The sequence below is a fragment of the Dermacentor silvarum genome, chromosome 1, assembly GCF_013339745.2.
Source record: "Dermacentor silvarum isolate Dsil-2018 chromosome 1, BIME_Dsil_1.4, whole genome shotgun sequence".
Taxonomy (NCBI): Eukaryota; Metazoa; Arthropoda; class Arachnida; order Ixodida; family Ixodidae; genus Dermacentor; species Dermacentor silvarum.
The window spans coordinates 35,441,137-35,729,494 of record NC_051154.1 but is presented as its reverse complement, the minus strand read 5'-3'; the positions used below and the strand labels follow the sequence as shown (position 1 = coordinate 35,729,494).

General features: G+C 47.3%; 1 protein-coding gene across 3 annotated transcripts; it reads right to left on the bottom strand.

Annotated features, from left to right (window-relative positions):
- Positions 1 to 137,068: 137,068 nt before the first annotated feature.
- Positions 137,069 to 260,101, bottom strand: LOC119460171 (zwei Ig domain protein zig-2-like). Of its 3 annotated transcripts, none has more exons than XM_037721402.2 (8): positions 259,991 to 260,101; positions 145,308 to 145,478; positions 143,688 to 143,724; positions 143,432 to 143,595; positions 140,588 to 140,828; positions 139,457 to 139,620; positions 139,100 to 139,222; positions 137,069 to 138,643 (listed from the first exon to the last, which is right to left on the bottom strand). In XM_037721402.2, exons 2-8 carry the CDS (start codon positions 145,413 to 145,415, stop codon positions 138,629 to 138,631), a joined length of 852 nt encoding a protein of 283 aa, XP_037577330.1. In that variant the 5' UTR covers positions 145,416 to 145,478; positions 259,991 to 260,101; the 3' UTR covers positions 137,069 to 138,628. The 3 variants fall into 3 exon arrangements, with proteins under 3 accessions (XP_037577330.1, XP_037577329.1, XP_037577331.1); XM_037721401.2 differs by lacking the exon at positions 259,991 to 260,101 and adding an exon at positions 165,167 to 165,357; XM_037721403.2 differs by lacking the exon at positions 259,991 to 260,101 and adding an exon at positions 150,490 to 150,615.
- Between the last annotated feature and the right edge of the window lie 28,257 nt (positions 260,102 to 288,358).

The window sequence follows — 288,358 nt, the reverse complement described above, 5'->3', positions numbered from 1 at the left end:
ACAACTCCTCTGCACTTTGCCCGGGTGTGGACGTCGCCCGCACGGACTCTTATCTCCACACGGCTCTGACCTTTGTATGCGCTGTGCATCCGCCGCTCAGTTTCCTTTGAAGCGATAGACCGCACGAACCTTGACCGCTGCGGCGGCTGCGATTGCTGCCAGCGTTTTGATAGTCGTTGTCTGCGGTCATTCAGTGTGATCTATTCATGTTTGCTTGTGCGCGCTGACACCAGACTTGTTAATTCAGTTAGTAAGCGGATGTGTCCAAGCTTATGCAGCCGATAAAACTACTATGCCTACTCCGAATAGCTCTCTACTAATTTGCTATCGCAACTGATGCTTCACCTTTCGGGCGAAACTGCGACTTTTTATTTGTATTCACGTAAACAACGAAACACAAACTAAACAGTAATGACGGAAAAGCAGAAACAACAGTAATGGAAAAGCAGGAAAAGAAACGATGTTCTTAGCACTTTTGACAGGTTAAAAAAAAAAGAATTTCATCAGCCGATGTTGTGGTGGAATGAAATGAAGCCCAAGAACATGTAGCGTTTTTCTGTCTTCCACCATTGTTGTGATAATTACAGATTTTACTGTCTGATAACAAGAGCTTTGAGATCATAGAAAATAAACAGAGTGTACTATAGGTGCAGTGTTAGTGTGCTTCCAGCTAAGATATGAATGCAGATTCGAGAGAGGCTCCAAATCATCCATATATAGGAGCGCATTAAAGCGTTCGAAAGCACAGTGCGCGCCTGATTTTACATTTGGCACCTGTCGCAGCAGGGTCGTCATGGTCTGTAGGAGATCTCGTGGCCATTATTGCTAGGGAGAATGGCTGAGGCGGAAAGCTGCCTGAGGGCAAGCCTACGACTACCCTTCTGCCAGTGTTACAGGACGCGTGCAACAATCGCCGTCGTGATCGTTAATATGGAAACACATGCTGTAATAGTGGTGTCTTCATTTTACGCTACACGCCGGCGCGCGCACACACACAGTTGCCCTCGCGAAAGATCTATTTGGAGAAATGGGCAGTCGTTTCCTGTAAGATAACATCGAAGCGAAAATAGCTTTCCTTTCTTTATTCAGCAGCAGAAAGCAAACGAGCACCGACCGGTAACTGCGACCTTGCGCTTGTACGCTGCCCTCGACCGCGCGGTTTACAAACGCGTGGACAGCGAGAATGCTTCGGTGTGGGAAAGAGGGGAGGTTGGGGGGAGGTGTTGCGCGTGTGGCTAGGCAGCTCTCATACGCACTCTCATCGCTCCACCACCGCCATCAGTGGCAGATATATGTGCGCCTTGATCCGCCTATAGATGGTTCCGTTCTTGGGAACCAAATGGCCAGTACCGGCACTGGCCAGCAAACATCGCCTGCGTAGCGCGTGCCGCTGCTACAGAACATCATCACTGAGCTTTTCTTTTCTTCTTCTTCTTCTCTCTCTCTTTTTAAGCGGGCACTTACGAAAAGCGGGCACATACTAGTAACTGATGTGGTGTCTCCAAAACATTGGAAAGCTGGCGCCTCACGTTCGAAACACGTACATGATTAAAGGACTCCGTACACAGCAGAGTGCGAACGTTCAGGGATGACTAGCGCTGCGGCACATTATAGCCAAGCAACGGACGATTTGAAAACGCAAACAATTCATACCGGTCTGTGAGGCCTTCATAAATTTCTGCTCATGTCATAACACCGCGTATATACTTTTGACTTTTGGTTTATTACCAGTTTAGTACTGTTTAGTAACATATGGAGTGTAGCTGTACTATCGCGCTCAGTAACGCGCGACTGCATTCCACGCGCTAACGCATTGTAGCTAATAATAGAGAGTTTTAGATTAGGGGGACGCAAGCGTTAGGGCCCCCTATCACTAGCGGATGCAGTACTGCGCATGCGCAGTACCGTGGCCCCAAGCGCTAGCGGGCCCCAGCGCTTGCGTCCCCCAAAATCTAAAACTCTCTGTTGATCGCGATGTGTGTGTGTGTGTGTGTGTGTGCGTGTGTGCGCGTGTGCGCGTGTGTGCGCGTGCGCGTGTGCGCGTGTGCGCGTGTGCGCGTGTGTGGTGTGTGTGCGCGTGCGTGCGTGCGTGCGTGCGTGCGTGCGTGTGAAGATGCCAATATATTTACACCAAAGAGTCCGTTATTACGCATTAAACTCGGTTACACCCTTCACGCTTTTCAGGCACTGGGTGAATTTTATGAGAGCCAGCATCTCATAAAATGTATTTTCCCACCGCAAACTCGAAGGTGGAGAAGGTCAAAGGTAATTCCCGCCTCGGCAAATGAGAATGCAGAGAGAGTGTTCGAAGTGGGACGGCGTGAGCACGGGGAAAGTTCACGGTGCCGCTTAAACACGTACGGCCCTGTCGCGACGAACTCTCGTGGCATCACATATAAACATCGCAATATAATGAGTGATAAACTAATCCAGATCCCTTCGGATGGGACTTTCCATTTGGAATTATGGTGTGTTATGTGCATAAATTAATGGTTTTGCTTCGGTAATGGCAGATTGCAGTATAGAGAGACGAAGTCATATTCATGGTGTAGTAGTTAAAATGAAAGTAAATTCTGGGGTTTTACTATCCAAAACCGTGATCTGATTATGAGACACGTCGTAGCGGGGGACTCCGGAAATAATTTTAACTACCTGTGGTTCTTTAACGCGTGTGTAGATCCAAGTACATGAGGCCAAAAAAATGCGGCCGCTGAGGCCGGGAATCGAACTAGCGACCTCGTGCTTAGCAGATCAACGCCATATAGCCACTAAGCCACCACAGCGGGTACCCGTGCTCTCGACCTGTAGGCTCGTGGCGTCAAAACATCAATGAAAAAAATTAAATTATGGGGTTTTACGCGTCAAAACCACGATCTGATTATGAGGCACACCGTATAGTGGGGGACTCCGGAAAACTTGAACCACCTGGGGTTATTTAACGTGCACCTAAATCTAAGTACACTGGTGTTTTGTGCCTTTCGCCCCCTTAGAAATGCGGCTGCTGTAGCCGGGATTCGATCCCGCGACAGCGTGCTTCGCAGCCTAACACCATAGCCACTAAGCAACCACTGCGGGTAACATCAATGAAAAACTGCCAGGGGAAAGAACAAGAAGTCTTCGTGACCAGTTCTGTACTTTGCCGTCGACACCTCACTTGTTTGTCGGTACACATCGAACGGATCAATCATATAGCGCAAATAGTACACAACATGGGAAAGTGTAGCAAGTAACCGCGTTCTACTCTGTCTTTCATGAGAGCTGACATTTGGGCTAGCTGGTACAGACGCATGGCGGAAAACTGCGCAACTTCATATGGTCGAAGAATTCAAGACGCACACAGGCACATCATGTGTCTGTCTATTCTGTCTGCATACTCTGTCGGCGCGCCTTAGGCTTACGCCATCGGCATAAGCCGCGTTTACACGAATGCGACAGTATCGTATCGAATTTCTTTGCGTATCACGCCAATAGTATCGTCCGAAACAAGCCGGAACCTGTTTCCGGCGAATGTTGGTTTACATTTTGTCACTCTTTCTAAGTAATTTGTTCTCTTTCTCACACATGCGAAGCTTGAATTAATGCCCCGAAGGGCAGTCCTTGCGCACGGGGCTCACATTCGTTTTTATCAAGGCAGAAGGTCACTACTTGGAGCGATTTTACTTGAACTCTTTGTTTTATTTACTTCATTGCGCATGAAGGCCGGCACACTCATGCATCGGGTTATCTAAATGGATCCTCACGTCCTCCTGACGACAGGCGACGCCAGCTCAGCGCGTTCTGTTGGCGTGTTTTTCCTTCGCAGCATTTCACAAGCCCCACAGGACTATTAGGTTTCGTCTTATATTCCAAAGCTTATATATTCTCGTCTTATATTCTCGCCGACTTCGCGAATACTCTGTGGAAATCTCTCGCATCTCTTCTTACGGATCGTGCCAAATGGTTGGACATACGCGGATATCGCAGGGAAGCAGTGCAGAGGTCGTAGTGTGGTGCGAAGGTTTTTGTTGACTCCAACCCTGAGGCGACGCCACGGGAACTTGTTGTAAGGCGAAGCATTCTTCTACGAGTAAACCTCAGCGACAGGATAGCGTAAAACTATTCCAATCTGTTTTTATTCCAAATCAGCCATTAGATCTCCGTGATAGGACAAAATGACTCGGGCCTCGCCATATGGGAGCGGGGCCCGTTCATATGGGCTAGACCCAAACCATTTTGACTTATCATGCAGCCTTAATGGCGGATTTGGAATAGAAACAGATTGGAATAGTTTTACGTTGTCCCGGCCACGTTTTTGGCTTGTATCGTGGCGTTTTCGTGCGCCGATCCTAAATATAGTCCAGTCTGAAATATACAGCCAGTAAAAAGAAAGAAACTGCGGTTTAAACGGTCATCGTAAATGACTTCTTTCGAAATGAAATTAGAAGCATTGTGCCCCCCAAAAAAGTGCATAGAACTGAATAATTACCCATGACATCATTGTGCACCTCGAAAAGCCGCTTTGCATCAAAAGCAGGGTGCCATTTCCTCTAGATTTGATGCCGCATTTGTAATAGTGCGAAAGTCCACTCGACTTCGCTCCCGCTGTGCTGTAATGTATGTAACCTGTGAAGCGCAGTACTGTTAGTAGACTAAGATATATTGTTAGAATACGAGCAATGTATGCAACATGTTTCTGTTAAAGTATTTTTTATATAATATGGCGAGGTATATAATATGGCGACTCCAATGTACCAATGTACCGGTACATTGGAGTCGACGAGCGACAGCCAGAAACTCGACGGCAGCAACGATAGCTCAGCCTTAGGTTCCTGCGAATTTCGAGAGCGCCACTGGCATGTGCCCACACACACACACACACACACACACACACACACACACACACACACACACACACACACACACACACACACACACACACACACACATATATATATATATATATATATATATAGTAGTAACTGGATTTTTCAATATGCCAAGCATATAGTTAGAAAGATGAGAAGCACGACTTAACGGTTGTCTTTGGTTTATTTACCCAACAGTCTCGGTACCGACCTCACCGACCGCAACTGTTGGGTAAATAAACCTAAGATAACCACGAAGTTATGCTTCTTATATATATATATATATATATATATATATATATGACGTAGTATGCGCACTTTGCAAGAGCAGTGACCCTACGCTGAAGAACACTTCTACGATTTAAAACAACGATTCTCTACCAAACCAAGTATGCTTCACATTACGTAAATATCAACTGGATTTGAGTACTTTTATAGCGTAAGCTGTTATGGGCTCATTCCAATATCCATTTCGGGTCGCGATGAGGCCGCCGCAGGCGTCCGCCGCGTAACCACTATCGCCGGAAACGCGAAAAAGGTACCCGATTCCCGCCGGGATCGAACCCGCGTCCGCTGCGTGGGAGCCGATACTCTACCACTGTGCCACGCAAGCGCTTGCTATCGGGCTGCGGAAAATACTCATATATAAAGCAAGCACGCAGGGGGAGACGACTTGAGCGACTACGGTGGCGCCATCTAGGTAAGATGCCTCCAAACGCAGCGTCCGCAGGCGCAGACGACGATATGCGATTAAGACGAGGCGCGCAATCCTTGCTCTCCCGAGCTGCCGAGCGCAATCAACGCGCTCCCGAGCTGCCGAGCCTCCGCCAGTATGGTGGCGCCATCTAGTTAAGGTGCCTGCAAAGGCGGCGCGCCCGACATGGAGGTTGCAGTTGTAAGGCTTGATCGGGCTCAGGAGACTGTTGTGAAGAGAGCATTACAAGCCGCAGCTCGCTGTCGACGCCGGGCGGACAGTTCAGATCGTTCTTGTCAAAACGAGGCGAACAGACTGCCGCGAAGACCCTGTTGTGCGTGGTGCCCAAATTGGAGCTACTCTTCAGCCGCTCGACCAGCTTGCACTGTGACTGTGCTGCGTGTGCCGCGTAGGCCTGTGAGTTTTTTCTTTTTACAATGGACGGTAAATTAAAATTAAATCATGGAGTTTTGTGTGCCAAAACCACCATCTGATTAAGAGGCACGCCGTAGTGGGGACTCCAGATTAATTTAAGTACACCGGTGTTTTGTGCATTTCGCCCCCATCGAAAATGCGGCCGCCGTGGCCGGTATTCGATCCTGCGACCTCGTGCTTAGCAGCCCAACACCATAACCACTAAGCAACCACGGCGGGTCGAACGATGGACGTTTGTGGTCCTTGTAACTTTCAGGGTCAAACGCTTCTGACAACTGCGACAGTGGCGATTACCTCCGGAGTCACCGGACAAATGACAGATCATCCACCATAGACGTCAGGTCTTCATCTACGAGAGCGGAGTGGCCACATTAGCTCTGCGGACTTGGACAAGATGAAGGTATACTTTTGGAAGAGATAGTTACAGACTTGATTAAGGCCACATGGTTCGTGCATAGTGTTTTGTACCATCATGGCGCAACTAAACTGAATGCAAAAGCTTTCTTTCTCAAGAGAGTCGAGTGTGAGCCCACTCTCTCAACAAAGACCCCTATAGCATGTCATTCCTGATTAAAATAAACTTTGCTACAGGTGTTCCTCTCCACAAAGAACCGCCATAATTTTGGTTGGCGTAACGAGCGGCACCTTCAAAAGCTTGGGTTAAATTGGGTGCGAAATTTTTTTAACATTAATTCAACACAAGCTTTTCTGTTCTGCGAAATTATTCATTTGAGCTGAACGCCTAAAATTATTGCAATGCCTAATGTCTAAGATCGACACAAATTTTTAGCGGTGGTGAGATAACGGGTTTAAAGAAAGTTTGGCAGGTGTTACACTCTCGTAACACAAGAAGGCGAAAGCCTGCTGCACATTTGATAATACATGAAGTTATACAATCGGGCTTAGACTTCTTTGTAAGACATATTGGTAATGCATCAAGTTATGCAATCGGGGCTAGACTTACTGCAAGACATAACGAGCCGCAATGGGAAGTACACGTGCGGCACTAAGGCAACCTCCTGAACGCCACATGTGAACACTTAACGTAGTACCTGAAGTGCAGCATGTTAGTGCACGCACTAGGCCCACCTTTAGTCAGCCACAACCGGCTTCCGGGAAGCGTGCTCGTCTCGCACCCCGGAGGGCCGGGCTCGATTCCCACCCAGACCCCCGAAATGTACCAACTTTTCTTTTCAAAGCCACTAATTTACTTTGTTTGCATGAACCTTTCTAAGAAATGTGAGATCCGTCCAAGCATTTTTCGTCCAGGCGCAGTTTTGCCAAGGTCACCGCCGAGGGCACCACCTACATAGACACCTAAGGCTTTCGCCTTAATAGTAAAGCTATACGAATGCAAGCACGCAAGACAGTCGTTTCAGGACAACGATAACAACAATAAAACCCCTAAGTCAAAAAAAGTAAACGGAAAACGTACACAAAAGGTCACCTGGCCCCGCCGTCGAGTATTGCGCAGATGTTATGAGACCCGGTTCCGAGTGCCGTTGAACGCCAAGTTGAATGACCGTTTTAAGGTGTCAGCAACGCGTGGCCCCAAAATTCTGGAAAACACTTAATGTTTTTTTTAATCCCGATGAATTAAACACTGAAAATTTTCTTGGGGACGACGGTGATTGGAATTATATTTATTACCCAGAATTCTTGAATATTTGGTGGTACAGTGAGCGAGCAAACAGAAAAAAAAAGTATACAATACTTTCTGAAGACTGAGAAATGACATTTACAAAAGAATTATCGGGACTTTTCGAGCTGGATGCGCGAAGAATGACCACCGAGAACTGTATGATGTTCACATTCTATATAGGCACGCTTTTGAATCGACACTGTACACTGGGCAACAAGCACAGTCATATGGAGAAATGCTCACGAGCGTACACCAGTAAAACATCACGTGTAGAATATGCTCACGAGTGTACACCAGTAAACTGCCCTTGTCGTCGTCCTCGTCGCTGTTGACGTAAATTACGTGGAGACCTTCTGCCCATGCCGATGCAACTTCTGCTGCTGCCTCTTAGTCGTCTTGTTAAAGAAATTATAACTTAATGAATTCTGGGCAATTTACGTCCCAAAACCACGATTTGATTATGAGGCAAGCCGTAGTGAGGGACTCCCGATTGAAATTGACCAGATGGGGTTCTTTAATGTGCAACCAATGCACGGTACACAGGCGTAATTGCATTTCAACCCCTTCGAAATGCGGCTGCCGCGGTCAGAATTCGATGCTGTGCCCTCGGGTTTAGTAGCGCGACGCCATAGCCAATACGCCACCACAGTGGGAAAAGATATTCCTCAATTTTGTTACATAACTGCATGTCATTTGTAAAGCTTTTATTTAAGGGTGTGCGAATATTCTTAACTTTCAAATAACGAATCGAATAGTGTCTCATTCGATTCGGTCTTCGAATAGAATAGTCACTATTCGTAAATTCGAATATTTTTCGAATACTTTTCGAATATTTCAATACGTCAACTGTGCCCAAATAAGCATAACATTGAACCAAAAGAGCGGTAAATTTTCACCCCAGCGGGGCATTGTGTACACATAAAACACGAGAACTTGCGTAGTGGAGCAGGCTACGTCGATTAGGTAGCCATACTTAACAGGCTATACAGCGATCATTCGCACTCTCTGGGGAGTTCTGTGTATGCGAAGAAACTACTTGTTTGCTCCTAAGGCTCCATTTGCGATTTTAATAAACAACACTTTATAACGAACTATGCAGTGACAGAAACTTGCCAAATCTTTAAAAATACTAGGATGTGCACATCTTTTTACGAGGGGATGTCAAAAAGTAAAGCGACTTTTGCAATTTCTCGCACTAGGGTTTGGTAACAGTATCCAGCGCTGAATTGGTGTCGTCTGCAACACTTCTATGAAACGTGCCACTCTTATTCCCTCGTTAGTCGTTAGAGTGTAGTTGACTGTTAAACATGTCCGCTACATTGTGAATATGCACCAAAGAGGAAATAAGGGCAGTGATTCGCTTTTTGTTTGCGGAAGATGTTAAACCTGCGGAAATTATTCGTCGAATGTACGCGCAGTATGGTGACAGTTGCTTATCGCGAAGCAAGATCTACGAACGGATAAAGCGTTTGAAACAGGGAAGCACTTCTTTATGTGACGAGGAAAGATTGGGCAGGCCATCGACGTCAACGACTGAGAACAATTTGTAAGTCGTTGAGGATATGGTGATGGAAAACAGACGAATCACAGTGGACGAAATCGCCAATACTTTACGTATCAGCGATGGTTCAGCGTATTCCATCTTACACGACAGGCTAAATTTTCGGAAAGTGTGTGCAAGGTGGGTCCCATTTGCGATATTAATAAACAACACTTTATAACGAACTATGTAGTGACAGAAACTTGCCAACTTTAAAAATACTAGGATGTGCACATCGTTTTACGAGAGGAAGTCAAAAAGTAAAGCGACTTTTGCAATTTCTCGCACTAGGGTTTGGTAACAGTATCCAGCGCTGAATTGGTGTCGTCTGCAACACTTCTATGAAACGTGCCACTCTTATTCCCGCGTTAGTCGTTAGAGTGTAGTTGACTGTTAAACATGTCCGCTACATTGTGAATATGCACCAAAGAGGAAATAAGGGCAGTGATTCGCTTTTTGTTTGCGGAAGATGTTAAACCTGCGGAAATTATTCGTCGAATGTACGCGCAGTATGGTGACAGTTGTTTATCGCGAAGCAAGATCTACGAATGGATAGAGCGTTTGAAACAGGGAAGAACTTCTTTATGTGACGAGGAAAGATTGGGCAGGCCATCGACGTCAACGACTGAGAACAATTTGTAAGTCGTTGAGGATATGGTGATGGAAAACAGACGAATCACAGTGGACGAAATCGCCAATACTTTACGTATCAGCGATGGTTCAGCGTATTCCATCTTACACGACAGGCTAAATTTTCGGAAAGTGTGTGCAAGGTGGGTCCCGAAAGATTTGTCAGTGAGCGCAGCATAAGGCACAAAGGTTGGATATCTCTCGTAAACATTTGGCCCGTTATCATCGCGAGGGAGATTTATTTTTACAGCAAATTGTTACAGTAGATTAAACTTTGGTACATCATCACGAACCGGAAAGTAAGGCTGCGAGCATAGTTTGGAAACACTCATAATCACCAGAAGTTAAAAAATTTTAATGTCAACCATCATCTGGTAAGATTATGCTAACACTATTCTGGGACATGGAAGGTGGGGTAAACGTTCATTTCACCCCAAGAACTAAACTGAAACCTGCAATCAGATCCAAGCGTCGTGAAAAACTGCGAAAAGGTGTCATCCTTCAGCAAGATAACGCTCGGCGACATTCTTACAAACAGACAGCCAAAACAACAAATTAGTTGGGATTCGAATTACTGGAACACCCGCCACACAGTCCATACCTGGTTCCAAGCAATTTTCATTTTTTTGGACCATTGAAGGAAGCACTCAGGGGAAGAAGATTTGCAACCGATGCAGAAGTCATTGATGCGGTGCAAAATTGGTTACAGGTGCAACCAAAAGCTTTTTTTTTTCCGACGGAATAAAGAAACTTGTGAAACGTTGGGCAAAGTGCGTTCAAGTGCAGAGAGGTTATGTAGAAAAATAATGTATGTTTCAGTTTTCTATCATTAGAATAAATGTACCTTTTCTCAAAAGTCCCTTTACTTTTTGACTTCCCCTAGTATATTATTTGTGATAACGAGTGTTGATTATTCGCAAACAACTCAATACTCGATTCGCTTGCGGCACTATTCGATTCGTATTATATTCGGTATCAACAATCCCTATTCGCACACCCACTCTTATTCGCTACTAAAAGACACGCAAATATAAACATCAAGGAAATGCAAGGGGTTTTTATCAGTACTTAAATACAAGATCACGCACCAGAAATACAGTTTGTGCGTCCATCATTCATTACTCAAAATGTGGCCCCGCTGTCGGTAATATTATAGCGCAACGTAATGCGGTCGCATAGATCCTATAATCGTTCTGTAATTCAATAAAATATGTTACTTCTTGCTGCATTTAGTCCAATAGAGCACTGCAGTTTTTGCATAATTTCCGTCATAATTGAGAAAGCAACATAGTTTATTTTGGAGGCCCGTCCAAGACCAACGTATTTTTTTTCCTTTCGACCCCCCCCCCCCCCCCCCTACACACACGCGCGCGCGCGCGCGCACACACAACACACACACACACACACACAACACACACACACACACACACACACACGCACGCACACACGCACACACGCACACACACACACGCACACACGCACACACGCGCGCACGCACACACGCGCGCACGCACCCAGTCACGCACGCGTGATAGCACATATTGCATATATTTATAGAAAACGGGAACATGAAATGAATGATCTCTTCTGCAAAGTGACCAATAAAAGTGCGCGGAAGAGAGACCCCCCCTTTCGTCTTCACATTATAAAAATTCAGCAAAAACGAAGCAGTATTTTAATAAATGAAATGATCTTATTGCATGGTGTTTCACAAAGTCTTAATTTATCAAATACCCACGTGAAAATGTCTCAATAGTCGTTAGGGAGTTATAAACGAGCCCATGCGATACAGAGTTTTTGCAGTGCATATACATACGAAATTGTATTGTACGTATGCGTACGACGCTATAACTTGCGATTTTATTATTGAATTTCTGATGCATCTGCAAGAGCTTATTGGAGGACCATAACATATGCGAAGCTCATTTGCACGCGGGTGAAGCGTGTTCTCCATCCCCACCGTGTTAAAACAAGTGCTTTGAACAAGGCTGGCGTGTCTCCGTGACATTAGCATCCTAAAACCTTCGGCGAGCGTTCGGGCCGGTTGCCACGTAAAAAAAAAGAAAACAGAAAAGTAAGAAACAATTGTCATGTACGCCTTGATAAACTCTGATAAAAAAAAGAAATGATGTTACAGGTGGGAATCATGCTAATGATTGCGTAGTTCCGGTGCGTTTATTACATGCCACTTGGTACCGTGTGCCGATAGACCTCTGCGCATCGTGCCACACCATCACCTATCCATGCTTGCTCGGAAAGTCACGAAGTACCAAAGAAGGGTATGACTCACGCGCAAGCGTCCCCGCCAGCTGTCTGCCCGTTCCTGTGTCGCATCTACTCGTGATTGTAGCCTGCCTGCATGCTTGTACGATGATCGTTGCCAAGCCGCGCGATGAGGCTACATCCATAGGTTAACGCAGACGATTTCATGTGAGAAAGGAAAAAAAAAAAAAACAGAAAGAGGACGTGGAGCTATGAGAAGGATATTGCACACTGGAATGCTGCCACCTGGCGCGTTCAACATGGCGCTCTGGAACTTGCCGCGCGTATGTGGCAGTGGATTACCATAGTCAGGAAGTTGGATGGGACTTTTTATGTGCACAAAACGGGATTCACGTGTCCAAGTTTCCTGTTGCTCTAAACGAAAAAAATTTAGTTGTGTGGCGCACGGAGAGAGTTTTGTACAGACTTGCATACCACACTTTCATAGTTTATTTTTTAAATTTAAGTGCGCTTTTTTTTCCCATGTCGTTGATGTGAATGTCTGCTCATAACTTCGAAGCGCGTCCGCTGCCCACTCCATGCCGACAGCAGGCAAATACATTTCAACCAGTATGTTCAGAAGCTCAAAGCAAGTGTTATCGGCTGTTAAGTGTGATAACGAGATGTTTCTTATTGCTTTCTTGTAACAGAAGATCAGACACTGTTTACAAACGAACGTGGCCTCAAAATGGCCTGTAGCGCTGATTTGGCATCGCAGAACGCTGTCCATTTATGAGGTGTTTGCGTTCTCAAAAAATGGACAGCCTCCCATATTGCCGCAAGTTCCGCAGCCGTAGATGTCGATTTGTGGTCCAGTTGAAATCGCTGACTTATTCCAAATTGCGGGATAACAAATGTTGCCGTTGTGGCAGATGGTGTGACCGAACCATCAGTATATACTTGTGCAGTCCCAATATATACAATGTACATATATGGGACTACTGAAGCCAGTAAGTAGATGGAGTAAGAAGTAGACGTGCCCGGCGGAAACACTGCTTTTATTTCGTAAATATTTCTGGCTCACAAAATTGTTTCTAATCAGAGCTTTTTAGTAGGTGATAACGAGGTGCCAATTTCAACTTCATACACAAGTCCTTGCAAGTCAATGGGCTGCTCGACTACTCCAAATCGTTTAGGTCTACGGAGGGCACGTTGTGGCTACTTTAGATACACGAAGCTTAGGAACTCGCAACGTTCGCTTTATTCGAGTGACAAAGTTAGCCGCTTCCTGACACAGCCTGGGTTTTATTTCTGCTTGCGACACATCAGAGAACCCCGACACGCCGCTTCCTTGATGCGCGCCATCCTGCGCCGCTTCCTACTTCTCTAGTGGGACGCCCTCAGCGGACTTCGCTCCACCGGCAACATGTGCACAGAGACGGGAACCCGTTTTGCCCGTGTCGATAACACGCCAGTTTTCCCAATCCCCCATGGAGAGGCTCCGTGCTATACGCTCAAGTCTGTGTACCATCGTCTGTCTTCGGAGTGTGTGTTCGCGAGGCCCTGCGGCTCAAACGCTCATAAATCGCAGGCTGCAGGGGTTCAAATTGAACTTTAAAGCAACGTTCCATCTGAATATGAATTCCATCTTATACGATGATACAAAGTACCGGTGCGCTCTCGGCAATATAACTTGCACCTAGCGAGTGTATCTAAGCCGGTACGTATCGATGCGAAACCTAAACTAAGGACAAACGAAACCACGCTGCTGAAAACAGACGGAACGAGACCCGACATCCTTCCCCAGTCGAAAATATTTCCCAACACACACTCGCGAGTACTCTTTGATAAGTCACGATCGTCTTACTGAGTAAGTGACTTGAGCGTTTCGCATCTGCACGCTATCCCCTGTGGCAGTGAATCGTGAGTTTGCAGAGTAGCCTGGCTTGACAGCCTTTTAAACAACCGTTCATGTTTTCGTTTTTTTATTTTCGTAAACAAATACATTTATACTGTCCACGAGGCAGGACAAAAAAAGAGAAAGTTAGCCTCCTCACTGGTTCCGTACTCCTCTGGGCGCAGAAGCACTGACGCTTTTTCACGCAAGAAGCGATGATGATACGATGGTCAAATCTTGTTTCGTACTTTATAATATTTGCTTACCTGCGGTGGAGGTCATGTTCGCGCTGGTCCGCGCTAATCCGCTGACGCTCGATTGCTGGTGTTGCTTGTTATTTTATTAAAGCAGGGCTTAGTAACAAACCCTGGATTTGTCGTCGAACATTATGACGTCTGATGTGCAGCTTGTGATGATGTGGTGGGTTTGCCGGTGCAGTCTGCGAGGTATGATTGCAACAATCCCGTGTGTGTGTGTGTGTGTGTGTGTGTGCGTGTGCGTGTGTGTGTGTGTGTGTGTGTGTGTGTGTGTGTGTGTGTGTGTGTGTGTGTGTGTGTGTGTGCGTGCGTGTGCGTGTGCGTGTGCGTGTGCGTGTGCATGTGCGTGTGCGTGTGCGTGTTTACTTTTTAATTAAGATGGACGAACACTTAGCACTCTGTTCGTCCATATCGCGGTCAACGTCTTCTTTGTTCCGGAGGGGGGGGGGGGGCGAGTTGTAGGGCATTTTTCTTCGACCATTCAAAGGGAACATTCCAAGAAAACACAGGCCTCTGTTGTCACCAAGAAAAAAAAATTGTTTCGCAAGGGTTCCTCGCCTCTCATGCTCTACCTGGGAATTACAAGTGCTGTGCGTGGCTTTCTTTTCATCTTTTTTTGTTTTGTTTCCTTCTTTTATTTCATCCAAATTGCACTGCGGCTGCCGCGGGGGGCCAGGTATAGAGGATGAAGTGGTTGAGAATCGGATCTGCAACCCCGTGCTATGTCAATGTGTAGGTTGGTGAAGCTAAGAAAACTAACTTTCTCGGATCTCGCCGCGGCATGCTCAGGGACTATGGAATTATGCTGCTAAGAACAAAGTCATCGGTTTGACTTCCGGCTACGGTGGCCACATTCCGACGGAGACAGCAGTGCAAGAACGCTCGTACGTGTATCGAGCTTTGGACGTGCGCTAAAGAACTACAGATGGTCGAAATTTGGAGCCCCAGCACTACATCGTCTCTCATAAACATATTGTGGCTTTGGGTTGTAAGGCCCCATAATTTTATTTCTTTTTATTTTGTCAGGCTTCACGGGCTATCCTCCCGCAGCGCATCCAACAGTGTCGCAGTGCCTAGCGAGCGACCTCGACAAAACCAGCTGGCATGCAAGCATACCATGCTCCGTAGGGTTCTTGTCGCGGTATCATCATCATCATCATCAGCCTATATTTATGTCTACTGCAGGAATAAGGCCTCTCCCTGCGATCTCTAATTACCCCTGTCTTGCGCTAGCTGATTCCAACTTGCGCCTGCAAATTTCCTAACTTCATCACCCCACCTAGTTTTCTACCGTCCTCGACTACGCAGCGCTTCCCTTCTCTTGGTATCCATTCTGTAACTCTAATGGTCCACCGGTTATCCATCCTACGCATTACCTGGCCTGCCCAGCTCCATCTTTTCCACTTAATGTCAACTAGAGTATCGGCTGTCTCCGTTTGTTCACTGATCCACACCGCTCTCTTCCTGTCTCTTAACGTTAGGCCTAACATTTTCCGTTCCATTGCTTTTTGTGTGGTCCTTAACTTGTTCTCGAGCTTCTTTGTTAACCTCCAAGTTTCTGCCCGGTATATCTTTTTTTAAATTTGGGCACATTGAATTCACGTTTTTCTATTTCAGAATGATGTGGTTTCGGTTACTGGACGCGATAAGCTCAAAGCGCCATATAGAACGAGTGGGTGGCAACAACGGTTACGCAACATTTGTTGCGTAACATGCTTTCAGCGGCCCTTAAACCCTGGGCAACCAAACAAATCTTGGTAAACATGTTTTCATAAAGCGACGATGACTCCTTGGCCCACAGTTGAGTAACAATGTATGTAACACTGAAAAAAAAAAAAAAAAAAACATGTTGGGAAACATGGCGGGACTTGTTGCAGCAGGAGCCACTCGATTTTCTGTAGTTTCACTGCGTCTCCAAAAGGCTCCTTATTCTCGCAAAGCATGAATGGTACAGGAGGCTGCGGCTTATTCTTACCGTGCCTCCACCACGAATTTTCTGCATGAAGATAACTTTCCAGTTATGGCTCCATCGTTACTTTGAGCGTGTTTACGCGTTGTTGCGCCTGCGCGTGCGACGCGCTGCGATAGTTACGTGATAGAGACATGCTCGTTCATGATAGTGGAGGGTAATGTATAAATAAACTCGTGGTCAATACTGCTTCTACAGGGAGAAACCCGGGAAGCGCTTGTGCCACCACTGTGCTGCACCGCCCGATGAAAGCATAGGTTAACCAAGCTGCATCTTGTAGATGTAGAATTACGTTCTCGTTCCCGATGAGCAGACGATGACGTAACATGACGACGTGACATGGCACCCGTTCCTTACATAAGCATGCCACGAGCGCACCAAAGGAAAAAAAAATCTAAAAAGAAAAAAAAAGTCTTCTGCCCCATGGCACGCGTAGAGCTGGACCGCCTCGTCAATGAAACATAAAGGGAAAAGAGAACGGGCATCGACAAATGGCGAAAAGAAAATCACATCCAGGAAAAAAAAAGTGGTCACACTGCTGTTGCTAAGTCTTCTAGCACTCGCTCTGGTCCTACCATACTGAGCCCCACGGTGGCTGTTGCAACACAGATGTTGACCAGAACCGCAGCGGCGGCCTAGTGGCTGGATCCGCCTCGTATGCGGGAGGTACTGGGTTTGAATATCGGTTCCGCCGGAAAGCCTCCGGTTTTCCTAATAGGTAGAAATATCCCCAGGCCTGCTCGGCTGCTTGAGAGTGTTGTAGGAGTCGTCTATGGGCTCCCTTTGTCTTACCACAGACGGCTGTAGAGCATCTGTCGCCGCTGTGGGAGGCAGACTATAGAGTTTAGCTGTGGCTGCATACCTACCAGTAGAATAGGTACAAGCCCGCTCCCGGCCAGGCGCTCGGCCATTACGGTAAAGCATAGAAAAGTGTCGTAGTTGTGCAGTTACATAAGTGATCAGGAAGTTTTTCCTGCACTTTACGTGGCTTATCGTAAGAATCGCCATTCTCACGGGTGAGGTGTTTTTATTCTCGAGAATCAAAGAATCCAGTTTTGAAAACTTCAGAAGCGTGTACGTAACGGTTAACCTTTGGCAGTGAGCTCTTTTGATAGGCCTCCAGGAACCGCCATTAAATGTTTAGGGGATTTTACAAAATCTATTGAAACAGTTTCTGCTGATTACATCGCTGTTGGAGGTGATTTTAGCATGCCTAACCTTGTGTGGCGACGTACGGGGGACACTTCAGCTGCAGGTAAAACCTATGGTAAATAATTATGTGAGCTGTGTGTTTCTTTGTCACTCACGCAGTTGGTAACGCAACTAACACGAGGGAGCAATATTCTAGATCTGCTACTGACTAATGTTCTTGCAGCTGCGCAGTCTGTTTTTGTTTTACCTGGCATTAGCGATCACAGAACTGTGCTGAGTGAACTTAAATTGGTATACGCGAAAATTCAAGGCTGCGTGAGCAGACGAACTTATAATTTTCCCGAATCACGGGAACAAGATATATGACTTGCACTAGAATCGTACTTTGACGTATTTGAAACTTTGACCGAAACGTTCATTGCTAATGAATTATGGAATATATCTAAGGAAAGAAATTTTGAACTGAGGAAGCGGTACGTGCCTTCGTGGGTCATGACATCACGACGAAACAAAAGCAAACCATGGTTTAGCAAAACAGTGCGCACCTTCACCGAGAAAACACAACGCGCATACGCAGCTTATAGGAAAAACCCAACATTATCTAAAATATAAATACTACGTAACTTCACGCAAGCCATAAAGAAGGTGCTTAAACAAGGACACCTTTTTTGCTTCTTTTTATTTAAGGTTAAACAGCGCTCGAAGGAATTTTGGCAGTTTATCAAACGAAATGGTAAAGATGAGATATCGATTCCGTGTCTGGACCAAGATGGCAGCCTTATTCACGATAGTGGTTAAAAGGTGCAACGTTTTATTAGGTTATATTGCTCTGTTTTTTCTGCCCGCGCAAGTATCTCCGACAATGATTGCAATATTGGCTTAATTTGTGACAGTCCAATGTGCAGTGTTATTTCCCATCATAGGGGAATTGAGTTGCTGCTCAATGACTTGAACCCGAGTTGGGTCACCGGGCCTGACAGTTTCCCGACTACTCTGTTCCGCTCATGCACGTAAATCTTGTCCAAATATCTGGGCCTAATTTTCACAAAATCGTTTGAAAAAGACGAGTTGCCGCTTCACTTGAAAGCAGCACACGTAGTGCCTGTGCACAAATCTGGCCTCGAAATGTTGTTACTAATTATCGTCAGGTGTCTCTAACCAGCATAAGTTGTAAGTTTATTGAACATGTATTGCTTACCGGTATCATAAACCACTTAAGTTCTCCCATTCTACTTAACAACCAGCAGCAGTGCTTTCGGAAACGTTGTTTTTATTATTATTAATGATCAACTCACCGAGCTAGCACACGACTTTGTAAGTGCACTAGATAATGGATTGTCAGGAGATTGTATGTTTTTGGATTTTAAAGAGGCATTTGACATTGTTTCTCATTCTCCTCTTCTGCAAAAGTTGCCACGGTACCATATTAACAAAAATTATCGAGTGGATAATGGAGTGTTTAAGTCTAAGAACTCAACGAGTTGCAAATAATGTGTTTTCCCACGATGCGGATGTATCCTCTTGTGCACCGCAACGGTCCGCATTGGGTTCGCTTTTATTTTTAATATTTACAAATGACATTTGCGCTGACATTGTTTCAAATATACGATTGTTTGCGGATGATTGTGTGCTGTACAGGGCGGTTAGTGACCGAAGTGACTGTGTCACATTACAGGTTGATTTGAACAGGATGGTCGCATGGTGTTGCAAGTGGAACATCAGTGTCAAATTACTAAATTAAGTCGACATGGGCATCTCTAGAACGAAAGCGCTCTACAAATATTCTTACTGTACTGCAGAAGAACGAGCAGTATGCACTGCTTCGAGAAAGACGACGACGACGAGTTGGTCGAAGCCGTGTGCCTGTGTTGCCTGAGCTGGGTAACCTCTCGCTGCAGTGCTCTACGCTCTAATTAATTAAATTAGAGTGCCTCTCTACATTACAATATTAACATTACAAAAATAAGCCCTGTATCTGAGTATAGATACCTCGGAGTATACTTTTCACGAGATCTAAGTTGGCATGATAGTATCGACTACATAACGTCTAAGGCATGTCCAGTGCTGGGTTGTCTAAGACGACAACACAAAGCACTTTCCCTCAGAAACTAAACATTTATTATTTAAAATTAATGTTCGCTCAGTTATAGAGTATGCTTGTTCGGTATGGGACCCTTGGCCCCCTTCAAAATGACACAAAAGCTTGAAAGAGTGTAAAATTTAGGTAATTGTTATGTTTTTAGTAATTATTCGAAAAATGTCAATCCGGATCGTGCTGAGTTGTACTCTTGGCTGCGAGGTACTCGCGAAGCGTAGCTACATGCTCAGACTAAAATTTCTGCATAATATATTTCATTGTAAAACTAGCATAACCCGTGAGTTGTGCTTGTTTCAACCAACGTATGTGTCAATGAGTAGCGATTACATGCTTAAATCTAAGGAAGTCGCTTGTAGAGCAGACTCATCGAAAAATTTTTTTTCCCGGATTCATAACATAATTGAACCATTTGCCGAAACAAGGTGTACCTATCATGTATAACGAGCTGTTTGCGTTATCACTGTGATGTTGTTTTTGTGTTTTACGAGTTTTTGCATTTTTTTTCCATAATTGGTTTGATTGTTTTTTCGCCTGCTTGTGCTTATAAATCATTCTCCCCCCACGCACGCACGCACACAGCTGTTGGTAAAGAGATAAATAAAAACGTAAGTACCCCCCCCCCCCCCCCCCCCAACCCGTGGGCGTCCCCACGTAAAGGTTGCTTTGGGATGCCACATGAGAAATTTCCGCCAATGGGAGCGGCCGAGACCCTCGTTTTACAGGGTTTCGTTGTGACCACGGGGTTTACAAAATAACGTAGTTCATCCCTCTCCCTCAGTTGTATTTTTGAAAAGAACAGCGCAGAAAGACGGTGCAAGGAATGAAGATGAACGAAAGAAAAGGCGCTGAATTCACATGTGAGGTTTCATTTTGGCATGCCATATGGATATCATGCGCTATACATCACGCGTCTCTGTAACTTCTCATATTTTTGAGGCACATTCGTTAGTGAAGTGAGCGCAGAGAGTTGGCACCTTCATTGCCAAAAGAGGTGATCATATAAGGAAGCAGCTCCAAATAACATCATGGCAAATATAGCTCAAATGAGTATAGGTAAAGAACGAAAAATGGCCTTGTTCAAGATTGCAGCAGTGAACACTTAAGGAGGCAGCCAAAAATACAGGTGCCGCATACTACTAAAACATTTTCTGGTGTGAGTGACCGTCATTACTATGCACTGGAAGAACTCATATCCTCAATCTCAAGTCATCATCATCATCCTATTTTATCTCCACTGCAGGACGAAGGCCTCTCCCTGTGATCTCCAATTACCCCTGTCTTGCTCTAGCGTATTCCAACTTGCGCCTGCAAATTTCCTAACTTCATCATCCCATCTGGTTTTCTGCCGACCTCGACTGCGCTTCCCTTCTCTTGGTATCCATTCTGTAACCCTAATGGTCCACCGGTTATCCATCCTACGCATTACATGGCCTGCCCAGCTCCATTTCTTCCGCTTAATGTCAACTAGAATATCGGCTATCCCCGTTTGTTCTCGGATCCACACCGCTCTCTTCCTGTCTCTTAACGTTAGTCCTAAGAGTTTTCTTTCCATCGCTCTTTGTGCGGTCCTTAACTTGTTCTCGAGCTTCTTTGTTAACCTCCAAGTTTCTGCCCCATATGTTAGCACCGGTAGAATGCAATGATTGTACACTTTTCTTTTCAACCACAGTGGTAGGCTCCCAGTTAGGATTTGGCAATGCCTGCCGTATGCACTCCAACCCAATTTTATTCTTCTGTAAATTTCTTTCTCGTGATCAGGGTCCCCTGTGAGTAATTGACCTAGATAAACGTACTCCTTTACAGACTCTAGAGGCTGACAGGCGATCCTGAATTCTTGTTCCGATGCCAGGCTATTGAACATTAGCTTTGTCTTCTGCATATTAATCTTCAACCCCACTCTTACACTTTCTCGGTTAAGGTCCTCAATCATTAGCTGTAATTCGTCTCCATTGTTTCTGAAAAGGACAATGTCACCAGCTATTCGGAGGTTGCTGAGATATTCACCGTTGATCCTCACTCCTAAGCTTTCCCAGTGTAAGAGCTTGAATACTTCTTCTAGGCATGCAGTGAATAGCATTGGAGAGATTGTGTCTCCTTGCCGGAAAGAGAACGGCTCGCAGAGAAACGCAGATGACATCTGTTTCACAGCCAGAGAGAGAGAGAGACAAAAAAGGTGAAGGAAATACAGGGAGGTTAACCATAGATTATCTCCGGTCGGCTACCCTGTACCGGGGGTGGAGTAAAGGGATTCGACAGGAGAGAGAGAAAAAAAATAAGTTTAAAAAAAGGGGAAAAAAGGAAAGAAAAGAAAATCACACACACACACACACACACACACACACACACACACACACACACACACACACACACACACACACACACACACACACACACACACACACACAAAACCGAACTGTTTCTGTGGGCACTGTCACAGCCAGAATGCCCCCCCCCCCCCCCCCCCCCCCGGCCCTACATCTCCTACCCATCGGCGACCGGTGGTCTCCGCGTCGTCCTTTCTTGGGATTGGTAAATACGACCAATCAGCCGCGTGCCCTCAGGCTTCGCGGGGCGTATCTACCGGCGTTGCAGGGAGCGTGCCCCGCGATGAGCTGGCCGCACAGGACGCACTGCGAGGGCGGCCGAGGCGAAGCTCCACGCGCAGAGGGCATCGCTGCGCGAGGTGTGTACGTGACGACAAGCATGTTTCCTTCGTCCGGCTTCGCAGGCCGGACCTCCTCTCGGAGTACGGCAGCACAACGATGACTCTGACCTACATGCGCAGAAGGCTGGCTCATTCCTCGGACGAAACAGTTGAGCCGCGACGGTCGGGTGCAAAATTAGCTCGCCGGGTTTTTTCTTTGCTTCTTTTTTTTTTTCTTTTCTTTAATAACAACGTATTCCGGAGAAACCGTAGACGATTGCTGCCTTGATTTTCTTGAAACAAAGTGACGTGGTTGCGGATGTATTCTGTGGCAGACGTGCAGATGGAACGGAAATACTTGTAAAGCAGAGAGGTGAAAGCAGGAACAGGTGGTCGCAGCGTCAACGCAGGCGGCACATTTGTGTAAGCTGGGCGTCCTTCCGAACGTCGGACCTGACCTGCCCCACGAACGTATTATCGTCGTTGGTTAACGAGTTGCGAAACGGCCAGCTGGGACTGCTGTACCTTAAACAGACATTTCACGGCGTACGCATTGGCTGGCCTCTTTGGGATTCAAGTATAATACGTGTATAAATTTATGAGGCTATACATTGTCTCTTTACAAGCATTGCGTCTACTAACGTTGGCATATCGTTAGCGGCATAGAATAATGGCCGCGAGATAGTGTTGCAACCAAAGATGAAAAAAAGAAAAAAACCTGTACATCACGGCACCATCAAGAGGAACGAAGGCTGGCGTGTATATTCCACGCGTGGATGCATCTTGCAGCTGCGCAACGCCACAAGAAATGCCTGCGGGCGCAACTGGCGAGGGCAGAAAGGTGAAAGCCGCGTCGAAGGCCGGCCGATGCTCCGGAGGTCAGCCTATGCACCACTAATCGTTCTGTCCCGAGCAACGCTGTATTACAGGCCTTGATCAACGGCGTAGCATGCAATCCGCGCAATACGGCGCTTCTGCTCACATTCGCGTCCTTTGAGGGCCTTTGAAAAGGGACTTCCAAGAGCATTTGCGAGAATCTCATTGCACGGTTCGAATACACTGTCACCACCTTGAAAAGGAAGATGAGGGAAGGCTATGCAGGCGCGGTGGTGAAAGGAGAAAGCTACGTGCCTGCCGTGTAGAAAGGGTGGTGACGCCATGTCGCGGTGTACTCTCGCGTCCACAAATTGCAACATCTGGGACACTCACACAATGGGCAACAAGGTGAAACTGTCCTCGAAGTTGTCGGCGGCCTCATTTACCGATGCAACGTAATTGCTAGGATAACATGGCGAGACTATGTTGGCGAGACTATGGCGAACAGTTGCATGCAAATAGTCAGTCCCCTAGCCTGCTCGATTTATTCAGGTTTCACTACATTCATCGTGACAGTCCTATGTTCATCGACTGAGTTGGCCAACTTGTTGCCCCGTGTTTCAGCGCCCTAACGATCAATGATAGACGACGCAGCCGAACACGTTTCCCTTGGCCCACTGAGCACAAAACAAGCACGTCTTTCTATGGAGCACCGCTGCGAAGAAATTCAGGTGACATGGCTTTCCACCGGCTCTGTGGTGGCGTCCTGCCTTGTGATGTAGAAGCTACGCTGCCATCGATATTGCATTCAAGAGATCGCTGTTCCAGCGCACGAGTTACTTAGCCAGCTAGAACTGCTTCGAAATGAGAAACCAATTTCCTTGGTTGACCCGCTTTGTTTTCGGTCTGCGTGACAGAACCTAACCTATGCTGAAAGCGCGATCAAGTGCTCGCGCGTGTGAGCTTCCTTGACGCTCCAAGAGTGGAAAGCTAGTGTGTTAGACTATCGTAGGTTGGTTAGTTTACCTGTGGTTACCTGTGTTAACATACACTTTGTTCGTTTTGGCCAAAAATCGAATGGAATTAGAAAAGTAATTAATCAAGCCCTAAAAATCCCTAATAAATATTGCGAGGTGATCAAAGAAAAATAAAATAACATAACGTTCTACGAATTTAGCAAGTGTCTCTTTACACTACATGCACAAAACGTATAATGACAATTATCCGCATATTGATCATTTGGACGGTTAATTTCGATCCTTTTGTATTAGGCTTCTGTGCGTACTGTGAAGTCAGAAATTGCTTGCATGTTCTTAATGCTGGTTTCCGGGCCACTTAGTTTGAAACACTGCTGTATTCACTGTCTCTACGTCTCACTTTTGTAGTATTATATTAACTATAGTTACTACAATGCTGCAAATACTACTACAACTACTTCACCCTCCAGATGATATGTGTGATGTTGAGACCTGGAGGAGCGGAGGATCAAGTGCTATTACACGTGTTTGGCTGTTGTGGGCAGGGCTTCCTGTTCATTGCACATGCGGCTGAACCGTCACTTCGCCAGCACACACTATGTGACAGCGAAGCTCGTTAGTTCTTTAACAAGCATTTGGGCCCTTTGAGGTGTAGCTGGGATTGTCGAGGGGAGGTACGTGATCTTACGCAGTCGTAACTGGTATAGCTACTTGAGTCAGGACTTATGTGTGAGGAGGCCAGGTATCACGAGTGAACGTTTCCCAAACTCAAACACCTTTGTTTGGTTCTACTGATTTGTAGTACTTTCACAAGAACGCACCATCATAATAAGAAGGTACTGCCATTTCATAGTTCATGCTAAGCAGCAAGTGCATGTTTCTTTGTGACCTCACTAAGGTCGATCAGGACATATACATAACCTTACGTCACCACATGCGTTGATCCGATCATACCCACAAGTCGGTATTAACTTGATCAAATGTCTACAAAGCAGACGCTCGGGTGGACCGGAACGAAGATTATACATGAGTTAAGTCTGGCTTAATTTCTTACAGTTGGCCCATATCACTAGGTTCCACATGAATGAGCAAACACCATTACCTTACGCCACGTATACTTTCAGGTGCTACAATTCACTAACATATTATTTGGTGATCTTACATTTTCAAAGGCCATCCTGAGAACTTGAGCAACGTTTTCGAGGTCAGAGTGGGGGGCTTCCCGCTGTACTTTGTGGCTTCGATAAGCTTGTTATCTCTCATTATTTATTAGAAATATGAATGTCATCTGTGAACAAACGAAGCATACCAAGAGGTTTAATCAAGGAATGATTTGGAATCTGTTTCATTCATCTGGGATTCTATTCGGCATTGTATTCGCATGTAGTTTTTCTATACGATTCACTTAAAAAACGTTCACGACGATACATGGTTTGTATAAAAAAAAGCACACACACAAAAAAGAAGATAAAAAAACGTACCCGCGCTCATGTGTGTGTGTGCGTGCGTGCGTTCTTTCATGATATACAATTACACCCTCACAAAGTGCGCAGCACGAAAAGACACGGATAAGATGAAACACAACTCGGCTTCATTAAAAGAATTTTTATCTTTGTTTCCTCGTTTGGATTTTATGAATGACGCATTCTCTTCGGGCACACGTAAGAGGCGACACGAGCCGAGATGAAACGGAAAACTTTAAAAGAAACGACGCAGCATCAAGCTGGGGAGAGATATCGCACAGACTTTTCTTCTTTCGACGCGTTTACTTGGGACGTCAGATCAGCGTAAGATAAAGATAGAGTGTATAATGACGTAAGCTTGGAAGCGCGAATGACATATATATATCTAACGCGTTATGCCTTGTGGCAGGCCTTCTCATAAAAAAAAGAAAGAAAGAAAAAGTAAAATGAAATGTGAGAGGGGGAATACAGATAGAAATGGGCAATGGAAAACGTCTTGTAGGAAGGATGGATTAAGCAATTGGAGCTTTTCCAGAGAACAGAATCGCTTGTAAGGGGTTATCGGTGTGGGCACGACGTGCAGTGCCGGGAAACAAGGGTGGGCAGTGCGTGCACCGCGCGTGAGCTGTTACGCAGTTTTTTTTTTTTTTTTTTTTTTCCTCTTTTCTGAAGATCTCAACTTGTCTCTCTCTCGGGCGCGCTTTTGTATGGCGCAGTGCCTGACACTGACGATTACTCATTTAGCCGTCCTCGAAAAAACTACCAATCAACTGTGCCAAGCTGCGCGCCTAATTGGGTGCTTTTCTAGGGGTGCTTGTCTAGGCGTATTTTTGACGAAGCTTCCTCGCAATGTTATCTATGGCGTGTACACTGTCTTCTTTCTCTCTCTCTCTCTCGTTGACTTGCACACCATGCGAGCAAGATAAAAAGAAGATCGCCAGCTATGTTTAAAGCAGCTCTTCATTTAATTAGTGAGCCGCAGCTGTGTTTTGTTGTCTTGCGGCTTTCGTATTTTATTGTTTAAGCTTCGTTGGTACCCAGCGTCCTGTTGAGTGCCTCGTTCATGCTGCGGTTCACGTCTTACTGATATGGGTGTTAGGCAGGTGATTTGCCGACAGTGGGACACTTTGAGGATTTTTCCATTACATTCCGGTCGCTGTGCTCACGGATTTCGCAATCCAGTGCTCGCATGCGCCAGGTAACGGCAAAGATGGGCCAAGCCGTTTTCATTATTGTTCAATGTGTTCGTGACCCAGATGGCGTGACCTTCCAGACATCGGATCTTTGCCGCGTGCCAATGTCTGGAGAGCTTGCGCACTTGAAAGACCTAAAGACTGCGGAAGACCATTTGCCCCACCGAACAACGTTTTCTAAGTTATTCTAATTAGATGCTTATTTCCTGATGATGGCCATGAAGTAGCTGCGCAAATCGTCGTGGTACAATTTCTAGACGTTTGTGACTCGACAGGCGTCGTTTAGGTGCAAGTAGTAATTGCGTGGTTGTATAGGGACCGAGAGGTGTTTGTTTGTTTGCTTGCTTGCTTGCTTGCTTGTTCGTTTGCCTGCTTGCTTGCCTGGCTTTTTTTTTTTTTTTTTTGCAATATTAAGGTTTGCCGTCCACACAGAGTCATCCACACATAAATGTTCTGTGCCCGCTTTTCATCTACTATACTGACACAGAGGCGTCGTTCTGTGCATTTTTGGAATATGCAGGGCTTAGGCACATGACCACTGCCAGGCGAAATACTGTCCTTACCCTTACGGCAGCGAAATGTAGCACCTTGCGTCGTTGCTTTGTCACTACTTGTGGTTATTTCCTTTCGAGACATTTTTCTTAGGTGGTCTCCGAACGTAACTTTGAAGTTAGAGACTGCGGTAAAAAAAAAAAAAAAAAAAAAAAAGTTAACTGGAAGGTTTCTACCGAAGACAATAAAATACCGCCCGCGAGGCTTCGCGAGTTGACTGGGACGCCGGTGAGCAATGGCGCACACCTGATCGTGACGTTGGTGGTGCCTTTTGACAGTATACATCGCGAGTAAAATTTAAAAAAAAAATTACTGCCCAGTTATTTGCCAGAACTGTGTACTTTGCTGCCCCTTGGGAGACGGTATAAATGAAGACTTATCTCATCAAGGGAAATCTTTCGTCATCTATTTAATGTTAACGAATGAAATATATTTTAGTGGCACGCAGCATTTTGTCAAAATTAGCTGGAGTTGAAAAGAGTTAAACTTCATGATGTCTGCGCGATCGGCGTTGAGATGTCCAGCAAATCATGCTTGGCAGCCTCTGTGTAAATGCCGTGGACTTGCTGATGTCCACTGTCGATCTAATAAGCGATTACTTGCGCTCGGTCATGGTGCGACAAGTCATTTTCTGCCATTGCATTTTACATTTGATGTGGTGTTGTAACACATGATGTGACACTGGATGTGTCATGGTGATGGAGCAGACCGTTGGTCCAGGAGATTGGGTTTCTCCCATCGCGGTGTCCTCGAAGGAAAGAGTTGATATTCACCTCGAAGTCGGTGTGGGAAACTTGTAGGTGTTGTGGATGTCGCGAAGTCAGATTACAGTAGGCAAGGCTTATTGACGCTGATTGCAAGAGGTTAAGTGTTCATTAAGATCGAATAGCAAGCGATAGAAGGGAACTATTTACACAGACATATAAAGACTACGAGTCAAGAGTTAAAAATGATCTTACAATTTAGGCTTCTTAGCAGAATCCACACCGAATCTTCCGACCAATGGCCCTGCCCGTGCCTAAAAGCATCCCCAACATCACCCTCGCCCCATCGTTCGTCCAATCACACTGTGGCGCGCGCAGCGTGCACACAACGGGGCTCCAGGGTGACACTATCCTGAAATCTGATATGTCAAGGCCGTTGCCTCAAATCTCACGCAGCGCACTGAGTCTTGTATCACAACCTCGCAAAACGCAGTCCCCTCAAAAAAAAAAAAAAAAAAAAAAAAAAAAAAAAAAAAAAAAAAAAACCACTTCCACACATGCTGTGGCATCTGGTCCGTTCGCGGAATCTGGTCCGTTCGCGGTCCGTTCGCGGTCCGTTCGCGGAACTGCACTGCAACTATGACGTTGGCTGAGTTGGTGGCATAGCAACTGAATTATCTGTCAGTTCAGTCAGGAACTGCTGAACTGACTGCTTGCCATCCATATCCATGAATCAATGCTTAAGATCACAAGGTTTACGAATAGGGAAATCTATAGACCCTGCGAAGCTGTGGGTTGTTTAACTAGTGATGTTGATTACATTACACCGGGATGTTGACACTGCCTGGCGTACATATAGGATACGGCCAAGCGTAACACTGTCAAGGCAGTAGTTGCCAACCCGAGGGTACTTACCTTACGTCTAAGATTGTGTCATCATTTCTAATGACCGCGAGGATTGTCGGGTAGTTCCAACATTTTCCGTTCAACCTTAGGGTTTTACTTGAAGTATTCATTATTTAGTGTCAAGTAGAATAAGTACACAAAATCGTATCATATTGTGCCCGTTTTAAGCTACACCTTGGAATTAAAATAAGAAGTATACTTTCCCCTGATAAGTTGCAACCCCTTTCCCGTTTCGCCGTTCATGCGTCCTTCGTTTACAATTGCTCTTGTCGCTGTCCCCTTCCCTTGCTTTGTTTTAAAGAACGGCAAGTATTGCGACGAGCATGCTCTGATAGCATGCGTTTAAGAATACAGCTACACAAGGGCACACCGACAGGACGAGCGCAGTCTAAAAACTGAATTTATTGCCGTCATCGCGTCGGAATACATACATCAGCGCACTTTGTATTGCGCTCACGCATACCGAACGCGAAAGCACACATCAGCGCGATCCAGTAAGGATATCTCGGAAGCTAGAGTGATTTTATCTAGATTATTATTGTTATTGTCATCGTTGTTGTCGCCGTAGTCGTTGTGTATTTATTTATTTATTTATTTATTTATTTATTCATTTATTTATTCATTTATTTATTCATTTATTTATTCATTTATTTATTCATTTATTCATTCATTTATTCATTCATTCATTCATTATTCATTCATTATTATTATTATTTATTTATTTATTATTATTTATTTATTTATTTATTTATTTATTTATTTATTTATACAGGTACATCATGTGTTCCACGTGGGAACATTGTGTGAGGGGGGCGGTACATATTTTTGTTTCTACAAAGAGCGAACAAGGCAATATAAAATATAAGAAAAGAAAGTCTTGGTTGTAGGAAATACAAAATGTACACTGAAATCAAACATTATACAATGTTAAGGACGACGCACAAGGTTATGGATCTGTACAAACAGCTGTACCTAGCCAAGAATGCATTTCTATAGTGCTGAAGAAATAGCGCCTCCAGCAGTTTCCTAAAGATTTCGGTATTTTAGACATTGGCTATATTATCTGGAACATTATTCCATAATACAATGGCACGTGGCAATGCAGATGTGTTAAATGCGTTAGTGTGACCTTAGAGACGCTGAAAAGTGCAGTTAGTGTGCAAATGGCGGAAACAGCGATAAGGTATAAGAAGCGGCAATGAACAGGGATGTTTGCTGTTGATGATTTTGCGCAGCAGACAGACAAGGGAAAAGTTTCTGAGCGAGTCCAAAGAAGGAAGTGATAGCGATTGTTTTATTCTTGTCACGCTGGAATGTCTGCCGCAGTCACTGACGATGAAACATGCGGCGCGGCTTTGAACTGATTCTAAACATCGGATAATTGGCTTGTTAGGGTGACCATATGGAAGATGCATATTCGAGTTTGGGACGTGGGACGCGAGCTTCCGCGTTAAAGGGGGAGGGGGTGTTGTTGTCGTTGTCATTGTCGTTGTTGTTCTTGTCACCGTCGTCGTGAGTCTCCGTGGCGCATACCTACAGGTCGGGATTGGCCATCAACGGAGTAACCGGTTACGAGAAACTGACAAGGAGAGGGGAATTAACAATTTGGAAGTTGAAAACGAAACGATTAAGGTAAAAAGATGGGAGGGGGGGGCAGGGACGATAAAGGTAATCGGTTAGATTCAATGAGGTAATTCCGAACTGCCAAGCAAACATTTCTGTTTCTGAACCCAAGAATAGAGGCTCCGAAAGACAGGATTACAGACACAGATAAATCTCGGCCAAGATTGCTGAGCGTAATTTCCAGAATTGATTTTTATTGCAGAAAAACAGCTACAAGACGAAGAGAAATTACCTATTGTGGCCGCTTTACCACAGGATGAGCGTATTGGTGCGAGAACCAGTCTAGACCTGTCCAGATAGAAATTCAACGCTGGTACACGACAGCGCAGCCTCGTGATGGACATTTCGAGTTTTCGTGTTAGGCAAAACTCTCTGTGCAAAGGGGGTATATAATGTGTCGGCAATAAACAGAGTTAGTGATTGCGGAGCTTGACGCTGCCTGCATAATGACACTCCTATGAAATCTAGCGGCAGCGACATAAGCAGACGAAGTACAATGATGGAGAATCGGGCCGCTTATAGAAGCCTTCGCTTTATGGCCAGGTATACCCAAATTAAACGGGAACTTCACAAGTATCCAAGTACCAATGATTGAAACGTCCTCGTAACACGAGAGTCAACAGAAGCAGTAAGATATGAGCACAAAGAAATCAGCGACTATTGCGGCTGATATGCAATTGATGGAGTTAATTTGCATAGAGTCAGCACCACTGCCATGAATTCACCCAGAAAGACGGCTATGAAATCCGGCAGCTGAAAAGGAAACGTCCAGTCAAGAATTGGGCAAAATATATCTACAACTGACTTTTCTTCGCACTGTGAAGCACCTGTCGCAATCGCAATGTTTGTGTGAACGTTCTGCAGATCTTCTTGTAATAGACCGTCTAAAATTCGATGAGGAAGTAATTTTGCATTTAAAAAAAAAGGTGCAATCGAAATTAATAGCAACCCGCATTGGCGGCTTCGTGGCTACGGCGTTGCGCTGCTAAGCACGAGGTCACGGGTTCGATTGTCGGCCACGGCGGCTGCATTTCCACGGGGGCGAAATGCAAGAACGATCGTGTATACCGTGCATTGGCTGCACGTTAAAGCACCCCAGGTTGTAAAAATTAGTCCGGAGTCCCCAACTATACGGCATACCTCATAACCAGATAGTGCTTTTAGCACGTAAAACCCCAGAATTATTTTTTTAATTTAAAGCAATAAGAACACGAGCTTTCAGGAATCGGAAGCACATCGCAGATGGACACGTTCAAGGGGTCCAGCAATTGTTGCCCGCCTGCAATTGGCGGTGTATGTAATCCCGGCCACCGAACACCAATAAACAACGCAGGCTGGGAAATAAAAGAACGTTTGAGAACGTCATAGTGGTGGCTCAGAAATTCTCAAGACCTTCTGTGCTGTTTAAAGGAGGAACCTGCACAAAAGAGAAGGAACTCGCAACTCTAGATAAAGAGCAGCATTTGCAACAAACTCAGGAAGGCCTAAACACAAGCGCGATACTTCTCGTCCTAAGAGAATGAGGAGGCGAGACTTGTAGGCTACCATGCAGAGAAGAGTACACAACCGAATTTTAATACGGAACGGACGTACAGTCGCGATCAAAAGTTTGGGGACCAAAGGTGCCGCGAATTAAAATTTTTGTTTCGCAGCCTGGGCATTCCGGCTGAAATCAAGTGCGCAAGCGTAGGCGTGAATGTTTGGCCAATGCAATGAATTAAGCCAATTCCAGGCCGAGGAGCTGCACTTGAATATATTTTAATTTTTTGTTGGTGCTGTGGTCCCCAAGCATTTGATCGCGACTGTACATGCGATATTTAATTAACAGTGTAGCTCTTCTCACTTCTATTCGACGATTGCTCAGCTTACGCAAAATGCTAATTGCACGGGTACCTTTTCTGGTCACTTGATCTATGTGTGGATGCCAGTTGAGAGAGGCGTCATAAATCACTCCAAGCTATCTAATACAGTCTACCTGTGGCATGTTTAGAATATGTTAAGACAATGAAATGTAAACTGGTTCATGTGACGGAAAAATGCGGAATGGCACATTTCCTGCCGTTGAGTACAAAATGCTTAATATCCAACAAATTTTCCAGACCACAGAGGTAAGCTTGAAGTCGTTGATATAGAGTATGAATGCCGTTTGCAGATGCAAAAATGCAATATAACGCGCATAAACAAAGGTAGTTATTTCTTCATGACGAGGAATGGAGCTCATAAGCATATTTAATAGCACCAGAGAAAGGACTGAGCCTTGCGATACTTCTCTTGTTTGCTCGTGTCAAGAAGAATAACAGCCACTTTTATAGCGATAGAATTCTCTTTCGCCAAAGAGTGAATAAACCCACGCTACTAGTATGTACAGAAACACTACAGGAGCTCTACCGATTCACCAAAACAGCGCGTTCCAAGGTGTCGCATGCTTTAGCGATAACGAGAGTCACTAAAGCGGCTTATTGCTTACGACGTCGAGCGAATTGTATGCGGCTTTCTAAATCGACATGGACATGTCAGATGGAGCAACCGGCCCTGAAAGCAATTTGACCGGGAATAAGAATTGACTTTAAGAAATTTCATGATGACGAAGGATTCTCTCAGTTATGTTACTAAATTTCCCGGAAGCTCAATGGGCCTAGTATTCTCCAAAGTATAACCCTCCTCTTGCTCTTCTTAAACAACTTGAGGAGTCACTCACGCAGGCGCACTGCCTCTGTAGAACGCCACGCCAAAGCAACGGGAGGCTGCGCTGTCCAGCTGGGAACCGGCCGACCAGACCTGGCTGGTTGAACGCACCAGACGGGCAGCTAAGGCCGCGCGAGTCCTGGACTGAGCACCCACCCACAGGCAGAACCCTACCTCTGGAGCAAATAAAGGTTATTGTCTCTCTCTATTCATAATGCCGTTGCAAGTGCGTGGTGTAGCGTTGCTTTGCAGTGCTTTTCGACAAGACAGTATTTCATATCTTTCACGGTTTCGTTTGACAACGAGCAAGTGAAGAATCATCCATCGCGGCCACAAATCTAAATCAACCACCGAAGCTATATATGGCTAGAGAAGGAAGGAAAACAACGCACCAGTGGTGCTGGTATAGTAGAGGGTTCTCAGTCAGCATAGTCTGCGCAAGTTGAGAGCTCAGTCCACAGTCGAAACGCCCCATCTACTGTCAGCGGCGATCACAAATCCTCACAGCGTGTGAAAGAGCTCGTCGTCCTCGGTGTTTACTGATTGTGTCAGTTTGTACTGTTATGTGCGCCCTATACACGTGAACGAAAGCGCGTTGTTTGTAGAAATCAAGTTGGTGCCCCCGGTAATTATTTCCTGCTGAAGAGATACATGTAGCTGTTTCTTTCTACCCTTGGCCTGCTCACATTTTGCGTAGTGAGAATTAGTCCGGCATAAAATTTTGCGTATCTTCACCGCGTTTTGAGAAGTCACAAACGATTGGTTAACGGATTTTAATGGCTTGTCCCAAGGATGGGACAAGTGATTCACTGCGTATATGAACTCACTGGATGGCGTTTTGAAGTCTTAGCAAGTCAGATCAGAGCAATGCTTGAAGTTTCAAAGTATTATATTGAACATGATGACGAACTGAACGAGTTGGGGTGGGTTCGTGGTTATGAAAGCGCGAATGAATAAAGACAACTGAAGAACAGAGTCCGGTGTTCTTCAGTCGGCAATCTGTTCTTCAGTTGTCCTTGCATGCCCCTTCGTACTTTCCTAACCACGTATTGTATTGAAGTTCATCCAGCTTTCAGATGGCAGCAATGTCATCTGAAAGTGCCTTGGTGCAGCAGCCGACTTCATTACCGAATGAACATTGGTGACCACAATACGGCTCTCCAGATATAGATTTGATTTGTCGTCGGTAATGCCGCATTATCGTAATGGAAAGTCATTTTGAGTATCTTGAGAACGATGGTAGAAATATTAACCCGGCAACACAGGTAAACGATACCAAAAATATAATTTGAATACTCAAGTAATTCTCACAAGCACAAGAAGTTGGGCCAGTTGGTATGCGATGAACCGTGGTACAAGAAAGACGGTACGAAGTCACCGCTTAATGACAAACGCGAAAAACCAGGCTCAGAGCGTTGCGGTCAGAGCAGTGCTTAAAGTCAGGGCGGTCTCGGGGTGTTTCAGACACCCCACCAGTATTGACAAAGGATCTGACACCTTTGACACCTCGCTAGCTTTGTGAGCTTTGTTTCTCTCAGAATTGTTTCGTGTTGTTTTACCTTGATTGAGCCACTTGCGATTACGGATTCTTACCCCTACCTATTAAATTGTTCAAATTGTTCTATCTGTTTTCGTTCACAATTCCTACGTGTCATCACCTCGGTCATTTTTCTTTTAAACTTGACGTGCAGTGCAGCTTCCTAATTTTTAAAATGTTATCGCGAGAGTGTCGACAATTCCCAGCGCGTGATCACGGCGCGAACCGGCGAAATCGACAAGTATCATCGCGTACGCATAAAGCACGGCGAGCGATCAGTTGCTCTATATACGAGCAGATGGCGTTCGGGCTGATGCTTGCTGCGCACAAACCAACTCTCGCCGATTTCGTCGGTTCGCGCCGGGTTATAATTGTCGACAAGCATACGATATTATTTTATTGCGATAGGAATTATATGGGCACTCCAAGCGGATTTCTGCAGTCGGCGTCGCCGTCGCCGTCAGGTTCCATATGAAGTCCAAGGGCGATAAAATCGTCGCCGCGCGCCGTATGCTGCATGTGCGAGTGAAAGCACGCGAGGGACGCGCGCTTTCTCGGAGAGCGACCGCACGGCGGAGATGGATGGATGGGTGGAAAACTTTATTTGGTCCTGCAAACGGCGGAGAGCAAACGCGACGTCTTCCGTCGTGCGAAAGGCCGTGGGGGGATGGGAGGGAGGGAGGGGAGGCGACGTTTAGCTGCGGCACCAAATGCGTATTTGCGACCGGGCGCAAGCAGAACTGGCGACTCAATCTCCCACGCGAAAGGAGGAAAGCGGGAAGGCAGCGCGGGAGGGAGGGGGTGCGGCTTCTACTCTGCCAGCAATTGCGTACTTGTACTTAGCGCGGCTGCGGGCTATCGCGCGCACCGATCTTGAAAGCGATCTTCACACGGCTCTTACCTTTGTATGCGCTGTGCTTTTGCCGCTCAGTTTCAGTTGAAGCGATAGGCCGCACGAACCTTCCCTCGCTGCTGCTGGAGCGCTTGCGCACAACAGCGTTTTAACAGTGGTTGTTCGCTGTCATCGAGTGTGATCTATTCATGTTTACTTGTGTGCACTGACACCGTGCTTGTTAATTCAGTTAGTAAGCGAATGTGTCCAAGTTTATGCAGCCGATAAAACTACTATCCTTATTCTGTATAGCTCTACTAATTTTCTATCGCAATTGATGCTTCGCCTTTTGGCCGAAACTCATACTTTTTATTGCGATAGCAATTATATGGACACTCCAAGCGCATTTCTGCCGTCGGCATCGCCGTCGTCGTCGCCGTGAGGTTCCGTGTAAAGTCCAACGGCGATAAAATCGTCGCCGCGCGTCGTACGCTGTGTGTGCGAGTGAAATCGTACGAGGGGAGCCGGCAATCGCGGCTCAATGTAGCGAACGCGAGGGAGGAAGGCAGACCGGAAGTGCGCGCGAGGCACGGGGGCGAGGTGACGAAGAGGGCGGGGGGAGGGGGTGCGTTCTGCTTTGTCGGCTGCTGCTCACAGCGCGGCCGCGCCGTATCTTGAAAGCGATCTGCTATGCGGTCGAAGTGCGCGCCTGCGCGAGCCGCTTCTTCAAAGCGATCTGCGATGGGGGCAAAGTGCATACGCCGAGTGCCGCTAGCTTCGTATGCGCTCTGCTTTCGACGTTTAGTTCGCGTTGAAGTGAGATGAGAGACAGCGCGAAGGTCAATTTGCCCGCTGCTGCTGGCGTGCTTTCTCATTTCGAGCGTTTTCACAGCGAGTTTCCGCGGTCATTGAGCGAGATGTGTTCATGTTTACCTGTGCACGCGTGACACCGCGCTTGTCTATTTAGTTAGTAAGCGAATGTTTACAACTTTATGCGCCCAATTATACTGCTATCCTTGCTTCGTATAGCTCTCTAATAATTTGCTATCGCAATCGATGCTTCGCCTTTCGGGCGAAACTGCGACTTTTTTTTAAATGCTGTACTGTTGCCTGTCATTTATATACCAAATTTGTTGTTCTTGTAATATATTTGATAATTTTTGTTTCGTTCACTCGCAGAGGAAATTTATTCATATTTACCCCGCTTCGTTGATTGCTTGTATAAAGTGTAATTAAAGCACATTTGTTGGAAAAGTTTGTTTTGTTTACATTTACTTAGTTTGACAAGGTCTCCGTCGCACAAGACCGTCGAGACTGTTCAGAAACAGTGCCTTTGTCCTTGATGTCACGATTACTGTGAAATAGTGGTTTCGCTAATAATATTACATGCGTTATAGGTGCCGACGCGTCGTTTCACTGAGAGCTGTTTGATGTCAGATACCGCCGAGCACACTGGCAGAGCGTGGGGATCGCTTGTTTCAAGTCTACGCGTCATAAATTGAGCAAAAAAAAAAAAAAGGAAAAGAAAAACACCTTTAAGAATTATTTTGCCCGTTTGTTTATAAAACGATGTGTAAAACAACTTTGAGCTGCTTTTTCTCTCTCCTAGCTTATTTCCCTCTCCACTTTTGCTCGAATCATTAGAGACCCCCTTCGATGGAGCTAGACTTTAAAAAGTAAATTATGGGATTTTACGTGCCAAAACGACGATCTGATTATGAGGCACGTCGTAGTGGGGGACTCCGGAAATTTGGACCACCGGGGATTTTTTAATGTGCACCTTAATCTAAGTACACGGGTGTTTTCGCATTACGCCCCCATTGAAATGCGGCAGCCGTGGCCGGGATTTGATCCGGCGACCTCGTCAGGCTCCGGACCATGGCGGGTCCGGAGCTTGACTTTAAGCGCTGCATCAGAACAAACGCTGTGCAGATGGACGCGTTGCAGAGAACATAAGGCAAAGGTGCAAAAAACAAAAAAAAAAGGGGGGGGGGGGTCGAATATAGAAAAAAAAACAAATTACACGCACGAAGTTGGGCTTGTCAGCGGCCAACTGGTCAGCGGCCAAACGATGAGCCGGAATTTTGTGCGTCCCGTTGTTTTTCGTGCACCGCATTCTGCGCTGTTCCAGGTGTTTATCAATTCTTCAAACGAAGTGTGCAACCGTGCAAGAAGGTAATGCTATAACATTTTTTGTATGGCTGCCAAAAGATCAACCAGCTGAAACACCAAGAAAGCTATCGTAAAATGTAATCTTCGGAGCCAGTTCGCTCGCGAACATTTCTCATCTAGGCGAATGCCCAAAAGCTGACGTTGAGGAAGCCATTTCACGAGCAGCTGACGGAGATAGGCGGGATGCGGATATATGAGGACCGAGGACGGTGGGGAGGAGAAAATATTTGCCAGCGGTTCGTTGGAAATAGTTCGCATGACGACAACGATGCCTGCGCGCTGAGCTGCTGACGGTGTCGCTCGGCCCGGGCGCAATCGCGCCGTCGCCGGGCGTCACAGAGGCGCGTCAGCCGATGTCGATGGCGATATAAGCTTTGGCGCTACTAGGGTCGTACGTCGCCTGCCGGCACCCCCACGCGTCGTGGTCGGCCCACTGACGCAACCAGAGCCATTCGTTCGTAAATGATTCGCCCAAGCTTGTGACAAATGCGGGCGCCTAGGCACAGATGAAGCGCCCGTCTGTATACGATAAGCGCTTTTTCTTAAGAGCGCGGGTGGTTCTCGGGCGGGGATTTTGATAGCGTGCGTAAACAGGAGAGGCTATCGGCGGCTGTGTGCGCGCAATTGTTAGGCTCACGTGCCAGTTTGCGCCGGGTTCGCCGGCATCGCGCACGTGGGGGCCTCCGCTGCTGATCAGCGGTCGCCCCAAGGCTTCTTTTCTCTTTGGGCCGTTTCAAGAACCCGTCGGGGGTCCATGGGCGCGCGCCTCGCTGTCCCTGTTTGGGCGCTTGCAAAACGGCGGGTTTCCGGCAGAACCAGTTGCAAGGCACGTGCTCATCACGTGTGCGACTCGGGGACCGGGCGCAGCGGAGCGATCGGCCGACCCAGTTGCCGCCGGCGGCGCTCTCCCTGGTCGTCCGCCGAGGATCGCGGCGGTGGTTGCTGCTCTGGCGGCCGCCGCGCTGGCTCGCTTTTCCTTGACACTTGGCGCGCTATTGGGTTCGGGCAGGGTTGACTGGCGCCGTTAAGGTTATGCCAGGTGCCGCTTGATCTCGCCCGCGCCAGTTCTACATTTGTATGTCTTCGCCCACTGGCAAGAAGTTGATCGTCTTCGCGGGAAGTTGCAGAGGTGCTAGCGAAGTTCGGTAACTGGAGACCGAATTTGCACAGCTTTTTCTTCGTATGTGCCGTTTGCCAATGGAGGGCATCCTTCGCTAATAATATGTCCCACATCATCATTGCCTGCAGCATCTGCACTTACGAACACTTTTGGCGTTAAAATCGTTTTTGCGAACACGGGCCCTGTTCCGAAAGGCACCACTGTTACTGGCCGTGAACATACGGCCAAGAGTCACAGCACAAGTCAGGTCAAACGAAATTGAGCGTCTATAAGAACTATGATGTGTTGGGAAATATGCGTAAACATAAAATTCTATCGTTTCTAACAGCGCGAAATAGACAAATACGGGAGAATACAGGACAATGCCGTCCTTTGTTAAACGCCACTTATTATTCGGATGCCCGCTGCCTAAGTGTTCCGTTTTTCAATATTACGAAGTACTTAACCACTGTCATCATCGCTTCATCTAGCGGGCCTGCTTCGTCCTCATTCAGCCATCATTACCTTAGCTCTCACGAAAGAGTGAGATGCTTATTTTAAGCGTAAATGTTAAGTCGGCCTGAACTTTGTCTTCAAAGCAGTTCTCAGCGTTGAACAAAGCGAAAGGCATGAAATGACGAAGATGACGATTCGGAGGAAAACACTTATGGCCATAAATAAAGAGGAAGAAAAAGACTGCCGCAATGCACAGCTTAGAGCACTATATCAAGTTCACTGTCTCTCAGAAAGGCCCCAATGGCCTTCATGGCCTGACGAACAAAGTGTTTCAGCAAAGGTCCGAAAATAACTTCAGAAAGGGACGAGTTGTTCACTCGCACCAAAGATGACTAGCGCTTTCGCGAGTACAATGGGCACACACAAAGTACGTGGTCAGTGCTTTTCGTTTTGCGTGTTGATGTTGATTGCTCAGCGCATCGCACATACCCACATTGTTTTCCTGTCAAGTGAGTGAGTACGAACTTTATTGAGGTCCTGAGGAGAAAGAATTAAAGCGGGGCCGGAGGCCCCGCCAATAAATACGGCGGCTCCACCCAGGTAGGGGCCGGTAGACCGAGTCCTTCGGCGACGGCCCGGGCCCTCTGGACAGCCTTGAGCTGAGCGATGAGCTCTGTGCTTCTGAGCGCTGAGTCCCAGGAGGACTGGTCAGGAAAGTCCGTGCCCGCGTTGGCAGGGCACAGCCAGAGCATGTGTTCGAAGTTGTTGTATTCGTGGCCGCAGTGTGGGCATTCAGTAGGAAGGTCAGGATTGATCCTGCTTAGTGTTGTTGGTGTGATGTATGTCCTAGTCTGCAACTGTCTAAGTGACGGCCTGTGCTTTTTTGAGGTTTTGGTGAGGAGGAGGAAAAATCCTTCGTGCTAACCTATCATTTGAAGTGATTTCGTGGTATGATACGAGCGGGTCTTTGTTGTCTAGATCCCTCCAGGCTGGGTTGAAGCGAGGGGGCGGACCGCAGACGCGGAATGCGAGTTCTCGCGCCAGTTGGTGTGCCCGCTCGTTCGGATTACAGTCAGGAGGTCTGGAAATGTTGCCCATGTGGGCCGGGAACCATGTGATGTGTGGGGACGTGAGGTTGTCCCCTCCCGTTTCTTGGAAGAAGATTTTGTTGACAACCGCAGCTGCTTTCCTACAGACGAGGGCCGCTGAGTAGGTTCTAATGGCTGTTCTTGAGTCCGAGTAAATGACGGAGGCTCCTTTGCAGCTTTGAAGGGCCACGGCGACGGCCATTTTTTCTGCTTCGTGAGTGAAGTTGGTAACCACCGTGGCTGCGTTGACGAGTGAGCCATGGCGGTCCACCACAGAGACCGCGTAGGCGCCTCGATTCCAATATCTGGCCGCGTCAACGAAGAGGAATTGCGTTTTGTTACGTTTGATGTTGTCAAGGATTTGCCTTCGCTCTCGATTTTCTCCGCCCTTCGTTGTGGGTCCGGTGTATGTTTCTTGGGATTGGATCAACGGTTATTGACCTCTTGGCAATAGTGCATAGTTGCGACTTCTCTGGTGGCATGAAGACGGGCTGTATGCCTGCTTCTAGTAATATTTCGATGCCCGCCCTTGTGAGTGAGAGCCGACTAATTTGGGCGTTTCGCTGTGCTTCGAAGAGTTTTGTTGCCGTGTTGTGTAGCCCCAATTGGAGAAGTCGTTCCGTGCTAGTGTTTCTAGGGAGGCTTAGGACCTTTTTCAATCCTGTTCTGATTAGTATGTCGATTTTGTTCAGCCCCGTCTTCTTCCAGTTGAGGAAGGGGGCGGCGTAAGTTACGTGGCTGATGAGGAAGGCGTGAAATGCTTTCATGAGCTTGTCCTCTTTCAGTCCGTCCCTTGTGTTGGCGACCCGTGAAATGACCCTGGTGAAGTTATGAATGGTATATAGCAATAAATATCAAAATTTGCAAATAATAATAATAATAATAATAATAATAATAATAATAATAATAATAATAATAATAATAATAATAATAATAATGTGGAAACTTTTGTCTCGCACTTCGGTGTCGGCACATAACCTGACACGCGCCGTGTGCTTGGCAAGCAGAGTTCATTACTTCACCGGTTCACCGCTGACCTTGATATCAGGAGGAACTGGGTTCGTTCTCAGCCCTACCAGTCGCGCAAGTTTTCTCTTCTGTTACTTAATGACACCCAACCAAAGGTGGTACGTGATACGTTGCCAGGCCGATGACAGAGGCGAAATTCCCTTCGAGACCATTACGAGACCAGTGAGGCTTTGTAAGATCTTTGCTGGGTTTTAGTTAAATTCTGGGGTGTTACGTGCCAAAACCACGATCTGATTATGAGGCACGCCCTAGTGGGGGGACTCAGGATTAATTTTGACCACCTGGGGTTCTTTAACGTGCATGCGTCCATTAGAGCAGCTAAGCACGGGTGAATGACTTTTGGGACTGTGGGCTTCCCTCCCTGTCCCTCGATGCACGCTATAACACCAGAATATCCCACACTCTCACTTCAGTATACCTACAAGCCTCCGCAACATGCGCAGCGAGATTTGGAAGCCACCACTGCTATGCCAGATGTTCTGCGGCCTGGCTGCCTGGACTTCAGCCGAGCAATCTAAAGCAGTTGAGGCCGTTGAGGGCGCCCACCCCAAAGAGCCGAGGCACAGTTCTGCACGTGTAAAGTCACAATCACGGCTGGCGTTCTTTGTTTTTGTGATGATAACTTTCGTGGAGTGATTTGCGATAGCTGGGAAGCCATCGCGCGCATCGGCTGCGCTCGTCAGACACTCGCGCACTTTTAGTCCCCAGCTACTACCGCGCAGTGAGCTGTGGCGCTGCGCGTGAAAAGAAAGAAAGAAAAAAAAAAAATACGACGCTCCGTGCGGGTGTAGGCTGGAGTTCCAGTTCACAACTTCCTGCTCGGCACTTCCAGAGCAGATGGAAATTCGAGCGGGCGGAATACGGTGCGATGTGTACACGTGAACAGCACGCGGTTGCGGAGGAAAGCAATGCAAGGAGGCAACGTGAAGCCTCCCCGAGCGGGCGCCGCCTATTTTGGGGTCTCGCGGTGTATGCGCATCGCGAAGCGCCAGATTGAGCCGGGCACTGTTTTGTTTTCGCTGTGAAATAGATTGCGTGACCCAGAGATAAAGCGCTGCGGGCCATGTGCCTCGCGTCAGCCGAGCCCTAGCAACTGGGCGACGTCAGTTCGCGCGGACCGCCGGTGGTTCTCGGTGGCAATTTCCGCGGGGCGGTGCGTTTTGCGGAAACGGAGATTGTTCGAAGCAGCTGAGGCGCATTCCATACGCGAGTGCAGTGTCCGTCACTCGTGGTCGTGTTTACAACACGACTGAGCTGTGTACGGTGCACTGGTTGCATGCGCCACCTTCGACGCGCCTGCGTGATCATCTTTCAGCCGAACGGCTGTAACTGCTCTTTGCAACGATACGGGTACCGTTTAACTTACAACAGGGAACATTATTGCGAGTTTAACGTTGTTCGAGGCTCACCGCAGCGAAGAGCAGAACTAGAACAATCTTAGTTTGAATGTGTGCTGCAGAGCGCAAAAGGGTGACTGCACGCATCTCTGGTCGACACGTCTTGTCGAGTGCTTTATGAGCCAATCAGAAAAAGCACTCGGACAGAGTAAAGGGCATTTTTATGGCGTTTTTATGTGTTCGCTTTGAACTGCATGCATATGGTGAGATCGCAGATCGAATGAGCGCAACGCTTGTCGCAGCGAACCCACCACGGCAGCTGAGTGGCTGTTACGTTGCGCTGCTGAGCTCGAGGTCGCGGATTCGATCCTGGCCATGGCGACCGCATTTCGATGGGGGCGAAATGCAAAAATGCTCGTGTATACTTATAGACTTGGGCGCACCATGTGGTCAAAACTGATTCGGGGTCCTGCACTACGCCGTGCTTATAATCATATCGTGGTTTTGGCACTTAAAGACCCATGCAGAGTCTATTTTTAAAATTTTTCGCAGCGCTTTTACACCACTTCGCTTTGTTCTATGCATAGGAAGACGAAGCAGTTTCTCTGAATAAATTTCGTGAGCCTGTGTTCTTGCGGGATGTAAAATTCCATTGAATCTACTTTGACTGACAGAGAGAGATAGAGAGAGAGAGGAATAGAAGAGAGGAAAGGGCAGGGAGTTTATAACCAGACGCACGTCCGGTTTGCTACCCTGCACTGGGGGAAGGGGGTATAGGGATGAAAAGAGAGAAAGGAGATAGAGCACAGTTTCGCGCACATTTGAAACTTCGCACGAAGTCTACAGACGGTCGCCAAGACCTGTCGACTTGAGGTATTGTAACAACGCTTTCGTGGCTTTCTGCGCCATCGACGCATACGGCCATGGTCCAAGGATCTTCATTTCCGAAAATGGTCTAGAGTCGAGCCGGTTCAATGCTGTCCGGAGAGCTTCACGCTCGACGTCGAACTGGGGACAGAGACATAAGACGTGTTCAATCGTTTCGCTGGTTCCACAAGAGTCGCACATGGGCGTATCCCCCATTCCAATGCGGAACGAGTATATAGGCCTTTGTAAATGCCCAATCGTCATGCATCAGTGCCGTTACCAAGAAAGGCCAAGAAGGGCAAGAAACACGAGGGCACACTAAAGACAGAGGACTGCATCATCAAAGTCTCGGGTTGTAATTGATGCAGCAAGTATACAGAATAGGCAGCTATCGCTGGTTTAGGCAGTCATCCATTTCATCTTTCTTCTTCTCTCAAGTTTTGCTATTCGTATAAAGCGCTGGAAATGCATGAAATCTTTAAATTTCGCATGGAGAGTATAGCCAAATGTGGCCTGTCATATGTAGATTGCCTGAAGATGCGCGCATTATTTGCAAGGCAAATCTGGTGGCTAAACAGAATATTCCTTAATTCCCTTTTCATTATTAATTTTAGGTCGCTTGTTGCAATTGCGAAAATGAAGCCATGCAGTTGTGAAGTCATGTCTGCGCAGCCCCACTTTCGAGATTTTCGTCCCCAAAATCTACTAAAAGACGCATTGATGCTTCGGCATGCCAGTTCAAGTTGTCCCGAACTACTAGAGGGAGGCTTCTCTGTCAATCAACATCTCTCTCGAAAAATTGTTGATTGGAATGCCACTGTATTTTATGACATACTATAAGGGCGATGTCAGCATTACACTTATTTAATCGCTATTTATTCTTGATCAGAGCACGGACGTCGCGATACTTGTGACAGAGCAAGCAATACACCCGCGCCGAAAATACGTCGGAAATACTTTCCACGTGGTTTTACATTGCTGTGCAAAGTCTAAAGAAGAGAGAAGTCGAAGAAACAGCAGCTGCGACAAAGAGGTTCTCCTCAGAGCCTCGAAAAAAAAAAAAAACATAAATGTAAAAAGGGGGCGCCTCGAAGAGTGAGCAAACAACTTGTTAGATTCGTAGACGTGACAGTGCGAGCGTACAACTGCGCTTGCAAAGACGCGCGTACAGCATCCCTGGCGGAAACACAGCGAGCGCCCGACAATCGCAGCACGCTGCAGCTCGCAGCGTCCAGTGCTCTTCGACTCACGTGATCAGCGCGTGGAGAGGCGTGTTTTTGTTTCCTCTTTATTATACGCTCGCCCGCGCGAACGCGCGCAAGGACTCCCGCTTCCTCTCTACCGGCTCGTCACTGGGTGAGCGGGAGTGCGCGGTCGAATGACCGGCCGCCGGGGTGACGAAATACGGCCAGCGGACAAAACGGCTTTGCGACGTTACAAGCGGATTCGTTGCGAGAGCACGAAAATAACGCAGTGCTGGCGGAAGGTCACCTCGTGAAGGTCAGGGTGGTTTTTCACCTTGAGGTGAAGTAATCCAGTCGTTACCAATAAACGATGGGCGTTTTGAGCGCTGAAGATACGGGGAAAAGTTCACACTCTATACACTTCACCGACGAAGTTCTAAACACCTACGGCGATGCCCTTTTGGGAAAGAAGAAACTTTCCCGTAACGATAGACTTTGAGGAAAGACATTGTCAACGTTCGTTCCCACCCCCCTCCCTCTTCGCTCCTACTCCAGGTCACATAGCGTGTGCTATTCTTTCATCTCGAACGTCTGCTTGAGGTCAGTAGTGGAAGGACATTTGTCTCGCTTTTATTCCATTGTAACTTGATTCCAGCTGGCTAGGAGAATAAAAGGACCGACAACAAATTTTTATGGTACCTGTTTTTCTTTCTTTTTTTTAGTGCAACGGAAACCTTACCGATCAGAGTGTGAAATACTATACAGTGGTAACGCGGAAAACGCCGTGGAACATTTTTTATCTGAATTTTGCCATCTGCAGTCGCTATTTTGTTCATGAAGTCGTACGCTGGAAACAGTCTGGAAACACTGATAAGGGAGCGCAATAGCGATTGTACGTCGGCATAGCGGGTAAGCCGACGATAAATGCAGCCCTTGCTGTACGAAAGTCATTCTGTTTATCAAGCCGGTGTTCACGCGGTTCATGCTTCCTGAAGTGTTGAATTATTTCTGCAATAATAGCCGCGTGCATTCGTGGTTTCCAGTTCTACTGCGTTCGTCCACATACAAGTCAAGGCGTACTTTTTATCCAAGTCAAGCTAAGTTTTCAAAAGCAAAGCGACCCTTTTACACACGATACGCAGTTCAGCCCGTTGCCGTAGCTCTACGTGCGCTTTCGAATTTCGGAAGCATGACATTTAAGTATGTCGCTGGGAGACCACAGAACCATTCACAAATGCGCGTGCATACAAAAGCACCCATGTGCACCGCCATGCTATGAGGGACGCCACGGGTCTGCCGTTCCACTTGTTGCCGCGAAGGCAGCGCCGTCTTTAGCGTGAACTTTTTTTTTAGCTCGCAATATGGATAGAATAAAGCGCAAATGCCTATATAATATAAATACTGCCATCCTAAACAATAAGTATGGTGAACTTTAAAACAGCCGACTTAGGTACAGTAATCTGATTGCATCCATCTATATATGTACCAAAGTTTCACCGGAAGTTGGCGCGACATACCGTTTTTCATGACTTTCTGTGCCAATTAAAAATTACGATTCTTTCTCCAATCCCGAAGAGCCTGTTTATCTTATTACTCTAACTCATGGTTTTTTTTCTCCATCCCATAGAGTTGGTATTTGAACTCTAGAATAAAAGCTCGCCTTTCCTCTAAAGTTAAAATACTAACTCTATGGGATGGAATTTCTGTTGTCAACCTCACAAGGACGACCGACGGCAACCGACAAAAAAAATAACTCCTGGTTAACAATACTAACTCTATGGGATGGAGTTCCTGTTGTCGGTTGCTGTCGGTCGTCCTTGTGAGGTTGTTGCAGCTTTGGACTTCTTTTATCTTTTCATCATACTGTGTGCACGGCGCGATACCTGGCTCGGAAGCTATGTATTGTTACTTATGCAGTTATTTTTTGTCTCATAGCAAGATAAACAAAAACAAAGGAATGCTTGACGCGAGTAACAAGGGAAACCAAACCGTTAAAAGGAACGACAATCGCCCAACACATGTCATGATATGTTGGTGGAAATGAAAAAAAAAAAAAAAACATGATTCACAGTAATAAGATCAAACATGTTGTTCGCGATTGAAGAAAAAATTGTAATTTAAATAGGCACAAGTGGCAACAGCAAAGCCGCCACCATGTTGCTACGACTCCTTTTTTTGGTAACACTAACAATATTAAAAATATTATGCAAAACGCAGCAGATCCAACGTGCTGGAATCTATATACTGCGAAGCTTTGTGTGAGTGCATAAAGAGTCGAAACATAAGTGCACGCACGCACGCACACTTACAAGCGCGGGCGCACACAAATTATAGCGAGACTTTTGTTAGGTGGAGTTACTGACTACTAGCGAGTACGGCGGACGCCTTGAGGAGGAGGAGGAACAAACTTTTATTTAAACCAGCAGTTTAGCTGGCTGGGCCTAGGCCTCCCACGTGGGGACATCGAGGTCTTGCCTCTTCGCCGCCTCGCAGGCTGGCTGGGTAGCCCAGAGTTGGTCGTCGAGTTGGGAGCTGCGCAGGGCGGCGTGCCATCTCGACGAGAGGGTCACGGTATTATTTGTCGGATATTGGTTTTTACATTCCCATAGCATGTGGGGAAGCGATGGTGCCTCAGTCTTACAGACCTTGCAAATGTTACTAGGGTAGGTGTCCGGGTAGATCCTGTGGTAACGTGTTAGTGAGGGGTACGTGTTTGTCTGTAACAGGCGAAGGGTGGTTGCCTGTGCTCTGTTTAGCTTGTGATGAGGGATGGGGAAGGTTCTTCTGTTGAGATAGAATGATTTCGTGAGGTCGTTGTAGCTGGTGAGGCGATCGCGTTCCGCGGGTGCACCTGCGCTGTCTCCGGCACGGTTGACAAGGCCTCGTGCTACGGAGTGAGCGACCTCGTTGAGGTTGGTGAGGTGCGGATGTACGTCGCCAGCGTGCGCTGGGAACCAGACGAGAGTGATTTGCTTCTCAAGTGAGTGAGGGGCTTGGTTTAGGATGCGTAGCGCTTGTTTTGAAATACGACCTTTGATGTAATTGCTGATTGCCGTGCGGGAATCGCTCACGATGGTATGGCAGTCCGGATCAAGGGTGGCCAGGGCGATGGCCACTTCCTCGGCCGTCTCGGCGTTTTGGGTTACGATGCTGGCGGCATGTTTGAGCGATCCGCTTACTGTGGACGCCTTGAACGCAGCATTATTTCAGAAGCAGCATGCGCATACCCGCGTGAGAAGCGTTTACTTCCTCATTACCGAGCAGCCGCGGATGCACCAACGCGAGCTTTGTTTGTTTGTTTTTTTTTCCTCCCCGCCCGGCCAGCGGCATCGCTGCTGCAGATGGATGGATTTTATGAGCGTCCCCTTTGAAACGGGATGGTGGCTAGCGCCACCAAGCTCTTGTTATTATTTTGCCTAATGTCCTATATTTTTGAGAAAACACACACATACAAAAAATTCCAAGCATCGAACTTTTTGAACCATTACTGGGAACTCTGTTTTTGTACGTCTCCATTGTTCGTTGTCTGCCTACTTTTCTGCCACCAAACCTCCAACCGCCTCTTACTAATCTCTACAGCGGACATGTTTACTTCCCCCCTGCTATCCCTGAACCCGAGGGCTTCAAGGAGGTCAGAGGAGCCTAGACTGGCAACTGGGTAGATATCTTCACTTTCCAATAGAACACCTTCCATCGTTTCCCTATATTTACCGCAGCAAGCACATGCGTCTTCGTCATTGGTGTACCTCGCTTTATAACTACGCGTTCTCAGGCATCCTGATCTCGCATCGAAAAGTAAGGAGCTTCTCTCTGAGTTATCATAAATTGTTTCTTTCCTGATTTCGTTTTTTTCCTTTGAGGTAGTTAGTCATAGCAGGTTTCTTTTCCATTGCCGCCACCCATGACATTGTCTCAGCCTCTCTCACTTCGCGTCTGACGTTCGCAGTTGCCGTGTTGCTGACCATACCGGTCGCATACTTGCTGGTAAGCTTCCTAGTTCTTTTCCTCCACTGTGAGTCAACCTTTTTCCTCTACAAATACCTGAACACCCTCTCACACCCCATCTATTTTCTTCCATATTCCTCAGTCGTTCATCAAAATCAATTTTACTCTGAGCCTCCATTAACTCAAAAGTTGTCCAGCCCATATCATCCTGCACTGCTTCATTAGTAGTTTTCCCGTGAGCGCCCAATGCGAGGCGTCCCACTGATCTTTAGTTGCCATCGAGTCCTGATTGTACCTCTGACTTCAAGCAAACAACCGCATTTCCAAATGTTATCCCTGGAACCATTACACCTTGTGGGGTCTCACACATGCTCTTGGGACAAAGGAACGACAACACAGTAGTGCAAACAAACACAAGGGCATTTATTGCGCCTTTCATACACTGATGCACGCTAGCCGAAATGGTATGCATAGAACATTCACATATGGGCCCGCGGCAAATCAAGGAAGTCCGACTCACCGCGACCGGATAGCGAGCGAATATGTTCGCCCCATGCTATGACACCATCGCCTAGTCGTTCACGTGTGCGGTCACGCGAACGGTAGCGCGTTCGAATGATCCGTGTTCGTCCATACCGGTGTCCTGCTCTTAGCCTCGCGAGACGGTAGCGCGAAGCGGGCCGGCGCACGCGCGAAGCGTTCGTGCGTGCTGGTCGCCGATCCCAAGCCAAAGAGGAAGCGCCTTTGACCTTTTTTCTCCCAAGTCACCCCGCCGTTCGGTGGCGTTCGCATCGCGACACTCGCGCCATCTCTCGCAAGGCGCCGCAACCACTAAGACCGCCTCTGGCGCTTAGCCACGCGGAGAAGCCGGACTACAGGAGACGCGAGCTATGCGGAGAAAGCAACAGCAGGGGACGCGCGAGAGTCGCGCCTCCCCACAACCTTTCCACATACCCTGGAGCACCTCGTACCTACAGTATCCCCATAGTGCTCTAGCTGTGTTTCATTATGACCGCATTTCTCTTCTATTTTGCTATTGTTTTTTCCTGTGTCTCCAGATATCTATCGCCTTCGTTTATCCATATACCAAGGTATTTGTTTTCCTTTACCCGAGGTATTTCCTGGCCCTGTATCAGCACTGTCTGTTCACTGAATTGTGCGGACTGATGTGTTTTTTTGTTCTTTTTTTGTTTTTTTTTTCTTTTTAATCTTCTCTTGTTTTCTAATCTTTTCTGCCGTTACCCCATCCCCCCGTGCAGAGTAGCCAACCGGACACTTAACCTGGGTAACATCTCTGCCTTTCGCCTCTTATTTTCCTTCCTTCCTTCCTTCATTGAATACTATAAAAACAGATTTTTAATGCTAAATTTTAATCCTAAATTTTCACATTCTTCTCCACAGATATCAGCCAGACATTGCATATCACTTTACTTGTCAGCAAGCAACACAATGTCGTCCGGATAAAATAAACCTGGAAGCTGCTGCTCAACTATTGTGCCTGCTTGTTTGTATGAGAGGTTAAACCTGATACTGATTCCTTCTAGCTGCCTTTCCCACGCTTACCATGTACATCATAAACAGCAGCGGGAATAAAGGGCACCTCTCTCTCTCTCAGTCCCTTGTCGATATCAACTTTATCCTCGCTCCTCATTCCTTTCAATTCAACGCAAACGTTATTTACTCGGTAAATCTCCCTCAATAGCTGTATAAAGTCGTTGCCTATACCTGCCCCTTCCAGAATATCCCACAAAATGTTGCGGGCTACGTTGCCGTACGCTCCGGTAATGTTTAAAAAAGCCACATATAGCGGTCGCCTTTTTTATCTGGATATTTCAACACACTGAGTAAGGACAAATAAGGGATCATCCAGACGCCAACCGATTCTGAAGCCATTCTGAAGTTCTCCCAATATGCCGCATTATCCTCTGCCCATGCTTGCAGCTTCAGTTTAATCGCCTGCATTGCTAACCTGTATATTACCGATGTAATGGTCAACGGTCTATACGAGTGAATTCTACCTTCGTCCCCCTTACCTTTATAAATTAAATTCATTCTACTTTGTCGCAAACTGTCTGGTATTCGCCTATGTTGTAAGCATTTTTCTACTGCTTTCAACAGAGCTTCCTTACTTTTTGGTCCTAGCTCATTAGTCAGCCTAACGGGAACCTCGTCTAAACCTGTGGTGTGCGTTTAGGAATTTTCGCTTCAGCTTTCTTCCAGTTGAAATTACTCAGCACCAACTCCTTTCCCGCCTGGTTCTCATTCATTCTCTTTTTTTTTCAGCGGATGCGCTGAGGCGAGCGCCATCTGGTAGTGGTGCAAGGAACCCAGTGGCGAGCGTACTCCGCTGTGACTGGTTGGCCTGTTCGGCAAAAGAACAGCCAGGCCGCAGGCACGGTCACGAAACACGGCGAGGTTCGCAAAGAAAAGCTTTGCTTTTAAAGCAAACATTTATATGTAGCGTGTACGTATGGCCAAAGTGTGAAGTTTGTTCCGTATATACTTCAGAAGGATCGAATGGTCATTTGTAAAATTTTTGATGTAAACTTTACGGTGCGTGAAACGATGCGTTTGCCAGCGCCTGAACTAGATGGCGCCACCATATTGACGGAGGCTCAGAATCACGTTGTTTGCGCTTCTCGCCTGAATCGCATCTCGTCGCCTGCACCTGCGCGCCTACACAGAGTAGCAACATGGCGGCGGCCTTGCGGAAGCCGATTTCAATGCTTAGGCTCTATGTGGAGCTTTTCCTCTAGAGTTGATGATATCATCTTTATGCTTCATCCAAACCTTTCTACCACCAGATTCCTAGGCTATTCCCCGTCGCGGGTTGCATGGTTTAGCTTTAGACGAACCAACCATGCAATCAACATCTGGGAAGTACACGACCTAGGCATCGTCTGTTTCCTCTTAAAACCTCAACCATGGCTCAACGTCTTGCCACAGACAAGTAGGTACACGGTGTAAAGGATGACGGCCAAGATGGTACACAAAACTTCAGCGATGGGAGAAGAACTACGCACATAACTAGTGCGTAGTTGGAATTAACGTGCAACAGCACGCAACATGAGTCATAATTAGAATACAGTGGCTACAGAGTTAAGACAAAAGAACAATATAAACACGAGGACATACGAGGAAGCGCTTCTAACAACTTTCGTTAGAAAAGATACCAGGGGAAATAAAATCGGGAACAGAAACGCGCATCATGTGTCCCCTTTGAATAGCATCTAATAAAAACGATTCCAGAAAGCTTCGCCTAACGTAGATTCTGACAAGTGCGTAGGATATCACGCATTAATGAACGCACGCACACACACGCACAACACAGGCAGTATCTCTCGCATGTGAATGCAGATGAATATAGCAGGTGTTTCTTTAGCTGCGCCAATTTAAACTAGCCTGTGGCAGGTAGAGCAATTCTCACCGATGAACGGCGAGGCAGACATTACTTCTACAAAAAATCAAAATGCTTAAAGAATAATTAGCATAATTGCACTAATTACTCAGTAATTTAATTCATTACTTCATGGCACACATTGCAATTTACCATTTATAGCCGGTGAGTTCGCCAGGCGTATCCACTTCAAACGAATTTTCAGGATGGCACGCGTTTCGGGAAATTTATTTTCAAAGTGTCCGTCGAAATACATTGACGTCCCAGTTACTTTTGCGCTTCAAGACATAAAACAGCCTTTTCATAAAATGTAAGTGGAACAACGGGACATTTTAACGCGAAAGCGTTAAGGGCCTCGTGTCGCAGAAAATCCGGCGTCGGCACCGGCGTCTGCGGCCGAGAAAATCATCCCAAACCACCCCCAACCACGTAGGCCCTCCGCGTGGCGCAGAGGCTCTGGTGAACTAATTGAATTTCTCAAAGTAAAATGCGTCAGAAAAATCGTAAAGTGCGACTTAACCACAGCCTCAAACATGACAGCGTCGGATTGTAATTTGAATATACGAGAAAACAATTCTGTTACGCGGAAACTCGAACACAAACCCCTATACCAACATTTCTACCATTGATACAGCGGCGCGCTTGCAAAAACGAGATCCAGATGGAGCTCGCCTCCTCCCGAGGCGAAGGTGCAGAAAAATGAAAGCTGCAGTTGCCGGGAGGCCTGACAGTCAGGAATCTTTGAATGCTATCGCGTTCCAACTCTTAAAGACGAAGCTTAAACGTCCTCCATTTTTTTTTACCGCATGTTTGATGGCACATATCTCGAAACCGGTGCCATCCTCAGAACTTGTTCCAAGTTCATACGTCTTGCAAACTCACTAGCTATAATTCGTAAATCGCAATGTGCTGTAAATTAATTAGTAACAACTTAGTAAATTTTTAAATTAGTCTATTACGCATTTTATTTCTCGTGGATCTAATGTCCGCCTCAAGGAGTAATTTAATTCAAGGGTTAGAATTGCGCTATCTGCCACATGTTATCGTGACAAAATTGGTGCGCAGCTTTAAAAAAAACGAAGAAAAGAAAATGAAAAAAAAAAACAACCCGCCCTATATGATTGTATCCGTATAGTAACAAGCCGCACAAAGGCGCGGTGCTTTTATTTTTTTTCCCTATTGATGTCACAGGAGGTTTTGCTCCACCGGAAGTGTCCCTCCGTCACAGAGATTGTCGGTGAACCGCCTTGTTCTGAACGTATTGACTTTTATGGAAGCTTCCCTACCCTACAAATTACCTTGGCCGCTATTGGAAATTTATTTACTCCGCCTGGCTCACTGCCTAAGCGGATCATAAATACATCTGAACCTTCCGAAGCTCGCAATGGATTGCCTTTATTGTGGGACAAACTTGTTTTAGGTGACACATTGGCACCATTATATATCGTTGTTCGCACTCAAAGATATGAACGCATAAGAATATTTGTCACGTTGCAGCAGTTACAGCAGCGCAAAACACACTCGCTGGCCGGTAGGCCCAGGACATTTATGGCCTTTTGCCTGTCGGAAGCACTCCGCGTTGTCTCGCCAAAAAGAAACGGCGTGTATTAAATTACGAAGTAGAGAAGATAAAAATGTGCACATGTGTTTTTCTGAGCCTTTATGAACTCCACTTTGTCGACTTTGTTTTTTATAGATGAGTACAGCACCTGAACAGGGAAAAGAAATAACACATCGGTGCTGAGAAAGACCGCTGTCTGCTGAGTACAAGTTAACACCCAAGTTGTCTTTTCGTACGCATAACCAGTGGCACATTCTTGGCGGCCCGAGTTGTATAATCGACAAGACAGCAGCACCCGCAATGTGGGGAGGGAAGGGGGTGAAGGGGGGAGGAGACGGGTAAAGAAAACCTCATTTTAATAAATACGCTCACACTACCACTTCTTCCGGCTCACGCTGCAGCACGCATGGGTGGATTCTGTCCTTGGGGACTCAGCAGTGCCGTTTTAGTCGGAACATTAAGGCAAGTGAAAGACAGCCATAATGAAATGGAGCGCAATTGGAGCACGACAACTATGAGGTATAGTGCGAGGCGTGCGGAAAGGAGTTTTGGCTCCGGGACTTAGATATGGAAACTTGGTATTGCATTTAAATTCACAAGTGCAAACTAGGCCATCTAGAGATTAATTAGGGGCTGTAGGTTTAGGGGTGGACGGTGGGGGGGGGGGGGGGGGAAGAAAGAAAAACTACGAATGAGGCAGTACATTGGAGGCATGGGCTGGCCATTCTTCGACGTACGGGAGACCCCCAGTAAAATCTGCTTCGAAAAACCCCCGAATGAGGATAATGAAGAAAAACCAAATGGGCAGCTGAGATTTTTAAGTACCCATACAGAAAAAAGCACCCACTCACAATGAAGAAAAAGAACCTGGAAAGTTACCAGGGAATATTTCGTGAATTGCGAGGACAGTGAAAAGGCAAAAGAGGGTTAAACATTAAGTTAGACATGCAGAGGCATCATACAATCTAGTACGCGACGGAGAAAAAAAAATTGACTCGCCATTCCAGAACTGCGAAAGTGGATGTCCAACGAAGCTGTAGAAAACCACCACTACAACTGCTCATGGGGGTATGCAATGCTTTAGAGTAGTGATAGTGACAATCGCTTTTTGGTCGCTATAGTACACCGTGATGAGTTCAGCGACCACTTTAGCTCCATTCGTGGCCAAGACCAAATCCAAACACGAACGTCGCATTAAAGCCTCTTGAGCAAGAACAATCGGGTCCTCACTGGCTTGGCGCTTGCGCTGAGCCTCTCGAGAACGAAGTTCATCAATATTGGCAGCACGCGCTGCCACTGGTCGTATTGCCGTTTCTTCTTCCTTTGCCGCTCGTCGTATTCACGCTGCTCTTCGGGAGTCCTCACTATGCGTTGCCTACCCATAGCGGTGCTGCAACAACAATGAAATCAGTTGCTAGGCTAGTTCTCTCATATATGAAAGGCTAGTGAAGTTACTCCCCACGTCGCAAGCTGCCGTCCCCGCGGCAGCTTGCGCAACAGTGATCTGTACCGGGAAACGTATATGCGGGGAGCGCTACGTGCTTCGCATTGTTAGCAGGAGCACCTTATCAACTATGCGGTTGGGATGCTTTTCTTTGTACTTGTTCTTTATTGAAACGAACGCTGTGCTCTATGTTGTATGCGTGATACCAAAGAATGTATGCACTTTTCGATTCAATCGTTCAAGTTTTTTTTCCCCCGTGAGGATGGCACCGCGATTTTAAAATCCCGACCAACTAGCCCTTTAATGACGGCATATGTAAGTACCACAAAACAATGTGTACTCTTTAAATGTGCAAAACACGCCGAGAGTAAGAATAAACAATGAAAAAAAATGTTTCTGCGGAATCTTTTTCAGCAATACAGGGGAACACCAGGCAGAAAACTGCAAGTGGGCTTCACCCCAAGACACCTATGGCTTCTTTGGAGGCGAAATGCAAAAACGCCCGTGTGCTTGCGTTGTAGTGCACGTTAAAGAACCCCAGGTGGTCAAAATTAATCCTGAGCCCTCCAATACAGGGAACCTCATAATATCCTCAAATATCCTTATAATCAGAACTGGTTTTGGCACGTAAAACCCCAGAAAGAAGGAATTCGTAGAGACAGTTCTCATCATATGTGAACCATAGTGGAGCATTTCGTTTGCTTTACATCACGTCTGTGACACTACTGCAGCCGGAGATCTTGCATCGGTCTCCCTCCTCTGACAATGGATTCAAAAGAAAGTGAGTCACGTGCCAAACTTTTCCTTCGTCATCCTCTGTTCCTACTCTAAACCAGCAAATGACGCTCACTACCAGTCATTCAATGTTGGCCGAAGACATTTAGCCACGAACTTCGCACTCAGTACCAAAACTTAAGAAGAAAAATCGTTTTTTCTGGTAGTTGCCTGCAGGCAACACTCATCAATAAAGGGCAAGAGGCTAACAGGCTTGCTGTAAAATCCAGCGACGGAACTCTATCAAATTTACGGCAAAGAACGAAAGCAAAAGAGAAAGCATAACTTAAACTGCAGGGCACTTCTATTCGAGGCCAGATCGGGATGTACGTCTGAAAACAAGGTGCTGTATAGAGCATTTGACGACCTACAATACTTGCGTTGCATTAATAGCGCAGAAATCATAGGGCATATTTTACTAGCATATCCAGTATCCATATAAAGGTCAGTGATGACTTGGCTTTAAGGATATTAGAGGAAAGGTTAATAAGTTTGCAGGGGAGAATAATAAACTGTCGGAGTATTGGTGGCGCAAAATCGGGGAACATAAAGAACTGATTTAAGCACAATAAATGTCTATCAGGTTCGACGGGACCTACTTGAAACAGCGCCTGACAGCAATCTCCCAGCTTTTCAAGTTTCTGGGCGGAAAGACTGGGGCAATGTCAGTGCATGCAATGTTGCAATTGTACAGGGCTCTTTTTCTGGGCTTTTTGAGATACAGTTTGCCTGTGCTGACCAACACTTGCAAGATAAATCTTCATGCTCTACAGGCTATTCAAGCTAGGGCTCTCAATGTTTGTCTGGGTTTGCCAAAATGCACATCAACAGTGGCGACTATTGCAATCGCCCGGGACCAACCAATACGAACACACATTGCGGTGAAAGGGCTGAGAGTGCACATTAGGCATTTTGCCCGAGCCCGTTCGCATCATTGTGCAACACTACCGTCAGAAAGGCCGCTGACATCATTCTGTATTAAGGTTTCGGATTATTACACCCACCTTCCATCAGGCTTCACCCCCGCAACTAAGCCATCGATTCCTCCATGGTGTTTGGCTCGACCTGCAGTGCACCTCACCGTACCAGGAAAATATCTGAGCTGTCGTCACCTGCTCTTAAACAACTAACTCTGCTCCTTTTGCACGAGAGGTACGCTGACCACGTACATATTTATACTGATGGATCAGCAACTCTCCAAGGTACCTCTGGAGCCGTGGTCTTCCCAGCGAAAGCCACCACCATCAGTTTCAAGACGTGTCACCCAACGACATCGACGGCTGCGGAACTTGCAGCTCTTTGCGCTGCACTTCGTCTCGTCAGCCAAGAACAACCTCGACGATGGTCAATATTCAGTGACTCGAAGGCAGCAATGCAGTATTTGCTATTAGCCCTGCGGCGTGGACCACACGAACAACTGGTATTCGAGATTAGAGAACTGATCCATACCTTGACTGAGAAAGGACACCACGTGACATTTCAGTGGCTTCCAAGCACCATGCTTCCAAGTGACTGCGGCGTCATAGGGATCGAACACACTGATGACGCTGCTCGGTCGGCCCTTCAAGGTGACGAAGAGGAGTCGATACCATTATCAAGGACAGATGGATGGATGGATGAAGAACTTTATTAGTGTCCGTTAGGGCGCGTGCTATCAAGGACAGATGCCGCTAGAAATCTTCGAATGCTCACCCACATGATATCACGTTCTCCATGTTTAACACAGGAACTTTTCAAAGCAACCGGCTGCACCACCTAGACTTCTCTACGCCTTCGCGTCCCAGCTGGACTCTGCCGTCGCGAAGCTACCCTGCTTTGCTGAATATATCTAGGAGCGGCTTTTACCGAGGCTTTTGCTTTCCGAATGGGATGGGCCGACGACGCCTCGTGTGATGACTGTGGTAGAAGGGAGACTCTTCAACACCTTCTCTGTGACTGTCCTCGCTACAATTTACTGAGACGATCGCTCGCAATCGCCATAGCGCGCTTTGACCAAAGACCTCAAACAGAGGAACTTGTTTTAAAATGCCGCCATCACAAGCCATCGCAGCGGAGGGCGACGAGGGCACTGTTGCAGTTATTAAGGGTGACAGACTTGGACAAGTGACTGTAGCCTGAACAGATGTTTATAGTGCCGCAAGTGCTACTGTGCTGTGCGGTGACAGTTACTGACTGTGATTGCGTATCTGTGCTCTTTTCTTTCTCTACTTTCCTGTCACTTTACCTCCCCTTCCCCTCTCTCCCCAGCGTAGGGTAGCATACCGGATCTTCCAATCTGGTTAACCTCCCTGCCTTTGCCCTTTCATCTGTCTCCCTCTCTAAGGCAAATAAGCTTAGAGTCGAGGTAAAATACAAAGCTTGGTGGTATGCACCACTGTGCCGTTTCAAAAGAGATGATCATCATGCGATTCATAACCATTCCCCCATCCATGAAGCTAAAGCTGTCGCTCTTGTTGAGCTATCGAAGCGATGGCGTCCATGTCTCCTTAATTTTGCTCGTGGCGTCATCGACTACTCACGATACAGAGATCGATACATTCTGTAACACCATGCATTTCGATATTTTTAATGGACAAAAATGCCCATCAAATCTGTTGCGTGTCGGCGAGGAACGCAGAGCAGGCAAGTTGCCAACGAAAAATGGCGTTTATTGCCCGGCACTTAAGCGCGCATGGTTACATCGGGAATGAACGAATATTGCACTGAGTACGGCATTTTTGAGCACTTGTTCACATATGCGCATTACATGAGGTCTGCTGGATTATAAGCGGCGCTATCACGGGCACAAAAAAAAAAAAAAAGTCAGTTTCGCACGGAAGGCGAAGCATCGTTGCGATAGCAAATTAGTAGAGAATTATACAGCAAATATAGTAGTTTAATGGGCCGTATAAAGTTGTAAACGTTCGCTTACTAACTAAATAGACAAGCACGGTGTCATGACTGCGGAAACTCGCTGTTAAAACGCCGGAGAAAGCGTGTCAGCAGCAGCGGGAAAATTGACCTTCGCGCTGTTCCTTGTCTTGCTTCAACGCGAACTAAACATCGAAAGCACAGCTCATACAATGCTACCGGCACTTGGCGCATGCACTTTGTCCCCATCGCAGATCGCTTTGAAGATGAGGTCGCATGGGCGCGCACTTCGCTCACATCGCAGATCACTTTCAAGATACGGCGTGGCCGCTCTGTGAGCAGCAACCGACGGAGCAGAACGCACCCCTCTCCCTCGCTTCGTCCCCGTGCCTCTCGCGCGCGCGAAAGACGACCGCGCGCTCCGGGCCTGCCTTCCTCCCTCGTGTGCGTTACATTGAGCCGCGATTGCTGGAGCACTACGTACGCTTTCACTCGCACACACAGCGTACGGTGCGCGGCGACGATTTTATCGCCGTTGAACTTCATAAGGAACCTCACAGCGACGGCGACGCCGACGGCAGAAATGTGCTAGGAGTGTGCATATAACTGATATCGCAATAAAATATAATTTGTCAACACGGTACCACCGAACATTAAAGCCACACCTTTGAACGCCTGGGAGAAGCTGATGAAGCTCCTCAGTCAACGCCGTATGCTTTGCGGTGAAGACGAAACACAATGGCGCACTACTTGACAAACATTTTCTCGCCTAAAGCAAAAGTCTATCGACAAAACTGTCCGAGTGTGCAGGGACTGTTGCACCGTTTCATCTGATGCATTACTGGCCACTTTTACAGCGTAAGCTGTTATGGGCTCATTCTAATAGCCGTTTCGGTTAGCGTTGATGTCCGCCGCCGCCCCGTAACCGCTATCGCCCGAAATGCGAAGTACCCGGTCTCCGCCGGGATCGAATCCAGGCCCGCTGCGTGGGAGTCGGATACTTTACCACTGAGCCACACAAGCGCTTACTATCAGCGTCAGAAAAAGGCCCTATAAACGCGCCTAGGCAGGCGCGCAGGCGCAGACGACCCAAGCCTCCGCCAGTATTGTGGCGCCATCTAGTTAAGGCGCCTGCAAATGCCGCATGCACAGGCGCAGACGACGAGATGCGATTCAGACGAGGCGCGCAATAAACGCGATCCCGATGCGAGATGTGCGCCACGTATTATCGGTACCTCTTCGGTACACGTTATGGCGTCTCCTCGCAAGGTACGAACCGCTGCTGAAGAAGCGAATCGTAGAGTTCCGTGCGCGGCTACAACCAAGCATCATCGGGCTCAGCAGACTGCTGTGCAAAGAGCATTACAAACCGCAGGTCGCCCTCGACGCCCGGCGGGCAGTTGAGATCGTTCTCGTCAAAACGAGGCGAAGAGACTTTGTCGCGAAGGCCCTGTTGTGAGTGGTGTCGAAATTGGTACTCTTAAGCCGCTCGCTCCACCAGCTTACGCTGTGACTGCGCTGCGTGTGCCGCGCAGGCCTGTGACTTTTTCACTAGTAGCATCACCCCCCCGCTAGGAAGGCTGGGACGGCTACGGTCGGCTCAGGAGGAGGAACAAACGGCGGAATAATAAACGTATCATTCGTTCTCTCGTTGGAAACCTGACGTCTCTCGGTCTTCCTCCAACCCCTCGACAACACGACAAAACATCTTACGAATTGTTCGTAAGAGAAAATCCCAGCCAGTCCTGATGCTGAATATATTTGTGAAGGCGGCTAGCCAATGGCGAAGATCACTTTCGAACGAAAGGCTTAGTGAATTCGGTCCCTGGTGTTGTCCGGAACATTGTCGCTGTCTATTCGTGCCGTCATGCCTAAATTGCCGTGAAATTAATTTTTAGAAAGAGTGAGTGCCCTGGACACCTAATTAAACAAATATCCAGTCCACAAAATTCAGCCAATTCTTTTTCCGCAAAAGTTTCAAGAATTTCCAAACTTGACACCTTTTCAAAAATGAAAAAGAAAACTGCGAATAGATATTTTTGAAACTCGCTTTACATGACGGCGAATAACTGAAAATTACAGGTAACCAATGTTTGCAGAATTTGCGTATCACTCAGTTTTGAGCTTTACGAGAAATTTTAAACCGCCATCAAGCTGATAAAGCTTCTTCTCGAGCAAGGTAGTTTGTGCGAACTGGTCCGGCATTTTTGAAAAAAAAAAAAAAAGAATGTCAGCTCGAAACAGCAAGGGACAAGACACATGCGCCTATACTTCCAATTTATTCTTTAATACACGGATGGGCACAATTGAGACCGCGAAGTGTAAACAAAAAACATGAAAAAAAAGAAGAAAAAAAAGAACGGAAAAAATCATCTTATACATTGATTTCACTTGAAATCAAGAGCAAATAAAAAAATCAGAAACAGAGGAACCTAGCTGGTAAGCTTGACTGACTTGTTAATTGTCTTCTATGCCACCCTGTGATCTCGCGTTACCTTCATGATTCGTCAGTGTTTTTTTTTTTTTTTTTTTCTTTTTGCGTTTGATTCCATTAAGTGAGATGCAACTTTCCTCTTTTTCCTTCTCACGATTTTTTCCCACACATCTCTATAAATTGAGCGTACACGTGTATTAAAAATCAGTTGAAAATACAGCCAATGTGCCTTGTGCCTTTATGCTTCGTGCGGGAACTCCTTCGAGAAAGATACGAGTATATCGGGAGCATACTCTCTACATTACCCGTAAAAAAGCCATTAATATCTTTTAAAAGAAAGAAGAATGGCAGAGCGCCGACGTCACAATAGTGGTCACCACGGTATGGCACCTCTGCAACAAACAATTCCCTCAATAAAAGCCTGTATGCTCAAGTACCGCACCTCAAAGGTTAAAAAGACCGCCTTCACTCGCCTTCGGAAGTTGTCCTCAAACGTTCGCTGTTATCTGTCCTAAAGAGAAAAAAAAATAGGAAAGCAAACTTTCTTATTCTGGAACCTGTTTTCATTTTTACTAGGACGAAAGAAAAGGTGGAGGCGCCTCTCCTAACCCGGAGAAAGCATTCAGCTCTCGCATAAATGATCTACTTCGCGCCAAAGTTCGTGGCGAGTGCAGTGTAGCGCGCACCACCTATAAAGAACTACAGCATATAGCGTCTCCTGTTCGTAGGATAGGGAGGTCGCAGTTTTATTTTTCCCGCGTCCTATGCAGCTGGCTGCTCAGCACAACCTTTTGGCCGGATAGAAAAGGTGCACGCGCCATCTGTGATCTCGACGAAGAATGTTCTGCGTGCAAGCGAGCGAGACACCGCGAATCGTCACGGGCGCAGGCCGCTAGAAACTTGCAGCACGCAATAGGTGCCAGCACCATCGCGTTGTACGCGCATGAGGCACGCGGCAGAGGGAGGGCGCGGGAGCACTCCTTGCATTCAAATTGTTCTGGAGGAAGCCCAAGCCTTCGTCTCGTTTTATCTACTCACCCCTCGACAAGCCGCCCAACCTGGGGTGTAGCCAGGGAAGGGGGGGGGGGGGGGGGCTCACGTAACCGAAACGAGTCTTTGCTATGCACCCTTTGACAGTTGATGATGATGATGATTTATTAGCATCAGTGGCGTACGTAGCCAGAAATTTTGTTCGGGGGGGGGGGGGGGGCTCACGTTGCAGCGCGGCCTCCTCCTTATAGAATGTGTCGAGGAATCCAATACATGAATAATAACTGCATTGCCACTGCCATTATATATTAGATCTGAGGGAAGCATGGTTGCGCGAACAGGAAAAGAAAGACTTGGAAAGAAAAGTAGGCAACGATAGGTCAGGCGCTGAATTATTGAACGCTACGCACTGTCAAGACCAGTAAAATATGTACTTTTTTCATAAAAATATATTCGTATGACCCAAAAATTGTGGCAGAATTAACTGATATCAATGCTTCCGCGTTTATTTTTTGTCTATTTAATAAGTAAAGAAAGTATCGTGCGAATATAGAACTATATCAGTTCGAAACCAGCAAAGCAGTGCATGCAGCTGATATGAAAATCGTAAAGGCTATAAAATGAACAAGTTGAAGACAAATATTTTGATGAATCATTGTCATTCAAGAACCTTGTTTACATTTTTGTGCATATGCAACGGCCAGGGAAAAACCTCAATGACGCTGTCCTTCGTTGCAATGGAATGCGCAGGAGCAGCTGTTACCGGTCGTATATTGTAATTGCACCGGAATTATAGTCGCAACAGTGAGTGCATCTTCTGCAAAATATACATTAGAAATGCGAAGATAGAAGGGAATATACAAATGCAAAGATAAAGGGCAAAAAATAGTGTCGCTGGAAACAAAGTTCACTACATGTATGCTCAAAACCTCACAACAAGATATTTAAGTTACGCATAAGTGTCCAATAAATCTACGTATCTAAGCAAACGTCATATAAAGACAGACGATGCAGGCAAGAACAAAACTATGATTGCAGAAATCGTGAAATGCATTTGGCTCATGCTGCGGTCGCGACAGCACCATATGGGTAGAATAATAGAGAAAGAATACAGAAATCAACACGGGAAAATGCGTATCTTAACTGCCTGCACAGCGGCAACAATTATTCTGCACCCAAAATTAAAGAAGGGTAATGCTTCGTTGCAAAAAAAAAAAAAAGTAAAAGGAGGTAGCTAAAAAGGAAAGAAAAGGACAAACGAAAGCCACAGATGATGCGGCAAGTTGAACTACCCAAAATCCTAGTGTATATTGGGGAAACGCCGCGTGGGCCGGGCTTTTAATGAGCAAGGTCGGTCAAAATTGGTTATTGATGTCCTCGTAATTTTCGTATGCGCATGATAATTTTGATCATGATGCTAGCTGTTACAATAAACGGCGAAAATTTCTGCGGTTTTAAAAGCTTATGAACAGTCATAAGTTTTCATAATTACGAGCTTATGGACGTGAAGGAACAGATTTTAATTATTTTTACATGCATTGATTTTTGCTGCTTCGCTATCTAAAGGACCAACTTCACTCGGCGGGGAAGTTTAGCGAAGCGGTCAATAACTTCGGACACGTTGATGCCGACGTCTCTGTGGGTGCATAGAAGCACCAGCATAACCATGCGTTCCTCAGACATTGTAGTGCGCAAGTCCTTTTTTAGTAGTCTCATGTTTGAAAATCTCTCTTCGCTCGCAGTGGTCACTGGTAGGGTGACTAGAATCTGCAGCAGTTCGTACACATTTACATATAACCTGCAGTCGCAATGAGAGAGGGCATCTATTCCTGTAAAAACACTTCTTCGATATTGTTGGCATCCTTGTTTAGGTACCTTGCACAAACAGAAAGCTGTTCGATTCCAGCAATATCCCTCGTTTCGTCAGCAAGTACGGAAAAGCAGCCTGCAGCATTTACTTTTGCATCTAGGATTTCTTTGATAATTTCACCACAAATTTCTATAGTTTGGTTTTGTACATCTGGGCTTAAATATGAGGCATTACTGGGGCAACTTTCCCATTGGTTCTTCCGATATGTATCTCCACAATCAGCTCGCATGCGAAGAAGCGCTCTGAAAATACCAGTATTTTCAGCGGGGGCTTTGCTTAAATCCATAGGACCACTGTGCCTATGGCCACCGGGAGCCAGACCTTGCCGCACGGAAAAAAAGAACTGTCTCAATAAAGGCCGTTAACTTTCTTCTGTTTTCTCTTATTTTACTTTGCCTGCCCGGGTCCAGCTGATCGATCACAATGGGCGCGCTTCCTGAAAATGTTTGGAGAAAATTAGCTGCCAGCTGACAGTCACGGTGATATTTAGTATTTTCGTGTGTGTGGAACATTGCGAGCGCGTGCTTGCATTTCTGGAACGGCTTCGACACGAGGACGCGCATGTTGGCCCAAGTTTGTAAAAACATTAACCCATAAAGTTCCAGAATTGAAAATCTAAAGCTCGCCTTTGGAAATGTCAGTGCACCTTTCGCCTCAAAAGGTTATGAGAACTTTATACCCATAACGTTTTGGAATTGAAATTCATGCGCTCCTTAGATTCCGCGGCCGCTGCGTGACGCCGCGACGCGCCCGCACGCTATCGAAAAGCCCTTGAAACTTTGTGCTCGGATGGAGCTCCTTGCTTTAAGTGACTACAAATGAATGGGCGTTGCCACGAAATCCAACCCGAGTTCACAATGTTCGCGCCGAAATGTGTTTTGGAGCGTGAAAAAGACATTGTAGACAAAATCCACAATGATTCCCCGCGCCGGTGGTTGTTTCGGTCGGCGGTGCATGACAGCACGAAAAAATTTGATTAGCATCTTTGAAAGGGGCGTTGCAAATAGTCACCTAGCCTGCTTGACTCATCACATGCATGCTTTTCTTTTGTAGCATTTTTGTATACATCTCCTTAATCTTTTCTCTCTTCCTCAAAACTTCTCTGTACCCACCTTTTTTCGTGTCAATCTCTTCCCTGCATTTTTTCCACCAATACTCTAAACGTCTCTTGCTCATCTTGACTGCTGACCGGTTGATGCTTCCGTCCACTTTAATTCCAAGCGCGTCCGGAAAGTGCACGTTACCTACGGGTCTCCCTCGGTAAATACTTTCGCATTCCATTAGGAATGCGCTGAGTGGTATTTTTGCTGCAGCAGACACATGCCTCATCTTTTTGCGAATATTTGTTCCGGTATGTTTTTGTCCTTACGCAAGCAGCTTGAGCCTCAAATAGCAAGGCACTGCCCTTTGTGTTTTCGTGCAGATTTCCCCTTTTAATTTCTCTTCTCCCATTCTTGTAAATCTGCATGGTCTTGTGTCACACACCTCGTGAACGAGGTGCCAACGCCGGACCAAATTTTCCGCTTCCGAAAATAATCCCACGAAAGCAAGGACAATCAGTAATGGGCCCTCTGGTGCACCAGCCAACGCCGGTTGCTGTCCAAAGACCGAGTGAGAGCCCAGAGTTGACACAACAAAATATTATTCACACCAGACAGTTACACACACACTTGCACACTTAGGCTAGACACCACACAATACAATTCAGATGGGTATTCACAAAACACAGGAAAATAATTCACGACAAGCACTAAGAGTCCAACACGTAAAGTACAAAATGAATAGGAACACAAAGTGTCTAATCGTATTACCCGTGCTGGTCTTGAGCCGGACGATCTCGGCGTAGCTCGAGGCAAATCGCGAAGAAGGAACTCCTTCAGGAAATGCAAACGCTCGATGAACTCGTCGACTTGCTTGCCGGGAATCCCCTTCTTCCGCAGACCGTCAGTCTTCACGTTTCATCTCTTCTCCTCGTCGATGCTTCTAGACTCCGTTGGTCGTGTCAGCTGTTTGAGGCGTATGCGCTCTCCCCCTCTGTTGAAGCTGCCGCGGGGCCGGCGTGTTTGTCTCGCTGGCTTGCGTCACACGCGGCGCGCGCTTTGATTACGCGCTCTTTTGTAACATGTTTCCTTTCTTTGCATGCAATTCACTGGCTCTGTTTCCCTCGTTTTCTTTTTGATTACTCATGCATAGTTATTGACTGTTTACACTTTCAATTACCCTGTACTTCGTTGCCAACTTTCTTGACCTCTCCCTCCATTCTGTGTCCACGCTTTTCAGGTAGATACTTGTGCACCTTTAGCCGCCCATTTAATTTCATCCATGTTCCTTAGTCTCTAATAAAAACTAATTTTGCTCGGCGCTTCTCTGACTTCAAAAGAGGCCCAGCCCATATCACCCTGCACTGCCTCATTTGTGGTTTTACCATGGGCTCCCAAAGCCAACCGGCCTACCGATCTTAGGTTAACTTCCAACCCCGACAAGGTATCCAATTTTAAACACAAAATGGCATTTGCGAACGTTAGCGCTGGCACCATTACTGCTTTCCAGATTCCACTCACCACCTCATTTATTGAGCCGCAATGTGCTCTATGTTTCATTATTGCTGCATTGCGCATATGTTCAGATTTTCTTGGTGGGTGCTTGAGTAAGTCTGTCCTTCGTTTATGTATACGCCGATGTATTTATATTGCTTGACTTAGTTGTTGATGATGATGATAATGATTATTTATTGGTATCCTTTTTGAAACGGGGCGGTGACAAACAGTCACCTAGCCTGCTAGAGTTAATTAGGTATGCTATAGATGTTTTTTCAAGCGAAGCTTGTATACGCTAGCCTGCGCCGGCGATGTAACGTTAAAACTACTATGGCTCATACCCGCATTGAATATGCGGGTATGAGCCAGGGACTATAAATAAAGACAGAAGAAAGGAAAGGAAGACAGAAAGAAAGAGCAGGTGCGGGGAAAGCTGCGCCGGTGCCGGCACACGTGATGCGCGCGACCAATCATGGTTATTTGGTATGTCGCGGGAGGGAAAGGGAAGGAAAGGGGGTTGGCGCGCGCTCCGCCGGGCTTCCCTCGCGTCAGATCAGTTTCGGCTCCCAGATGGGAAGACCCGCGTGGTGCGTTCCGCCGAGGAGCAGGCTACGTTTGAGCAATGGCGCCGCGAACTCGCTCGGGAAAGGGCTTGTCGTCGACGTGCAGCTTCTAGCGTGAGGGCTTCCGAAACCCAGGCGAAACCCCGAGTTGCGGGAGCGTGATGTTGAGGCCAAACGTCAGCGAAGAGCCGCCTAACCTGAGTTTCGGGCAAACGAAGCGGAATGCCTGCGACAGCGTCGTCTTGGCACAGGCTTCGCTTACCCCCCTTTCCTCGATAGGGGAATGGCTCTGAACTTTTAACAGCGACCGACAGTCCGTGTGTTGCGAACAAAACCTCGCTGAGCGGTGAGGTCACCTGCGATGCCTGCGATGGTCACCTGCGATGCGGAGTGGGCACAGGAGTGGCGCTACAGCCAACATCGCTGACATTCGTTCCTTCCACTTCATACAGGCTGTAACTTGGTTCGTGGGATTCCTTGGCCATGGTGTCGGTTCTGCAAGTGCCCCCGCCGCCTACCTGCTTGTGCCTAAAGTGGTCCGCCCCTCGCTGATCATCGACGCCACTGGAAGCACTTTCCTCTGGCAAACTGGGACAGCCCCATCGACAAGAACATCAGTTGCAACCGAACTTATAAAAGGCCCCGCACTACAGTCCGGCTTCAGTGGGCACAGGAGTGGCGCTACAGCCAACATGGCTGACATTCGTTCCTTCCACTTCATACAGGTCTGTAATGCCACTTCCCTTTATGCTAAACGTTCTAGCAATCGATGTCTTCTGCTACTCCCGTGCCCCAAAGCGTTGTGTGATTTGAGTGATGAATGCTTTTTCGTAATATGCCAATTGCTTTGCTGTGGTGACATTGAAACCAATCCTGGCCCTGATGACAACTCGCAAAAAGAAATCTTAGAGCTTTTAAAAGACTTGAAACGCCAGACGAGCAGTCTAACTCAGGGGCAGGCGGATCTGTTGACCGCCGTAAACGAAGTCAAGGAGGCACAGAAATCGCTAAAAGATAAGTTTGCCTTGATGGGGGAAAGGTTGATGAAAGTCAAGGCCATAACTGGTACCATTGACCGTATTGAAAATGCTGTTCATGTCGTGCAGAAATCTATTTCCGATATAACGCGACAAAATAACGACATCAACTTTCGCCTAAATGAGCTTGAGGACAGCTCTCGCCGCAACAACCTTGTTTTATTTGGTGTAGCTGATAATAATGGAATCATGGAGCAAAAGTGAAGAAAAGATTATCGGCCTTCTAACACAACACATTGATAGAAATTTAACATCAGACGCAATTGAACGAGCACACCGCTTACGTGGACCCTACCAGGAAAATATGTGCAGACCGCTCACTGTCAGGTTTTACAACTTTAAAGCTCGACAGAACATTCTCTTTCAGCGCTCGAAACTCAGGTCGTGTAACGTATCTGTAACCGAATATTTCTCGTTTGCTACCCGTCAGGCTCGCAAATGTTTGATTAATTTTGCTAAAGCATTACCTGAGTCGCCTGCTTACCACCTTCGATATGAGAAACTGTTTGTCAATGACACGTGCTATACGTATGATCGCAGTAGCGTGCGTGAACGAAGTCGCAATCCTGTTTCAAACGACAGCAGTGATAATGCAAATAGTGATACCAATGGACCTGCCTGTAACACATGCGCTCGCTCACACCATGGCAATTCGCAAAAACGCCATCCCTCGCGTACACCGAAATAAAAATTGACGAGGGGAAGTGGTGGCTTGTCCTCTTCATGTTTATCGGTTCCGGTTTTATTTACTAATGCTAGGAGCACCATGAAACATCGTGATGAACTTGACATTGCTATATCCTCGTGTGATGCAGATTTATTCGTGCTAAGGGAAACATGGCTGAACCCGCGAGTGCGCAGTACCGAACTTTTCCAGTCGAACAAGTCCTATGATGTATATCGCTGTGACAGGGAAGATCGGCAGGGCGGCGGTGTTTTGATAGCAGTAGCGCAAGGCATCTCGTCGTTTCGTGTGGACACTGAATCAAATCTAGAAATAGTGTGGGCGTGTCTTACGCTAAACAAAAATACTCGAATCGTATTAGGAGCCTGCTATTACGATTCGAGTATTTTTGTTTAGCGTAAGACACGCCCACACTATTTCTAGATTTATGATATATATATCATAAGAAACCAACAAACAATGACACCAAGGACAACATAGGGGAAATTACTTGTACCTAATAATTGAATTATAGAATATGACGCCTGCGGCAGAAAGGATGTTCCACATCCGCCACCTAGGTTTGTGAGTGGTGGCGCTGGCTAATACTCCCAGGGTTAGTTATAGTTGTAAAACATAAATACCCCACAAAGTGGATGGGAAAACGGCGCCGCGGTAGCTCAATGGTAAGAACATCGCACGCGTAATGCGAAGACGTGGGTACGTTCCCCACCTGCGGCCAGTTGGTTTTTTTTTTCATCCATTTACATTATTTTTCATTTCTACAATTCAATTATTAAGTACAAGTAATTTCCCCTATGTTGTCCTTGGTGTCAGTGTTTGTTGGTTTCTTATGATTAATAAAAATGAGGCCCCTCAGTTCCCTTTCTTCTCGTTGCTATATATATATATATATATATATATATATATATATATATATATATATATATATATATATATATATATTGTAGCGAAGAACACAGTGGGTTCAGCGCTACTGGCTCAGGAACTAGTGGGTTGAGCGCTCAGGAACTAGCTCAGGAAACGCTAGTGGGTCGAGAGCTCTCACTCGGCAACGGATCTCGTGCTTGCAAGCTGTGAAAGCCCTGCCCGTCGACGTTGCGCTGCTCCGAGCTCTAAATAAACACCTTTAGAATTGGTGGAGGTGCTGGGTACCCTCAGACAATCATCCTGGAACTCCGATCCCGTACCCTACCGTCTACCATGCCCCAAGACGTCTCCCAACAAACGCCTCCTCCCGCACCTACTGCGTCTACACTGGAGCGAACGACACTGACGTGGTCGAATGGTTCACGGCGTACGACAGGAAGCGCTCATAACAAGTGGGACGAAGCGGCCAAACTGAGCCATGTTGTTTTCTACCTCGCTGGAGTGGCCAGTCTATGGTATAACAACCATGAGGCAGAGTTCCAGGTCCGAATTTAAGACTTCTCTCGCCGATGTATTTGGTCGCATGCTGTTCGCAAGCTGCGTGCCGAGCAACGTTTGTGAGCCAGGTGAAACATTTACCAGTTATATTGAAGATGTCCTAGACCTATGCAGGAAAGTACATTCCTGAAGGGCATAGAAGACGACGCCTTTACCATGTTGCTGGCCAAAAGTCCTCGCTCTGTGGCCGAAATTATCACACTGTGCCAGAGCTATGAAGAACTGCGCAGACAGCGGTCACTGACCCGTCGATCTCTACCGCGTGACGAACACCTCGCTGGTTTAGCTGCCATGTCCGACCAGGCAGCGTTGCTCACAGAATTGAAAGCGTTCGTCCACGAGGAAGTTTCCCGGAAACTCTCGTTGATGGATCTTGCACAGCCGCAGCCGTAAACATGCGCCTACGCCAAGTTTTGCGCCTCCGCTTCGCCGCGTCATAGTGCAAGAACTAAACGAGGTTTTGCCTGAGCACCACCAGCAGGTTCCTGCGACTGCGCCTCACAGCTACGCCGAAGTCATGGCCAGGCTCCAACAGATCCCGACGGCTGCGCCACTCAGCTACGCGGAAGTCGTCACCCAGCCCCAACAACTCCCTCAACGGGGACCTCTCACGTACGCCGAAGGGCTCACTATGTCCCGACAACAGCCTGCCATGCAATCACTTCACCAGCCGCCACGTCCAGTGCGTCCTCCCACATGGATGAGACCTGCCGCAGCCACTCGGTGGCGTACGGCGGACAATCGGCCGATATGCTTTTGCGTGCGGCTACGCAGGCCACGTCGCACGCCACTGTGGGTTCCCACGTATGGCGGGTTCTCCGCGCCCATATTACGACGACGAACCTCGGGCTGCGTCACCACCATTCCGCCAACATACAGTGAGTGGACATGTTGGCAGGCCTCACGTCGGCATCATGTCAAATTTTCATACAGTTGCTCGCCTTTGGATCGACAGCGACGGCCAGAGGAATGAATCGCATACTCATCCTCGCTGAACCCATGGGACATTTTGAAGACTGCGACCAAGACTTCTTCAAACAGTGCTGGGAGCTGTCTCGTGCGGCTACATTGACGTCACTAGCCCAGGACATAAATGCACAGCATCCATCGAATTTCTTCAGTGGGCATGTCGGCTGACCTCACGTCGGCATCATGTCAAATCCGTTTGTTTTCTTCATGCAGGTTAGTGACGATGTTTCATCCGTCAAATGCGATGAACGGCCCGTTCTTTGTCCAGCTAACATGCCCACTGTTGGGACTCGCGTTGATGTCCGGTTCCATCCTACCGCGATCCGCCAGTTGTTGGGGCGCCTGCTACTATAACCTCGACCGGCATCTCTTCTAGGTAGCGTAGCGCTACCGGCAGGCTGTAGGCGTCCGGTAGATCATGGCGACCAGGCAGGGCGAGACGATTTTAAGTGCGAAACTTGCACGGTTTATTTCATGTTGAAGGATTGCAAAGAAGAGAATGAATATATGAAAATACATGGCGGGGCCGCTTAAATAGGCCCTCTAACAATGAGGCGGGATTTCGCTCAAGTCACGTGACAGGAAAGTCCAGTCAGGGGGGGGGGGGATGCGGCAGCATCTTCCTCTCGCCTAGGTGACGTTTCCCTGGCTTGTCCCCGTTGGTGGCAACCCGAAGTTCCCGAAGAACGTCATTCGCGGAAGGTGGACAGCTCCCCTAGCCGACGTTTCCCGGGCTTGCCTCCGCTGGCGGCAACCCGAGGCTCCTGAAGACGTTATTCGTGGAAGGCGGGCCTATTCGCCTCCCACGCACATGCACACAAAAGGATCAACAACTATGACGTCCCGACGCTCCGGAAGAACGTTTCGTAGAAGGCGGGCTTACTCGCCTCCCCGCACCTGCACACAACGGGATCAGCAACTACTGCGTCCCGCCCGCGACAACCAAGCCGATGGGGAGACCTCTGGTTAATCCTTATAAACGGGCTGTCGTACGTCAACCGTAACACCACGCACCCTATGCATAATCTGCTCTGTTGGACGCGAATTGCTTCTCTCTTTGCTTATGTTGTGTGGCGACTTCAAGCATAATCCTGGCCCAGACGTTGAACAGTTGCTTGCGGAACTCTTAGAAGGTCGGAAAATTATTCAGAAAAGGCTGGGTGGTATTGAGTTGAAGTTAAAGAAAGTAGAACTCGCTTCAGCTATAACTTAAATGAAGACAATGACGTACAAGCTAGAAAAAACGGGTCGGAAGCTCAGAAAGCAAACTGGTAGATCTTGAAGATAGAAGTAGGCGAAATAACTTGATTGTTTTTGGTATGCCTGAAAAATTAACGAAAGTTCCGACGAGCTCAGTGAAAGCGTACTCAAAGGCGTAATTTCTGACGTCTTAGGCACGCAAATATCGTCGGCAGAAAGGATTCACAGAATTGGCCGGAAACAGCCAAGTAAGCCTCGCCCAATAATCGTGAAACTTAATGAGCACCGCGATACAATAGCTGTACTAAAAAACGGCTTTAAACTTAAAGGTACAGGTATCTCGAATTCCGAGGACTTTTCAGAAGCGACATGGCATAAAAGAAGAAACCTTTGGGAAAGCACGACGGAAAATCGAAGGGCAGGCGAAAAAGTGAAATAAACCTATGACAAAATTCGAGTTGATGGTACTCTATTCGTTTGGGATGCAGACCGCAAAGAGTGCCAGTTCAAGGGAATGTCGTTAAGAAATCGCAGCAGTGAACCGACATAGAGTCAGGCAAATTACTTCGATGTATTCAGTTTAATGCCCGCAGTATTATTAATAAAATTGATGACTTGGAAAGTATCATATTTGCGCATGCACCACATGTCATTGTAATCACCGAAACCTGGTTACATTCAGAGATTAACGATGATGAAATAACATCTCCAGGGTATAGTATCTATCGGAAAGACAGACCTTCCCGTGGCGGTGGCGTAGCTATTATGTTTAAAAGCTACCTAAATGTGACCAGGCTGCCCGACATAGTTAGAATTGAGTTTGTCATTATTAAAATATATCTTGAGGAACTGCATCTGGTTGTGGGTGCATTTTATCGCACTCCGGAGGCCAATAGAGCCTTTTTTGATGAAGTGAATGATTTTCTTTGTACCTGCAATACAAATTTTTGTAATGTACTCTTATCGGGCGATTTTAATGTTCCTCACGTTAAATGGGACAATGACTTCCCAGAGCAACTTTCTAGTGCTGCTGAGCCTTTGGTCGACATTGTCCTTTTCCATGACTTAACACAGCTAGTAAAACAAGCCACCCGTGTTCAAAGCAACACACAATCTATTCTGGATCTTTTTCTTGTGAGCGGCAGCATCCTTCGTCGAAATCCTACTTTGTACGTGTTTGATGGTGTATCTGACCACCGAATGTTATCTTTAAGCATTCCATTGCGCATAATGAAAAAAGTGAAAGAAAAACGCATGGTGCCAAACTTTACACCTGCTATTGACGTCACCATTCTTGACTTGTTAGATATATCATTTTCTGATTTCAATAGTTTGTACGAGTCACGCACTTGCTCTGTCGACGGTTTGTGGGTTTTCTTCAGAAATCTTGTAATGAAATGCGTTACAAATTACGTTCCCACAAAGATTTGTTCTGTATCCGCCACGCGGTCTGATAAGATTATGCCAGCGATGACGTGTGCTTGCTATCATGCTCACCTTTAGACCGTGAAACTGGCCTTGGTCTGGTTCCCTTATCACGGTCTCGGTTGCCGCGAACGATGTTGACGCAAAATGGTTTTCCGTCAAACTGTTGCATTTCTTTTGCCTGTTGCGCAGCTAGTTCTTTTTCTAACGCCATTTTGCATGCCTTCTTCTTTCTGGGGTTTTACGTGCCAAAACCAATTCTGATTATGAGGCACGCCGTAGTGGAGGGCTCCGGATTAATTTCGACCACCTGGGGTTCTTTAACGTGCACTACAACGCAAGCACACGGGCGTTTTTGCATTTCGCCTCCATCGAAATGCGGCCGCCGCGGCCGGGATACGATCCCGCGATCTCGTGCTCAGCAGCGCAACGCCTTAGCTGACTAAGCCACCGCGGCGGGTATTTTGCATGCCAGCTCGAACGTCAGGCCTGCCTGTGAAAAAAGAGCCCGTTGCGTTTCTTCGTCACGCAAGCCAGCTATCAGCCTGCCGCTTCAGGCATCATTTAGAAACGTGCCGAAATTGCAATCTCTTGCAAGATGCCTCAGTCCAGTGGTGAAATCTTTGACACTTTCATGTTCTTTGCTTTCGGCGATTAAATTTACAACGTTCTGCGATGACTGAGTGGGCTGGGCTGAAATGAGCTTCTAGGAGCTGCTTAATGTCCTCAAAACTTTTCTCAGAAGGCAAATGAGGCACGACTATCTTCTTTAGCTCTTCATGAGCTTCCGCTCCGAGTACGTTCAGAAACAACTTCAGTTTCTTGTTTTCAGGGACATCATTTATGTCTACGTAGTTCTCGAAGCGTTCAAAATACGAGCGCATGTTGTCGATTTTCGAGCTTAATTCTGTCATCGTGCCAATCTTACGACCATGACCTTCTTCTGCCATAATGAGCAAGGTTCACTTATCTGCAGAGTTGAGTTCCTCGATGTATTGCAGTCTCTTGTTCGTTTGCTCCAGCCCGCCACCGAGGTCAATGCAAGGGCTCCGTGACGCCTCGCTTCCCCGCGACGTTCTTGCGCTACTCCACGCAGTCGATGAAATCCTGGCTGCAAGGGCTCCGTGTCGCCTTGCTCTGTCAGCGGTTCAGTCTCGTTCCTGCTGCTGGTCGGCGGCGGTTAAACTGCTCGCCGATCCCATCCTCGTCGCCAGATGTTCGAACGACGCATCGGTGGCAGCAAGACGAAAAAGCCTTTATTTCATACAACAGCGCACTTTTATAGATAACGCTGCATGCCGGTCAAGCACATTTCATCGCTGGTATAATCTTATCAGACCGCGTGGCGGATACAGAACAGATTATCAGAGTACATTCTGTTCGCCCATAGATGACAAGAGAAGTAGTGTGCACGCGGAGAAAGCTAAAGAAAGTGCGCAAAAAGCTGCGCCAGAACTCATCACCGGCTTATGTATCGAAACTTTCCGATATGCATCTACAGCACGGTGTAAGATATATACTCTTTAGGTGAGGACACTCGCCAGACTCGATCGACCAGATAAAGTAGCAAAGGCGCGCGCCAATCGGCCCGGTGACGGCAGCGGATACCTATCGGCAGTACGACGCAACTTCAACACAGAAAGCTTTTTATTGGTTTAATCTCCCGTTGTTATAGCAACCGGCGGTTCGCGGGAAATCCGAAATGATTGAGTGACGCACGAAAGTAGGTCACCAGGGAGAGGGCATGCGCGCGTTCCTTGTCGGCGCACGCTCTCGCCTGCGTTCTAACTGAAGTTGCGTCGTTCCGCCGATAGGTATCCGCTGCCGTCACCGCCCCGATAGACGCGCGCCCTTGCTACTTTATCTGGTCGATCGCGTCTAGCAAGCAAGCCGAGAAGTGTCCCCACCTAAAGAGTATATATCTTACACCGTGGTCTACAGTTAAGTGAAACTATAAAAAAGGCTAAAGACTACTATTTTAATACATCTTTGAAAAACTTTCTGCTTTCGTCTCCCGTGAAGTTCTGGCGACACTTGTCACCTAAGAAGCGACAGGCATATAAAATCCTAATTGACTGAAGAAGGCGATAACTGAAGAAGGCGTTTTGTCACTGCTTCTTATTACTCACGTCAAAAAACACCTGGGATTGATTGTGTAGCAAGCACATGTCTAGTAACGTATGCCGAATGGTGTTCGAAGTACTTGTCTCTTATATTCAAAAAAATCATTATCCACTGCACAACTCCCTAGAGATTGGAAGCGCGTGAAAGTTGTTCCTATCCCTAAAGCTGAAAACCCTTCACTAATTACTTCCTACAGACCAATATTTTTACTATGTGCCTGTTCAAAGATGTTGGAACACATTATATTTAAGCATGTGTCATAATTTCTGCAGCAAAATGACGTGATTTATCGGCGACAACACGGTTTCCGTAAGGGTATGTCGACGGTTACCCAACTCCTTGAGACGATACATGATTTTGCCTTATCTTTAATAAACACAGTCAAATAGATATTATGTTTTTGGACTTCGAGAAGACATTTGATCGTGTCTCGCATCAAAAGCTTTTATTAAAATTAACACATAGACTAAAAAAATGTCGCAGTTTCGCCCGATAGGCGAAGCATCAATTGCGATAGCAAATTAGTAGAGAGTTATTCGGAGTAGGGATAGTAGTTTTATCGGCTGCATAAACTTGGACACATTCGCTTACTAACTGAATGAACAAGAGTGGTGTCAGCGCGCACAAGCAAACATGAATAGATCACACTGAATGACCGCAGACAACGACTGTCAGAACGCTGGCAGCAAGCGCAGCCGCCGCAGCGGGCGAAGGTTCGCACGACTACGGCGTACCACCCTCAAACGAATGGCCTCACAGAACGCTTCAACCATACGCTCGGTGACATGCTTTCAATGTACGTCGCCTCCATCCACACGAACTGGGACGCCATTCTGCCCTTCGTAACCTACGCGTATAATACCGCTACGCAGAGCACCACTGGATTTTCACTCTATTTCTTACTGTATGGTGGGCACCCTTCGCACACCATCGACACAATTCTACCGCACCGGCCGGATGCAACCGAGTGCGTACTTATTTCTTCCACGGTCATGCAGACATGCAGAAGAGTGCCGCGACCTCGCACGAGCGTTTTACTTCCGATGATCAAGAGCGCCAGAGGAGCACTCACGGTGACGCAACTCCCACGGTCACCTTCGATCCGGGAGTGCTCGTGTGGCTCTCAGTCTCCTTCACTGCCCCTGGCCTCACATCAAAACTGGTTCCAAAGTATTAAGTCCCTTATCGTGTTATAGAACGCGCATCTCCTCTGAACTATGTAATATAACCAGTTGAGCCATCTTCAGACATGCGTCGCCGTGAACGAGACATTGTCCATGTCGACTGTCTAAAGCCACTACTACGACCCGCTCACCGTGACGAGCTGTTTGGTCGCCGGACTGCTCCCTTATCGCTTCCGGGGGTGATTGTAGCGAAGAAGAGAGACGCTAGTTGGTTCAGAGCTATTGGCTCTAAACGCTAGTGGATCGAGCGCTCTCGCTCGGCAACGGCTCTCGTGCTTGGAAGCTGTGACTGCCCTGCTCGTCGACGTTGCGCTGTTCCGAGCTCTGCCAAATAAACACCTTTAGAATATATATATATAGGCGAAATTACCTTGAATAGCACGCTTCTCGCCACCCTTGCCGACACATCTTTACCCGAGAAAAACTATTGTGTTGTTTCGAACGATTTGCTGCTACCGCCTTGGTCGCTGTCACGTGTCCCTGTCAATGTCGCTGCTGCCGACCTTTCATCATTTGACGCGCAAGTCCAGCCACTTACGTTGAGCTGCGCAAAAAAATATGTACTTGTGCCACGCTCTCTCGTGAGAGTAGTGAATGGCGCCTCAAATTTGTGGGCTTTCAGTTGTTCTTGCGTCCCTGCTGTTCTCCCGCGTGATATGAAGCTCGCTGAATTTGACGGGATTACGTACAGCTCCATTACAGTTCTAAGCGAGGAGGAGCATACTATCGATCCCCACCGAAACACTTCCGAAGAGCAGATCCTACGGATGATCAACAAGGTGCTTCCCTACATGAGCGCCACGCTCTCGCACAAGTTTTGTGGGCACATCTTTCTGTGTTCGATTTCACACAAGGCGACAAGCAGGCTTCACTCCCGCGTTCTCGTGCCCGCCACAGAATTGACACCGGATCTGCGCACCCCATTCGGCAAAAGCCTTACCGCGTTTCTTCAGCAGAGAGGACAGTTATCGCTGAAAGACATGCTACAGAAAAGTGTTGTTCAAGAGTCCTCTAGTCCGTGGGCAGCACCAGTAACCTTAGTAAAGAAGAAGGATGGATCGTGGCGGTTCTGCGTTGATTACAGGAAACTGAACGCGGTCACCAAAAAGGACGTGTATCCGCTTCCTAGAATTGATGATGTCATTGATTGTTTACATTCCGCTGCCTACTTTTCATCACTGGATTTGCGATCAGGGTATTGGCAGATACCCATGCACCCAGACGATAAAGAGAAAACGGCCTTCGTGACACCAGACGGTCTTTATGAATTTAACGTTATGCCGTTCGGCCTTTGCAATGCACCAGCAACATTCGAACGATTTATGGACACTATCCTCCGAGGACTTAAATGGGAAATTTGTTTGTGCTACCTCGATGATGTGGTGATTTTTGGCAGCACTTTGAGTGAGCATAACAGCCGTCTTAGTCTTGTTCTGGATTGTGTCGAAAAAGCCGGCTTGATCCTGAATTCCAAGAAATGTCGCTTCAGGAAACTGAGACGTTAGTACTTGGGCATCTGGTCGACAAAAACGGCGTCAGGCCAGATCCACGGAAAATTGAGGCTGTCAGCTCCTTCGAAGCACCGAAGTCAGTGCGGGAGTTCAGGAGTTTCTTGGGCCTGTGTTCATATTTTCGTCGCTTCGTCCCAAGATTCGCCGACGTGGTGTACCCCCTAACATGTCTTCTCCAAAAAGCCGTCCCTTTCAACTAGACATCGGCTTGCGACGACGCGTTCCGCCAGCTAAAATTTCTACTAACGTCAGGGCCCATATTGCGTCACTTCGATGCGTCCTCACCTACGGAAATGCACGCTGATGCCAGTGGCATCGGCATCGGTGCCGTACTAGTGCAACGTCATCAAGAAGCTGAACACGTTGTGGCTTATGCTAGTCGCTCTTTGACTAAAGCGGAACGCAATTACACTGTCATCGAGCAAGAATGCTTGGCAGCTGTTTTCGCTGTCCACAAATTTCGGCCCTATATCTACGGACGCCCGTTCACTATCGTCACCGACCACCACGCGTTATGCTGGTTGGTGAACCTCCGTGACCCGAGTGGACGACTGGCACGTTGGGCTCTTCGAATGCAAGAGTACGACTTCGTTATTTCCTACAAGTCTGGGCGTCGCCACGCAGATACGGACTGTCTCTCCCGTCTTCCTCTGACGACGACGGAGTGTGACGAAGACAATTTTGATGACTGTTTTACTCTCATTTATTCTACATTCCCACGCTCGATGACTTTCAAGGCAGAGCAGGAAAATGATATTAGTTTGGAACCTCTATTTGTAGCTGCATCGCGTCCTGGAGCCACCGGTCGATTTTGTCCGTGACGGCCAGCTTTACAAGACCAATTATTCGGGTAAAGGCGCACGCTTCCTTCTGGTGGTGCCGCAGAGTCTGCGAGCGGACATACTGAGAGCCATGCCCGATGATGCGACTTGTGGCCATTTAGGATTGATCAGAACTTTGTGCCGGACACAGGAGCGTTTTTACTGGCCCAGAATGCGGGACACAGTCAAGCACTATGTCGCCAGTTGCGAACAATGTCAACGCTACAAGCGCCCTACGACCGCTCCGCCAGGTCTTCTCCAACCTCTGCCGCCGCCTCGCCTGCCATTTGAACGAGTGGGTATTGATCTTCTGGGCCCATTTCCCCAATCATCTAACGACAACCGATGGGTGATCGTATGTGTCGACCATTTGACCCGTTACGCGGAAACGGCGGCCGTACCATCTTCAACAGCTGCGGCCGTTGCAACGTTTCTGCTTCGCTTCGTTATTCTTCGGCATGGTGCCCCCCGTCTAATCATTAGCGATCGCGGTCTTCAATTCGTTGCGGACGCCGTAGAAGAACTGCTTCGTCTCTGCAGTTCGCAGTTCTGCCATTCAACGCCTTATCACCCTCAGACAAATGAGCTTGTAGAACGTACGAACAGAACTCTAACTAACATGCTGGCCATGTACACCCGTGAGCAAAAGTATACGGACCACAGGGTCGCCGAAAAAACTGAATTTCTTCGTAATTAACAGGCATAAACTGGAATTAATGGTTATACTGGAAAGTTCGCAATGCCAAGTTTGGACTGCAGTCCTCAATTTCAAGTTGCGTTCACAGGCAGAGGAAAGAATCGGCTTTATCACGCAACCCGTGGTCCGTATACTTTTGCTCACGGGTGTACGTCTCTTCCGATCACAGAGACTGGGATGACGTACTCCCCTTCATCACCTATGCTTATAATACTACAAAGCATGAGACGACCGATTACAGTCCTTTTTATCTCCTTTACGCACATGCACCGCTAAGCTGCATTGACACTATACTACCGTTTGACTTTCACAGCGAGTACTCTGTTGCCAAGACGCTTTGTCTTGCCGAAGAAGCACGGCGTATTGCTCGTCTTCGTACTGTGGCATCGCAACACCGATCGAAAGAGCGCTATGACAGCCGACACCAGTCTGTTTCGTACGCTAAAGGAGACTTTGTGTGGTTGTGGACCCCGCTACGTAAACGTGGCTTATGCGAAAAGTTTTTACCCCAGTACACGGGCCCATTCGTCGTTGTAGATCGCTTGAGTGACTTGACGTACGTGGTGGCACTCTTGACGTCAGCTGGTCGTCGGTCTAGCCGGACCCAGTTAGTACATGTTGCTCGTCTTAAGCGGTTTCACCCCACGCTTTCCGAGTGATTTGGACTTGCCCAGCGGGCTTCGTCTGGCAACCGGGGATTGCTACGGCATGAGCCGGGCAAGGAGAAGAGGAGAAAGACGTTAGCTGGCGCAGCCTCTGGACGCCATCTTTACTTCACCATCAATCTCGTCCTTTAAATAAAGCCGGTTCAACATTAACCGTAACAATATATATATATATATATATATATATATATATATATATCACCCGTAGTCCACAGGGGTACGTGACATTGCAGGTGGACCGTTTCTGCACTATCACCAGGATCGGCCCACACTGTTGGTCTATGTCGCCGAAGACGATCCGCCAGATCCTAGCCATATACAGCTTCGCTGTAGAAAAAAAAAGAAAAAAAAAGAAAGAAAAAGAAATTCTGTAACGCCGGGAACCTGTCCAGCGGCGTAGAACATTTGTCGTAGGTGGAAGCACGTAATTTTGCTATTGGCTTGAAGTCACAAAGCAAAATTCGCGCCATTTCTGTTGCTCTAAGCAAGAGCGCGCGGGTGCTCCGAGGGTGCTTCGAGGGTGCTCCCCCGAACCTCAATGAGTCGGCTCACGAGGCTGCGCGCGACCTCACCGACCGCGCTTCCTCTGTAAGGAGAGCCGACACCCCTCCCCCCTACGGCCACAGGGATGCTCCCGCTACTCACAACGAGGTTACAAAGTTCTTCTGCATGTCTAGAAGGGTCTTTCCACTAGAGCACTGCACGGGCCGATTTTTGCGGCCCGGGCCCGGCCCGGGCCCGTTTTTACATTGGGCGGCCCGCCCGAGCCCGATCAAAACTTTTATGGCGAGACCCGGGCACGGCCCGGGCCCGGAAATAATCTACGTTACCCGCCCGGCCCGGCCCGCCACCCCTTTACCTTAAGCCCGAGCCCGGCCCGAGCCCGACTCGACACCGGCCCGAACCCGGCCCGAGACCGAAAATACATGTTTTTCAGAGTTGATAAGCCCGAGAATAACTCGCAGAAAGCCCGAGCCCGGCCCGGGCCCGCGTCAAAAAACCCGAGCCCGGCCCGGGCCCGGGTCAAAAAGCACACGCCGTGCCCGAGCCCGGCCCGAGCCCATGAAAAAACTCCTCTACCCGGCCGCCGGGCCGGGCCCGGGCTTTCGGGTAAGCCCGAGCCCGTGCAGTGCTCTACTTTCCACCCCCTCACCCCAAATTGTATAGGGCGCAAGCTGTTTCGCGTAGACTTTTACAGACCGGCACATATCCGTGTCTGGCAGTTCTGCACGAAGTTTACCCAGGCGTATATCGCGACGACGCCTGCCCGTCCTGCGGGCAGACCTCCACTCTAGCACACATGCTCTGGGAGTGCGGGTCGAGATACCCCAAGTTTAGCAAGGATGAGTGGGACTCGCTACTGCGTAGCCCCGCTCTAGACAAGCAAATCCTGGCTGTCCGGTGTTGCGTCCCGAATCGGCCGGGCGCATTCTTTCATTGTTTCCCATCGAGGCAGGCCCTTTCATGAGCGTCGCTCAGACGGCGACAGTGCCAGACACCGACGAGACAGGCAAACAAGCGCCCCAACTCGGCAGTGCGCATTCTTTGAGTGCTTCCCCCGATTCCACCCCCTTCATCAGCGGCCGCCTATTTGGCGACGCGGCTCGACAGTGGCATGCGACGTTCGGACAAAGCTCACCTAGAAAGACCGACCACAAGCGCCACCCTTCGTTAGACGCGGGGATTAGTGCAAAGGCCATTCTCCCGACCCTGGCAAGATGACCGTCGGAGGGCAAGAAACAGGTCACCGACTTTTGTGGAAGGAGTGTCAACCCCCTGTTTCCGGATTGCGTCGTCCTTGCTTCGAAGGTGCAACATTAGAGGCGGAGTTCAGCGAACAAGACGGCCCGTCTGATTTGCCGCATCAAGGTCATCTGATTCCCTAGTCGGGTCAACTAGGGAAGACCGATGTTTTATAAGGAGACACCTTGCGTGCAGTGGTGTGTCCTGACGTGTTCCGATATGAACTCAGACATGTAGTGAGCTGAGACTTTCAAAGTGCTCTCCCATGGAGTGGGCTTCCATATTTGGAGCCACTGTAAATACTGTAGAATAAACCCTTTTTTCTATCGCTCTTACTCCCGGACGTACTCATCCCTTTGGCTGAAGGATCACCGGCCTAAACGCTACCCGATATCCCAACGAACTGGCAGCAGCGGCGGGATAAATCTCCGACCCGCAACAACGGATGGCAGCGCTGAGATGAAACGCCAGCCCGTTCCTAACACCGGCGTGCCCGCGACCGGGCCGGTGGGCTAGACCTGCCGGTCCCGACGTGAGACTAGCCGGGTGCGCGACGAGTTCGCGTCCGCGCTGGACCTCTAATAAAAGTTATTTCACTCACTCACTCACTCACTAAATAGCGCGCATGCAGTTTCGATGCTAGCCCAACGCGGGCAGGGCGGTCATACCGTGCGAGTGTTGACTCAATTTGCCGCGCGATGCGCACATAGTTCTTGCTCCGACGCGCCGCCTGCTTCACCTCCCCTCTCTGCCGTCCCCGGTTTTGTCTACCACACTGTGTCCAACATGCACATTGACAAACATCAGTTGCTCGTCGGAATAGCAATGCATTTCGCGGCGGGTTAGGAACACATGTTTCTCGAAACTGGTCCAAAGTACATGAAATTTCACAGCAAAATGTTTGCGCTTTGAGTGCAGGTGGACGACTTCAACTGCGCAATTGCAGAAGGTCCCCTAAAGTCAATAATTAACGAGGTAAAAGTAAAGTTTTGTTAATTCATAATTATATTGACGATTATCGAGAAAATTCTTATGTCCTCCGTTGCTATGAAGTCTGGTCACCAGGATGACTTTTTCTCCGAATCCCACCATTAAAATAATAATAATAATCTGAGACAGGCGTCGACTCAACGCAGAAACAAGCCATGTACCTATTAGCCCAACAGAAATATTTTCCTGCGGCATTTCACCTTTGAAATTTGTCCGCACTACTCTCACTGGCGGTTTCACTTTTGTGCGGACAAGAGCTCTGGCAGGACATAAAAAAAAAAAAAAAACTACAGTTTTTTTAGCAATACAACACAGAGCCTCCTGTTTCTATTTAATGCGAACATCGTGGAACAAAGAGAAAGTCAGTTTGTTCATCCGAAAGCAGCAAAATTTTTTTAAATGTATTAATAATGACAGAACAAAAAATAGCGATTATGATGTACACGCACCGGATCTGTCTCCGCTCTTGTCTAAACCGGAACATTACAGCGAAACTCCTCTGAAAGAGAACAAAAATTGGAGCTTTAGGAATAAAAGACCTAACTTTAGAGGGTGCTATCGGCCGTACATACGAGGTCTGCACCAAACGCTCATCCAGTGAGCCAACAAAAAGAGTGGGAGAGGTTGTAGAAGCGTCGCTATCTCGCTCTCTCCTACCGAAAGGACCATTTGACCTCTAGTACGAGCGGTACTGCTGCATGACAAGGCAGACTTCTATACGCACATTTTTTAGTGCAACCAGTTTTCAGTCTTTGTCGAAATGGAGATTGACGAACATAGAGAACGAAGGATCAATATCGAAACTACTGTGGAACTGGGCAAGAATGGCGCAGAAATTCATCAAATATACAAAAGGCTCATGGAAGGGACGCCACAAAGGAAAGAACGGGGTCGTCACTGGTGATGAAACTTGGATTTATGAATACGACATCGAGCTGAAGTCGGAGAGCAAGGAGTCTACGGAAGAGAAAGTTGAGCCAAGGATTTAAAAAAAAAAAAATATTAAAAAACGAAGCGCGGAAGGACAAAGGAAAATTCAGTCTTTTCGGCTGACGACGCCGGCAGCTTTTTCCTTGTGGTTTGGGCTTTAGATACCGAAATACCGCGCAGGAATGTGCAATGCGAGCTAAACTATACTCATCTAATGTATGACATTGACTTCATATTGTACATGACACTTTAGTGATCCAGAATGTATATCAGCCTGCATTGCACCAAACCACACGTCACGCATTTTATTTGTTGCGCCCGATCATTTATTCATTTTCGCATTTTAGTCCGGCCTGATGGTAAATTAGATACTTCCTGTTGAATTCGCACCACGCGCTCGCACCACGATCAATATTGGGCAGCATGTTTTTAAAAAATATTTTTTATGTTTTTATTATTATTATTATTTTACTATAATGTTTTTTGTGTCTGAGGCTGAAGTGTTCGATAACCATTTTTGCAGCGAAGCTGTATATGACTTGGATCCCCGGATTTCTTCGTCTCCGTCGACAGAAAGTCGACAGCAAAGTCGACAGCAATCCATTCGACGAAGTGAATCAAAAAGTGCCTATCAGCTATTAGAATTACGCATGCAAGACACACCCTAGTATTCGTTTCAATAAATAAAATCACAAAACAAGTGTCGAAACCACATGATAGGTGATTCGTAAACTGTAATATATGTATATGCCTCAAAGTAAATAATTCCAAAATAAATCCAAATCCAAAATAAGTCCAAAGCAGTTTTGTCTGGAGTACCTCAAGGCAGTGTTTTGGGGCCTCTTTTATTTCTTATCTTTATTAATGATCTGCCTGCTGATATAACCGTCCAGCTAAGATTGTTTGCAGACTACTGCGTAATATATAAAAGGATTGAATCTTTAAATGACCAGTTAGACCTCAACACCGATTTAAATAAAATTCGACAATGGTGTAATGAATGGCAAATGTCACTGAACCCAGTAAAATCAGTTTGTATGACTATAACACGGAAAAAGACGCCCCTGATGTATAAATACAGTATCGGTCCCCATGAACTAATAAGAGTACCACAATATAAATATTTAGGATTAATATTTACTTCAGACTTGAGGTGGAACATTCACATCAATGAAGTTTGTAGAAGGGCAAATAAAGTTCTTTGGGGCCTCAGGCGAAGATTGTATAGCGCAACTCCTGAAGTGAAAAGCCTGGCGTATAAGATATTAATACGGCCAATCATTGAATATGCTAGGATAGTATGGGACCCACACACTGCTACTAACCGTCATAAATTGGACAGAGTTCAACGACTGGCTTCAAGATTTATATTTAATAAATATCAGCGCATGCACTCTCCTACTTAACTATGCAGTCGTGCAAACCTTTCCACGTTAGAATTAAGGACGAAATTTGACCGATTAAAATTTTTGTTTTTAATTATTCATAACCAGGTTAAAATAAATTTATCTGAATACTGCGTAATTTCACCGGATCAACGCTTCAGACACAGGCACAGCTTATACATACAGCCGCCAGTTACACGAAATGATACATTCAAGTATAGCTTTTTTCCCAGGGTGATTAAAGAATGGAATGAATTACCAAATTCAGTTGTCACATCTTCCTCCGTCAGTGATTTTACTGCTGGTTTAGAGAATGTCATCTTCTCCGGTATGAATGCGTCTTAGCATGTATTTTTGTTTCTGGTGCGCATAAAACAATGTATTTTGTCTTTGTTCACTGCATGCCACTTTTTATGGATGTTTCCATTATACTGCCTTGTAAATTTTTTTTGGCTCGAGATGTAGCAGAATTTTGTATCTTTTCTTCTATTTCATTCCACTCCTGTAAAGGCCCTTAATTGGGTTGACAGTATAAGTAAACAACAACAATTATGAAGGTAATTAGTGATTTTTTGTTATTTAGCTGAACACGTGTTTTGATTTCTCATGCTAGTAATGTCCGCCTCTTCGAATAATCCAGCTCAAGGACAAGAATCTTCTACCTGCCACAGGCGATCTTTAACAATTTCGGAAAATTTAAAAATGGTCACACTCCTTTTCAGCCTGTCTCAAAATCAAGAGCCGGAATTCTGGGTTACTGTTGCACCTTTCCATATGCCTTTTCATAGTTATAAGAAGACTAATATTTTTCCCGCAAATATTTAAGCTATCTTTGAGAAATGATCACTGCAACGTATTGACAAAAAACTTTTGGGTCCGAGGTTTTCTGAGGACGGTAGAAAAAAGACAAGATTTCGTAACGCGCATATTTGTAAAAAGTAAATATAGTTTCCAGATGTCCAGTAAAGCTATTCCGCGTCTGATAGGATGTACAGGGTGTTCATTTTAAAGTTTTACGGCATTTTTAGAAATCGCCTGTGGCAGGTAGCCTAATTCTTATTGGAAGAGGCGGACATTAGTAGCATGAGAAATCGAAATACATATTCCACTAATTAACAAAAATTGACTAATGAACTTCTTGGTTAAGCACATTACGACACATATTGCAATTTACAAAATGTAGCCGGTGAATTTGCAAGACGCACTTGAAATTATTTCCGGGATGACACCAGTTTCGAGATATGTATTTCTCAAAAGTGTGGGACGAAATTCATGGGCGTTCCAGTTACTTTTGTGCTTCAATGTATAAAACAGCATTTTAGTAAAAAAAAAGTAAGTGGCACAACAGCGCATTTTTACGGCGAGTATGATGGCGCATATCTCCAAACTGGTGTTATTCTGGAATTTAATTCGAAGTGGACACGCCTAACAAGCTCACCGGCTACAATTCGTAAATTGCAATATATGTCTTAAAGTAATTAACTAAGAAGTTAATCAGTTGAATATGTGTTTAGATTCCTCGTGCTACTAATGTCCGCCTCATCGAATAACCCAGCTCAATGATAAGAACTATGCTACCTGCCAGTGGCGATTTCTAAAAATTCCGTAAAGCTTAATTTTGAACACCCTGTATAAAAGCTATCCGTACAGACACGGCACAAAAAAAATTGTGCCGATCCAACGCACATCCTGTAATCTGTGTGAAGTGGTTAATCAAATGCTATAAATTTGTCCCTTTCATTCCCGCGTCTGTGGCATTAAGTAAACCGGCACGCACGCATGTGCTCTCCCGCACCCGTACTACGCAATGTGACACACGCGGTGATTAACTTAAAGATCTAATTGGCGTAGGCCCGATGGAAGCATATGTGCTATTGGGGCCTAATGGTTAGAGCGTAGAGCTGCTGTGCTGGGGCACCGAGGTTTGATCCCACCATTTGTCGCGTCGTTCGTTTATTATTATTATTTTTTAGCAGCACCGAACCACGGTCCGAAAACACTGGGAGGATTCGCAAAGAGAGCCTTGTTCTGAAAGTCCCCCCCCCCCCCCTCCCCCTTCCCGTCTTCTCACTATTCCCCTTCGACTGACCCACAAGACCGCTCCTGGCCCCGTGCGACTTTTTCTTGTTCCACAAGTGCAAACTGGTGCTCCGGGGGCGGCATTTCGGGGATGTGACGACAATTCAGAGGGAAACGACATCGCTACTGAAGCGCTTAATAGAAGAGGACTTCAAAGGGGCGCTTCCAGCAGTTGAACAAAATGGGAAAGCGGTGTAGTGTGTCTAATGGGGAGTATATTGAAGGTGATCAGATTGATGTATCTGAAAGTTTGTGAAATCATTTTTTTTATAAACGCACTGTACGAACTTTTGGGACACAGATTTCGGACAAAAAGAATTCAGAACAAATTTGGAGAACGCTAAAGCTTCGCCTTTAAAAGTGGAACGCGTGGAACGCAATAGCATTTAAAGATCCCTGAATGCTTGTCAGGCTTCCCGGCAACTGCATCTTTCTTTTTTCTCCGCCTTCGTCTCTGCCGGCCGAGGAGGCGAGCGCCATCTGGATGATGTTTCTGCAAGTAACCTACCCGGCCGCGTCGCTGTACGAATGGGAGAAATGCTGGAAAAGGGGTTTCTGTGTGAGTTAATCCCTCGTGACAGAATTATTTTTTCTCATACATTCAAATTACAATATGACGCTATCATGCCTGTAGGTTGTGGTTAAGTCGTACTTTACGATTTTTCTGACATCCCCGCAGGGGCGTCTGCGTCGGCAAGCGTTAGGTGTGTTGCGACACCACGGACCCGAGCACATTAGGGTCGGACCCTCCCACGCTTAACCGTGCGTGGCTTAGCCGTGTCCGGGGAAAAGGGGATCCTGGGGGTTGAGCCGATGCCGGAGTTTGGACCTTTATGGCCCCCCGGCGGAGACAACACACTTCTTTGGCCTCCGCTTCACGTAGACGGCACCCCCGGACTGACTCACCCGGGGGAAATCGGTAGTTTCCTTTTCCTGACTCTCTCTCGAATCTTCGTCTTTCCCTCTCACTTTCAATCTTTCCTGTCTTCTTCTCTTTTCCATTTACTTCCAACATTCCTGGCAGCAAGGGTTAACCTTGTGTGTCATAACCACCTTTGGTTATACGTATTTGGTTATAGCGGGAACGCACAGCTGACGTTTGTGGGGCTTGTGTTTACAGGTCCTACAGCGTCCCCTCAATGGGCTCCATGGTGGGTGGCTGGCGTCCCTGCCGAAAAATCATTATTTTTCATGGCTTTTTCTTTCCCCGCGTTACCCGATCGCCCCCTTAAGCGTGGGCGCATAGAAGACGTATTCAAATTTTTTGGCCGGCAAAATGAAAACTTCCCTCGATTCCACGTAATACACTGTGAAAACCCCGAAAAGACGGTGAGAATGATCTCACCTTTTCTAGTTTCAAAATGTCTACGGAAACATTTGGCGTAGGCTACAAAGCATCAAAGATGGCTAGCGGCGATCTCCTATTGAAACTCCGCGATAAGAACCAACATGATAAGCTCCATAACCTAGCCTCATTTGGGGACATCCCAGTGACAATTACCCCGCACCGCACGATGAACACCACCCGTGGTGTTGTCTCCGATGACGACCTGATACTACTGGAAGAAACAGAACTATTAGAAGGCTGGAGCGAACAAAACGTAATCAATGTGAAGAGAATTATGCTAAGGCATCGATGGAAAAGAGATGAGAACTAAGCATCTAATACTTAAATTTGGTTCAAGTGTGCTTCCTGGAAGTATTGAGGCAGGGTACGTGAAGCTCTGTGTAAGACCATATGTCCCGAACCCTCTGCGTTGTTTTAAGTGCCAGTGATTCGGCCACAGTTCACAGAACTGCCGAGGCCGACACAAACGTGTGCGAAATGTAGTGCCAATGAACACCTCGCTGAATCATGTGAAAACACCTTCCACTGTGAGAACTGTGACGGGGACCACGTCGCGTACTCGCCGTCGTGCCCATCATGGAAAAAAGAAAAAGAAATTGTCCCAATCAAAGTAAAAGAAAACATCTCATTCAAGGAGGCACGAAGGCGGGTATTATCCCTGCCCAGGAATACCTTTGCCGATGTGGCGCGTCAGGGGGCAGCGACACAACGGTTTCCGGCGGCTGTCCGGCCCACACGCAGTGAGCCGCCAGCGACGCCATCCGCCCCCTCAGCGGCTGCAGCTAGCGCTGCTCCACCATCTCAGAAGGGGCCATCGACCTCCGGGCTGGTGGCATCAAGGGTCTCGTCCCTCGAGGCGAGGCCTTCACGTCAAACCAACCGCTCACAAGAGCGCGTGCCCAACGTCTTGCAAGAGGCGATGTACACAACAACCAGCCAGACGGCGCCACCAGCGCCTAAGGAGCGGCGAGAGCCTCGCGATTGCTCCAAACAAGAAAGACACCGCATCACGGCGCCCGGAAAGAGCTCTGTGAAGTAACTCCTCTTTCTTAACACACCGCACAAAAACCACATTCAACATGGATACACAAATATTACGATGGAATGTCAGAGGTCTCCTTCACAATCTCGATGACATCAAAGAACTCCTACATAAGCATAATCCAAAGGTGCTGTGTGTCCAAGAAACACACCTCAAACATACGCAAACAAATTTCTCCGACCATATGCTATTTTTCGCAAAGAACGCGATGACACAGTCGTGTCTTCCGGTGGTGTAGCTATCGTAGTCGACAGAGGTGTTGCCTGCCGGGAATTAAAACTTCGTACGCCTCTAGAGGCAATTGCTGTCCGAGGGGTGTTGTTTGAGAAGCTGGTCACTATCAGCTCTATATACATCCCTCCCAATTATCAACTTCATAAAACCGAATTTCAATACTACATAAATGAACTTCCGCCGCCATACATAGTTGTCGGAAATTTGAACGCACATAACACTTTGTGGGGAGACTCTCGTTGCGATGCGAGAGGTCGCCTAATTGAAAACTTTCTCTTTTCCTCAGGAGCATGTTTACTTAATAAGAAAGAGCCAACGTACTACAGCATGGCGCAAAATACATACTCCTCCATAGATTTAAGTATCGCGTCGAGTACACTAATTCCGTACCTGGAGTGGTCCGTTCTCAAGAACCCCTTTGGGAGCGACCACTTCCCAATCATGTTAAATTTAACAAAACAAGATGTATGCTCACCACACATTCCCCGATGGAAGGTTGACTCGGCTAACTGGGAACGTTTCCAAGAACAAACTATTTAAGCCGAGATGATATTGCCTCTTTTAACACAGACGATGATATGGCGTATATAACATCTTTTATCGTTGACGCTGCAGAAAGCTGCATACAACAAACCAATGGACTGGCTAATAAGCGTCGCCTGCTTTGGTGGAACGAGGAACGCCAAAAAGCACGTAAAAAGCAACACAAATCCTGGGGATTGTTTCGCAACTCCCCAACAGCCGAAAACCTGATAAATTTTAAACAAGCAAAGTCACAGGGCAGAATAATGCGTCGACGTGCAAAGAGAGAGAGTTGGGAAAGGTACATTTCCAGTATAAATTCTTACACGGACGAGACAAAAGTCTGGAATAGGGTAAATAAATTAATAGGACGGGAATCACATCTCCTACCCTTAGTAAGTAGCCAAGGCAATAGCCTGGAAAACCAGGCGGATTGTTTGGAGAACACTTTGAAAATGTCTTGAGTGCATCGCACTATACACAAACTTTCCTGATGTTCAAAGAACGCGAAGAGCGACGACCCCTAAATCGCAAAGCCTCATCGAGTGAGGCCTACAATTGCCCATTTAGTCCAGCTGAACTTAAGGCATGTCTCACTTGTTGCAACAACTCGGCACCAGGTGGCGATCGTATCATGTATGACATGGTTAGATACCTACATCCTGAAACGCTGAAAACACTCTTGTTTCTTTTTAATGCCATGTGGGTGGTTGGCTGTATTCCGTCCTCATGGAAAGAAGCCATAGTAATCCCGGTACTTAAACAAGGCAAAGACCCGTCCTTAGCCAGCAGCTACAGGCCAATAGCTCTAACAAGCTGCCTGTGCAAGCTGTATGAAAAAATTTACCGGCGCTTAATCTGCTTCCTAGAAAATAATAAAATACTAGACACCTTCCACTGTGGTTTTCGAGAAGGTATGTCTACAACAGACCACCTTGTCCGCATTGAGGCATATATTAGAGATGCTTTCATACATAAGCAGTTCTGTCTGTCTGTATTTCTAGACCTAGAGAAAGCTTACGACACCACACGGCGCTTTGGAATTCTCCGAGATCTTTCGGCGATGGGTGTTCATGGCAACATACTGAACACAATCGAAAGTTACCTCTCTAATCGCACATTTTGCGTAAGGGTGGGCAGAGCTTTGTCTAGGTCATTCACACAAGAAACTGGTGTGCCGCAGGGGAGTGTGCTTAGCTGTACACTATTTATTGTAAAAATGAATTCCCTGCATAGAGTCATCCCACGCACAATGATTTATTCTGTTTATGTCGACGATGTGCAGATAGCCTTTAAGTCATGTAATATTGCCATCTGCGAACGACAAGTACAGAGGAGAATAAACAGATTTCCCAATGGGCAGATGGAAATGGTTTCAAAGTGAATTCACACAAGAGCACTTGCATACTCTTTAGAAACAAGAGAGGCGTAGCGCCACTCCCAAGTATTGAAATCAAAGGAGATGCGCTCTCTGTGAGCAGCGAGCATAAGTTTTTAGGTATCATTTTAGATTCCAAGCTGACGTTTATTTCTCATCTTAAGTATCTGAGGACAAAGTGCCTGAAGACAATGAATCTCCTAAAGCTTCTATCGCGCACAACATGGGGGCAGTAATCGAAAGTGTCTCCCGAACTTATATAACAGTCTTGTCCTCTCACGCCTTGATTACGGGTCTATAAATTATAATTCTGCATTTGAACATCCGTCTCACGACTGGTGCTTTCAGAACAAATCCTATCCAGAGCCTATATGTAGAGTCGAATCAGTGGTCACTTCATCTCCAGCAATCATATAGCAGTTTTACATATTATCTGAAAATACACGCGAACATCGAACATCCTTCTTATTCAACAATAAACGATGTGACTGCTGCCACACTCTTCCATAACCGACCTGCAGCGAGAAAGCCGTTCTCTTTGCATGTGAGGAACCTCATTGAGGAAATGGGTGTTCCAGTTCTTGAACAGTGCCCTATGGCTCCAGCGGAACTGTTACCTCCGTGGCAGTGGCAGCTCATAGATGGTGACACATCATTTATAGAGGTCACGAAACACGCACCAGAGGCACATATTGAAATGCATTTCCTAGAACTTCAGTCCAAGTACTCGTGCACAGAGTTTTACACAGACGCCTCTAAATCACATGCCGGGGTGTCTTATGCAGCCGTCGGCCCATCCTTCTCGGAATCCGGTGTACTCCACCCGGAAACAAGTATCTTTACGGCTGAGGCCTATGCACTTTTGTCAGCTGTAAACCATATAAAGAAATCAAAACTTCAAAAGACTATCATATTTACAGACTCCCAAAGTGTCGGGAAAGCCTTGAAGTCACTCAGTAAACACAGAAATCCTGTACTCATCGAGCTCTATTCTACTGTATGCAAAGCGTATATATCTAACCAGCATGTAATTATATACTGTGTGCCGGGCCATAGAAGCATTGAAGGTAATGTTCGAGCAGGCCAAGTGGCCACATCAGTTACATCTCTGGCTATTATATTAACCCCACAGCTGCTGTTCCTGCAACGGATTGGAAGCCTTTCCTGCGAAAGAAACTGTGAAGCCACTGGCAATGCTTGTGGGACGCTGAAAGAAATAATAAGCTCCACTTGATAAAGCCACAGATAGGTTTCTGGCACTCCGCAACGAATACACGGCGAACTGATGTCCTATTCTGTCGGCTCAGAATAGGACATACATTTGGCACCTACAGTTTTTTTCTGACTGGCGATGAACCACCAACCTGTGGTAGATGTGGTGAGAGGCTGACCATTCCTCCATGACCTCCTGGAGTGTCGAGAAGCCGAAACGGAGAGAAGGAAACATTTCCCTGTAGCATACCACTATCATATCCCTCTTCATCCTATGATGTTTATTGCTGAAGAACCACTTTTTAACGCCAAAGCAGTCCTCTGTTTCTTGAACAATGTTGTGCTACATGTTATTAGCCCAATAAGTTCGTAGCGCATCCTCTCTCCAGAGGATGCCGCTGTGATGGTTTATTTTTTAGAGCACATACCTTTAGGCCCTTGTGTTTCAAGGGCTCTGTTTAGGCACTTGTGCTTCTGGCCAATTCTTGCATCTGTTATATTTTGTACATCGTATCATTCTTCCTCAATGCACTCTTTATTTTCATAGTACACCTCATTAGTCATTGCCATGATCTTAGTACATGTATATTTTACGCACCTTACAGTGACTATATTTAGGCCCCTTTACAGCCACGCCTCATCTACTTCTCAGAATTCATCGCTCCACTGCAAATTCACAAACACTGGCATGGCGCTCTTTGGCCATACCTGGCCCTTGCGCCATTAAACACCATACATCATTATCATTTTTCTGACATATTTTACTTTGAGAAATTCGATTAGTTCACTAACGCCTCTGCGCCATGCGGAGGGCCTGCGTGGTCGGGTGGTTCGAAATGATTTTCTCCGTCACGGACGCCGACGCTTACGCTGATACCGACGCCGACGCCGGAGTTTCTGCGACACGGGGCCCTTAACGCTATCGCGTTTATAATATACGCAGCCTTCGTCAAGCGAACAGCCTCAAATCCACAAAGGCCCCGTCCATTTTTTGCTACGTATACAGGAAGATGAAGCCCATCCGCCAACAGCGAGACTCGCTGTTAAGTCTGTTACGATGTCACGCGCTCACGATGCGGAAAACAGGAAGCGGGACGGCGACGCCAGTCATCCCTCATTTATTGCTGCTCGGCGTGCGGGTGCTCGCTGGTCACGAGAATGGAATTCACTCTCACCCCTTGAGCTAGTCTTCGAAATGAAGACAAAGCTGAAACAAATTGGACACAAACAAACTCTTGTCTGCCAGCGATCCGAGGGAGACAAACATCGCATATGTGATATGTTGTTGTGCTAAAGGATTACACTTGAGATGTGTCTTTACGGGGAGCGATGTAGCATCGCGAACATTTGATCACCGCGACATTGGACACTCCCGTATCTTTAACGTGCACTCAAAGCACGCCAAACGGGCGTTTCTGCGTGCGACCGCCGAGGCCGGTATTGTGTTACGAGAGATATGTTTGTACTCACCGACTGAATCTGAAAATAGAACTGTATTTCTAGTGTGAAAATAAATAAAAAAGAGGTTTTATTTCCCAAATCGATGTGGGAAGGATAACATTCAAAAAAGAAATTGTCCTGGCTTTCGCAAAATCCTCTGCTGGTCGAGGAATGACCCGAGTATACAGTGTAGAACGTTGCAAGACAATGATGCATTTGGTCCAGTCTGGGACATCGAAACAAAATACAGACAACACACTCCTTTGATAAGCACAAAGTCCACAGGCGGACAGACCTGCGCGCCTAGACAAATATTTGTGTTGTATGGGGGCATCGAGTTGCACAGATAACCTTCGAAATGCAGAAGACACGAATGCAGCGCGCCTTTTCTTGGCACCTGGTGGTCTTTTCACGCACACTCAGTGCATGGAATTTGTTTGCGAGAGAGAGAGAGAGAGAGAGAGAGAGAGAGAGAGAGAGAGAACAACTTTATTGAAGAATAAAACGCTCAATGGGTGGAGCCCCTAGGCTAGGGCCCCACTGGCTTCCGCACGCCGTCTTGCTTGTCGGATGATGGCCCTTTGGACCTCTTCCTGTGAGCTGGACAGCGCTGTCTCTCATTTTATCTGCTCCGTATTTTCTGTGTTTGTCTTTTCTGTATATGCCGTGCATGCCCATGAGATGTGGTCTAAGGTTGGCGTGGCCCCGCACCATGGGCATGTGTCCGTATATCTTTCGGGATGAATTTTATGGAGAGTGTGCATGTTGTTATATGTATATGTATATGTAGGCTGACAGGGTAGCTCGGGCGCATGCTACACACCACGGGTGCTCACAGGCCGCCTCTGACGACCTGATCCCGATTGACCAGAATTTTAAACTATCACAGAGGAAATAGAATAAAACTACCACCCCCAGATAAGAATCTCAGTAAGGAAGAAGAAGTTATATGGAGAAAGCTACAAACCTATGCATTTGTTTGCAAACACTTTTTTTTATCATAAATACACTGCAAACGACCAACTAGCCGAAAACCGTAGCCTTAGTTATGAAGGTGCCTCTGCACTGACTGGTTCGCGCGTGATGCAAGAGCCATGACGTCAATTAATAGAAAAGAGGAAGGCTAGCAAATAATTAAGGTAAATAATTAAATAAGATGCTAGAATGCAGTAACTTATCTAATCCTCACCTCGAGACGCGAGCTCTTGCTTACGCGATACAACATGGCGTTAGCATAAGGACGTCCTCGGAGCATCATTCTGTCGCGCTCTTAGACAGACTGTTCTTTCTTTCCTTCTTTCTTTCTTTTTACAATGTGGATCCTACTTATATGGGCACTCTGCGCATGGGTACTTCGACCTCCTGGGCGAAGGTCACATTCCTTTAATTTCAGTTTTCCTGCAATTGTGTTTTTGCTGTGACATAGCTTCCAGGGCGAAAAAAACAAAAGTAACGGGAAAAGCGAGCGGACAGCACATAGCGCTGGTATTTGAAATGACGCAGTTTAATAAATCAAGGACATGCAAGGGCGCCACCATATGCGCAGATAGATACGCAAACGATCGCGCAAGCAAGCCACCAAAGAACAAAAACAACCACGGACGACAAGCCACTACAAATTATTGAAACGAAGGTACCTGTCCAGATATGATACTTATTTCCCTGAGGGGGGGGCGGAGCGAGCGGGTGCCAAAGACTTGTGCTTACGCGTCTATCAGCAGCTTTTTATATACAGGGTGTTTCAGCGAGCACTTTCAAAATTTTTTAATGGTTGCGTGGCAGATAGCACAATTCTGGTTAATGAGCTGGTCTACTCGAAGAGGCGGACATTACTTGCAAAATAAATTGAAATGCCTAATCGACTAATTGACAAAATTCACAAATTAAGTTTTAACTAATTACCTGATGGCCCATATTGCAATTTACAAATTGTAGCCATGGAGTTCGCAAGGTGGATCCACTTGGAACGAATTCTCAGGATGACACCAGTTTCGAGATATTAATTCCCGAACTTTGCGGAGAAATGCATTGGCGTTTCGGTTACTTTTGTGCTTGAATGCATAAAGCGACGTTTTGTTAAGCAAGTAACTGGAACGCCAATGCATTTCTCCGCAAAGTTCGGGAATTAATATATTCGAAACTCGTAACTCGTGTCATCCCGAGAATGCGTTCCAAGTGGATCGCGAATGGTTCCTAGTGGATCGCCTTGCGAACTCCACGGCTACAATTTGTAAATTGCAAAATCGGCCATCAGGTAACTAGCTAAAAACTTAATTAGTGAATTTTTGTTAATTAGCCAACTATGCATTTCAACTTCTTGTGGAAGTAATGTCCATCTCTTCGAGTAGACCAGCTCATGAACTAGAATTGTACTATCTGCCACAGGCAATCTTTAAGAATTTTTGAAAGTTTTCGCTGAAACACCCGGTATATATATATATATATATATATATATATATATATATATATATATTAAAAAAACTAAAATTTCCTATCAATCTGTCTGCTGAGCTGTCCGAGTCCACGGGCATTATCAAAACACGATGAGCATTCGCATTCGCTCTAGTAGTCAGCCAAGTGGCCAGCTGTGGTCAGAGCGCTGACAGTCCGGTGCTCTTAGGGTGCCTCGATGCAACTAGGCAGCGCTGACATCGAGGCACCCTAGGTGCTCTGGTTCGGTGCTCCCTATGGCCGGCGGTCGTACAGGCATCACCCGTGGCCTATAAGCATTTTCCTATATAGTGGAATCTTGTAAGCCGCGGCAACCTTGCAGTTCACAAGGCGGGTGGAATATTTCTGTTTTGCTTACGGGTTTCTTTTTTTTTTTCACTGTTATTTACCAAGTGGCATATCCTTGAGAGCGTTTGCGGTGAGGAATATACAACATGGACACTGCATTTCCGCGCCACATCCTTGAAGCGGTCGGACAGCTTGTGTATGTAAGGTACAGCAACGCTCCTCCGTTGTCAGGCGCGCTTTCTGGGCGCAGCTTCACTATTTCGATGCTGCCGACCTGAGCACGACTATGAGTCACGCCGCCTTCGCCATCATGCCATAGCGTTCGGTTTCTGTCTTTCTTTCGCTCCTCTCTCCTCCACACCTTCTTTTCTACTCTCGCACTATTCGTCCCTCACCCATCCCCGTAAAGCGCTGTTGAGGTGCCCTCTCGTGAGAGGCACTTACGGTGCTGTACTTTTCTCTTCCTTTGTTTTTTATTTCTTTTAAAGAATTACACAAACTCACACACCTTCGGGAGGTGATTTTTTGCCCCTAGCAGCTGCCGGCTCTGCTTTTAGTTCATTTATGAAGCTCCCAGTGACAGACACGAAAGTGCCTTCCGCACAGCCAGCGCGATGCGAACGGTTCGCTTGTTGCTCCACGACGCAGGATACCTGATGCTCACAGAATTTTTCAGCACCGCAAAATCTCTCAAGGATGTGCCACCATTTCGTTCATACAAATTCTACCTAGACCAATCAAATTAAGGTAAATGTGTGGGCACCATAGGATGAAATGTACGCAAGAGGCGAGAACGGCTATTTGCGGTAAGAGAGGAACACAAAAATATGAAATCTGTTACAATAAAAACTGATGATATTGGCAGTTTGAGCTGTCGTAGGGCTAAAGCAACCAGCAGAAATAAAACTACGGCCATGCAATCAGGAATGCAAAGTGATAACGACCAGTAAATAGCCGGACAGAACGTGCCAGTTTCAAATTTTTCTTCCCATTGCGAGAGATCGTTAGGTCCAATAAATGACATTGTAATAGACCACGTAATAAATTACATGAGAGTGCGATGATTTATGCGGAAAGATATCAAGGAGGATCTGATGGAGCTATCGCTCACCGCAAATACGGTATTCGCAGATGCGTACGGCTGCAGCGAAAAAAAGATTAGCACAAGTGGCCGATTACTGGAGCAGGGAAATTGCGGTACGGCGGCGCTCTTGTTCCCGTGCACACTGGTATCTAAAGTGCCAGATGATTCTTGTTTAAAAGAGGGAGTGGCCTGGCACTTTCCTTTTAGGCGTGCTAGGGAACAACAAAGTCGCGTCTGGAATTTATGTGCTCGGGTGATCGGTCACTTGTGCTAATCTTTCTCCGCTGCAGCTGTACACTCAAGGGACCAACAAGAGCGTATCAAGAAGACGACTTGAAGCGTAAGAAATTGAGGCCATATAGCAGAAAAAAAATAATAATAATAAACGAAAATTTAAACAAATTTTTTTTTATTGGGGTTTATACATCTTTCGGAATGTTTGAGTGGTCACTAAGCTATTTCTGCGCAAGAATAGATAGTGACGGGGCTACTATAGGTGCGACGCATAACTGGCCACGGACTTTGACAAACCTCCAGAAGGTCAAGGAGGCGTAACTAACGAGCCTTTGCACCAGAATATCAGACGCATTTAAATTCCGAAATAATGTGTACTGTACTTAATCGAAGAGGGTCTCTCCGCATCCCCGCTTGAGATTTGCAGGTCCTGCTTAGCTAACAGCCGCTCGCACTTCTTTTCAGCTATGGATATACTCGATGTGCGCATTTCTGATAACACCCTTCGCAGTGGGTTTGTTATGTTATAGTTATGGCATTGTACACACAGGCCATCCGTGTGGGTACAGCACCTGCGCTCGAGCAACATTCTTACGATCAAGTGCAAGGTCTCTCGGAGGAGCACATAATGCAGATAACCGTAGCGGCACGGACAGCGACTCCTTCATGGAGCCACTCTTCGTGCACGTTGGCTTCCCTCACTCCCACCTTATCAGATTTTTTTCGAGACCGATGTTCACCTCGTCCCTAGGCTCATTGCATGATAGTGAGGCCTGCTGCTGTTGCTGCTACTGATGATGATGATCGTTTGTATCTTCTTTGAAACGGGGCGGATACCAATATTCCCCTGGTCTGCTTGATTCATCCAGGTTTTGCTACATTTATCGCCATCTACCCTTTTGTCTATAAGATCTCAATCTTAATTTTCGTATTTAAATCATTAGAGTACACCATTAACTACGTTTGCAGCGACTCCGGTTCTATCAATCCGTTCTCAGCTTTTTTTCCGCCAATACTTTAATCGTCTTTTACTTATCTCGACTGCCGACCAGTTAATCCATCCATCTAGTATAAATCCCAACGCTTCTGGAAGGTGGACACACCCTACGGGTCTCGCTAGGTGAATATCTTGGCATACCATTTCAGTCTACATTAAATCCAAGCGCTTCTGGAAGTTGTACGTTACGTACTGGTCTCACTGGGTGAATTCCTTCGCATTCCATTAGGATGTACTGAGTGGTCTCCGGATATTTGCGGTAGCATACACATGCCTCACGCCTATAATCTAAAACCCCTGGGAAAAAACTAAAGTAGCGCCAACTGCGCCCCTTCGCCTCTGCCTCCTCTTCTGGCAGCTGCAGCAGCGCCTCTAGGGTGTCCACAAGGAAACTACGAACGCGAGAGCCGCAAGAACGACCGGGCGTGTCCGGGCTCGACTGGCGCGCGTTCGCTAGCGCGGGAGCTGCGTCTCCAGCTCCCATGGTACCAGGGCTTCGCCGCCATTGCCTCGACGCGTGTCTCCGACGCGGTCAACAAAACTAAGGACGACGCCATGCGCCGACCAAGTAAACAAGAAAAAAAAATTACACCATCTTCCCGAGGGGAACCATGGTCTGATGCGGAGCATCGCGGTCGTTATAACGGCGTTCACGCATCGCGTGCAGCATCGGGAGCAGCCTCTCGTTGTTGACGTTTACACGCGGCTTCCCGTTCTCGAACTTCGGGTTCCGCCGCTCGCTTCGTACGTTTACGTTGAACTTCACGGTCCCGAACCTCAGGTTCTGCTGCTCGAAGTTCTCGAACCAACGCTGCTTCACGTTGCCGAAGCTCAGGATCCGCTGCTCGACGTTCACGAACCAACGCGGCTTCCCGTTCTCGAAAGTCGGGTTCCGCCGCTCGCTTCGTACGTTTACGTTGAATTTCACGGTCCCGAACCTCAGGTTCTGCTGCTCGACGTTCACGAACCAACGCGGCTTCCCGTTCTCGAAGGTCGGGTTCCGCCGCTCGCTTCGTACATTTACGTTGAACTTCACGGTCCCGAAACTCAGGTTCTGCTGCTCGACGTTCACGAACTAACGCGGCTTCCCGTTCTCGAAGCTCAGGATCCGCTGCTCGACGTTGACGTTTCGAAGCGGCTTCGCGTTCTCGAAGTGTGGAATCCGCTGCTCGACGCTGACGTTTCGAAGCGGCTTCGCGTTGGCGAACTGAATCTGGATCCGCTGCGCGTCGCCGACGTTTACGTTCTGCATCGCGAGCTCTTCTCTGCGCAGCCTTGTCTTCAGAGGTGCTTGCGGTTCTGTTAATGAACTGGCTGCTGCTGTTTGAAGATGTGCCAGACAGTTCGTTGACAGATTCGTTGGCGTCCATTCGAGCGCATCGGACTGCGCAGCGTGACTAAACCGAAGCAGCAACTGAGGCAGCGGCGCATGCACCGGGTTTATATAAGCAGCTGGCGCGGAGAGGAGGAGGAGAGAGAGAGGCGCGCATGCGCGCGCTATCGCACAGGTGGCGGATGAAGACACGGAGGAAGAAGCGCGTTATCGAACAGATGGCGTGGAGAGGGGGAGAGGAGGAGAGAGGCGTTATCGCACAGCTGGCGTGGAGAGAATGAGGAGAGGTGCGGACGGACGCTGACGCCGACGCCAACGACGCCGCGGGACAGGCCGCCGCTATTGACCCTTCTCGCGGAGCAGTTTGCTCTAGAGGAACGAGATGGCGCTTTCGGCCGCGCGCCATACGTTGCCTCAGCGAATGCGCACGAATACGAAACCATTACTGCTTCTGCCCTGCTACTGTGCGATCAGCTGTCAAAAATGCAACTGGGTGTGCGCTAATGCACTGTACCCAATTCATACTGCAAAATGTGTAACGATAAAGGGAAGACGTGTGCGGCAGTTCGCTGCAAAAATAGTGATTCACATATTAATGAATGAAATCAACCTGCGTCGCCGCTGCTACATAAGGACTGCCTGTGTTGCCGCCCTTCGCGATGCACGGTTTTCCTCAAGGATAAAAAAAAATATAATTCATCCACCTGCGCTGTATAGCTAACCTCCAAAGAGAGGACTTCAACTCCGGAACGTCGGCACTCGGGAGTGAGTACCGCTCGTTACAAAATGAAGTAGTGCCACTTACTGGCATAGTAAGTTTCCTGCACGCTATCTACACACATCCACCCTTACTCGCACGAAAACTTACACCCACCCTATCGCCAACGTGTGAGTGAATAGGCGCACACTTGAATCAATGTGCCGAAGCATGAGTGACGGCGACTGCACCGACAAGACACGAATGTTGGAAGCTGAATGTTTCGTGACGGTCCACAGAGTAAGCGAGGGACTAGCGATAATACGTCTTTGCTACGAGCTACTGCAAAGCACAGAACATATAAATTCCAAGCCTTTGTGCGCAGCAAGAAGAAATTTATGGCAGCAGAGCACACCCGCGAGTGATTACGCTGAAAAGAAACGATCAGACAGTGGCCGCACCGAGGAACCTTACTGAGTCAGAAATATGGCAAGCCACTGGTTTACAATTGTTACAGAACGCACGTGACAGGAGCTACCTGCACATTGACTCGAATGGCGCTACTTTAGTTTTTTTTCCAGGAGCTTTGACAGTATAATCTAGCCCTGCTTTTACTGTACAAGCACCGCATATGCTCCCTACGTTTGGAGCAGAGTTGCGCGTAGGTCCGCCATCTTGCCTGGCAAGCACCTAAAGCTATGTGGTGAAGCCAAACTCCGTTTTTGCAGGCGATATGCCCAGTCGCCGTGTCGTCGGTCGACCATGGGCGCTTTTCCATCGCGTGTGGACACGCCTTGCATCCGTCTAATCGCAAACAAAGCGCATGGAAACAGCGTCACTAGATCAAAATGGTCAGAAGAAAAAAGGCACTGCTGATTTTTAACGCGCGGCGTGAGATGGAGCGCGCATCTAATAATTCGAGCGGACACTTGTGGCGCGTTCTGTGCACCTTCCGGAACTTTCCGCTTTCCGAGCGGTTGGTGCAGTTGAGCAGTCCACCGTGCAATTAGAGATTTCTCAGCTTGCCGGGTTATCGGGCTTAAACGCAGGCGGACCATTTGAACAGTTGGGGCCTGCCTTGGCAGGAACCGTAAACGCTGAGCGCGTCTCCTGTATGGTGCTGCCATCTGGTGGCGCAGAGCGCAAACAGACAAAAACTGCTAATACGTTGCAGTAACAAGGGTATTTTTACTTCGCTGCTGGCGTAATCTTCTATCGGCAAGCAACACGATTACGCCACTGCCGAAAATTTGAACACCGTGAGCAGCGAAGTATCGGCATAAATCAGTTTACTGCAATACCTTAGCTCTTTTTCTCTGATTACGGTGGAATTTCGATGCATCTACGATTGAACACCTGTGAGATCTGCTGCGCACGTTGTGTTGTTCCGCAGCTGACACGCACGTCACACAGGCGAACGCCAAGATCGACGCCCCAGATTCGCTCTTGACACATTGCCGTACTAAGCGTTAACTTTGCGTCAAACCTTCAGTTACACCGCTGCGAACCGCACCGCCCTGCTGTGCCCTAGCGGTATAACTGCACGAGCCCATCTTTCCGGCCAAGGGCCACACTCGACGGGCTTCGCACCTCAACTAACTTGGTTTACAATCTACAGAACGCACGTGACAGGAGGTGCCTGCACATTGACGCGAATGGCGCTACTTCAGTTTTTTTCCAGGAGCTTTAGTATAATCAGGGTGAGGGTGCCCTCTTGCGGGCAGCTCGCCCTCAGTATGGTGCCTATGTCTGCTCACCTGTACATATCCACTTTGCTCGAGTACTATCTTTTTACTTTAAAATATTGCTTTCTTTTTCCACCCTCCTATAGAAACTTTTGATTCCATTCCCCCTCTCTCTGCACAGCAGCATGTCAGCGGTCGTATGTACATCAGAAAAATCTCGGCCTGTCAAAACATAGCTCACCTCTTTTGTTAAAAACAGCATATAAAACATAGAAAAATGCTACGATTGCGCCAATTATTTTCTTCAAAGACCTGCATTGAAGCCACGCCTCAGGATCGCTTCGTGATGGTTTGTCGCGCGTAATATGGAAGGTCGGGGGTGTCAGTTGAAAGTCGCAGTTACTTCCACTGCATGCAGCATGCCAGGCACACCGTTCGTTTCATCGGTTTATTGCAACAATATTGCGCGGAAATGCCGAAGAAAAGGTCTTGCTTCATTTTCGATCACCAGAGTTCATACGGAAAAAGAGAATCAATAAAAAAAAAGCTTGGGTTTTACTTGCCAAACTTGGCAAGTAAAACCCAAGGCATGCCGTAGTGGGGGACTCCGGATTAATTTCGTACCACCTGGGGTTCTTTGACGTGCAGCCAATGCACAGTACACGGATGCTCTTGCATTTCGCCCCCATCGAGATGCGGCCTGCCACGGCCGGGATTTGATTCCCACGCCGTCGGGTTGGCAGGGCAACACCAAAACCACTACGCCAGCACAGTGGGTAAAAAAGAATCAATTGAAGCTCATTAGAAAGACGCGTAAGATTACAAATTGGGACAATTACACTCTCCATCCCGAGCTGCGAAATACCACTTGAGAGGGTGTAAACTTGTAACTTTTCTGTTTTGTGTTTTTGATAGACAGGAGAAATCAATCCAGAGAATCTAACATGGTGCCGAGTAGAAGGCTCTGGTGGTCATAGCGAGGAGAAATGCAAAGTGGATGTTCAATAGACTTCTCACACCCGTAAGTGTCGCAGGAAGGTGTGTCACTCATCCCAGTGAGCAATGAATAGTTCTTTGTGGATGTCACACCCAGCCAGAAGCGACGCAATTATGCTGCATCGCAAGGCCTTGTGGCAGCTGAAACTTCATGGAAGGTTCGAAAAGCATTATGCAACAGTTCAAGAGATGGCATGGGAGTTCCAGTCACCTAGAGTGGTCCGAGTCCTTGATATAAGTTTTTTTTTTTTTTTTTTAAGCGCCACTTCTAGCCAATCACATCCGAATTGTCAGCAGGCTGTGCCGTGGACGTACCGAGAGGCAACGTCAGCGAGGTCAAATTTCAATTTCAAGTTTATTTCTTTAGTAATACATTTTGTCGTCCACATATGCAAAAGCGTGTTTGTACCCATAGCTAAAGGCTAGGAACGCCAACGATGCCGTCCCGGCATTCCCGGCATCGTTGGCATCAATGACCCGGCCGCCACTGAAAAACGATGCTGGACCCTTTTCGAGAGCACGATGGTGAGCGTCCCGTATCTCGGACACTAACTGGGTGTAGGATCAGAAAAGACAGCCAATTTTTGAGGTGGTTCGTCAATAACGTAATTAATCGGCGTAAGGAGAGCGGCAAGCTCTATCACTGTGAACTTGATCGTTACAAATTTAACCGGGATGATAACAACTCCAGAGAAGCCCACCGATGAAACGAAGCCATAGGCGTAAATGCGCAAGCAGTCACTACTATACTCCTATGCAGCAAAAGTAAACACATTTGCTTCGGAGTCAAGGCAGAAGTCGCGGCCTTTTTTTTTTTTTTTTTTTTTTACGATGAATGGAATGGTGAACTGTACAAACGGCTTTGCTAGGCACCACAAAGGCGATATTGGTCTTGCCGCGGGTGAGTGGTTATTCGAAAGTGTCCTGGTGACCTAGACGAGAAAATGTTGCACGTTGTCTATGCGCAGGCAAGGAAGTCAAATGATTGTTTGGCATCTCTCAAAAGGGCGTCGAATGTGCACTTTCATAGAACCGGTGGGGATATACGTCGGGATTGGGTGGTCCCTGACGATGGCAGTCGTCGCAGCCACTGATGCGCACCAGGGAGACCTAGTGAGCACGCCCAGGTGGCTTGGCCCTGTATACATTTAAGAGCACGAAGATTGGTTATACAAATGTTTTACTGCGCTGGTACACTGTACATTAGGAATCCGAGAAAGAGGGCTCTATACAGCTGCAGCAAAGGGCGTGTTGATGTGTTCCATGTCTTGCCGCACAAGAATTCCAGCAGGTGGCTGTGGTGTTGAGCTGCTAAGCACGAGGTTGCCGGATCAAATCCCGGCCACGGCGGCCACATTTTGGTGGGGGCGAAAGGCGAAAACACTTATGTACTTGGATTTAGGTGCACGTTAAAGAACCCCAGGTGGTCAAAATTATTCCAGAGCCCCCCACCACGGCGTGCCTCATAATGACATCGTGGTTCTGGCACGTAAAACACCATAACGAAAAAAAAAACTAATTTCAGCAGACGGTTCATAGATGACATGGATTACAAACTCTTCTTCATGTAAGCCTAACGTGGACTCCAGGCAAATCGCGATCGATCATCATCCCTAAGAAGCGATGACTCTTGCCATAGGAGACGACGTGGTCGTTAATAGAGATGGTATACGGCATCATGGACTTGCGAGTAAACGCCACCAATGCGCACTTTTCTGAAGAAACACGCAGCCTCGTGCACTGAGGTAGTCTGCTATCAGTGTTGCGACTCGTTGGACTCGCTTCCGCACTTGAAGTCGTGTTGCATAGAAAGCTACACTGAGCCAGGTGTAGACTCAGCAACTCCGATGAGGACGAGGTTGATTATTGTTGGCTTTAATACTCCTCCCTGTGGGACGGCACGAGAATCTTCGCTAGAACAAACGTTCACAAGTACGGTTTTTCCCCCGAATGGTGAGCGAGTGGAATTCACTCCCCATTGGTGTACTTGAGTCAAATGATTTCATGGCTGTGTTGGCAAAGCATTTTTGTGAATTTTAGTGATGTCGAAGTGTGATCCCCGTTTCTTTTTATGCATCATGTTCATGTTACGCACCATTATTTACGCCTGTCTATATTTTCTTTTTGCGTGCTGTAATGCCCCTCCTGCTTGGGGCCAAAGTATTGACCTGCAGTATTACTAAATAAAAAAAAAGTCTGAAGGAGAGCAGTTGGGCGATCTTCAGCCTGCATGAAGAAGCTGCACTTGTTCAAGTAATATTGTATCCACTTGAACATTCTCCCGTCGATTTCAACAGCTTTGGAGAACGGAGGATGCCAATTCGTGGGCGAAATGTTCATAAGCGTCCTTTATATCAAAGAAAAGCGTCACTGGCATGCACTTCTGGCTTTTCTTTGGACTATGGTATCGTTATAATGAAAGTCAAGCAGAAAGAAAATGCCAAAATGCAATCACGTACATGACCAGAAGATTACCAGCATATTGCACATTTAAACAATGCACCCGGCGCTGAATCACACTGATAAGAGCGGAAATATAGTTGAGTGAGAGAGCTCACCATTTCTCTACCTAAGTACAGGAAAAGGACTCGGATGGAGTTAAATGCAGCGTTGAACCAACTTGTGCAATAATAAAAAAAATATGATCATGCGAAACGCTGCTAGACGATACGCGAAGTGGTCTTCATGCATGGATTGAAGCATAGATGACTCCTCATTTTTATTGAAAAGAAAGCCAAAATGACGATATTAACTGAACTAAACAATAAATAATTTAGGTAAAACATCTTAGATCATCATCGAACAGCTCAGAAATGTTTGCCATTTGCCTGCCTTGTCTGTGAGAATACGCATCGATCGATATACGTCAACTTGACTCTGTTTTGCTGCTGCATGCGCACTTCTTTAGAGGCGACAAGAAGCTTCCCACGGGACCTCGGACAAATATCGGGAGAGAGTGCGAGCAAGCCGCACTAGACTTTATTCCACGGGGCTTGCCTTGACGCATCACTGGGAAGGAATCTTTGACACCGCGTGCGAGAGCGTGAATGGTGGCGTGCCGCAATGGGAAATCGCAGGCAGTTTGTGCAGCCCGGGAATCCAGGTTGACTCGGGTGTCCCAGACGTATCGAGTGCACGCCTTCGGCTCGCCTCTTGGCTCATGGGATAGGACGTCGCCGGTATGCACGGAGCCGTGACTGTCAACAACTGCTGCTGGGCCTACCCAAACTGCCTGAGTGAGACGCCTGGCCTTCAAGCTGCCTGAAACGCGAGAGGACTGCTTTCGTGTGAGCGAGCGCCAGGCCACTGGGACACAATAGGCACAGTGAGGCCGATCCTGTGGCCATGCAGTTGCCTGGGATGAGAAGAGAAAAAGCTCAAGGCCTCAGCCTGTGTAAAAGCTGCTATCGAATGTATTTGTTGCTTGGCACGCGTCCGGCTGCTCTAAAATTGTAATTCCAGACTTCCTAGTGGCGAGGAGCAGCTAAGTTGAGCTGCAGCTGCCGTCACTTTCCGTTTATTTGCATCCTTAGTCACGCTGAACGTTCTTGGCGCAATTATTTCTCAAGTTCTCAATCCGACTCGTCGTAGATTGAGTTTAGGTGCAACGGAGAGAGTGAGAAAGAGAGAAGAAGAAGATAGATAGATAGATAGATAGATAGATAGATAGATAGATAGATAGATAGATAGATAGATAGATAGATAGATAGATAGATAGATAGATAGATAGATAGATAGATAGATAGATAGATAGATATTGGTTAAGTCCCCGACTGGGGGTTAAGAGACAAAAAACGAGCAAGGTCGTGTAACTTTAATGGGCTAACTGCATTGCCCAGATGCCGGGGATTGCGTTCACCATATTGATATTACAACTTATTTTTAGTCTAGTCAATTCTCATAAGATTATATCTGTTTGTTATTATTATTATTATTATAACATTCCGTTTAATCAAACATTTCTTTCATTCTTTAATGAAATTTAATTTTTAATTAAATTAAGGGCCTTCCCTCTGTCGTCAACCCTCCTGGATTGATATGGTACCATGTTGTTCACAGATGATGTTTCAATAACACCTTGTGGTCCACTGTAGCACAGAGTCTTTAAAATGCCTTGCTGGTGGGCAGTCTTCACAACCTTGTAGGGTCCTGTAAAAGGAGCCTTTGATCCTTGCAGACCCCTCCGAACAAGCACGTAATCTCCCACTTGTATGTCCGGAGATTTGACTGAATGTCGGCCGTCATAATTTCTTTTCATTGCGGTCTTTTATATAGCACATTGATCTTCAGACTTCTTTCGTTATTGCAGCACCAAGAGATCTGTGATTCCCAACAGGTGGTCTGCGGGAAGCCATTCCAATTTGCCATGGTACGCGAAGTACGGTGTGCGCCCAAAGCCAGCCGCGTGTGAGTGATTGTGGTGGTTCACAGCAGCTTCAAGGGAACATTTACAACCGCCTGGAAATCCAGGGTAGAGCGCAATAAACTGTTTGACATCTCGTATCGCTGTCTCGGCGAGTTCATTTGCTTCCGGATGATATGGCGCAGCGAAACGAAGCTCTATGTTCCTCTCGTCAGCCCAACGTTTCAAGCGATCACTTCTAAAAGCTGGACCATTGTCAGCGATGATTACTTTGACGTGTTTGAACATATCTCGGTTAAGCAGCGAGATAATTACGCTGTTGGAATCTTCCTTTCCGGGCTTGCATGCCACCATGCGTGTGCACTCATCATTGGCCAGTATAAAAGCTTGCGTAGTTCGTACTTCCTTCCCCTTCTTTCTGAGCTCTACGAAGTCAAGGTGTATAGTCTCGAATGGCTTTCCTGAGTGGCGCTTCCACGGGGCCTGAACTTCGCTTTGCAGAGTTGGTATTGATGGCACGTCTTCACATATTCCGAAATATATTGTTTCATTGTCTTCCAGTGAAATATTCGTTTAATCTTCCAGTAGGTCCTCCAAAAACCGTCATGGCCACCGGATTCCGGAGAATTATAATACAGGCTTAAAATTTTTTCCTACACTCGTTGTAGGCACGTGTAGCCTACCATTTTTAAGAGTCATCTTTTCCGTGCCGTCCCATAACATATGGGTGACATACTTGTTGTCATCTTGGTTCCCAATTAGCAGTCTTGACGAGGCGTCTACATCTGGTAATTTTTCTTCTGGCCTGTGAGCGACATCAAAGGCAAACTGTTATATTTCGCTCACCCACCTGGCCAATCTTCCTTAGGTGGCGAGAGATTAAGAATGTATGTCAGTGCTTGGTTTTTGGTGAATAGGCTGAAGTGTTTGCCTTCCAGGTAGGTCCTCAAATAACGAAAGGCCATTACGACTGCCAATGCATCTTTTTCTGTCGTTGGGTAGTTAACTTCTGCCTTGGTGAATGTGCATGAATAATAGCCGATCACTTTGAGCTATCTCTTCAGATGCTCACTCTTGTCCCGCTGGTTTAGTAAAGCGCCAGTACCATAATGGAAAGCGTCAGTGTTTAGCTCGATTGGCTTCGAGAAATCCGGTATTGTCAGCACGGGGTCAGATGATATAATTTTTACAAGCTGCTGATACTTCTCTTCGCATTCATTAGTCCACACAAAGGAAGTATCTTTTCGTGTCAGCAACGTTAGGCATTTGGTCTTTAGGGCGTAGTCTTTTATAAAAGCCCTAAAATGTCCAGTGAGACCCAGGAACACTCGAAGAGAATGCAAATCGTACGGTTTTGTCAACTGGGAGATGCGCTTGACGGACTCTTCTTTCGTGCTTTTTGCTTGTCCGTCAAATATTCTCCCTAGGAAGACAACGGTGTTCTTAGATAATTCGCTCTTCTTCAAGTTAATCTTTAGCCCAGCTTTGCTAAGTGCTTCTAGTACCCTGGATAGATGCGAGCAGTGGTCATCACGAGTCTTCGAATAAATGATGATGTCATTGCACATACACGTTGCAGAAGATTCCGGTAAATTGGCTAAGCACGCTGTTCATGATCTTCTGAAATCATGCACCAGAATTTTTCCAACCGAAAGGCAGTCAAAATGTGGAAAGGAGTAACAAATGCCGTGAATGGTTTGTAGTCTTCTTGCAGCGGAATCTGCCAATACCCTTTGCAAAGGTCGATGCGGGAAAACCATGTACATCCGCCTGTCTCGTCAATAATATCGTCGATCCTTGGCATCGGGTATGGGAATAAATCAGTCTGACGGTTTGCAAGTCTGTAATCAGTGCACATCCTAAAAGTGCCATCATCTTTGGGTACAAATGTAATCGGAAATGCAAAGGTGTATGTTGATGGTCGAATAATTTCAGCATCTATCAAGCCTTGTAACTCTTCTTTTAGCCATTTCTTTTTTTTTTCATAGGACATACCATAGGGCTTTCTTTTAACAGGTGTTGTATCGCTGAGCTTGAATAGAACTTCACTTACTTTTGCTGCAGGAGGGTAAACTCGATGCATATGAGCTCCGGGAACTGTGTCGGTACATCCGAACCCTTTCTGACCAATTTGAGACGTGTTTCAGAGTCTGCACACACATTCAACTGGGATGTCTCAACCGGAATGTCAACAACGACTTCATCGCACCGTGGGATGTTTATCTTTAATTTCTTCATGTCAGGGCGTGCCAGTATAAAATTAAATGCGGTGTCATGAACAAGTAGTGCTTCTACAGTTGTTTTGCTTGTTTTAAACTCCACACACACGCGTGCACACTTGTCTAGCACTCGAGAACTTCCATCGTAACTGTGTACTTTGACAACTTTGCCTCTGAATATTTGATCTTGCGGAATCAGTAGCGAATTAACTATGTTATTTGATGCTCCAATGTCAATTAATACTTCAATCATGTTTCCATTGAGGCTCATCTGTGCGTAGAGTAGGCCTGCCGCAGACTTCGCCAAGTAGACGCTTTCTTTAAGTGTCCCCTCTGTCGTCTTTAATTAAAATATGCACTTGACAGGAAAGGGAAAGCGAGGAGCAGGCTGGCAACTGCCAACGGAAGGGGCACAATGGCTGCCTACTCTTCAGAAAGGAGGAGACATAAACATAGAAATATAAGATACGAGGAAGGGGAGGAAATAGCAAAGAAAGATCAAGGAGACGAAACTGAAAGAATAAAGCAGAACACACACAGTACAAGTCACCTGCAGTAGGGCCGGTCACTGCAGGTCACTGCAGGTCACGCAATATACTAAAGAATGTTGGAATAGAAGCTATGGTGTCCGAGGTCTTGTCATTCGAAAATCAGAAACAAACTACAAACGTAGACCTTATCATAAGAAGCCAACAAACAAAGTCACCAAGGACAACATAGGGGAAATTACTTGTATTTCCTAATTGAATTAAAGAAATGATAAATTAATGGAAATAAAAATGGATGAAAAAACAACTGGCCGCAGGTGGGGAGTGATCCCACGTCTTCGCATTATGAGTGCGATGCTCTTACCATTGAGCTACCTCGGCGCCGTTTTCCCATCCACTTTCTGGGGTGTGGGCTAACCCTGGGAGTGTTAGCCAGCGCCACCACTCACAAACCTTGGCGGCGGATGTGGCACATTCTTTCTGCCGCACGCGTCACGAGTACGTGATCTTTTTGGGTGAAGGCAACTGGCCAATAAATCCACATATTGTCGCGAGAGGAAAAGGCAAGCAGTCAGTTCCGAGCGAACGGCTGTTTACTGCTTTTAACCACAGAAGCCACCAAAACAACTTCTTCGTCCTCGTCCTCCAGCATTACTAACGCGTGGCATTAAGCCTCCCTCAAAAAAAAAAAAAAAAAGAAAAGAAAAAGGAGGCATCGTCTCGTTGCCACTACACGAAAGAACAGTGAAAGTTACGCCACAAAAGTTGGTGATGGGTTAAATACCACAGGGAGCAAATAAAATAAATGAGAAAAACAACGGGCGTGAGGACAGGGACCGCACCACAAAGTTAGTGAATTGGAGTCAGCGCGAGTGGTAGGGCTTCATCCTGGTAACGTAAGCAATATCAGAGCAACGTGGTCTACGAGATTGGTGCGATGTTTCTGCTGGGATAACTTCGTAGTTGACTTGGGCGATGCAAAACTATGTAGGGTCCAAAGTAACGGCGCAGTAATTTTTCTGAGCGACCTCGTAGACGTATAGGGGTCCAAACCCTAGACGAGATCTCCCGGCTTGTATGTTACGTCTTGGTGGCGTATGTTGTATCGACGAGCATCTTAACTTTGCCGAGATAGAATTCGTTGCCGTGCAAGCTGCCGTGCAAGCTGCCGTGCTTCTTTGGCACGCTGAACAAAAGCGTCTGTATATCTGGGGCGGTCATATCAGACGAAGTTGGTAGGAGCATCACGTTGAGCATAGTGATGACGTCGCGTCCTTAGACCAGACGAAAAGGAGGAAACCCGGTGGTTTCTTGAAGCGCAGTGTTATACTCAAATGTCACATACCAAGCATTGCGTCCAAATGTTTATGATCCGTGGGGACATACATGGAAAGGATATCTGCAATCGTTTTGTTGAGACACTCAGTTGACCCATTGGTCTGCGGGTGATGCGCAGTTGCCGTACGGTGCGTTGTTACCACTCAGCGGCAGAATATCTCGGACCAACTGCGCGGTGAAGGCAGTACCACGGTCTGTGATGACGACAGCTGGAGCACCATGTCGCAGGATGATATTTTTGACAAAGGAGTTGGCCACACCTGAAGCAGTAGCTCGCTGAACGGCTTGGATTTCGCAGTATCTAGTCAAGTAATTTGTGGCGGCAACAATCCAGCGGTTATCAGCTGAAGGACTTGGGAAACGGGCCGAGTAAATCCATCCCGACCTGTTCAAAAGGTGAGAAAGGAGGTCGTACAGGCTGAAGCAGACCGCGGCTGGTGTCATTGGTGGAACTTTGCGACGTTGGCAATCACGACAACGTCGGACGTACTGCTTTACGGTTTTTGTAAGTTTTAGGCAGTAGTACTTCTGCTTGATCCTTGTCAGAGTACGCGTGAAACCAAGATGCGCGGACGTTGGTTCGTCGTGGCATGCACGTAAAATGTCGTCGCGGAGAGAAGCAGGAACAACGTGTAGGAAAACGGTTTCCAGTGGATGAAATTTCCGCTTGTAGAGGATGTCACTGCGTAGGCAGAAAGAGGACACGTCACGCGCGAACTGCCGCGGGGGTTGTTGACGGCGTCCTTCAAGGTATTCAATCAGGGGTTGCAGCTCTGAATCTTGGCGTTGCTGTTGAGCTAGGTTTACAGAAGGAAGAGTACAAAGAAAACAACAGTCCTCGTCAGTATCGTTTGGTGCGGGTTCGACGGGGGCGCGGTAGAGACAATCGGCGTCGGTGTGTTTCTGACCAGACTTATAGACAATTGTCACATCAAATTCCTGCAGCCGAAGGCTCCATCTTGCGAGACTGCCCGAAGGATCCTTGAGATTCGCCAGCCAGCCAACATAGCGAGTGGGGGTCGCTGACAACTCAGAAGGGGCGTCCGTACAAGTATGGCCGGAACTTACGGATAGCCCACAGGACCGCCAGACATTATTTTTCAGTTTCTGAGTAGTTTTTTTCAGTAGCAGACAACGTGCGGCTGGCATAGGCAATAACGCGTTCAACGCCAGCTTGAAATTGTACGAGTCTCACTCCGAGACCAACATTGCTAGCATCAGTATGCACTTCTGTGTCGGCCTCTGTGTCAAACTGACCAAGAATCGGTGGGGTCTATAGACGTCTCTGAAGGTCGTGGAAAGCGTCGGATTGTACCGGGCCCCAAACAAATGTCACGTCGTTCTTGATAAGTATTTGCAAAGGTTCGGTAATCTCGGGAAGGAGGAGGAAACAACTTTATTTTGTTAATTTGCCTTAGTGAGAGGTGGCTACCAGGCGATGCCTTACAGCCATCTCCTCGGCTGTTTTGATGGGCCGAAGTTGAACCTCCAGGTTCGGGTTCATGAGTATCGCTTCCCACGCTTCAGGCGAGGGAGCGGCCAGGAGATCTGGTGGGGAGATCTTTCCTGCAGTCCCAGAGAATATGATTTAAAGAGGCTATGGACCAACATAATGAGCAGTGGGGGTCTGTCAAGTCAGGGTAAAAGTGTGTGTATATTTGTGGGTTGAAAAAGGAGTGCATTTGGAGTCGGCGCCAGGTGACTTCTTGGCCCTTGGTGAGCTTGGGATGAGGTGGGGGTTTTGGCCGTCTTGCGAGACGGTAGTGTTGGGCAATATCGTTGTATGTGGTCAGTGGCTCTCCTGACCAGGTCCCCCGGGTCAGAGACGGGACCCACCGCTCGGCAGACGAATCTTCGAGCACATTGGTGGGCCGCCTCGTTCCCTGGGTTCCTCGTGTGAGCTGGGACCCATATCAATACAATTGGGGTGGATTCTTCTTCACTATCTTGTTGTTTGGGAGAGAGTAGGGGGTGCAGTATTCGTAGCGTGGCTGAGGCCACGATTCCCCGTGCAAAGTTGGATATGGCGGTTTTTGAGTCGCTGATTATAGTGGTGAATCCGGCCGCTGCGGCGAGGACAATGGCCGCTTCTTCTGCCTCCGCTGAGGTGAGGACACGGACAGAACCGGCCATCCTTATTGGTGTTGCTCGGGGCATAGATTGGTTGTTGTCATTGTTGTTGTTGATCTTGGGAAGGTAATTACGCTGATTGCGTACGTGTAATTTGGCAAGGAATATTGAGCAGCGTCGACGTATGCTGCTTCGGAGTTGGACCCGTGTGTTTTGTGCAGGGCTTGAGCTCTTGCTTTTCGTCTGCCGTCGTGATGACCTGCCAGCATGTTCTTTGGCAGCGGCTTGATGATGAATCTCTTTCTGGTGTTAGGGAGAATGGTGGCAGGATCATTGTGCGTTGGGGATACTCAGTGCCCGATGCGGTCCAGGATCCAACGGCCGGTCTTGCTTCACTGTGTGGGGATGCGCGACTCTCACGCGTCCCCTGATGTTGTTTTCCACGCATAGCTCGCGTCTCCTGTAGTCCGGCTTCTCCGCGTGGCTAAGCGCCGGCGGCGGTCGTAGTGGTTGCGGCGCATTGCGAGAGATGGCGCGAGTGTCGCGATGCTAACGCCACCGAACGGCGGGGTGACTTGGGAGAAAAAGGTCGAAGGCGCTTCGCTTCCTCTTTGGCTTGGGATCGGCGACCAAAACGCACGAACGCTTCGCGCGTGCGCCGGCCCGCTTCGCGGGGCCGTCTCGCGAGGCTAAGAGCAGGACACCGGTATGGACGAACACGGATCGTTCGAACGCGCCACCGTTCGCGTGACCGTACACGTGAACGACTAGGCGATGGTGTCACAGCATGGGGCGAACATATTCGCTCGCTATCGGGTCGCGGTGAGTCGGACTTCCTTGATTTGTGGCGCGCCCATGTGAATGTTTTATTGGTAGTAATTCGGTTAGTGTGCATTAGTGTATGAAAGGTGCAATAAATGCCCTTTTGATTGTTTGCGCTACTGTGTTGTCGTTCCTTTGTCCCGAGAGCACGTATGAGACCCCACATCTGGAGCCCAACGTGGGGCTCTTGGGGCATTGGACGATAATTTTAACAGTTGTGCTCGGTTCGAGACAACCTTTGTTTCAACCGAAGCGTAGTCCTAGCGTGGATTTTGATCGCTAGTGTCGGCGGCATGCTTTCTTGAGCGAGGTGACGGTTGCTGTAGCGTGTTTGAACTTTTCAACATGCTAAGCCTTTTCGCGAGTGTTTTGTTGAAGTACACTCGTCGGAACGAGAGCCACGTGGTCCGCATCCTGGGAGAGCGAGGCCTAGCGCCCGCGAAGCATTGGCAAGCCTGAAGCGAGTGAGTACGGAAGCCTCGTGGGTGGTCCGGATTTCTTATGTAAATAGCTTCTTCTATCTCTTTGACTTCGGAAGTCGCGGCTCAGGGAGCCGGGTGGCCGCGGGCCACGGGTGCCGCTACGGGCTGACCGGTATTGCGGCCTGGCACCGGGAGCTCCGACACCGTCTGAGACGGTGGGCGCCGTCAACTCGGATGCTGTGTGCACCGAGCGGGTTAGGACCCCCTCACAGAGATAACGTCTCCACGCGGCTGCCTGTTGTGCCCATTTTGAGTGATGTTTTTTTTTTTTTTGGATGTTGGTTGTTGTCAAAGTAGCGACGCATTAAGGCCCAACCACAAGGAACGGATTTCCGACGGATTTTCGGCGTCGGCGCCGGCCGGCGGCACGCGACGGCGGCCGGCGGCGTGGAGAACAATGCGCCGCCGGTCTGCGCCGCAAGACCGAGCAGGCCAGACTGCAGCGCTGACGGCGGAAGTGGCGGTAGACGCAGGAGACAAACAAAATATAGCCTCCGAGATTGTGCACCGTGCCATGTGAGGGAGCTCGGAGGCCATTTACAAAGCGAGCTTCCGGCGTTGTCGTCCGCGAGTGCCTGTGCCTCGTCTGCGTCCCAAACAGCCGATCGCTCGCGCGTGCTCCGGCCATTGCAAGTGGTGCAGCTTTGTACGGTATCATAGATAATGATGTATACTCTTTCCAGTCAGGGACATGCAAGGAACGCCGAAGTGCACACTTAAGGCCCGTCCACGTTACCGGCACGCCAACTCGCCGTACGCCGTTCGCGGGTCGCCGTTTGACGGTGGTTTCGCTCGCGAGCGGCGAGATTTCCTTGCCGTAGACAGGATGGGACCGGGACCCATTTGTCCTGCAGCTGTACAGCGAAGTGGCCAATCAGTGACCGAGGGGTGGTCACTCTGGCACCGACGGCAGCCTCACCGCCGCTGATCGTTCGGCGGCGCCGATATCGTCGCTAGGCCTTCTCCGGCTCACTCGAAAGCTTAAGCTGACGGCGCTTCGGAATGAATCACCGACGCTCACCAGCCACGATATTTTCTCACCGTTGTTGTCGCTCTTCGCTATAATTATACACAAAGAAGAAAATGCGCTGATATTAGCGGCGCCGTCGGCTGTGATGCGGGCACAACCGAGCCGGTCGTCTGCCGCCGGTAGCCGTGCACTGTAGCTGAGCTCGACAAGTATCGGAGCTCTCGTTCGTGTTTAACGTTCGACAGCGGATATAGTTTTTCATACAATGTAGAATTTGCGCGTCACGTTATCTAGCGGAAAGTATTTTTGCTAGGAACAGAAGCTGCTGGTGATGCTATCCATGCTATGCGACTGGTGCTACGTTTTTCAGCACAGACAACCAGCGTATATGTTTGCACTAGAGCTACGGACAATTTTTATGAAGTTTTAAAAGTACAAGAAGTCCTTGCTTAGTAAAAACAATTGTTCTGTTAGCGCAACATTTTGCAAAAGTGACCGGCTAAATTCGGGGCCAAGGATCTGGCCACATTGCGCCACGCTTGAAATACGTCGACGCCGAGAGTCTCTTGTGGTTGAGAGCCGTCAATGAGCGTCCACGCCGCGTGCCGCCGGCCGGCGCTGACGCCGAAAATCCGTCGGAAATCCGTTCCTTGTAGTTGGGCCTTTAGGCCTAAGGCTTTACAAAGCCGCCTGTCGCACGTTGAGGGACACAACCTGGTGGACCGTGGTGTTGAGGTGTCGCACATTGCTTCCCTCATTAGTTCGCCTCGCACGAATTGAAATTACTCATTCGACTCAAGAAAGTAAGCTTTGTTCACGTGAACTTAGCATCTGAAATGCCGCCCGAAATTTTGCTAGCCAAATTGAACACCGTACCACGTGGGCGATGCGTATGCCTAATTCCTCTCTCTTACACTACTTTAGTGTTTTTCGAGTGCGTTGAGTGTAAGCAGCGTGAGCGGAGTCACCCCTGGCTTGCTGTCACCTGCACATACATAGTCAGCGCTGCTGCCCCGGACTACAATCGAGCTACCCCAGGCGATGGACATGCCTGTGGCCAGTTCGGCGCAGTGACTTCGACGGCCGCCTATGTCCGGCTCGCAACCATCAGCGGCTGGGAAAAGAGCCGGCAGTCACCAACGGCTACTGCGGCTCTCGCCAGCAGGGCGCGTCGGCGCGAGCGACGCTTGCTCGTACCGACATCTGCGTCGCCGTTTCCGGAGACCTGGGCTGGAGTCGTGCCATCGAATCTGCAGAGGTGGTGCTGTGACCAACGGACGCCAGCGGTGAACCCCAGAGACAATGTCGGCTCGCATATTGTGGATAACGTGTGAACATTTCCTCGGCGAGGCCACTGTCGCATGTACTAACTTTCGTTCACGACGCGCGCGTTGATAGACTGTGTGACATGTTTCGCCGGAGTATGTGTAGTGATTTAAGGTTGGGGGGATGTGGGGATGCGCGACTCTCACGCGTCCCCTGATGTTGTTTTCCCCGCATATCTCGCGTCTCCTGTAGTCAGGCTTCTCCGCGTGGCTAAGCGCCGGAGGCGTCGTGGTGGTTGCGGCGCATTGTGAGAGATGGCGCAAGTGTCGCGATGCTAACGCCACCGAACGGCGGGGTGACTTGTGAGAAAAAGGTCGAAGGCGCTTCCTCTTTGGCTTGGGATCGGCGACCAACACGCACGAATGCTTCGCGCGTGCGCCGGCCCGCTTCGCGGGACCATCTCGCGAGGCAAAGAGCAGGGCACCGGTATGGACGAACACGGATCGTTCGAACGCGCCACCGTTCGCGTGACCGTACACGTGAACGACTAGGCAATGGTGTCACAGCATAGGGCGAACATATGCGCTCGCTATCGGGTCGCGGTGAGTCGGACTTCCTTGATTTGTGGCGCGCCCATGTGAATGTTCTATTGGTAGTAATTCGGCTAGTGTGCATTAGTGTATGAAAGGTGCAATAAATGCCCTTTTGATTGTTTGCACTACTGTGTTGTCGTTCCTTTGTCCCGAGAGCACCTATGAGACCCCACAACTGTGGTCGATGAATGTGAGCCGTGCGGTGTGCTTCTAGAAACTCTTTCACGGTATTGTGTAACCCCAGGCTTAGGAGGTGCTCGGTAGGGGTGGTACGGATGAGCGCCAGCGCCGCCTTGTGCACTTTGCGAATGAGGCGGTCCAGCTGTGCTCTTTCGGTTTGGAGTAGGAAAGGGCATAGGTGAGCCTTGAGATGACAAAGGCGTGGATGATTTGGAGTAACTCCTTCTCCTTCATACCTTGCTTGCGTGCCATCACTCGAGTGATTAGATGGACCGTCTGATTCAACGCTATGATGAAACGATCAGTGGTGACGTTGTTGTGGCGATTCTTTTGTACAAAAAGGCCCAGGACCCTCATGTGATCCACGTGGGGTGTTGCCCCGTCGTTGACGTACACGTAAATGTTGGGCAGTGGGGTCTTTATTCTGCGCCGGTCTGGAGGTGGGAGTATTAGTATCTCTAATTTGCTCTGCGAGCACTCTAAACTCGCGTCAGTTACGTGCTGGACAACCGTGTCAGCTGCTTTCTGCAGGGTCTCTTCGACTTGTCCGTCGGATCCCGTGGCCGTCCAGAGCGTAATGTCCTCGGCGTAGAGAGTGTGTCGCAGGCCGGGTATCGTGTCGAGTATGGATGATAGCGACTTCATTGCGAGGTTAAATAAGAAATGCGATAGAACGGCTCCTTGAGGAGTGCCGCCATCTCCAAGATTGGTCAGTTCTTAGAGTAGATTGCCCACTGAGAGTTCAACCGTACAGTTAGATAGAAAAGCACATATGTAATTGTATGTGCGTTCTCCCGGTTGCAACTCGGCCAAGCTGTTTACTATGGCAGTGTGCTTCACGTTATCAAAGGCTTTGTGAAGGTCTAGTCCGAATAAGGCTTTGGTGCTTGTACCACTCCCTGGTCTTAGGAGATCATGGTGCAGTTGGATGAGGGCATTGTGGGTGGATAGATGAGCTCGGAAGCTTAGCATAGTGGGGGGAAGTAGGTTGTGCTCTTCCGAGTAGTTTTAAAGAGGCAGAGTACGACGTGTTCCATTAGCTTGGCCAAGCAAGAGGTCAGGGATATGGGTCGAAAATTTCCGAGGTCGAGTTTCTTGCCCAGTTTCTGTATAAAGGTGACTCTGGTGTGTCTCTATTCCGGGGGTAACTGTCCGGATTTACAGAATTCGTTCATGTACCTGGTGATGGCCCTTACCGACTTTGGATCGAGGTTTCGCCGCGTTTTGTTGGTCACACCGTCACAAAAAATTGGCACACAACGGCGGTAATACGCACAAAGCCCTAGATATCAGCGTACATCGTACTTTGTCTTCGGTGTCGGGAACAAAGCAACTGACGTGGCTTTGTCAGGGTCAGGGCGAACACCGGTGCTGCTAAAAATATGACCCAGAAATTTGGGCTCCTTATATCGAAAGTCACATTTTTTGGGCTTCAGAGGCCGGTGGTGCGGATGGCCTGAAGACCCGCTTTAAGCCACTCGATGTGTTGCTCAAACGTGGCGGAAAAACAACTACATCTTCTAAGTACACTAAACACGAGTGCTATTTGAGGTCAGATAAAACTGTGTCCATCATGCGTTGAAATGTGACCGGAAAAGGGAGGACTTTAAATTCATAGAGGCCATTCGGTGTTATAAACGCCGTTTTTTCCCGGTCCCGTTCGTCAACTTCAATCTGCTAGTACCCGCTACATAAATTCATTGAAGAAAAGTAACGGGCATGTCGCAGGCGATCCAAAGAGTCATCAATCCGAGGAAGGGGATAAACGTCTTTTTTCGTGATCTTGTTCAGTTTGCGATAATCGACACAGAATCAGCAGTGAACCGTCTTTCTTCTTAACTAGTACAACAGGTGATGCCCAAGACTTGTCGATGGTTGAATGACATCATCATCCAGAATTTGCTTAACTTGATGACGAATAGCATCCTGTTCTCTCTGCGATACGCGGTAAGCATGTTGGCGAACAGGTTGATGGTTCTGTGCTTGGTTAGATGAGTCTGCTTGACCTTCGACGTGGTGGCAAAACAGTCGCTAAATGATGATAGTAGACTGAGGAGCCTCTCCTGTTCGGGTCGTTCCAGCTGTGGATTGACGTTGATGTGAGTGGTCAAGTCCACATCACTGTTTTCCTGCATCTAGATTGTCGTTACCGAAGCACATGCCTTGGACTCGCCCAGTGTTTCAAAGTAGTCCACGGTGGTATGCTTCACAAAGTGTTTGTATTCGCCACTGAAGTTAGTAACTAGGATCGTGGTTTGCCTATTTTGGAGCTCTACGAGACCTCGTGCGACGCCGACTTCTCGATCCAGCCAAATGGTGAGGTTACCATCGGCGATGCCTATATCTAGGTGGTCTTGTGGGCACTCAACGAGGATGAAGGTGCTACTTCGAGACGGTAACGTTACGCCGTCATCGACCCCGCATAAAGCCGCGCGATGATGTTCATCCTCCACATCCGAATCCGAAGAAACATTGTTAGAAAAAGTCACGAACAAGTCACGCAGATTAATGGTCGGCCCATATTCCTGAAGAAAATCCATGCCCAATATACCCAGCCAAGAACACTTGAACAGTACAAGGAACTTGATCAGCGTGCCGCGGTTGCAGCGACCTGACATTCCATTCCAGCACAAAGGGGCAAGGCTGCTGGCAAGTTTTAAGATTATTTCCAGTAAAACGTCTAGTGAAGGCCGTCGAGGACTGATCTGCTGCTGACGCTGCTGGTGTCTGACGACCGGTGATTAGAGATCTGATGATGTTGACAAGCATCTTCAGAAGATTGACAAGTTGCACATCATCGTTAGTTGAAACTGGTTTAGGTACTTTGTTTGCAGTGTCCTCCACTGTGGTCGCAGTGTTTGTAGAGACTTGTTCCGACGATTTTGATGGCAGCGCTGGCCACGAAGACTCTGAGATGCAGAAGGTCCGCCCCCCCCCCCCCCCTCCTTTTCGATGCTTTGTGTCTTTGTAATTCTTCGAACGCGCTGTTTTTTGCTTAGTCGAGGCATTTTCAGCTTTCATTTCCTCTTTTTGGCTTTCTCTTTTAGTGTCTTCAGTTCATCCTTCAATGAGTGACGTACTTTATCCGTTGCCAAATGTTCACCATTACAGTTAGGGCCATTTATATTTAAAACAGTGCCAAAACACACGGACAAGGGAGAACACGGGACGAGCGCTGACTGCCAACAACATCTTTATTGAATGAAGCCTACACAAAATATGAATGATCCATACCAACTAGCTTGCACCCAAACCCTTCTGGGTGAACAGTTAGGCCACCAATATGTCTCACTTTCACAGGAATCTGCATGCATGGTGATTCCCACCGCATTCAGCACAGACCCGATCGCTGGTGCAAAAGCCCTGAACATGACAAATCTTAAAACATTTATGACGTTGTAAGCGCCTTGGTGCGAAAGGCAGAACAGGATAGCGCACAAGTCCAGCCTTTACGAGTACATAACATAGCATAACAGATGTATCATCGCACTGATCTGTGTAAAAAAAAAATAATAAACCCCACCCCTTATGTAATACCCCCTCGGGGGTCTTTAAGGAAATAAAAATGAAATGAAATGAAATGAAATGATTAGTGGCCGGCTTTCCACAAGCAAACAGTATCTTCATACACTTTGACGAGCCCAGCCTTCGAACGCTAATTATTTTGCATGGTGGCGTGCAAACAATCATGTTTTTAAAAACGTCGTCTTTGAGTCCCAAGTCGACATCAGATACGACACCAGCTGCTATGTGCGCACCCTGGGATATGTAAGGCCACGTGTGGACACCGCAGATTTCAGACAAAACAAGCAGAGTTTGCACCATGTTATCATCTGTTGTGTCAACGGCAATGACATTTTTTCAGGGGTTCACGCGAAGCTCTTGGATTAGTCCAGCGGCAAGTTTGAAGTAGAAATCATCAAGTTTCTGTCGGGAGATAGTATTGAGGCTTACCATCGTGTCGACGTGGGCTTGAAAGCTACTGTCGTAGTCACGATGCTGCTGTATATGATAGTCGCTTCGCTTGAGGACGATACCGGAAGTGTCCGTCTTGAACGGCGGTGCTTGGCAGGTATGAAGGCATCCGAATCTTCCGATCTTGAGTCGGAAATCTCAGCATCAGCTACGTCTCATTCTACTGAAGAGCTGAGCCGCTTCCGAGCCGTGGGCGGTCTGTGCCGGCCGCCAGACGAGTCCAAGACCATCTCTTCTACGGCAAGTTGTGCAGGGAGGCTCTCCCAGCAGAGTAGAAGTCTTCATAGTTCAGCGCAAACGACGCTGATTGTTACTGATGCACGGAAAAGCACATAAATAGAGAAAACTTTCAGCACCAGAAGAAACCACCAACCGAGCATCCGAGCACGAAACTTCGTCGTTAAAGGAAACGTTAAACAATACAGTTTCCTTGACAGCAATAATAAAGAGGATATATGGGGAAAATTAAGAAAGGACGCGGAAGCACATCTTATTAATGAAATTCAAAGGTAGCAAATAAGGCTGAACCTCTTTCCGACCGAAGTTAAACAGGATATATATATATATATATATATATATATATCTTATTGTGAATAAAGCCTCGTAATGCTACAATCTTCCGAAACGTATCTTCATATATTGAGAAAACGAGACGAGAAAAGATAAGAGCACTTTTTCAGCCCTTTTTGTTCACATTAGAGGTTGCGCGACGTATTAACAATTTTCTCGCATGTTTCCAACTTTCTTGCTATCTGTTCCGGTTGGATTCGCATAAGGTGCAGCCTTTTGTGGGATGTGCTGGAATTCTCAATATGAGCAGTCTACGCATAAGCGCTACTTCATTCGAAGCCGAGAACTGGGGTTCAGAGAGCGGATTGAATTAAACGTTTCAATTGCCTCCTTCTTTCTCTGCCTATTCTTTACAATAGAGAGGAGGGTGGGCGCAGTACCTTAAAATACCTTGAATATGAGTATTTCTTCTAGCGCATTGTTCCAAAGTAAGATTCCTAGAGACTATACGCTTCCAGATTATATGCAAATGTGCAAAGAACCGACAGCAGCACTTTGGCGGCAATCTTCTACGCAGAAGTTGACTTCGCAGTCTCTTATTTCGCTTCCAGGTTGAGATTAAGTTGTCTTTACTTAGCAGTCACCAGCTTTGTAGAAGAGTGTGAGGTCTATGTCAACCGAATTTGTTGCTTGGTCTGAAGTTGTAGGAGCAGCTTAGGTATTCTACAAGACAATCTCACTGGCAGACCGGAAAGGTCCTTTTCTATAATTTCCTTAGAACTACGTAACCTTCATATAATCGCGAAGTTTGATTAATCTTTCGTGTCTTCTGAACTCTTTCTGTCAGCATCTCTCTACTTTTTGTCAATATTCAAATAACACTGTTGAACACAGGCAAACCCGGAAAGGTCATAAGGTTGGCTTCCTCTGAGAACCAGTTTTCGCCTGTAACTAAAGGTTTCGCCGCGACGTGTCTATTTCTTATACTCCGCATGCTCAATTCACCGTGATAATTTCTTTGCTACTTCAAAATTCCGCCGTTACTGCCGTAATGTGGCGTGGCACCCATACTGCCATCGAAGGTTGAGTGAAAAATAATCAAATATCATGGTGTCTAATAATAAATGTGGTCACAACAGAGATAAACGAACTACCGAGTGATAAGGAATACAAGTACTCACAAGTATGGATGAAAGAGGGAGATAACTGCTTTGTAAAACGTGAACACGCTAAAGCGAAAAGAAAGAGAAACGCGGCCATAATGAAACATGTATCGTTATCGGCACACGTAAGTGAGTGAGGGAGTCACAACTTTATTCATCGAAGAGGTGAGGGGTAAGGGAGGCACGTAAGTCTTATCAGGTGTAGTGCGATGTGTTTGGGAAGGAGCCACCATACCAAGACTTGAGTTTGGAATTTCAGTGTTTTGTTTCAAACTCCAACGTGCAATCGGGACTAGAGATTAATCAAATGACTGAAAGACTCGCTCAAGGTGCGCGTGAAAAAGCTGCGAACAAGGCAGTACAGGGAGTCATTGGCTAGCTTTTTAAGCTAGGCAAACGATGACAGAGGCGAGAGGGAATATTACTCATACGGGCATAGTCATCATCCATAGTCCTCAACCATTGCATTTCTAAACCATTTAATCCAATTACATTTTTTTCTTCGGCTGTTTAAGAAGTGGATCCGTACCAACTCGTCCAGCTTTCCATTGTATACTGAGACATACATACATGCTGGGCGTCCTTCGAAGTGCGGTATAGGCTCAGAGAAGAATGTTCTTTGGAAAATGGTTATGAAACATGATAGAAAATAGATGGCTGTCTAGGGAATTTAGGTACTTGCATAGGAAAAAAGTTCGAGTGACAGCAGAGAAAAAACAAACAAACAGGGAACTAAATAGGGGTGTGCGAATATTCGAACTTTTCTAATAACGAATCGGAAAGTGGCCTATTTGATTCAGCCTTCGAATGGAATAGTAACTGTTTGTAATTGCGAATATATTAAGTGGCCTATTCGATTCGGTCTTCGAATTGAATAGTAACTATTTGTAAATGTGGATATATTAGAAATATTTTTCGGATATTTCAAAAGGTCAACTGCGCCCAAATAAAATTGGAGCAAAAGTACGGTAATCTTTCATCCCCGCGGGCATAGTATAGACATAAAACATGAGCACTTGCGTAGTGGAGCAGGCTACGTCACATAGGTAGCCATACTTTACAGGCTGTACAGCGATCATTCGCACTCTCTGAAGAGCTCTGTGCATGCGAAGAAACTACTTGTTTGCTCCTAATGCTTCATTTGTGCTTCTAATAAACGACGACTGATAGGTACTATGTAATGACAGAAACTTGATAACTTTAATAATTCTAGCGATGTGGACATCGTTTTATATTACTTCTGATAACGACTATTCATTATTCGAAAACTATTCGGAAATTGTTCGATATTCGATTCGATTTGCTTCTGGCCTTATTCAATTCGTATTCGAACCAGCCTTGAAAATCCTTATTCGCACACCCCTAGAACTAACCAGTAAGTATTACGCTAAAATGATGGACAATGACAGAGAAATGGGTGGTAAACGTAAAGCTAGAGATGTAGGAACAGCATACCAAATAGCACGATGCAAAGGAAACTGTGAAACTATATCGAGCCGCAAAGAACAGAATCAAACCAGAAAATTTTTATGGTAAACCAAAGAGGCAGTACCATTGTTTTCGAAGCCAAATCAGGGTACTTGGCCGGGCGCAGTTGTAGGAGAAAATTTGCCGATGTAGATTATTCGCGCGTAGCGAGTGGAAACAGCGCAAAAACCATTGAGTGGGTTTGTTAGCATGTTCACAGTATCCATCCAGAGGTAAATGATGGCGAAGTATAGTCAAGGTCCGAGGCCTTGGGCTTTACAGATATATTCGGGAAAACTAGATGAATCTGTAGAGGAGAATCGTAAGAGACAGATGAAGGATTGGTGAAATAGGGATAGGGACCACAAAGAATGAACTTTTTTTTCGGTAGTTGGTTAACACGAGTCCCGGATCTTAAAGGCCGGGTATAAATGCAGCAGAAAATAAAAATTGCTATCTCGTTGGCGCCATTCACTATACCTACTTAAATCGTTTGCATTTAGATGCTCATAAGAGCCGTCCATCCATCCATATTAACTGAACGCAATTTTTTTACTCGCAATACTCGGCTTATTTCCATATCCAGCTGCCTTCAATCTTACCGTTTCAGAAATTTTGTCAAAAAACTATAACAGCTGCGCAGACCGCAGTATAGTGTTTCCGTAGTGTTTGGTCATGAGAAAAACGTTTGGAATTATGTGTTAACTTCACGTATAGACCGTGAATAGCAAAAATGTGTGAATTACTTCCTTGATTACGGACTCACTATATGTATTTCTATTGCAAACATGAAGGCGAATGCTATTCGATGCTTGAAGATATCCGAGGTTCAAATTCCGCCCTCAATTCTCTTCAGGGTGCAGTGCAGTACGGGGCTGGAAACGCCTCGCAAAGGCAACCTCCTCGTTCTGATTTATGAGTGGGTGAGCGAATGTCAATTTCTAGCTTGTCACGTGATAAGCAAGTCGCCGTGCAGTGTCACGATGCGATCATAAGGCCCATGCGTACCGATGGACGCATACCGTCAACCAATTTCCGAGATTTCAAGCGCTGTCGCACTAAAATCGCCTCTGGTGGCAGACAGCACAATTCCAATCCTTGGCCGGGTTGCTCCAAGAGGCGTACATTACTTTCACCAGCAATTGAAATCAACAAAATACAAGTAAATATTTTTTTTCAACTGGTTACTTTAGGACACATATTGCAGAAGAAATTCGGAGACCCGCACCGGCTGCGAAATGCGCGTTTACAAATTGTGCGACGAAATGCAGTAGTGTTCCAGTTCAGCCTGTCGTGTACTGCTATAGAAGGCGTTTTGTTAAAAAAAAGGTGAAGTGGTAGAGAGGTGAATTTTGACGCAAGTTTGGCAGTTCTTACCTCAAAGCTATTTCTACATTCAAAACTCCTTCCTATAGGGGGCGTTCCCTGAGAGCTCACCTGATTCAGCTTATCAAATCGCGACAAGGTTACTGAAGTACTGACTTTAAGTTCGTTAAATGCGAAGCATTTCTTGGCGAACATTTGCCACTTTGAGAGTATCTATCTATCTAGCCGCCTACGTCTTGGTGCTCTCATGGTCGTTTCGTTAACTTGATATGTACCAAAATCGGCATAGTATCACAAGAGTGTATGGCGAACATAAATAATAGGTCATGACATAAATGTCATGAAATGCGTGTCATGTAGGTCATGAAACAGCCGCCTACGTCTTGGTGCTCTCATGGTGGTTTTGTTAACCTGGTATGTACCAAAATTGGTATAGTATGACTAGAGTGTATGAAGAACAGAAATGATAGGTCATGACATGTATGTCATGCAGGTCGTGAAAGAGCCGCCTACGTCTTGGTGCTCTCATGGTCGTTTCGTTAACTTGGTATGCTACCCGCACACTGCTTCGCATAACATCGATTCCCGCAGGGTGTGGGATCTGCCGGCATTTAACCAAGACTCGCTAATTAGCTCAATATTTGCTTTTGTTTGTTGCTTAATGATTGCATGCAATCTGGAAGGTAAGCTACGATAAATCCGCCTATCCCAAGACACTGCTACGAAATTGAGGCTACCTGTCCTGATTTAGCACACGCCAGACACATCACAAACACACAAGCATAGTAAATATTTAAAAAAAAACGTGAGTGTAAGCCAGAGAAAAAAAATAAAGATAACCAGAAGTGTTCCATATGCTTCGCGTTAACCAATAGAAGTTTATGTCCAGTGGGAATAAAAACACTATTACACGATCACACACGAATGCCATTGTTCAAGTAGTCCTTGCATGATTTCTCATGCAATTCCTGTCCGCCCCCTCGAGCAACCTCTACCACAGAAGAGTTTCTAAAAACCTGTGAAAATTGAAAAAAAAAAACACCTTGTATATAAACTACGTGGCTTTGTCTCGAATACCGAACCCCCCCCCCCCCCTCCAGCTTATTAATATAATTAAAACAATAACGTTTGTAATCGAGAGTTGGTTTCCAGAATTATTCTTAATTCTGTTCTTCTAATTGTAACAGCTCCAAAGTGTGTCCGCTTGGCAAAATAGTATAGCTATACTAATGTGGTTTTGTTGACAGTTTCGCTGTCGCAGTGTCGTTTATTAGGTCATGTAACGTCCCTCCTTCCGAGGCACAAAATGCGTTGCCATTTTTCCACCAGTTCAGTGTCACGCAGAGATGCGAGCAGGCGTGAGACCTGCCTCTCAAACATTCGTGTTTTCGATCTTTCAATGAACGCCATAGAAGAGTTTCACACAGGTATGCCACGTGGAAGTATTCTGCAAAACGCGTTGACGGGCTACATGCCGCATATTGATGAAACCTTAGCGTAAAGAGGGCGACACAATGTTTTTCCAATCGTCCCATCTCCTTCTAGTGTCGTCCTGTTTACGCTAAGGTAAGCGTTTATTATAAAAGCCATCTGGGGGGGTCTCCGCAAACCTTCAAGTAATGACTTGTCTCTCTGCATTGGAACACTCATAGGACCAGGTGAAGTGCTCCGCGTAGCCCACTTTGCTGAAGTATGCGCACGAATAGTTGACAAGCGGTGCATCAAATTTCAGTTATCAAGCGGGAATCTATGTTGATCCTGCGTAGATTTTATGCATCAGCGTGGCTTCTGCAAGGTTGAGCCAACTACGAACGACTCGTGCGGTGGCGTCTGTAGTGATTAAAGGCGTCAGTGACTCTTCTTTTAGAGAGCTGGTGATTCTTTGGGAACCTTGACAGAGCTTCACTCGCGAGCTCATCTGGGTCCGTATTCACCAACAAACAACGCACTGTGCAAAATGCAACAATAAGTGCGGAAAGAGAGGTAGAACAAAACGCAGTACGTTACTTATTCAGCATGAACCAATTAGTCCGCAACAGGCTTGACTCAAAAACCGGCGTTCGAGTGTCTGCCACACATGATAGCGAAGGGCGTGAGGACGATTTAGCCGCTGACGCTGCGGGATCTCCTGAAGGAGTTATGTGAATACTGCCCACGCTCTTCCGACTACGAGCACCGCCACGTAAGAAGGCAGCCACTGAACTGGATGTTAAAACCTTTGTCTCCGCACTCCTTGAGCATAGCTGACAGGACTGGTAAGGGATTTGTTTTTTTTTTTTTTTTGAGGCAGCGGCTGCGGCAACTAGAACCTCTGCTGATTGAATCCTGCTTGCTCTGCAGGTTGGTGTCATTGTTTTCTACACGCGATTGTTGTATTGCTTCTTGCTATGACTGCTGCCTCCTAGTACGTGTTTCTTTTTTCGTGGGTGTTTTATTGCGATAGCAATTATATGGACACTCCAAAGCAGATTTCTGCCGTCGGCGTCGCCGTCGCCGTCGCCGTGGGGTTCCGTATGACGTCAATGGAGATGAAATCGTCGCCGCGCGCCGCCGAACGCTGTATGTGCGAGTGAAAGGGCGCGAGGGACGCGCGCTTTCACGGGGAGTGAACGCACGGCGGAGAACAAACGCGCGTTCTGCTGCGGATAAGTGGTTCTTGAGGGAAAGGGAAAGGTTGGCGCTATCTTCTGCAGCCCTTGAGGGAGCACGGCTCAGCGCCAAACTGCAGAAGTAGGCGTCTCTTTCCTCCTTTACCATCACCATATATGTAGAGCAAACGCGCCTTCTTCTGACGCACGAAAGGCCGGGGGGGGGGGGGGGGGGGGGGAAGGGAGGCGACGTTTAGCTGCGGCACCAAGTGCCTATTTATATCAGAGGCTCCGGCAACAGTCACCAACGCCGCACGCATTTTGTGCGAACGCGGGCAAAACGCCGAGAGCGTCGACAACAGTTCTGCGTGTTGCCTGTGCTGCTGCATGTCCAACTTTATACAGCTGATAAACCTACTATCATTACTCCGTATAGCTCTCTACAAATTTGCTATCGCAATTGATGCTTCGCCTTTCAGGGGAAACTGCGACAACTTTTTTGCTACCTTTGCTAACCATGCCGTCCAATGCAGAGCTGGCGAAAAGAATTGGATTACTTGAGTCACTGCTTCGCTCTAGTCTTGACACTCTCGCTAATGATTTAAAAGTCAAAATTAAGGAGAAGTTAGCTCACGAAGGCCTCGGGGAACATGCGTCCCTAGGTGAGAGTGTGCGATTTCTATGGGACAGTTTTGACTTTATTAAGGGGAAACAGGATGAATTGACACTATCCAACAAGGAACTTGTTGCGCTAAATGAGGCACTAACCAGAAGAGTTGCGGAACTCGAGCAGTACTAGGGGCTAAATAATGTTGAAATTAAGGGCGTACCAGTCACTCAGGGAGAGGACTGTGCGGCCATTGTGAAGCGGTTGGGTGAAGCTATTCAATGTCCTGTCACGCCCAGCGACTTTGATACAATTCATCGGGTATCAGCTAAAACAGATGAAAAGAACATTGTCGCGAGGTTTTGTTGCCGGGACAACAAAAACGACTGCGTCCGTAAAGCGCGTAAGGTCCGTCCGAGCACTTCTGATGTTGGCTTCTCTGGTAGCTCTGATAGGGCAATTTATGTGAGTGATCACCTGTCTCCCGAGAACAAAAGATTGTTTGCTAGGGCTCTTACACTGAAAAAAGCGCACAAATGGCAGTTTCTGTGGACAGAGAGAGAGAGAGAGAGAAACGTTTATTCTTGAAACAGTGTCCCGAGCGAGGCCCGGTATCACCCTGAGGTGGGAAGGTTCCTTAGTCCAGGAACCCTCTGGCTTCGGCTGCCCTCTTGGCCCTGGCGACGAGTTGTCGTTGGTCTTCCAGGTCCCCGAGGGCGAGCTTGGCCTCCCACGTTTCGAATAGGTGGTCTTCGTTTGCTTGTGGTGCTCGGTTAGCGTCCATTTCCGGCTGCATTTCGCTATCTTCATGCCACGGGCATTCCAAGAGCAAGTGTGCCAGGGTGTCGGGAACGTTGCAGAGTGGGCAGAGGTAGCTGTGAAGCGTCGGGTAGAGGCGGTGCATTATTGTTCCGTGAGTGTAAGTATTACTTTGTAGGCGTCTGAGGACCACGCTTTCTTCTTTGCCGAGGTTTGGGTGCGGTGGACAGAAAATTGCAATATCAAGGCTCGCAAATCTAGTGAAAGCAGGGTATATCGTACTGTCAAAGAAAGTGACGCCCTATAAGCATCTTTGCTAAGCCACTGGATTCTGTGTTCATTTTTTGTTTCTAGCACTTTTTTTTTCACTTCCATCCTTTCATCATGGCCCTGTTATCTTCTGAAGAGGCGAAGCATATGCTAGCTGAAAGTAATCGTTCCCGCATGGTTCATTTTAATCGCACAAAGCCTCCGCAAAAAAATTCAGATAATATCTATAACTTTATAAGTTCACTTGCTCATTCCTTCGATATTGTTTGCGTCTCTGAAACTTGGCTCTGCACGTACGACGGGAACCTTTTCGGCCTGTCATCGTACGAAGCTGAGTACTGTCACCTTTCATCTGGTAGTTATGGTGGCTCAGCAATCTTTGGTGCCTCTGATCTACCCTACACCCACCGACAAGATCTTTCTTTTGACGTCATACATTGCGAATCCGTATGGATTGAATTAGATCATTCTTTTTTAATGATAATAACAACGTTATCCTGGGGTGCATTTACCACTTTCCTTCCTCGAACGCGAGGGATTTCATTTCTGACCTGGACACCATTTTGCATAAGTTATCATCAGAAAACAAGCGTGTTATCTTAGTTGGAGACATCAACATTAACTTGCTTAATATCGAAAATACCACGTACACAGAATATTGTGATTGTTTCAATGGCTTTGGTTTTGAATCTCTTATCTCATCTCCCATTAGATGTCGTCTTTTTGGTGGTTCTTTATTGCTGGATCATGCGCTTTGTAATTTCTCGCCTTCTCCCTATGGTGGAGTAATAGATGTCAACATTACTGATCACTATCCCATATTTCTTGCATTCAACGTGGTCAAGCGCTTTAGAACACTTACTCATGTTACCTCCATATTTGACCAGGAATCATTCTTTAATTCGATAACTACAACTGATTGGTCTAGCGTTACATCGTTATGTGATGCACATCAGGCCTTCAACAAGTTTTCTTCTCTTTTTCTCTAAGCCGTGCACGAGTGTACAACAATAATAAATGTAAAAAGAGATACAAGTATTCCCAGAATCCTTGGTTGCAGGGATTGCTAAAAAGTATGAGGAAGAAAGATAACCTTTACAGAAAAGTTAAAAGGCAACCATTTAACGTTGCTTTAGCTTCGCGCTATGAGAAGTGTTCCAACACTCTTTCATGCCTGCTAAAAACTGCTAAGAAAAAATATTACGAAACTCAATTATCTAATGACACAAACGGTTCTAAGAAACAATGCAGCTCTTGAACGATTTCTTAAATTGATCACCATATAGTTCACCTTTACAGAAAGTAATACATAATGACATTACAGATGATAGCCCTGACGGTGTTGCTGACGCGTTTAGTCACTACTTTTTCGAAATTTTCAGTCAAACACTTAACACTTCGCATTGTAACCTAAATAGTTCTAACCACTCCTTCTTTCCTTTTCCCGTGACACCTGCTGATGTGTCTACTGCAATCATAACTTTGTATCAATCATCAACTTTCTATCAATTTCATTGATTCAGAGCTTTTAGTAAATTCCAACTGTACTAGGTTTGCTGTTAACAATAATTTTTTGTTACCTAAGGTTTCTACCAATTACGGTAAATCAACTTCATCCTTCGGTGCTATCATATTGTGGAATCATTTATACCCATGTCTGTTAAATCTAAAGTTTCTTTAATTTCATTCAAGAATTCATTAAAAGATTATTTGCTGAATTTTCGATGTTTGTGCTTGTTTAGTTGTACTAGATTTGTGTTTTTATATACAGCATTTATTTCTCAATTTCTTCGTTTCTTGTGTTCATGCATTGTGATGTTTTCTGTTCCTTTATGCTTACTGGTATTTTTTACTTGATATAATTGTTCCATTGGCTTGCACTGCTGCTAATTCATGTATTATTTATTTGTAATCTTCATCGAGGATCCCGTTGCAGTCTTGTATTTTGGGACCCTCGTCTGTATATTTTATATGCTGTCATAAACATACTATGTAATAATAATAATAATAATAATAATAATAATAATAATAATAATAATAATAATAATAATAATAATAATAATAATAATAATAATAAACTGATAAGAAGGCAAAGTTACCGAAGTGCCGACTTGGAATCAAAGCCCGTATTGACTGCACTTGTCTTACGTGACAGCGCTTCTCCATTCGCCGAGGCGTTTGGCCGGGATAAAAACACGATCGTCACAACTACAGCCGATCGCCCACTAAACTTGCATGTCAGAAGTCTTGTGAATACGGTTTCGTATTTGTTTGGTGTCGGTCCGCGAACTGTGTGGGGCTCGTTGAGTGAATTGTCCTGCGTGAGAGGCTAATGGTCACCAAACTCAAGTAATGCGCAGGGAAATTTAATTGCCTTAGTCAAACCTGGGCGTTAACTGTGCATTTTGCTTTATATCTCAGTGAAATATATTTAAAAAGTGGGGAGAAAAGCAACTTTCTACCACTTGAAGCTGAACTCGCAGCTCCCTTGTGAAGCGTTTGATGGGGGGCTAGTTGGTAAGACATTTAGGAAAATTATAACTGCGCTAAAACGAGACACGAGAGCGACAGGACGAAGTGGATCGTCCTGCCCACTTGGTTCTCGTGTCTCGTTTTAGCGCAGTTATAATTTTCCTAAAGCTCCCTTGTGTCGGTTACGGTACTTCACCAAATGAGCGCTTGCTGTGTTTCTCTTTATTTTCATGGGCCGTTTGGCCACGTGTGTAATCGTACATGTCACGCATTCCTGAGTGTCAACGCCCCTCCTGAACAAGCGATGACCATGAACATCCGGTGAAGCTGCGGGAGTCACGGTGGTTGAAAAAGTGTTCTAAGTTACCTCAGCTTCCTCCATTTGCATGTCTTCTGTTTCCCTTTCATTGCTTTTTCCTTCTCCTCGGATATAGGTAACACCTCTACCCCTCCCTTTACTTCAAATACTTCAGCTCCCTAATGCTGTTCGGCATTTGAACAACTGTTGACCTATCTCTTTTTTTTTCTTTTTATTTATACAAGAAAGTTGCACCATTTACGAAGAATCGACTGCTGACATCACAAAGGGAGGCGATTACTGGGCCAGTGGCACTGAACTGTGGAGACTCGTGTTGTTTGTTTTGTAACTCCGTGTTCACTTCTTTCTCTTTGTCTTTCTTTTTCGTTTATCTTTGTCCCCACATTAAAGAACAAGGCGAACAGGACGAGTCTCCTCGTCCTGTTCGCCTTGTTCTTTTGTGCTCGTCTTTCTTTTGCACCAACGCTGACGGTGGCAATCGCGAGAGTTTTCATATTTGTAAATTGTACCTGAAGCTCCGTCTGCTACGGCCCGCTGATCGTGACGTGAAAAGAAAGAACCTGTTGTTGCCGACATGCCGTCGTTATTGCATGGCATTGCTCATGACTGATGTACAGAGGAGATCGAGTTCTATCGAGTGTGAAAGACAAAGTTGAGAAATGCGAGACACAGGGTGACGTGACGCGATAAAACAGATGAGTTGCTGAAGGTTCATTTTCGTCCAGTGACACGTTGGCGTGTTTAATTTTTATAGTACTGTAACGTGTCATCACTTGCGTAACTTCGTCCTTCTTCCATTGTGATTACGTGCACTTGCGAAAGACGCCGGATAAGTTGCCCGCACTCAAGCTTTGTTCGGACAAACACAGGATATGTTTGTATTCGCCTTTCTTTAGGTCGCGCGACGCATAACTGAAATTGCGGTGGAAATAGCAACTAGAAAGGTGTAAGCTATGCATTGTAGCTAATAATTTGTTCATGAACGGACTATTCGGATATCGATCTTGTATTGACTATTCTGGCATATGTTTGCACAAGAAAGGTCTTGAATAAGACACTCTCTCGCATCTTATCTTTGTCTTCTGAAAGCACCTGCATCCGCTTGCGAGAGGCCATTTCATACAAGTAAAGAAACTTTCCCAAGTGGTCACCTGTCACCTTTCATTCTCGTTAGAAGCGCGCCCCACGTATTCGAATGAACAGCTTTGACTCTCTCCAATAGCAATTAACCGTAGCTCTCAATAAAAATTAAATCAAGGATCACTCTGTGCAGTGCTCAATCGTTGTTTTTACTTCAGTTGGCCTGTATCTTAAGGTCCCGAGTCTGTCACGTGAATCTTCCAACATATATTCCTGTTCGTCGTATACGTAAATAAGGTGCAGAGCAGTTCCGCTCTCTTCATTCGGTCAAACATGACGACTACTGTCGCCAAAGTGACACCGCATTAATTCCTCTTTGTTGTTGCTTCAGCCATCCGCACGGGCAGCATAAATGAAGACAAGTGCTTTGCGCGTATTTTAGATGTATTCAGCACAATTTCTGATAAAAAATCTTACATACACTTTTTTACGTTAGTATAGCAATACATTGTTATGTTAGCTGGCTGAGCTGGCCAGTACGTTTTCATACTGCCTACCGATCCTGTACGTGTTGATCGCTTCTGGATTTCTTTTAAATTACTAGCCTGCAGTGAAGACGATCACTACGCATCTATTGCCATTCAGCCGAGCAGCTTGCAACCAGAAAAAAAAAACAGCGAATGAAAGGGCATGCTTTACAGAAAACATTTGAACGTTGCCACCTCTGGAAATCATCTATGTGTCTATCTTTGTTCTTCCATGGGCCTATATTTGTTCCAAAAGGCGAATGCATCCTAAAGAATGCCCGCGATATCTCCTCGGCATCCGAATAATACCGTGGAGAAAAAGCAGTGCTTGGAACGCCCTCGGTATATTTCCTACGAGTTGTCTTCTAAACTTATTTCGAGGCTTCCGTTTCTCTACTCGATGTGCTGTCATGAAGTCGTGCTTCGCTCCACGCCGACGCGGCGAACAGAGCGCACGGCCTATGCAGCGAGCACCTTCGGAAGACGAAGAGAAATCACACACAATACCTACGAGTGCACACGTACGAGATACAAACTTTTAATAAACGCAACTGGACGAAACAACATTGATGCTCTCTTGATATACATCTATACGTATGTACACCAGCTTCTTCGAATCAAGCCCAAACTAGACTCTTTCCGAAATTTCACAGTCAGCCGCCGGGCTGGTGTATACATGTATAGAGCCGATAAAACTGCAACTTGAAAGACATCGGTCACACAAGAGCGACGGTAAGAGCGCGCTACACGTATCGTGAAGAGGTATAACAACTGCAATGACCCTGTGTAAGAGTTGTCGCGAAACAAAAATAAAATCGACAAGCTCTCTAATAGCAACCTCTGAAACATCCGTTCAAGCCGTCGTAATGTAATTCCGCACACATCGCATTTCTTTTCTTCACACGCGACATATCACACACCAGACCAGAGGCGCATCCGCTTTGGAAATGGGGGAGACGTATGGGAGGAGGGGCCCACGGAACGCGGCCGAGGCTTGCGCGCGCAAGTAAAAAACACAACAAACTAAAACCGCACGTAATACTGTAACGCAGGTGGTGTGGTGCATGAGATGACTTAGCATATCGGACAAAACACCCTCAACTCAGCGCTAGGGAGCTGTAGTTGCAGTTTACTGCTTGAAGGTGAAAAATAACATGGCGTCCACTGCTGCCCTTAAAACAGCTCCGAAACGGTCACGTGATGTCAGGTGGTGGTGGCAGCGACAAGAACCAGGCAAGACTAACGACGGCATCGTATGGAGGTTGCGCCTATGGCCGCCCACTGTAAGTTCCTTCTTTCTTTTTTTTTTTCACACACTTCTGCCCGGCGCGTTAAGCTTGGCGTTCGTCATGTCAGCTGCCACCACCGTTCCCAGTTTTTCGCGGAACCATTCCGGGACCCTATTAAACCTAGCCAACAAACAAACGAACAAACAAAAATGAAACATGACAAGTGTTCATTCTCTTTGTGACACGCACCACTAAGTAATCGCGGGTAAAATGAACGCATCTTAAATAAAACGCGAATAATTAAAGCTTAGCTTCGGCCCCTCAGTCCTGACAGCTTCTAAGACCCCCCATAATCCGAGCGCTCCCTCGCTACGCTACAGCATGAAAGACCGATTCGAGCGCAGGGATTTGTGAGGGTTCCTTTCTTCTTTTTTTTCTTTTTGTCGGTGAGGGAGGAGGACAATTTCACTTTGCTGGTTTGAACGAGGTGGGACCGAGAGGCCACTTGGGTCACAACCTAAGTCGAGCTAACGCGACAGAGGATTTCGTTGCACTGACGGCACTGGGTGCCTGTCGGTGCACGATTTCGGAAAGGGTCTACACTACGATGCAGACGCGAAGCGAGGCGGGCGGGCTGATGAAACGAGGTGTCGTGGGTGGGGTCGACAATAAATAGTGGGATGTGGGTCGGAGGGGCCTCGGACGGGCAGCAAGCCTTGGCGGGGTGGGCCCGGACACCACTGGAATGTTCGGCGACGATATGTACAACAATCCAGCCACGTTGGAGAACGAGCTCGCATCACAATGCGGGAAGCAGCGAAGACTGCGCAGTCACCACGGTCCTACACCTTGTCGGGCTGCGAGGGCAGAGAGAGAGAGAGAGAACACATTTGGTCAGCTCCCAGAAACAAAACAAAAAAAAACTATTTAGAAAATGTTTTAGGGTCTAAAAAAGAAAGTAACGTCTGGAGATAGGAACGCAGACCACGAATATATATATATATAAATTGTACGTAAACAGGTCAACCCTAAGTTTCTCCTCGACTCCACAGAATGGAACTGTCTCTTTAAATGCAACGGCTCTGTGCCCGCACCTTTTGCAAATCTGGCCAAAGTTTGTCAGTTCTATTTCAAAGTCGCCTTGTTCGTTCGCATACCCATGCCTCAGAGATTTCGTTGATATTTTCCTTGGAAAACTACATGTTTCATGCCGACGCTTTTGCTGCCTAATGTACCAAGTATCCAGACTTCCACTGCGTGCTGCGCTGCTGTTTCTATGTGTGTGCGAGGACAGAATGGCAGGGCGCCATTACCAGTGTCGGGTAGAGGAAGGTTGACGTTCGGTCCACTCCGTGCGAGTTCTCGGCAGTGCACGTGTAGCCTCCCATGTCATTCCAGGCAATATTTCGGATCTCGAGATCACCGTTTTCCAGCACCTGCACCCAAAAGAAATAACAATAATAACGGAAAAGGTTACTCAATGGCTGATCACGACTTCCTGCCGGCCATTTTGTGCTATTTCGCTACATGTGAGCAGGCTGAATGGCTGCTCCAACAGCTACGGGCAGAACGCACCGTAGTTCCCGTAAAGAATTCCGAACAAAGAGTTTGCACTTTGTGGGTGTCGCGACGTCTCGCGGAGAGACGTGGAAGACGATGAGATGCCGTACCTTGTATTTGTCGCTGTTCTGCAGCTCAGTGTCGTCGGGGCCGAACCAGGAGACGTTGGGCTTTGGCGTGCCAATAGGTCGGCAGAATAGCTGCACAGTACTGCCCATCAGCTCTAGGCGGGTGTGCGTCCACATGGTGATGCGGGCAGGAACACCGGGGGCCACTACGCGCAGAAGAAACGAGCAGCCGACGTCAGTCATAAATGCAGCAGTCAACACGGCTGCATGAATCTCGCTCCTCTATACATATGAACTATACGTTTGAACGAGATGGCATTAATCAATATATGGAGTTAGTTATACTTAGACACAGCCGCAGCGTACTGCCATACGTCTTCAGCAAGGCATCGTATGCAAATTCAAAAGCGCCATCTCTTTTGTGGAGTGAATTTAATATGTCATGCTCCTTAGTGTATGAGTCTCGCTTAAGGTGGTGGTCCCACTTTTAAACCGCAAGCTTCGTAGCTTTAGTACCTTCCCGCAAAAATGGGCAAAAGTAGGACTAGAATTCTAAATATTTCTTAATTTCGGTCACATTATTAGGAAAGCTAGTAAATGTACATGAATGAAATTTTGCGTCCTAAATAGAAATTCCTTTAACTCTAATTTATCCAAAATTTAGCTTCCTTGAGCGTGTAGTTGCCGGGCTGTTTACAACAGAAGTTGCGATATTTGGCAATCTTCTAAAGCAAATTATCCAAAAAGTAAAAATTCAACATTATTTTGCTGCGTCTATAGGAAATCGATAAATATGTCCTAAAGCTACAGAGCAAGCCTCAATGCAGTAAATGCGGTAGTTTCTTTTAAATATGGTCACAACTGAGACACAGTTCACTAGAACCATATATGTCATGCTTGTTCTTGAACATTTATTTCTAAATCACATTAATCAATGTCTTTATATTATATATAGTTGGAATCTACAAGAATTAAGCTTTTTTTATGGTATATACGACAACTTTATATCCTAATTAGAAGAGCCGCCACGGTTGCTCCAATAGTACTGAAAACGGGGGTCTCGTAGCGCCGGAGTGCCACCTTAAGTGACATTATTTATAAACCGGTTGCGGCACAGGAATTCAGAACAAAAGTGTACAATGTGTGGCCATGCATGGCAGGAGCTACACGCACCGAAGGACTTCTTGACGAGGCACATGGGGCCGGAGCGAGCCGAGCCGACCTTGGTGACCTTGACCTTAGTGCCCTTGCTCATGCGGTGGTAGGGGTTCTGGGCGACGCAGGTGTACTCGGCCTCGTCGTACTGGGACGACGCGCAATCAATGAACAGCCGTGATCTGGTGAAGCTGAGACCAAGCATGGGCGCGCCCTCTGGGTTCACGTCTTCTTCCGTGCGTTCGCTTCCCGACATGTCCTGCGTAACAAGTTGACAGAAGGAGGTCAGAAAATAAAGTTTGAAATAAAGTTCATTTTTCCTTTTTAGTTACCGTGTTAGTAGCACTGGAAAGTACCAAAATGGCGTAGAAAAATTGTGTGTTTATAGCCGTTTTTCTCATGTCATGACTATATTTCAAACAGTGACATTAGCAGCGAAATCGATGTGGTTTTCGGGAAAAGAGAATAAAAGTAGCTGTTATTTGAAGTTGTGAGAGCTGGCGTACGCCTGACGCACATCACTTCTCAAACAGAAGCACGCAACTACTGCTGTCAAGGCCAGATCGAAAGAAAGCCACAGACAACTCTGGTAGCTCTTTTCGCGAACGACAGAAGCACACTGCAGGTAATCGATTACGCTCAACGGAGACCAAATACAGCTGTCACCATCACGCACTCATTGGTGGAAACATAAGTAGTGACAAAGCCTGCCATGACGTGGTCACTGCAAGACCCCCGCAAGGAGATGAATCGTGAGACGCTTGATGTTACGACCATAGCTGCCCACAGAGAAAGCGGAGTAACAGAGCTAAATGTGCGTCCTAACTTGTGCTGGGCGTCTTGGACTATAGACAATAAGAGACCCTAAAGCGTCGCATTTAAAGTAGAGCATCTAATTTCATTGAATGAAATCACAAAGCTATTGGAAGAAAGGGGTATCTTTGCTAGCTGCGCGATGCCTGCATCAGGTCGCTCATTACTTTCTTTTTTTTTTTGTATACATTACACTCGGACAGGCACTATAGGAAACAATCGTGATGCTATCACAGATAAGGCTACGTTATGATTTCGTTTCCATCTGATGCAATGTTTAAATCCAGCGCGGAAATAATAAAGTCGTGCCATTCACGCATTAGCCGAGTGTTCGCAGGTGCGTTGCACCGGTCTTAAAAGGCCCCCACCACAGCATTACAAGGCATATAACATCCAAGAACGACACAAAATGTCGACAACAATATCAAACGCAAATACAATTAAACACATTTTAATGACACCCCTGTGCGCCGAAATTATGTGTCGAAACGTTAGGAAATGGACGTGTAGAGCATACATGCCCCTGAGAGTGTACAAAGGGTGAAACATACCAAATTGATATTCCACAGGAAATGGATACCACTGGGCACGCTTAGATGTTTTTCTTTTTCTTTTTTTTTTCTGTCAGCACGCACGGGGCATGGCACGGAAGCTGTATTTCTTCCGTTACCAAGGGCTCATGCGCAATGCCGCATGTTCTCATTTTACGCCAGAAGCAGAATTGTAGTCTTAATTGGAATCCATCGGGGTCACCGGTTCGTTGGCTGCACGCAGAGAGCAGCAATCCTTTATTTTTCATGATTAAGTCAAACAAGGCGCGTCGGTAAAGCGACTGCATGTGCCTTCGGCAGTAATCGATTGCACAAACCGGGCGACGGGATATATTGCCAAACGAGAGAAAGCCTAATGCCAAGGGAGCCCAAAAGTTCACTGAGTAAAAGGGCCGTTGCCAAGCTATAGCGAAGGTTCGTTCTCTGTGCGATGGAGACCCGCGCGTGTCCCTTGGCGCGGACAGCAAACACCTTCTCTTCGGTCAGTGACGAACGATGTCACTGCACCTGCCGCAGCAAGTATACTCGTAAACGAGCTCCTGCTTCGAAAGAGCCCGGGGAAAATGACTCGGCTGAAATTCTTCCGGGTGACACGCGAGCGCCGTCGCATTAGCACTTCGCAATCATCGTGCGAGGCTTTCGGTTTCCCTGCGCGCATACATCGCGATAAAAGTAATGCGACGACGTGCTCTCCCAACGCCCTGGAGACAGTGCTGCCCAAGGCTATACCGAGGAGAGACTGCGTCGCGTGCCCGCGGCCACGTATACGCGCCAGATTAACCCAGAAAACGAACATTGCGCCGGCGAGGGGCATGGCCGCACATACGGACTCCGTCACGATAGCGCTGCCGCTGGAAGCCGCTATCGCGCCGCCAATGTCCTCCTCGATCCCACAGCCGCCGGGGTTGAATGAACACCCGCCAGCGCTGCTACAGTCCGGCAAGGGCCGTGCTACAGGCGGCCAGCCAATCTCGGAGGCGACACGCCCGAGGTCGCCGTGTGTGAAGACGTGCAGAAATCGCATAAGCTGATGGCGCGGCCGTCCAAAGCATGCTCGCCGGTTTTTGCTTTCATGGTTCGATGCGTGAAACCGCGACAGGCGTGTACTCCTATTTCCACTCATTCTGTCCTTTCGTTGGTTTTTTGCAGTCAAGCATGATTCCCTGATTGCTATCTGAGCCAGAATCAGTGGAGTAAGTAAAGAACTTGCCAGCTATAGAAGTATTCAAGAAAAAAGAGACATCTCCACAGATGTCTCTAAGAATCATATTAAAAGGTTTGAAGGAATGTAGCCATGTTCTGACAGTTGGATCTTTGGATCTTTCTTTTCTGCATTAGGTGTCCCAATTGGCGTTACAGCTCCAGAAAAACGGATAACGGAAAATCATCTCGTACTGCATGAAGTATAGCCGAGCATACGATGGTGCGACTAGACGTACACGGTTCCGATAAATGGAACCCGGTTAGATGCCCACATCAGGCGGGGAGGAGCGCTCACCTGTCCAATGCGGAGTCCGTTTTTGAGCCAGTGGATGGTGGGCGGGGGGTTTCCACCGGCTTCGCATTCTATCACCAGAGACTCGGACTCGGAGACCGTCATCACGTCAGGCGGGGTGTTGCGAAGCTTCAGGTGCGACTTGCGCAACAGGTTGCTGCCAGGGCCTGCGTCGGAGCAAGCACACAACACGTCAGGCTTTTGCCGCCCGAAACCAACATGTTGCTGGTCAGACACGATAAGATGCTTCGACACTTACCTACTCGCGAGCCTCTCTGTGCCTTGGACACGAACAACTGCGTAAAGGAGCAGACATGTGCGTTTTCGTTAATTTTTCGAACACAACAACAACAACAAAAAAAATCAGTGCGGAAGGTCATCTTATTTTGTATTGACTATTAAAATGTGCATAATGGAGCACGATATGCGCTCATATGATTTCCTTGATTTTGTATAAGCTGTTAAAGAAGCCGCAGAGACATCCTTAAAAATTAAATTATGGGGTTTTACGTGCCAAAACCACGATCTGATTATGAGGCACGCCGTAGAGGGGGGAGGGGGGGGGGAGGACTCCGGAAATTTGGACCGCCTGGGGTTCTTTAACGTGCACCTAAATCTAAGTACACGGGTGTTTTCGCATTTCGCCACCATCGAAATGCGGCCGCCGTGGCCGGGTGAGGCATCCTTGCTAACAGCCAAGGACACATTTTTCACGATGCAATGAACTTGTCAGGTGACGCCATTCAGTTCCTGGAAGGCTTTCGAAATGGCTACGCGCATGCGACGTCAACTGAGCGCCTTCTGTTGCGCCTTCCGCGAATGTTGAGCTCGCCTTCGTACCTCTGGAGACATGAAATGGTTCAAGAGCGAGCAGGCGTTATCAGTCAAAGAAAAGGGAACAAGAACACCGGGAGCATCGGTCGTCTCACGCGCTGTAGCCCTGTTCTCTCAAACGAGATAAGAAAGCCTCTGTACTCAGTGTTCGTAGAAGTGCCAGGAGCCTTACATTTTTTCTCGCGTTTATCTCTCGCTACACTACCACGCATTTTGAGTGGTACTACAAGCCAACAATTGAAGCCTGCGATAGCAGCCTGCAACTTTCATTCATATCTCCCGGAGAAACGTGAGCAGCGTACCTGTTCGTCACAGGTCTGGCCTTAGCCGTTCTAATGAGCAGTATGCTCGCACTGACGTCCCTGAGTTTCCCAGCATGTTCAGGCATGATAAGACAAGGGGTTGCACCTTTTGTTCGTACATATTGCGAAATCTTGAAGGCGACTTTTCCAGCAACGTCACGCGGCTTCTCCGATATCTGACTCTTCTATAGGACAAAGGAAGAACCATCGCGCGCTGAGTTCATTCAGTCACGATGGCGACTATTCACGGATAAGGAAGAGAACGCAGGCATTCCGTTTTCGGAAAGCGCTTGGTTATCTGTTTCACGCTGGCTGTTGCGTCACACATCATGAGAGTACCTGTCAAATGACGCGCTATGTAAATGAAAGATAGCAGAAGCATCCTGCAACATCCTACATGACTGCCATGTAGACACTCAGATACTTCTGCAGGAGATAAGATCCTACTAGAATTAAAGATACGCCGTGTTCTAAAAGTCGTGCAAGACACCATTCCGGATGTATTACGAGTTGCCTTATTACGCAATTTTTGCAGCGCTGCCGCAGCGAAATGCCGTAAGAAAAGCGGTGCAGTAGCTTCTAGGTACGCGTCGCATGGGTGAATATGTCAGTGCTATGTCTTCGATGCTGCAGACCGTGTTATCAATGGCAAGGTGGTGTAGCGAGACAAGACTCGGGGCGCTGCATCTGAACATACTATATAGCTCAGTAGGTTCTGCGAAACAACGAATGGGCACACTCACTCCGACGGCGTTGCGCTGCCGGGCCCCTTGGCCGACCAGCGACCTGCCCAGGACGACAGGCAGCAGCAGCACCAGGACGCTGATGAAGCTCGCAGTTCGCGGGCGCATTCCGTTTGCCGGGATCCGCACAAGTGGCGTCTGGACGCTCAAGACTCCTCAGAGGCACGCTTCCTGCGTTGACAGAGAAAAGCCGATTCTTTAGTTGACTGGCTAGTCAACGCTTGAAACCCCTGTTGACGAAGGGCAGTGGACCTACGGAGTTAATGGAAAGAGAATTACAAGCAAACCGTACACACGAGAGCAACTGTCAGACAACTATGCCGTCTGGCCTCGAAAGCTTGAACACGCTCGGATGCTTCCGTGAGGGAGGGAGATGTGCCATGGTCCGCAGGCATTGGGTTCGGGCATAAAAGGGTTCTCGTGATTTCTTAGTGATTAAATGTTTTCATCTGCCTCGCCTTGTACAAGAGCTGTGCTCTTGTACAAGGCGTTGTATCCCAAGAGCTCAGCTCTTGTACAAGAGGCCCAGTGGATGAGAAGTATGTTGTCCTTAGCGAGAGAGCGAGAACAAAAATAAGAACTGGGGAGGAGGAGGAGGAAGGAGACGTTGTAGGCTGTAGGCGGATCTAGCCTTGGAAGGTATGTCGGCAATTGCTGCGCCCGAGCGGCTGCTTTCAGAAGAGTTCGTCCCTGTTCGGAAGCGCAGCACGAGACGGATGAACAAGAGGACGCGCACAGCGAAGGCGAGAGGATAGCCAGATTAGCTGTCCGGTTAGCTACTCTACACTGAGGAAAGAGAAATGGGCAGGAAAGATGAGAAGAAAGAAGAAGATATTAAGAAAATCTGTCCGCACAAGCATTAGGAAGGCAACTAACAACTACTGTTTTTCATTACGACACGGTGCCTTTAAAAAACACAGTAGTGCTTTTAGAGCAACTCGTGCTGACGTTGGTTGTTATTAAGGCTCTGGCCTTGATGTATGACTCAGCAAAACAGGCCATACCTAGGCGCATCGGCAGATATGTCGCATGCTTGTGTACGTCTGTTCGTGCTCTCTTTCACGTTGACGACGGTGAATCCGTCAGTCTTCTCTTATCCTTATATACGTACAACACAATCGATAGAAGGATATAGGTTCGCTTTAAACGTAAGATAATTTTTAATATAATCGTGCTCGTTTTAACTTTTCAAGACCATGTTGCAGAAAGGGAAAAACATGGAAGCCAAGTGTAAATAATTATATTCAGAACATGAGAGGGGTTCATTTTTTGCAACACGTTGAACAGATGCTATTCAGTGTCTTAGAGTAGCTCTGCTTTAGCGTTATGTGCGCAGTTTTGCAACTGTATTCACACACCGCCAGTATAAGCAACGTAATCTTAGGCAACGTTTCCGCTCTGCGACGACGTGCTGTTTTTGTGCCGCCGAAACAAAGCACAATGCCGGAAACGCTGGCGGGAGGCTTTGGAAGTGTATCTCTTTCATCCGCTGAGCAGCGACAGTTACACGGGACATCCGTCACTCCGCCGGATACACCGCGGCAACGTCGTACTAGAAATAAGAGGCGTTACGCGACCCACACCTGTGGCGGCGCGCGCATCCCCAGGCCTCATCCCATGCAGGAGTCGGAACACTGTCACGGGGAGTTTCCGGGAAATGCCGAGTCCCACACAGACACCGCAAGAGGGAGAGCGGCCGCTTTCTTGGGGCCTTTGTCGGTCGCCGCACTCCTCGGATTTCGCGCGTCATCGTCGCGAGGAGCACCGGACGCGCGTGCTCGTCACTGCACCGCGTGGTCCGAAGACAATGGGACGGCCAGTGGTTGTTGCTGCCGCCGGACGTAATGCGAGAACAAGCGCCGAGACACCGTCGCAGGCAGATGAGGCACGTGCCACGTTTCCCTGCACCCGCACGCGCCGCGGCTGCGCCCACGCGTCCAGACGCATGGCGAAACTGTACAGCCGAAGCGCTTTACTCGCGGGCCGTTCACACTTTGGGAATGTCTTTTCGGGAACTTTTTGGGGTGTTCATTCTCAATGGCGTTCTGTGAGCGCACGCGTACGAGCAGCACGCGCGCGCGCGTGCGTGCGTGTGCGTGCGCGTGCATGCGTGTGTGTGTGTGTGTGTGGGAGGGGGGGGGGGTGCGCGCGCGCGCGCGCGCGCGCGTGTGTGTGACACGGACGTTCTGCCCATTCCCATTTCAGCTCCAATTCTTTTATTACGTTCATGTGATGCCACGGCTACTACTACTACTACTACTACTACTACTCTACTACTACTACTACTACTACTAATACTAATAATAATAATAATAATAATAATAAGAATAATAAGAAGAAGAAGAAGAAGAAGGAGGAGGAGGAGGAGGAGGAGGAGGAGGAGCTTATCGCGTGCGCGTACGGGACCGAATTCGTCGGCAAGTTGTCAGAACCACCGTGGCGCCATTCCCATGCGAGTGCTGCTCTCAGACTAATTAACGAGGTGACGTCGACGTCAGCGACGCTGTTTACATGAACGCAAAGCCTTTCAACGGCGGGATGCTTTGCTGCATATAGAGATACTGGTCATGCGCACTTTCAAGTAAGAGGACGACGCCGAGCTCAGACGCAGACGCATTGGTCATCCTCGCCTTTCGTAATTACCCGATCCAAAACGGCTATTGATCCTGACGGCCAGCGCATGGCACAAGCACGCTATGCCATTGAAAAGTGGGCTAGCCTCCTGAAAGCATGTTTGCGGGCTGCGCAGGCGCAACGTCGAATGCCGCGCCTGACCATAGAGGGCGAGCAATGAACCCGAAGTCGTCGCGCATAGAGTGTTCTATGGAAATAGTTGACGATAACCGCGACACTCCTTGCCAATTCGTTCGGTCTCTATATTTACTCGAATGCTCGATGAAATATTTTAAAAACTAATTCTGCGGTCGTAAACAAGCCACGAAGTACCGCATTAGAGCGACACAGAATAAACAACTGCAATAGACGGGCATAGAGGTATTTTGCACAGTTCTCAGTTTAATCAAGAGTGGTATCTCTCCTTTCTTCAGGACAAGGAGCGTTCAATTAGGCCTCTTTACGGATTTAACGTCCTCGTCACGTATATTGTCTCATTACGTGATTAATTTCAAGTAATAAATAATACAAAATATTTTTTCTAGTACATAAAGGGACTTTCCGTCGGAATGCGACTAAGTATGTACGGCCGTCACAAGAGGCAAAATCAAAAGCACTCGTCTGCTCCATTGCCCGCAGATACTCTCTTATCGCTCGACTCACCGCAGCTTCACACGTGCGTCATCGCAGTAGGCAGTGGATTTCTCAACTGTCAGGCAATTCCTGAGAAACGCACAAATCTTTATTCCTCTCGCGCCATCGACGCATCGCTCTGGACTGAGTCACCGCCCTAATTATTATCTAGGTGAACCTCTTCGTATTTCATTCTTTCTTGCTTTGTTTTACAGCGAAGCTGTTAAGTTGGTCGGGATTTTTCGAGGCGTCGTACTCATAGGGGATAAAAAAAAAAACTGCAGCGATTGAAGCGAAAATGGCATACATTCTTTGGCATCACGCGTACAACATACAGCACAGCATTCGTTTCAATAAAGAACAAGCACAAAGCAAGCATTCAAACCACATAGTTGATGATAAGGTGCTCCTGCTAACAATGCGAAGCTCGTAGCGCTCCCCGCATACGTTTCCCTGTGAAGATCGCTGTTGCGCAAGCTGCCGCGGCGACGGCAGCTTGCGAGGTGGGGAGTAACTTCACTAGCCTTTCATATATGAGAGAACTAGCCTAGCAACTGATTTCATTGTTGTTGCAGCACCGCTATGGGTAGGCAACGCATAGTTAGGACTCCCGAAGAGCCGCGTGAATACGACGAGCGGCAAAGGAAGAAGAAACGGCAATACGACCAGCGGCGGCGCGTGCTGCCGATGGTCGTATTGCCGTGGAATTACAGCACAGGGTAAGTCCGCACGTCCACCTTCTCCTGTGGCTGAATAATAACGCACCGGAAGAGGAATTGAGCAATAAAGCATTGCGTACCCCCCTCGGCAGCTGTAGCGGTGATTTTCAGCAGTTTCGCTGGACATCCCGTTTAGCGGGACGGGATGGCGAGTCAATTTTTTTTTTCAGTGACTGGCCGTTCTTTTTTGTTTTCCTGCTTTCCTTGCTCCTTGGGAAAACTCGCGCTCACACGGTGCATTCCGCTCAAAAACGATTAAGCGCAATTTTCGTCAGGATACATCGATGCGTCTTATATTGGTTTGCGCCGTTAGATTCTATTTCGGCTATTTAAAGTTGATTGAACTACCTTCCAGCTACCTTTTAACTTCTAGCATTTATACAACTCGGTCCGCCTCCACCTAACATGCACAAACACTTTCTTCCAACTATATGCGTAGAAAGAAAAAAAGTAGCAAAGGACAGTTGCGCGTCGGCACCTGTATACGCACAGTGTGGGCGGAACAGATATAACCGACTCACGTACGGCGGTGACATCTCTTCTTTCCACACACGCTCGTTTTACTATATATATAGTGGAAACGGTAGCAGCGGAACCTAGTAGAAAGCACTAGCATGCACTTGCGAAAACTAAATAAATAAATAAAAAGAAAACGCCGAAAAATTGCGGGTAAAGCCCTGCGATGATCCGGTTATCTGTACGAACACGAGAAAAATCGACACTCCATAAAAATCTTACCGATGCAAAGCTTGAGAAGGGGTAACTATCGTCGCACAAGAAAAAAAAAACGAGCAACAGCATATAGAAGCACTTCATGTAACAACGATTCGACAGGGGCGCCTTTCAGTGCTCAACAAAGTCCCGCGACGAAGTGGCTTCGTCGCGGTAGAGCTTCGCTTTCGCGTATGTCCCAAATTCCTCCGGAAGTTCACGGTAACCATAACTCCTAAAGGTTAGCTCTTAGAGTATGTGTATAATTCGTACATTCGGAAACACTAGAAATAGACAGGAAAAAAGAAGATCGTGAAAAGGGACGGATGGCGCAGCTTGCTGGGTATATAGTATTACAGGACGACGAGATGGTGTAGTTGACATATTTCCTCCCAATTGCCACGCGCGATTTAATATATATATATATATATATATATATATGGGAACGGAAGACGGCGTGTTGTGCCAGGCTGCCATACACACCGTCCTAAGCACTTGCTCCTTACCTATAAGGAACGCAGCCTCGGGTTGAGCTCGTCGGATGTTCGCCAAAGGAGTGAGGGAATTGTGCAAGAGACAACAGCGGGAGACGCGCTTGCAGCGGCAGCAAATCTCGACTGGCCCTCATGCGCGATAACAGAGACCTTTCAGCGGGCTTCTCGGATAAAATGGCTCAGATTGGTGCGTGATACGTGGTCACGTGTGCCACACGGACGAAACTCAACCGCGAGGGCTAGCCCACCCGCGAGCCCTCCCTGCTACTTCGTCTTTTCCTTCTTTTTACTTTCTCTCCTTCCACATTCTCCCTTCCTTTTTTTTTTTTTTTTTTTTTTGTGCAGCGCTAACGGTCACGCGCCACATGCACGAGGCACCCGGACACGTGCGGCCGTTGCGGAACACTTGAAGCTCAAAACATTTGAGGAGCCGTTCCACTCTGTGAAGGTAGATGACCAGCGAAGCGGTAGCACGTCACACAGGGTTAGACAAGGGTACATGTATTTATTTTCATCCTTTCGAAATGGTAGTGACGATAGCTTTGTGATTACTGTGATACACACTGATTGGTTCGGTTACAACCATAGACAGATTCTTGGCCAAAGTTAAATCTCTGCAGTAGTGGAGTGACTTGGATTGGTGTGGCACTTCAAAACAAAGCTCTTCTAGCACAAGTTGAGTGAACATTTTCTTGTCTGGTTTTGAAATATCCACATTGAAATCCCCAACGATGATCACAGGGGTAGTGTCACCACGCGGCAAGCCGATGCAAAGTGCGTGGTCATGAACTTCTCGATATCACAATATGCCTGGAGATATATACACAGTGGATATCGCCATTCCGTCTTTCGTTTTTGCGGCACGGAAATCGCCACAGTCAGTGACATTGTCCTGTTGCGAGTAAAGGGTGGACATACATTTTGTACCTTGCGTATATGGCAACGCCTCCTGTTCGTGAGTCCGTGCGCTGTTCACAAACGATTCCAGTACACCCATCGACCTGAAACAATGCGTCTTGATTTATTTATTTCGTTTACTATTATTATTTATTATTGTTATTATTAGGGGCGGAGTGCTTTAAGCCTTCTTCCCCTGCATTATCTCCGGGATTGCACTATCTCCGGGATGGTCCCACGCTCACTTAGGTGTGTTTTTATTGTTGACGCACAAACACGAAAAATACATGGAACCCTAGCCATATACAGCTTTGCTGTAAAATCAGGCATAATTCCGTTTTCTTTTAATATACGTGCGCCGGCGTGTCAAACCACGTACATGAATCCTGTTTTATGCGTTGTGTGTATATTACTATTATTTAATGCGCCAAGCGGCAATTGACGTTCACATGGCACATCTCTAACGCATTTGATTGCATATAAGGAACATTTAATTATTGCTTTGGTCGTCGTATATTCGTTTGGTGTGGCACGCTGTGCCATTACACGCCGCTGTATGATCAAACAGCTGCTGCCAAGACCCATAGCTGTCAAGGTAAGAGTGCCCTGTGGCGCAACCAAAGTGTGAGGCCGTGCCTTGATGGACAGCCGACCTGGCGCACTTGCTTACTGGTTTAACGACAGCGGGGATCCTTCGGTTCGGTATAATTATGGCACGTATAGAGAAAATGAACGGCGCACCCTTATGTGAGTTAGAGGACGCTGACTTCAGATACGGGACAGCGTGATGCAAGAGAACGTAAAGACGCGCGCCTTGCAAGGGGCTTTGATTTGGATAAGGATCTTCTTCCGTAGGTACCTAGAGCCCGCTGCATCGCGCAGGGTCGACCTGCCCGAGGTTCACCGTGACGCAGCAGCGCTTATCACGACTCCTGAGGGGCGGCGGCGCGTCCGCAGATAGCGCGCATGGTGCCACGGGGGAGCAGACGATAAAGGCAGTCGCATCAAGGGTTGACAACGCGAAGAAAAAAGGTTTCTTGCCCCCGTGGAGCGCCTGCGAGAAAAAAAAAAAAAAAAACCTCTAGGAACCGAGTCTGCTGAATAGAGTCGGTCTATCTGCTTGCACTGTTTGTAAACGTGGTAACGTAAGCGATCGAAAGGTCAAAAGTGGCGCCTGAATGGCGGAAGACTGGTGGGCTGGCTGATTCGGCGGCGCCGAAAGGGAACGCGAGCGTTTTGTGTGCGTCTGCAAATGATTATACGACAAGCTCGATAAGGCCTTGCCACGACCACCGTGCGGACCAATCCGAACAGACGCGCGGGAAGCTCGAGTGTATTTGCTCGCGCTCAAGTGCGCGTTACGTGAAAAGAGTTTATGGCGCAATTGTGCACATGTACTGACCCCTCAACCACTATGAAAAGAACACTGATCGAAGAGTGTGTTTGTTTGGGATTATAATTATACATTAAAGAGTAGGCCAAGCACAAAGGGAAGAGTACATTGGTGTGTGTACAGCGATGGGTGTTTATGATGAAAGCGACGCGCGCGTGTTTGTGCCGTCTCTTTCTGCACCGTTGCTCAGCAGTTGAAAGCACGTGCACATGACGATCGCAACTGCGCAGATTAAAGGGAACTCGCTCCTTACGACGTTCCCACAGAGAACAATCAAACGCGTGCGAGAGAGCGCGATGAACACGACGCTCGATTGCTTCGCCGCTGCGCATAAGACATTTGATCTTCCACTCGGAACTGAAGGTTTTTACTACGGGCCGCCGTTTCTCACACGTGGAGAGCGCAATACGTGCCGGCACCAGACACCTACCAAGACCCTGTGCGCGTCTTTCTGCGACGTTGGACGGCTTCCAGAGCACGCGGCTGCTTCTTGTCGCTGATAGAAAATGCCGGTCCGTTTTCACACACGCTCATTCAGCTTCCTGAATGCACTAACAACCTCCACCCGACTTCAGCGTACCAGGTGAGCAAAAAAAAGATGATGATGAAAAAAGATATCGCCAAATAAACGGGCCATTTATCACAACACGCTTTAAGACTATCATGCGGTTACGGTGCCCAGATCGTATACTGTTTTCCATAGTCTTCTTTTGAATACCCTACCTCCTAAGTTCAACTTTAAGGTGAAGGAACGAAGCAAGAATGTAACTGCGAAGTGTTCATATATAAAGACCCTTCTGGCTCCTGTTATGGCTACACTCGACGCTTCACGTTTGCCCGCCGTTGCTTCACGTTGCAAGCACGAGGTGGTTGCGGGATCCAATCCCGGCCGCGGCGGCCGCATTTCGATGTGACCGAAATGCAAAAAAAAAAAAAAAAGAAAAAGAAAAAGAAACCGCCCGTGTACCGTGCATTGGGTGCACGTTGAAGAACCCCAGGTGGTCAACATTAATCCGGATTCTCCCGCTCTACGGCGTGCCTCATAATCAGATCAATGGTTTTGGCACGTGAAGCACTACGTCGTCGCACACTCTCATCGAGAGATTCCCACCAGGAAGGCGCGGCTTCTCGGCGACCCGGCCGTATCTCGATCAGTGGCCGTGTGCCGCTGGGGAAGCGCCGGCCTTGGCACGCTTCCGGCGATCCGGAGTGCCTCAAGGTCCTCACCAGTGCGACGTCTCAGCTCGAAGCGCTTTTCTGGGCTCGCAGTCAATCGGTGCTGATCGATTGGTTGGCGCCGCTTTCGCCCCAGGTCGGGCCGGCGCCGAGCAGGTATGTATACAGCCGACATAAGCGCGAGGGCGGGGAATCATGTTTCACAGCGGGTATCACCAGTATGTCTCAGGGTCACGGTAGTACGCATCAGATTCTCGAGCGGTGTCACTTCCTTATTCGTCGACCACAGCTTTACTTGGTGCCTGTGGGTGTCCTCGGCTCGAAGACGAGGCCGCTCATCATAGTAATCAAATTCTTGTAACGTTCCCTAGCTATATACGCCCCCGCTTTGTTCATTTCTTTTCTTTTTTTTCAGTTTCTTTTTCGTGTTTTAAACAACGATGCAGAAGCGCGACGGACTCTGTCGCTGCTTGGTTGTGCTTGTCAGTAACCTCATGCAACGCAAAAGTAATGATATGGTAAAAATAGATTGCTTCCTGTCGTGGGGCTGAGTCCTAGGTTGTGTTAGGAATGTGTAGGAAATTACAAAAGCCCAGTGGTAACAGTACGTGGATCGTATAGCTGACGGTCATACACGCACTTGTATGCCCGAGAGTGAGATAATGCGCGGGAAACACATGAGTCTTTACTTGTCGTATGTACAATTCCGAGAGAGCGAATCCGCCATAGGAAAAGGCAGTCGGCGAAACGAAGGAGAAGGGAAGGGCTCAGGAAGCTCTGGCTTGCAAGGAATTTTGTGGTAATACTGAGCACAGGGTTTTCCGAAGAAGCTGGCCGCACATTCCGCGAACGAGCGAGGAAAGTGAATACTAACAGTGTCATTACATCACTCACAAGGAAGGTAAGAAAGTAAATTATCCTCCTAATTACCGATGGCACAGTCCGATTATCACACACACACACACATTAGTGGGCAAGGCTCATTATGGCACTGAACAGGTTTGGACGGCCTTTACTAGAGTGATGTAGTGAAGGAAAACATGTAGAATTAAGTGGTACAAAAAGCAATACCTTCGCACAGTAGATAGGCGATGGCGCAATGCGCCAGGTGAGTTCACGTGCGTACGTTCGTCGAGAGAGAAATTCGGTTACCAATTTTTTTGGCTGTCACCACCACATAAACAGTCAGTGAAGACTTCCCCTGCTCTATTTAGGCATTCGCTACACAATTAAATAAACAAATAAACAAATAAATAAATAAATAAATAAATAAATAAATAAATAAATAAATAAATAAATAAATAAATAAATAAATAAATAAATAAATAAATAAATCCCATCGCACTTTGAACGAAGGGTGCTCAAGAACGTTAACATATTCGGCGGGAGAAGTGTTTCAACTTATGCAAAATAAAGAGAGCAAGGAAACCGTCTCGAAAGTTATGCAGCGCTTCTCGCATTCAGTTTCGTGCTGAACACGAGAAGCATTTGCGAATTTGTGAGATATCGTAGTAGATAAGGGATACGTCACTTTTCATGCAGGACATGTTGTACGAAATCGGTTCTCGGAAATAAAGCGACGCGAGGCAGTCGAGGAGCATCTCTCCTGGTACTGCTAGCGCTAGCTGGTATGCAGATTCTAGCGCATGCCTCTTCCCGCTTCAGCGAGCAGCGGGGGTGTGTCCTATACCGAGTTGCAAACGAAAACGAAAAGGCGTAGTCTGCGGAGAACAGTCCAGCCAGAGAAGAGGCCCATGAATCGGTCTTTCTGCTGCTCTTCAGACAGGCGGCCAAGGCCGGCCCCATCGAGGCATCTGGTGTCAGAAGCTCCAGATGGTCGGCATACGGGGCTCTATTAGTTATCCGGCCACGCTGTGAGAAATGCGCATGAAGACCTTGAACACCTCGCACGTGTGGGGCGCCCGAAAGGCGAGGCCAGCCCTTCTGCAGGCGTCGCCTGGGCCTGCCGGAGAAAGCGGCTGCAAATTTACGGCCGTTCTCACTTCCGCATGGCAACGAGGAGCCGCACTATGCCAGCCGCGGTGACGTCTTTCGTGGCACTGCGAGCATTCCGACAGCGTGCGCTGTGTCTGGTTTCGGCGACATTGGGCTAAGATAGCAGACCGGATTTGCTCATCAGTGTTCATCCTTATTGCGGATACTCCAGATAAGACCTCCCGAGTCGAGACATGCCGCCCTTTCGGCGAGCGAGTGACATTTTATCCAACGCGAACTGCTCAAAAGTGTACCACCGTGTCATTACTGTTGTTTTCATGTGTTTGAAGGTACGCCACATTTACCAGGACGGTATACACAATGAGGTGTTACAGCGCTTACAGACCGGCCCCCGAAATAGCAAATATATATATATATATATATATATATATATATATATATATATCATATCATAAGAAGCCCACAAACAATGAAACGAATGACAACATAGTAGGGGAAATTACTTGTACTTACAAATTGAATTAAAGACATGATAAATTAATGGAAATGAAAATGGATGAAAAAGCAACTGGCCGCAGGTGGGGAACCTGCGGCCAGTTGCTTTTTCATTAATTTATCATTTCATCAATTCAATTTGTAAGTACAAGTAATTTCCCCTATGTTGTCCTTCGTGTCATTGTGGGCTTCTTATGATATGATTAACAAAACTCGGGCCCCTCGGTTCCCTTTCTTCTCGTTCAATATATATATATATATATATATATATATACTAACACGTTCGTTCACAAGACAGCACATTGTCAGAAAAATTACGATAGCAATCTCATTGCCTGTTGCAGAAAGGTGTCCCTTGGCTATGAATTACCCGAGCCCTTCTCTATAAGCGGTAACGCTATCAAGTCTCGAATCTCTCAGTGCATGCCCGAAACTTGCCCGCATTTCTTGCGGCTGTCGTTATTCCAAGATTACGTTTCTGCGATGAAGGCTCACGTGCCTTATCTTTATTGTCACACTCTTCCTTGATATCTCGCATCGACACTCTAGTATCATGAAGCACTGAGTCACTATCAACGTAAATAATTAGGCAACGGGTGAAGCAACCTGATCTCTTGCCTCTGTCTGGTCGATTCCTTTAGCGAGGATTAGCAAAGTTAAATTGTTTTATTGTTCTGATAACGCGTCTCGTTATACGCAAACGAACGTGATATACTCCGCATGGATGGATTTTTACTTTGCTGAGAAAGTACCTGTGATACTTGACTAAAATTTCCTCAGTTACACATTGTTGAAGTGTGTACTGCCACGTATTTGTCATTGAACCGTCGCGGCGCTATTAGCGCTGTAACACAGGTGGGTGCTCTGCCTCTAAAAAGAAGTGGCAGTTCGATATAAATTTACTGCTCCACTTCTGAATAATTAGCTGCACTTCGATTAAGGTGCACTTTAAAGGACCACAGGTGATCGAAATTAATTCGTAGCCCTATACACTACGGCTGCACCGTTTCGGGGCATTAAATCTCACAATTCGATTGGATTTTACTCTCGGCAATAAACTCGCGGCAGTGAACTCCGACCTAGCCCTCAGAGCTGCTCTGCCGCTCGTGGGTCCCAGAACAAGGCCAGGACGCAGGTCGCATGCGACGCCCACTGTGTCGGAGCACTGCCCGTAACAACTGCGGGAAATGGAGTGGTGCCGCTACGACTGGCGCGTCGTCACAACCTCAGCAGCTGTCAAGTTCAACGGCACTTGTGTTTCAGAATTACACTCACGCGCAGAGGGTGTCGCTCTCCCACTGAACCATCGGCAAGCGCGTAGCATGACTAATAATTATCGCTTTCGATATCGGGGGTAAGGCGAACAGGGCTGAAAATGGAAAAGGCCACGGCATCGCCGCAAGAGAGCGTACGCGGTGTGATCAAGGGCGGGGAAATACTGCCTTACGGAGGCGAGAAGTGGAACATGTGGAGGTAGAATATGCTAAAAGCGGTGGGGCCCTGCATTTCGTGGTTGCGCTGCCGTCGGCGCTAAGGCGTGATAAGCCCGGCCCGAAAGGCTCCCCCCGGCCTGGCATGCGGGAGAAACCGACAGTGCAGTGACGCAACTTCCGGAAGAGAAAGTGATATGCGAACGAACAAGCACGCCTCCTGATCTCGCTTGGCTGATGTCGCCTATAGATAGCGCATTCATTCTACGCACGTCTCTACGCAATGCAGATGTTGGCTTCTTCCAGATGGCGTACATGGAAATTTGCTTTCTTCTGTTGTCATAGTCGTCATTGCAATAGCAGTCGGTGGGAAACGAATGCAGTGCTATATAAAAAATACACTGGGCCCACTTGTGTGTAAAACCATTGAGTTTCCTAGCAAAATTACTTAAAGGAACTCGGGCGTTGCGTTTATGATGTTGCGTTTATGATGGAGTATTTTGTTGAAGATGATCAATTTGCCAAGTCACAAAGCCATTTGAGGCCACAAGGACGAAGTTTGGGCAAATTCATGCATTGCCCATCACTCCCATGCTGGCAGAACCGCCACACTTTCGGCACCCGTAGAATTCCCTCAAGTAAATTTTGTAGGAAACTCGCTGCGTGAAATGAATGTTCTCAACTGCAGTCTCTTTTCAGCTAGACTCGTGCCTTCAAAAAGAAAACAAAACGCAGATTCACCGAAGTGTTTCGGATACTTAAAAACGGCCAGTCGAAAAGTGCACTACCGACGGGGTGGCAATTGACGTCAACTCCTCAAGCGAAGAAACAGCCTGTGATAGGAAACACGTGATCTTCCATACAAAATGCCGTGAAAATTTTATGCAGTGTCAGCGAATATGCAGAGCAGAAGCGTACTACGCTACTTCAAAATAAAGATCTGTTTGCAAATTCTCTCGCCATTACATCTAACTGTGTGCCCGCGTGTGCCACAAGCGACCGAATTCAGAAAACAAATTACATTTTGATCACACATTCTCAGCAGGTGGCAAGAGATCCTCACGCGGCGCAGGCCTTGCAAGACTTGCTCGGATCATGTCGTCGAGCCTGTTTCTTTTACGGTGCGGCGCATGACGCAAAATTGCATCATCTTCGGCCGCGTTTCACGACCGCTGCTTTAGCACGCCGGGGGGCGTCGGGACCAGGGAGGAAGTATGGGCGGGGGGAAGTACCGCTGGGGAGGAGAGGGGGTGGTAGGGGGCCGAGGCTCGGAGGGGCTGAGTACATTTCCGCGGGGCGATGGAAGGTTCCAGAAATTGAACCCCATTGAACTACATTCGGCACGCGCTGCCCGGGGGCGGCACAGGGGCGAGGGAAACGCGAGGAGGTAATCTGCAGGGGAGCTCGGCGTAGAGAAAGTCAGGTATGGCTGGCCTTCGCTCAATAGAAAAAAAAAAAAGTAAATGAAAAAGAGCAGTTTAGACGGGAGCAAATTGCGTCAGCCGAATAACATTTCGCTGTAATAAGCTGTAAACGTTTTACTTCATTGAAGTTGGAGCAACAGGCGTAGCGCGTTGGTTTCCAACTTTGGGAAACCTCCTAAACCATTTTCTACAATATTCTGACCAACTTAGAGAACAACAAAGAATATTCTGTGCTGAGTACATTTTAATGCTCGAAATATTACGGATGCCTTCTTAGAAATTAGTACAAAGGTTTTATGGTCTATCTGTGACTCCATCCGGAGCTAAGAGTATAGTTAGCGCAGCTCTTTGCCACGAGCCCACGGGGTAACACTTTCGCTACACAAGGTTTCGATAGCAGTGAGACATTGCTAGCGTTCCATGCAAGAGTTTTATCGGGAACTTTCCGGATACCATGAAGGAGATACCACTCAGCTCCTTGTACGAACAAGTCCGCTTAACGGTCTTGAGGACAAATGATCTGCCACTTAGCGCGAATGAACAAGGGGCAAAAAAAAAAGTTGCAATAGATATCTGGGTAGCCCCGGAGCACACTAAGGTGAACCTTCGCTCCACGCTGAAGCTTTAATCGATAACATTACACTCAGTACACTCTCTGGTTTTGGTTCTTGGTGTCGACGTGAGATAAGTTGATTCCGGAACCAGGATAATCAAATGCGTGGGCGGGCCCATCAAGATACTAGTGCACGCCACGTGCCGTCCTAAGGGTCTTAATACGATTTCTATGGCGGACCGATCCCGGGGGGGGGATGCAATCAAAACCGTAGGTGGGCCGATTCTGGTACAGCAGGATGTACAAAATGGCGAGTTATTTGACATTCAGCTTGAGGAGTTTTTGAAGCGCAACAAAAAGACGAAGCACAAGAAAATGTCGGTTCTGTGTGTTTCGTCTCTTTGTTGCGCTTCAAAAACTTTAAGATGATTCTGATACAAGTGCACCATGTGTCCTCGCGAGGGTTTTAATGCGATAGCATTATACAGATCAAAACCTGTCTTTCAGCGATGTAGGGAGGTATGTCCCCGGCGGGGCCAATGGCGGGTGACAGTGACGGAGCGAGAAAGGAGGAGCAGCGGAGTAGTGTGACGTAGAGAGGCACGTGACAAGGATGGGTGGGTGTGCTGCGGGCGCGCTGGGTTGCGCAATGCCCTCCACCAAACTGCTCTCCGTACAGTCGAGTTTGCGGCTGCTCTGGCGCCATCTGGCGCAGCGACGCAACAGTGTTGGGAAGTGGGCGCCGCAGCTCGGCCGGCTCGATGAGTGTTCTTTCCCGCGCGCTACATTTAGTCTCGGCCACGGTTGAAGCCGTTTTGCTTTGTTCACCAGCCTCCTTATTTTTTTATACGTCTTGCGACGGTGCAATGGCATGCGCTTCATCCCCAAGCGTCGAAGGTGAAAAAAAAAAAAAAAAAAGGCAAGTGGAACCGGCGATACTGCTGCGTAAAGGGCTGTCACAACCACGAAGGCCAGCCCGGGATAAAGTTATACAGGTTTCCTGGCAAGTCTTATGAGATCGAACGGTGAAAGAAATGGGTCGCAGCTGTGAGGAGAGTAAAGTAAGTCAGCTTCTTTGATATTTGTGAGAAGGTTTTGTTCTGTAAAGCGTGCTACACATGTGCGTTTCACAGCTCGTTGTGCGACGCCAGCGGCCATGGCCAGCTGCTGAACATTTAAAAGAAATTTGTCACGACTTTGCTGATTTGACGACTGCTTGCCGTTGTCTTAGCATTCGGTATGATCAGCATAGCACTGGCATGTACGATGAGCAATATTTTATGTCAAGGAAGCCTATTTTGTGCTGGCGAGCACTAACTCGACGATCTTTGTTGCGGCCGCTGGCGCTTGAGAGGCGCGGTTTCACATGGTGCGATTTTTCTTGTGATATACATTTGGGATGTATCATTGTAAAAGCAAAGCGCGTATGCAAGGAAAGGAATTCGCAAGCGAAATCGTATCTCGTGAAAGGGGCCTAATGAGCCTCGATCATTGTACATGATGAAAACCGAACATTCGCGTCATGTAAATTAAGATCGCCTAGTTAATAAATCTCGTTTATCAGCGCAGCAGGTGGCTCCGACTGGGTCCCAAACGAGTCAACGAGAATAGCATGGTCACTGCCACACGATCCAACAATCCGAATCGTTTAGCTCACTCGACATGACTGTGCTGACGACAGCCTACGAGTGAGCCTGTAGCTGCACGCGGTCCAGATCAAGCTGTATGACAATCTAAAGTAACAGTGTGACAGGGGCATCAAATGATAGGCCGCGGCGTACAACGCGCCGGAGCGAAATGAGGCATGCATTGCCAACAGTGAGGCGTCGATTAAAAATCGGTTTCAGGGTGTCACGTTTTCAGGGTGCCAGTTTAGTGACTTAAATTTTAGTATAACACTAAGCTTTACACACGTGAAGGATGACGTCGTATACTTGCTTTCCCTGTTGCGAACGGCACTTCGCGTGAACGTCCACGCCGTCTTTCACACAAGCAACATGCGAAGCAGCGTAGAGCTTGTCTCCGCTAGTTAACGCTGCACCGTGAAAGTAATCGTCTATTCCTTTAATAGGCCTGAACCCCGCAAAAACTGTTTGTGCCATCACAGAGGGCCACGCTTGTACTTTCACGTACACACACGCACAAAAAAAAGAAAGCGGATCGCGGATATACGTGCGGCTTTCGGAGGCGTGTATACGTAGTTCCGAAATCTCGCTGTCTTCCCCCCTTCCCAGTTTCGCGCCGCCCGCCACATGCGACGCTGAGCATCGCGCCACCGCTGCTGCGCAGCAGCGCCGCCTGTTGACTGTACGGAGCCTATGAAAGTGGTTGGAATAGAACGATTGGCGGCATAGTCACCGGCGCGTAGTGGGATGATCTCGCGGCAATACAACGTTTTCCATACAGATAAATACAGCCTTCCTAAGTGTCAAGGGGCTGCCTAGGCTGACAAACCTTTCATTTGTTACTTTTATAGCTTTAACATACACCGTGCCTAGAAACGTATTCATGGAGCCCCATTTTGCCATTAGTATGAGGATATTTTTTACGGATATGTTTCTTGGCCTAGGAATCTACTGAACACACAGATGCACGAGTGAGGGTTTTATTCCGGAATATTTTTACTTCCCCGCCATAATTTATGGTCAAGAACACATGCTGCATCCACGGCCGCATTAACGTGTGGTTAAACCTGGTGCTGATAATGCCTTAGCCCCACTATTGCTATCTCAGCTATTTATTTATTTATTTATTTATTTATTTATTTATTTATTTATTTATTTATTTATTTATTTATTCTTTTTCCCTCTCTCACCTATCGTATCCCTTTACCCCTCCCCCGGTACAGGGTAGCCAACCACAGACAATCTCAAGTTAACCCTGTCTTTCCTTTTCCTTTCTCTCTCTCTCTGTCTCTCAGCTATGGGGATTCAAAGAAATGTGTGCAGGGGCTGCGGTAAATGTGACAAAACTGTCTTAATCCCAGCCAAAGCTATGTTTCCTTCGTCCTTGCATGGTGGGCTCAGTTTTCAAACATCACTTTGAGATGAATGGACCTACTTCTCAGGCAACTTTTATATCAGGAACTTTTCATCCAGCGACGACAGCAGCACAAATGAAACAAGAACCCTGATGAAAGAGAGGAGAAAAATATTGGCCGGCGTCGTCGTGCAATTTAAACTTTTTCAAGCACTCTACGTGATTTAACGGAAAGGTGAGATTGCTCGCCAAGACATTTATTTGATGTGTGCTCTAAGCGCTTCTGTCTATTGCTTTCTTGCTCTGTCTAATTATTTAATTTCTGCCATTAAAGTTAACTGCATCAAACTGGAAAAAAAAAATATTTTGCATTACAGGAATCACACCGAGTACAAGGAAGTGACAGTTTTACTGTGGTATTAACCACACGCTTCCACCAAACAAGCTATGCATCAGGTTTTAGACTACGGCAGATGAAACGCCTCTGTTTTATTTACATTTTCCGCCTCACAGACAGCACGTGGCTAAGGAGTTATACGGCGGAGCACGTGGTTGCGGTGTTCGATAAACCTCCGCAGCACTCCGATGAGAGAGGAATGCAGAAGCGCCCGCGTACTAGCATTTAAGTGCATGTTCGGGAACCACCGGCGGTGAAATCCATCCCTAACCCTTCGCAACGGTCATTCATAACCCAGATTTACGAGCAGTGAGACGTTTAAAACTCTGTCAATCAATCTCTCTCGAAAACGGCAGAGTGGCTTCCTTACAGTGCATCAGGTTGGAGTGGCGAAGTTTAATTAAGGAATCACAATTCATACGGTTGGACCCATTGACACCGCTCAAAATTTCTAGCACCCACTAAATGCCCCTTTGAAAAGTGAGCTTCTTTAAAATATATTCGGGAATATTCAACCATCAACACTGCTGTGGTGGTGGGAATCTCGGTATGAGCTGGTTTCGTAGCGTTCCTCGTGTCGTCTGCTACAGATTGAATGCGCGCGTAATTGAAGTCTGCTTAGGTTGCTCCTGCTCCCTTTCTAATTGCTGCATTTCGAGCAGAACTTGAGGAGTTAAATTTAGCAATCTTAACGCGCCTTGTCAATCTTGCTCACGGCATACAACCTAGAATGGACATCATTGAGAACACAGAAGTTCTCGAAACCTCATCGTCTTTTCTAGCTATCCGCAGCGCCGAAAGCACAACTTATCCGAACGCTGCATAGTATGCACCTAAAGCAACATTAGGCATCTGCACTCCGTTTGGCAGAGCGATGAAAACCATTCGGCTTCACAAGATACCCGCAATATCTTTTTTTTTTTTTTTTTTTTGTAGGTTCGTCGTTAAGTAAGTGTTGAGTCCATTAAATCTAGCAGTAAGTACCGTAGATAATACGGATATAATTTGCTTTTAATAATTCAAAAGGCAAGAAAATTTCGCAATGCAAGCGCGTTTATCTAACGAAAAGATTGCTGCAGAAGACGTATCGCTGTATTACGATACGGCTGCAAAAAGTTCACTGTTGCTGCTTCTTCTTTCTGGTGTTTTACGTGCCAAAACCAGTTCTGATGATGAGGCACGCCGTAGTGGAGGGCTCCGGATTAATTTTGCCCACCTGGGTTTCTTTAACGTGCACTACAACGCAAGCACACGGGTGTTTTTGCATTTCTCCTCCATCGAAATGCGGCCTCCGCGTCCGGGTTTCGATCCCGCGGCCTCGTGCTCAACTGCGCAACGCCCTGTAGCAAACTGAGCCACCACGGCGGGTGCGTGTTGCTGCTTCAGTAGTAAGAACTATACCACGAACATTTCTCATGGAGTCATTTCTCCAAGACAGACGTCTCCATTACAATACATTACAGACAGGTAATACATTGCAAATAAACATTTCTGATTTATGGTTCTACCAGAATTCCTCTTGGCTCCACCGAAACAGAATGTCAGATCGATTGACGATATTTTAAACCACTCACGGATGATTCCCACATCACGCCCGATTTGCGCACTGCATTCAGTAACACTCATGTTGCGTAAGCAGTATAGCGCGATAATGACAGCAGATTTCAAGCTAATGGTGCCTTAAGGCCTGTGTAGGTTACGCAATAGACGTTTCAGTGGGCGCCTGTCAGCGTCACTAGTGACGTCGCTGCCCACTCGCGAATGTCACTGAGGGGTTAGATAGCCGCGGGTACATGGAATGAATGGCAAAGGAAAGGAGATTATACTGCACTACTGGATAAGTGCGGCTATCTGGTCGGGCGCTCGAGGGAGCGGCGATCGCAACTCAGGGGGGAGTGCCTGAGCTGCGCTCGGCGTCCACGAGCGTCGTTATCTTTCCGCGACGACTAAGCTACTCGCGCGGCGGGCGCACGGGTGCCGGCCACTCACCAGTAAAGCGGGTAACACACGTCCGGCGATGTCCAGGGGTCGAAAACGGCGCTCCACTGTGCGAAAGGCAGGTGACGACAGAAGTGCGATTCCAAAATCAGTGTCTCTGCAGGACGGAGGAACGGCAGTCTCTTGATCCTCGTGCGAGATGGAGAAAAAAGGCTGGGGCAGGATTCGCTCGGGAGCTCGTAGGCCAAGAAACCGGCAATGAATGAGTCGCAACTGGCATGGGCTCCCGTATAAGTAGTATATCCACGGAAGCGTTCATTGGTCCTCCACTCGCTGCTGCGAGGAGGAGCGGACGAGGAGAGTCCCCTCCCCCTTCTCAACCAGCCCGTCATCTCTCCGCGCGAGACTCTGTCAATGCGCCCCACAGCCGCCGGAAGACTCGGTTACGTGACCGGCTTGCCATGTTTCTTTTTTTTCTAGGCTGCAAACCGGTGCGTGGAACCATGGCACGAACCTCGTGCAGCCTATTGCCACCTCAGGCGACACAAACTCAGCTGGTGGACGCGAGGCTCAGGGAGGGAGAGCCACCGCTGGTGCTGGTGGCGCTGGTGGGCAAACTCATTGCGAAACACGCCGAGAGAAAGAACGGCGCCCTGCCTTCCGTGTGCAAGTCCATCACTCGGCGCGGAAGGAACTGCTGGAGCAGCGATTCGCCATGGCGGATGCACTTCGATGCACGCGACGATTTACTTGCGCTATATCAATTTCGTCGTCTTCTTCTCTAGGTTGGCGCGCTTGCAGCACACCTGTTTCGTGATTCTTCCAATCACCGTCGAACAAGTACCACTCGAGCTGTCCAATTCGAATTGTACGTGTGCCGTAAATTGCTCTGAGCTAGTGCACATCACCCTGTATGTGGATAATGTATTGCAGCATGTCTAAGCTCAAACTAATGTATCGGCACATTACCATTAAAGAAAATACTGTTGATTAATCTACTTTACACACTTACAAAAAAAGTCTAATGAAAAATTGGCCGATCACGCGTATATATGTTAACCGGTGATAAGTGAAGCTTTCTTTGTTGTTTACTGAAATGTTATCACTTCACTTCTTTTTTACTTCTATGTAACTCAATGCTCCTCGCTCAATGCACGCTCTGGTCCCATTCAGTTCACTGGCTGCTTTTGATGCCGACTCAGTTGTCTCTAGTTGGCTTCTTTCTGTTGCCGACGACCTCACTTCTTGCCTCTTCTGTTTATCTGTTTGACGCATGTCCAGTTACACATACCTAGGGTCTTTCGTTTTCGGTTTAAACCCGAAAATTCCTTATTTTTGCACCTCGAGCAAGTTTTGTCAAATTTGGGTTATACCAATTTTCTCCACGAATTTTGGCCTTTCGTAAAGGAAATAATAAATGCAGGTGTTACAAAAGGGCAATGAACCCTGGGCACCATGTATGAGCAAGTGGTCAAGATATATCACATTACTAATATTATTCATACATGAATGTGATATACGTATCCTTTTCACTAAACACTCGAGCGCAAACCGGCATAAGTTTCCCTTTAAATAAACAAAGCCTAGGGTGTACTGGCGGCCGCACATAGTAGCGCTTCTTTCGTTACTTATAGGAGCAACATGAGTAACACTGGGACGCCAGACACTGCAATAATTAAGCTCAAGGTGCCGCCCTGGAAGGCAATGTTAGGATGACGCTCAACCTTAAAAGGTTTCGCTACCTTAGCGTATTCCAGTTTGTTCGCACAAAATCAAAGCACATTGCACACTTTTGTACAAGAAAAAAGAAACATTCTGGCAGTATTTAGCTTCCACTAATTGCCAAAGTATGCGATAGCATGCTTATAAGTTTGAGAGGCATACATTTCTATATAGGAACAATGACGTCGGATCCAGCGCACATGCTGGAATCTACATGAAACGAAGCTTCCGTTATGTGGTTATTTAAATGTCACAACCCTGTTAACCTTCTGCATCGCATTTTGCAGCATAGCTATTGCGGGCCAGTTTAATATTTTCGACATATGTTAGACGTTTCGACAGCTGCGCGCTCGCGTCACGGGCGACCTTGCACACTGTCATTTATCAAAGTGACATTTGTACACCTCTATATCTCTTACAAACTTGCGATTTCGTGCACACTGTGGCGCGTGCGCGTACGCTCAACACACTGACAGCTTTCTTTTTGGTCCCTCCGAAATGGGTGAAGTCTGCCTATGTTGGTATTAAGTAATACCTGACTGATTGTGGGATCGAACCTTTTCCAGCACAGCAGCCCAACGCTCTAACCATTAGGCCACCATTGCTAGCATGCTTCTCTCGTTCCGGAGACGCTCTTTGAAACGTTACGGCGCATGCGCCACGTGCCAGTTTCTCGCGTTCTTTCTTCGTGACAGCTAGCGCTTTGAGATTCTGTGTTAGACTGCACTGCCTTCGGGATAGGCCCTTCGTCAGACGAATACCTACAAAGCGGGTATATAGTCCGCATATAATGCTATCGCATTAAAACAAAGATCTCTGCTACCGATCAGTGCGTCAGAATGTAATTGGCTCGGCCAGTAAATTATTTTTATGCGGTCAGCTAACTGTGAGATAAACAATGCTCACATAGGATCACTGCATAGCCTGACAGCCTCCCGGTGCTTACAAAAATGCTAGTACAAGAGAAGCATAAAACAAAGCATACAATTTGGACTATACGAGCGACGATAGTGAACTCAACAAAGCCGCTGCAGCCACGTCTCGAGGTGCCCATTCCTAGAAGTGGCCTTGAGACGTAGGCCGATTCATTTGAACCTGCCTTCTGTGACGCACGTTGTGATCGAGGCCTGAGCGCACGAACAGAGTCCACTGCAGCACATATAACTTTTCTCTTTCCCTTTCCGCACTATGCCTGCTCGCCAGCCCACAAACTCCGGCCTTATCTGCATCAGGAATGCTAGAAGTGGCAATCAAAGGCTCCGTAGTACTGATCGTTTAGCCTAAATGCTATGTTCTGAGGTGGGCAAACTATTCCAGGGAAGAACTCCCTCTCGTGGCTCACACTGCTTGATGAAACTGAAGTTATTCAGGTGTGCGACAAATTACGCGTTCAGGAGGAGCGAAAAAGTGCATAATATTTAACGAAAGTTGCGACAGCGCCCAGCAAGCGCGAAAAGAAAAAGCAGGCAGAGACGGCACTCGGGATTTGTTGGTGCTCGAAGAGATAAATAAAACAGAAGGAGGTGTACGTGCAACGCTCCATGTTGAAGCTACACCCATCTACCATTCAATGTCACAGCTACTTTGGCGACCAAGTGCCTCACGACGCTTTTTTATCTGTGGCAGTATATATAGGTATGACTGAGGGAAAATAAGTAAGAGCGGTCACACGGGTTCCCATGGGCAAACTCCTGGAAGCGCGTCTTCTTTTTGAGCAGTTGCTCTTTCCCAAAGGAGTCCCTGAAGGTTAAAAACGTTGGATCTGCTGTATGTGCTACCATGACGGTAAGATTTCCTAAGGACTTGCGACATTCAAGGCTCTTCACGAATTGCGTTTCGCTCTCCTCTTGCTGCCCTCACAGCATCACGTGTATCTGTGTACGCAACCTCAAGCTGCCGCTCGTGGTGCAAGGAGCATCATTCGCTGCAACTTTTATTTTTTATTTTTTACTAGTCTGCCTTCAGAGGCCTTCAGAACGACGGCCATTGTCCTTTACTTATTCTTCTTTCACTGCACTGTTTTTTTTTCTTTTTTGTGCAATTTATTATTTGAGTGGACGCCACTGCGGCTGCCTTTCGCATACTGCATGCATGCAACTTATCTCACTAAAGATCAAGTACTGCACTTTTTATGTGTCCTGGGCTTGTTCGAGCAAATATCTACATCTACTTTATGATTATGCTCACTTAGATGAATTGTTATCAAGTATTACGGCGGTAAAAAATAAATTCACATCCGGGTTTGGAGCACCGCGTTCTGATGCAGACACAGTTCTGTTATTAGTGATGCAAAGCTATCGATGGTTGAGTTACTATAGAACTATAGATAATACAAGAAACTATCGATAGTACAATGGATAGCACTATGTCGATAGTATAAAATTAGCACACACCCCTAACCGCGGCCTCTAACACAGAGCTAATGATTCGCCGGTACTTGGAGTTGCAACCGCAGGCAAGAAACCGCAACCCCTTTGAAATTCTGGAGCTCAAGCCAAAGCTCCACAACGCCACTCTCTGACGTGGCTATGAAGTACTTGTGCCTCCCAGCAACGTCAGTAACAGCAGAACGTGTATTTAAGCCGTCGACCCGATAATTTCAGACAGGAGGAGCAGAGTGAAGAGCAACAAGGTTGCGATACTTGTGCCTCTCCACACGCTGACTCATGATTAGGTTACACGTCTGTTCGGTTAGAGCTAGAATACAGCCAACAGAAGTTGTATAGATCTGCAACGCAACGCATTTTCTTTGCTTTTTGAGATTTCGATGTAATAATTACGTCAGCTAATTTTGTTGCTATTGTGTAACACTGATTGGCTGAGAATGACTGTAGTGAACACCATATGTTGGTTTTTGACGGGGCGGATAAATAATTTAATTCATTTGCCAAAATACTGTTGTAAAAGCACATAAACTGAGTGTTGTTGATACTCACGGTACATTCTGCTCAAGAACGCCAGCGCTCTACAGCGTTCTTGTGGTGTGGTTTACTTTCGACTGGTCGAAATCGAGCGCTCGGAACACATTCGCCTCGTTCATTTAGAGCGCCGCGCTGTAGCTCATAGTACTCGGAGACGATACCACCTTCAACCTGGGAGCGCGACCAAAATTCGGCAGAAGCTCGATCACGTGGCTACTCCGACTGCTCTGGGAGCAGCTAACATGTTCGGCTGGCTTACTCTTACTCCAACCTCGAGAGGGCTGCGCATCGCTGCAAACCGAGTTGGAGCGCGGTAGGAGCCAGTCAGATGTACCATAAGTAGATACCAAAAGTGTTTGTAATATCTCAAGTCAACAGATATAAAACTATGAATACCGCTATGAATAGCGATTGTTAGCGAACGATCGGAGTACTATCGATAGCAATGTCGATAGTAACATTATTATAGTGTTTTTTTTACACTGTCGATAATTTCAGAAAGCTATCGATACTATAACGATGGTAAATTTACCGATACCTTTGCATCACTAGTGGTTATACAACGTCTCTAATGTACGACGACAATATTACACGCCGTTTGTATCATACAAGGGAGCAAACCAAAACAAAGAATAAATATCATTTACTTCGATCTCTTGGTCTCAAATATATTTTGTCACTAAACTTTTTGCCTTCCTTCACCGCATAACTAGAACCTTAAGCACGGAAAGGTCACAATCTGCTGGCTGGCGCCAGTTCGGGAAAGGGAGCACCCCTTGAGAATGCAACCGATGTTCTAGATTTCCCACCACCAGCTCGAGCTCCTCGTGCGTTCACGCACGTATGCATACGCTATCGTCTCGTATCGCGCGACCGAGAGCAGCAATAGCAAAAACGCCAACAAATACGCACAAGCGCAATCTCGCATGCAGTTCAGGTGGAGGCTTGTGATTCGAAGCAAATGAGGCGTACGGCTTAGTTGATTACAGAAAAATTTCCCGTTAGGTTAGCGACCGAGGTGGGCAGCTCGAAAATGTTCTCGTAAGCTTACCTACGCCTGCATTAAATGATTGCGAGACTTGATTCAAACCATAGTTCTCAAACATTACCTAGTCCTGAATTCCCGCTTTACGGAGCCAAATTTCACCTACTATCACTAAAATTTCACTTCCCACCACACTTTTTAGCTCAACTAGGGCCTATGTTCACAATACTGTACTTCTAGGTTAGTTCTGTCCGTGATCTGCCACGCAATAGTAGTTAGAGCATTGCACGAGTTCGGGCTTACCCGAAAGCCCGGGTAGAGCAGTTTTTTAACGGGATCGGGCCGCGCTCGGGCACCGCATGTGCTTTTTGACCCGGGCCCGGGCCCGGCTCGGGTATTCTGATGCGGGCCCGGGCCGGGCTCGGACTTTCTGGTGGTGTGCATGTAACGTGCAGCGAGTTATCCTCGCGCGTCTCGACTCTGCAAAACCTGTTGCCACGGCGCAGCTGGAAGCTAGCAGTGCTACTCCTGTGTATTTCCCTTTTCTTCTTCCGTCGTAATTTGCGCTGTTTGAACAGAATGTAAAAGTCCAGAAAGACCCAAGTCGCCTCATACCAAAAGGATTTCATTGTATTCCTTACCTAAATCAATGTAATTAATGTTTTCAGCGCGGTGTAAGCGCGTTCACGACTTGCTGATTCTTCAAAGGCGAATTGGTAAAACGATGACTGGTAAGATAGGATAATTGATCACGCGGCTGAAATATGGCACTGCGTCCATCCATGATTGCACGCATGTTATCAACTGGCTGCTTAGCAGCAGCGCATTACGCTGCACCATGCAGGAACGAGAAGCTTTCTTTCTCCATTTACTCCATCCATGCGCTGCGCTCACGACTGGTCGTGCCTGCGCTTCGGCTAGAGTGTACTAGAATACGGTTGAGTGGGACGAGCGGCTGGTGCGGCGCATGCTTTGCAGTGAGACGCCCGACGTGTAAAAATACTTCGGTGGCACTGCGATCTCGTGCCGTTGGAAACTGCTGGCGATCCTGCTCGGCAGGGTCATTCGTACTACTTCGCGCGCTGGTATTTGCGTTCAGACAGCTCAAATGGTGTTCATAATTGTATATGACATGTATTTATGCCTTAAGAATAAATTCATTTCATTCTCTTCATTTAATTTTTTTAATGCCACTCGGTGCTCTTTTTCGGTCTCGGGCCGGGTTCGGGCCGATTTCGAGCCGGGCTCGGGCCGGGCTCGGGCCTAAGGTATAGGGGTGGCGGGCCGGGACGGGCAGGTAACGTAGATTATTTTTGGGCCCGGGCCGGGCCCGGGTCTCGCCATAAAAACTTTTGGTCGGGCTTGGGTGGGCCGCCCAACGTAAAAACGAGCCCGGGTCGGGCCCGGGCTGAAAAAATCGGCCCGTGCAGTGCTCTAATAGTAGTCACAAAGCCAATGTACTGGCTAGTAAAGAACCGATCTTGCCTCTTAAAAGCTTTTTTAACATGCATTTCTTCCTCTGCGCTGTTTTCCAGCAAGGTATTTTTTTATTCTTTTTGGCAGCTAGCATCCACTTCTAAGTTGTATGTGAAATTCGCAGCAGCGTAAATGATAAATCCCAGAATTGAGCGCCTGTGTCATATTGAGGTGGAAATACAAATAGAAACGCGGAAACGAACCTGCAAGGCAACCGACGCGAAATAAATTCTCGGTCGCCTGGAAAATTTGTTGATCTCAACGAACAGACTAAGAACGGCGGGTTTTGACTTTCCAAATCTATACCCCTTGGTCATGAGGAGCGCTGTAGCGGAAGGCGCCGGGTTAATCTTGACCACATGTTACGCACTGTACACACACGCGTCTCTTCATTACGTATGGGCCGAAATGCGGCCACCGCGACAGGGAACGCATGCGAAGACCACCTCGAGTTTGGAACGCATGGCTGAGCCGTCCCCGTTGATCAGCACAGAATTTGGTGACAGTGCCCAGGAGAAAAAGAAAAAAAAGGGAAAAAAATAAAAAAATAAACAGGCGCGTTTTTTGAAGTAGAAACGGCACTTTCCAGCAACCCAACCGCAAGTTCTCTTCATACTTCATATGCCAACTCTGGCAATAGCGTTGATATGATAGCTATAATGTACGTTGTCCTTGAGTTACGGCTCCTCGAGTACACTCCGAAGGCGCGCCTGCTGAGACCGGGGAAGGAGAACGCACTAAGCAAAAAAAGGGGGCAAATGACGTCATTGATGACAATATATGATAAATGAACGGAAACTGAAAGGAGGGCTACACTCCGCGGCTTAAATAATGTTCAGGCGTTTTATATATACAAAAAGAAAAAAGACAACCGTCCACACGGCGCTTTAGGGCCCTGGACGAGCTCAGACCTGTCCTTCACATTTCTCTTTTTGCTTTTATCCTTGTCCCAGTGCGTCGGAAAGTGAAGGTGGGACGCATATAGGGGCAAGAGAGCTGCACCGAGTCGTCAAGGAAAACTGAACTTTACAGGATTCCGCTAAACAGCCTCTCGCACGAAACTGCCGGTAAAGCAATACGTACGAAGACCACACGCTGTTGCAAAAAAATCAGACCAAGAAAGAAAGAAAAAGGAAAGAAAGAATGCAATGCAAGCTTCGCTCACAGTTCTGTTTCGATAATTTCTCTTTCGCTCATCGTTAAGAGCTTCCATCGACGTTGCTATGGCCTTGGGTGTTTTGAAACACTAAGAAAAAAAAAAAGGGGGGGGGGGGGGGGGAGACAATTTCGAGGCCTTACCCCGGCGACAATTTATTCAGAGAACCCTCCAGCGAGTCAAACAATAGAAAAAAAAACGACCACAGGAAAGAAATGCAGCAGTAGAAGAGGAAATTAACGAGCGTGGTTAACACCCAGAGCCGCATCGCCGCAATGCGCCTGCTACAAGCGCAGCGGAGCTATAGCAGCTCGCTGCTGCCGCGACTGCGCAGTAACGGTGTGTGCTGGGTGCAGAATGAGAACGGACCTCGCCTGGTTCCACAGCGGCCGCAGTTTCAACCGTGAAACAAGTGCTGCGATTACTCGACAAAATTCGAGCCCCAAATTTCGTGTAACCGCAAGTATACAGCCGTGGTCAGCTCGTGCTCGAAGATGAGAAAGCCTGCTGCCCCGACTTGACGTCGTAGATTGCTATCCCCTGAAAGCGAACCTGCCTGCTAAGAAGTCAACTTGTCAGATACTCAAAGGGGTGCCGAGACGCCTCTTGTCCTGCTCTTTCCTGCGTTCGAATTCTTCGCAATCTTTCGTCGAGTCTATGGCGTCTTTTGTTGCGTCTGCTGCTATTCGATTTAATGGACGGTTGGCAGCTTTTTTTTCTTTCTTTTTTTGAATGGGAGTATCAAGCATGCTGACAAGCAGACCGGCGAAAAAGAAGGTTGAGAACCACGCAGCTATAGCATAGTTACGTGCGACAGGTCGAGCATCGAGGGTGTTGCGCATGCTGCGGTGGGCCCGGCTCTGTTTCCATCAAGTGGGCTAGTGGTGGTGACAAGAAAAAGGGCACCGCTGACAGAGAGGCTGCCACTGGAAAAGTATCCGAGGGTGCCTCTCAGAATATTGTAGGGGTATTGTGGACGGTGAAATTAGGGCGAAATTCAACGATGACTGTGCAGCTATTCCAGGCCGTTTGTAGCGATTCATTTTATTTTCAATAATGCTGACCGTCGCCACGAGTGGCCGATCTCGGCGATAACGACGGCGCAGCTGCCTGCGTGCCAATCACAAAAGGCGAAAAGAATTGAACGTGAAATGGGTCCTCACAAAATGCTGCCCCAGCACAAATAATGCACTAAGGTCCTAAGGTCAGGTTCCACATTTTTTTTCTTTTGTCTTTTTTTTTCATATGCAGTCCGTTCTCTACATCATACAAAGTAGAATGATGCGGGGACACCAGCAGAATATCATCTCGCGTGACTTGGACAAAAGAAAAAAAGAAAGGAAGAAAATATGGTGTGCGCACGTGACAACGCTCCCCTGCGTCATGACTTCTGTTGAGTTTACACGCATGCGCTTCCACCTTTATTAAAGGATGATAGACTTAACACGGGTATGTTACGTATACAGAGTATTTCACTTAACTTGGGCCGAACATTAAAAATATGCAAATGCTACGTAGCTGGACAAAACGAAGGTAATGTTGTTTGCCGTCGCTTGGAGATAAGTACTCAGATTATTTCTTTGCATTCCGCCTAATTAGATAATTACGTCCGGGTCACCAGTAACTGTGGAACCACCAAGCACAGTTGAGAACACTGAGGCTTTATTTGTACGTCACTTCACTTGACCTACTCCATCGGTTCAGTTCCTCTTCTTCATCTCACTGAGCTGTCCCCCACTATTCACTCATGCCTAAACCGGCGACACGCCAGAAGAAGAAAAGTTTGCCACAAATCCAAATAAACGGCAGACAACTTGTAAATCAAACGGCAATGAGGTACATTATCGAAAGCTTTAGAGAAATGAAGGAAGAGGCCGTTAATTTTGTAATTAGTGTTCATGTTAAAGAGAAGGTCAGTCGTGAATTCAGATAACAGTGTGTCACATGAGTAGCCTTTCCTGAAACCATGCTGATTAGAGAACAAAAGGTTATTGGATTCAATCTGACCGTAGCTATGAGAAGGTATAACATGCTCAAGTAGTTTGCAGCATATGCATTTTAGTTAAATAGGTCGATAATTACCAGATCAGTGCCTGTCACCAGCTTTGAGAATGGTATGATTGATTCTATCCGAATCTCGTCCGTGAGCTTGCATACACATACAAGCTGGAATCCAAGTTTAGTTTCTTGCTGTAAAGCTAACCTTAAAATTTTTAATGCGCTATTTTTCTTCGAGTATCCAGTGACTCGGCTTTGAAGTGTCCTTGAAGCAATGCCGTCACTGAGTACCGTTCAGCTATACCAAGAAAAATAAATCTGACGGCTACTGTCCGCATCAATTTGTTCAAGAAACGAAGGAATTATTTAGCCCGCCATCTGTTTTCTTTATAAAGCTGGTGCATTAAATAATTCACGATAAAAAACGTAATTGACTCTGGGAATAAGCGCGATTTAAAGCACTCAGCTGTTGAGCATACACGGTTGAGGCACGAACGTATTTCAAACTTCAAATACACATTTGTTAGCGGTACGGCCGCGCAAGTCTATTGTTCCGTGTGATTATGACACAGTGGAGGAGCCAATTCGAGCTTGTTCTTCTGATGACACATTTTGAAGAACCACCGCTGTCATGGCCTAAGCTATAGTACGGAGTGGCCAAGCCAGGACAGCTTGCGGTGTGCGAAGCGACACATAAGCCGTCGTGTAAGCTCGCAGTCATCCTTTCCTCCGCGAAAGCGTCTCAAGTTTGCACTTGGAGAGGCATTTCGAGCGCGATAATTATAGCAGCAGCGATGCTGCCGCAGAAACTCTAGGGTTCTTAATCGCTTTCTTCTTTGCGCTTGTAAGCGACGAAACTTTTGAGCACAGCGGTGGCCGGCGCGCAATATCCGTTCAACAGCCTGTCAGCATCCTCAACAGCCTGTCAGCATCCTCAACAGCCTGTCAGCATCCTCAACAGCCTGTCAGCAGCCGTCAAAACCGACGTGGAGTGGATCGCGGCGATGAGATTTGTCGTGGCATCGCTTGCGCAAGCTTCAATGGCATCTGCCGGCCCGAGAGGCGCTGTTTCTCGCTCTCCCCTCCCGACGACGCGAAGACGCGTTTTACGCGCAAACGTAAGTGGCTCGCCGCCAGTGAAATCGGCCATAGGTAGTTTGAAGCCGCGAAGAAAGCGAGCGCCGCCAAAGTTGGAAGGCGCCTGGAGGCGGAGAAGAGAATCGAGCGCCGGGGTAAGTACGAAGGAGCGCGCTGAGGATGGATGGATGGATGAATGAGGCTGAACCCTTTAAATCGGGCGGTGGCATACGCCACCTAGCCGTGCGCGCGGCAAAGCAACGCCACCTAGAGGAAAGTCTAGGTGGCGTTGAGCGAAGCGGCGAAGGAGAAGAGAGGCAAAAAGTCGCGGAGGAGAGGACAGACGGAGGCGCGCTCGCCTCCTCTGGCAGTTGCTGCGGGTGCTGTATGCGGTATGGATGCACCGGGTTTGTCTTGTGATAACATCGTCCCCGCGCGCCCTATGTTGTAAGTGCGAGTGAAAGCGTGCGACGATGAGCCGACGATGACAGCGCAATCTCGTGCGCGCAAGGGAGGATAGCGGGGAAGCGCGCGCCGTATTCTCCCAAAAGAGGGGGGGGGGATACGGTTGGGCGCTTGAAATCGATTGTGAAAGCGATCTGCCATGCGGACAGTCTATAGGCGTCTACGTGCACCGAGGGCCGATAGCTTCAGCCATACGCTTGCGCGTAACCCACGTTCACGAAGCGAAACGTGACTAACTTTTTTCCTCTTGCAATAATCACTGTCAGACGCCAACGCGACAAAAGAGCACGCGGACGACTAAGTTAGGGCCCCGGAAATAGGAAATACTAATAAGCGCGATCAGGAAATAAGCCTTTTCGGTGAGTCAGGGAATCAGTGAAGCCTCGATCGCATCGTCGCAATTCATGCATGTATGAAAAAGTCGCAGTTTCGCCCGAAATGCGAAGCATCAATTGTGATAGCAATCAGTAGAGTGCTATACGGAGTAAGGATAGTAGTTGTATCAGCGGTATAAACTTGTGTACATTTGCTTACTAACTGAATTAACAAGCATGGTGTCAGCGCGCAGAAGCAAACATGAAATCATGAATAGATCACACTCGACGACCGCAGACAACCGCTGTCGCTGGCGTGAGCAAGCGCGGTGGTAGCAGTGAGTGAAGGTTCGTGCGGTCTATCGCTTCAACGGAAACTGAGTTACGAAAGCACAGCGCATACAAAGGTCAGAGCCGTGTGGAGATCGCTTTCAAGATAGGGTGCGCGCGACAGCCCGAAGCCGCGCAAAGTACAAGTACGCAGTTTCAGAGTAGAAGCAACACGTACCCCCTCCCTCCCGCGCTGCCTTCCCGCTTTCCTCCTTTCGCGTGGGAGATTGAGTCGCCAGTTTCCCTTGCGCCCGGCCGCAAGATACGCATTTGGTGTCGCAGCTAAACGTCGCCTCCCCTCCCTCCCTCCCATCCCCCCACGACCTTTCGCACGACGGAAGACATCGCGTTTGCTGTCCGCCGTGCGTTCACTCACCGTGAAAGTTCGCGTCCCTCGTGCACTTTCACTGGCACATACAGCATACGGCGCGTGGCGACTGATATTATCGCCCTTGGACTTTATACGAAACCTCACGGCGACGGCGACGCCGACGCCGACGGCAGAAATCCGCTTGGAGTGTCCATATAATTGCTATCGCAATAAAATGTGAAAGGAATAAGGACCGCGCAACATGCAATGAAATGGATAATAATGAATGCATGAATATAACAGTATGGACTAGCGAGATCAAACGCGGGTAACTGTAATTATATAGTCGAGATTAAGAGGAAAAAGTGGAGTCACGCAGTTCAAGTACTGCATCGAAAAGATAGCCGATGAGCTAACAGAGTAAAATAAAGAGTGCAAAGGGGAAAATGCAGTCGAGGGCGGTAAAAGACAAGATGCATGGCCATGTGAGAAAGAAATGTTGCAGGTATATATGATGGAGTCGAGTGACGCGGTACAGGTGTAACCACAGATCACTGGAAGAGGCCGTCGCCCTGCAACGGATTTAAATAGGCTGCTGCTGCTGCTACTGCTGATGATGAAGCACTGGATGCGAAGATTATAGATTAATCCTAATGCATCCTAGGGGGCTTAGTCTGTTCCTCACGTGTTGCATTACGGGGAAGACAGTGTCTGCGCCTGCCGACTGTGCGTTCCCTCGCGGTGTGTGAAGTGGCCCACGCTATGTGAAGTTGCCCGCTGGAAGATGCGACGGGGGAGGTCAAGGTGATGTCACCACCCGTAGAGCACCTCCAGCTGCTGTAAGCGGGCTCTTTTATAGGCTATATGCTCTAAAGAGCGAACATCCATTTATCTGTTTATATGCTTATTTATTAAATACGTAATATTATTCCACACATCAGTACCTTCTTTTTTTTTCTGGGGTTTTACGTGCCAAAATCAGTTCTGATTATGAGGCACGCCGTAGTGGAGAGCTCTGGATTAACTCATATATGCCCAGTGTCCTATGTGTAGGACGCTAAAAATTTTCCAAATAACTCGAACATTTTTTTTTTTTTTGTAAAAACGCTAGTGCCCCCTCGCGGGTGTTTCTGAGGCCCTACACTTCTCGCGTGCAAGTCTTGGTGAGCGTGGGAGCACTCCTGGCCACGTGCTTTCAGTCTCAAAATTGTATTTCCGCTTGAACTTCGATGAACGCCATGCCGCGGAACAAAATGCAAGCAATATAAATTCAAATGATTATTGATGTTGTCGAAATTTTTGCCAGTTATTCCTGAGTAATTGAATATGCTCTGAAAACAATATCATTGTGATATATACAAAAGTTTTTTTTTCTTTTTTTTTTTTTGCGGTCGGTCAAACAGCGGTGTCCTATATGTAGGACGGGTACAAAAACACAGTTCGAAAAAAAAATTTTTTGAATATAAGGTTGACTCTGCTTTCTGAGGTCCCAGAAGCAATTATTACGGGAAAATAAATCACTTTCCTTAATTTCCCCAAGTTATATATGGGTTAATTTTGACCACCTGGAGTTCTTTGACGTGCACTACAACGCAAGCACACGGGTGTTACTGCATTTCGCGTCCATCCGAATGCGGCCGCCGCGGCCGGGATTCGATCCCGCGACCTCGTGCTCAGCAGCGCAACGCCTTAGCCACTGAGCCACCGCGGCGGGTATATCAGTACCATAGGTAACGGTCAATAATAATACTTATTATAAAAAAAAGAGTCAAACACCATCTTCTAAGTTATCATAAAATTGACTTTAGCATGAATGGCACGGGCGAAATCATTTCGCGCGAAACGATTTCGCCCGATTCTTTTAGACGCCAGTACCTTGCGCGTCTCTTTCGTATCCCCGGGCGTCGCTCAGTCTACCGTTAAGCCAGCCACCGCTCGCCGCGCAGAGCGAATCTTCGCGAGCTGCACGTATACCGCCTACGGTCCCCTGTCGCTATGGGCAGGTGCGTGGGCTATTGTTTCCTGGTCGGACGGCATGAAGGCCCAGAGTCTCGATCCGAGGCGGCCACTGACCCGACATTGTCGACATCGCGCCCACGCATAAGGAGAGAGAGAGAGGGAGAAAAAAAAAAAGAAGTGCCGCGCGCCAAAATTTTTCCTCGCTCGTCGGGCTCATCTTCGGCTGCAATAGTTGCTCGGGCGTAGCACGCTGAACCGTTCTCGCCTCGATAGGCCATTCATTTCACCCAGTGTGCGCCACTGTTCGCTGCCAGTCTGCTGACCGGGAAGTCCGTTTCATCTACGGCGTGCGGATTAGGGAGCTTAGCAGGAGAAAACTCATAAAGCGCACGGTAACCGTTCGGAAGAAGTGCGTGTGCCCGTCGTGGTGGCGCAGTGGCTATGGCGTTGCGCTAAGCCCGATGGCGCGGGTTCGAATCCTGGCCGCGGCGGCCGCATTTCGATAGGGGTGAAATGCAAAAACGCCCGTGTACCGTGCGTTAGGTGCACGTTAAAGAAACACAGGTGGTCAAAATAATTTGGAGCCCCTCGCTACGGTGTGTTTCATAATTAAATCGTAATTTCGGCACCAAAAAAAAACAGCATTTGTGTGTGTGTGCGTGTGTGTGTGTGTGTGTGTGTGTGTGTGTGTGTGTGTGTGTGTGTGTGTGTGTGTGTGTGTGTGTGTGTGTGTGTGTGTGTGTGTGTGTGAAGGAGCGCGCCTTGTGTAATAGGAAAGCTCGCAAAGCAGCATTCATTCTGCATAACTCTGTTGGTGTAGCCCGCACCACGTGTTACACGTGCATTGTATTTTAGCTAATTTTCACGTGGGTTCATCAAATCAAACCTTTTGCTATTGTTGTTTTCTAACTTTGATCGTCGCAAGCTTTGGGCGCTTGGCACGAGTTATTGGGTAACGCATTCAGGTGCGCAGGACTTAGTGTTGCTGCTCACGCGCCGAGGTCTTGAATGTCTCGATTCCGCTGGCTTCCTTTGCATGTTTCTACAGAAGCACGCTCTCAAAAAATGTTCCGTGAATGTCTGGACCAGGTAGAGCGTGTAGCCACGAATGCAGCTCCGTGTGCCTCAGTGTCGCTTGCCGCATACTCGGGGCTTTGTGTTGGTTCTGTTGTAATCCAGGACAGGTTCAGAATAGGTCATTAAGATCAGCGTAGGCGTTTTGTGCTCAGTAAAAGCACCTGCTGTCGCTCTCCGAAATCAGGCCCACTGTGCAACGCGAGGCCGGTGTGGTGACAGCCCCTGCCAGGCGGCTGCTGCCCGGAATGTTGGAATCGGTGTAGGATTCGGCGGGAGTGTTTGGGCAATTTATTGACGGCGCCTCATACGCGCCGTAGCTGCAGCCTCATCCTGATCGTAGTAAGATTCAGGCACGTCAGTATGGGCGATTGAGAGGTTGTGAAGCTCCTCCCTTACCAGTCTGTCAATTAACGTGTTTCCCTTTACTCCACTGCGACCTGGGACCCAGCGAATACGTACATGCGCTCCAGTTTGTTCCACGTTGCGCACTAGGCCATCTATTTCCTGAATCTTGCTGTTGGTCGGTGAAATGTTATAACACGCCCGGATTGGTCTTCACTGTGGTATTCAGTATAGATGTCGTATACAGTTCCGGACTTGGTGGATTTTGTCTCATCTGCGCGAAATGTCGAGGCCATGTCGTGGCAGGCAAGTAGGAAAGCAGCGATTTCAGCTTGCCCGCTGGTGAGTTCATGCACCGTCGAGGTAAAGTTAGTGTGCTTAGTTGTAGCATTTGCATATCCATAAGTGCATGCGGTGGTGTTTGTAGCTCCGTCGCAGTAGATAAGTATGTGCCAATTGTCTTGGGCGACGTGCTTCGTCTTCTCCGCATGAAGCCTAACTCGTGTTTCTCGTCTGGCTGTATCAAAGTTCAAACGGTTTGTCACACAGTGGAGCTTTCTGCAGCTCATGGTCTTGTGTGGTCGCTCAGAAAGCGGCTGCATGCAGTCCTGCAGGATTCGGTGAGCGATCAGCCCGCGAGACTGCACTGTTGCATCACTGTGGCCACCATGAGATTGAACAGGTGTCCAGAGTTCCAGAGAACAAAGACTGGTTTCTAGCCTAATATTGAAGCTATGGGCATCTGGACTTCGAAGAGCCATCAATAGTATTTACATGGGAAAAAATGTATTCAGGTGGCTTGAACACTGCAATTTGAAAGAATCTGTTCGTGGTGTGTTCAGTGCGCAAATATTTGGCGCTGGAAATGTCCTCTTTTGCACCTCATTGCCGACTAAATACTGTGCTACAACTCTGACCGGCGTAATCAATGATTATACGTATAAAATCTATGCTGCAAAGCAACTCGCATCAGAAGGTTTCACGTGACATCCGCAGCTCGCCCATATCATCTAGCTGAATGAAGTGGGCATAGGTGCATCCTCTCTCACCACCGCTCTTCGGCCGAAATTGCGTCTGTGCTCAATGTTCCCGTGCGTGATCAGCGTTCTCGTGTTCAGAGACGGCCCACCCTGCGCCACAGCAGCTAGAGGAATCCAAATCAGGCGCCGCGATGTGCAAAGAAACAAACCGTCAATGGGGGCTGCATTTTACTCCGATCTCAAGGAGTACTTATCTTCTCAAGATCGCGCGTAGAAACTCCCCTCTTTGTTGCTTTCTCTTTCTTTCCACTCAAGGATATCTGTGTCTTTTTACGGAACACGGCCGATGGCGGCAAAGCACGTGCGCTCCTCGTGACACGGTGCACTAAGTTATCACGTGACCTCTGTGTGCGCAAAGCTCGCTTTCCTCCGGCAGTTTGACTGTCACTCAGTCGCGGAAGCGTTTCAGCGCTTGAGAGTGTGAGGTGGCTTTTCCAAGCGGCGACATGGCGGAAATCGTGTTCTGATAACGGCTGCGCAGAGAATCTAATGCCGACCTCCCGACAGGAGACACAACTAGCACTTGGAAATTCCATTCAATAATCGCTGACGGTATCAGTAAGACACTCTCTGCGGAAGCTTTACTCTCTTGTTTCTCGAGGCCGCTGTTCGTTAGAATAATACTGGCTGGCAGGCGTATAATTTGTGCCAAGCGTTCCTGTAACACTGGGCGTTGCCATCAATTAGAGCCCGTCTGTATAGGCGTAGCGATGCGAGCATTGAATTATGCATTAATCCAGAAGAAGGTCACATAATTTGCAGCTTAATCGCATTGCCAGTGTAGACTAGCTATCTTAACTCGTCTTTAATTCATGCGCACGTACTCTTTGCCTCCTCAATATCTGCGAACGAAAAGAAGTCTTGAGGGAAATGCTTAGCGATATAGCTGGGCGAAATCACTGAAGGTCTAGAGAACATTGCGGACTTAATGAGTCATAGACAATTGCGTACCGATTATAATTCTAAAAGCTGCAAGAAGAAATGCACTTTAATTTGAATAATTCAAAGGGCTCTTTCTTCGCATGTGTCGCAACAGAATGTCAGGAACAAACTTGTACCGAAGACGATACGTTCTTTGACTAGGTTGCGTTAACCGAGTAAAAACGAAATGTGAAAACAGCCGAAGGTCTGTTCTTCTATGCCTTTTTCTCACACTTGGTCGATAGGGCAAGTATTGCACTTATTAAGCTAATTATGCACGTTTTTAATTCAATTCGTAGTTATTTTAGCGATTACGAAATTCGAGACAATATTACATAGTACACGCAACATTCTCCGTTCGGATTGTACAGAAAAAAAGAAAGTGAAAATATATATATATATATATATATATATATATATATATCGATGCGACAGAAATAATTTCAGGCATTTTATCGCCCGGCATCACCAGACCATGACTTACGACGTGCTTCTGATATCGTACGTCATGAGCGTCGGCGCTGACGTTTTCCTCTATCGTCAGACCCCACTGCGTTCTTATCACTCAGCCGTCGCCTTGTCATCGCATCTTCCGCCGGCGCTCAACCGCGACTTATCTCATCAACAGCTGGGGGTGTGGCAGTTGGTCTTCCGAACTCTCTGTCTTCTATCCCTCTCTCTAGCACTTGGCGTTGATATGAAGGCCGGGCTGTGAGTACTTTGGTGTCAGGGGGACGTTGCGCTGAGGCAGCCTGGACTGCCCAGATTAGTCTGGCTGGTGGTAATATATATATATATATATATAAAGTAAAAGAAAACGCGAACAAGGTTTAACTCATCGTGGTAAGTTCAATGCGTTCCGCTTCTGAGCACGAGGTCGCGGGTTTGATTCCCGACCGCGGTGACCGCATTAAGAAGGTGGTGGAACGCAAATGTGTTTCCATGCCGTGCTTTGAGTACACGTTTACGAATCTGCAGTGGTCGATGTTAGCAAACACGAGCTCCGCACTTCGGACGGTCTCCCAAGTAGTTCGTGATTTATATTAGGACGTTAACCCCCTTAAAAAGAGGTTTATTTAGCTTAACTGACATTTTCTCACGATTTCAAGCGCTGGCATTTACGTTCAGTTAAAAGGAATTTAGAGTTTTCAAGTCTTAGTGTCATGTTTAAACGCGGGGCTTAAACAGTTTCATGTCCGGGAATTCTGGACATTGGCCCTTCGCAATTCTGTGGAACTTCCCGGCAATGTACAAGCGTAACTGAATTGGCCATATTTTTAGCAAATTATATTCCAAAATATCGGCCGAGTATCAACAAAGTTTCAACTGACAGCGCTGAGAGCGTACTCCTTTGTAACAACATATGCATTGACGGTACTTCGTAGTAACATTGGTGCTGCGTTAAAGCTGTATTATGGTCAGGGCTGGGCGGTGAAGTCACACGACAGGAGCAAATCGTTCTGCAATCACTCGGCAGAGGGAAGGCTCACTTGAAAAGGCGCGATATTTAAACCGTAAAGCGATTTATTGGAGCTCGCGTTGGAACGGTAATGGCAGAGGGAGTGTTACGTAGTCTGCACGCGCAGGTTTTTGAGAGGCAGCCGGGACGGAGAGAGAGAGTGATTATACGTGCGCACGTCTTGAGCGTGCGTGTGTATGCATGTGTGCACGCGTGCGCACGTGCATGTGTGCGCGTGGCTCCGTATTTGCATTTGCATGCGTGCGAGTGCGTGTGCGCCGTGTGTTCTCACCATGTTTGCATTCGTGAATTTGCGTGTGCGTGCGCGTATGCATTTGTGTGCGTACGTGCGCCAGCTGTTGGTGCGCTTGCGTGCTTGCATTGCATGCATGGGTGCGTGTGAATGTGTACGTGTGAGAACGTGTGTGTTCGTGTTTCAGCACGCATGCGTCTGAACATATATGTGCGCGCTCGCGTGCGCATGCATAACTGTGCGTGCGTAGTGTGTGTGTGTGTGTGTGTGTGTGTGTGTGTGTGTGTGTGTGTGTGTGGTGTGTGTGTGTGTGTGTGTGGTGTGGTGTGTGTGTGTGGTGTGTGTGGTGTGTGTGTGTGGTGTGTGTGTGTGTGTGTGTGTGGTGTGTGTGTGTGTGTTGTGTGTGTGTGGTGTGTGTGTGTGTGTGTGTGTGTGTGTGTGTGTGTGTGTGTGTGTGTGTGTGTGTGTGTGTGTGTGTGTGTGTGTGTGAAGGTCTGTTTGTGTGCATTTCCTTGCTTACCCCTACTCTCGGAGACAAATTGTATGGTTTATTTAAACCCATATCTAAATCCACGTGACAACAACAAATGACACTCAATTTAAAAACGTTATCTCTTTCTGAAAGTGAAACTGAGGCGAAAAAAAATGAAACCAAATGCACCTGAGATGTCAAGATGGCCGCCCCAGATTTCGCCACGATGGCACCATCACCATCGGCACGGCATGAGAGCTGCTTAGCTGTTCACCTTCGTTATCATCTATTCCTCGGCAGCATCGCATTGCCTTGATTTCAGCGACGCGCTAAATCTGCACCAACATTGCGTCGTGCATTGCTTCTGCGACCAAGCAAGCCTTCGGCGGCACACGTTCGCTGCTATTGACATTAAACTTTAAACTGCTTGCTTTAGAATCAACAAAGTGAACTTAAAAAAAAGAAAGCGGGCTGGCCGCAAGGAACCAGCTCGCGAAGCCATACCATTGACGACAATGGCAACATCACGAAACGCTGAGCGCGGTGATGTCGACATTATAGACGTTCTTTTTCCACGTCAATTACGCTTTAAGAGAGCGTAATATTTGTTCGCGTAGCTCTTACAGGAGCATGTTTAATAAAACGTTCTTCGTGCAGCTAGAAAATCTCGAGGCTCCAAACTACTCATTTGCTTTAGCCACCTATAAGGTCAAATTTTTGAAAAATTAGTTAACTTAGCTTTATTAAGTACGCACACAACTGCTCAAATTTCTCCCTGTCCAGCGGTTACCATCTGAACACACGAATGATAGCAGTAATGTGAGCCAGACTAACATTGGCTTATTTTTAATTTTTATTTTAATTTGATGCCGTTGAACAAATGCCACCGGAATACTCGTATTCATGGTGCAGTATGCGCTTCTGATAAAGTAAGTTCGAATTCTTGGACACGTTTTCTTGACGCGAATGCAGTTCATAAACGCGTGTGCCCAACCGTGCACGTATGCCTTTAAAATTAAACAACATACCTACATTAAACACCTCTGCACTACGGTACATCACACAAGGTGGGCAAGAACATTGTGTGCGCTCCGGATTAGATTTCTGAGCGTTGGTGGCATCAGGCTTGGTTTCGTGGCGTAATCAGGAATAAGAACAGCTGCCTGGGGAAAAGTATCAGATAATTTTTTTTTCAGTAGTTCATACCAGATAGGGCAGTGCGGACATGTGCGTTGGCAGGTGAAATATCAGAATTTTAGGACGAGTGCTTTGCGGCAAATAGATTGGCTGTCTAAAGTTCAAACCGAAAGAATAAAAATACAGGGATAATAGGGCAATACTGACATACGTACAGTCGCGTAAAATATGGGCTCTGACGTGGCGTCCGTGGTGGAATCAGCCCCAAAACCGCACGTACGGCTATACACTGGCGCACGAAATATTGGTTTTTATTTACCAGTAATCGGAACAGTGTTCAGCTCTTCAATTTTTGGTATGTCGGTGCCGCAGTGCAGTATTGGGGGCCCCTTCGACCATGCTTGAGGTAATATTTAAGGCGACTGTACTACATTTCTTTGAACTTTTTCCGGTGACCTTCCTTCAACGTCCAACCGCTGTTACAAAGTTATCGTTTGGCGCAAGACGCGCTTGCATGTATACGAAATTTCCAGAATGGTGTCACATATTTTATATCGAAAGAGTGTTATCTAGTAAGAATGCGCGCGTGAAGCGAATACTTGCGTATATTTCCGATGAAACGCGAGCGCAAGCGATGGCGCTGGAATTTACGATGATTTATGTCTGATTAGCCCACGCCTTGACCTGTAGATCGGATTCCGACGACGGACGATAGTGCGCGCCGCTATCGTTGTGCTTTGAGCGTTACTTCTTTTAAAGACCACAAGTACGTGAAATAAGGGGTTAGATTCGCGACTCACAATTTTGGAATTGACTTTGTTCTTCACCATCACTTCTACGTGACAGTAAAGACGTGCTACATTTTCATTGTGTGAGTGCAGGGAAATAAACTATAGACTTTTGTTGCGCTTGCGTTTACTCTTTTAACGCAGTATTTTATAATTCACAACTGACTTTTTCCTCTGACACATTGCGAAATAGAGGATCTTGGATATTAGCAAGCTGCCTTAAAAGAAAAAAAAATTGGTGCTTATTATTCCAGTTCCCACGGGAGGGCAGAGAAGGGAAGTTCAGCAAAAAATATCCTTAGCATATTTAAATGTCTATCCACTTCAAAACGATACATTTGAGTTCCTCCTATGCGCGCTGATACCGACCAGAAGGTGGTTCGTATCGTGGGCCCTTGACATATGTCTAACATTCAAACGGAGAGCTATTCTCCTGAATATTTCATTTCGGGAAGGCATGTTACCCGCCTGCCTTGCACTCCGGTTCCCAAGCACGCAAACGACGAAACTGCTGCATGAAGAGCGTAGTTTGTCTAAATCCACGAGCTAGCATAAATTGACCTCACCTATATCGTTGCCTTTTGGGGTTAGACACGAAATGGGGATTTTAAGTCTACGTATCTTGAGTTCCAGGAGGCTGGCCCCCGACCAGTCCAGTTAGGTTTCATTCGCTTCGTACTTCACTTTAGGGTTGTGGCGGCCGTTCACCGACAATAGAAAGCGTCACATCACGGGGTGATGAAGAGAGAAAGATGGAAAGGCAGGGATGTTAACCAAAGACACGCGCGGTTGGCTATCCTACACATGGGGAGGGAAAAGAAGAAAAGATAGATAAGTGAATAGAAAGCTATGAAGAATAGTGACGGGATAGCCAGAGTGGACAGCCAGAGTGGACGCTCTCGAAGCGGAATGACGGCTGATAGTCACAAGCGTTCGTATACAATGTGCAGTCGTTTTCAAGAAGCGCGGTTGGTCTTTGTGGCCTTGAGCACCTATTAGTACTTAGGACAAGTTCCCAGGACATTTTCCTCCGAGCGCGGTCTGCCATTCAAGCGGCAAATACTAAGCTCCTGGAGCAGAACGTAGAGAACCCGGTGTTGAGATTCCGGCCTCCGTAGGCCTAACGAGATGTGTGAGCATAGAAAATACAACGTGGTTGCTAATAGATTGTGTTGGCTTGGGTATGTTTGGCACGAGGAACAAGACGGCACCCTGTCTTCTAACGCGTTCCTATGTTTGCGTTCGCGTATACATTGAACTCTGTCTGGAAGGGACGCGCCCCATAACATGCTGCAAAGGTGCTTACGTTTAACGTATGTAAGACGAGAAACGCTATTCTAAACTGTCTATTCTCCAACTTCTGCAGTAAACCCATTTTTACAGTATTCCTGCAATAGCAAGTCACGAGTATGGCAACCGTACTCGCAAGAGTCACAGTATGGTCGTAAGTTGTCGCGACAGCGCAGTTGTATAATCCACAGAGCCTGCCGCTAAGGAATACGCGACGAGGCATGTCTGATGAATAATTAATTACCAATATTGGTATTCAGGAAACGTTTATTACCAAGAACTGCGGGCGCCTATACCACTGCAAAGGAGGGATGCTGGGCGGTGACTGCAATCATTTGCTCGCCACATCACACATCTACACTGGGATTCGACTGGTTTCACCAACTCCCGCTTATATTCTGTCGACCCTTAATTGCGACTTCGCCTGCCACCTGAACTCTATTTTTTTCCTATTATTGTCCCCTCTTCTTACCCATTGTGTTGAGACGTGCTTCCACCGATGTTTGGTCCTCCCTTTTCTTAATAAATGAATTCATTCATTCAGTAATTCATTCATTCATTCCTAAATTGCTTCATTCATTCCTAAATTTGTCTCGCATTTACCGCTAAATTGCCAATAACATTTTTCCTTCCCCGTGTGAAGGGCAGCCAACCGGGCACGTCCATGGTTAACCTCCTTGCCTTTCCCTCTTTCATTCTCTGTCCATTTCTCTATAATGCTGCGTGTTCTTTTTTCGGTGGCCTGCCTCATTTCTCCTATAGGGCAAAGTACAAAGTGAAAGAAACCTAGCTGGGTTGGTCGCGGGCAGCTCTTTTTGGATTCGCGATGCGTCGATTTAAAATCCACATTTTTGTATCTAACCCTAAATGACAGCGGTGTAGGCAAGGTGAGTTACGCTAGCTCGTTGGTTTAGACTAACGGCGCTGTTCACGCAGCAGTTTCGTCTTTTACGTGGTGTAACACGCTTTCCCGAAATGAAACATTCGGAATAACCCTTTCTTCGACGGTTGGACATACTTCAAGGGCCCACGATACGAACCACCTTCAAGTCGGTATCAGCTTGCAAAGGGAGAACTCAGATGAAACATTTTCAAGTGGATAGATTCTTAATTATCCTAAGAATGTATGTATTGAATTTTCCTTCCCTGCCATCAGGTGACAGCTGACTAATAAGCACTTAACTTTTCTTTACTCTTGAGACCTCTTGTTACTGTCCGGGTTGCTGTCTTTTACAAACTCTTAGAGTAAAACGTCAGTTGTGAATAATAAATTATTTCGTTAAAAGCGTAAACGCACACGCAAGAAAAGCCCTAGTCCATTTCCACGAGTACATGCGCATACAACCATGCACACGCGCGCTCAAGACATGTACACGCATATACACTCCCTCTCCCTCTCTGCTGCCTCTCAAAAACCTGCGCTTGCAAACTTACTCAATGACACTCGCTATGCATTTACCGTTCCAAATTCAGCTATAATAGATTGCTCTAAGGTTTAAATTTGGCGCTTCTTCAAGTCAATGTGCCCTCTGCCGGGAGGGTGCAAAACGATTTGCTCCTGTCGTGTTATGACCAAAACGCTTTTAACGCACCACGAACGTTCCGACTAAGTGTCATAAATGCATATGTTGTTAGAAGGGACTACCCTCTCGGCGAAGTCAGTTGAAACTTGATACTCAGCCGACATTTCGAAATATAATTTTCTAAAAAAAAAAATGCCCATTTAGTTACGCTTGTGCATTGCCGTAAAGTTCTACAGAATGTTGAAGGGGCAATGTCCAGAATTCCTGGGTATGTTGTCAAACGTACATTAATTTACGAGGTTAATCGGCGTCTTCCAATCTTTTTCTTGTGCCCGCCCAACGGTACGCAACCATAAAGATGGAGGCTGCGGATCATGTCTATAATCGCATATGTGTGCTATTCTCTCCTCGCACCCGCACACTTCAGAGACATGTCTTTCCGCCGCGCCACGCCCCATATGTAACCAGTGCGTACGTTTAAGGGGCTTAATTGATGTTCTCGTCAGGCCTAGGCTACGTGAATGGCGCCGCAATCGCGTCGCGTCTCGCTGATCTACGCACACGTGCCGAAAATTGCGCAGCAGATATAGTCTGGCTGCGATGAAGCAAGTGCAGCTCCTTCTTTTCTTTTTCTTTTTTTTTTCCTGGCGATATTTTACTTTTAACTGCAATACTAATGGTCGGGCTTGCGCGTGGCTGAAATTCTCACGCTCAAACCGAGTCTTTTTAACCTACACCGGTTGCGCCGTAATGAATAACTCCACAGAGAGACTGAAATTTGCGACACTTTGCTGCACGCAATATACTCTGGAACTTGCGCCTGCCTAGAAGTCTTGATGCACAGTGTTCAATGCAAACAGCAAGCGAGGTCGTCCGCATGAATGTCCTCGTCGTCTAGATCGCAGGATGCCACCTTTAAATTATGCTTCGACTGGTGCGATGGGCAACCTTACGGTTTTTTCAGCCAACCGAGGCTCACTGAAAGTGATATCGTGAAAAGTGATTGATCGAAATAGTGGTCATACTAAGGCGCCGCCTTCGCCTCGCTTATCAGGTTCTTTTCGGTTGGCTTAAATTGTCTCCGTCTAATGACTAATATGTTTCATCGTTGGTGTATTTATCAACTGTTGGTCCATTTACCAGCAGCATTGTTCCCGTTCCGCTACTGCTTCCCCAGCTCTGGCGTACGATGTGGTCTCGTCAAGTCATTTGAAATTGAAGCGAACTGGGATTTAAGAAGACCACGCGCCGGGCGTGGAGTGGAGAAAAAGCTCGGAAAGTGAAGCCGGGCGGACGCCTCAAGTCGTTAACAAGCCGAAGCCAATAGCATCAAATAGAAAGTGTTCTCATTTCCATTTGTTTAACTAGAAAATTTAGCTGTGTGGACTTTTCTCGATGTGGATTTTTCTGTCACGGATTTTCGCTGATAACAGACGCTCGTGGCAAAGCTTATCGACGACCACTGAAGCCATCGGCGGACAGCCTGAACAGTGTTCAAAGGGCCTAAGCAAACCCGAACCAACATTCTCGAAACGGGATGAGCACAAACCTCGCTTGACCCCCAAAAATTAAAGTAAAATAAAAGCAACGTAGCCAGAGCAATACGGTGTCCCTTTTATCTTTTACATGAAGCTAAGAAAGCGTTTCCGCAATCGCCTTTTACTTGTAACACGCCCACCTATCAACCTGTTACGAACAAGTTACGACCGTCTAGACGGGTTGAATGAACGAGTCGGGACAGACGCAACGAATGCGCCGAAAATTACTGGCCGTTCTGCCAAGATGCCCGCACTTCCGAATTCAGCCGCTCAGCCATGCTGCCTGCGCTCCGCGGCCTGACATTTCTTCAAGGCGCGCATAGAAAGGTCGTTTGTGCAGAGCTTCATGACTCAAGAGCTCGACGGCGAAAGCTCGTAAAGAGTAGAGCACGCGCATTATGATATGTATGTACAGCAGAAAAAAGTTGCGTTCTCGGAGGAAAAGCACGAAGAAGCGGCGACCGTCCGTTGCAGGCACTAAAAGCCAAGAGCAGGTCGAGACACGCAGAGATTCCCAAGTGTCTGCAGGCCCACGCAGCGCAATAACAATTGGCCTCGCAGAAGTAACCGTGTATGCGCTACCTTTCTGCCTATCCTCGTTGCGTTCGTATCACCTGAGCAAGCCTTCCACGCAGCACGTGGATTTCTGAGTATATATATGCACAGACTTTCGCGGTTCGTGGCTCACAGGAGACAGATTTGTACATACTCACACCTTACCACCTGTCTTCACAATGCAACCTCTTCCTTCACCAACCTCTCTGCAGAATAGCAGGATACAGGAGCTTTAGCCGAGGTCGACCTCTCTGCTTTTCCTCAAATAAATTGAGAAGTAGCTTCAATAGACCAGCTTCAGATACTTGCGAGTACGTAATTGGGAAATGAATCTTTAAAACTGTCAAACCGAGGTAAGTTTACATTGCAGGCTGCAAACACTGATCTGAATTGTTCGTCAAAGCCATTGACAATGTTAATAGAATCAGAAGTAGAAAGTTTATTTGTAGGGAAGGTGAAGGTCCTGTGATGGCCCTGGTAAAGCCTCCAAAGATTGACGAAATTTGAGTCTCTATTTTGCTAAGGTGAACATTATAATAAAATTACGTTTTTCTGACGCATCTTATGGTTAACTAAGTTCGTGAGATGCTATTTTTATTCTTTTCTTAAATTTTGTTGACCCTCATGAGCATAGGTATTACAATGTGATTGGAATCTGACGCTATATGCCTATGCCGATTGAGTCCCCATGTTTGAATGACGACGTTTTCAAACTAATTGTGAGACCTCATGCTTGGCACTCGCGTGGAACTTGAGATGTCCGAAACGTTGCCAACTTCAACGAACACTTCCCCATGCCGCGGCGGCTAATCACTTCCTGCGTTCATTGCTGCGCACAAGAACAAAAAAAAAAAAAAAACTGCTTTTGTTTCACCTGAAAAAAGGTGGTTCTGTGCAGTGTGGCCTTGTTAAAAGATAGGTCACTGTTACTCCCCACCCCTGAAATCAGCGGAAAAACAAACAGACGAAAAGATAGATCAGAACCTCTCGTACAGTATTTCGTATAGCGCCTTTGGAACAATTTTCGCTTTCAGAACCTTTCAGTACAGTATTGACGACAATGTCACGCGCGACAGGTATATGAGCAGGAGCGGATCAACGTGACCCATCAGGCGAGCGAACATCCTGCTGTCTCGGAGACAGTAGTCCTCAGTCTGCCACGTGAGGCGCAAATGGCGGTAATAGAGACGCATCCGTGCGCCTGTCAACAGATGCTCATCAGTGTACAGGTACTGCGCAGACCTACTGAGCCTATGCGCTTTGCCATTGTGCACGCAGCAGCGCCTTCTTGCGAGCCCCTTCGACACTGCAGTTAATTTTCGAAGCGTTTCTCCGGATTTCTTTTTTCCTTACAAGCGGCAGAAGAATATTATGGCTAGGTCTGTTGCAATTTATTTTCTTTCTTCACTCTCCCCCCCCCCCTTCCTTGTTTCTTTCTTTTTTTTGTATTTTTGTTCTTATTTTAACAGCCAAGCTGTTTAAGCCAGCCGTAATTTGTAGTGCGTAGCCGTGGTAGCCATGGCAACCGGGAGGAGGAGGAGACATGCACGCGGTCTCCTCCTCGCCAGCTCCATGCCTTCCCGACCCCTGCCTCTCTTCTCTCCGCGGCGCGCTGAGCCAGGAGAAAAAAAAAAAAAAAAAGGCGAAAGCTTGCACTAGGCCGCGCAAAGCTCGAGACACAGCGACGCTGGCCGATTGATATCGAGCGGCTAGCCTCCAACGCGTTCGGCGTCGGCAAGCAGCAGCGTTCTTGGCACTGTACCAAACTTGGTTAGCCTGCCTGCGTTTGTGGCATGCCAGGAGCGCTGTCGCTCGTAGGCGCCGACGCGTCCAGCTCTAGTCACGTGAAATGTCGCGAAAGGGAAGGTGGCTCCGAAAATGATCACTCGAGAATACCTTCTTACATGCGTAGTTAAGTTAAACCAAGTTCAGACCTAGCAGCAACCAAGTTCATACCTAGCAGTAGCAGCCAGTAAGCTTCGCTGTGCCTAAGCTTGGCGTGACCGAGTGAAAACTTGCCTGATTTTTTCAGATAGCTGCAACGGAGCTTATACAGGGTGTTTCACGTGTACTTTCACGCAACTTTCAGTACAGTATTGACGACAATGTCACGCGCGACAGGTATATGAGCAGGAGCGGATCAACGTGACCCATCAGGCGAGCGAACATCCTGCTGTCTCGGAGACAGTAGTCCTCAGTCTGCCGCGTGAGCCGCAAATGGCGGTAATTGAGACGCATCCGTGCGCCTGTCAACAGATGCTCATCAGTGTACAGGTACTGCGCAGACCTACTGAGCCTATGCGCTTTGCCATTGTGCACGCAGCAGCGCTTTCTTGCGAGCCCCTTCGACACTGCAGCTAATTTTCGAAGCGTTTGTCCAGATTTTTTTTTCCTTACAAGCGGCAGAAGAATATTATGGCTAGTCTGTTGCAATTTATTTTCTTTCTTCACCCCCCCCCCCTTCCTTGTTCCTTTCTTTCTCGTATTTTTGTTCTTATTTTTCAGATAGCTGCAACGGAGCAGGGTGCTTCACGTAACTTGAACCAAGAATTTAAAAAAAAAAGTAGCTTACAGCCGCTGAATGAAACCAGCGACATATGGTTTGCCGTCGCGTAGCGCTCCTTGGAGTATTTCTTATATCCCGCTTAATTAGTTAATTAAGTAAGATCACTTATGCAAAAATTTTAATATTCACTTTAGGGCTAGTGCGTTTCGTTACGTTGTAGAGGGGATTCAGTAATTACCGATCCAATTCTTTGTGGCAACGTATACTTGCGGCGTGGTGATTTTTTTCTGCGTTTAAAGAAAGCCCGCGAAATATAAAATAAGTATCACCGCCCCGTCCACTCCGTGTAGATGATCGAACAGCGAAGCTGTGTTAGTTACACCGAGTGTTACACCATGCAAGTCAAAGTTCGCAAGACGTCTTCAATGTTTTGTTTCACCATTCTTTCACTTCATTTTCGCTTTTGCATGCTTCGTGTGCTGACCATGCTTTAAAGAAAGGTACGGCCTGCCGCGTCAGGCCGGCTGCAATGGGAACGAGCGTCCAAGCCGTAGTGCATTCGCGGAATGGGACGCGTCGGCGTCCACGGGCGATGGCGTTCCTAGCGCGTTCCTCACGCTTTTTCTACGACGTTCCCAGAAAAGAGTTCTTGGCCAAAGCTCCGTATATACAACCAACGCTAACGTGAACTCCTCTCACACCCCACTACTCCGTTGACATACTTTCTTCGAACACCGCCATTGGTTGGCGCGCCTCACAATCCCCCCCAGCGCGAGTACTGGACGGCGCGACTTACGTCAACCCACCTCCCCGTTCTCCTTTTCATCTGCACCCTCCCGCAGCATTCTCACAGGGTTGAGCTCTTCTTTTCCTTTTCTCTCCCGCTAGTTCACGTGGTTTTTAGCGAACCGACAACGATGGCACAGGGTCCGCAGAAACAGCTACGCTGTAAAATCACGCGACTGTGCTCATGCGCTATCGTATTGCGGCGCTCTCAACCGTGCTTCGAGCGAAAGAACCATGCGCGCGGACCGTGGCGAAGTGAGCGGCCGCGGCTCTTGGCTTAGGCTTGACATTGCGTCAGCATCTTTCACGGGGCCACACGAAAAGGAAACGCCATCGTCCCTGATAAGCGATAGGCTGACCGTGCGCACGGTTCTTTCGCTCGAAGCACGGTTGAGAGCACTGCAATAGGGTAGCGCGTGAACGTAGGCACGTGGTTTTATTTCATATTTCGCGGGCTTTCTTTAAACGCCGAAAAAAATCACCACGCAGCATGTACGCTGCCACCAAGAAATTGGATCGGTCATTTCTGTACCTCCTCTACAACGTAACGAAACGTACTTGGCCCTAAAGTGAATAAGGAAAATTTAGAATAATTGATCTCGGTTAATTAACAAATTAAGCAGATATAAAAACATTTTGAGAAGTGCCACATGACAGCAAACCACATGTCATTGGTTTCACCCAGCTGCGGTTCACCACTTTTTATAAATCCTTGGTTTAAGTTACGTCAAACACCCTGTATTTAAATAAATGAGGAACACAGGGGCGAGAGCGGTTGTTTCACATCCGCGTGCTCCTTTCTGTACCGCTGCCGCGGGGCAGCTGGCTAGAATTTCGTCAGCGGCTTGCCTCTTGAATTTTTAATCGGATAACCTTAAAGATGTTGAATGAAGCCTTTCAGTAGTGCCGGCTAACGCCTCGTCGAATAGTGAGTGAAAAACAGCCACGCGGAAAAGTGAGCTCTCAAGTAATTCCTCTTACCCGGGAGACCTACGAAACATACCCACTAAGGGGGATTGACCAAGAATGGAATGGGTTATTCATAATGATAGTAGAAAATCAAATACTACGTTTGATAGCAGTGAATGACGCCAGAAAAGCCAAATTACAGGTTATCATGTGAACAACAGCTGCAGCCGAAAAAAAAACTAACTATGGTACATTAATTAGAAAGCAAGAAAATGTTTAAGAATTGCGGCAATATTCAGTTGATTCATGGCGCAGCTCGCTAAAGTGTTGGCTTGGAAGGCGTTCTTTTAGAAGCAGCACATACGCAGTGCATTTGTGGCGCAGCCTGCCAATGCGTCAGGTTGCTGTCCTTGAGGAACCTTTGTGACGTGATTCCGCTCAGCATCGAAGAAATTTGAAGGATCTATTGCGTGACCCAAGTCGGCATCAAAGAGCTTCATTGAAGACCAGCATAGACCGATGGCACATACCCAGTGCATTTGTGGCGCAGCCTGCCAATGCGTCAGGTTGCTGTCCTTGAGGAACCTCTGTGACGTGATTCCGCTCAGCATCGAAGAAATTTAAGGGATCTATTGCGTGACCCAAGTCGGCATCAAAGAGCTTCATTGAAGACCAGCACAGACCGAGTGGCACATACCCAGTGCATTTGTGGCGCAGCCTGCCAATGCGTCAGGTTGCTGTCCTTGAGGAACCTTTGTGACGTGATTCCGCTCAGCATCGAAGAAATTTAAGGGATCTATTGCGTGACCCAAGTCGGCATCAAAGAGCTTCATTGAAGACCAGCACAGACCGAGTGGCACATACCCAGTGCATTTGTGGCGCAGCCTGCCAATGCGTCAGGTTGCTGTCCTTGAGGAACCTTTGTGACGTGATTCCGCTCAGCATCGGAGAAATTTAAGGGATCTATTGCGTGACCCAAGTCGGCATCAAAGAGCTTCATTGAAGACCAGCACAGACCGAGTGGCACATACCCAGTGCATTTGTGGCGCAGCCTGCCAATGCGTCAGGTTGCTGTCCTTGAGGAACCTTTGTGACGTGATTCCGCTCAGCATCGGAGAAATTTAAGGGATCTATTGCGTGACCCAAGTCGGCATCAAAGAGCTTCATTGAAGACCAGCACAGACCGAGTGGCACATACCCAGTGCATTTGTGGCGCAGCCTGCCAATGCGTCAGGTTGCTGTCCTTGAGGAACCTTTGTGACGTGATTCCGCTCAGCATCGAAGAAATTTAAGGGATCTATTGCGTGACCCAAGTCGGCATCAAAGAGCTTCATTGAAGACCAGCACAGACCGAGTGGCACATACCCAGTGCATTTGTGGCGCAGCCTGGCAATGCGTCAGGTTGCTGTCCTTGAGGAACCTTTGTGACGTGATTCCGCTCAGCATCGGAAGAAATTTAAGGGATCTATTGCGTGACCCAAGTCGGCATCAAAGAGCTTCATTGAAGACCAGCACAGACCGAGTGGCACATACCCAGTGCATTTGTGGCGCAGCCTGCCAATGCGTCAGGTTGCTGTCCTTGAGGAACCTTTGTGACGTGATTCCGCTCAGCATCGGAGAAATTTAAGGGATCTATTGCGTGACCCAAGTCGGCATCAAAGAGCTTCATTGAAGACCAGCACAGACCGAGTGGCACATACCCAGTGCATTTGTGGCGCAGCCTGCCAATGCGTCAGGTTGCTGTCCTTGAGGAACCTTTGTGACGTGATTCCGCTCAGCATCGGAGAAATTTAAGGGATCTATTGCGTGACCCAAGTCGGCATCAAAGAGCTTCATTTAAGACCAGCACAGACCGAGTGGCACATACCCAGTGCATTTGTGGCGCAGCCTGCCAATGCGTCAGGTTGCTGTCCTTGAGGAACCTTTGTGACGTGATTCCGCTCAGCATCGGAGAAATTTAAGGGATCTATTGCGTGACCCAAGTCGGCATCAAAGAGCTTCATTTAAGACCAGCACAGACCGAGTGGCACATACCCAGTGCATTTGTGGCGCAGCCTGCCAATGCGTCAGGTTGCTGTCCTTGAGGAACCTTTGTGACGTGATTCCGCTCAGCATCGGAGAAATTTAAGGGATCTATTGCGTGACCCAAGTCGGCATCAAAGAGCTTCATTTAAGACCAGCACAGACCGAGTGGCACATACCCAGTGCATTTGTGGCGCAGCCTGCCAATGCGTCAGGTTGCTGTCCTTGAGGAACCTTTGTGACGTGATTCCGCTCAGCATCGGAGAAATTTAAGGGATCTATTGCGTGACCCAAGTCGGCATCAAAGAGCTTCATTTAAGACCAGCACAGACCGAGTGGCACATACCCAGTGCATTTGTGGCGCAGCCTGCCAATGCGTCAGGTTGCTGTCCTTGAGGAACCTTTGTGACGTGATTCCGCTCAGCATCGGAGAAATTTAAGGGATCTATTGCGTGACCCAAGTCGGCATCAAAGAGCTTCATTTAAGACCAGCACAGACCGAGTGGCACATACCCAGTGCATTTGTGGCGCAGCCTGCCAATGCGTCAGGTTGCTGTCCTTGAGGAACCTTTGTGACGTGATTCCGCTCAGCATCGGAGAAATTTAAGGGATCTATTGCGTGACCCAAGTCGGCATCAAAGAGCTTCATTTAAGACCAGCACAGACCGAGTGGCACATACCCAGTGCATTTGTGGCGCAGCCTGCCAATGCGTCAGGTTGCTGTCCTTGAGGAACCTTTGTGACGTGATTCCGCTCAGCATCGGAGAAATTTAAGGGATCTATTGCGTGACCCAAGTCGGCATCAAAGAGCTTCATTTAAGACCAGCACAGACCGAGTGGCACATACCCAGTGCATTTGTGGCGCAGCCTGCCAATGCGTCAGGTTGCTGTCCTTGAGGAACCTTTGTGACGTGATTCCGCTCAGCATCGGAGAAATTTAAGGGATCTATTGCGTGACCCAAGTCGGCATCAAAGAGCTTCATTTAAGACCAGCACAGACCGAGTGGCACATACCCAGTGCATTTGTGGCGCAGCCTGCCAATGCGTCAGGTTGCTGTCCTTGAGGAACCTTTGTGACGTGATTCCGCTCAGCATCGGAGAAATTTAAGGGATCTATTGCGTGACCCAAGTCGGCATCAAAGAGCTTCATTTAAGACCAGCACAGACCGAGTGGCACATACCCAGTGCATTTGTGGCGCAGCCTGCCAATGCGTCAGGTTGCTGTCCTTGAGGAACCTTTGTGACGTGATTCCGCTCAGCATCGGAGAAATTTAAGGGATCTATTGCGTGACCCAAGTCGGCATCAAAGAGCTTCATTTAAGACCAGCACAGACCGAGTGGCACATACCCAGTGCATTTGTGGCGCAGCCTGCCAATGCGTCAGGTTGCTGTCCTTGAGGAACCTTTGTGACGTGATTCCGCTCAGCATCGGAGAAATTTAAGGGATCTATTGCGTGACCCAAGTCGGCATCAAAGAGCTTCATTTAAGACCAGCACAGACCGAGTGGCACATACCCAGTGCATTTGTGGCGCAGCCTGCCAATGCGTCAGGTTGCTGTCCTTGAGGAACCTTTGTGACGTGATTCCGCTCAGCATCGGAGAAATTTAAGGGATCTATTGCGTGACCCAAGTCGGCATCAAAGAGCTTCATTTAAGACCAGCACAGACCGAGTGGCACATACCCAGTGCATTTGTGGCGCAGCCTGCCAATGCGTCAGGTTGCTGTCCTTGAGGAACCTTTGTGACGTGATTCCGCTCAGCATCGGAGAAATTTAAGGGATCTATTGCGTGACCAAAGTCGGCATCAAAGAGCTTCATTTAAGACCAGCACAGACCGAGTGGCACATACCCAGTGCATTTGTGGCGCAGCCTGCCAATGCGTCAGGTTGCTGTCCTTGAGGAACCTTTGTGACGTGATTCCGCTCAGCATCGGAGAAATTTAAGGGATCTATTGCGTGACCCAAGTCGGCATCAAAGAGCTTCATTTAAGACCAGCACAGACCGAGTGGCACATACCCAGTGCATTTGTGGCGCAGCCTGCCAATGCGTCAGGTTGCTGTCCTTGAGGAACCTTTGTGACGTGATTCCGCTCAGCATCGGAGAAATTTAAGGGATCTATTGCGTGACCCAAGTCGGCATCAAAGAGCTTCATTGAAGACCAGCACAGACCGAGTGGCACATACCCAGTGCATTTGTGGCGCAGCCTGCCAATGCGTCAGGTTGCTGTCCTTGAGGAACCTTTGTGACGTGATTCCGCTCAGCATCGAAGAAATTTAAGGGATCTATTGCGTGACCCAAGTCGGCATCAAATAGGTTCATTGAAGACCAGCACAGACCGAGTGGCACATACCCAGTGCTCCAATTGGGTGTCAAAGTGTTTCTTCGAACAGCAGGTGGCTGCTGCTTACGGCGCGGCCGCGCGGGCGTCGTATCGTCAAAGCGATCTGCGATGTGGACAAAGTGCAACTAGAGCCGGTAGCTTCGTATGCGCTTTGCTTTAGACGTTTAGCTCTCGCTGAAGCGAAATACGGCACGAAGGTAAATTCGCTCGCTGCTGCAGCCGCGCCTTCTCACTCCAGCGTTGTGACAGCGAGTTTCCGCGGTCATCGAGCGAGATGTGTTCATGCTTACCTGCGCTCGCGTGACACCGTGTTCGTTAATTTAGTTAGTAAGAAAATGTCTAAAAGTTTATACGGCCGATAAAACTACTATCCTTAGTTCGTATAGTTGTCTACTAATTTGCTATCGCAATCGATGCTTCGCCTTTCGTGCGAAACTGCGACGTTTTCTTTAGAGGCTGCTCATGCCCTGAGCGCCATTGAGCGACATAAAGATGACTAATGAACTCGCGGTATGCAATGTGCAAAGCTGAAAATTTGCCACGGTGGACCAGGAAGAAAGTTCTGCAACGACGTTTGAGCGCAATTGAGCTGCGGCCTTTTATGCTAATAAGTTTTTCTGTTATTGTTGTGCCCCATTGGGCCAGCCACCTTACCGCGTGGCGATCGGTCGGAAGATGGCGGAGCACTATATGTGAAGCTAAAGTGCATGTGCTTTCACATGAAAAAACACGCGTGCTTTCAAGTGAGTGCGCTTTAACAACTCATTGGTAGCGATAATATTAAAATTTTGCAATGCAACGGGTTGTGTGTGTCAAAAAGAATGTGCTCTAAGAACATCAATCAAGTGGAGCCTCAGTGTGATATGGAGCGGTAATTATTAGGACTCTTGTTGTCACATATTTAAATATGTAAATGACATGCGCCTTTTTGCAGTCATCGAGGATGCACCTATAGCATTCAAAGACTGCTGAAAGATGAGTGATAGTAAAATGGTCGAAACATGCACTGTCATTTTCAGAAGCTCAGTGTTAGTACCATCAGTACCACAACTACAGTTATGATAGCAATATGCCTGTTACAACTGGTACACATAGGTGGTGAATAGCTGAATTCGTGCCCAGTCCTGGAGAAGTGACTCATTAGTGCATGTTTCAGATAAATATTCATTAAATACACCAGCAGCAGCTTTCACGAGTGGAATACTTTACTGCTTCCGTCTTTTGATATAGGTATTGCGCGTTTCTCTTCATGGTTACCACTTGCCAAAGTATTGTAGTTAAGTTACGCAACGTATAATTGAAGAAATGGCTTGTAGCGTCTTTGAACTCTATCGTGTGACTCTCTTCTGCCAATCGCTATCAGCGTTCGTTTTGTTTGTCCTTTCGTATATTCTTCCTTTATTATTAAGCACTTTTTAAGATCCCGTATGAGCCACAGCGCATCTACTTGAGTTTTGATGATCACTTTAGATTGATACAGGCAAGTTCAATTTTTCAATTTATCTCGGAACAAAGTCGAGTTTTCTATGAAACGTTCCTTCAAACATGGACGAAAATTCGTCCAGCATTCGGTTCATTTGGGCGCTGTCAGATTTAGAATAGCTCAATATGTATTTGGACTATTTGTAAAGAGTAAATCAAGAACATACTCACCTGTCGTCGGTCCTTTTACCAGCTGAGTTGGATAAACATACTCATTGCGTTAAGGAGCACAGAACACTCATGATGGTTCGACAAAGTGTCTTTACAGCTGGCGTGCATGGTTCAATTGATACCGGAGTAGTTAGAACCACCGCCTAATATTACAATGCATTGTGTATGTATTCTAGACATCAAATTGAGGCAGGTGTGCATCGTCCCAATGAGAATGTCTTGGGATGTTTCCGCGACGTAACGTCAAGATGCGTCTGTATAGCGAAGCACAGATAATTACGAGCATATTGCACGGAACCTTGTCCTTGTGCGCTGAGATGTCCCTCCACTCCACGAACCACTCCTCTGCCGTTTAGGATGGCTTTCTCGTTTTCCGCGTCGAAAATGGGCTAGAAATGTGACCAGGGCGCGCGCTATATCTTATTCCAAATATAGGAGCACAGAAAATTTGTTGCTTCATATCAATCCTGCTTTTGCGAGTCGAGCCAACCTGTGCTCACTGTTTCGCAACGCCAACGCGCCGCTGAGACCGGCAATCTATAACAGAGCATCGGCTTCGATGCAGGGCCCGTGTGCCCGCAAGGAATTTTCATTTTGACAGCGTTCATCGGCGTGCGCATATCGAGGCCAAACTGCTTGTTGGTCCTCGCCTTCCCGTCGAATCGTCGGCGCCGATGGAATCCTTCACGCTCGCTCTTACAGCAGCCGGGCGTCATTAGCTGTACGGTGTCATATCGAAAGACACGACCGAGGTCGCCTCCTAAAGCGGGATCTCGCGGAACATTGCGCGGGGAAATTACCGAATCTTTTGCTCAAGAATTCCGCTTACCGAGGCGGCGACCCGCCTGACACGTGACTTGCGCCATACTTACCATCCCCCCTTTTACCTCCTTCGCCCCAGCTTCGTTTTTTCCTACGCCGCAGTGACACTGCCCTCTGAGGAAAACTGCCTTTATTAACCCGTCATTTTCGGGACCGAGCCGGAGCTAAACGAGGCAATAAACGAAGCGATAAAATTCCATTCCGAGGTGGCGACGTATACCTCAGGAGGCAGCGGCGCCAGCTGTAACTCCCGTAGTGTTCCGTCGAGCGTAGAATTGCTAATTTAACGAGCAGGAGGCGATCGCTGCGCCGTCGCCATGGTGCAATTAATAGCCACAAGCACAGAAGCGCAGCGAAGGAGAAATATTGGACAGTGTGGCATGCCGCGCAGTGTGCGCGGCCGTGGTATCCATCACACGCATGTGTAATGTGTGTACGTGGCGCCATCGCGGCGGCTGCAGCTGTCGGTGTACCGGCGCTGTAGCCTCGACGAAGTTTTCCTCTCTTCCCTTCTTTATTCTCATGGTTTTTTTTTTTTTTTTGCTTTTTTGACATTCGTCTCTAAGTTCTCATACTGCACGTGCCTCTCTCTATGAGCGGGTAGCACGCGGCGGCATTTGTCTCGTCGCTGTGCTGCTGGCGCGCCGGAGGCAGACATAGCTAAAAGTCTGGCAGGCGCACATTTCCGCCTTCTGAACCAAAGCATTCTTCGTTCACAAACATTCGTGCACAAAACCTCGCACAGCCGTACCGTGTAACGTGCGGCCTCTAATTCGCCTCCCGCCGCTTTCTCCCGCCGATCGGTAGCTTCTAATCGCGTGACACGTGAACCAGCAACGTTCCTAAACGCTCATTCGCTCTAGCTGGGCATCAGCAACTGCAAACAATGCAAGGCGGCACTATGGACGTCGACGACTGCTGGTGCATCGGGCAGGGCTTACTGGCATGATGAAAACTTTCTGCCGACGCCAACGGCGCTTTCTCATGACCATGCCTGGTTGTTCGCGCAGTCGGTACGTTTACTACGAACGGCTGTCGCATGGGTGTCAGGCTGTCAGCCTTCAACACGCTTCAAATCTCACCAGTCGCAATATGAAGACCATCGTACCCAAAGAAAAAAAGGAGACGAAGACACAGATTTGATTATTTACATTGCTGAGGTACAGCGTCACTTGCATAATGAATACGTCAAAGCGTCAATCAACGACGCTATATCGTAAAACCTTGTGCTCACTATAAGCATGACAGCGGACGCGCAAGCTCGCTCCGAGAGAGTTCAATGTCTGAATACCACACGGAACGTCATCTCGAATCATTGTGATTATCACCGATTCGTGGGACGAGAAATACAGGGAAGGCGCTTGCACGCGAGTGTCTTGCGCTTGCCGTAGGCGTTGGGACCTGTGGTGGTCGCTAATAGCCGTATGACAACCGACGACACGCATGGACAGAGGAGATGATAAAAGATAAATGATTGCTTGCAGTCAGATAGGTATAGAACTGTACTGAACTGCCGCAGGTGCCAGGTATTATGTCATCGAATAACGCGTGCGTCACCCGTAACTATAGCAAAATAAAGGGTTGTGGCGTGGCGCTCGAGCGGGCTCGCTGCTTTTCAGCCGGCCAGACCGGCTGCACTCGCTGCGATGGGAAGCTTGATGGATGTCCATTTATACGCAAGTGCGTGCGACACGACAGCCACAAAGACACGCCCATCGAGCGCTGCTTAGGCAAAAGATAGTCCTACGCAGACGCGCGCACGGGAAGCTCCGAATGGCATTCCCGCGGGAGAGGAGTCCTGGGGCGGTATTCTGTTAAGAGTCTACCTAGTGGACTGTCCATTTCGGCGACCGTTGATTCGTTGCTGCTTGACGTGCAGGAAGGAGACTGGCTGGCACCTTCCTGCACGTCAAGCTGCAGCGAATCAACGGTCGCCGAAATGGACAGTCCACTAGGTACACTCTTACAGAATACCGCCACTGATCCCTGCCGAAGGAGGGGGGAGCCAGGGAGATAAATGCCGCGCGCCGCTCCGTCTCAGGCCGCAGACTGCGCGGCGGCATTCCGCAGCAGTGAGCCGTCGTCCCAGGCACGATGCCGGCGGCGCAGCGTGCAGCTACCACTGCCGACGAGGGGGCACGTGGCAGACCCTATTCGTCGCGCTCAACGCCGCTGCTCAGAAACGGCAAGTGGCTTCGTGGAAGACCGTGCGCAGAGAGTTAGCAACAGCGAGCCAAGACACCGGAGTGCCTGCTTTAGTCCCCACTGCAGTCTTTTCGTTTGCGGTTACACAACAGCTCGAAAGAGCCGCTATGAAATCGTTTCCGGACCCCCCTTAACGCAGGTGCTTGGCGGTTGCGGGAGTCATGGGCTTGCTTAATGGTTTTGTCCTTCTCGCCGGCGTTCCTGCGCGTCACTGTGCCATCGGGGAGCGCGCTGAAGGGCTCGTCTCCGGAAATGACGCATTTGTTCAATGTTGCTGATTCGCTTTCGCACGGCTTTGCGCCTTTCATTATTATTTCATATCACTGTGCCGATTGGTCATGCAACTCCTTGGCGGGCGGCTTCTTTGGAAGCAATGACGGAGAACTGTTGCCAAAAAGAAAGGAAGGGTCAGCATAGCGGTATAGTTGCGTGAAAATCACTGTTGCAGCGGACACTTTGCAGACGGTTATTCTTGTCCGCTTCAAGGTCCGCAAGGAGCCAGTTCATCCGAGATAGCCGTCAATATTGTTTCCCCACGTAACACGTCATCCTGGCACCCCCTATAATATATATGAGTTGAAGCTACGTCTGGGAAGTGGTTCAGCGTTACTAATAATTTCAGATTCTCGCATTCATGATTACATCCGCATCAAACAAGCAACCACTCTAGCATATACGGGAACACGCCCATATGCTTCGCCTTACGAACCCCATCAAGACCATGCGCTCACTGTGCGAGTAAGGATTGCTATTATTATCATTTTTATGAATAAACCCCATCGACCGAAGGTATTTACGCATAAGGGGTTGCATAACAAGTTGTACGTCCAAGCAGTCATTGAATACAACCGGATATAAAAGAACCAAGAACACAAAAAAAGTATTAGACCGGAGCGACGAATGTAGAACATGCGCCAAGTTTTTTCTTTTTCTTCTTTTTTTTTTCTTCCGGTTGCTTGTTTTGTTTAGAGAAGTGCACGAACAATGGGCTCGCCTGTGCGCAGACGTGTCAGTGCGAATAGCAGAGTGCATAGCTCCGGCGACGCAAGCCTATACCTGACAGCGCCGGAGGTGGCTCTGTGTCATGCGCTGTCTCCCTGCCCTCCCACCTTCCTCTCTACGCCTCCTTTGCGAGAGCCTTCATCGCATTGTCGGAATACTTCTCACAATTATGCGCGGTGTTACGATGATTCTCGTGAGACATCAAAGCACGGTGGAGCTAACCCAGCTCTCCCGTGGGAATCGTTTCCCTCCACGCAAATGTTTTAGCGCCCCTGAAATGGTTCACTTTCGTCGCGCTACTAGAGCGTGAGACGACGTGGCGGCTTCCTGCCGTCGCGACGCCCCTGCTGCACAAGCTCAGTGCTGGCGGCGGCGACGCGATTGACGACCGAAGAAAAGTCACCTTGGCGCCGAATGGCGAAAAATGCTGGGAAAGCAAACGAGTAAGCGGGGAAGGGACTCGTGCTCAGAGGAATCGAGTTTGGGCGTTGTTAGCGGCAAGAGTGAGCATCATTCCCAACTGTCAAGCTGGCTTTATCGCCTCACAGTTCTTCTCAGTCAACGGCGGCGTTGGTCGTCGTTCATAACTACTACTATGATTACAGACCCACGCTTGAATACGCATTCGTCGTCTGGGACTTCCATACTGACGACAGCATTAACGAAGTTGAACGAGTACTGAGAAAAGCAATGAGATTCATTTGCTCTAGGTATTCCCGGCAAGACTGATGATTCCTCACAACTAATGAAAGATAACGCTATCTAGCCACTCTGCTGACGCAGAATATCTCAGCATATTCAATTCCTATCTCTACTCCTTACTAACAAAACTTGCTGTAGACTTCAAACAGTAATTGACACCTCTAGGAACGAGAGACGCATTAAACCGCATTCCCTATCACCATCTTCGCAGTAGCTGATACGTTTTAGTAATTTTTTTTTGTAATACGAAACATTATGTGCCTCACTCTTGGCACTTCGCGGTAGATAGGTAGGTAGGTTCCTATCTCGCCTCGCTTTGATGAGAAGAAAATAGTGCTTGAGCGATGTTGGAACCAAACCTCTGCCGTCGAACACAGGAGCCCGGTGCTCTAACAATTAGGCTACAATTGCATTTTTATTTATTTATTTATTTCATAGGATTTATTAGTGTGCGCACAGCGTCATGAAGAAGCATCACCTGATAAACAAACTAATGATACCCATACTTAGAGATGCTAATGACGCAATGATGCAACACCACATATGTGGACTAGTAACATTAACCAGATATACATATATACTATTGCACACCCTCAAGAGTCGCCACAAAACACGCTGTTCAGATTTCCAGGGATCTTTTAAAAAGAATACTTTCCTCCACTAGAAGGTTGGCAAGGAAAAACACCTCACCAATAAGGGGTACCAGTCCGGTGGAATGTCACATTCATCATAAATGTCTTTTAGATGGATAGCCATTCGAGCAAAATGAATTCTTGAAGATATATGATTGGTTCTGCGTCACGATCCTGCATACGCGTTTCTCACAAGCTGTGCATTCCCATTACAAAAAAAAAAAAAACGTACCAAATGGTTCATTATCATAATAAGTTGGAAACAGGTATCGCACAGTGTGAGGGTTGATGTTAAAGTCTTTTTTCAGAGTTCACTGAGTCGAATATAAAACGTCGACTACAATATCTTTGCAAAAATTCTGTCTAATCGTTTACAATTGGCGATGGCAATTCGCATTGGTTCTCATCAGACGTTTTAGATTAAGGGCCGCTCCATACAAACTAATGTACTTGCACGGTTCTTCATTATTGCTACGGTTGTGAAGAGCAGCTTGCAATGCTACAGGTAGACCTCGCAAAAGCCTTTGATCGCGTCTTTTTTTCTCTTCTGGAGAACGCCAACGTTGGATCCATCGCGCTTAAGGTTGTAAAGCTTTGTTATAACTGGTGTTCGACCAGTTTAACTGTTAGCAGTAGTCTCTCAGAACCCATTTCTGTTTAGTGTTCTGCAAAGCAAGGCTGTCCCATGTCCCCACAGCTTCTTGCCATTTATCTTGAACCGCGCTGTGCATGAGCATAACACGCTCAAGTTGTAATCATGGCTTCAATATATTGGGCAATGAACTTAAAGTACTAGCTTACGCAGAGTATCTGGCATTCTTCTCCACGGATAAACGTAATGAAAAAAAGTTGTATTCACGACAGCGAAATTCCGTATTTTATCAGGAGCTCGAATGAACTCTTCTAATAGTTTAGGCTTATGGTATGGCTCATGGTGTCGTACACGCCGAATCAGCTCGCAGGAATTGAATGGACTTGTGTTCGGCCAAAGTACCTCGGCGTGCCGCTAGATATTTATAGGATAAGTGCAAATTACTGGAAAAAGTGAGTCCCAGCACTTCAACGCCAAGCTCAGACATTTGTTCCACACCGCCTTTCAATTTTTGGGAAAGCTGAAGTTTCCAATACATTTTAGCAACAAAACTTTACTATGCATTGCACGTTATCCACTGTGCTAGGCTTTACGTACAACGTTTTCATCGAATTTTCGCTACTTTTGTATGACCCTCCACTTTTGAATCAATGAGATTTGATAACCTGTTCAGGCCAGTTAGTACAGGCGGACTGGGATTAGTGCACCTCTATCTATGGTGAGAAACTGCTTAGTTTCTCGCTTCTTTTTTTTTTTTTTCGCGATAGTTCGCATCGCATAATTCGGTCATTCTTGCAGGTTACATTTGTTAATGCTTTATCTGACTTAGTTGCTTCTTCCGAGTTTTCTGCACGCCCGTGTTTGGGGGGGGGTTCATGCATAAAGTTTACTAGCTTCGCGGTTCTCTTCCTTCGAGCTCGGTTTTCCATCGAGTACTTGTACACAATGTCACGCAAGACACTATACAAGGATTTATTGTCCATGCTTTTTCCGCCCCCTTTTTAGTGGTCATTATGTATTCATCTTCCAGTTCACGATGTACTGAAAAGATTTCGCAAAATTTATATTCCTCCTGACTGAAAAACATTATTTTATAACCTCCATTGGATTATTTAATCACACTAACATTTTCATCGCATCTGTACTTTGAAGCGATCATTCTGGCTGCGCAAGGTTGAACTGCTTCCAGACTGCTTAGTAAGCAAGTTGGGTGGGGGCTCCAGATAGCTGACCCGTCATCATCATCATATCATCATAATCATCAGTAGCAGTCTATTTTTATGACCCGACGATATCCAATTACCCCTGTCTGCGCTAGCTGATTCCAACTTGCACCCTGTAAATTTCCTAGTTTCACCACCCCACCTAATTTTCTGCCATCCTCGATTGTGCTCTCCCAGGTTATTGGAGGTTAAGGGAAGTTTCGTAGGTTAGTTGGTGTGTGGATGAAGGGCATAGTGCGAGGGTACGTCTGATGTAACTAAGTGATAACTTTTGCTATGTGATCGGACCAGGCCACCTTGCTATTGATAGTGATACCGAAGGGGCGTTATTATTCGACATCTGATATAGTTGTCGAGCTTAAGGAGGCGGGTAATCCTTGTAAGAGCGTTTACGGGATATCTGCCTTAGATTTACATTTGGAGATGATAAGCTTCATTAGAGAATTGGAACATTTTTTCTATTAAATGTACGTCTATTTGAAGCATTGCTTGGTCGGTCTGGGCTGTAACGCGATGATAAAGTGTGGAGTCGTCTGCAAACGACATATGAAATGCCGTTAGGACGGTCGTTTATGAAAATGGGAAAGAGGAGGGGTCCGAAGACGGATCCTTGCGGAGATCACGTTGTCAGTGGCTGAACGATGATTTCCCGCAACTGTGCACTGGGACTGATTCATAAGGAAACCGCGGATATATGACACTGCGAGAGGGTCGAGACTGAGGCATGGAATTTTAGCCATAAGTCGCTTATGGGGAACACATTCGAAGGGCTTGTCAAAACCTAGATAGATGACGTCGGTTTGAAAGGATGAGTCGAAGTTCAGGTAAATTTTGGAGATAAATTCAAAAAGTTGTGTATCGCGTGACACACCATGCCGAAAACCACGTTGCCCAAAACCAAAGTCGCCAGACAATGCGAACGAACCGCTAAATACAGCTTCTCCGACGGCCTCCGCTCGGATGGCATGGAGAATGGTTTATAGCGGCTGAGAAAAGCATTCGACTTCCGCGCGAATGCACGTCAGCGCGGGCGCTTGACAATGGAGCGACTTGCGTGTCAGGTGATGCACGCTTCGCGGTGCAAACCGTCGGATCCATCAGTTGCGTAAATACTGCGTTAACTGCACAATCTGTTTCTAGCCTCTCTCTGTCTGTGTGTCTGCCTCTCTCTCTCTCTCTGTCCTAGTTAATTATTCAAGTTGACACACACAAAAAAAAAAAAACGAGAACGCAAGTCAAGTCACCCTGTGTCGCCGCTTCATGTGCGTGTCTCATTTCCTGCGAAATATACTCTTGACGAACACGCCCGACTACGTTCTCGGGAGTCCTGACGCAAGGATGCCTCCTCGTTTCGACACAACCTTCATCCGTACATACACATTTTGAAATGCTGCAAGGAATCGTTGAACAGTAGCCCTGCACACTCGCTATATCATCCCCGCCGAGTTGCGCTATTGGCAGATTGAGAAGAAGGCTGTGCTGAGGAGTCAACTATCGCTGAAGACCCCTGCGCACGAAAACACACGGATGGGGCTACATTGCAGAAAACTGCGAGTTAAACGGAGTGGTCAGAGGCTTTTTCCATGAGTGATGCGATAAGGGCGGTTTTTCGCCTTCATCTCTCGGCACAGGAGCGATTTAGTGGATAAGTCAACCACCAGCTTCTCGCGAACACACGTAATGAAATTTACATCGAGTGTCACACAGGTTTGAATTAGTTTGGAAGACTGAATTAGTGGTTATTGGGTTGACGTAATCGTGGAAGATTTAAAAAAAAAATAAGCTGTAGTTTTGCCCGAAAGGCGAAGCATCGATAGTGATAGCAAATTAGTGGACAGCTATGTGAAGTAAGGATACTAGTTTTATCTGCTGTATAAGCTTGTAAACATAGGCATGCTAACTAAATTAGCAAGCATGGTGTCACGCGTGCACATCCAGACATGCACACATCTCACTCGATGACCGCGGAAACTCGCTGTCAAAACGCTTTGTCAAAAGAGAATTGACCTTCGTGCTGCGTCTCGCATCAACGCGAACTAAGCCGCGAAAACACAGTGCACGGCGGTCTGTGTCCCCATCACAGATGACTTTCAAGATACAGCGGACCGCGCGGGCGCGCGCCGCCGCCCGGAGATAGCGTGCGCGAGATTGAGCCGCGTGCCGAGATTGAAATTGCGTGCGCTAGACTGAGCCGTGATCGGCCGCTCACCCTCGCACGCTTTCACTCGTGCATACAGCATACGGCGCGCGGCGATGATTTCATCGCCCTTGGACTTTATACGGAACCTCACGGCGACGGCAGAAATCCGCCTAGAGTGTCCATATAAAATGTCTAGCCATAGGCTGTGTCGCAGCCGAGGGCCTACTCCTGTGTCTTTGCAGCAGCGCAGCTGCCCGAAAAACTACCGACGGTTCACTCCCTGCGTTTCCTTCCTTTAATTTCTGCACTGATTCGGGGTCCCCAAGAGCGAGCAGGATCGGCCGCTCCTGTCGTATTTCCTGGCAGAGATGCAAGGCACGGCGTCGTAATTCGCAACGCCGTGCGTGAGTGTAGTCAGCGGCCCACTTGCGATCCGGAGCGCATGTACCTCGGCACGTAGAACATGGTGCACGCGCGGGCGCACGCGAGCAGCATTACAGAACGGGTCTCGAGGCGGGGTCTCCCCCGCGCTACCGGAGGCAGGGCGAAGGCAGGTGACCTCCCATCCTGGAGCGATGCAGCTTAGCGACCAAGGCGCGTTGGCGCACGCGGTAGAAGGAAAGGCTACAGATGAAGAGAGGTGGAAAGGGACGCTTTCATCGAAGTCGAAGAACAGCCGGTCTGGAGCCGCAGCTTTTTGTTCTGACCCAGCTGAAAGTCAAGAAATGTGAACTACTTACACAACGACGCACAGCGCGCATGGCAGGAACCTGCGAGCCAACCAAGTCAACAGCTGTTCCTCACAAACCGCGTGTGGTGTCGCCAACAAAAAAAATGTAATACGTGCGCTGTGGACTAATTTATGCTGTGATCGCTCAGAAATGCAGTCCCACCGACAAAAAGCCTTGACAGAGAGGGTCTTAGCCTTGGCTTTGCCATTTTTGACTAGTGGTCTCGCCACACAGGAAAAAAAGAAAAAAAAAGTGGCAGGACATCTCTGACTATTTTCACACGCACCGGAAAAGTAGAGCGAGATAGAGAGAGAGAAAGCTCTTTATTGAAATGCAGATAATTCTGCCGGCGCATATGCAGGCGTCTGCGCGCTACGGTGCATGGAGCAAGTAGAAATATGCATATGAACAAAATACGCGACTGCATTTTCATCTCAGATGAAAAGGCAAGAACACATACTAAAAGTATCGATCGATGAATCAATCAATACACGGACTTCGAACTTTTTCGCCATGAATCTATCAAGGCTGCTAGCAGCGAGGTTTCTGGTTCCAGTTCCGGTTAAAGCAAATTTAATTCCACGAGACGGCCATTAGTGGGCTTATTTCCAGGTGTCCCAAATGTTGATGACTAAGTGTGCTGGGTTCAGTACCGAGGCAGGATGTCTATACTATGGCAATCCTGCAGTACGCGAATTTTCCTATGTCGCAGTACACACGTGGCATGGGTTATCACCCGAGCCCATTTGAGATGCAACGTTGTTTGATGTAAAAGATCATTCCTTTGCACAGCTAGGTTGATCATGCCAATGGATTCGCTTTTACGATTTTTTTTTTTACTCGCGGTGATTATCTGCCTTGAATGCTTGCCGCATATGTAACCCTTTTACGTGTATAAACGTACCGCAACAATACTGTACTGGAGGTAGCCTGTTTTACATTGCTCCTGCTTCCTCCTTTTACTTCTTTACAAGCGAAATACAGGTAGTCTGAACGTATATTCTTCAAAAAGGCAAATATACAAGAGAAGAAAGAATGACGTTTAACATTGCAACTATTCGCGCAAATCAAAATATGTAGCGTAGTTGGTGGACCGTATCATACACTATACGTCAATAGCACCACCACATTAATAATTCTTTTTTTAATTTTAAGTGTAGAAAATTTGGAAACCACATCTACCAACCGCAGTGGCTAAATGGCCATGAAGCTTGAAGTTTATTATTTCCCATAAGATTTGTACAAAGTAATAATCAGTCCGCATCAGCACAAGTGTTCATGCACTTGTTTTTATGCGTTCTGCTGCTGAAAACGAAGTCGCGGCTTCGATGTCCGGCCATGGCGGCCGCATTTCGATGGAGGTGAAATGCGAAAAACACTCGTGTGCTTAAATTTAGGTTCGCGTTCAAAAGCCTCAAGTGGTCAAAATTAACCGGGAGCCCTCAACTTCAGCAACTCCCATAGCTTCAGTATTGTTTTGGGACGTTAAACCCAATCAATCAATTAGTCAAGTCAATCTCTATAGTCATGAGAACAGGAGGAAGAAGTATAAAAAACAAATACATGGACGGGTCATTCTCAGTACATTGATATGGTGGTGTATTTTAAGTCCATTAATGCCTATTGCACGCTGAAAATGCCGAATTGCCAGCGATGCAAAGCACTGGTTCTTGCTGTCATCATGACGGCATATCTTTTTTCGATAGTGCAACATATTTTATGCTACGGTCTCGGCTCATATGCCTTTGATCGTTGGTATGCAGCAACTGCCGCCTACAAGGATACGCACACAAGTTTTTTTTTTTTTTTTTTGTGTGTGTGATATGTTGTATGCTCTTGTCAGACCCTGATATAACACTAGCAGCCAGTGTAGTTTACTAGTGTGCACATCATGTCGCCAGACATTCCCTGCTACAGCTGCACACATCATCGTGTGTTCCATTAGTTTCCATCGACCGCGCGGTAAACTCATCCTTGATACCTTGGCGGCCATAATCAGCTGATCTTATGGTTATTTATTCGATCCCTCCAGTATACCGCCGGACTCCTTATCCCCTTTCAAGGAAAAGTCAGCGTCGTCTACTTGACGTCAAATGACCATTAGTTAAGATAAAATATATTCTCCTGGAATACAGAACGCATGATGCGGTGGAATACAGGACTACAGCATGACGTTGTCTCCCCCAAACGACAGAAAATAGCGGAACAAATGTTAATGGCGACGTAACAACATTTCAAGCGATTCCCAGTCTTAGCACGAAAGAGAGAGAAAAAAGAGCGCCAGAGCGCATTACCCTTGCCTTCACCGTCTGTGCTCCGACAAGGCAAAATCGCACCGTTGGCAGCTAACATGTACAACTTTGTCCGCATTCCTAATCAGACGTAGTGACCAGGAATAGACACAAACCTATATTTGGAAGAGTCAACCCTACATAAAAAAAAGGCACAATTTCACCCCTCGATTCCAGACTGAGTTCCAAAGCTTCGAGAAAATTTAACTATTTGCAGACACTTCCGTGATTGGAAAGCTTTTTGCGGTCAGCTATAGATGACTTCAAGTTGGACACTACGAAAGCACGACTGGAGTCCACCAGCTTGGAACGCGTGCGCCTACTGTTAGTGGCGGTTGTGTATGCGAGTGGCTAATATCGTCTGCACACCCGATTCGATTAGCTACTATTAATGCCAAACCGACTCCATGCAGGAAGGATCGAGCTTTGGCGCGCCCGAACGCTCTTCGTTTGCAATTTGACACGGTATCGACACGCTGATGGGATTCTGCGTGTGCCACGACGAACAAATACGCCATCAGCATCCGAATTAAAGAACCTAAACTCGACGCCAGTAAAATCGTGAACACTGAATGACACACTGTCAATAAAACCACTGTAAAAGGAAGCACATGGTAGGCGGCAATTATGGTATTCGTCATGAGAGAGAGAGAGATAAAAAAAAAGGCAGGGACGTTAACCAGTCAAACGTGCGGTTGGCTACCCTACGCTGCGGAAAGGGAGAAGGGGAATAAAAAGAAGGGAGAGCGAGAGAGACATCTTAGCTTAGCAAGGTGATAGATGGTGCGCTGGTAAAGAAGTTTCCCATATTATGCGTAACGTGCACCTCGATGATTTTTGCAGACGCAGGTCTGGCAATTTTTTTTTTTTTTTTTCAAGGCACTGCAGCCACGCGCACAGCAATGGATCCTGAGGATGCTGGCGACCGCAAGCAAAACAGGGGCCGTATTCTGAAACGTTCCCCTAGGCGAAATTTCTTTTTTCGCTTTCAGGGTGCGCGCTGATTGGCTGGTTGAGCAAAATTGAATGACGTCGGGCTCAACCACCCAATCAGCTCATCCAATTTTGCTAAAACAGCCAATCAGCGCACGCCTGAAAGCGAAAAAAGAAATTTCGCCTAGGGGGAACGTTTCAGAATACAGCCCCAGCATGCGTACTGAGCACTCTATGTAGGACAACGGCGTGGAAATGGGACAGGCCCCACTTCCAATTCAAACTAATTGTACGGAAGAGAGACTAAGTATACTTTGCTGTGCATTTAGCAAGTACCAGATTATTACAGAAAAAAGTCTCGAGACGGACTTGCTGTTGTAAGACACATTAAAAAATTGCCAAAACTGTCAATTTTCGGACCTTCTATTGAAAAGCAGTTTTTCTTTTCTTTTTTTCTTTTTTTTTGTTTCTATTGTGGACTTGCGCAAGCAATTGAAGTTATGTTATTTCCCTTTATAAAGTTGTGTAAGTAAACAAAGAAATTATTAATAGACATCTTTTCATAATGCTTATCCACACCTTTGAAATCGGAACTTGTCTCAGTTAAGATTTCTTCAGGGTGAAACAAACGCGTTCGCTGAAAACATAAGCTCGATTCCAATGTAGAGAAGGATTTTGCTATATCATATAAAAATATCGTTGAAATAAAAAAATGTTATAAATTTGTTTTTCCGTTGTGTATCGTTTAAATATTGTAGGAGATGTTTAAAAAACATTATTACAACTGGAAAAAGCTACCAGAACTATATTCGCCACATAGTGAAAAACAATTTTGTTTATTCAAAGAAAAAAAAAATTCTTTACTCCGGTAAGCATTTGCCATTAAAGCTATAGAAGTGACTGAGTTCAACGCAACTTGATTTCTGACAGTCGTGCTAAGGCTGACACAACGAAAGAGAGCAATTTTACAATGACAGCTACTGGCACTGCGGAGTCTTCCGTGTCAGCATTTTTCACAGCCGTGTTAAACGAGAAGCGGCCATGTACTCTACCGCGTCAGTTTTCGTTGGCGATATCAGAGCCACGTGCTATCTTTAAAAGAGTGCGTCTCAACCGCTCAAGAGCAGCAGAGTTCAAGAGTCAGGTTATCTATGGGAATTCTAGACCCTCCTTCGTTTGATAAAAAGAAAAAAAAAAGAGCAATAAATAATGCACAGACACCCAGAGGCAGTTTCTGGTGATGGAAAGGCTGAGAACATTGGTTCGACGCCCGGTCTTGTCGCGGCGTATAGTGTGCCGACAGAAAAGTGGCAGCGTAGACCCGTGCTAAAATGAAATGTTGGTGAAAAAGTCACGACGGATTGTTGTCTGTAGACTATACGGACGAAATATTTTCTAATTTTATACCCGACAACCGCCACAGGCCTGTGTCTTCTTGGGGGCACAAAAAGGAATTGACAGTTTAACGCTCACTCTAGCTGTTACTTAATTTTTGCCTCTGCTGCAATCCATATGGTAATGTAAAGCGTTTACTGCATGACTCATTTGCGCCCCAGAACTGCAGTGTGGTCGACGAGAGAGGATTCGGCAACTGTCGATCAGCTGGTATATATATACTCACGATCTGATTATGAGCCACACCGTAGTAGATTCATTTTGGCCATCTTGGGTTCTTTAACGTGCCCCCAATGCACGGTACACGGGTGTTTCTTTTTTTTTTTTTTTTTTTTTTTTTTGCATTCCACCTCAACAGGAAAGCGGCCGCGGCGCGGCGGCCGGCATCGAGCTCCGCAGCGCGGCGGGTAAATACATCACGATATAAAACCTGCACACATAATGTAGCCTCAAGGGTATAAGTACACAGACATCTGAATAGAATAGCGCATCATACTCGACGGCTTATTTGATTTTCTTAATTTAGGCTACCCCATTCTTAAGAACTGTGTATGTGTCCCCATCAAATGACCCGGCTCACACTGCACGATTTTTTTTTTTACAGCGATAGCTCTACTGCTCTATCTACAAACCCAGAAAACGCCTGGTTGCGTAAATTTGACCTTCAAGCTCAGCCAAGGTCAAACTAGCCTGCCACTACCGGCGGCTGCTGCGTACGCCGCGTGGGCACCCATATCGTGAAAGCGATCTGCGATGTGGACAAAGTGCGCGCGGCAGCACGGGCCTCATCTTCAAAGCGATCTGCGATGTGTACAAAGTGCGCCGAGTGCTGGTAGCTTCGTATGCGCTGTGCTTTCGACGCTTAGTTCGAGTTGAAGCGAGACGCAGCTTGAAGGTCAATTCACTCGCTGCTGCTGCCATGCCGAGCAGCGTCTGTGTGTTGTCTTGTGGTGCAATTGTAGACGCGGTAGTTGCTGCGGCGCTGAGCAGCGCCTGTGTCCGTTCCCAAAGCAAGCAAGGTGCTATCGCTCGACAAACCTGGTTTAACCGCGTTCAACCACGACAATTTTTTTAGCAAATAAGTAATACCAGTGAGCGCACATACTAACAGCATTTTCAAACAATAAATCAGTACATAAAGCGTGCAAGTATACGTCGGCTCAAAGGTGTCTCTAAAGCACATAAACCTCTTAATGGAACGGCGCATGATTTTCCGCGGCTTCCTTCAGCTTCTTATATTTGGCATGCCCGATTCTTGGGCCACTTGGTATGTGCCAAGGGGTGTGTAAGTTTGAAATGTTTTTCTGTATGTTTCGCACTTGTCTGTGCAGACACGTCTCCCCACCATTCTGAATTCCTTCAACAAACATTAAACATCAAAACATCACTTTCATCCTTGTGATATTTCTGCGTCGACGTTTTACCGTGTGCATCCGCATCAACTGCTGTTCTCATTGCGGCAAAGCTCATCAACGCTGTAGTGCACAAACGTAACACTGCATGACATTAAAGTTGGGATCTATACGGTGCGTAAACATTGCGTGAGATTACAGGTTGCATTGTATTAAAATAGAGACAATCGTAGGCATGGAATTTAGTTATTTAGCATCTAATTGACCGCTTCAAAAACGTTTACAACATAGATTCCACCATGTACATTGTATCTGCATAGTTTATTTGTCTTTTTGCTGTTGGTCCGCTTTGCATCACGACGAATCGAGAGGTGTATGTCGCTTTCTTCGCATGGAGGTTCGCTGTTCATGGACAACAATCTAACATTCAACCTTTTCACCTTCTACTTTGTTTAAACAAGCAGAACCCGGCTGTACGATACGTCTGCACTAGCTCACGTATAAACGCAGCAGTTTGTTCCTATACTTGTGAAAATACCACGTTTATCCAACGCCGCCTAGAAACCCTATTGCGTTGTCCCTTTCAGGAAGTGGCGTGCTCAAAAATACATCCTCTTCAATACCCACCATGCCAATTCTCTCGACTCTTGTGGGCAAGGCGACAATTGTGCTTCATATACGTTCCGCTTCACCACCGAAAGCACTCCGCACAAAGAGGCCCGTTCGGATCGCGGCTGACAGGGCTGGACAGATGGATTTGCTTGCTTTGAGGAAGCTGCTTGGACCGAAGCCAAGCCGCCAAGTGCTCGCTGAATTGCGTAAACGGGCTTTCCACGCAGCGTATATGCCGCAGCGATTGCAAAGAATGCAGTTCATTTGTCGCGGTCTTTGGCCTCGGCCCAGTGTCGGCGACCTCGGCCGTACTTCTAGAGAGTCGCAATCTAGCATTCTTGTTTTCTGACTACATCTTTCTTTTTTTACTAACGTCCGCGACATTTTTCTTTTCACTGCAGTTATGAAGGGCGAGGAAAGATAAGGCCTTTGTGAAGGGCTCATCTTTTGCCACACTATATAGTCAAAGCAGTGATAATTCCTGAGGACAAAATTTAGTTTTGAACTCTCGATCTGTCCGGCGTCGGAAAGCATTAAAATATGCATGCCAGCGTAACAATTTGCAAATATTATTTGTTTTAGCGCTTAAACAATAATAAATAGTGGGACACTGGGTTGAACTTCAAAGCACAAATTTCGACGTATATTTCGCAGACGACGATGAAGTGCGCCAGCAGACTTCTCCGTAGGCCAATAAGGTCGGCCCCTTCTGCTATATTCCACCAACAACGACATGAAAACGTACGACCTGGTTTTTCATTCTGGACAAAGAGTCCTTTTTCTCGAAGTGCACGCTATTTCAGAAGAACTTGCATGCGGAATCTGGAATATTTTAAGATGGTACGGCCGTTAAGGGGTTCAAACAAGGCGTTTCCAAATAAGCTGTCAGCAGGAAGAATCGCAGCCACGGTCGCAGCCCACCAGCAGAATCAATTGAATGTTTTTGGAGACCCTGCAAATTGCTTTTGATGTATAGCGCGATCTCCAATACCCCGAGAGCAGCCCCCCTGCTGCTTTAGAACCCAGCAACTGCTCGTCGAAGGTGAAGAAAAGATTGGGCCAGAAACTTTGCTCATTGTTTATGCCTCTGTTCTTTTTATTTATTTATTTATTTATTTATTTATTTATTTATTTATTTATTTATTTATTTATTTATTATTTATTTATTTATTTATTTATTTATTCTTTCGCGAGCCATTATTTAACAAGTTATTTAGTTGCACACGTGTACGTTGTACAACATCAGCATGTCGTATACCCTATCTAAGCGACCAACAGAGGTTCGCGACCGCAATAGGTCTCGGATTCCTTTTCCTGCAAGCGTGATGCAGCACATAAGTCGCGAATATGTGACGCAATAGACTAGTTGGGCCTGTTGGATAAAAAAAAGAAGAAAAAAATGCAATAAGGCGGGCTTTTCTCGCACTGCGAGACGCGTTAAGGCTTTACAGATCACATCGTACGGGCTCGAACAGCAAATGCTGGAAACATGACGGCGCGACAGACTACAAAACGAGCGCATAAGGGGAGAGTTTACTCTGCCAAGAGCTTTCCTCGTCGCGTCTCGCGTCGCCTTTTTTTTTTTTTTTTTTTTTTTTTTTTTTTTTTTTTTTTTACGCCCCTTTTCGGACGTCACCTGTCTCCTCCTGCGCCAACTCGAATCGCTTTCCCCGGCGACAGAGGAGGCCACTGTACGTCCCGCCGGGCTGCGTCACCCTCTCCGTCGCATTCTTGCCGCGTGCAAGTCCCAGTGGCCGCCGTGCTGGCAGTCCTGAACCTCGAATTTCGGATGACTGCGAGTTCAGCGCTCGCACCCGACGACACGCATCGTGGAGCGCGCCGACGAACGTTGAGCGCAGCAGCGCGCCCGCAGGGACCGCCAGCCAGAACGCGCCGTAGACTCGTGTAGCGGCAGGCGCGGTTGTTCAACCCTCGAAGCAAGGGAAACAAAGCGCGCCATTACAGGACCCAGTGCACGGCGACTTCCTCGGCTGCACTGCTTCAGCCGGTTACCCGCATTCGGCTCCCGGGAGCCCTCGACACCATGAACCGGTTTCGCCTGGTATTCGAGCCGCGCCGAGAAGCTCGAGAGCGAGCGCCTGTTCATTCCTCGTTGCGCGCAGCGAAATATACCTCAGCTTCTCCGGGTGTCTGTGCGTGCGTGCATCGCTCGCAAGGTGATGGGGGCGAGGAGCGCGGGCGCGTCAGACTGCTCCCGCATGCCGGAAGCGAGTCGGCAAGGCCGGAGAAGAGTTTTCACTTTCACGGAAGCGTGAAGGCGGCTATTCTAAAAGAAATACAAAACGCGAAACAGGGAGCGTTCCCTGCCGCCGGCACCTTTAAACACAGGGCGCAGCGGCAGAGAACCCGTCAAGAGGCCGGTGTCGAGAATCCACGAAGAGCGGCGAATCCTTCCGTGAATTGCACGCAGCGCCAACGAAGACATGCTCTCGTGCGTTTTGCTTTCACCCAAAGGTAGCGACACTCGTCAGGAAGGAATTCGGAGACTACTAGAGGCGATACAGCGATATGACTACATACTCCTCACGACACCGGGAAGGCCGACCCGAATGGGAAACAGCGTAAACAGGGACACTACACCCGACCTTGCCATCACCAACAATGCCAGGGCCATGCTCTGGAACGTGTTGGATGACACCCTGGGCAGCGATCATAATATAGTGGAAATAACCTATGAAACAGCTCAACTACGACGCCCCCTCGGAAAAGCCAAAATCACAAACTGGACTAAGTATCGAGAGCAACAAGAAGTAGGAAATGGGCCCAAACCAGGAACCATAGCTGACTGGACTCACTACCTTAAGGGCCTCTATGATGAAAACACTAAAATATATCAGACTACGGCAGACACCCCCGCCATCGACAATCACTTGACACACCTTTGGGAAGCTCGTCGGGGACTCACCAAACGGTGGCGCCGACAGAAACTAAACAGAAAACTGAGACTCCGAATAGCGGAAATCACAGAGAAGGCGAACGCATACGCGAAAGAACTCTACCATAACAATTGGCGCACATTCTGTGACTCCCTAAGAGGCACATTAAGCACGAAAAAGACATGGAACATCCTACGGAGTCTTTTGGACCCCTCAATCACAAGAACCGAAACAAATGCTACACTCCAGCGGTTAGCAGGGGAATTTCAAGGGGACCATGATCAGTTAATACAAGAGCTGAAACAACGGTACACAGGAGAACGCAAGCGGGACGGAAATTCAATAACTAGTCAAGAATACACAGGAACACCTAACCACGAGCTGGACGCACCCATCACCTTCGCAGAGGTGTATGCAGCGGCGCAAAGCTTCAAAAAGAATACAGCACCCGGATTGGATGGTATTACAAACGCCATGATACGGAACCTTAGCACTGACACATTACAAGCCATCACGGACCACTTCAATCAAGAAATATGGACACCGGGTGGAAAACTACCCACTGAGTGGACATTGGCCCAGATCGTACTAATACCGAAACCAGGAAAGCGGAGAAGCCTTGACCAGCTGCGACCAATATCACTAACATCCTGTATGGGCAAAATGTTTGAAAAAGTCATACTCACTCGCCTCGAACAATACACAGAAGAACAGGGGCTCCTACCAACATCTATGTACGGATTCAGGCGAGGGATGTCTGCCCAGGACATATTCTTATTGCTCAAAGAGGAGGTGCTCAACCCACCTCCAGGTAGCCTCAACGACTTACTCCTTGCCCTCGACATCGAAAAAGCCTTCGACAACATCGCGCACTCTGCCATACTTGACGGCCTCACAGCCATTGGATGCGGTGAACGCATATTCCATTATGCCTCTACATTCCTTGGCAATCGCAAGGCACAGATTGGCATGGCCGGAACCAACTCATCACCATACGAACTTCCACTGAAAGGCACGCCCCAGGGTTCCATCCTGTCACCATTCCTGTTTAACATCGGGCTCCGGAAGCTAGTCCTACAGCTCGAGGATATACCGAACCTGGGCTGTGCCTTTTACGCGGACGACATTACACTATGGGCAACAAAGGGCTCCTATGGAGAACGGCAAGATGTCCTGCAAAACGCTATAGACAAGATTCAAAGCTACCTTCAGGCGGCAGGTATGACCTGCGCCCCAAACAAATCGGAATACCTGCAGATAAGACCACCGCGCACCCAGTCCAACCGTGCACCCCCACTTCACCTGACGATTGCCGGACAATGCATCAACAGAACCACGGTAGCACGAATCCTGGGCATGCACATACAAGAAAATAACAGCGTAAATACGGCAATAGACAAACTCAAACACACCGTAAAAAGTATTACAACCCTCATAGCTAGAATAGCAAGAAGTAAAGATGGCATGACAGAAGGCGAGACATTACGCCTCGTACAGGCTTTCGTCCTCACCCGAATCACCTTCGCCCTGCCCTTCCAAGCTACACGCAAGACCGAAATAGAAAACATCGACAAGCTCATAAGAATCGCATACAAAGCTGCACTCCAACTTCCGAATTGCACGAGCACAGACAGGCTCATGTCGATAGGCATAAATAACACATATGAAGAACTGGCAGCCGCAACGCTAATCGCACAAAGAGAACGACTCAACACCACACACCAGGGCAGAAAACTACTGCAAAGACTGGGATACCCACTCACCCCCCAATACTGCGGAGACGACACAGTCATCGTACCGATGCACCTACGGGCTCGCATCATCGTGGAACCGGTCCCCAAAAACATGCATCCGCTGTACAACCAAAAGCGCCGGCAAGCACGAGCACGAAAACTCCTCCAGAGAAGGAACGATCCTGATACCTATTTCACCGACGCTAGCCTTTACTCCACAACACCACAAGGCCCCAGAAAACCGGCATACGCAACGGCAGTAGCTAACCAAAAGAAAGTGGTGGCCTGCGCATCTATACGCACCAGATCAAGCGCCACCGCAGAGGCAGCAGCCATAGCCCTCGCAATCAAAGAAGCAGAACGAAGAGGTCGCTCCGCATATATCCTGACGGATTCACAGGCCGCCTGTCGGTTATATATTAGAGGCACACTTCCCAGGTGCGTCACCGAGATCCTGGGCCCCACGCTGACTGAGGACCATGGGATCGTCTGGTGCCCAGGGCATACAGGCCTCGAAGGCAACGAGGAGGCCGACTGTGTAGCTCGCGGACTTGCTGGCCGAGCCACAGAAGACTCTTCGAGGCCCCTCACAAACCACCATGAAGATCCCATCACGAGCAGGCAGATTTTGGAGGATCAACGCCTGACCAGACGAAAGTACGCTCCTCCACATCCAAAGTTAAGCAGCCAACAAGCCAGGGACTGGCGCCGCCTTCAAACCAACACTTACCCGCACATATCAAGGTTGCACGCAATGTTTCCAGAGGTATACACAACCAGTGTATGCCCCTGGTGCAACGACCACACAGCCACACTGACACACATTACATACCAGTGTACGGAACGCCCAGCCGAGGCAGTATCCAGGCTGGTGAGCTCATCACAGACACTCACAACGTGGTCTTGGGAGGCACGACTTTCCGAGCTGGCACTGGGAAGCCAACTGGCGACCCTAGACCAGGCCCGGCGAGCCGCCGCGGCCAGTGGGGCTCTACAAGAGGTCTCCACCCGAGAATAACCACACCAACCACTCTTCGTACAATAAAGTTTATTCTCTCTCTCTCTTTCACCCGAGGCACCGGCGGGCGGCCAAGGCCACGGCGCTCTCCTCAGTTTCATTGGTTTCTTTTTCGTGCTGTTATTACTTTGGCATCCGAGCAGTGTGGCTTTCACTCTCCTGAGAGGAACATCCCGGCGGGAGTTCCGCCTAAAATTTGACACGGTTGGTGCGGCAACTGGCGTGCCCCGAAGGATTGCCTGCGCGGTTATTAGCATATAGCGATCATCTTGCGCAAGCCGCCCACTTCTTCGGCGCTCCTCTGGCCCAGATTACAAACACCGCCCGAGGGTTTCCACGTGTCGAGAAAAACGCACCGAAGTTTGTTTTAAATATTAGAATCTCTGTCGCACTTCCAACCGCCTATCACCCCTCTTCTTCAACGTCCCGTGGAAGGCAAATGCAGGACGTTCGGCACTGCTGCAACATTTCTAGCTACGGTGACTGCCATGGATCTCCTCTTGTGTTTTTGGCTTCACATTTCTTTTTCCTTATTTTATCCTCACATATTTTCTCGCTAATATTTTACACCACTATGGCGAATCTCACAAAAAGTTTCACTAACGGCAAACATGTACACTAGAACAAGAACTTTTTGACGTGAAACATCTTTTAGTTCGGTCATACACTGTTATCACTTATATCTGTGCAACCGTAGTGCACACGCACCTTACCTTGGTATTGTTGTATAGAAGAAAGAAGCCATTACTCGATCATGCATGTCCCTCTGCATACACAGAGGGATATCCAACCCCTCTGACCACGGTGGAACGTGTACGTCTCCATAGGGAGCGCAAGCACAAGAGATTGTGACAAGCGCGGGGCTCCAACCATCGACGAGCGTGGCAGGTTCGAGCAGCGCGGGGTAAAGCCCCGGGAACTTTAGCGCAGGGCTGTCTCGGGCGCCATCAGTAGGGGGGTCATTTCTGTATCCTAATGCCCACACACTCTCTGTAAAACAAACTGGCCCACTAGGAATAGGAAGCGAGTACGATTGCAAACTAGACCGTAAGACCCTCACTAGCTGTAACAAAAGTTAGGCATGCAAGATTCGTATTGCGCGAATAAATGTAACTTGCCTATTCGATTACGTAATTTCTGTACCTTAGTGACCACACACCTTCTGCTGCACGCGCAAGTCTTTTCACGTATACCCCACTGCGGCTGCGTACCTGATACAGCCTACGCATTTTTAAAAAAAAAATTTTTTACCGGCGTTCCTCATGCAGTCTGGGTTACGAGCTCCGATCTAAAGATATTTACGTTTACATGATTTAATGTAATGGCGAAGTCCAGCATATCTGCATGAGAATAAAGAGAGAGATGGAGAAACGCCTGACACAGATTTAAAAAAAATTAACGAAAAACGACTTTCTCGTGCGATTCCACATTCTTACTGGACGGAAATGTGAAAACACCCAGTATGACTGTTGGACACAGCGATCGAGTGAAACAAAATGATGCATGGTGCAGCTGTGATCGAAATTCATACCGAACCCCTCACTCTACTTCGCCTCCTGTTTCCTGTGAAAACAAATACACTGCTGCTGACATTGAGCTTATGGCAGACACGTAGCCTCAGCGTATTCCCGCAGAAAATAAAAATACTAAGAAGAGCGTTTCGTCTCTTTCTTCGTTTCTTCAGGCTCCAGTGTCCCTCAAGCCAAATTATTATCTTCAACGAACATGCCGAGGAAATAAACGACCATTAGGATTGCCAATTAGAAGAAGTTCTTTTCATTTCAATTTTTCTTTAATTCTTTAATCGAACGCTGTACTCAGTGCATCACGTTCGAGATGATGACTGGCAGGACGTGCGTTTGACATTGGAGGCGCCACGGCGCCACTCTGAAGAGGTCCATACTGAAATTTTTCAAATGTTTCAGTAAAGTCCAATAATTCTAAATGTTTTCCGTGCGATTATTATGGAAATTACACGGAATTTATATAATATTATACGAAATACGGAAGTTATATGAGGAGAGAGAGAGATAAATGAGATGCGAAAGGCAGGGAGGTTAACCGGAAGATAGGTATCCAATTTGCTACCCTGCACTGCGGAAGAGGTAAAGGGAGTCCGAAATATCAAGAAAATATGCACACACATAGAAAGAGAGGGAGATAAAAGAAACACCAACACACACAAAGGAGCGCGGGAGTGTCACAGTCGTTCAAACATGTCGCTTGACCGGAGGACCGAACTTCAGTAGCGCCCTCATCGCCTTCTTGTGTGAAGACCGAATCAGCCGGCGCTCCAAGATTATCTGCTCAGAAAATGGTCGGTCGTCGAGGCGTGTCAACTCCGTCACGAGCGACTGTCTCTGGGAGCTGTGGCGGGGACAATGACAGATGATATGTTGGATTGTTTCCTCTCTGCCGCAACTAACACAGGTAGCACTGTCAGCCATTCCGATGCGGCAAGCAAAAGCATTCGTAAAAGATACTCCAAGCTAAAGTCGGCAAAGAGCAGTTGTCTCGATTCGGGAAAGTCCAGATGGAATGCGTAGTCGGTGGGATGGGTCCAGGCGGTGCAGTCGAGTATGCCGGAAACCTGGCGTGTTCCACATGGATCGCGTGGCATCACGCGCGAGTATGCGAAGTTGTGTTGCTGCATGGGTTCTTGATAGCGGGATGGGTTCCTTCACAGCATTTTCGTGAGCCCTCCTATAGCAGTTTCATCGGCATGTTCGTTGCCCATGATGCTGGAGTGGCCAGGGAGCCACTGAAAAGTGATGCCATGTCCTTTTTCTGCTAGTTGGTGACATGGCTGCCTTATTTCCAGCAGAAGCTGGTCTTGTGGTCCACGACGTAGAGCTGATTGCAGACTATGCAGGGTTGCCTGCGAATCGGTAAGTATGCTCCATCTTCGTGGTAGGTCTTCATGAATCATGCGAAGTGCGCTGCGAAGTGCAGCAAGTACCTCAGCAGTGGACGTTGTCCGGTGAGAGGTTTTAAACTGAATAGTCACAGCTTTTCCGAGGGAGATCACAGCTCTTGCAGATCCGTCCACAGTTGTCCAGCCATCAGTATAGCTCTGAAGATGGTCCTTGTATGTCTCGACCATGAAAGTTCATGGACCCCACAGAATTTACCTCGTTTTGCTTGTTAGGTTGCAGTGCCGAGAAAGTTAAATAAGCCAATTCAGCAGCTTTATCACAAATATGGGAAACACGCTGCACATAGCATAATCTGCTTTCTTTTTCGTTTTCCCCACTGAGCAGTTTCGTTCGTCGTATTCACAGATCCCATTGCCATCATTGTAAAGAGATGTCCCTGCTACGGGTGTTGCATAATGTTTCAAACTTAACGCGATGAAGTTGTCAATAACAGTCAAATTATTTTCCGTTATCACTTCTTTTTCCTTTCACAGTCGCGCGTAGGCTTTACCAGCCTAGCCTGCGCAGCATTTTCTGACTCCAGGCGCTGGGATCTATGTAACAGTTTTCTTTATTATTATGATTATTTCAACGGTGCACACTTGTTAATATGAAAGTGTAGAGCGACAATCGCATTATGCGATTTAAGTGTACAAAACATTCAAAACTGTTTCCCTCTACCGTTGGGCAGGAGAGTAAGGGAGAGCCCAGCGAGCAGTGTATTGCAACAACGTTAGCGGAGGTTGACACGCTCAATACCTTCGTCTGCGCTGCCTTGTTTCCTAAAGGTTTGTCTCCTTCGTCGTGCTGTGGACACCACGTACACTTTCCTTCCCGCGCGAGGTTGTCGCACCGCCAAGGTCGCCAGCCTTGGACAGGACCCGACACGTGGAATAACTCATCACCGGCTTTCGGCACTTACCGACTGCTACGGTCGATGCATCTCTGTTATGAGCTCATGCCCTGTTACGAAAACAACAACAATAAAAAAAAGGAAGTGACGCGCTATTCCGTACCAAGCCATGTTTTGAGGCAACAACAACAACAACAAGATCTGCAGCTGTGCAGTAATACAAACGGGCATACTTAGCAAATGGGTCCAGCATTTTGCTCGCTATATTTTTGAGTGAAATGTCCCGCCAGAAGGGAGGGAGCTGGCGTGGAAAGGACTAAAGTCAAACAACTGTCCAGAAACACGTGACCACCGAGTCCAACACAAAGTCACCCCAACGTGTGAGCAGGCTTTTCGTCCGCATGCGTTAACTGTTCCTGCCTTTTAAAGGCTTTATATATGTATGTTTTGTGAGCAAAACGTGCTCCGTATATGGAAACATCAGCACCATATAATGGCTCATGTGTTGTTGTTCTCTTCTTTCTCGTTTTTTCTTTTTTTTTCTTTCCTTTTCTTCTTTTTTTTTTTTTTAAGTAGTGATTTCTCTGCGGGTGTAGTTCGCGTATGGCATCAAAGCGAAGCCGTCAATCTCTTACGACTTTCTCTTTTGCGGAGTTCGCAAAAAATGATTTCATGTGTTGGAGCCATAAATTCGTGATTGCACACGAAGGTCTACCAAGCTTCCTGTTAACTTCGATACAGTGTCTATGCGCGTGTCCGTGAGTGTACGTGCCACTTACGTGTTCGTGCGATCGCTGTGTATGCCACATTTCTCACCTAACACCTCGAATAGCATGACAGGCCACCAGCTAGGCTAACATCTCCGGTTTCTCATTAAAGTCAGCACCGGTCTCGAAATGAGACGCGCACCTACCTTGTAACAAAGTGTAAATCTGTCATTCTGATGAAGGGCGCAATAACAGGAAGGGGTAGGGGGCGGGGGGGTCATGTGCTGCCGTGCGAGCCCCTGTGTGTGGCTACAGCTGTGGCGCGAACTGTGCAGTTTGTACCGGAACAAGAAAGTCATTCAGAACTGACAACATCAGTTGGTAATTCCGGCACAAGATGCTCCCAACACAAGGCAGCGCATGGTGATCCCAGCACAAAACGCGTGAGGAGAGTTCGTTGACGGATAGATGGACATGATGCGTTCGAACATACCGGAGTGCTAATTACTTCCCCAGCAGGTCCACAGTCAGCAAAAGGCCCGTGGACATAAACTCGGTCACTGTCCACGGTGACTAATCTTCTGAGGATGCCCTTGATCCTGTGTCAGGCAACTGTCGTAGTTGTCACGGCCATGAAGACACCTCCACCACCGCGCACCTTATCGACACGGGTTGTTTGTTCCCTCACCCATTGCCCTCCTCACGCGCTCTCGGAAGTGTCTCGTTGAAGAACAACCCTGTCCGGAGGCGTTGTCGCGGTGCCGGCGATCCGAGTCAAGCTGAGCGACCTTGCCCCGCCCCCTGGAAGTTGGAACAGCGGGAAGCCCGACCCTCTCGGTTCCTTTCCGATAGGGGGGGCCCTGTCTGTGAGCCCCCGCACAAGAGAAACGGCCCGGCGAGCCAACGTGACCCGAGTCACGCAGCCCCTTACGTGGCTTACGCACGTGCGGCGTTCACGTACACGGCGGCGGCTTCCCTCGCGAAACAACGAGAGAACTTCGGTGCGCCGCGGCCTCCTCGCGGTCGCCCAATGTTGCGCGGGCGGTTTCGCGCTAAACGAAACGCGACCAAAACTCGCCGCTAGTTGCGTGTTGCCCATCACGCACCAGCCGCCGGCAGTTCCGATGTCGGCAATTAGGCCAGAGGGAAAGTAGAGCCGCTGGGAGCAGCTGTTCTTGCTTCTTCACATGGGTGTGCAAAAGCGAGCCCCTGGTCCGGAGTGTCAGTAGGACGTTTGCACGTTCTATGAGCAAAGAGTAATTAGGTTGTAGAACGCAACCGACCTAACGTGTCCGAGCCGGCCGTCAGGGGCACGTTCTGCATTGCGAAACGAAAATTTCCGAGGCATTTAACACACTCGTGCCACCTGCCGTAGTGGCTCTGACGCTCTGCTGCTGAGCATGGTGAGGACAATGTTCGCTCATGTCTGACCCACATCGAGCGCTTTTCTCCGCTGACACCTTGTTTTCTTTTCCGACGTGTGCATGACATGGTGATAGCAGGGCGAAATGCCGCGAAACTCCTAAGCCGCGCCTTGTAAAGCTCTCAGTAAAAGCTATGCCATTATACTTCCTGCCTAGATAATGTTAAGGATTATTGCCACGTTCTAGTGCCGGTGTAGAACCAGACACTGTCAGATGTGTGAGTGAAGAATCTAACTCTTTATTGGGCGAACGTGTGCTGTTTTTTTTTTTTTTTTTAGGCAGACGAGCCTCTTTTAAAAACAGCAAAGTATAATTTTAACTGTGGCAGACATATACCTATATATATATATATATATATATATATATATATATATATATATATATATATACCGGGTGTTTCAGCGAACACTTTCAAAAATTTTTTAAGGTTGTCTGTGGCAGATAGCACAATTCTGGTTCTTGAGCTGGTCTACTCGTAACACGCTGGTATATAAATATATACGTATCACATACAAGTACACAATCACGAACTTACGAACACACTTTCTGATCATGAAAACGAGGTGATTAAGATTCGAGAAGGGCGCGCTAATCCAGATACCAAGGCAAGCGAAACTAGTTGAAGTGCATTCGCGCGTTCGTGCGCACAGCTTGCACATGCCTAAATGAATCGCACGCATTTGATTGCCGCAAAAGTGTTAATAACACCAGCCAATTGCTGACGCTCCTGCTTGTGCGTACACGTTGGTGTGAGCCAACGCCAGACAGAAGGGTTGCGCTGACTCCTTTCTTGAAAGACAAGCGCCTCAATAACAAAAGCTTGCGTGTAATGCCCTCTCAAAACATTAACTCTATACGTTGCAGCTTTCCAAAACAGCTGCAAGACACAGCTTGTGAGACTTGCAGGAAATGCCACAGCATCCCTGTCTGAAGACGTGCTGCATCCATGCCACGTGCTGCGCACTGCATTGCGCACTAATCTGCCGTCCCAATATACAAATGGCTTGTGCGCCTCAGGGCCGGATCAGATTGGCGACGTGCCCCGAGATGACGACCTGCTGTTATGTTTCTGGGCGAAGGCGTCGCGCTCATTCTTTGTCTTGATATGCAAATTTTTAACAAAGAGTTACCTTTTGTCGTCGGACCAAGGCGTAAGGCGCCTGGGTTGTACTTTTAATCGCTGCCTCGAAGTTACGCCACGAATATCGAGCATATCCCGATTCTCCACTCGGCACCCGCATCGTGCGTAGGATGCAGCAGTACGCAAACACGCACGATGTGGGCGTAGAGCGTGGCAACATTCGATGCCGATATGCTAGCCCCTTCGAGCATGAGAAATGCGGCCCGCCTATGCGCGCAATACGTGCTGTGCGGGAAAGCCGACGAATGTGCGAGGAGAAGAGCGACGCGGAAGCGCGCCGCCGGCCCGGCCTCCCTCGCCCTGAGTCATTTCGCTGTTTAATCGGCGCTGTCTCCTCCCGCTATCTCGTCACGTCACCGCGGACGGGCATCCCTTCTGCACCGTGTCATGGCCAATCCTCCTCTGGGTGCGCCGGTGCGCTGATCCGGAAGAAGGGACGACGAGGCAGGAAGGATCCGTCCCGAGTGCGCGCTGTCGCCGAGATTCCTCCAAGCCGCGGGGTGAGCGCCGTCGGTTGCCAAGGACGCCGCTCGTCCGGGGTCGTGCCCCGGCGCGCGCGCTCCGCAGGGCCGCAGTACCGACGCGACTTCTCAGAAATGACGAGCTGCGCTGGCACCCGGTGGTTCCTTCCAGAAGGACACGGCGACAAATCGTGGTCGATTGGAGCGAGGTCGCTGATGCGCCACGGCTTCCTCTGCAGCACGTCACGAACGCCGGTGTTGCTAACCCGAGTTCAGCAGTTACCATGGAATGGTAATTTGGAAGCGCATAAAAACACGGACACGAGAAGAAATGAAGACGAAGACAAGCGCTTGTCTTCGTTTCTTCTCGTGTCCGTGTTTTTATGCGCTTCCAAATTACCATTCCATGATGACAGAGCAACAAGCCCACATCGCCACTCTCGTCGATTTCAGCAGTTACACTGGGAACGCGAGAGAAAAAAAATTCGTACCAAAGGAAATTACCGCTATGCCGGAAAGAACGAAGTACGCGAACTGAGTCATTAGAATGTGTCTTTGGAGGCGCGTGCAAGATTTTTCACGGGTGTATGTGGAATAAATACAAGGCTGACTTCCGGCGGCGCCTATAGGACAGCGAACTGGCGTGACTGGCGCGGCATCCATCGACGTGTCTTGATGGAATTGACTGGCGCCAACATTATACATCCTAATTTTCAGGTTAGACTGTCCACGCCGGCTTTTCTGCGCGTGCTCCAAACCGTGGATGCACGTTTGAAAGAAGCTATACTACGCTTTGTCTGTGCAAATGCGCCTCCACCAACATCCGGTATCCACAGTACTCGCTTTACACATTTCATAGCCAAAGGACCACTAACGCAATTGCTTCACAGAGTGCGTGTGAGTTTTCCAATAGTTTCATAGCCAGGGGTGCGTATCAGTTGCCATAGTTTATCAAGCCATGAAAAGGAGGAGAGCTGCGACATTACGAGATATAAATACGCCAGGATATGTGAAAAGCAAGGCTCGATTAGATGACAGTCCAATTGAGATTAAGAGGGAAAAAAGATAAGGCTGGACACACATTGGTAATGCGTAGAACAGATAATAGACAATGAATACCAAGAGTAAGTAAACGCACTCGAAGGCGGCAAAGATCTCCATGAAGTGCCGAGCTCAGGTAATTTGAGAACGTGAAAGTGCCTTGGCTTAAGACAGGACAAGGCCAAATGAACATAATTTGGAGATTCCTGTATCTTAGGGGCACCCATAGGTTGATCGTGACGATCATCCTACAGAAAGAAATGCAATATAGCCCCAATAAAGGAATGGCGATACAAGCCCTTATAAGTTCAAATGAAGGCAGAGCCTAATAAAGACTCAAACTCTGAACAGACATTGTGCCTGCGGCTTCAACTGGGACAAACGCGCGGATTCGTTTTGAGCTAATGTAGCAGGAAACACCGGGTGCGGCCGAGCGCTGCAATGGCCACTCGGCCACATCTGATTCGAGGGCGCAGCGAGCGCTTGAGCCATGCAGTGACAACAAACGATTGCGTTTGCTTCGGTTGAAGCAGGCGTTGGCAGGTTCAATTTCCTGCAGCTTTTGAGTTTCGCGACACGTACGTGTGGGTATGAATTGCCTTGTGGTTCAGACTTTCTGCAGCAAACCGCTAACGACAGAAGGCGTATTCAGTAAAACACATTCCTAAGTGCGCCTGAATTTCTCTTCCGTATAGTCCAAGAGCACGAGTTTCCCTTGAAATGCTCACTTTAGCATCTTTGTCAGGCGATTAAAAAAAAAAAAAAAAACAGTGCTGCGCATAATAAGAAGCGGTGGTGCGCCGGTGTGAGCAACAAATTTTGCTAAAGTAACGGGATGGTAACGCCGCATTCAAATACAGCTAGCTGCACAGCCGTAAGTCGATCTCCCCGACCTCCGAATCTGCCCCGGAACGATTTCTCAGCGCAAGTGCGGGGCGCGGTCCTCTCCCCTGCGTCTTCCGTCCTTAACGCGGCGCGAAAGACGGCGTCAGAGCCGCAGCGCACCCCCTAAACCGTATCGCCACGGATAGACTATAACGGCCTCACCGCCGCTGCTGCAACGCCGAGGGTCCCGTTTCGAGTGTGCTCCCTTCGGCGAGCCCCCTCAAGCGGTGGCGAAGGCAGCGGGGAATAAAGAAAGTAAAAGGCGAGCGGGCCCGGCGGTGGGGGAAGCCCAGGGAAGCCCCTGCAGCGCGGAGGGCGCCAGACTCGCCGGCGCCGCTGCAGAGGCCGACGGCCCGTGGCGAGAGCGAGCATCGTCCCAGCCTTCTCTCCCATCTGCCAAGTCCGCGCACCAGCGAACATGCGGGCCCTTGCCAGGCGTTGGGCGGCGCGCATTCCGCACCGGCTCATGGTTCTTTATTCTATGGGCTCCTCTGGCCGGACACAGCGGTCCACGCTCTCGGAATTCTCCGATGTGGGCGAGAGAGTCCGCTTCTTTCTCGGCGCCGTAACTGTCCGAGCCGGTTCTGCGTCAGTGCTTGAGCCGTCGCATCGTGCTCTGAGCGGTACGTTTTTCTTGGCCGCTCATCGTGTATGTTAATGGTGCGGAAAGCGGAGGGCTGATTTATTTTTGTTCTTTTTCTAAATTCTGTGATTTCACTTCCTCACTGCTGACTAATCTGTGCTTTCGTTACTTTCTTCTAAAGTATAAACCCTTCTTCAAGCATACTTGCCGAAGACACCCTTCCAATGGATTATTATTATTATTATTTTTATTTCTCAACCAAAGCAAGGGGGGAGAGAGAGCGGCAAAGCATAAGACATAACCGGGCGAGCTGCAGCGGCTCAACTTCTTTGAAAGACTGAGCCCTCCGCATCGCTAAGTAGGAGCTGACGCTGCGCCCGAAACGAAGGACGCACGAGCCACCCGATATGAAGCAGATTGCTCTGGTCGCGTGGTTTATAGATGGCGATGGATAGGCGGAGTTCCAGGAAGGCTTTAAATAAAGAAGCCCGAGGGGTCTTCTCAGGAAGCAAGAGTTAGGTTAGTGGACGCAGCGCGTGCGCTGGGTGCATAGAGGACGAAGAAAAATGTGAACCAGTCCAGTGTCGCACTGTTCGCGCGAGAAATCCTTATCCTTCTGCTCGATATCCGGACCATTTTATCGTACCAGATAACATCTCACGTGAAACCATGTACCCGCTCGCGAAGTACCCACTCGCCACCGAGATAAGCGCAGTCGCAGAATCCTTTGTCGGAGTGCCCGGCGCCACTCTACAGGCCAGTGCCTTGGTCTCTCAGGACGTCCTGAACATCCGTTGCATGGCACGCCTGACACTGCTTCCTGGAACTCTTGTAACGCGTATCTCCGAATCTTCTTTAACAGGCTTTGCAAGCAGTTCTATAGGCGGTGATGAAATGTCTCTGAGAAAAGAAAGGAATGGACTGCACAAGAAAGAAGCAAGGAACAAGGTCTTAAGAAAGGACAGGCCGTTTGTCACCTCGCCACGTCTTTCGTGGGCCACAGGGAGAAATGAAACTTCAAGAGACAGACAAAAAAAAAACTAATAAGGAGCGTCATTGCGGATGATAATGAGGTGGGATCCTCCCGTACGCACGACGTTGTGCAAGTCCTGACCGTGAACCCTGGCCGATTTATGACTTTCTCCTGCCTATCTGATCCGATTTGTTTTCGTGTCTCCGCGAAAGGATCAAGAGAAAGAGCAACCGGTGTCGGTCTCTTGCAAGCACCCAGAATGATAAGCTCGCGTGGCACCACGTCGGGGCGAAAGCGATGGCGCTGTGGCCTTCTTCTTGCGTTACGGGGGCGAGGACCAGTTTCGGTGGGTTTCGCTGGAAAAGGCAGATTTACGTGGAAACGACGCACCCACATCACTCTTCTCTTTGAATGAGCGTTGCGTCGTCCTACTCAAGCATCGGGCTTCGCAAGACAGCCGATACCAAGCAGCTAACTATTAATTACCGCGTCACATTAAGTAGCGCAGATAGGGTTAATATCAGCAAGCTACGTGCAAGCAAAATGGGTTGCCGGACAGGCTGCCGTTCTTCAGCGGGCTTACGTGTAGCCACGCCGGCAAACTCGTTGTATATCCGCCTCGTGGCGCACCCACGCTATCGCGCAAAACGTGTTGTGCTTCCGTGTACTTTTTCCCTTCTTTCCATTCGCAATCGGTGCGTCGTGAAGTCAACACTTGGCGGCTTTGCGTTGCTAAAACCGCTATACGCTCGCAATGCTATCACGTTTACGGCCATTGCAACGCTGTGTTCACTGATTGTCTGAACGAATGATTTATTTGAAATAAATTATACTATTTAGGGTTGCTGGCCTCTTCTAAATGTGAAATTTTAGAGCGATGAAAGTGATGAAATTAGATAGGTATGACGCTAATGACGCACTTCATAAGAAATGGGACGCGCCCTAAGAGGTTAATTGCCAGCACAAGCCGAAAGGCGCAACAGCTAGTACCTCATCTGCCTTTGCGTCGCTCTTTCCTCAGCTCTATCCGTCTGATGAGTTTTCCATTAAACCTTGAACAATGGACAATGGCTTTATTTCACTCAACTGCCCTAAAGTTCTAGGCTGTACAACCTTGAAATTGAAGGGCCGGCCATTGATCAGCTCTGAATTTTCAATTATCTTTTGCAACAAAAGGGCAGTGATGCGTGACATGATAAGAAATATTCGGCAATCAGGCATCGAAGCAAATGTTGCGGCATGGGCACCTTCTATCAAGCGCCATGTCCCGAGAAACTGTTAACCTTATTCATCTTTTCAAATTTAGATTGTTCCAAATAATGCAAATAATGAAAATTTGTGCACGATACAGAAGGAAGTCCCAAGGCTTAAACATCGTGGAGGAGACCTTCTATGCCAGTAGAGTACAGTTAATAAAACAAAGCAACTGAAAATGAGGTTATGTTACAATGAAATGCGCAAATGACAGTATAAAGGAAACAACAGTTTAAAAAAGGAAGACAAGAATATGTCGACACGTGGGCGTGATTAATCATGATTAAGAATAGAAAACAAAATTTTAAATTTCTCTTAAACACTTCCAATAAAGTTGCTGATATTATTATGCGAGTTTAAACTATTTCAAAATGATAATGACGAAAAAAAACAAGTTGGATGTGTCATAATTCCTGCGGATACTAGCACGTGGCAGAGAGTGCAGAATAACCATGTAGCGGGAAAATGTGTAAAGTAAGAACACGATTATAACTTTTCAAGAACAGTGTCCATATAATAAAGCAAAGGCTGAGGAGCAAAGACACGACGTTAAAATCAACAAAAAGTGGAAAGAGGTCGACATCCGTGGGGCACATTTAATAATGCGAACAGTTTTTTTTTTTTTCTTGAGGTTAATCAATGGCGAGAGGTGAACAGAGTACGTATGACCCCAGGATGTGATGCAGTAGTTTACGGGCTGCGTATTAAGAGGGAGAGAAAGGAGAGGAAAGGCAGGGAGGTCAACCAGACGAGCGTCCGATTTGCTACCCTATACACTGGGGGTAACAGTTACTCACAGCGGACCCTGATCATGAAAAGGAAATTTACAGAAACATAACATTGGGTTGGAGTGCATACGGCAGGCATTGCAAGATCCTGACTGGGAGCTTACCGCTGTCGTTGAAAAGAAAAGTGTACAACCATTGCATTGTACCGGTGCTAACATATGGGGCAGAAACTTGGAGGTTAACAAAGAAGCTCGAGAACAAGTTAAGGACCACACAAAGAGCGATGGAACGGAAAATGTTAGGCCTAACGTTAAGAGACAGGAAGAAAGCGGTGTGGATCAGAGAGCAAACGGGGATAGCAGATATTTTAATTGACATTAACAAAAAAATAGAGCTGGGCAGGTCATGTAATGCGTAGGATGGATAACCGGTGGACCATTAGAGTTACAGAATGGGTACCAAGAGAATGGAAGCGCAGTCAACGACGGCAGAAAACTAGGTGGGGTGATGAAGCTAGGAAATTTGCAGGCGCAAGTTGGAATCATTTAGCGCAAGACAGGGGAATTGGAGATCGCAGGGAGAGGCCTTCGTCCTGCAGTGGAAATAAAAATAGGCTGATGATGATGATGATGATGATGATGACAGGGGGGTAAGGTAAAGGGGGAATAGAAAAAGGAAAAAGGGGGAAAGTACTAAGTGCACGTGGGTTGATGCACAGGGACACTATAAGCGGTCTCTTAAACCGGTGCACTTCAAGTAATGCACTAGTGCACGAATTGCTTTTTGTGCCAGTGACGGGTGTAGCCACGGTCCGAGTATCTTTGACTTAGAGAACGGTCTCGAGTCCAGTCGGTTTAAAGTTGTCCTGAGAGAGAGGCGTTGTACGTCGTAGCGAGGACAGGTACACAATAGGTGCTCGATGGTTTCCTCGCACCTACAGGAGTCGCACATCGGGCTCTCGGCCATTCCCATACGATAGGATGAAGCGTTCGTGAACCCTACTCCCAGCCACAAGCGGCACAGCAAGGTTGTTTCGCCGCGGGAAAGGCTAGATGGCAGTTGAAGCCTTGTCAAGCTTATGTAATCCTCAATTGAAGGCGCTCGAACTCCAGAAAGGCTGTGACTTCTTGCGTGCAAGCAGATGAAGTTCCCTGACAGTGTCTGTCCTCGCCAAAGGTATTGGACGCGTGTGGGTATTGTGAGCAGACCGGGCCGCCCTGTCAGCACAGTCGTTTGCGAATTAAGGTGTAATATATAATGTAGCTAGTATATGGAAGCGGTAGTGTAATTTGACCTAAAGAAAGACATGTATGCTATATCTTTAAGTAGACTGAAGCGATGTGTTATTGAAATTTAAAATGAGTGTCAACAATGACTCCTAGAAAAGTAACATGAACAGACAAAGTATAAGGGGCTGGTTTCGGATGACAAAGACACGTCGTTTTCCTGTTTGGTAAGTGAAAAAGGTGTGAGATGAGTTTACTGATACGAATAGATCCACACGTGTTTACTGAGCTTAGCAGAGCCCCTACTAGTTAGGAAAGGTTCAAATTATTATTTTACCCGCCGCGGTGGCTCAGTCAGCTAAGGCGTTGCGCTGCTGAGCACGAGATCGCGGTATCGAATCCCGGCCACGGAGGCCGCATTTCAATGGAGGCGAAATGCAAAAACACCCGTGTGCTTTCGTTGTAGAGCACGTTAAAGAACCCAAGGTGGTCAAAATTAATCCAGAGCCCTCCACTACGGTGTGCCTGATAATCAGAACTGGTTTTGGCACGTAAAACCCCAGAAAAAAAAAGAACAAATTATTATTTTGCGTAATGGCACTACCGTGCACGTACCTTCACTTTGCCAGTCGAGGCAGCGCAGGAGAAAGGCGACCACTACTAGACTGGTGTCAACGAATAAGACCGCGTACGCTTCGCCAGCGCTGTTGCTTGTGCAACAATGGTGCGCTCGGTGGCTTGGCCACAACTCTGTCATCTAACACGCTGGTTTTCACCGTGCAGATAATCACCGCCGTTGTTTGCCACGTGCTGCTGCCTCCATTGCAGACGGCTTACACCGTGGCACCAATGGCGCATGCGCCATCGCTCTACAGATACCCAAACCATATTGACGTCCTGCCTACCTTGGCTTCGCCGGAGGAACGCAGACCGTCACTCGGAAACTGGATGCTCCAGCCAGCGTGCCATCACGCATCGAAAGGGACACTCTCAAGTCCGTCAACTATAAAAGAGCAGCAACCTTCGCGACCACCTTGCGGGCTCGGTGGCTTCGCCACAACGCTGTCATTTAACATGCTGGTTTTAACCGTGCAGGTTAGTGCAAAATACAGTCTTTTTAGTAAGAAATGCAGCGATTATTGTTTGGTGCAGCTCCCGAGCCCGTGCACGCTGCTGCATCGCTCTGCTTGGGGATAGTGCGCATGTCATTCAGTCATTGCTGTTGCTGTCAGGCGATGTCGAAACCAATCCAGTGCCTAGTATAAGTGACGTTTTCGCTGAGTTACAGAATCTGACCCTTGGGCAAAGTAAACTAATCACTGAGGTACAAAGCCTAAATGATCAACTCATGAGCACCGATAAAACACTTCTCGGATTTAAATAAGCGAATGATGGAATTTGAGCAACACTACCAGGCACTGATCCCCCTACGAAGTGAACTAGAAGCCGTACATACTGCTACCGCGGAAACTGGTCGCCTGGTATCTAGCCTCGATCGAGAGCCGCATAGAAGATGCTGACAACCGTTCACGTAGGTACAAGTTAATATTGTATGACATTCCTGATTCCAGCCCTTCTGAAAATTTTGCACAATCAGAAAAGCTATTTGTCGATAATATTCGTGAGCACATGGGTATAAGCCTCGATTCGAAAGAAATTTTTTTTGATCGTGCACACCCGCTGGGACGCTATTCACCTGGCGGTAACCACCCCATCATCGTCAAGTTAGCCTTCTACACATAAAACAAAACAATTGGTCTTGACTAACGGTCGCAAGTTAAAGGGGAGTAATTTCAGCATTGGCGAGGATTTTTCACCCACCGTTATAAATGTCCGCAAACATCTTGTTGTTTTCGGCAAAAGCAAAGCAACACTTTCAAACTACGCTTCAAAACACTTGTCATAGGATCCAAATGCTACGGATATGATGAACAATCTAACACCGTAACAGAGATTCACTAGCAATCAAAGCGCATTAGAGGTTCACTTATCCCCTGTCCCATAACCACAACAAATAATCTTTCTTTATCTGTCATTTTTTCTAGCGCCCGTAGTTTTCTTCCTAAACGCGAAGAAATACCAAGTCTCGTTTCTTCATCTGGCAGTAATTTACTTATTTTAACAGAAACGTGGCTAACACCGGTGATCAGTGACATTGAGGTATTATCCGACTTGCCAAACTTCGAAATTCCTCGCTGTGGCCGTCGAGGAACACGAGGAGGGGGGTTCTTATAGCATTTCGCAAGCAATTACCCTGTACACCAATCGCGCCTCTTACTGGTCTTGAGATAGCCTGGTTACTTTTCCGCTCTATCCTACAGGCTGTCCTGCTGGGCGTGTGTTATCGACCCCCTGTTAACAGCCCCGATTTCCCTGCAAAGTTAAACAGCATTTTATGCCAGGTTACTGACGCACACCCTAACGCTCATATTCTTTTATTCGGTGACTTTAACTTTCCTGGTATTGACTGGTGTGACCTATCTTCCGCAGCATCAACTAATGCTGAAGCTTGAGACTTCATCGACGTCTGTTTGAACTTTATCCTTCCTTCCTGCCACCAGTGACCACAAAGTCTTTCGCGCTACCTTTTTCCTTTCCACACCGCCACGTGCAACCTATAGCAAAAATATCAGCCTGTACGATAAAGGAAACTTCGAAGCCATTAATGAAGAACTGCCTGCCTTTCTACCAAACTTTCAAACTCAATGCTACGAACGATCCATTCACCATGGGTGCTGTTTAAAAATAAAATTATTGAACATATATTGAAAATATACAAACATATATACAAATAAAAACATATATACGTAAAACATATATACAAATATACAAACATATACCGAAAATTACCTTCCGTGCAAATCGTCAGAACCCATGGTTCACTAACCATGGAAATAGATTATAAAATAAGAAAGAAAGACTTTTTCGAGCCGCCAAGCAGAGTACGAATGCCAACACGGGGGAAAAGTATTATACTGCAAAAAAAAAAACGTACTTATTTGCTGTTCGCTGTGCCAAGCATGCCTTTTTTAACAACGACTTACCAAAAATACTCAGAGAAAACCCCAAGAAATTCTGGGACGTAATAAACCCCACTCAAGCTCGCGCCATAACTCTTGCTGACGATTCGGGAGACATTGTGACTAATACTGACTGTGCCATTTCTTTCAACAATGCCTTCGCCTCAGTTTTTTCTAAAGATACTAGTGCTCCTCTACCATGATTGTCTAGCAACATAGTTTCTGCAATGCCGGCCGTCACGTTCTGCGCAGATGGTATCTCCAATGTAATTGATAACCTCAAACCCTCGCCCTCCGCCGGTATCGATGGTATTAACTCGAAGCTGTTAAAAATACTAAAGATATCTCAGCTGCATTTTTGTGTTTTTTGTTTGCTCAGTCTCAGCAGGCTGCATCCCTCATGACTGGAAAGCGGGAAACGTCATTCCCATCTACAAAGCAGGCAACAGGAACAACCCATGTAAGATAATGGAACACGTAATTTACTCACTCATCATGGACCATTTAGACGCCAACCATTTCTTTCATCCTGCATAGCATGGATTTCGTAAGGGCCTTTCTTGCGAAACCCAACTAGCTCTTTTCATTCACGACCTTCATGCGAATCTTGCCTGCAATCAACAACTGACGCTATCTTTCTCGACTATGAAAGAGCTTTTGATAAAGTCGTTACATAAACTTTCTTTCTTAAATTTATACATCGATGTACTGAAATGGCTTGAAACATTCCTCACTAACTGCGCGCGATTCGTTACTATCAACGACCATGGTCTTCCGTCCTTCTTCCGGTAGTTTCAGGTGTCCCTCAAGGATCTGTTCTTGGTGAACTTCTTTTTTTAATACATATCAATGAATTACCACTTCACGTAACTTGCAAAATTTGGATGTTCGCTGATGACTGCGTGATTTATCACACCATTAACAATGACACTGACGAAGATACTTTGCAACAAAATCTTAACCATGTGCAGTCTTGGTGTGTCCGTTGGCTAATGTTTCTTAATCGGAATAAATGTAAACATATGTAATTTACCCGTAGGCGTAAACCCTTCTTGACTTCATACACAATAGCCAACAACCCCGTAGAAACAGTAAAATCATTCAAGTGCTTAGGCATCTTAATTTCCTGTGATCTTAACTGGGGCACACATGTTAACAGCATAGTATCATCGGCAAACAAAACACTCGGCTTTATGAGGCGCCACTTGCGTCATGCTCCTCCGGATGTCACACTTCTGGCGTGCAAATCACTTATCAGGCCTAAAGTCGAAGATGCGCCACCAATCTGGGACCCATACCAAAATTATCTCGTAAACGCACTTGAGTCCTTTCAGAATCGTGCTGTAAGATACATTCGTTCATCCTACTCATATGACGTAAGCATATCAGCCATAAAAGAGGAATCTGAGTTACAGTCGCTCTCGCACCACCGTAAGATAGCCAGCGTTTGTCTTTGTCACAAGTTGTTCTACAGTTCGCTTAATCGTATGCCGTACATCACCCCACCCGCAAGATTATCACAACGCACTGGTCATCCGCTCTAAGTTTTAAAGCCACGCTCATCTTCTCTGCTTCATTTTTTCTCTCGAACATCAACCGATTGGAATGCCCTTCCCCACCGTGTTGTGTCTACAAATAGTCTCCCTATGTTCATGGCTGATGTTTCTTCTGTTTTGCCAAATTAATTACCCTTTTCTGTACAAAATCATCATTTAACGTGTGTTTTTGATAATATACAATGTATCTACCTTTTTTCAAATTCTCCATTAGTTATTACGTTGAATTGTCCATTTCCGATGTTTATTCCGTTTTGCCAAAATAATTACTCTTTCTTACACAAATTCGTCATTTATCGCGTGTGTTTGTTCGCACAGTGTACCTACCGTTTTTCAAATGTCGATCCCATTGGTTATTACGTTGAATTATTCGCAGCATGATGTACCCCACCCCTAATAAGGGGGCCTTCGAGGAAATAAACTGAACTGAATTCGTCGCGCCACCGTCGCTCTTGCTCGGGATCTCTCGGCCCCACCTGCCCGTTTCGTATTCAGCAGCGTCGAGCGCTGAATACAAAACAAGCTCTCTGTGAGTAGCGATCGTAGGAATAAGCGGGCCAAGTTCGGCGTTCGAGTGCTTCTACTCCAGCGCAATCTCATGTGCGAGTCATTTGAGCGTTGTGTCATGTATCTATATGCGCCGTGTCTTTAGGAACAAAGGGCATACTACTTACGCGGTGAACGAATGAACGTGTTTCCTTCTCGAGTGTCTGTAGAATGTATCGACGGAAATCGTCGCACATTCGGCTACACACAAACTGACACACATGCTGTGATCACGTAGGGGCTTTGGCGTTGCGCTGCTCAGGGGCGCTGTTTCATTCGGATCGGCACCCTTTTCTTCCCCTGGACTGTTTCCATTTGTCTGGCTAGCTAGGTGCTTTTCTTTTTTTTTTTTTTCTTTGTTGTTCCAAGCAGACACTTCCCTCACGTGACACCTCCCGACAGTCGCAGTTTCTAATATACTGCGCTTGAATTTTCTTTAAAGTGTTGGCGCGTCGTCAGATGCCAACAACTCCCACCTTCTTCTCTCCTTTGTGCATAATGATGAAAGCTATAGCTTTGCACAACAAGCAGACCGTGTCGCCGCCGCACGGCCGTGCATGTTGATATGCACCCATATGCGGCACGAGAAGCTGTACTTGGCATGTTTAGTGTTTGTTGAACCTCAGAAAAACCGACGAAGCACAAACTCGGAGCGTTCCACGCAGTCGCCTCTTGCGCATAATGGGAGGCCTTGTACACTGCGTACGGTATCCCGACGGGAATTTCCAATTCAAGTCGTATCGTTTTGATATCAGTAGGCCAAGAGAAATTCGGGAAAGTTTCTTGAGGCAGAAAACGGATGCAGGTGGTGGAAACCTGTGTCCTTTCTGTGGAGGACGATACGGCGTGGAAACAACGCAGCGAGCGGCAAACACCAACGCCGGCAGGGCTAAAACCCGCCTTTCGCAGAGTGAAGCCAACGTTTTGTTGTCCATTACCCGCGACGACGTAAGAGATTTCTTCGCTAGTAAAAGAGCCCTGCTATTCCAAAACAATAGTTATCGAAGAAAATCTGAGGCAAGAAAAAATGGAAGGTGGAGCAAAAATAAAAGTTCGTATCAGACAAGAACAAAGCCCGGTGCGAAGAGCGCGACGCTTCCCAGCAGCGTACTGCCGTCTTTGCCCGCCGACCAACATGTTACTCTACCTAATTATTTGTTTATTATTGTTATTTTTTGTTCACGTTGTGATCAGGGGGCAACAGGTTTTACGCCGTACCATGGAAGCGTTCCCAGGCAGGTTGCGCAGCAAGCTAGTGTGGTAGGCTGACTTTATGTATTTATTTCTTGGCTGAGTTTATAACAAACCGGTTTACAGAGACGATGCAACAGACAGCTGGCATAAAGCACGTAATGGTACTGCCCTCCTAAATGCTGCAGACGTCTCTGTGATCAAAGGCTCAATTGTTGATGGGAAGCAGCGTTGCGTGATACCGCAAGGTGTTATTATTATTATTATTATTATTATTATTATTATTATTATTATTATTATTATTATTATTATTATTATTATTATTATTATTATTATTATTATTATTATTAAACCCGTACTGGAATAGAAGGAATAACAGCGGATGCGTGCAATTCCCGCATGCAGTGACTGGTAGCTGAGAACGTGCACTGCGCAGAAAGCTAAAAAAGCTATAGGAATTGGATTTCCCCCGACTGGAGAAACGTTCACTCTTTCTCCCTTTTTCGTTCAGCGGAAATCCATTAGAAAACATAAGCCCCACGATGGAAACTTATTAAACTTGCGCGCTGGCTTCCGCTTTCGGTACCTGCACTTCTCTCGTTTTTTTTCTTTTTTTCCCCGTTTTTTTTTTTTTTTTTTTGCGTCCCAGTGTTTTTCTCATTTGCGTTGTCATACTCCCCCGTTAACCTATTAGCGAACAGAAAGGATCACGCGTTTTTTCTTTCTTTTTTTTTTTTTTTTTTTTTTTGACGCTTCTGTCTGGGTTACGCGGGGGAGGGGGGTTCAGGTGTGCTATTTATAAACGAAGGCATGCAACCAACGAGAGGAACGCGCATCCAGCTGGAGCGCAGAGGAGGTAGAGACTGTATAGAGATGCTGCGTGAAACCTTGGGCCGCATTTCACTCGCTTGTTATCAGTGCCAAACTCGGGCAAAGTTGTTTGCGAACGCGTGTTTCAGTTTCAGGTGACGCTGCGGCAGCCGCCCCTTAGTCAATATTATTTTGTCAGGCGTTCGGCTTTCAGCCAGGGCGCAGACGATGCGTGCGGTTGTGTTTCAGCTAGTGTCGCGAAGCCATCGTAATAACGACTCTGTGCAGCGTCAGCGAATAAAGAGACGACAAACGCGAGCACTGGAACGCGAGTACACAGACTGATAGCGAACTTAGTTACCTAGGAATTACATTACCAGGAAATAATGGACAAATTTATCTTCGTGACCATGGTAATGTGTATCAAATTATTATGGCAGTAAAATGGAGTAGCAGGATCCGCATGCCCCCATTCTCTCCAGCTCATCCCATAGCTATACAACTCTTCCTGTTGACGAGCGAACGAGAACGACAGTGTCGTTGATTGGCTTTATAGGACACGAAAGCGCTTCAATTTGCGTAGCAACGCATTGTACCACCGGCTGTGTTCTCGCAATATGCAGTCAACCGCAAAAGTTTAAGGGATCCGGTTTCCCATGCAAATGTGAATTACTGCACGGTTAAGGCATGGCACTTCTAACTTAATGAATCACTGTGTAGGAGGCGAATGCTACTACATGCTGGAACATTTAATTTAAGGCTGGGTGACCACGCTTCGCGAGAATTCAGCTTCTTGGCAGATCCTGCATCCCGTAAGCTTTTGCGGTTGCCTGTACATGGCTTCGCGTTGCAAAATATGACTAGTCTGGAATGGGGACGCTTTGAACGCAGAGTGGAGTTGAGAGTTAATTCCGCTGCGAATATTGAATTGTATTGACTTTATTTCCAATTGGTACTTGTGGAGGGGTTGAGAAAACAATATGCTGCATGAGAAACTTGACGAGCCCGTCGACCCCTACAATGCGTGACCGCCAGTTGGCAAAAGAAAAAAAAAAGAAAGCTATATAAAAATATATATATTTGCCGCAGTGACACAAATTTAAACATGAGTAACAGCACTAGAGGTATTAAATATACAGCATTGTAAGCAGTCAAAGAGAAAAACATTTACAGCGGCATCGAATTCATCAGCAACGGATACCAAAAAAAAAAAAAGAAACGAAATGAAATCACAGTAAGATACTAACCAACACAAGAAATGATAAATGGCTATATGAAAGGCCTTGCAAAGAGCTAGTGACGATTGCATTGCATACTGATAGTCGATACAACGTAATAAACCAACATGGTGCAACGCCATAAGCAAACTTATTTTATAGAATAAAATAAGACGCGGCGAGGAAGCATACGAGAGAGAGAGAGAAACTTTAATGGATAAAATGAAATTTTTAGGTCCCGTGGTTGGGGCCCCTAGCCCAGGGCACTGGAACGAGCGGCTCGCTGGGCTTGATCCAGAAGAGCCAGTTGGCTGTCCTGATCCTCGTCCGCAAGCCGCGCCTCCCACTGTCTGTTAAAATCTTGTGCTTTTAATAGTGTGGAGTTTATATGAAACCATATTAAACAGCGTTTTCAAGAAACGTTACACACATCGACATCCATTTCATTAAACTTGTTTAACAGATGCGGTAGGTCATTAACTAAACTTTGAGTTGAGTAATTAGTTCGGCATTTCGGAACATGCCAAAGCTCCGAGTACTTGCGGTTAAACACGGGTATATTGGTATGAAGATACGCCAGATATATTATAACGTCATGTCTAAGGTAAACTCATCTGTGTGTGCGAAAATATTTTCATTAAATGTGACGCGCCATACTTTCATCAACAAGATGTGTATTTTTGCAAGTTAGTGGCGTGGTTGTCCCCCGCACAAGAGGACGGTAATTTAGGTGTGACAAAAACATCGAATTATACAATAAAACCTTAACTAAATCTTAAAATCTTAATATGCAGTGCTTGTTTGGGTGCATGGCAGGTTGGCTAGACACATATGTGGTTGGCTACCTTACGCATAGGGAGAGATAGAGGTAAGAAAAAAGAATGTTTGCCTGTTTGTTCGAAACCTAAGACGTTTGGGCCAGCTAGAAAAGGAGAATCGACGTATGTTTCGACGATAGGAGTGACGACTGCCAGTGTCCTTACATATCTACTTGTTATAGGAACATGAAACTTGTGCATGATGGCACACTCAAATGGCCTCCAATGACTTGTCATTGAAAGCTAGTGGGCCGATTAATTCAGCCACGCTGCACTCATGTCAGAACACTGGCAGTCGTCACTGCTATCGCCGAAACATACGTCGATTCTCATTTTCTAGCTGGCCCAAACGTCTTAGGTTTCGAACAAACAAGCAAACATTCTTTTTTCTTACCTCTCTCTCTCCGTATGCGTAAGGTAGCCAACCACGTGTGTGCCTAGCCAACCTGCCTGACCTTTCTGCTTTCTTTCTCTACGAGCTGGTACTGCCGAATATATTGCGTTGTATTGAACTGAGTGATTAGGACTGCACAACTCAAAAGCAGCGAGGGCCACAGCCAGCTTCTCTGGCAGCCACACGGGCCACAGTTTAGTGGGAAACGCTGCACCAATTGCTTGCGGAAACGTGGTCTGCGTTTGGTGTCATCGCACGTGTTGCTGTCCTCAGCGAGCCTTGTAATGTCGTGTTATACTTGAGACCAAAGATGGCTCTTGCTCAGAGTCATCAAGGGGAAGGCCTATAGTCCCATACGTACATCGGTGCTTCCGAACGGTGACGCCAGTTTCAAAACATCGTTAGCTGCGTTTGCACATTCGTTGCTGTAAGGTAACGCCGAAGAAGGATATGCCTCCACCGCGTGTCGTTTGGTTCCGGAGTAAACAGGTCGATGAGCTCTACCTGCCCTCTGCAGTTGCAGTCTTCAAAGAAAGTTTCGCATTAAGGGATCCGACGCTCGCGCATCTTTTTCGTTTAATTGTACTTGATGCCGCCAATTATTAATGTCCTGTTGCGTGCTGTATATATATCACAAGCCGTCAATGTGTCTACAAGAATTCAAGAAAACAGCTACAAAAGCCGCTGATGACAACTGCTAGGCAGCTGAGGACTATTTAAATGTTGGGCCATGTAGGGTCTTTCCGACGCGTCACTTTCCGCGAGCAAAAAAAAAAAAAAAAATCTCTAAAAAGGACTCTCCGTCCGCTGCGCTATATGTGCCCGCCCTCTGCGACACTGTAGCGCTGTGTCCTTGACCGCATACAGCCCAAAGTGGTTCCTTTTACATCCGTCTTTCCCCCTCCGTTTAGAGTGCAGCGCTCGCTCCTTTTCCTGCCGTCGCCTCCCATCCGGTCGGCCGGAAAGAAAGGATTTGCAACCGCCTTCGCGGAGGATTTGCAAATGCGCACGACATGTTTCGGTAATGCAGCGCGAGCGTATATCCTCCCTGCGCGTGGACGAATACGACAAATGTCGACTCACCAGAATGGGATTATGGTACGGAGAACACGTCACATGCGAACACTTGTCACGCAGCCTCGACTCCGAGATTGGAAAACGCGCCCTCCGTTCTGGCAGTACTTTCGGTTGTCTCAGAAAGGGAGGCGCACGAGGAGCTTCCATTATTTTTTTTTTTATTTTTTTCAGGAGCAATTTCTTCAGTTCTGACAAAAGAAAGCAGCAGATGGAGCAGCGGTCACCTTCTAACGTTGTTAGGAATGTGCTAATGTGCTTTCCAGAAACACTTAACATGGCCTTAGGCTATGCGGTCATGACGAGTTTTAACACCTCTGCGCCGTCACGTCAGCATGGGATTGCATAATAAAGGAATGCAAGTCACAGTTCTTCGGCCCCGAGATTGCGAAGAGAACGCTTGTCACTGCTGTGCTTTAAGCGTAGTATTAATCGCGATTTGTCGGCCAGTTAGCGCTGTTCAACAAGCCGCATTTCCAGTGACAATTGCGGAGCTATAGATATATTTAGATGTAGTGCGAGCATAATAAGCAACAATTGTTTCTTTAGAAACTTCCGAGAAGCATTCGCGGTGTCGAAGCCATGCTGTCCCCAAAGCTTCCTAAGGTCATTGTATGTTTCGAGTACAAAATAGCCTCTATAGTCGGGTACAACTTTAGAAGGCAGCGGCATTTGCCCCCTGAAAGGCGGATGCATACGAGCCTCCACCAATAGGCGCGCACTAAAGACTTGCGTCATGAGCCGGACGGAGAACATGGCAGCCCGCGCTTCAAGCCGGGGCGAGTCGCGTCAGCGGGACTATTTCTTTAGTGGCGGAGGAAATCGGCTGCTGCGCTTCGGTCATCTGGGCGGGGCCTTTCCTGTCTTCTTAAGCTGTACCCGACTATAGTTTTACATTCTCTGTATTAACAAAAGTAGACTAAATGTCAAACGTGAAGAGGAAATGCTTCGTCCGCACTTCGAACTCTACCCCCCGCGGTTGCTCAGAGGCTGTCGTGTTCTGCTGAGCGTGAGGTGCTGGCTTCGATACCCGGCCCCGGCGGCCGCATTTCCATGGGGCCGATGTGCAAAAACTCTCGTGTACTTATATTTAGGTGTACATTAAAGAACCTACACGCATCCCTCTGCCGAACTCTGCTGGAATATGCCTCTGTCGTTTGGAACAGTACTTGCCCGTTAACAAAGATCGAATGGACAGAGTTAAGAGGAAATTTCTCTCTATAACATCGATATGGGTGCTCCAGGCAGGTCGGCCGTGAAAAACAGCCCCGCTCTCAGTCCTCGTTTGATCTAGAACACCTGGACTGCAGACTAGAGCACTGCACGGGCTCAGGCTTACCCGAAAGCCCGAGCCCGGCCCGGCCCACGGGCCGGGCCGGGCCGGATAGAGCAGTTTTTTCACGGGCTCGGGCCGGGCTCGGGCACGACATGTGCTTTTCAACCCGGGCCCGGGCCGGGCTCGGGTTTTTTGACGCGGGCCCGGGCCGGGCTCGGACTTTCTGGTGGTGTGCATGTAACGTGCAGCGAGTTATCCTCGCGCGTCTCGACTCTGAAAAACATGTTTTTTTTCGGTCTCGGGCCGGTTTCGGGCCGGTTTCGGGCCGGTTTCGGGCCGGTTTCGGGCCGGTTTCGGGCCGGTTTCGGGCCGGTTTCGGGCCGGGCTCGGGCCGGGCTCGGGCCGGGCTCGGGCCGGGCTCGGGCCGGGCTCGGACCTAAGGGGTGGCGGGCCGGGCCGGGCGGGTAACGTAGATTATTTCCGGGCCCGGGCCGGGCCCGGGTCACGCCATAAAGCTTTTGGTCGGGCTCGGGCGGGCAGCCCAACGTAAAAACGGGCCCGGGCTGGAAAAATCGGCCCGTGCAGTGCTCTACTGCAGACACACCAAAGCTGACTTAACGTTCTTATTCAAGCTTGTAAGTGGTCTCGTTGTTTGTACACAAATATAGGATAACGTTAGTATAAGAATTCCGCGAAAAATACCCAGGGTTTCTAGACGTTTTCATGTATTTGCTTCTGACCGCTCAAAGAATCCCTCGGTCAGGATTCGCCGCGCCTACAACGAGCACTCACACGTAATTGACATGTTCCACAGACATTTGCCCACTTTACAAGTAGCACTCGTGTCCATTTCATGGTTTATTTCCAGAAATGTCGATGTTCTTTTTGTACGTTATGTGGTGGGCCGTATGGCATTTGAACTCTTTACTCTTGTTTGTTGGTACGTATGTGTCCGCCTTGTTCCACGTGACAGTTACCGTGTGCTAACTGTGCTTGATGTCCAGAGTTCCAGAAATATCAATGTTTTTATTTTGTATGGGTCATGTGTAATACATTGTAAAGTTATGTTATGTAAATTTATGTTATATGTTGTGTTATGTTGTGTTATATTATGTTATATATTGTAAACCGTAATTGTATAGAGTGTGCACCTTTTTATTCCGTTTGTTGATGTATGTATATCCGTGTATGTATATTATGCCATTTCTCACGTACGCCAGTACCAAGATCACCAGGTTGTTCCTGGGCATGTTAACCAGTTGATTAATTGATTGATTGATTGATTGATTATTTGCAGATATATCACAAAGTTTTATGGATAACGGTTGCATCAGACTAATTCGACAACACTTCCCTGGTCATGAGGCTTTTATGGGATAACTTACCATGCCGCCCAAGTAACCGCAACGCGGCGCACCGTCGGCAGTCCGTTGTGCTGTGCAGTAGCTGTGCTGCGTAGCTGTGCGGCAATAGAAGTCGGCACAAGAAGCAAACCCTTGACGATTACGCATTGCTTTCGGCCTGTAGAACTGCAATGTCCACGCATTGCCGATATAGGGCTACTGTATATGCTACCAAAAGCTCAATTTACGAGCCATATACAGTAACTCTAAGCCGATGGAGCCAGTAACGCGACCTTGTGGCGTTGCGTTCAACCACGATATAGGAGGACTGTCATAGTGATGTGCGATGACTCGTGTATGTCGCATAGCTTGGCACGAATTTCGACTTTTGAGCGATTCTGCGTCAACAGCTTTTTGCGGGAACAAGAGGTGAAAACTACCGTTACCGAACAGTTCCATGCACGTATAGAGATTGTTCTTGTCGTTTCAATGGCTATGCATTGGGGGAAAAGTACACGAATTTTATCCTTAAAACGGTATGCGTGTCACGTAAGCTACGTACATAGCTATTTTATGTCAGAGCACCAGAAACGTTTGAGCTGTTTAGGGGGTTTAACATCTCAAAGCATCGCAGAGACAGCGTTGTGGATAGCTCCGAAATAACATTATTTAGGAGATGGGAGGCAACTTTAAGGAAGGAGAGTGGTGAGCCGAGAAAGCATTGCGGCGCCATTTATGAGGCCCTATAGCGTCGCATAAGGTCAAGGCTAGTGCTAGTGTTATCAGCTGTGAAGTCAAACGCAGGGACAGGAGGGTGCGTTGAAGGGACACTAACGAAGAACACTGAAACAGATTACAATCACGAAGCATCCTTTGAAGTATCCTTTCAAGGCCCCATTTTCATTCATTAGGTGGCAGAGAGTTCATTATTACTAAAGAAATTGATGTCCAAGCTTTCTTTTGTTGTTGTTGTTTTCTTTATATATATATATATATATATATATATATATATATATATATAATTTCGCGCCGGACCTCAGCACTGGCATTTGCACTGGCAAGTCAGTGTAACGGCACGGATTTCACAGTATGTTGCTCGTGTGAGTCTGCCATTTTTGCGCAGCAAACGTTCTTTTAAGTTTCTCAAAAGTTCTCTAAACAAACAATTAATTGGAAAATAAAACGTCAAACAAAATGCATGACGTCACGGTGAGCTGGTGCGGAAACTTCGGTGCAGAGTCCGCACCCATGTTTTGTTTTTTGTGTCTTCTCGGGCTTGTAAAGCCTTTTTTCACGGCGACATCTAGTGGCCTTTTTACTAGTGTAGAAGAGTAGCTTGCTAATACAGCCTAACCTAATAGTTATCGTTAGCGTTCTTTAAAATCACATCCTCGGGGGAAAAAAATAACGTGCGCCCTGAGCGTCACCCGTGGCCCTCATTGAAATGTGCATCCTCTCTGCCTTCGCGCGTCGCGCGCGTCACGGCTTAAAGAGCAACATTCACTTGTTATCTGGGAGGCATCGACGTGATGCTGCACTTTCTTTTTATTTATTGCAATGAAATTTTTTAAAAAAGCTATTTAGAAACCATCTTATGCTGCATGTTCCCATATAATCACATTTTGCTAATGATTTACGATTTGTGATCTTATTGTCGGTCACTAGTAATTAACTCGGAGGTAGCTGCCTCGAATTGTTATGTCCGAAAATCGTACTGTTTATTTTGATTGTTCGATGGCGTATAAGGAGCCCGGCGGGGCGTCATTAGGCAATGCCACATGCCGTTAGTCCCTTTGGCCCTAGACGTTTTTGTAAATTTCCGAATGAACTGCCATGCACTTAATCAATCATTATAATGGTGACTACTATATTCCTTTGAGTAGTAATAAAAAAGTTATGAGATAAAAAGAAAGTTCAAAGATTCGGAAAATTAATATAGGCAAAAGGCAATTTGCGTACGATGTGTTTCTGCTATTGCACTCATGAGGGACATTGGTTCCTAGTTCGTGAAAGATGCGTTTGCGAGGGTGACTACTAGTGAAGAACTTCGAAGAACCTCAGCAAAATTTTGGGTTTTGTGAACTTTGGGACTACATAATTTTGGAACTACACATTCATGCTAGTAGCAAAAGATCATCTTCCAAGGCAAAATGTTTCAAACACGCGTAATGTTCAGGTAATAACGCCACGGCAGCTCGAATCCTTTCGGCAAGTTATTGGTCAAGAAACTTGGAGTGTTGTCAACGAATCAGAGGATAGCGACGTTGCGTACTGTAGTTTCATCAACATTTTTAAAAGCCTATATAACGCCAACTTCTCATTTAAGAAAAGAAATAAGCCTAAAAAGACACGCAAGCCTTGGATCACTCGCAGATTGTTAGAAATGATACAGCATAAAAACGCCTTGTACGCAAGATTTGACAAAACCAGGGACCCAGTGCTGTTAGCAGAATTCAAAGCACATAGAAATATGCTTACGTCTATGTTAAAAGAGGCAAAAGATTCGTATTACATCAATTTATTCTGTGAGAAAAATACGCAAATATCGGAGGTCCTATGGCGCAAACTAAACGCGCTTATTTATCCAACCAGAGTGCCAGCTATCTCGGATAGGATCTTGAATGAAGGTATACAGCTATCAGGGCAATCGCTCGCGGATACCTTTAACAGCGTCCTTTGCGCACCAGTCAAATGACAGCAATGACCAAAGTGTTCAAAATCCTGTTCCTGGTGAACATTTTATTGGGAACAGTAGCCCGGGTTCACTTTTCTTTGCACCAGCTAGTTGCGCAGAAGTTTTTTCTTATCTTCGTTCAATGAAGAATAGCAAAACAAAAGACGCAGATGGGATTCAAACAGGCCCCGTAAAATATGTCCTTGACATTATAACCCCAGTCATCACCCATATTTACAACATCATTTTGTCAGGCGGTGTTTTTCCTAAAATGATGCAGATTGCACGCGTGGTGCCAATATATAAGAACGGTGACAAGAACAATTTAAATAATTACCGTCCTATATCAGTCCTGCCGGTATTCTCAAAAGTTATAGAGAAAATAATGCACTCTCGAATTATATCGTACTTTAATAAATATAACCTTCTGCAAAAATTTCAGCACGGTTTCAGAAAGCGTCGTTCCACGGAAACGGCACTAGCTATACGCAAAAAGAAATTATCCTAGAAGCGTTCAATAGCAGGGAAATCATAATAGGTGTGTACGTTAACTTTTCAAAAGCATTTGACCTTATTGATCACACCATTCTTCTTTCAAAACTCCAGAAATACGGTGTCCGTGGAAGAGCTCATGCGCTCCTCGAGTCATACCTTACACACAGAACACAGTTCGTAGATATGGGCACTGCGAAATCTTCCATGCAGCCTGTTAGAAAAGGAGTCCCCCAAGGGAGCGTATTAGGACCATTGTTGTTCTGTATATACGTAAATGACATTGTACACATCACAGATAATGTACAGTTTGTCGCGTACGCCGATGATACTACAGTATTTATTTCAGGAACAGTAGAAGGTAAATTAGAGCAAACAACCAATGAGGTTCTCAAAAGCTTAAAGTCTTGGGCAGACATGAATCGCCTAATAATAAACTCCGGAAAAACAAAGGCGATATTATACCGACCTAATGGGAAAAAAATTAGCACAGCCAATTAACATTCGCTTAGGCAGTGACGTTATAAATTTTGTAAGCTCCGTAAAAATTCTTGGAGTTATCTTTTCTGAACATTTAACTTGGAATGAGCATACTGAGCACATTCAATCTAAAGTTTCTAGCGCTGTCGGCATTATATCAAGGCTGAGGCACATACTTCCTGTCAAAGTTAAAATTCTGCTGTATAATTCACTTGTCTCCTCACTTCTAGAGTATTGTAGTATTGTGTGGTGCACGACTGTCGTTACAAACCTAAAAAAGCTGCATATGTTTCAGAAGAGAGCTGTCCGGTGTATAGCAAATGTCCCTTACCTCTTTACCCTACATCTAAACTTTTTCTTAAATATGATATTTTAACAGTGTTTTGTTTATTTGACTACAGAATAACGATGATATACAAATGCTTCCTCCGTTATAACGAAAACTATTCTCTCTCGTTAGCGAAATTGAAAGAAAATCCGTGTATAAGGAATACGAGGTTCAAAGAACCATGGGCTGTGCCCACCTCCATAGTATACCGTTATACACAATTATTGCGCTACACGGTGCCTGTACTAATAAACAAACTATTCAAGGAGGATTTTGATCCTCTGTGCGCTTCTACTACAGCCATTAAGTGTTTTTGTCGGGACAAAATGTCCTAGAATAGCAGTGTTTTCCTACTGTATTATTCGAATGCAGGTTATTTTTGTTTTATATTTGTCTATGCAATGTAAAACCATGTTCTTGTATGCATATTGCCTGTGATCAGTGTCCAAAGTATTTGTTATCTATGAACGATGTTCGTTCTCCGGAACAGCTGTACTGCCATGTAATAGGGAGTCAGGACCTCTGTGAAGTCGCTGCTGCGACTTTTAGTCCCGTCCCCTCCTTTTTGACGAAGGAAAATAAAATGGAATGGAATAATTTAAACGTCATGCATAATTCACACGCCAGCGAAGATAAATATAAAGCATACGTTTTTTTTTCTAATCTCATTTTTTTATGTGATGACACTTATGCACAAGGCCTTCGATTGCGCTGTGTGCCGTCCATTCTTAACTACGTCCATTTAAAATTCCGAGGAGACCTAAGCACCTTATGAGCTGTGATTGCAAAACATTAATGTCCAATTGAACGCCGCTGAGCGGTCCTTTGAGTTCTGCGCTGCGAGTAATTCACTATAGCGGTAAGTGCTGCCCGAGCCAGCAAGCAGCAGCAGCCTGCAGTACCGACGCCGCATGCCACCGACGTCCTGCGCGACGAGAGACCGAGGAAGCGCGTTACGCGACTGCCTCGCCGACGACAACCCGTCTCGCCCCGCGGCGTCGCGTCACCGTATCTGCTCCGTCGAGGCGCGCTGGTCACGTGGCGTCGTGACGATGCCCTCTCCCCTCACGAAACACCTGGCGCGCTAGCGCGACAGCAGGTGTTCCGATTCGCCCACTCTGCTCCGTCGAGGCGCGTTCGTTACGTGGCGTCGCAGCCAATCGGAATTTAGGTGTCGCATCGCTGCTACAGACACCGCCGGCTTTTTCGCTCAATGGGCCATTTCATGATTTCGCATCAAAAACAAAAGACGTGCTGGAAACAGGACCCGAACGCTGGTTGGCGTGATTGAATCGAAGTTGCGCACGACTCTTTATCGGCGCGTGCAATCGTCAAAGACCCGCCGGTGTTGCTTAGTGGCGAGGGCGTTGCGCTGCTAAGCACGAGGTCGCGGTATCAAATCCTGGCCACGGAGGCCGCATTTCGATGTGGGCGAAATGCAAGAACGTCCGTGCATTGGGTGCACGTTAAAGAACGCCAGGTGGTGAAAATTATTCCGGCGTCCCCCAGTACGGCGTGCCTAATAATCAGATCGTGGTTTTGGCACGTAAAAAATTTAATCGAGAAAGTCACGCTAGTCTAGCATCTTCGTCCGGAAGAAGACGAAATCAGGAACAAAACCAACACGACAGCAATATGATTATCTTGAAACTATGCTGAATAGTTTTTCTTTTTACTCCTTTCTCTTTTTCTCGGTTAGCCAATGGTGTCCGATAAGGCAGCTGGATGTTACGACCACAAGGTGAAGCTGTCACGTTCTACCACTAGACTTTCATTTGCGTAAGTCTAATCTTTACAAACAACCAAAACACAACATCGACCATTGCTACTGCAGGCATCGTAAACACAGTCAAATATTCGGGAGCTATAAGTGCATACTTTGCTGTAAGATACAGTTGTTCAGAGCCGTCCGTGAGAGCCGATGATATTGTATGTTTATGCAAAAATAAAATCATAGAAAGGACTAGTCACGCAGAGTGAAACTTAAGCATTCACATGAAGCAATACAAGTCGATTCGATCATTATACCCACATGGTATTGATTTGACAACAGTGTTCTCGGTATCGAGTGCGGGTTTAGAGCTGTAAGGACACATTTCTGTATGTATACGAGGTTGACACCAGTTGATCGATATACTCCAGTATGCGGTGATAAATGTTTCATGCAGTGTTCTTCTCACTTGCTTTGTACGTCATGCCATTAGTACAACAGAGAGTTTCTCTTTCTTTCTTTCTTTTTCTCTTTCTTTCTTTTTCTCTTTCTTTCTTTCATTCCTTCTGTTTGAGCGAGTATTCAACAGGACCAGGAAGCCCATGTAGACTGGTAGAGCAATGCAGTTTCTGTACACCGGGCCAGCATTTAAGTTTTTCGCAATGGCGTAGCGCCGTATAAAACACAAAGCAGCGATCGACATGCGCATGTTGGCGAGCGAGGTGATGGCGAGAACCAAGCACAAAAATGAAAACTTTGTTGACGTTCATGATAATGTGGGAAGTACATGTATAGATTGGGATTTCGTTTTCCCAAACCTGGAGAAAAAAAGATCTCGCCCAGTTCTCCGTGTGTATGCCCGGTTTTGCGTGAAGAACTGAAAAGGCCGAGCGCGACTTCGGAATCCATGCACTCTTGAAAAATCCCTGTTGCCTCGCGACCGTAAGGTACACGAAGCGCTTTACACGAGAGTATTCGGCTGAATGCACGACGAATGTCAATGCCGCGTCATGCTTTCTCGATACGCTGTTCACGGTTGGTAAATAAGCGGTGGTTTTGCCCTTTGGCTTCTGTGCATCACGCGACAGCTGCAACAAGAACTAGTCATACGATGTACGCAATTGTGTGCAGAATGGACTTTGCTCGGCAAGAAAATCACTGAACGAAAGAAATACGAATTGTCACATAGTTCTGAGGTACTCGTATGGCAAAAAAAAAAATCCCCTTCTTGGCTTCTGTAGGAATGTTTCGATGCCACGAAACCGAAGAAAAAGGGACGCCGACTAAAGTTGACACGTGGTAAGCCAACGCGTCCGCGTTCCTTTTTCGGTACACAGGGTAAGGCGCCACAAAAATTCTATCGGTATTAAGTTCCTCGTCAAATCATACCTAGGACACGTGCTTGCCTTTTCGTTCTTTGTTTGTTTTGCGAAGCACGAAAAAATCTGTATTCGATGCCATCATCATCAAGATCACCATCTCTGGATGTGAGACAAGATAAGAAAAGGCGGAAGGTAGTAGATGAAATACTTATATTTGCTGTACCATGCTGGCATTTAGAGAGTAAGAACAACTTAGGAGAGGTGTACGTATATCCTCGCTCAACGCTCGCATTGTTTTCATGTTTAAATAATCGCATACTTTGAACGAAGACGAAAAGAGAGACACAGTAAAGGCGCTTCGTCTTCCTTCAATGTGCGCGCTTATTGAAACGTGCAAACGGGAACCAACTACCCCAACGACGCGTTCTTTTAAACTGGCATTGTCATCTACGTTTACGCCGTGGAGCTCCGAGGAGAGTGGGCCCGTATTCACAAAAACCGTTTGTTTACGAAAATGGTTCCAAAGATACGAGCACTGAACAGTCGCAGTAGTTAACAAGAGAATAGCAAGGATACCGGCCACTGACTAAGACTTCTCAGACATGTGGGCTTCGCCGACGGTCAATGATGCAAATAGGAACGACAGGTTGCAGGTCGTGTACTATCGGAGTTGTCATACACAGGGAGCGTCATAGCTGAACTGCTATGACGCGAGCGAGCACAATGTAAGCATTTCCATTTAGTGGCTCATCCACAAGCAACCCGTCATTAGCGCGCACACGAGACAAACAAACAGGCCAAAGTGTCGAGGCAGATGAACGCCGTACCTTTTGGGTGACGGTGACGGGCCGCGTCGGCTCGTCGGCCAGGGGGTCGAGTGGCGGGGTGGAAGGGGCAAGTACACGATGTGTCGGCCGAGGCGTCTGGGTCCGGGCCCGGGTCAGGCTGTTGTGGCCTGGCGAGCGGATCCGGGCCTCTTCTTATAGAGGCCCGGCGGTCCCTGTCCGCCGGGGAGGGGCTGACGGCCGGTTTCGCTTTCCCGCCCCATCGCCCCGAGCGACGGCGCAGGCGCAGATCCACGCCGCGGCAACCCGTCCTTCCCGCGCGCTCGCGCGCTTTTGCGAGGGGAACGCTCGTGGCCTCCTGCTCCGAGAGCGAACGATTCGAGGGAACGTCGAGGCGCCAGTCCAACACGAGCGACCGCACCTGAATGGATGTGTGGGAACCTCGGGCTCGTACACGGGAGGATGACGCCGCTATGTGTGCGCGCACATGTCGGATAGTGCTGCAGTTTCCCGACGTATACGGCTCGAGATCGAGAAACTACAGCGCGCAATCGTTAGCGTGTAATTTTATTCTCCGGGTAGGGTAACGTGTAAAGTACAGAAGTACGGAGACTTTTACGAAAATCAAAAGCGAGAAGAGCATAGTGATGTAACTCAGTGGCAAACGCTTTCTGGTGTGCGTTTCGGATGTGTGCTAGGAACGAGCATGACCACAGCAGAACGTAGGGGGAGAAAATCACGTAAATATTTGCAATCAATTCAGTATTTCCCTACATGGTGTCCGTTAAAGTCCGTGGTATAGCTCAGGTAAGAATATTCTCTTTTTTTCTTGCGAAAGTCAGCGACCTCTGAAAACAGCTTCCAGCAGACGGCTTATTTATTTTCTCCGAAGTGCCGCGATGAAAAGAAAAGGAGTTAGAGCGTCCTTGGAAAGAAGTTGTTTGAGGACGTAAGGAATTGAATGAAGTTAAAAATGATTTGCGATGGACAAAATAAAAATCGGTTACTAATAGGTAAAAGCACATTTGCCCAGGGTCAGCCGCTTGAATCCAGGCCAATAAGTGAACAGCCCGCTCAAACGAAGTCGAAATAAACGGCGTGGTGTCTCCAAAGTAGCCCAAACCAATGAAAACATATACCAACACAATTTGATTTAAAAGCTAGCTTTATGCGATTAAACATGTTCCATGCAGTTGAAATATCCATGCATATCGCGGAAAGTGACTCATGTTGCTAAAAAAAAAGTAACATAAAATAGTTAGAAAGTTGTCGTCTGTGATCACACGGCGTCTTAAGAATGTTTAATCCGGGGTTTTACGTGCCAGAACCACGATATCATTACGAGGCATGCCCCCGTAGTGGGGTACTCCATATTAATTCTGACCACCTGGGGTTCTTTAACCTGAACCTAAATCTAAGTACATGAGTGTTTTTTTTTTTTTTTTTTTTGCATTTCGCCCCCATCGAAATACGGCCGCCGCGGCCAGGCACGAACCCGCTACCTCGTGCTCAGCAGCGAAACGCCATAGCCATTGGACGACAGCCGCCGGTGCACACGGCCTCTTGCGCTGTAGTAGCGATGGCAACAGAATCTGGGCTGGTTTTCGCTGTTCTAGTGAAACATATAAACTTCACTGAGTCTGACTTTTCAGCCTATTTGCGAATTTACTAAGCGAAGAGACGAATGGAGGCACGAACAGATAAGCTTACCATATCAAAAAAAAAAAAAAAATGCGAGAGCAAGCACCCGGCTTCCCTTCCCGGGATTCATTAAAGAGCCTCTCTCTATCTCACTCACTAAATATGATTGCAATCATCCCCGGCAGCAGAGATCCAATAGAGCTAAAGCAAATCGAGGAGAAATATTTCCGTAGGGCGGCAGCCCAAACGGAGGTAGACGCAGCTATTGGTGATTTCACCACTTTCACAGCGCTGATCTCCTGAAAAGAGAGGGAAGATGAGACTACCATCGTCCATGGCTAGTTCCCTTATATTTCTGTGTCGTTAAAGAATCAAATAAAACCTAAAATTATTGGCTTAATGTGCTTAATTTAAGGAAACTTGGTTAGAGAATGTTACTTGAGTACGACAGAAATTATTAAACGTGCTACTTTTTTGCACAGGAGTGGCATCAGAAGCGGGAAGCAGCCAGAATGGGCAACCAGAACACTCCCAGGTTTAGTTCTAGTTGTAAAACATAAATACCCCAGAAAGTAGATGAATAACGGCGCCGCGGTAGTTCAATTGGCAAGAACATCGCACGCGTAATGCGAAGACGTGGCTTCGTTCCCCACCTGCGGCCACTTGTTCTTTCATCCAATTTCATTTCCATTAATTTATCATGTCTTTAATTCAATTTGTAAGTACAAGTAATTTCCCCTATGTTATCCTTGGTGTCATTCTTTGTTGGCTACTTATGATATGATTAATAAAAATCGGGCCCTTCGGTTCCCTTTCTTCTCGTTCATTACATAACGAGGGCTCGAATCCGGCAGCATTGATGCCCCTCAGGTAGCAAATGAGGGTTTATTGACCAGTTGCCTTCACCCAAAAAGATCACGTACTCGTGACGCCTGCGGCAGAAAGGATGTTCCACATCCGCCGCCTAGGTTTGTGAGTGGTGGCGCTGGCTAACGCTCCCAGGTTTAGTTCTAGTTGTAAAAGGTAAATACCCCAGAAAGTGGATCGGAAAGTGGCGCCGCGGTAGCTCAATGGTGAGAGCATAGCACGCGTAATGCGAAGACGTGGGTTCGTTCCCCACCTGCGGCCAGTTGTTCTTTCCTCCATTTTCATTTCCATTAATATACATTTTCTTTAATACAATTAGTAAGTACAAGTAATTTTCCCTATGTTGTCCTTGGTGTCATTGTTTGTTGGCTACTTATGATTAATAAAAATCTGGCCCCTCGGTTCCCTTTCTTCTCGTATAGAAATACAGTCGCGTTCAAGACTCGACGTTGATTACTTATTTATGGCGAGCGCATACCAACCACAAATTTTCTCATATCTCTTAAATTTAGTACCTCTTTTCTTCCCGTTCCGTAGATTTAGCGAGGCGACCGCTAATGTATTCAGCTTACAAATATGGGAACACAGTCCCTTCCTGCGCCATGATCCCTTTTGTTTTCAACCGCATGCCGTCTTAATATCTCGAATTGAAATTCAGCGACGAAGACAATCAATTATACCTCTGTTATTCTCTCTCTCTCACTTGACCACCTTTCTCTGCTTTGCATGTGAAAGACTGGTGTGTGTGTGTGTGTGTGTGTGTGTGTGTGTGTGTGTGTGTGTGTGTGTGTGTGTGTGTGTGTGTGTGTGTGTGTGTGTGTGTGTGTGTGTGTGTGTGTGTGTGTGTGTGTGTGTGTGTGTGTGTGTGTGTGTGTGTGTGTGTGTGCAGCGTATTAAGTTATTCGCTTAATCTAAACAAGCATATTGTTATACGAGGAGTTAATTACTTATCCGTTTTTTGTCGCACGCATTCGGGGTGTCACACGGAAGGGGGATGAGCCTTAAGGAGACATTTCTGCGAAAGGTGCACATTTCCGAGGTATTCTTTCTCCTGTTCGTGAGAAGACCCGCACGGCTCATCTCACAGAGAAGAGGAACCGCGATTCGGACTTACTAGAAATAGATCCTGGCTTAGGATGTAAAAGGAAACGCAGATGTTTGCCGCCAGCAGTGGATGAAAAGAGATCCCATTCAAAGCGTGTACATACGCACTGAATGGCTTCTTGCCGCGATTACTGTCACAGCTAGCTTCGCCGAGGCCAGGATAACGCTCCTTCATGCTCAGGTTCAGGTATACTCACGCGACCAGTTCTGCACTGGATTACATCACTCACTTATCATAAGAGGACTGACATTGATCGCGACGGCACTGCTTATTTTCGTGAGAATGGGAAGAAAATGAAGTGGTTGAGCTAGCACTTGATGACATATGCTATCTTCCACCTCCGCTATTACCTACAAAATAACTCCATTCCTCCGTTCTTACCAGGAAAGAACTATTAGTCTGAAAGTTTTCTCGCAGGCGATATCCTTAGATCGCCTGAGTTCCTAGGCGCACGCGCGCTTGTGGGTATACGTATGGGTGTGTGTGTGTGTGTGTACGTGTGTATGTATGTGTGTGTGTATGTGTGTATGTATGTATGTATGTATGTATGTATGTATGTATGTATGTATGTATGTATGTATGTTGCCCATCCGATAACGGGTTAAGCAAAATCTCGATCGAGAATAATCAGAACCATCCTTCATAACTTATATTCAATTACTGCACTCGCTATTGCCTCAAAAATTTCAGGTCAGTCAACTTTCCAGCTTCAAGGTCAATTCGCTCTCGCTTCACTTCCTCACTCCAATTCGCTCTCGCCGCGCTTTCTCACTCCAGCGTTTTGACGCCGAGTTTCCGCGGTCATCGAGCGAGATGTGTTCATGTTTACCTGCGCGCCCGTGACACCGTGCTTGTTAATTTAGTTCGTAAGCGAATTTTTGCAAGTTTATACGGCCCACAAAACTAATATCCTTACTTCGTATAGTTGTCTACTATTTGCTATCGCAATCGACTGTGTGATTTCTGTAGCGGTGCAGCTTGGCATTTGCCTTGCATCACTTTGCATCACTACGTAAAACTTGGCATTAATTCGTATAATTTAGCATCACTTTGTAAAACTTATCATCACTTGGCATTACGTATAACTTAGCATCACTTCGCATTACTTCGTATAGCTTAGCATCACTTCGTATAGCCAGGACCAGCTAGGAACTGATCAGCTCCGCTGTGTCTTTAGCCTCGCGCCATTAGTGCAAGCTACCCTGATTTTTTTTTATATGTACAGTCCCCTAACTGCGTGCTGTAATTGACTCTCTGTTCCACCTAAGTCTATTGATTTTATTTCACTGTCCTCTCAGCAACGTGTCCTGAAACAGTTTCAACCACTCTGTGAATTTTCGCTTCATTGCGTGGGCCACTTCACCATCATAAATTACTTTAAGTCTTGCAAATTTCTGTGCGTGGCAGTTCTCTAATAAAAAAAAAAGCATCCGCAGTTTTAGAGACAGCTGCATTTTTGCATGGTTAAGCTAGAACTGGGCGCAGCCTCGACTGGATGGTCCACAGGCTACTCTCAGCGAACGCAGCTATATTTTCTGGTAGCTGAACACCAAAAGAAAATAAGAAATTGAGCTTGAACACACAAACAAAGCAAGCGAAACCGGCTGTATACAGCCCGATGAGAGCATAACTTATAGCGGAGAGCTGCCACTTGTATACTACCCAGCCAATCTCGTCGATCGTCACAAAGTCTTGGCGCGGTGTGCTAAAAACTCCAGCATGTCAGGCACATGACCCTCATGATAACTGAACACGCAATAATAACGGTGGTGTCGACGCTTGGGGACCACGCACTGTTCGGCGTAGTCTGGCGTATAGTCACCGGGTCCACCCGCCTTCGGTGCGGTTTGTCGGACAAAAAGCCCCCACTTTCCATGACCTGTGTTACATGTGGTAAGGCATAATTCTCTAAGTACGTGTCGAACGCTTTTCGATTGCGAGAACTACACATAGAACTCCAAACAAAGCGCAAAGCGAGTCAGATCCGTGTTACCCTACGGGTCGTTACACCTCAGGGCTCGCAGCCCACCAGGGTTACTAGCCGAGATTGGTGAATGGCAGCTCTATACAACTATATACATACGATACATCTTCCCTCCTTTAACATTAGCAATAAAAACTCATGATCGGCCAAGTCACAGTCACACACTCCGCACACCCGTCACAGAGATGTCACAAGGACCACTTATTCAGGCATCGGCCTGCCCGCTTCACGGAACTACATCGCTGAGCACAACAGCGTCAGTGTCAGGCGAGCTGGTGAAATTTTCGTCGTAGGACAGCCTTGCTGGGGGCCTTAGCTGCCTGGCTAATCTGCGTTCTCCTACCACATCAGGTGACAGTGACCGCCCAGCGGGAGCCTGTGGTTGAGGCTGTGAAACTGCAGATGGTCTATCCGATGAGCAGTGGGGCCTCGCTGGCGACTGGGACCTGGATTCCCTTTCTGGGTTTCCGAAACAGTCCATTGCTCGACCACAGCCATCGGTAAAGATGGGTTCGTTGACAGGAGATGCTGCCTGTTACTGCGGAGCTTGGTTCCGTCTTCCGTGACCACAGTGTATGACCTCGGTGCTACCTGCTGCTGTACTTGTGCCTTGATTTTCCATCCGCGGTCCTCGCGAACTCGTACAACGTCCCCTTTCTTCAAGACAGGGAGTAGACATCCTCGCTTTGGTTGCTTTAGCTTCCATACTTCTTGAGGACCCTCCGCTGCAAAGTCAGGTAACCGTGTTCTCAGGCGGAGGCCCATGAGAAACTCATTCGGGCACCTTCCATGTGATGCCTTGCGCCCGCTGAGGCAGCACAGTCTTGAGCCCTCCTATTACGCGGAAACGCCGTGAGGCGGTGTCCGGAATTACAATATCTTTTCCGGGCACAAACTGCAAGATGTAATTATACATCATTAGGCGCAAGAGAAACCGTTGTAGCCTTTGTGTCATGTCTCCAATCACTTTGGCATAGATGGCAATGAACGGCTTATGGTCAGTTTCTGCAACCACCCGACGACCATATGTGAAGTCGTGAAATTTTTCAAACCCGAACACCATTCCCAGCGCTTACTTTTCAATTTGTGAGTAGCGTCCCTCAGCTTCTGACAGCACTCTGGAGGCGTACGCTACCGAGCGCCAGCCGTCATTATGCTTTTGTAGTGAAACTGCCTCCAGACCGTGTCAGGATACATGACTAGTGGCAAAAGTAACCACAATACATAAAACAGGTGACAAGCAGCAAACTGGAAATTATCGTCCCATATCTTTGACCTGTGTTTGCTGCAAACTACTCGAACATGTTATATCAAAATCCATGTACACTTATTTCGACGATGACAAAATCTTTTTTCCAAATCAACGCGGATTTAGGCAACACCTTTCTTCCACCACGTAGCTAATGGAAACCATCAACGACTTTTCTAGTGCTTTGAACAACAAAAGACAACTTGATGCAATTTGCGTATGCTTATCTAAAGCCTTTGACAGAGTCGTTCACTCTCTCTAAATCAGCAAATTGGAACAAATGGGAACTAATCCCAATTTGGTAGAATGGATCCTCGTACATCTCTCCGGTAGAACACAGTATGAACAAATAAATGGCATAAGATCGAGCATCTTAATTGTGACCTGAGGCATACCGCAGGGGTCTGTTTTAGGTGCTGTCTAATTTTTGGCATACATTAATGATACCAGTTCCGGTATTAATGAAAACATCACAGTGCGTTTGCACGCAGATGCTTGTTTACCTTACCGGGAAATTAACGAAGTCAATGATCGAAAATCACTCAGCGACGCTCTTGCTGCCATTGAAATGTGGTGGGAAAAGTGGAAAATGAAGATAAACGCATAAAAAAAATTCGTCGGCCCTTCCACTCCGTTAAGATGGTTAACTAGCGAAGCTGAAACGTGCGGCCCCCGTGTTTATCACTCGGTCAATTCCGAGGGTTCATTAAAGTATTTCTCAATTATGAGGTTACACACACGTTCGGCTGCGACGGAGAGAACGACGTCACTGACGGTATGACCGCAGTCCGCCGTTGTCGTTTGCGTTCGATGTCTCGAGTTTGCTCGTCGGCGTGGTTAGCAGCATTCGCCCGAATTAAAGCATTCTTCGAAATTAAATTGCTTCAAAATTAAATTTGTTTGTTACGTAAGACAATGAATGGCTCATACCCCCTTAAGCAATGGCTCATACCCCCATAAATGCGGCCAGAACAGAAGTGAAATTCTACGCTGGAATGATTAGCGGCAACGCAGCCAGCTGTGGAAGCAGACGACGACGACGAACACGGGAGCAGTGGGACGAGCGCGTGCCGAGCACGAGTACGAGCCAACGAGCAAGCTGCGGAAGAACACGACGACGCTCGAGCCAATGCCGATGATGAGAGTCTTCTGTGGACAGGTGATTTCGCTTAGCCTATATAGCCATATAAAGCTTCACTTTAAAAAAATTCAGAGCCGTTCTCCTGTCGAGAAAATGGGGGTAAGCGAAGCTTGTGGCAAGACGACGCTGTCGCAGGCGTTCCGCTTCGTTTGCTCTAAACTCAGGGTCGGCGGCTCTTCGCTGACGTTTGACCTCAACATCGCGCTCCCGCAACTCGGGTTCCGCGGCACTTCGCGGGCGTTTCGCTTGGGCTTCGGAAGCCCTCACGCTAGAATCAGGCACGTCGTCGACGAGCCCTTTCCCGAGCTAGTTCGCGGCGCCGTTGCTCAAACGCAGCCTGCTCCTCGGCGGAATGCACCACGCGGGGCCTTCCCATCTAGGCGCCGAGACTGATTTGAGGCGAGGGAAGCCCGGCGGAGCGCGCCAACCCCCTTTGCTTTGCTTCCCTTTCCCTCCCCGTGACACACAACAAACGACCTTGATCGGTCGCGCGCGTCACGTGATCTGGCGCCGACGCAACTTTCCCCGCACCTGCTCTACTCTGGGAGCAGCCGGTTTTCTTCCTTTCCTTTTTTCTTTCTTTCTTGTCCCTTGCTCATACCCGCATATCCAATGCGGGTATGCGCCACACGTGATTTTATTATCACTAATCGTGACGTAACTGACGAGCATGTGGTGTTATTGATGTCATGACCTATCAGTCATGTAAGTCATACATTCGTACCCTTCCATGCCAATTTTTGTATATACCAAGTGAACGAGACGCGAGTTTTCGACAGGTTTTCGATAGGGTTTTAGCGTGACACCACCACCACCACCGCCGCCAACACTTGTGAGGCAATACAAGCTTCGCTTGAAATCAGTTGTCTTCAGGGTATCGAACAAGATAAACAATACCCTGGATCACAAATAATTTCTGAACAGCTCCACGCAGTCTCACATTAGGTGAACAGCTATGGGCAGTCCAACGGGCCCTTGAAGCGGCCGATAGGCTAGGCCGTTCGGTCCCAACGTGGGAGTTGCCCGCTTCGGGCTAGAAAACTAGTGCGACCCAATGGACCTCAATAAAGTTTTTCCATCCATCCCGAATACTCGCTACCGTCGATACACTCAAATACCTAGGAATAATTATCACTAAGAACCTAAGCTGGAAGACGCATATCACGAATATCACGAGCACTGCCGAAAAAAACTGTGATTTCTCCGCGAAAACTCAATCTGTCAAATGACCCGCGTTTCCAACCTATGTGAGGCCAACGTTAGAGTACGCAAGCATTATGCGGGATCCGTTCCACGTGGCTTTAATAAACGAACTCGAAAGGGTACGGTTTATTTTGTCCAATTATTCCCCCGACGACTCGGTAACAGAGATGCTAAATCTGCTTTAACTATGATGATGATGATGATGATGATTTAACGGCATCCCCTTTGAAACGGAGCGGTGACAAATAGTCACCTAGCCTGCTTGATTTAATCAGGTATGCTATACATGCTTTTTATCTAGCATTTTTGTATACATCTCAATAATCTTTTTGTCCTCAAAATCTACCTTGTACCGCTCTAAGACTGTAAGAGATCAGGGGCGGTATTCTGTAAGAGTCTACCTAGTGGACTGACCATTTCGGCGGCCGCTGATTCGCTGCTGCTTGATGTGCAGGAAGGTGCCAGCCAGTCTCCTTACAGTCTCCCTAGGGCCTGTAAGAGTCCACAAGGTAGACTCTTACAGAATACCACCCCAGGTCGTATCAATCTCTCTCCTGCTTTTTTTCTACAAAACTCTAAACGTTCGTTGCTTATCGCAATTGCTGACCGGTTGATGCTTCCGTCCACTTTAAACCCAAGCGCTTCTAGAAGTTGCACGTTACCTACAGTTCTCGCTGGATGAATCCCTTCGCATTCCATTAGGATATGCTGAGTGGTCTCCGGATCCTTGCTGCAGCATGCACATGCCTCATCTGGTTCGGAATATTTGCGCCGGTATGTTTTGGTCCTTAGGCAACTGGCTCGAGCCACAAATAGCAAGGTACTGCCCTTTGTGTTATCGTACAGATTTTCCCTTCTAATTTCTTAATTCTCATTCTAGTAAATCTCCATGGTCCTTTTTGTTTCCATTCTTTGCATCCAATTCACTGTCTCTATGTCTCTCATTTCCTTTCTGATGACTCCTGGTTGTCTATTCCTCCATTCTGTGTCCACGCTTTTCAGGTCGAGATACTTGTGCGCTTTAGGCACCCATTTATTTTGATCCATGTTCCTGAGTCTTCAAAACTAATTTTGCTCTGCGCTTCTCTGACTTCAAAAGAGGCCCAACCCATGCCACCCGGCACTGCCTCAATTGCGGTTTTACCGTGGGCTTCCAAAGCCAACTGGCCTTTCTGATCTTTGGTTAACTTCCAACCCCGACAAGATATCCGATTTTAAGCATAGAATGACATTTGCGAACGTTAGCGCTGGCACCATTACTCATTTCCGGATTCCACGCACTATCTCATACTTAGTGTGGCCCCACAGAGCTCTGTGTTTCATTATTGCTACATTATGCTTGCCCTTTATTTTCAGATTATATTGGCGTGTGCTTGAGTAAGTCTTTCCTTCGTTCACGTATTCGCCGAGGTACTTGAACACAAGAGTGGGCTGTCCAGCGGGCCGGGATGCGGCAACGAGGCAAGGCCTCGAAGTCCCCTCATGGGAGACCTGAGCCCGGGTCGTTAAACAATAAAGTTGTTTCCATCCATCCATATTGCTTGACTATGGGTATAACTTCCTGTTGAATTACCACTGATGATTACCCTCCAATACCTCCTCCTTCCTGTTGAATTGATACCACGTAATTACTCGTCTCTTCATTAACCATCATAATTGCGGATTTCTGTGTGCTAAACTTAAGGCCTAGATTTGTCGCTGTGTTGCCACAGATATTCGCAACTGTCTGGAAATCTTTTGTATTGTCCGCTAGTAGCGCTATGTCGTCCCCATACATCAGTCCAGGGACGTTCTGCTGCACCATTTGTCCATTACGCATCTAGGATAAATCAAACCATACTTCGCTGTTTTTAGTGGTCTTTCTATGCCCTTAACATAAAGCGTGAACAACAATGGAAACAGAGGACATCCTTGCTTCAGTCCTTGGTGAATTCCCGCCACTTCATTACCTTTTCGACCTTCCCATACAACTTGTACTCGGTTGTTCCTCAGCAGCTCCACGATATCGTCATCTATGCCTTTGTGCTTAAGAATATCGCATAACAATTCCCTGCCTACGTTGTCATAGGTTTTTTTAATATCTAGAAATGCTATCGATAAAGGTCTATTCTGAACTACTGAAATCTCGATGCACTGTGTTAGTACAAACGTACTATCTTCTAAGCGTCTGCCCATTCTGTAGTTCCCCCAGTACACCATTTTTCACCACCCACTTCGACAGTTCTAAAGTTATGGTTTGCATTGCCATTCTATGTATATCACCGACGTGACTGTAACTGGCCTGTATGAGCTCATCTTACCCTTTTCTCCTTCGCCTTTGTAAATGAGGTTCATCTTGCTTTCGCGCCATCAACCGGAATTTTCGTCGTTCTAAGCCCTTGCTCTATGGCATTAGTCAGCAGTACCTTGCTCTTTGGACCGAGGTTTTTGATTAGTTGTATGGGGATTTCATCGGGTCCTGCTGCCGTGTTATTAGGGACCCTTTCTGCGGCCCTTTTCCAATAAAACCTTCCTATGCTAATTTTGATCTTTCAAGCTTCTCTGATGTCTAAACTACGCTTTCGTTCGTGCCGAAGTTATCCCTAATAACGTCTGTGATGTACCGCAGCGTATCGTCCCCTCCTATCACAGCGGCGCTGAGTGGCAAGACTAAAATTCCTATTTTTGCTTTCTAAACACCATTTTAACATCGATATTGCAGATTACTTAGCTTCCCCCCCCCCCCTCTCCCCGGTAAAGCGAACTCTTAGAAAAAAATATGACTCGATGCTCATTTTGCCACAGCTACATATCGACACATATGCAAATTCATTCCTACCTCTAGCTTTAAAAGACTGGACCGCCGTACCATCATCAGTTATGCAGTTCACCTCAATTGAAACCTTAAAAAAATGTATAATGACGTCATTACAAGCCTGAATGTTTTTGCTTCCATTCTTGTACATATTATACATGCTTTATTATTCTACCTGTTTTCTATCACTGACACTTAGCTGATGTAATTTACGGTCGTAACACCCAGTTTCTATTTTGATAACTACTGTTCAGATTATGATTTTACCCGTTTTCTATTACTGACACTTCATTGGTGTAATTTACGGGTTGTAACACCTAGCTTGTAGTTTTGATAGCTTATTGTTCTAACACCCAGATTGTATTTGTGATGCCTTAAAACCCACCCTGTAACGGCCTTATGGCCAATAGTATCGTAAACAAAATAAAAATCAAGCAGGTTAGGGGACTATTTGTCACCGCGCCGTTTCAAAGGGGATACTAACAAGTCATCATCATTATCAGCCTGTCGATGCACACTGCGTTGCGGTTCGCTCAAATGAACTAGAACAACGCCGACCAGAGGTTTTTTTTTTTTTTTTTTCAGTTTTGACCGCCCACAGCAACCTTCTCCCCTAAATAAGCAGTTCAGTTGGCAGCAGGAAATCCTGCGCCACATTCCTTCAATTTTTTTTTTTTTTTTTACTTTGACAGCCCTTGAGAGATCGAAAGCAGAGTTTGCTTTACCCGTCCGTCCGTTCCGGTACGCTGGGGTGTGCGTTATTGTGTCATGATCCATATATCGTTTAATTAGTATAGAATAGGTATACTATGTAAAATTTTATTGCGACAGCAGTGAAGAATACGAAACAGGGGTTGCTCCGTCCTTCAGTGTTTCCTCATTTGCGTTAAGCCATGGCACGCGTCGTCGTGACGTCATCGTCATCGCGCCGTTGTTGTCGTCGTCGTAGTTGTCGAGTCATCGCCGTGTCGTCGTTGCGTACATTTGGAGTGCTTTGCACAGAATCGCGGGCTTTTCGCACAAAGTTGGAGGCGTTGGGTGGTCTCGGGGCAGTGAGAGCTGCCGCAGCTGATTTTATTGGACTGACTCTATTATGCTTCTATTTGGGGTGCTTTATTGGGCTGTTTCGAGGCACAGAAACCGGAGAACGCGCCGCTTTGTTGCTGTGTTTTCCTTGCTTATACAAGTGACTATCCGCGCTGGTTTGCGAAAACTGCTGTATTGTCGGAATGCTGCCATTTGACCTCACGTCATAATCCTTTAATCGCTGAGCAATTTATTGTTCGTAGAAAAGCCGGCGACAAAAGAGCTGCCAACAGTTCCAATTACGTTTTTTTTTTTTATCGATCAGTTTCACTAAATGGATTCGTAGCCGGATGAATCGCACAGGTCTGTTGGTCCTTCTTTTCTCTCTCTCTCTCTCTCTCTCTTTCTTTTTGCTAGCCATACAGGAGCTCGTTCGCCGCTGCAAATGTGCGCGCACAGTCCGAACCTGGATCACTACGCATGCGTTCAACGTTGAAGCGTGTGGATATGACGCCACCACTGTCCCACCGAAGTAAACAACCGTGACAGTTACAGCCCATTGTCGTAAGGAATATATCGCGTGGAGAGCCGGAAATGTACAGTCGTGTTCAATATGAGCTGTAACACGGTGGCCGTGGTCGAAGGGGCTCCAAGATGGCATGGCGGGCCGACATTCGAAAAAGAACGGACGACTAAACACCGTTCCAATTATTGGTATTTATTAAACCAATTTTTTGTGTATGTCTCCGCCACCATTTAGTCTCAGAGCCCCTTCGATGACGGGCACCGTGTTGCAGCCCATATTGAACGCGACTTTACTTCCTAAATGTATATTAATAGTACATCGTAGCGTTCATGTTCTAGCTCTTGCTCTTTTTTTCTTCTTTTCTTTCTGTTAGACTTATATCAATACTTATTTAAACCATACTGGTTTTCAATTCAGCCCATTATGCTCGAGCCTCTGCCTTAAAAGAGGCGGCTCGCGTCGCGAGCGAGCGCAGAAGTGCAAAGTTCGCGCGAGGTCTCCACGTGAAAATAATCGTAATATGTGGGCGCCATACAATGTGGAATAAACCATGTGCGCAAACACATTAGCGCCGATAAACAGACTGTAGGTCTCATTCGCTTCTGTGCACTCTCGTCGTCGTCTGAAAAATGGAACAAGTGGGTTAAGTATCGTTGCTGGCAGCCTGAGTGCTTCGGAATGAAAAAAAAAAAAAATAACCAAAAGAAGAAAAAAATGTCAAGGTAGTGAGTGTGGAAGGTTGTACGGACAGGGACATCTCAATTTACATGTTTTGCACGCATACGCGCCAAAATAGACACTTTCAAAAGCGCAAAATAACAGCGCTGTTCTTCTAAAAAATATACTTGCTGTAAACGCACCCAGACCTAATTCAGCCTTTTTGTTTTATTTTTTTCGTGTTTCGTGTTTTCGCTCGTACATACTCGATACTTACTAAAACGGGCGTACTCGATGCTTAAATGTGTGCTTGCGCTACCAATACTACCGTTATTGGTCTGCTGCATGCGCTCACAGGTCCCGTGTTGATGATTTAAACCGTGGATCCGGGACGTCATATGGCCCCTAAAAGAAGCCGAGGCCACGCAGACATCCTGATGTACGCGGTGGCATGCGTCTTTACGCTGCAGAAGAAAAGCTAGGGCGCTATAACGTAAAATGATTCCAAACTGTTTTGATTCCAATTTCTGCAATCAGCCTCGACGATTGGTCAAAACATTTTCGGGCCACTCCCAACTTCGCCTGTCTGTCACGCGACGTCACGAAAACCGCAATAGCTCCCCATTTGATATAACGTGTACACACTGATTATGCATGATTAAACCGCACAAAAGAAAAATAATTATTCCTGATTCGACGCCTTTTCACCAATAGCCCCCTGCTATTGGCCCAATGTTTTCTGGCTACGCCCACTTCGCCTGTCTGTCACGCGACCTCACAAAACCGCGAAAACTCACCACGTCAAAGTGATGTCTACGCGAAAAAATACATTAATATGCCGAACAAAACTGAAAATTTTGTTGAATAGCCCCGTTCCGAAAGGAATGGAAGATGGCTGCCCGCCGATCGCTCAGGCCCTCGCTACTCGCACCTGTCGGTGAGCATGTATTTATTTGCGTATGGTAAACCTTTTTGCGTGGTAGCAAAACATTAACGAGCTCTTTAGGCATGCATATGACATCGCTCTGCCAACTCTTTCTTGCTGAGGATCCGTTTCAGCGGCATTCTTATCCTTCCGTTGCACGCCGCCGCGATTTTCAACCAGCCACCGCAAGCTAAGTAAGGCGAAGCGGACCAATCGGAGAAGCCGGCACCACCCTCTTCATGCGGTTATCTATTTTCACTGTGCTGGCTCGGCCCCATCGAAACCCTCTCGACTAGAGCGTGCTCCTCGCCTCTTGTCAGCCAATTAGATAAGAAAAAACGCTCAGTGTAGACAATGTTATTGGTTTTGAAAGCGAACAAAGGTGACCTCCTATAAACGTGGAGAGTGTTTGATTGGCTTGTTCAGACAACGCTGCGGGTCACCGCCCGATGCTTGCGTCGGTGGTTACGTAAATTTGACGTCAGGAGTTTGGAATCAAAACAGTTTGGAATCATTTTACGTTATAGCGCCCCTACTTTCTCACGGGTTGTTTTGATCGTGACTGGCACAGGATTATTTTGATCGGGACTGGTAGAACGCAACTTTCGCTAAAAGAGAAAACAAACATTTTTTCTGTCTTTGTCAGCGTCTGTTTTCTCGTGCAGAGTTTGTGCGAGCTATATCAGGCAGCCAATACATCCACTTTAAGAATTGGCGTAATATATAACAGTGGCACACCGACGGGGAGGGGGGTGGGGTATCGGGTGTTGTAACCCCCCCCCCCCCCCCCGCGTCCAGCCCCACCAGTCCAGCCCCACCAGTCCAACCTTCAGTGCTCATCACATTGTCATTACAATGCAGGAGGTGGCTTGAGGTCGAATTTTCGTAGTTAACAGAATCGCTATCACTATCTTGTATTCATTCATTGACTCTTAAATTACTGTGAGTAAAACGCTGAAGAAATAAACATCGTCATCTTCCTTTGTGTCATTATTATTATAATTATTAGGCACTTTACTTGCTGTTGGATTCCTCTGGCTAAAGCAAGAAAATTGCATATTATGCAAAGTGCTTGCTCCCCCCCCCCCCCTCCCACAAAGATTCATCCCCCCCCCCCCCCCCTGGCAGAGATCCTGGATGCGCTACTGATATATAATTTCTGCTTTACGTCATGATAGTTTAGCTGACGTGTTAGCAGCCCGCTACACTCAAATCATGCCAGAAGCAAATAAATTGTCAAGTGCACTCAAAATACCTGCTCCAGAAAACGCCTAAGCCTAAACGCTCGCCCACATTTCTGTTTTTTTCTCGATTACTTTCATTTCATTTTTAAAATAACTTGATCCACAATAAGTGTCATTGGCATGTATTACATTATTTTTATTATCATGTGTTTGTATTTTATTATACTGTAGTTGTGTATGTAGCATTATGGGGGGAGGGGGGGGGCTGTAGTTTATGTTTGTTATATTTATTGCCATGCGTTTCTTGCTTTCTCTTTATGTACTGCCATATACTGATTCACACTTCATGTTTATTCGCGTTGCTTTTAATTCAGCAGAAGATAAAGTTGATTTCTTATGTTGTGTTTGCTTTGCAAACACACTTTGTTGCCTGTACTTACATATTTTACTTCAGACCAATGGGTGTAATCAGTGTTTGCCTATTTTCATGTATTGTAATTAAAGGAACGTGTAATAAAGAAAGAAGTAAGTTGGGGCCGAGCGGAGAGGCGCGCGACTTCACGTTTTAGCAACGAGCTGAGTGCAGTGCGGTTTCTGCCGAGCAACTTCCGCTGTGCGGCACATGAATAAGTATAGAACTTAAAGGAGCACTCGATAACATCTCTCACAAAACAATTCCATCCGAGCTCAACGCAATTGGCTGCGGAGCGAGAATCTTTAACTACACCTTCCTCTCTGGGAGAAAGACCAGACCCGACCCCACACATATGCCAAACAAGGGCACACCACAGGGAGACACCATCTCCCCTTTGCTTTTCAACGTCGGCATGCGCAAGCTTGCTCACGCCCTCGAGGAAATCCCACATCTTGGTTACGCTTTGTATGCGGATGACATCACCCTCTGGGTTATACGGGGCTCACTTGCACTAAAAGAACAAACCTTACAGGAAGCCGCGGAGGCCGTAGCTACGTTCGCCAGGAAAAGTGGACTCAGCTGCGCCCCCGACAAGTCGGAAGTCATTCGCGTCCACGGCAAACGCTACAAGAGCAACGGGTAAATAGTACTCAGTGTGGATGGACACGCCATTGCGGAAGTCACCGAAGCCCGCATTTTAGGTTTCTGGGTGCAGAACAATGGCAAGACCAGCCAAGCCATCAACGCTCTAAAAAAAACAAAAAGAAAAAAAAAACTGTCAGCGCTTCTACTGGGGTGGAGATGGAAGACCAGCGAAGCTGTAATATGGTGGGAATTATGTATTTCCAAGTATTACTATTAAGATGTGATGGTGTAATTGGTTATTTGAACTATTAAAGAATGAGAAATATATATGATCCGCTGGTTTTCATTTATTTAATTGACCACAGGGGCCATGGCCTTATGGTCGCTACGGTACACCGCATAGGGTGTACGGCGAAGGTTGGCACGTTCTTCATAAACACGTCACCAACGCCGCGCGTGTTCGGTGCGAACGTGGGCACAACGCCGCCGCCGTCGACAACAGTTCTGCCGTTGCAGGTGCTGCTACATGTCCAAGTTTATACAGGTCCTCAGAATTTTGAGATTGACAGCCAATAAACAAATGTCATGAAACAAAACACCGACAGCGCATGCCGTTTATGTTAAATCTTCTCCAGTTCCCCTTGCGCCCGGTCGCAAGATACGCATTTGGTGCCGCAGTTAAACGTCGCCTCCCCTCCCTCCCTCCCTCCCGTCCCCCACGGCTTTTCGCGCGACGGAATAAGTCGCGTTTGCTCTCCGCCGTCCTTGCGTTCGCTCCCCGTGAAAGCGCGCGTCCCTCGCGCGCTTTCACTCGCGCATGTAGCACACGGCCAATGAGAGTTTTTTTTTTTTTTTCTACACGCGGACACGACCACCGGAGATTGAGCCCCTAACAGCTTCGCTATAACAACAGTGAAACAAATCTCAAGTATGATAGACCGCATCACATGCCACAAGAAGGGAATGCGAGAAAATGACACCTTGAGGCTCGTCCAGGCCCTCGTCCTTAGCAGAATAACGTACGGACTATCGTACCAATCACAGAGCAGGGACGAAGCGACCCAGATCGACGCCTTAATCAGGAGTGCCTTCAAGGCGGCCCTCGGACTGCCCATAAGCACACCGTCTGTATTTTTCTTAAATTTGTTGCTTTCTCTCACTTAGGGTCTTGTGGGAGGAGGAGGAATAAACTTTTATTGTGGAACCAGCACTTTATGATGGCCGGGCCTAAGCCTCCCATGAGGGGACGTCGAGGGCTTGCCTCGCCGCCCAGGTTTGGTCGTCGAGGGCGGAGCTCCGCAGAGCCTCACGCAACCTCGTCTTGTGGGGAGGAACGTACTTTTGATGGGTATAACGCTGGTACGCCAGTATTTCCCTGGGTATTATTGGTATGGGCAACGATTGAGGGATGGTGATTGCGCCGCTGGGTTGCTAAGTTCACGAGCTAACGTGTCCGCCCTCTCGTTGTTCTCTAATCCGGCGTGTCCCGAGCACCAGACTATTTTGTGGTGATATACATATATATATATATATATATATATATATATATATATATATAGATAGATAGATAGATAGATAGATAGATAGATAGATAGATAGATAGATAGATAGATAGATAGATAGATAGATAGATAGATAGATAGATAGATAGATAGATAGATAGATAGATCATATGACTGAGTGCGTTGCTTTATACATCATGGCATGTTTGCCCCTTTTTTCAAAGTAAGAAAAAGGTATAAGCAACAAGGCGTAACATACTAATGCTGCGTTTACAAAGCCGTTCTGTTCTACACGCATTTTTGCGTTTGAATTTCGAGTTCCACGCGATGCATCGCGAAACTATACTATAGGCTTAGCGGACTCGAATTCGCGAGGCAGTCCTGATGAATGGGTCGCATTTTGTTACACAAACTTCGTGTTGGTGCAGGCATCAGAGAACATCAAGCCTACTGCACCATCTTGTTTTGATGGCAACCGTCCAAGCACTCCGTACAGATGGTTAACCAGCGAAGCTGAAACATGCGGCCCCGGTGTTTAGCAGTGGGTTAATCCCGACGTTGTATTAAAGCGTTTCTCAATTATTGGTTACATGTTTGTGTTTCTAGTATAACGCAAGCGCCAATGGCGGCGGATGCTGCTAACCACGACGCCGAGCTAACTCGAGATATCGAACGCATGCGACAAATGCGAGCCGAGGAGCCGGCGTTGCGGGCAGAGCAACAACGACGCCACTAACGGCGCTTCCAGTGGTTCGCGCGCTTGGGTGCGACGTAAAGAGCGACGTAACTGACGGCGCCGCCAATGGAGACGTTTAGCGAAACATGGGACGAACGGTTTTTCGTTTCGCCTAGCCATATTGACCCTTTTCGCAGCAATCCTGTGGGCGCTGCCATGTTTGATGACGTGGTGACGCGTCCATTGCTTGCCTCAACTGCCTTCGTTGCCTCCTTGTTTACAATGGAAGTGTATGACGCCAGCGCGGCTTAGAAAACCTCTGTTTTCGGAGATATCGTAGATGGTGACTCGGTTGACGACGCGAAGCTTTGACAGCTTCAGAGAACATGCAAAAGCGCTTTCGGAGCTGATTAAGCTGTGTCCAAACGGCGCAAGCAGCGTATATGGTGCTTGTTCTAAAAGCGGGGCTAAATATGTATTCCAAGTTATCCAAGCTTTCCGATTATGAATTCAGTCAGGATTAGTGTGTTTTGCTCTTTGTTTTTTATTCGGCAAATATTTTGAAGCAGTGGCTTGTCAGTTTCTGACTCAGTGAAGTTCCTCGGTGCGGCCACTATCTGATTATTTTCTGCCTAATCGCTCGCGGGTGTGCTCAGTTCCGATAGATTTGTTCTTGCTGCGCAGAAGGCTTGAAACGTAGCTGTTTTGTACATTGTAATACCTTGTAGCAAATATATATTACAGCTAGTAACTCGCTTACTCTTGTGGACTGTCACGAAGCATTCAGCTTCGACCATTCGTGCGCCATAGGTATATAGTCCGTCATTTATTGTGCGTATACAGTGCGCATATATTCAAATGTGCGCCCATTCAATTATTCTTGATACGTCGGCGATAGAGTGGGCGTAAGTTTTCCTACCATTTGGAACAGATGTGTATAGATAACATGCGCAAAACTTACTATGACAGGAAGCGGCGCTACTCCCTTTGTCATTGTTTAACGAGTGGTACTCACTCTTGCCGACGTTCTGGGGATGAAGCCCTTTCTTTGAGGGTTATCGATACAAGGCTGGCGGATGAGCAAATTTCTGTATCCTCGAGGAAAGCCGTACATCACGAAGTGCCGGTAACACGTTCGTACAGTTGCAGCAGCGGTCCGCGAACTTGGCCACACAGATTCATTCCATTCCTTAACATGCCAGTCACTATTTTTGCAGCGAACTACTGCACGCCTCTTCAATCCACATGATTCAATCTAGCATGATTGGAGTAATTTGTGTTAGCGAAAACTCAGTTGCATTTACGACAGCTGATCGCACAAAAGCAAGGTAGAAGCGGTAATGGTTTCGTATTCGTGCGCGGTCGCTGAGGAGAGGTATGGCGCGCCGCCGTGAGCGCCATCTCGTTTCTCTAAAACAAACTGCTCCGCCAAGAGGGTCAATACAGCTTTCGCTGTAAAGGTGGCGGATTCGAAATGAAGCAAGTGGGTTTTGACGGCCACGTTCCCTGACGATGTTGAGCCGTGGTGATCTGGAACATTTGTGCGCAGCGTGACTCGCATTCCCTTCACTTTCTTAATTGCTGAGCGTAGCGCGCATGCGCGTTTGCGTTCTCGCTCAACTGGCTGGGAACACAGAGCCGCAGAAAAAATTAACTTACCTAGAACATTTTATTGACTAAATGTGTGATTGCACAGCTTCCTCCAAGCGCTTCGGCGCCCTTACGGTGGAAGTCTGTCCTGGCGGAGTAAACAAGGTGAAAGCCGAGAGCGCACCGCGATCTTCATGAAAAGTTAGTGCGCATTTGGAAACGCTCCAAAATCGACTGTTTTAAGCTGCCATCTAGGTCACGTAATGCCTCCATGTATGCTTCAACAACACCCAGTTAGAGAGAGAGAGAGAGAGAGCCTTCATTATAATGCAGATGTGTTTGTGACGTGTATTCGCCTACACGTTATATGAAAATGAAAAAAAAAAGGCCTTCGACGAAAGTGGATAGCAGACAATGAAAAGGATTGAACTATGGGACATAACGCCCCAAAGTACTTCACTAGCTATGTGAGACACTAGTAGGAGTCACCGGAATAATTCTGACCAGTTGCGACTATTTTACTTGCACCCTAAGCACGGTACATCAGTGCCTGCATTACGCGCCCATCGGAATGCGGTCACCGCGGTCGGGAGTCGAACTCGCGACCTCGTGCCCACCACCAGAACTTCGTGGCCACTGAGCCCCCATACTGCAGGTAACGAACAAGCTGCGATGTTAATTTTACTGCGGGGCTTGATGATACATACATATTTCATCCTAACTATACAGTCGGCGATTTGAAAGGTATTGCCATCTGAATCAAGGTAAGCATCCAAGAAGCAACCTCTTACACTCAGAAACAATTATTTCATAGAACTGACATCACCATCCGCGTACCTCGGTCGTCACTTGCTCTCCGACTTCGCATGCGATTACCATATAAACCTCAGCCTTACTTCGGCTAACCGCTCATCCGACTGTCCAAAACAACATTAAACAAATCCCTCCTGCCGTAGGTTAAACTGTGCTATATCATTAATGCAACCGAAAATTGAACCCATTTCTGCCATTTGGAGCTCACACAAAGTCTTCATTGTAAGTACTAATACCCAATCTCTTCAAAACCACGCTCTTTGCTCCATGCTTTCGGACATACGACTAACATGTGTCACATAACTACAAAATATTGCACTCAATCTGAGTGCTATTTCGCAACGCAATTTTTTTTTTTTCAGACACCTGCCGCAAACCAGTAGTTATCTATAATTTCCGCCGACCGTGCTGGGATCAAACCCACAATATGATATGATAATATAGAACTGCTTATTGGAGCCAAAGCTTTCTATAATAGGGATGCGCTGCCCAGTGAGGAAAAGTGCACAATGCTCTTCGAAGCCATCGCGGCAGACACACTAAAAACCGGACTGTACGTCGGCGGTCTCCCACTATATGTTCGATTGTATTTAGTATTGTTCACGCTTTCAGTGTTTGTGCGTGCGTGCATGCGTGCTTGCATGCTCATGACCCGCAATGCTAGCGCGCAGCGATGCTTCGATGCTTCTGTCTTGAGTGACAGGTAACACCAACTGCGTCATGCTTGTGGTTTGTTGAGCGGAAGACACCTTGACCAGTTGTTTCGCCAAGCGTAAGGGTGTAAATTTATGGTAAAATGCTACGTATCCGCACGCGCTGCAACGCACAATTCGCATCGACATGACAACACTTTTCATTGGCTTTAAATATAAAGTGGCATTAGCATTTTGCCACTTTATATATGCAGCACAAGTGTATCCGATCGGCAATGAATGTGCAGACGTATAGAAGGTTTGGCAGCAATTTATTTATCGCCATCAGGCTATGGCGTTGCGCTGCTGAGCACGAGGTCGCGGATTCAATCCTGGCCGCGGTGGCCGTGTTCCGATGGGGGCAGATAAAAAAAAAGAGAAAGAAAAAACTCGTGTGCCGTGCAGTGGGTGCAAGTTAAGGAACCCTAGTGTCATAAGCATTTTTTTTTTTTTTTGGGGGGGGGGGGGGGGGGGGAAGCTAGCACAGCTTTCTGAAATCACTTTCCCAACTTGCGCTTTGCACCACGGAAGTAAAAGCATGCCCCGTGGCAGTAAGTACCCAACACAACTTTATGATTGTGTTAACTCTTCGACCTTGTTAGGTTTGATGTTAGACCTTGTTAGGTGTGATTGTGTTTAGTCTTAGGTTAAGTCGAGTGCGAAGGGCTGGAGATGCGCGACACTTGATCTCCTCGCCCTCATCAATATTTGCTAGATATCCTAGGAGCTGCTTTCTCTGTGCTAACTGCGTCTACGCGGATAAACGATGTCATTTCCACAGAAAAGCGCCACTGCCTTTCTCAGTTATGTCGGCCATGGTTTGTCCTAACGTCGCACTGTTCACATGAAAGCGCGTTCGCGCCGTAGAAGCAACGAATACGCGATTTCGGTATATATGCCCAATTATAGAGACTTTTATGTTCAGTGCCATCGAGGCCTTGGCCGGGCTCGGCGGAGAGTGTAAGCGTTCTCGCTTTACCCTAACAGCGCGAGCAGTTGTGTCGCAGCACGTTTACCGCCGATGAACGGAGTGCTCGGCCTTGGTTAAACAAGGCACACTGCATGGCGCCCAGGGCAAAGCACTCTGACCGCACTTGCTTGGTAAGGCAAGGCAGGCGGAAGCAAAATGAGCGGTGGAGGATGGAGCGCCGCAGAGACGCCTGTCACGGTGCCAAGTTATTGCGCTGAGTGCCCGCTTTGCCGTTGAGAAAACATCACAGGGCGAGAAGAGAGCGATGAGCCAGACTGATCTGGTTACCACTGCCAACATGGAACGACGTACCTCAAACAACGGGAATTGCCCAGACGAGCCGAGAATAGCTCACACGCGTGTAATCAAGAGCACACACGGCGCACAAAAATATATCTATACAGGGTCTTCAAAGTTAAACTGAGTAATTTTAATAAAAAAACAGTACGCCAGCTGCGCAAAATCTGCTTGCAGAAGCCGTTGTTCGCTGTGGCGGACACAATTTTAGAGACAAATTATACAGTCACCAAGCTCATAATCATTGAAAATTCCCTAATTAATTTTCTTCCTATCGGGATTGTACTATATGCTTATATTTGAAAATTTAAGACAATCGTATTGGAAGACAATTTCAGTTTGTTTGATTCTCCTGGAGCACTTAAGTCTTACGAGATACACATCATCATATTTGACACTCATTCAGCTAATTTCGCATTCATGGGCGTACGATCTGGACATGCCGTCAAGCACCCGTTGTGATATGTCGCATATCATTTGCAAACTGGACGAAGCTGATAACAGTTGCACTCTTTCTGTATGCTGGCAAAAAAAAAGCAACGACTGACTTTTGTCCATTTCCTCACGTTGACGTTCGCGCACGGGTTGACGTTGTTTAGATTGCCACGCCCTTGAATGCGAAATTAGCTGATTGAGTGTCAAATTTGATTATGAATAGCTCGGTACAGAAACACTCCAGGAGTGAAGTTTTCTCAGATGCGATTGTCTTCACGCTTCAAGTATAAACATATAACATAATCGTGATAGCAAAAAAGTTAATCAAGAAGTTTCTAAAACACGTTGGCGGGCTAGGTGGTTTAGATTCATGATACAATGTGCAAGCGCGACCGGACGAGGACAGAGGTAAAAATAGGACACACACACACAGCGCTGTGTGTGTCTGTTTCTATCTATGTCCTCGTCTGGTCGCGCTTGCACATAGCATCAAAAAGTTTTTGTTAATTATGCGTCTGATGACTAATTCGCGAAAATTGTGCCGGCCAAAGCGCATAAACCGCCTGTGGAAGCAGATTTTGCGTGGCTAGCACCGCGTTTTTATTAAAATTACTGTTAGTTTAGCTTTGAAGACCCTGTACGTACATGAACGAGAAAGGGAGCCGAGGGGCCCGGTGTACAGGTACTGCACAGACCTACTGAGCCTATGCGCTTTGCCATTGTGCACGCAGCAGAGCTTTCTTGCATGCGAGCCCCTTCGACACTGCGGTTAATTTTCGAAGCGTTTGTCCGGATTTATTTTAAGCAAAGCTTTATTGACCCTTTTAGCGGAGCAGTTTGTTTTAGAGAAACGAGATGGCGCTTACGGCGGCGCACCATACGTCTCCTCAGCGACCGCGCACGAATACGAAACCATTACCGCTTCTACCTTGCTTCTGTGCGATCAGCTGTCGGAAATGCAACCGAGTTTTCGCTAACGCACTGTGCTCCATTCACTCTGGTTTGAATCCTGTGGATTGAAGACGTGTGCAGTAGTTGGCTTCAAAAATAGTGACTTGCATATTAAGGAATGTAATGAATATGTGGAGCCAAGTTCGCGGACCGCTGCTGCAATTGTCCGTACGTGTTTCCGGCACTTCGAGATGTACGGCTCTCCTCGAGGATACACAAATTTGTTCATCCGCCTGCGTTCTATTGCTAACCTTCAAAGAAAGGGCTTCAGCCCCGGTACGTCGGCAAGAGTGAGTACTGCTCGTTAAACAATGATAACGGGAGTAGCGCCGCCTCCTGTCATAGTAGGTTTCGCGCACAGTATTTACACACATCTACCCCAACCAGCACGGAAACTTACACCCACTCTTTCGCCAACGCGTCAAGAATAAGTGAATGGGCGCAGACTTGAATATATGCGCACTATATACGCACAATAAGTGACGGTACTACATTGATAGCGCACGAATGGTCGAAGCTGAATGTATCGTGATGGCCCACAAGAGTAAGCGAATTACTCGCGATAATACGCATTTGCTACAAGGTATTTCAAAGTGCAGAACAGCTACGTTTCAAGCCTTGAGCGCAGCAAAAACAAATATATCATAACTGAGCACATCCGCGAGCGATTAGGCAGAAAATAATCAGATAGTGGTCGCACCGAGGAACTTCACTGTGTCAGAAACTGACAAGCCGCTGCTTCAAAATATTTGCCGAATAAAGTACAAAGAGCAAAACACACTAATCCTGATTCAATTCATGAGCGGAATGTTTGGATAGCTTGAAATAAATATTTAGCCCCGCTTTTAGAACAAGCACAATATGCGCTGCTTGCACCGTTTGGACATAGGTTAATCAGCTCCGAAAGCGCTTTTGCGTATTCTCTGAAGCTGTGATCAAAGCTTCGTGTCGTTCACCAGTCACCGTTTACGATATCTCCCAAAACAGAGGTTTTCTAAGCCGCGCCGGCGTCATACACTTCCATTGTAAACAAGGAGGCAGCGGAGGCAGTTGAGGCAAGCAATGGACGCGTCACCACGTGATCAAACATGGCAGCGCCCACGGGATCGCCGCGAAAAGGGTCAATAGGCTCACAAGTTTCGGCGGTGGTGGTGGTGTCACGCTGAAAAGTGGGCCGATCCTAGCGATGGTGCAAAAAGGGTCTAAGCTCAATGGCACATACCAGGGACAAAAACGAAAGCGAGAGAGAATGAGAGAAAGAAAGAAATAAAAAGAGAGAGAGATAGGAAGGAAGAAACAGAGAAAGAAAGAAAGAGATATAGAAACAAAAAGAAATAGAAAGAGAGATAGAGAGAGAGAGAAAGAAAGAAAATTACCAACCCTTTCCCTGTCGGGAAAATGGGGGTAAGCAAAGGTTGTCGTGTGTGTACTTGACCTACTCCTTTCCCTTCCCTTTCCTACTACTTTTGCTTCTCTTTCGTATAACTTTTCCTTCCGTTGCGTTGTACGTTTCCTTCGCTCGATGCATACATTTAATAAACGCTTGTTTTATTACCATGACATGAGAACTTTACGTTACCCTGACGAAGGGTAATTAACGCACACGACAAGCTTCGCTTACCCCCATTTCTCGACAGGGGAAGGGTTGGTGAATTTTTTTTCCCCCTTACAAGCGCAGAATAATATTATGGCTAGGTCTGTTGCAACTCAATTTCTTTCTTCCTTCTTCCCCACTTTTTTGTTCCTTTCTTTCTTGTATTTTTGTTCTTGTTTTTAACAGCGGAGCTGTTTAAGCCGAGCGTTAGTGCGTAACCTGTGAACAGAAAATGTGGACCGATCCTGGCGGTTGTGCAGAAAGGGTCCAAGTGCAATGGCACATACCCCTGTGAACTAGCGAAGCTGAGCCTGGCTAAGTCTATGTAAGCATGGTTGGGACTACTTAAGCTTAGTCAGTCATCGATAGCCAATCAATAGCTAATCGATAATTGATAAATATTCAATAAATTTTGGAAGATGCTGGGGATGACTTGGTAGTGCTTAGGCTAGCCCAAAAGCCAGGACTAGTTAGGTGCCCACCAGCTCCGCTGTTTCTTTAGCATTGTGCCTCCAGTGCAAGCTACGCTAATTTTTTCAGATAGTTCCAACGGAGCTTATACCGGGTGTTTCACGTGTACTTCTACGTAACTTTCAGTACAGTATTGACGACTATGTCACTGTCACACGCGACAGCTATATGAGCAGGAGCGGATCAACGTGACACACCAGGCGAGCGAACATCCTGCTGTCTCGGAGACAGTAGTCCTCAGTCTGCCACGTGAGGCGCCAATGGCGGTAATAGAGACGCATCCGTGCGCCTGTAAACAGATGCTCATCAGTGTACAGGTACTGCGCAGACCTACTGAGCCTATGCGCTTGGCCATTGTGCGCGCAGCAGCGCTTTCTTGCGAGCCCCTTCGACACTGCAGTTCATTTTCGAAGCGTTTGTCCGGATTTTTTTTTTTTCCTTACAAGCGGCAGAAGCATATTATGGCTAGGTCTGCTGCAATTTATTTTCTTTCTTCACCGCCCCCCCCCCCTTCCTTGTTCCTTTCTTTTTTGGTATTTTTGTTCTTATTTTAACAGCGAAGCTGTTTAAGCCAGCCGTAATTTGTAGTGCGTAGCGGTGGTAGCCATGGAGGAGGAGACATGCACGCGGTCTCCTCCTCGCCAGCTCCATGCCTTCCCGACCCCGGCCTCTCTTCTCTCCGCGACGCGCTGAGCCAGGAGCAAAAAAAAAAAAAAAAAAAGAAAAAGAAAAAAAAAAGCGAAAGCTTGCACTAGGCCGCGCAAAGCTCAAGGCACAGTGAAGCTGGCCGATTGATATCGAGCGGCTAGCCCCCAACGCGTTCGGCGTCGGCAAGCAGCAGCGTTCTTGGCACTGTGCCAACCTTGGTTAGCCTGCCTGTGTTTGTGGCATGCGAGGAACTCTGTCGCTCGTAGGCGCCGACGCGTCCAGCTCTAGTCACGCGAAATGTCGCGAAAGGGAAGGTGGCTCCGAAAATGATCACTCGAGAATACCTTCCTACATGCGTAGTTAAGTTAAACCAAGTTCAGACCTAGCAGCAACCAAGTTCATACCTAGCAGTAGCAGCCAGTAAGCTTCGCTGTGCCTAAGCTTGGCGCGACCGAGTGAAAACTTGCCT

Excerpts from the sequence above, each read along its gene's own strand:
- LOC119460171 (XM_037721402.2), bottom strand. The coding sequence starts at position 145,415 with ATGCGCCCGCGAACTGCGAGCTTCATCAGCGTCCTGGTGCTGCTGCTG. Across the intron at positions 143,596-143,687 it reads ACAGAGAGGCTCGCGAGTAG|GCCCTGGCAGCAACCTGTTG; the intron begins GTAAGTGTCGAA and ends GCTCCGACGCAG. Across the intron at positions 139,223-139,456 it reads AGAACAGCGACAAATACAAG|GTGCTGGAAAACGGTGATCT; the intron begins GTACGGCATCTC and ends TTTTGGGTGCAG.